This window comes from Hemibagrus wyckioides, linkage group LG21, assembly GCF_019097595.1.
Source record: "Hemibagrus wyckioides isolate EC202008001 linkage group LG21, SWU_Hwy_1.0, whole genome shotgun sequence".
Lineage (NCBI taxonomy): Eukaryota > Metazoa > Chordata > Actinopteri > Siluriformes > Bagridae > Hemibagrus > Hemibagrus wyckioides.
The window spans coordinates 9,006,087-9,233,074 of NC_080730.1; the positions used below are offsets into that span (position 1 = coordinate 9,006,087).

General features: G+C 39.0%; 15 protein-coding genes across 28 annotated transcripts; 5 read left to right on the forward strand and 10 right to left on the reverse strand.

Moving 5' to 3' along the window:
• Nucleotides 1-418: 418 nt before the first annotated feature.
• si:dkey-42i9.4 (uncharacterized protein LOC492503 homolog) lies at nucleotides 419-2,008 on the reverse strand. Its single transcript, XM_058373823.1, has 3 exons — nucleotides 1,844-2,008; nucleotides 1,516-1,652; nucleotides 419-927 (listed from the first exon to the last, which is right to left on the reverse strand). Exons 2-3 carry the CDS (start codon nucleotides 1,631-1,633, stop codon nucleotides 584-586), a joined length of 462 nt encoding a protein of 153 aa, XP_058229806.1. The 5' UTR covers nucleotides 1,634-1,652; nucleotides 1,844-2,008; the 3' UTR covers nucleotides 419-583.
• A 5,536-nt stretch (nucleotides 2,009-7,544) lies between these two features.
• Nucleotides 7,545-19,723, forward strand: atrip (ATR interacting protein). Of its 3 annotated transcripts, none has more exons than XM_058373811.1 (15): nucleotides 7,545-7,879; nucleotides 8,235-8,585; nucleotides 10,298-10,368; nucleotides 10,766-10,936; nucleotides 11,174-11,289; nucleotides 11,376-11,473; nucleotides 12,525-12,608; nucleotides 12,691-12,817; nucleotides 13,094-13,359; nucleotides 14,258-14,630; nucleotides 15,880-16,022; nucleotides 16,107-16,198; nucleotides 17,084-17,173; nucleotides 18,003-18,261; nucleotides 19,228-19,723. In XM_058373811.1, the coding sequence occupies exons 2-15, from the start codon at nucleotides 8,270-8,272 to the stop codon at nucleotides 19,299-19,301; spliced, it is 2,280 nt and encodes a 759-aa protein (XP_058229794.1). In that variant the 5' UTR covers nucleotides 7,545-7,879; nucleotides 8,235-8,269; the 3' UTR covers nucleotides 19,302-19,723. The 3 variants fall into 3 exon arrangements, with proteins under 3 accessions (XP_058229794.1, XP_058229795.1, XP_058229796.1); XM_058373812.1 differs by having other exon boundaries at nucleotides 8,256-8,585; XM_058373813.1 differs by having other exon boundaries at nucleotides 8,259-8,585.
• On the reverse strand, nucleotides 19,606-35,031 carry shisa10.1 (shisa family member 10, tandem duplicate 1). The gene is made up of 5 exons (XM_058373821.1): nucleotides 34,872-35,031; nucleotides 33,735-33,876; nucleotides 29,334-29,461; nucleotides 26,468-26,680; nucleotides 19,606-20,980 (listed from the first exon to the last, which is right to left on the reverse strand). The coding sequence occupies exons 1-5, from the start codon at nucleotides 34,930-34,932 to the stop codon at nucleotides 20,808-20,810; spliced, it is 717 nt and encodes a 238-aa protein (XP_058229804.1). The 5' UTR covers nucleotides 34,933-35,031; the 3' UTR covers nucleotides 19,606-20,807.
• Nucleotides 35,032-38,820: 3,789 nt separating this feature from the next.
• On the reverse strand, nucleotides 38,821-47,857 carry nuf2 (UF2 component of NDC80 kinetochore complex). 3 transcript variants are annotated; one of them, XM_058372871.1, is made up of 14 exons: nucleotides 47,720-47,857; nucleotides 47,050-47,177; nucleotides 46,884-46,958; nucleotides 44,312-44,388; nucleotides 44,043-44,104; nucleotides 43,564-43,661; nucleotides 43,139-43,212; nucleotides 42,910-43,003; nucleotides 42,377-42,439; nucleotides 40,965-41,102; nucleotides 40,577-40,717; nucleotides 39,630-39,805; nucleotides 39,316-39,451; nucleotides 38,821-39,081 (listed from the first exon to the last, which is right to left on the reverse strand). In XM_058372871.1, the coding sequence occupies exons 2-14, from the start codon at nucleotides 47,170-47,172 to the stop codon at nucleotides 38,974-38,976; spliced, it is 1,365 nt and encodes a 454-aa protein (XP_058228854.1). In that variant the 5' UTR covers nucleotides 47,173-47,177; nucleotides 47,720-47,857; the 3' UTR covers nucleotides 38,821-38,973. The 3 variants fall into 3 exon arrangements, with proteins under 3 accessions (XP_058228854.1, XP_058228855.1, XP_058228853.1); XM_058372872.1 differs by having other exon boundaries at nucleotides 47,706-47,730; XM_058372870.1 differs by lacking the exon at nucleotides 47,720-47,857 and adding an exon at nucleotides 47,616-47,658.
• Nucleotides 47,858-49,064: 1,207 nt separating this feature from the next.
• On the forward strand, nucleotides 49,065-56,776 carry rab43 (RAB43, member RAS oncogene family). The gene is made up of 3 exons (XM_058373694.1): nucleotides 49,065-49,459; nucleotides 51,048-51,231; nucleotides 52,176-56,776. The coding sequence occupies exons 1-3, from the start codon at nucleotides 49,271-49,273 to the stop codon at nucleotides 52,430-52,432; spliced, it is 630 nt and encodes a 209-aa protein (XP_058229677.1). The 5' UTR covers nucleotides 49,065-49,270; the 3' UTR covers nucleotides 52,433-56,776.
• A 952-nt stretch (nucleotides 56,777-57,728) lies between these two features.
• zgc:77375 (uncharacterized protein LOC402927 homolog) lies at nucleotides 57,729-72,408 on the reverse strand. Its single transcript, XM_058373570.1, has 8 exons — nucleotides 72,151-72,408; nucleotides 68,033-68,236; nucleotides 67,187-67,299; nucleotides 64,543-64,636; nucleotides 63,634-63,667; nucleotides 62,585-62,759; nucleotides 61,588-61,776; nucleotides 57,729-59,182 (listed from the first exon to the last, which is right to left on the reverse strand). The coding sequence occupies exons 1-8, from the start codon at nucleotides 72,247-72,249 to the stop codon at nucleotides 58,789-58,791; spliced, it is 1,302 nt and encodes a 433-aa protein (XP_058229553.1). The 5' UTR covers nucleotides 72,250-72,408; the 3' UTR covers nucleotides 57,729-58,788.
• A 1,719-nt stretch (nucleotides 72,409-74,127) lies between these two features.
• Nucleotides 74,128-82,527, reverse strand: isy1 (ISY1 splicing factor homolog). Of its 2 annotated transcripts, XM_058373572.1 has the most exons (11): nucleotides 82,428-82,518; nucleotides 82,177-82,199; nucleotides 81,925-81,976; nucleotides 80,959-81,024; nucleotides 80,490-80,532; nucleotides 79,856-79,968; nucleotides 79,612-79,729; nucleotides 79,399-79,521; nucleotides 75,515-75,633; nucleotides 75,185-75,271; nucleotides 74,128-74,884 (listed from the first exon to the last, which is right to left on the reverse strand). In XM_058373572.1, exons 1-11 carry the CDS (start codon nucleotides 82,428-82,430, stop codon nucleotides 74,777-74,779), a joined length of 855 nt encoding a protein of 284 aa, XP_058229555.1. In that variant the 5' UTR covers nucleotides 82,431-82,518; the 3' UTR covers nucleotides 74,128-74,776. The 2 variants fall into 2 exon arrangements, with proteins under 2 accessions (XP_058229555.1, XP_058229554.1); XM_058373571.1 differs by having other exon boundaries at nucleotides 79,399-79,729; nucleotides 82,428-82,527.
• A 2,474-nt stretch (nucleotides 82,528-85,001) lies between these two features.
• On the reverse strand, nucleotides 85,002-90,205 carry LOC131342564 (uncharacterized). Of its 2 annotated transcripts, XM_058373623.1 has the most exons (3): nucleotides 88,021-90,205; nucleotides 86,943-87,880; nucleotides 85,002-86,108 (listed from the first exon to the last, which is right to left on the reverse strand). In XM_058373623.1, exons 2-3 carry the CDS (start codon nucleotides 87,837-87,839, stop codon nucleotides 85,806-85,808), a joined length of 1,200 nt encoding a protein of 399 aa, XP_058229606.1. In that variant the 5' UTR covers nucleotides 87,840-87,880; nucleotides 88,021-90,205; the 3' UTR covers nucleotides 85,002-85,805. The 2 variants fall into 2 exon arrangements, with proteins under 2 accessions (XP_058229606.1, XP_058229605.1); XM_058373622.1 differs by having other exon boundaries at nucleotides 86,943-90,205.
• A 307-nt stretch (nucleotides 90,206-90,512) lies between these two features.
• Nucleotides 90,513-93,695, reverse strand: cnbpb (CCHC-type zinc finger, nucleic acid binding protein b). 2 transcript variants are annotated; one of them, XM_058373624.1, is made up of 5 exons: nucleotides 93,582-93,695; nucleotides 92,594-92,715; nucleotides 92,440-92,505; nucleotides 91,602-91,800; nucleotides 90,513-91,445 (listed from the first exon to the last, which is right to left on the reverse strand). In XM_058373624.1, the coding sequence occupies exons 2-5, from the start codon at nucleotides 92,694-92,696 to the stop codon at nucleotides 91,328-91,330; spliced, it is 486 nt and encodes a 161-aa protein (XP_058229607.1). In that variant the 5' UTR covers nucleotides 92,697-92,715; nucleotides 93,582-93,695; the 3' UTR covers nucleotides 90,513-91,327. The 2 variants fall into 2 exon arrangements, with proteins under 2 accessions (XP_058229607.1, XP_058229608.1); XM_058373625.1 differs by lacking the exon at nucleotides 93,582-93,695 and adding an exon at nucleotides 93,431-93,569.
• A 14,953-nt stretch (nucleotides 93,696-108,648) lies between these two features.
• Nucleotides 108,649-145,095, forward strand: raf1b (Raf-1 proto-oncogene, serine/threonine kinase b). Its single transcript, XM_058373143.1, has 17 exons — nucleotides 108,649-108,738; nucleotides 116,470-116,698; nucleotides 116,907-117,022; nucleotides 118,511-118,613; nucleotides 118,701-118,858; nucleotides 121,721-121,813; nucleotides 123,150-123,300; nucleotides 125,036-125,060; nucleotides 125,158-125,261; nucleotides 126,385-126,502; nucleotides 128,726-128,810; nucleotides 129,016-129,192; nucleotides 129,669-129,715; nucleotides 131,186-131,304; nucleotides 131,427-131,555; nucleotides 132,221-132,355; nucleotides 143,214-145,095. The coding sequence occupies exons 2-17, from the start codon at nucleotides 116,498-116,500 to the stop codon at nucleotides 143,352-143,354; spliced, it is 1,902 nt and encodes a 633-aa protein (XP_058229126.1). The 5' UTR covers nucleotides 108,649-108,738; nucleotides 116,470-116,497; the 3' UTR covers nucleotides 143,355-145,095.
• A 471-nt stretch (nucleotides 145,096-145,566) lies between these two features.
• Nucleotides 145,567-155,048, reverse strand: mkrn2 (makorin, ring finger protein, 2). Its single transcript, XM_058373144.1, has 8 exons — nucleotides 154,711-155,048; nucleotides 154,123-154,251; nucleotides 153,872-154,032; nucleotides 153,002-153,315; nucleotides 152,089-152,303; nucleotides 151,174-151,284; nucleotides 149,701-149,845; nucleotides 145,567-146,583 (listed from the first exon to the last, which is right to left on the reverse strand). The coding sequence occupies exons 1-8, from the start codon at nucleotides 154,734-154,736 to the stop codon at nucleotides 146,434-146,436; spliced, it is 1,251 nt and encodes a 416-aa protein (XP_058229127.1). The 5' UTR covers nucleotides 154,737-155,048; the 3' UTR covers nucleotides 145,567-146,433.
• Nucleotides 155,049-155,435: 387 nt separating this feature from the next.
• mkrn2os.1 (MKRN2 opposite strand, tandem duplicate 1) lies at nucleotides 155,436-159,911 on the forward strand. Its single transcript, XM_058373145.1, has 4 exons — nucleotides 155,436-155,718; nucleotides 155,824-155,870; nucleotides 157,283-157,445; nucleotides 158,336-159,911. Exons 1-4 carry the CDS (start codon nucleotides 155,483-155,485, stop codon nucleotides 158,541-158,543), a joined length of 654 nt encoding a protein of 217 aa, XP_058229128.1. The 5' UTR covers nucleotides 155,436-155,482; the 3' UTR covers nucleotides 158,544-159,911.
• A 1,687-nt stretch (nucleotides 159,912-161,598) lies between these two features.
• mkrn2os.2 (MKRN2 opposite strand, tandem duplicate 2) lies at nucleotides 161,599-165,468 on the forward strand. The gene is made up of 4 exons (XM_058373929.1): nucleotides 161,599-161,882; nucleotides 161,970-162,019; nucleotides 164,238-164,406; nucleotides 164,533-165,468. Exons 1-4 carry the CDS (start codon nucleotides 161,680-161,682, stop codon nucleotides 164,783-164,785), a joined length of 675 nt encoding a protein of 224 aa, XP_058229912.1. The 5' UTR covers nucleotides 161,599-161,679; the 3' UTR covers nucleotides 164,786-165,468.
• Nucleotides 165,469-166,273: 805 nt separating this feature from the next.
• tsen2 (TSEN2 tRNA splicing endonuclease subunit) lies at nucleotides 166,274-177,514 on the reverse strand. 3 transcript variants are annotated; one of them, XM_058374252.1, is made up of 11 exons: nucleotides 176,946-177,513; nucleotides 174,934-175,000; nucleotides 174,762-174,801; nucleotides 173,760-174,300; nucleotides 171,428-171,502; nucleotides 169,459-169,509; nucleotides 168,587-168,725; nucleotides 168,140-168,176; nucleotides 166,657-166,768; nucleotides 166,474-166,563; nucleotides 166,274-166,388 (listed from the first exon to the last, which is right to left on the reverse strand). In XM_058374252.1, exons 1-11 carry the CDS (start codon nucleotides 177,129-177,131, stop codon nucleotides 166,329-166,331), a joined length of 1,398 nt encoding a protein of 465 aa, XP_058230235.1. In that variant the 5' UTR covers nucleotides 177,132-177,513; the 3' UTR covers nucleotides 166,274-166,328. The 3 variants fall into 3 exon arrangements, 2 of the variants coding, with proteins under 2 accessions (XP_058230235.1, XP_058230236.1); XM_058374253.1 differs by having other exon boundaries at nucleotides 174,942-175,000; nucleotides 176,946-177,088; XR_009203078.1 differs by lacking the exons at nucleotides 166,274-166,388; nucleotides 168,140-168,176 and having other exon boundaries at nucleotides 176,946-177,514.
• Nucleotides 177,515-182,486: 4,972 nt separating this feature from the next.
• Nucleotides 182,487-217,745, reverse strand: pparg (peroxisome proliferator-activated receptor gamma). Of its 5 annotated transcripts, none has more exons than XM_058373186.1 (7): nucleotides 215,385-215,516; nucleotides 197,716-198,240; nucleotides 197,027-197,196; nucleotides 193,663-193,801; nucleotides 188,986-189,185; nucleotides 184,925-185,411; nucleotides 182,487-183,307 (listed from the first exon to the last, which is right to left on the reverse strand). In XM_058373186.1, exons 2-7 carry the CDS (start codon nucleotides 198,236-198,238, stop codon nucleotides 183,060-183,062), a joined length of 1,767 nt encoding a protein of 588 aa, XP_058229169.1. In that variant the 5' UTR covers nucleotides 198,239-198,240; nucleotides 215,385-215,516; the 3' UTR covers nucleotides 182,487-183,059. The 5 variants fall into 5 exon arrangements, with proteins under 5 accessions (XP_058229169.1, XP_058229167.1, XP_058229168.1 ...); XM_058373184.1 differs by lacking the exon at nucleotides 215,385-215,516 and adding an exon at nucleotides 214,099-214,324; XM_058373185.1 differs by lacking the exon at nucleotides 215,385-215,516 and adding an exon at nucleotides 207,206-207,808.
• Between the last annotated feature and the right edge of the window lie 9,243 nt (nucleotides 217,746-226,988).

The window sequence follows — 226,988 nt, forward strand, 5'->3', positions numbered from 1 at the left end:
TTGCCGTTCCAATACTTTCAGAGATATTAGTACATTATATATATTGTGATGATTAAACTTCATACAGCTACATTTTTGTATCTTGCAAACGTCAGTAACACATAAGGTGTAGCATGTAACATGTCCTGATGTATAGCAGACGTTCATTCATGTTTTAATGAACTGCTGAACATTAATTCAGACCACCCTATGCTACATCTGAGGAGATATTTAGGTGGCTGATCTTTCTAACAGCAGCAACACTGACCTGTCCTGGTATTAGAGGCTTAGCCTGATGTCTCATAACCCTTTCCACTGGATAGATGTAGTAGAGATGAGAAATTGTGTATAGCAATAAATGGGCTACGCTTTCATCTACAATATATTATATACAATGCAAATATAAAAAAAAACAAAAAAAAAAAAACAGTGAAAAACATCGAAGCATCGATTTTAATTAAAATGTATAAAAAAAATGTACAAATTTTTACAGTTGTTAAAATCAAGCATTGAATCAAAATATATCCAAATTCATCAGTCACTAAAAATCATCGTTAAAAAAAAAACAGAACAACGTAAGACATATGCCAGCCGTACAGAGACATTAACTGGACACGGTCATCACAGTGAAGGATTTGGACGGGCTTGAGTGACTGATTCGCAGTTTCTCTTTGCAGCTGTCCACAGAGTTCAGACGAGTCTCCTGCGGCGGTGCGGACTCGTACAGTACACATATGGACCCATCCTCCCCTATACGATAGGACACTTCGTAGGGGTCAACCCACATTGTAAGCTCGCTGGGTAAGAGGGAGAAAAGCTGCTCCCTGCTGAGGCCGACGGTGTAAGCGGCTTTTCCTACTAGCGGGTCCATCCTGTGATTGATCCGAATACAGCGATATCCCGATCCTCTGAAAGGTGCATCGGGGAACCAGTGGTGCTCATAATGCTCTAAAAACAAAGATAAAAAAAACACGTTTATAAACTTAAACCAATAAGGATCTCAAGAAAGGCAGCATGAGATCAAATCTGTCCTATTAAAACGCTAAAGCCTGTTTTGTGCTGTTCGATTTCAAGATTTGTTTATTGTAGAAGTTCATCCATAGCTATTTTGTAGAAGAGCGTACACATTTAAATAAAACAGGACACTGTGGCACTAAATCAGCCACCGGTCAGCATTTCCCATTATGTCCATCTCACAACAAAAGGAATTATTTTACCTCAATCAATTTGCCACATGCCTAATGCTCAGTGGGGTAAATAATTCACAATTCTTTTCGTTTTATATAAATCAGTGACTTTCATTTAAAGTCAAAATAATACGCTTTCTCCTTTTATATGTGGTTGATTGAATCGCTAGGATTCGTTGGGCAGGCATTGTTCATCTGAGATTCATCCCTGAGCTAGAAACCAACCGGTCCACCTTCAAAGAAAATAAGAAACTAAAGTGGATTGAAGAAAAGATGAATATTTTGGTCGTGTGTGTGTGTGTGTGTGTGTGTGTGTGTGTGTGTGTGTGGATGCCAGGTTTAATCTCACCTCCCAAAGCCTCCTCCAGAGAATGGCTGAAGTCTTGGAGTTGTTCTTCAGAGAGAAGTCCTGTTCCTCTCAACAATGTGGTGATAAAGTTCACAGCTGTGGCCACCTCGGCTTTCATCGCGAAATATTTTCATAAGCTGTAAAATATCACAGAATACATGTTGCTTTCTAAGACACCATTTATGTTGAACTGATCATGAAGCTGATGTAGAAGTTAGCTTGGAGTCGTCTGGCCTGAGTAGTAGTAGTAGAAGTGGTAGTAGTAGCAGCTTGGCACTTTTCCTTTGTTCAGGAAACAAAGATAAAATGACAATTAAACACGACTCACCTCCTCCAGACTGGTCGAAACTAATGTACACAGACTTTCTGCCTCTTTTCTAATCGCAATCTGAACATTACACCCAAGCCAACTTTCAATTTAATCGACTTTCTTGCGCCCAAACTTCACTTGACTTCACTTCCACAGGCACTGACCAAAATAGGATCAACAGCGCGCCGCATCCCAAATCGCCCCGGAATTGCTCTATAAGAGCGCTACGTAGGGACCGGAATACAGAAGCTTCCGTGCCCTACCAAGTGCACTCCGTGTCTATTTGGTATTCGGCCTTCGCAGTTGTAGACGTTGCGGAATGTCAGGTAGTAAACATTCCCCAGCGTCATACAAGTCGCTTGTCCAATCGGATTTTACGCCTGGGACGACGTCATACGTACAGCGAGTGCGCGTCTTTCTTCCAGATTAAGAATGATATTTTAACAACCTTTTTTTTTTTTAAAAAAAAAACGTTATAATTGTGCAGATATTTTCTATTTAATCCATAAAACACTCTGTAGTGTCAGGGACTGATTATGAGACAGTGGGCCCCTGGCATGGACACACACAAGGCCCCGATATTGCTTAGCAACAATAATAGATTCACAGTGTGGGTGTGGCCAAAGTTTCCAGAGAAAGTGTACAATTCCACTGAAATTCATTCATCAGCTTTGTTAGCAGAGTACTACTGAGACTGCAGAAAGTGACATGAGTGGATGTTTGAAATGCTTGATGCCAAAAGTTTCGGGACGTCTGCCTTTACATGCACGTGAACTTTAATGACATTCCATTATTAATCCTTAGGGATTTAATATGGAGATGCTATAACAGCTTCAACCCTTCTGGGAAGGCTTTCCACAAGGTTTAGGAGTGTGTTTCTGGGAACTTTTGACCATTTCTCTAGAAGCGCATTTGTGAGGTCAGGCACTGATGTTGGACGAGAAGGTCTGGCTCGCAGTCTCCACTCTAATTCATCCCAAAAGTATTCTATCAGGACTTTGTAAAGTTCCTCCTCACCAAACTCACTCATCCATGTCTTTATGGACCTTGCTTTGTGCACTGGTGTGCAGTTATGTTGGAACAGGAAGGGGTCATCCCCAAACTGTTCCCACAAAGCTGGGAGCATGAAATTGTCCAACATGTCTTGGTATGCTGAAGCATTAAGAGTTCCTTTCACTGGAACTAAGGGGTCAAGCACAACCCCTGAAAAACAACCCCACATCACAATCCCCCCTCCACCAAACTTTACACTTGGCACAATGCAGTCAGGCAAGTACCGTTCTCCTGGCAACCGCCAAACCCAGACTTGTCCATAGGATAGCCAGACAGAAAAGTGTGATTGGTCACTCCAGAGAACATGTCTCTACTGCTCTAGAATCCAGTGTCAGCGTACTTTACACCACTGTATCCAACGCTTTGCATTGCACTTGGTGATGTAACGCTTGGATGCAGCTGCTCGTCCATGAAAACCCATTCCATGAAGCTCTCTATGCATTAATCTGATGGCCACATGAAGTGTGGAGGTCTGTAGCTACCGACTCTGCAGAAAATTGGTGACTTCTGCGCACTGTGCACCTCAGTATGCCCTAACACTGTTCTGATGTTATGTGGCCTTCCACTTTGTGGCTAAGTTGCTGTTGTTCCCAATTGCTTCCACTTTGTTATAATGCCACGTACAATTGATCCTGGAATATTTAGTAGTGAGGAAATTTCACGAATGGACTTATTGCACAGGTGGCAACCTATCACTGAGCTTCTGATTGTGACCCATCCTTTCACAAATGTGTGTAGAAGCAGTCTGCATGCCTAGGTGCTTGATTTTATACACCTCTAACCATGGAAGTGATGGGAACACCTGAATGCAATGATTTGGAGGGGTGTCCCAAAACTTTTGGCAATATAGTCTATGACGTTCATTTCATGGGTTTCCCAAATTCTGAGCTTGTTTTTAAAACTTTACTGCTTCGCTAACAACAAAAACATGCAGTGCAAATAGAGATGTCATTTCTGTTATGTCTATCACTGTTAAAGTATCTCACCACTGAATAGGAAAGGAAAAATCCTCCATTCTGTTAGAACAGATATGAATAGCCGGCCTCCATTAGGTCCATTAGGTATTGTATTTGTTCATTTATTTTACCTCTGTTTGCACTACTTATTACTCATTGTTAATGGAGCAACAAAGTGAGAAAAGGTCATACCCCGTGGAAAGAGGATCGTGTTTTGTCAACAGCTATTACATCATTCCAAACACAAACATTTCAAACCTCCAGTAGCTTCACTTTTGACAGCATCACCTTTGACAGTGGTTTTCTTCTTTTTTTTTTTGTCCAAAAGACTTCCTGTTTCTCTTGACACTGTGTGCTACACTTTAGAAAATGCAAGTATACAGCGAATACAGGAACCATTCTCAAAGTCAAAGTCAAAGTCAGACCCATTCTGTTTCTCTGGGCACTTTGTGGACTAGTCTTAACTTTTACTATTTCTAGGTTAGTGGTTAAGGTTGTGAGTTCAAATCCCAGGTCCACCAAATTACCACCACTGGGCCTTTGAGCCTTAACCCTCAATTGCTCAGTTGTATATAAAAAAAGTTGGATAAATTGTAAGTCACTCTGGATAAAAGAGTCTGCCAAATGCCAGGAGTGTAAATGTAAAATTCTTATTGAAGTATTCTATAGTAACTCCTTTCCTGGCAGCTCAAATTAATCTCTAGACACTGTCATGTGTGAAAATCCCAGGAGATCAGCAGTTTCTGAAACACTCAAACCAGCTGATCGTCCATCCCATGATCAGTCACAGAGCTCACAATTCTGTTGTGAACATTAGCTGAACCTGTATATGTATGATTTATGTATTGTGCTGCTGCAAAATTCCGACAGTAAAGAAGAGCTCATTTATTTCTGCCATAGCAACATCGATCGATGCAAGTAGTGATACCATTAATGTTGTGCATCCGTTTTCACTGGAAAGGAGAAGTCAGGGCTCTTTCACATCTTTGTCTCTAAATACCTGTTTGATCAGGAAGACACCTGGACAGACTGAGAGTAATAACCAACTTCCTTCCTGTCAGAAACCAGAAAAAATACAGAACCCAGCTTAGCTGTTTTGTGAATTGAAAGTCATCCTGTTCTATAATCTCTACACCAATCAACAATGCATGGTGTTAAAAAATGATTTTAAAAAACACTAGATGGGTATTAAAATATTATTTTAGCATGTGTATGATGAGGCTGCTGTGATGGACTGGTGACCTGTCCAGGGTGTACCCCTGCCTTTCGCCCAATGTGTGCTGGGAGTGGCTCCAGCAGATCCCTGTGACCCTAATTAGGAATAAAGCAGGTATAGAAAATGGATGGATGGATGGTGAGGCGGCATAATGAATGTTGCTATGAAGAGCGAGAAAGAATTTACATATGGATAATTTGACTAGGCCTATATTTATCACTGCCACAAACAATTCTGTATTAAAAAAGGCGGATCAAAATAAAATTTGCATTTTACAGCAAACGCCTGAGAATTCACAAATGGATATGTTTTAAATAAAGTCCAAAATAGCATTAGGAAACATGTCAACAGAAGTCTTTATCTGTCATGATGAGGCTCTGAAAACAATGTAAATAATTAGATATTTAGCATTTTTATTATATATATATAATTTTTAAAAGAAACTGAACAATAGTGAACGCATTAGAAGTTGGACGTGTTCTTCCAAAACATTATCTGGACCACCATCAGCAGGATATTACATTGTGCAGTCGTTAAAACAACACAGACTGTTTACTCTGAGAAGAGCAGAAAGCAGATAAGATAACATCTGTGCTATTACACCCATTTGTTATTGCTTTATTGTCTGCTGCTTTTATCTACACTCACTTTCACCCCCTTGACCTGTTCAATATTTTGTACAATAAGAAACTGGAACTAAAATGGACTTAATTGGACATTTTTACCATTTGATGTACACTATATAATACTTGTGTTGGTTGCACATATTCAAGTGTTACCAGATTTTTAAAATAAAACCCCATATTTATACTTCGTTTGATCTTTGCTCCTTGGTCTTCATGGTGCAGCTTTGGGTTCCTCCAAAAAACTGGTGCATTTCTATAATGACACTGTAATTGCACACTGCTAAAGTTCTTTCATTTATACCATAGTAATATAACATGTAATTGCCACAGTATTACATTTTGTAATTTGTAATTAAATCATGTATCTGAATTTTATTTTTTATTCACAAAACAATTAATCAATAAAAAGCTAATTTGGTTTTTCCTTAGTGTTTGTCCCGCACACTTGCAGGGTCCGCTGTTTGTAGCGGATCAATCGACCTGCGTGATTTGGCACAGGTTTTACACCGGATTCCCTTCCTGTCGCAACCCTCCCATTTTTATCCAGGCTTGGGACTGGCACTGAGAGTCAACTCTTCAATCAATAAAAAGCTAATAAATTAGTAAATGTCTATAGAGACCTGACCATCACACCCATATGTACTTGCTGAAAATCCCATTCCAGATTTAGTCACCTTTTGGTGTACTAATAACCTCCACTCTAGTGACAAGGATTTCCACCACATTTTGTTATTTTTTCCACTTCTAATTTGTCCTATGGGGTTGAAGTCAGTACTCTTGAGGTCTTCCCCACCAGACTGGGCACACCATGTCTCAATGGACCCTGTTTAGTGGACAGAGGCATTGTCATGCTGGAACAGGTTTGAGCCTCTTAGTTTCAGTGAATGGAAATTGTAATGCTAAAGCAAACAAAGCCATCCTTTACAACTGCATGTGTGTGTCTAACAGTTTGAGGAAGACCCACATACACATTATATTGCCAAAAGGTTTGGGACACCCCTCCAGATCATTAAATTCAGGTGTTGTTTTTCAGGAGCTGGGCTCGGCCCCTTAGTTCCAGTGAAAGGAACTCTTAATGCTTCAGCTTCATACCAAGACATTTTGGACAATTTCATGCTCCCAACTTTGTGGGAACAGTTTGGGGATGACCCCTTCCTGTTCCAACATGACTGTACACCAGTGCACAAAGCAAGGTCCAAAAAGACATGGATGAGAGAGTTTGATGTGGAGGAACTTGACTGGCCTGCACAGAGTCCTGACCTCAACCTGATAGAACACCATTGGGATGAATTAGAGCAGAGACTGTGAGTCAGGCCTTCTCGACCAACATCAGTGCCTGACCTCACAAATGCGCTTATAGAGGAATGATAAAAAATTCCCATAAACACACTCCTAAACCTTGTGGAAAGCCTTCCCAGAAGAGTTGAAGCTGTTATATCTGCAAAGGGCAGACCAACTCTATAGTAAACCCTACAGATTAAGAAGGGGATGTCCTTAAGGTTCATGTACATGTAAAGGCAGACATCCAAAATTGGCAATACAGTGTATATGTGTCCACGTGCTATACTTTGACCTTTTTGCTTTGTTATATTTGTGAGAAAAAAAAACAATAAAATAGCAGTTTAAAATGTTAATAATAAAAATATTTGTTGTATCCTGAGCAAAAAAAAAACCCCTGGAGCACGAAATCCAGCTCTCAATAAAACCTAACAAGTTTGCTATCACATAAAGTCCAGTTTATTTTCCTTCGCGTTATAGTAAAGGCGTGTAGTTGCCCACTCTGCGTTACCGTAGCACGTGCTAAAACTTTCGCCCAATGAGAAAGCACTGTTTTCAGAGTGCTGACCAATCAGAGGCGTTTATACTCAGCGGTTCATTCACACTTCACCAAGCGGCTTCCTTCTGTTCAATTAGTCTTCATTGAAGGAGCGTTGTCTCTGACTGAAGGGTGATGTGGTAGTTCTCACAACATGATGAGGAGTTTATTGCGGTTTTCTGACAGCTCTGAATAACAACAGACGAGCAAAGACAATGTATCAGTGGGATAGATAACGTTAGCTTCTCCTTTAGCTAGCCAGTTAGCCAGTGGTTCAGGACAGGCGGTGATAAGTGATGCACTCTGCGTGCGCGTGACTGCCATCATATTTATATATTTTTTTAGTATTATTTTCTGACATATCTGTACCCCTGCTGCTTAAGTCTGGTGAGTTAATAATAGTTCACTGTTTAGCATATAATACAGTGCCTTATGCCCTGTTTTCATCTTGTACCCTGTCTAGTGCACTTCGTGTACACAGTTTGGGATTCGGCCTCTTAGTGCTTCAATTTGATGCATTAAAGGGAAACTTCACCCTGAAGCACAATCATATATTTATACTGGAATATTCCTGCTATGTTCAATGAACCTGGTCCGAATTTGTTGTTTGTTGCTGAATTTTTGTTTTTCCTGTCAAGTAAGAGGGTGTGTCCCGTGCTGACGTCACAGGGGTATATTGCTATTAAAAGTATAGAAGCAAATCAGTGTGTGTTGTAAATCACAGACTTTTGCACCATTTTAGATTGCAAATATATTCCCCCAGAAGCTTGAGCCATCATGGCATATCCTCCAAGTAAGCGACATAGAGGATCACGCAACGAAGACCCGGCCGGGACGGATGCCTTCGGGGACGACGAAGACTTTACGCAGGACGACTTGGAGGAAATCGACATCATCGCATCGCAGGCCATCACAAGAGATGCTCAAGCCACAAGCAGCAAGAGAAGTTTTGCATCCATTGCTTCTGCCTTGTATCCAGAGCAGAACAAAGCACCTGTAAGAGAAGGCAGGAAAACCTTTGCCATTGGAAACAGCCATCCTAGCAGCAGCAGCATCTCTAACAACATGGAAGCTAAAAGAAATGACTCTTCTGGTTAGTATGAGTACACTTAAAAAACTTGAAAAGCCTTGTGATAGTTTGTTGGAGATGGAGAGAGAATTGATGCTTGTCTGCCACAGAGGAAAAAAATATACAGAAAAAAGGGGGATTTGAGTTACAAAATAGGCATTGTCTTAAATACATTTAGATGCACTATATTGCCAAAAGTTTTGGGACACCCCTCCAAATCATTGAGTTCAGGGGTTGGGCTCAGCACCTTAGAAAGGAACTCTTGATGGTTCAGCATTAAGACATTTTAGACAGTTTCATGCTCCCAACTTTGTGGGAACAGTATGGGGATGGTCCCTTCCTGTTCCAGCATGACTGTTCCATCCTGTTCCAACATTGGCCTTCTCATCCAACATCAGTGCCTGACTTGTGCGCTTTTAGTGGAATGGTCAGAAAATTCCCATAAACACACTCCTAAACCGTGTGGAAAGCCTTCCCAGAAGAGTTGAAACTGTTATTGCTGCAAAGGGTGGAGCAATTCCATATTACATTCATGTGCATGTAAAGGCAGACGTCCAAGTTTTGGCCTGGCTCACAGTCTCCGCTCTAATTCATCCCAAAGGTGTTTCATCGGGTTGCAGGCCAATCAAGTTCCTTCACACCAAACTCACTCATCCATGTCTTTATGGACCTTGCTTTGTGCACTGGTGTACAGTCATGTTGGAACAGGAAGGGGTCATCCCCAAACTGTTCCCACAAAGTTGGGAGCATGAAATTGTCCAAAATGTCTTGGTATGAAGCTGAAGCATTAAGAGTTCCTTTCACTGGAACTAAGGGGCCGAGCCCAACCCCTGAAAAACAACACCTGGAATCAATGATTTGTAGGGGTGTCCCAAAACTTTTGACAATACGGTGGAAGTAGTTCATCAGTCTCTGTTGTTGGAGAAAGTGTCAGTATTAATACCATTTCATGTGACTTTTGTATGACATCAGACCAAATCCAGTAATGTTCTCTATTTTACCATGAAGTTAGGCTTTAATACAAGAAGTGAAAGTGAATAAGGGAAGAGTTGCACAAAGATGATTGTGGTATCTATGCCGTTTGGTTTTCTTTCAAGTGAAGTTAATAAATAAAGTTAAAATGAATTGAACAATCACTTGAGCTGGACAAAAAGACTTTGAAGTCATCATCTTTGAGACTTATAAGTGCGAACAGTTGTTGAGTTAATATTTAGTATTAATTTCCAATTATATTCATATACAGAGAAGAACAAATCTGTTAAATTATGTAAACAAAGTATAATAATAATATTATTATTATTATTATTATTATTATTATTATTATTTTCTATGTTAAATCAAAACATTTGTGGTCATAATGAGAATAATACATTATAATGAACTAGAACCTTTTTAAAAAAAAAAAATAATTAAAATAAAAATATTTAATTTTTTCCCTATTTAATAATAATGTTTTTTTCTATAATAATAATAATAATAATAATAATAATAATAATAATAATAATATTTTCAACAAGTCTAAAACTATCACATCTGATCTGAGCCCAGTATTAGGTACATCAGTACTAGGTTGATACTGGGCTGACATTCTGGAGCTGTCCTGGATCATCATTCTCCTCCTCCTCCTCCTCCTCCTCCTCCTCCTTCTTCTAAATGGAAATGCATCAGTTGATGTATTTCCACTTGTAATGAACGAGTTCCTCATAAAATTCATGTCTTTGTTTCTGTCTTTGAAGGAAACAGCCAAGACCGAGATGAAGTGTTCTACAGCCGCCTGGAAGCACAGCAAGCAGAGCTAAAGAGAAAGGTGTGTACATGATTTAAATTTATATAAAGACCATATTTAGTGCTGTATCGGTCAGCATTATATTTATTGTGGTATGTTTACTTTTGTCTTTTTGTGCTGGACATAATGCTGACAATTCAGGGAATTATCTAGTTACGGTTTAGCTTTGTGTAACCTACAGATCAATCATGATCCAATCAAATGACATACAGCTTTAGAAAATGAGTCCATATTAAAAAGCATTATAGTATAGATTTAAAAATTCTACACGATACTGCTAAAATGGGTTTATGGTGTACCCACACTCCGTATAATTCTTTTTGGGGCGGGATAAACAAAGCTTACAATAACCTAGTTGCAGAGAGTAAACAGTACTCTCTAAATTCCATCAGCTGAAATGTTTGTGTGTTGCATGCAGCTGAAGGAGGTAGAGGAGCAGATCCTGATGAAGAATGGTGAAATCCAGGTTCTGCGAGACTCCCTCAGACTGGCCAATCAGGAGAAGGAGCAGCAGAGGCAGGCTCACCTCGAGCTGGAGAGAGACAGAGCTCATATCCAGAGCGAAAAAGAAAAGGAGCTGTCGAAGAAGGTCTGTTCTCTGTACCGAACATCGAATTGAGCCACACATGCGTTTGGAAATAAAATGATTATGTATTAGTAATGTAGAGAGGCTTCTGATGTGTTCAGAGGTTTAAGACTGGTACAGCTTCAGTAAAGATTAGTCTACTGTTAAACTGTAAACTGATCATTAACATTGTATTGGCCTTCTTCCCCAAAAAGACTTAATTTTTATAATTTGATGCACTTTTGTTATTTTCTCATCCAGGTGGAGTCTTTAAAATCTGAGTTGCACTTTAAGGAAGCTGAGATGAATGAAATGAGGACTAAACTGCAGAGCTCTGAGCGTGGTGTGAAGGTAGTTGGCACGCCTATAAGAAACAGGTAACTGCAACTGTCTGTGAATGCTCCAGATTTGTTCTTCAAAAAGACGCACACTGAGCACAGCACAAAATTCTCCCTGTATGTAGTGTGAACTCTCCTGGAAGCCGTGCATTTGTGACTAAGGAGTCCTTCTCAGCCGAGCTGCCCGTAAAACCGTCAGCTGCTAAAGGCCAGCGTACGGAGGGTATGATCTGTTTCAAATCAAATCATAGATACACGGTGTATACTTGTCTAGTTTAATCTGTACATACACTTCTACACAATGCAGATATTATAGATGTTTATATATACACTGACCAGGCATAACATTATGACCACCTGCCTAATATTGTGTTGGTCTCCCTTTTGCTGCCAAAACAGCCCTGTCCCATTATACACTGTGTATTCTGACACCTTTCTATCAGAACCAGCATTAACTTCTTCAGCAGTTTGAGCGACAGTAGCTTGCCTGTTGGATCGGATCACACGGGCCAGCCTTCGCTCCCCACGTCCAACAAAGAGCCCATGACCCTGTCGCTGGTACACCACTGTTCCTTCTTTGGACCACTTTTGATAGATACTGACCACTGCAGACCGGGAACACCCCCACAAGAGCTTCAGTTTTGGAGATGCTCTGATCCAGTCGTCTAGCCATCACAATTTTGCCCAAATCCTTACGCTTGCCCATTTTTCCTGCTTCTAACACATCAACTTTGAGGACAAAATGTTCACTTGCTGCCTAATATATCCCACCCACTAACAGGTGCCATGATGAGGAGATCATCAGTGTTATTCACTTCACCTCTCAGTGCTCATAATGTTATGCCTAGTTGGTGTATGTATTTTATTAAAGAGGCCATGCTTTAATAATCTCTTCATATAAAATGCACCAACAGCAAATGTTAATAGTTTATGCACCAGGATGAATGTAGCATTAAGTCAGATTGCAAGAGAGTTGCGTAAAAAGAGTTGCAAAAGGACAACCGTCAAAGGAAGTCATCAGATTTGCCAGTGTGTAGCAAATGGACTTTTTTAGCAGGAAACAATGGGAAAACTTATTTGGTCACGTTCTCACAAAATCACATCGTCATCAAGTTTAACAATTTTCAGATTTGCGTCTACAATCCTAATCTGCCATTTCCTTACCTCAGTAAAAACTCATCTGTAAAATAATTGTTAATGACTTGTATGACTTCTGTAGTTATATAATAGTATTATTTGTTTAGAATTTTTTTTTTTAAAACTATTGCAAATAGGTGGGAAACAAAACCAGGAGAAAAGTGATAAAGAGCGTACACACTCAGCTGTGACCCGGGATGCAGAAGGGATTCATCAAAAAGGTGATTGTTATGAAATATTGTGTTTATTTTTGACTGTAGGATTTTAAGTAACTGTGAGGCTGACATTGATTTGTCATTGCAGGACCTGTATTATTGAATCTGCTGCTTCAGCATCCTTTGGAGCCAAGCTCTATAGGCCTTTGTCACTTGCTGTGCATCAGTCCAGATGCTCTACCTGCCATATTCACCCAGTCAGACAACACTACTCTGTAAGTCCTCACGACTGCATTTGTTGTTATTTAAAACCACTGCACTTAAGTCTTTGTGACTTGTCACTGCTGTAATGAGAATAGTCCACAATATGCATAATATCTGCTTAGCAGTGGCTTAAACATGCCATGTGCCTCTACAGCAGATATTATTTATAATAAATAAAGTTATCAATTGAAATTGGCTTTTACCATACAACTCATTTTTCAGAATGTACGTGGTAATTACTTATCTATAGAAAATACTAAACATGGACCCTTCATTTTATTCTCCAGCACATCCTCAGTTGGTACCAGCAGGTCTTCCACAGATACACGGCTGCTCCATCAGCCTCGAGCGCACTTCTATCAGCATCAGAGTCTGGCTATGTCAGGACTGGCCATGTTAACGCACTGTGCTCCCCCTCAGTTCCTCAGAAGGTCCTGCCCCCCTGCTGTCTATCTCCTTCCTTTACTTCACTACCACATCAGCCTTTACTGCCAGACCCTCGAGACCATTGACAGGTCAGGAAAGAGTCCACTTCAAGCAAGTGCACTATCAGGTAAGGATGGGAATCTGTGAGGGCCACAGAGGTCTGGTTGATTTCTGTGGTTCAGGGTGATTGGTGATGGTGCACAAAGCAAGGTCCATAAAGACATGGATGAGTGAGTTTGGTGTGGAGGAACTTCACAGAGTCCTGACCTCAACCTGATAGAACACCTTTAGGATGAATTAGAGTGGAGACTGTGAGCCAGACCTTCTCGTCCAACATCGGTGCCTGACCTCACAAATGCGCTTCTAGAGGAATGGTCAAAAATTCCCATAAACACACTCCTAAACCTTGTGGAAAGCCTTCCCAGAAGAGTTGAAGCTGTTATAGCTGAAAAGTGTGGGCCAACTCCATATTACATTCATGTGCATGTAAAAGCAGACGTCCCGATTTTGGAATGGCTCGCAGTCTCCGCTCTAATTCATCCCAAAGCTGTTCTATCAGGTTGAGGTCAGGACTCTGGATCTAGGGGGCCAAGCCTATTCTCTGAAAAACAACACCTGAATTCAATGATTTGGAGGGGTGTCGTAAAACCTTTGGCAATGTAGTGTAGATTGTTTTCAAATTATGTAGCAAACATATGTTCCTAATAATGTGGGCAGTTGTATTATTTAACTAGTAGTATTTAAATTTCTGCTGTGGCTTATTTTAGTTTGAAGATGAATTAAAGGTTCTCAGGTTGTCTAACAACAACATACTGTAATTTCAACAACATGAAGACGTTACTGTGGTAAATAAAAATAAACAAGTCTGCAACATGAGTGCTTTTAATGTACAATTATACCGTTATTTTACTCACTTCTAATGTAAAAAAGGCTAAACAGTACAGACTCCTTCATGCTGCATTGTGTTTAGATTTCAACAATTTTTTATTTTATTATTATTATTATTTTTCCATCCCTGTAACCAGGAGCCTCAGACAGCAGCTCTGCTTCTACAGCCGAGGAGTCTTTAGGTGCTCAAGAGGAGTTTGCCTTGGCGGCTGTAAAAGCTCTTTATTACATTGTGTGTGAAAGCCCCGAAGCCGTAAACTCTGTTCTGGACGGCCAGGAAGGAGAGGATTCAGGAAAGCCTAGTGAAAACCGACCACGTCAGCCTCAGAGCAGCGCTGTAGAGAATGCCTGTGATGAACTGCAATCACACAGTCCTCTGCTCAAGAAGCTCTTCCAGTTGGTGGATTTAAAGATTGTTAGTAACGCCAGTCATAGAGAAGCTGTGGTGAATTGCAGTCTCAGGACTCTGTGTGCTCTGGCTGAGAGAGCTGAGGAGGGCCAACTGTGGAGGTATATGTCTTGTATGTACATTTTTATATAAGATAAAAAAGAAAAATGATGATAATAATAAGTAAAATAAACACAAAAGAAATAAAAAATTAAAAAGAAAGAGATCCCGGTCAGCTCACATTTAAGTGTATCTGTAATAGATAAATAAATGACCATACCCTTCACCCCCACTACACCAAACATATTAGTACTAGGATGTTAGTCCAAAGAGGATGAAACATCCCTCCCTCCCATCCATCCCTCCATTCCTCCCATCCATCCCTCCCATCCCATCCATCCCTCCCTCCCATGCATTCCTCCCATCAATTCCTCCCATCCCATCCATTCCTCCCTCCCTCCCATGCATTCCTCCCCTCCCATCCATTCCTCCCTCCCATCCCATCCATTCCCCCCCCCCCTCCCCAAGAGAGGGAGGTTTTGATTTCCAATTTATCAAAATTAGTCTTCTAGCAAATAGAATAGCAAAGGCGAGGGCATCCTTTTTGATCATAGAAAGGTAAGACGATGGGGGAAAGACCCAAAACGCAATAAGCACATTTAGTTCTAAGCTCATTTAGTTCCCGGACCTTTATCACATGCTAGGGACACCTCGCTGTACATCTTATATAGCCGTGCTTTAGTATAACCAGACTGTTTCTTTACATCCTCATTAAAATGTCATCATATGGAGTTTAAAAGTGTACAATTTTCCTATTTTTGTTAATTATACGGTATCAGGTTTAGTTATATTGGGTTTTTTATTCTGTTGTCTTGGGTGATAGTCACAAATGCATGACAAACCCTTAAGCTGTTTTCTGAAGAGCTGATTAATAGTACACATCCATCTTTTCCTGTTTTAGTCTTAAACAAATAAGAAATCAACACATTGGACTATAAACAACAACATGTGCAGTGGTTTTGGCCAGGTTCATGAGTTCCAGAGGAAATGTTTTCCCCTGGTTGGTAGTGTTCATATGATAGGGGAGAGCTCGAGATTGAGTGGGAACTGGCAAAGACTAAATTAGGAGAATATGGCGAGCCTTGGGCAGGGTTCCCCAACCTTTTTTGTACCATGGACCAGTACTGGACATTTTGGTAGGATGAGCTCTCTAGTGACTTTTGGGTCATTTTAGCATGGGTCCTGTTTGCCAGGATTTAGCCACATCATCATCTGACAGTTTGTCCCCGCCCATCACACACATTTCTGTACATTGATTATGTAACAATTGTTCAATAATGATTTTAGGATCTGTTTGTCATTGAAATACAGATTGCAGGTGGTGTTGGCAAGTCAGACTGTGACCCAGAACTTGTTCATGGACTCGCCGTACAGCACCATTTGGCTCGTTGTAAGATTCCTGGCGCTTCTGTTGGATTGTGACAAAATAGTGAAAAAGCTGTGCTCTCATAAGTGTAAGTTTGACACGGTATACAGAAAGGACATTTACACACATTGCCTGGTCGTTATGAACTAATGTTAAAAGCTCTCTTTCCTAGATGTTTGCCCATTCGTACGACTTTTCCAGTATGTGATCTCCAGATCGAATAAAGTCGTTACTGAAGACATGTGGTCACGTTTGGAAGTTGAGGTAATATACAGTACCTACTGTTTATATATACTGAACGGCTAAAACATGAGCACTGAGAGGTGAAGTGAAATAACACTGATGATCTCCTCATCATGGCACCTGTTAGTGGGTGGGATATATTAGGCAGCAAGTGAACATTTTGTCCTCAAAGTTGATGTGTTAGAAGCAGGAAAAATGGACAAGCGTAAGGATTTGAACGAGGGCCAAATTGTGATGGCTAGACCACTGGATCAGAGCATCTCCAAAACTGCAGCTCTTGTGGGGTGTTCCCAGTCTGCAGTGGTCAGTATCTGTCAAAAGTGGTCCAAGGAAGGAACAGTGGTGAACCGACGACAGGGTCATGGGCGGCCAAGGTTCATTGATGCACGTGGGGAGCGAAGGCTGGCCCGTGTGATCCGATCCAACAGACGAGCTACTGTTGCTCAAATTGCTGAAGTTAATGCAGGTTCTGATAGAAAGGTGTCAGAATACACAGTGCATGACGGGTCAGGGCTGTTTTGGCAGCAAAAGGGACACCAACACAATATTAGGCAGGTGGTTATAATGTTATGCCTGGTTGGTGTACACTTAGCTTTTGTCCAAAATGTTTGTTTCTCTGTAAACTTGCAATTTTCACTACCTCTATGTTACTGAAATACACTGTAATATACACTCTGTAGCCACTTTATGACACCATTTTAGAGTCTCTCTATTGATCGACTTCTGTTGTTGCAACCCAGCAGAACTGTTTCAAAATATAAATGAATTTTTTTATGCCCAGCTCTTGGGTTGGAATAACATTTTTATGCCACTGAACAGCAGGGTTAAAATACTACATATATTGTACTGATAGACCTGCATTTTTAGTCAGAAGAGTATTCACATCTCCAGTTTATTTGTTTCCAGGTTGTCCGATTGCTGTCCAAGCTGTTCACACAGAAGACGTCAACATGGGCTTCTCTCAGTGCCGAATCCAACTGCCCATGCAGCAGTGAGGTACGGAGCACAAGAAGGCCATTTCATTTAGCGAGATTAACAGCTGATGCTCTAGCAAAAGTACAAAATTGTGACCTGTTTGGTAAGCAAAATGACAAATAAACAGATATTTAAAAGCCTGAGATGAACCTGTGCCCACTGTAGTCTGGTATTTGATGACAGGAGTGGAACCTGATGTGGTCTTATGATGTTGTCTCAATGTTCTGACATTGGCTCATTACGGTCGAAAGAGTTACCATAGACTTCCTGTCAGCTCAAACTCTCGGTCTTCACCCACATAACTCTTGCTAACTGGACGTTTTTTGTTGTTTTTCCGCACCATTTTTTTTCGTAAACCCTGAGAAAATGCCACGAGATCAGCAGTTTCTGTCAGTCAATGAGATAATGACAGAATATTCCCCCATTCTGATGTTTAATGTAACCATTAACCGATGCTTTTGACTATATCATTTTGTCTAGGCATGATTTAATGTATTTTGTGCACTCAGTGTTTATTACAGCCTATCTGGAACATGACCCTAAAGCATCAAATTTACATCTTTGAACCATGCAATCATTTGCAGTTGATGTTAACAGTAAAATGCCGTCAACTCTGGACCTTTTATTCATTATAACATTTTATTTTACAATGAAATCAGTAATTGATGTTTGTTTTTCATGTAATCTGCTCCACCTATCATTTTGTATTGCAGTGGAAAAGTAAGTAAGTCTCATTTGTGTGATTGAATTAAATGAAATGGATATAATACAGCAGGTCTGATGCTCTGTTCCACTGTCGCATTTATTTGTCATTGAACCGAACCTCTATTTATGCCATTTTTCTGTTCAGGTGGTCCGGACAGTGGTGGTGGTCTTACACAGACAGTGGCTGAGTATCAAAGGTCAGGAGAAGCACAAAGGTGGTGTTCAGACGTGGACGAGTCCTGGTGTTCACTTGCTGAGGGAGACTCTGTTGTTACTGCACTGGCTCCTGCTGAATGACTCGTCTTTCTCCATGCACTGTCTGGACGTGTTGCACATGTACCATCAGGTCATCCCAGCCATCAGAGACACGCTCCGTAGGATCCCTGACCTCTCGGAGTGTGAAGGTGAATAAGCAGGTGGTTTCTTTTCGTAACCTCGTCTGGGCTCCTTCACACACACGTTTTGCGGTCACCTACTGGACATCGTTAGCAACTACAAAGAAAGTTTTAGGTCGTGATCATGGATAGTAGCCCACCTCACCATAATGTGTTTCTTATTTATCACTTTGTATAATTTTCTTTGTAAATAAGCCTTAAGTGTTTGGAAAATTTAAAAGGGAATAATATCAGGGCTGTTTGTAATACAAGTTGTCTTCAGGGACACTGGGGGTCCACTAGGGGGCAGTGTAAATATGCAGGATTTAAAATGTACAGCTTAACAGGATTTCACTTTTATTTTAAATCATTTTTCACTTTATTTCACTTTATTTTAAATCAAATCATTTGCATCTAGATTTATTTTAACCTATGTATTTATTTATTTATATCCATACATTTAAAAAGTGATCTACACGTGAGGCAGAATCCAGTACCAGCACAACAGTGATACGATGTAGCATTAAAGTTTACCATTATATTAGAAATATAGGAACCTGATCACTACACCTCTATATATATATATATATATATATATATATATATATATATATATATATATATATATATATATTATATATACATATATACATACCTATTCAAGCTCATATTCCACACTCTGGTTATAGTAACCTGTAACCTCTAGGAAGTGGCTGTGGGGATTTACCCATTTAAGCACAAGATCATTAGTCAGGTCAAGCGCTGATGCCATCACAGTTAATCTCAGTGGTGTTTCTTCGGTTAATCTCAGTGGTGTTTAGTGGGGTTGAGGTCAGAGCTCTGTGCAGGACATTTTTAGTTCTTGTAGAAGAATCACATATGGGGATGATGGCCAGGTGTCTACATACTCCTTACAGGGCAAGTAAATGCGCTTTATGTGCTGTTATCCACGACAATATTGTGAAGACCAAAACAATGTTTCTTAATTCTTTATAGAACTGGCTATCGAGGAGATCTGTCGACCAGAAGCCGAGGAAGTGGAAGATATGGATATTGACGCAGGTTCTTGACCAGACGTGTAAGGATTTAGAAAAAATGACAAGCTTCCAGATGTTGTCTTTTGTGTGTCTGATCTTTGTGTTTGTCTCGGAATCCCTTTCATAGCTGCTCACCACAATACTTAATCAAATCAAACTGAAAGTGCCTGACTTGTGTTTTTAGTGTTTAAACACCATTCAGACGTCTCATCAGAAAATACCTCAACCTGTTAATCTGTGATTCTCAGCCCTTTATAGCGCCTCAAACTGTACTGACATATTTTGTTGTTATGATAATAAATTAGAAAAAGAAGAAAAAAAAAAGCTATGACGACCATTCAAGCACATAAATGTTTAATTTGCTTTGGAAATTTGGCTGAATGAAAATATTTTACATGTAACTAAACCCAAATATCGGTAATGGGGGGAGAGAGAGAGAGAGAGAGAGAGAAAAATCAAGACACAATAGCTGAAAAGACAAGGCAATTCTGTCTGGGGTCAAAATAAAAACTTGTACAGCTCTTTTCTGATTACGAAATGTAATGCCTTGATAAACAATCATGGCAGAGTGAAATAAAAAAACATCACAAAAAGTCTGCTTCCAAAACTGCACACCATTCCTGTCACGAAGATGCCATGAAAAGGACATTTAAAAAATATATATATGAAGAAATGACCACACCATTAACAGCCTGTTTAAAACTGATATTGGATATGAGCCTTTAAGTCACATCTGCTGGTTAAACATGCGGATTTCCCTTATGACTGCATAAAATAAGAAATAAGGCATATTCTGGGTCCTTGGTTATATACGAATAGATCGAAAAGAAAAGTCGAATACTGAAAGGAAATAGAATACCATGACCTATCTTTATACACACGTTTATACAAGTTCACCCAAATTCACAGAGAATTAAACCTTTGGTGTTTGAGTGTGAATTTAGAATCAGTGTAATTACATCGCACATCATTTTCCATCATGTTACATTTCTGTTTTTATTTTCGCAAGCACTTGTATCCCGCCCACACTTCACCACAAATAGGGCATATTTTAAAAGAAAAAAAAAAAGTTTCCTCTTACTTTATTACATCAGCCAAGTTTGAGGTCAAAAGTGCTCAAAGAAGCACACTACCCTTCTTCAGTCCCCCAGATATCAAGCTCAGACCCTGCATTGTAAAACCGCCACACTTAATAAAAGGAAGAAAGAGAATATGTCTCGGTTCTGCACTGGTTCTTTCACACTCGTATGAGCCTCATTCGCCTTTTCTTTTCACTGACAACTGAAGAAAGCACAGAGTATGGCTTGGAGTCATTAAACACGTCCTATATGTGCTAAATTATCCAATGGAAAATCGCTATGTCATTTCTTATCCTGCAGTTTATATTGAGGTTTAAGCCATAACAGTCAGAATGATTCGATCACATCAGAAAGCTTTTCCATTTTAAATATAGCACATATAGGACTGGAGTGACCCAATGTGGAAGTATGTAGGCGTGTGTAATCCAGCCGAGTCTGTGTGGTGTCAGACAGTCGTGGCTTAGTATCCCGTTTTGGGCGGCTCCACGTAGGCCGGGTTGTACGGAGGCTGTGCTGCGTTGTAGTTGGTTGATGGAGGAGGGTGAGCGTAGCCGGGCTGCATAGGGGGATTGAGAGGGTACGGAGCCTGAGAACCATCGTAGGCAGCCTGGCTGTATGGTGCCGGGTATCCTCCTAGAGAGATGGATAGAAAGCGCAAGGAATTAGCACACTGCTTCGGTCGCCAACACAAATGTGTTATTCTTGAGGTCTGCCAGTTTAATTGTAGTATTTGTTAACAGCCACACTGGGAATAGAGAAACTGAATAATCTTGACTAAGAGAAGTGGGTGGGTGTTTTAGCAAAACATAAGTGGGCGATTTGCATGGAAAAAAAAAAAAAGAACATTTAGTTTCATTAATACAGACCAGTCTTATTTTTCAACCCCCCCTTTTTTTCCTAATTCATTTCTCCTTCTCTCATATCATCCTCCAGCTGTGGTAGGTGAAGCACGGAAAGGGGTTTCCCAATGAGCCATGATAGGGTACTGTATCTTTTCAGGTGAAAATTAGATAAATACTTTCTAGCACGTTGAAGTAAGGCTTCAACGATATGCTATTAAAAGTAAGAGAATCACTCAAGCTAATGACGGTCCACAATCTTGCTAACGTAGGGTCTACAAGTTGACGCTCTCCATGACCCATGACATTAGTTCCTGGTGCTTCATAAAACATCACGGAGCTACACAGGACAAAATTCTGTATAATGGTTTCTCTCCCCCACAATGCACTTCTTTTGCTTCCTGTAGTCGATTGTGGTTTTGTATTCAAGATACTGATCTGGTGTGAAATGTCTTCCACAGACCTAGAGATGGTGTGAAAATAGTGACCAGCGCATGACGAACACCCGTCCCTTAAAAACGCACACGGAAAGCGGACGTTGAATTAAACGTCAGGTCAGAAGAAAACCGTGGTCAGTGCTCAGACCATTTTATCACTTGCTTCGAGAAAAACGTGTTCGGTTTCTCACAGTGGGTTATCTTGTGGCATTCGGCATAGACAGGTTGCTATCTCACCGTATTGTCTGACGGAAATGATGCTACTGGAAATGTCGCGTGATTTCGAAACAGAAATGAGTCACAGCCCTGAATGCAAGAAAGCCCACTGGTTAGTGAGGCTTTTATCAGCAGGAAAGAGAAGAAAGCTGTCCTTTCTAACCAGACAGAAGGCCAAGAGGAACCCAGACTCCCTGCATAGGGAACTGTGGCTGCAGCAAACATAATACGATAAACATAACACTACTAATAAAAATGAAATAAAATATAAATGAATAAATAATAATAAACAACTAATAATAATAATGATGATTAGCATAAGGATATACTTAAAAATCCTTAATATTAATGCTGTAATAAATTACACCACAATACCATTTGCTGAGATTTATCACAGGTCCTTCAGTAGAAAACTTTTTTTTTTTAAATGCTACACCAGATATATTTACATGCAACCAAGTAATCCGTTAGTAACCAGCAGTGTTGTATAAAGTACCCAAAAGCCACACACGAGTAAAAGTACAGGTATTTTGTTAGGATAAAAGTTAAAGTCAATCATTTATAATTCTACTTGAGTAAAAGTCTTAAAAGTATGTGAAATAAACTGTACTTAAGTATCAAAAGTAGTATTCAAGTATGGAAAGTAGAAGTAAATGAATAGAAAAGCAAGACTGAGAATTATGAATTTTATTCTGTATTGCTTTCTTTCTTAAACTTCTCAATAAGTGCACCACCAAAAAATAAGACTTGAAAGAATAGAAGAGGCCATTAGAACTTAGTGAAGTGTATTGTAATGAAGTGTACAGTATCAGTGTTTCCATACATGTGCACTTGTAACTAAGGCCATGTCCACACGTAGCCGGGGATTTTTAAAAAAGGAGATTTGTCTGGCCTTTCGTCCACACGCAGTTTGGAAACGAAGCTTTTGGAAAACTCCTTCCAAAGTTTCGATTTTCCAAAACTCCGTTTTCAGTGGTGGTGTGTGGACAGGGGAAACGGAGATTTTGACGAACTGACGTCATTGTCTGTGTGCCGGTCTCTTTGATTTGATGTCAGCTTTGTTTATGAAGATATTTTGTAAACTAGTGAGTGTGTTAACGTTGTTTACTGGACTTTTTTACATGCGTGCACACACCCGCGCAGTTACTCACACATTACGTTCATGAACAGAGGGGCCGGAATGTAATATGAAGCTCACTGCTGCTACATACAAAACGCCAATAACGCACACCGCGATAGTGGTTTTGGACGAGACCCGGTCAGACTTCTACATTCTACAATGTTTTTCCGCGATGCGCCATTGTTGTTAAACTACCAGAACGGGTAATAAAGTTTGGTCTAGGCTCCTGACGGCACTTAACAGGGTGTTTTTAACAAGTAGGTCATGTGGACAGAATAAAAAAAAAAAACAAGTAGAAAATCTCTGTTTTTAAAAATACCCAGCTACATGTGGACATAGCCTAAAGTCGTCACTGACCACAAACTTCCTTTACCGCAAATTTGGATGCAGGTTTTACGAAAATTAACGTAACAAAAAAAGTATAGAATTTGTTTAAAAAAAAAGTAGTGAAGTAAAAGTTCACAGAAATATAAAAAAAAAAGTAAAGTACAAAAACTCTCAAAAAGTACTGTAACGAAGTAATTTTACTGTATTACATTACACCACTGGTAACCGGACTGTACCCTGATCGACCTGACTGAGGCTCAAGCTAAATGAAATTGCGATCAGATTGAAAGGGATGACATAGATCTGAAATAATCCGGTAAACAGGAAGACAAATTAGCCATGTAAATGCTTGTATATTTATTTACTTTTATACTTTTGCGCAGGCGTTTTGTTCGGATTATATGTAATGCACAGGTCGATTATTATTTCTGTCAGATTGCAATGTTTAGGGTATATACACTGACCAGGCATAACATTATGACCACCTGCCTAATATTGTGTTGGTTCCCCTTTTGCTGCCAAAACAGCCCTGACCCATCATGCACTGTGTATTCTGACACCTTTCTATCAGAACCAGCATTAACTTCTTCAGAAATTTGAGCAACAGTAGCTCGTCTGTTGGATCGGATCACACGGGCCAGCCTTCACTCCCCACATCGATCAGTGAGCCTTGGCCGCCAATGACCCTGTCTCCGGTTCACCATTGGTCCTTCCTTAGACCACTTTTGATAGATACTGACCACTGCAGACCGGGAACACCCCACAAGAGCTGCAGCTTTGGAGATGCTCTGATCCAGTCGTCTAGCCATCACAATTTAGCCCTTGTCAAACTCGCTCAAAATCCTACTCGCTCCTTCTAACACATCAACTTTGAGGACAAAATGTTCACTTGCTGCCTAATATATCCCACCCACTAACAGGTGCCATGATGAGGGGATATTAGTGCTCATAATGTTATGCCTGATCGATGTATAAACAGTATCTGCAGACTGAATTCAATTTGATAAAAATGGGTGCATGTAAACATACATACTAGTGGCAACAAGAATATTACTATAATTGAGGATATTGCTGTGATGGATGGTGTGTATCATGCTATATCTATCTATCTATCGATCGATCGATCGATCGATCGATAGATAGATAGATATAGCATGATACACACCATCCATCACAGCAATATCCTCAATTATAGTAATATTCTTGTCATGTCACCCAGCCCGAGTAAGCAGTATAATCATTTCTCATAGCTCAATATGTACAGTTCTGGCTCAGAGTGTCAGACGTCTCCTCTACTGCATTTATAACGTACAGCACAAACACGGATTGTGTAAAGCGGACTGATTATAAATTGGACGTCTCGGCGTTCCAGACAACAGTGAGTCAGTGACTTATTTAAAAAAAATGCTTGATGTCTTCCCTACCACAGAGAGGTATTTTGTTAGACTGGAAAACAGTTCCTCCACTGTCACGACGGTTTAGTGACCTCATACTGTTCCTAAGAAAAGGGATGTGTAAATAACGGACGCGGACAAAGTGTGTGTGGAAACTATTCTGTAAATGTGATCTATGTATAAACCTCGGAACGCAGAAAAAAAGAAAGCATGCAAAAGTGTTCTTTTGCTTACTAACAAATAAAATAATGATCATTAGTTACAATAGTCTTGTTAGTTTTAACTTATCCAAAGGGAAGACTTGATCAGTGACGTCATTATTTGTAAAGCTTAGAGTCTTAGAGCTGATAGACATGAGCCTCCTATAATTCAAATGAGGATAATGTGATTATTTCATGTGTTGTGGGTGAATCCATGGCTGCGGCACATATTATTACAGATGACCGCAAACACAAACCCGGATTAGATTTTGTTGACTAATTGTGATGGATAACTAGATCCTGGGAAATCAAACAACAGCATGGCAGCTTCACATTCACTTCCATGCTTTTTCTCATGAGTTTAATCATTCTGTCAGGTTGCCTTTGGGGAAAAAACCTACCAGAGTATGCTGCTAGGAGTTATCACTAAAAATAAGATCTTTAAGATAAAGATACGATCTTGTATTTCTTACATCAGATGTTTTGTTTGGAATACATGTAATGCACAGGTTGATTATTATTTCAGTCAGATTGCAATGTTTAGGGTATATACACAGACCAGGCATAACATTATGACCAACTAACTAATAGTGTGTTGGTCCCCCGTTTGCTATCGAAACAGCCTTGACCCATCATGCACTGTGTATTCTGACACCTTTCTATCAGAACCAGCATTAACTTCTTCAGCAATTTGAGCAACAGTAGCTCGTCTGTTGGATCGGATCACACGGGCCAGCCTTTGCTCATCACGTGCATCAATGACCTCTGGTTCACCACTGTTCCTTCCTTGGACCACTTTTGATAGATACTGACCACTGCAGACCGGGAACACCCCACAAGAGCTGCAGTTTTGGAGACGCTCTGATCCAGTCGTCTAGCCATCACAATTTAGCCCTTCATCAAACTCGCTCAAATCCTTACACTTGCCCATTTTTCCTGCTTCTAACACATCAACTTTGAGGACAAAATGTTCACTTGCTGCCTGATATATCTCACCCATGATGAGGAGATAATCAGTGTTATTCACTTCACCTCTCAGTGCTCATAATGTTATGCCTGGTGGGTGTGGAAGCTTTTACACTAACCACAAAGAGGGTGTAGCTCCTCTTAAAGCGTTTGGTGATTACCATAAAACCCCATATATATGCACACTACAGTTTCTAACTGAGATTTGTAAAATAGACTGAGATTTTACATGAGAGATCTACTGTCATCATAACAAACTGCAGCTCGAAGCTGTATCCAGTTTCCTCTTCAGTTGAAAAACGTATCACTCCATGCGTGAGACACAAAATCTTACAATTCCTCACAGCTCATGCAGCAGTATGCAGACTCTGATCGGTTTCTTTGAATGTTAACAGTAGATCAGTTCTAAAATACTCCACAATGTTGTTCATTTTTTACTTTGTTTTTGCACAACACATGAATCCTACTTAAGGTGTTCACAAAATAGTTTGAAAAAACTATTTAAATATAAAAAATAAATATTGGCCTAACCAAGGAATTAATATTTTAACTATCAAAGTGCAGGACATTTTTAAATCAAGTTAAAATTTGGAAGAAAAAAGCTCTTAATGCTGTTCTTACCACTCTCCTGGTATGGAGGAGGAGGTCCTGGGGCATAAGGCTGGTTCGGATATTGGGCAGGGGGCATGGCCTGTCCTCCGTACCCGGGCTGGGCAGCAAAGCCGGGCTGTGCAGGAACTGGCTGGTAGGCTGGATACTGAGTAGCAGGGTTTGGAGGCTGCTGCTGAGGATACTGTGTAGTTACTACTGTGGTTGTGGTTGTTGCCATCACCGCTGTGAAGGGAGATAAAAATCAATAAATAATCTTCTTCAGTTACTTCTCAGTCAGACAGTATGAAAACTTATTTTTCATTGTAATAAATGTTGCACTGGAAATCAGTTTTCTTCTTCTTTTTTGCGATTTGATAAACACACACAAGACTGTCTATGAAAAATATAATGAATCAGTACGAGAACTGAGAACTGCCATACTGTAAAAATACTAAAACCATGATCAGACTGTGCAAAACACACTGACTTCCCTCAGTGAACAGTCATCTCACATGTTGTCCTAAAGTAATTAAAGCTAACAGACAACACATTCTTTAAGCTTTACAGAAACAAACAGGACAGATGTAGATTTAGCTTGATGACCGATTTCAAATATTCTTACAATGACAGAATTTTTAAAGAAACAAATTTCCACACAAACTTCATTTTAGACAAATGTCGTCACGGATCCACCCACATGAAAGTCTCGTGTTATGCTTTCTTTGTTCACGTTGTGGTTTTGGCAAGCAGCCTAAAATAAAAAGAAGTATGTGACCACTTCCTGCAAGCCAGTATGCAATCGCTCCCGAGAAGCTGTCTTGGAAAATGTGAGACTGTGTGAGTAAGCTCCTTAACTATTTCTAACCCAGGCACACTCCCAACAAGTCCACTGGACAAAAAACTAAACTGAGAGAACATGAGGAGAGGGCCAACAGATACGGCCAACATTCCATTTAGCAATATCTCGCCTCTGATGAGTAAAAGCGAAAGGAATTACCTAGCAGTGACTAACTAGCAGAACAGTTTTAAAGGACTTGAAAATGTGCTGCTTTGCTGTTTCTTTGCTTTTGAGGCCCATTAGAATACAGGACAGGAAAAGAAGCCGCAATATTTGCTCATATACAGAGAAATTCTCTCTTTGCATATGTTAATAGGATGCTTTGATACAGCACCCTGGAGCAGAGATGGTTAAGGGCTTTGCTGGGGTTTGGACCCCTGACCTTGTGATCAGTAACCCAAAGCCTTTAACCACCATTGCTCATTTATTAACCAAACATCACAGACTGGAAGAATTATGTCAGGTTTAAAAACCTTAACACAAATACTGCATAAACAATCTGACATAAAAGCAAAGTTGTGTATGGACGAGGCCTAACTATCTGCTAGATATTTAATAAATAATCTTATATACACTTGTATTGTCAAAAGTTTTGGGACAACCCGGCAAATCATTGAATTCAGGGGTTGGACTCGGCCCTTTAGTTCCAGTGAAAGGAACTCAATGCTTCAGCTTCATACCAAGACATTTTGGACAATTTCATGCTCCCAACTTTGTGGGAACAGTTTGGGGATGACCCCTTCCTGTTCCAACATGACTGCACACCAGAACACAAAGCAAGGTCCATAAAGACATGGATGAGCGAGTTTGGTGTGGATGAACTTGACTGGCCTGTACAGAGTCCTGACCTCAACCCGACAGAACAACTTTGGGATGAATTAGAGCGGAGACTGGCCTTCTCAGTGCCTATCAGTGCCTGACCTCACAAATGCGCTTCTAGAGGAATGGTCAAAAATTTCCATAAACACACTCCTAAACCTTGTGGAAAGTCTTCCTAGAAGATTTGAAGCTGTTATAGGTGCAAAGGGTGGGCCAACTCCATTTTACATTCATGTGCATGTAAAGGCAGATGTCCCAGTTTTGGCCTGGACTCTATGTCTTTATGGACCTTGCTTTGTGAACTGGCGTACAGTCATGTTGGAACAGGAAGGGGTCATCCCCAAACTGTTCCCACAAAGTTGGCAGCATGAAATTGTCCAAAATGTCTCGGTATGAAGCTGAAGCATTAAGAGTTCCTTTCACTGGAACTAAGGGGGCAAGCCTGAAAAACAACACCTGAATTGAATGATTTGGCGGGGTGTCCCAAAACTTTTGGAAATATAGTGTATTTAAGTTCATATGGACTTATTTATCTAGCCAGCTCTGAACAATTTTATCTGTAAATCATTCACAGGTATGTTTCCACAAGAAATGATATTTGTCAATATCCAGAAAGAAACCTCAGGCTCATACGTTTCACTTCTGAGTTTATGTGTCTAGAAACTGACTAACAAAGGTTGAAATGAATAATTTGTGGAAACTTTGTGGAAACGTCATTTTGTGTTAAAGAAAGCAACCCAAAACAAATTCACAGACGGCAGCCTGTAAAAACGGGTCGATTGTCGCCGAGGCACTGCAGTGGCTGAGCTGCATTAGATTACAAGCGCTGGAAACATTAATATGAATTTCTGCTTGTGTAGCAGACGAAATGAGGGCTGGGACATTGTGGTCAAACTACATCTAGTTTGAGAACATGTTATGTTTCTTCGATAAATAAACAAGATAAAGCACCTTCACAGGAACTTGCTTTTCGTTTGATATTACAAACCACCATCCCTGTTTGGACATCCCTCTTTATAATTTCTTCTGAAAAGCTTGAGTCACAATATTCTAATGCTTTGTTGTGAGAGTCGGTCAGATTTGTGGTCAGAAAATAAGCAAAACAGATAACAGATCATATGTGACCCATGAGCGGCACATCTGATGCTGACACTGCAACTGACACTCTCTGGATCTGGAGACATACATTTTATAACCAGTGGATTAAAATTGTGAAGAAATGCCAAAGTTTTCACTTACGTCTGGGTTTCCTGCACATTTTGTACAAGCAGCAGCAGGGACAAACACAGCAGGCGATGATGAGTACGATGACGACGATCGTAATCACGATACCCACAGCAATCGGAATGGTTTCGAACTCCCTTGAACTGAACAGAAGAAAATGAAGTACAAAAAACAAGCGATCAACATTGATTTAATTAGATCCTATGTACATCTACAATGATTTGATCTGACTGTGGCGTCAACAACCCAGTATTCAAATAAATAGAAATTATAAATATATCTTATCATGGCAGTGATCAAGAGACAAGATAATTTGCTATCCAGTTATGCTAAAAAGTTAGGGCTGCAAATGGCAAGACCATTTTCTTGAGAAACAAACTTATGTAAAAAAAAAAAACCCAAACACATGGGTATATATTATATCATTAGATAATACTCAAGTGATCCAGTCTAAAGGTACATTAACCATAGCCGGCATTTTTTCAACAGCAGATCATTGCAACAATTTATGTTGTGCTTAGAGTTGCCAAGGAAAGATTACATTTTTCATTCAAATTACGACATTATGACCACTTGCCTAATATTCTGTTGGTCCCCCCCTTTTGCTGCCTGACCCATCATACACTGTGTATTCTGACACCTTTATATCAGAACCAGCATTAACTTCTTCAGCAATTTGAGCAACAGTAGCTCGTCTGTTGGATCGGATCGCCCGGGCCAGCCTTCTCTCCCCACGTGCATCAATGAGTCTTGGCCGTCCATGACCCTGACACAGGTTCACCACTGTTCCTTCTTTGGACCACTTTTGATAGATACTGACCACTGCAGACCGGGAACACCTCACAAGAGCTGCAGTTTTGGAGATGCTCTGATCCAGTGGTCTAGCCATCACAATTTGGCCCTGAAATCCTTACACTTGTCCATTTTTGCTGCTTCTAACACATCAACTCTGAGGACAAAATGTTCACTTGCTGTCTAATATATCCCACCCACTAACAGGTGCCATGATGAGGAGATCATCAGTGTTATTCACTTCACCTCTCAGTGCTCATAATGTTATGCCTGGTCAGTGTATATTGATGATTGACTTGGTTGATGTTTCGACAAGAATATCAGCTTAAAATGAGGAATCTAACAAATTACAAAGCATCTGCACTTTATTATAAAGATAGAGTTGGATTCTGGTACAACTCTGGGAAAGTAACCGTACAAAATGACAGAGGCCTAATGTTGTAAGTATGGAATGTACCACAACACTAAGAAGTGCAACGCAACTTCCTTTTTTCTTCTAGACTTGAATTATTTTACAAGCCACAATATGCACAAGACAACTCACATATGAAACAAAACCTTCTTTGAAACATTTTGTGGTATCACTGTGTGAAAATCAGATGTTTCATCTCGTGCCCTGTTTCTGCAAGTCAGATAAAACAACTGGGACCGATGATTTACATATTTCTCATCGACTGAAAGGCACTTTTATAGGCTCAACAGTACAATAATGCATATACGCCTCAAGAAGAAAACATCTGTTTATAGGAGTTGAATATTTAAGTAAATGAAACCTGATTTTGTTGCCCTACCTGTTACAAACTGTTCAGAATCGACCCGAATAAATTATCATAAATTATTGACTGCCATCATGAGTTATTAGCAACTCGTGGCCAAAAACCCTAAATTATTACTTTTTAAGTACATTAAAACAAAATCCCGCAGTTACAAATAACTAACAGCTGCAAACTTTCACTTCCTAAATTTTGATAGTTTATAATGAATCATTTGTACAGCACACCCTTGGTAAGGTCAGGAGGGTGTAAAACCTCCTTAACAGAAAAAAGCAGAAGTGCTAACCATGTTCCTTTTATTTGCTAGAATGTACAAAAGTTATAATACACTCTCAGCCTTAAAGAGTTTAGGTTTAACAAAAAAAACGTTATAACTGATAAGCCATGTTAATCATTGGGACCGATAAAAACTGCTGTTGGACTTGAACCACTGACAAAACATAAGGTTCAGGCTCAGTGATCTATTCTGTGTGAATAATCGTGGCTGCACTATAATAAACTTTATCATTGGGGACACCTACTTACAAACACTGCATGATGTATATGCTTTATTACAAGAGCTGGTATGAAGTGAAAAAAGTTCACAGATTAATGATTCATTTAGTACCACGTTCAGTCATTTTCAACCAGCGGGGCTGTCATAAATGCTTTCTGGCAGCAAAGGACAGACAGACCGACCGTAAATGTGGTGTCTGGCACCAAGATATTAGCAGCAGATCTTTTAAGTTGGGAGATGGAGCCTCCATAGATGTTCAACTGTGCATCAACAAGTCTTATGCTTTACTGGTTCTCCTTTTAGCTAGGGACTAACCACTGCATACAGGCAACACCTCACAAGTCCTGCTGATGCTCTAAAGCAGTCATCTACCCATCACAATTTGGCCCTTTGTCAAACTCGCTCGAATCCTTACGCTTGCCCATTTTTTTCTGCTTGTAACACATCAACTTTGAGCACAAAAAGTTCACTCATACCTAAAAAAGGTACCTATTTATACCTAAAAAAGGTAGGTATAGTTTGTAAACTGAATTGTTCCCGCTGATTGGACGAGACATCTGTCACTCAAGATATACAGGTAGAACAGCAGGCTGCGGCAGTAGAAAGTGGATTTGTGTGTGTATATGAACGCAGCTCTGCTCTTACAACACTCCTTATATCGTTTAATCCGGAAGAGTTTTGTCTTTGAGACATACCTGCGTTCTTTAGGTGTGTTTTTAGAGATCGCAAACTAATCTTTATGCCAGTATCCATCAGTATATCCATAATTACGGCATATGGATGTTTTTACTCAAAGTAGCGTTGAATGATTTTTTAATTTTCTTATTAAGATAAATATGTTTGTTATTGTTCTTATTAAGATAAATATATATGTTTATTATTGTTCTTATAAAGATAAATATATACATTTGTTATTGTTCTTATTAAGATAAATATATGTTTATTATTGTTCTTATAAGGATAAATATAAATGTTTGTTATTGTTCTTATAAGGATAAATATAAATGTTTGTTATTGTTCTTATAAAGATAAATATAAATGTTTGTTATTGTTCTTATTAAGATAAATATAAATGTTTGTTATTGTTCTTATTAAGATAAATATAAATGTTTGTTATTGTTCTTATTAAGATAAATATATATGTTTGTTATTGCTCTTATTGAGATAAATCTGTCTGTTATTAAAGTTGCACTATTGTAAAAAATGATTTAAAGTGAACCCAGAACTCCAAAAATCTGTTGAGTGACAGATGTCTCGTCCAATCAGCGGTAAGAATTCCATTTGCAAACTATACCTACCTTTTCCGGTTTGTCTAAATCGTCGTTGTGTGTTCAGATTCGTTATTGTGTTTTGCACTTCTCGGCCACCGTACTTAATACTAGATATGTACGTACTTTGGTGCCTGATGCTTCCAACTCCTCTACTAGTTACGTAGTTGTGGTCTTGGGGTTCAGTCGAGCCTTTCAGACCAGAGTTTATGCATCTCTGTACATCTTTGAATGATGCGGCATCTGTGGGGGGCCAGGACTTTTGTATTTGCATACAGGTGTTTCTACAGATGCTCATGGTTCATTCAGTTCTTTGGAAATTGCTCTTATGAAGGAACCAGACTTTTGGAGTTGAACAAGTCATGACTGAATCGTTCTTGATTAAAATTATTTTTAAATGACCTGTTCTGGAAAAAAAGTAGATACTATAAATGACCATGACGAACGAACATACGGTAACTTGAAATAAGAATTTTGGTCCTCACTAACTTCTAGGTGACGACAACAACAAACCAAAAACACCACACACACACACACACACTTCAACATTTACTCACTGTTTCCAAAACGGAAACTGTACACCTTGATAAATAAAAACTTGTTAAAAAAAAAAAAAAAAAAAGTAAAATAAAAAGAAAAGGTCCAGTTTACATTACGTAGTGTAGTGTAGCAGAGTATATTTAAGACTATTATTGTGGTGAATTATAATGTGTCGAAGTTAAGTAAAAAAGAATAACGCAAAAGCGAAAGTGCAAACAACAGAGTGACTTTGCAAGCCCACTTACAGAACAGGCCAAAGGGAAGCTAGTCACGGAAACTTGCATTGTCTAGGGGCTACAAATCAGCAAAGTGGGGAAATTAAGCACACTGACTCACTTCCGTACAAACAAGTAAAGCTAAAATAAGGCTTAATCATGTCAATAAATCCGTTCAATTCCATTAATGTTTGTTTGTGAAACTAAAAAAAAGTGCTGAAATCCAAAACTTTTTTTCTTAAAAAAAGCCCACACGTCACAAGAAGACATAACAGTTATACCATGCAATGAAAATGTTCAACATTTCGACTTGATAGAAAAATCATCCTTACAAACAGATGTCCTCATCGAGTTTACGGAAGATATCTGTGCAGCAATACCGACTCTCACAGGAACCACAGCAGAACTCCCGAGACGAACAATACTGTTTTTGCTTGTGAATACCAGCAAAAGTGTAACTGTCGCAGTCATCAGCTGCAAAAACAAAAAAGACAAAAGCATTATTATAAATAATACACAAAATAAACAGGGTATATGTCTGGAACTGTGTAATGATCTAGTGACTTAGTAAACAGCTCAAGGAACGTGGGGTTTTTTTCTCCTCAGTATTTTTAAACATTCTGTGTCAATTAAAAATGTAGTAATGTATTTAGTTAATATTCATTCGTGTATATATATATATATATATATATATATATATATATATATATATATATATATATATATATATATATATATGTGTGTGTGTGTGTGTGTGTGTATGTGCGTATATATATATATATATATATATATATATATATATATATATATATATATATATATATATATATATATATATATATATATAAAAAAGACGATTTTTATATATTAACTAAATACCTTACTACATTTTTAATTTACATATATAAAAACATCTAAAAGTAAAAGGTATATTTTTTATTTATTTATTGGCCTGCTGTCATTTTTCCGGAATTGGTGAGTCCGAGTTTAATGTCAGTCTTAGGTCTAAAAACCCTTTATAGTACAAAGATTAAATAAAAATGCGTACAAAACACTTGAGTAATATAGAATTAACCCATCTTTGGTAATTCTTGAAAAGTTATGCCCTTTATATTTGTGTATTTTTATGCTGAAGTAATAAATAAAAAAAAAATAGAGTGAAGGCTAACGGCTAACAAACACCCAGGGGGAGAAGGCACGCGCTGTTTGCCAGTTCTCTTGAAACACGCACGCGCGCGCGCGCACGCGCACACACACACACACACACACACACACTACATTAACAAAGCATTCATATAAATAAACAATGCGGCAGGTTCGCCATGTCAGAAACGCGGACAAAGTCAACACCAAAGTCTTCTGTCGCATAAAGAAAACAGCGCACTGGCCATTATGAGAGAAAATCCAGTCAATAAATAAAGAACATCGCCAACCCAAGATAAAAACACCAAAATTTCGCTTTCACGTACCAAATGCGGATAAAAGTAAAGTGGCAGTAAAGGCCAGGATGGTGGGGATGGTCGAGGCCATGCTGGTTATCTTTCAGTCCTTTCAGCTCTTAAACGCTCCTCTGTGAGTCTTCTACTGTAATGTGAGATATAGGAGACGGACAACACGCCTCTGTGTCTCCCTGTACTTGGGTTGCCAGATTAACATGTTTCCCCCTAGTGGTTATTTGGGAAAGAATAATAACCTCCATTATGTAGAGCTAGTGTTCAGTCACTTTTAGTTGTTACGTAGTACATTTCCCATATACACGATATTGGCAAAAGTTTTGGGACACCCCTCCAAATCATTAAATTCAGGTGTTGGGCTTGGCCCCTTAGTTCCAGTAAAAGGAACTCTTAATGATTCAGCATACCAAGACATTTTGGACAATTTCATGCTCCCAACTTTGTGGGAACAGTTTGGGGATGACCCCTTCCTGTTCCAACATGACTGCACACCAGTGCACAAAGCAAGGTCCATAAAGACATGCATGAACGAGTTTGGCATGGTGGAACATGACTAGTCTGTCCTGTTCTCAACCCGATAGAACACCTTTGGGATGAATTTGAGCGGAGACTGTGAACCAGGCCAAAACGGGGACGTCTGCCTTTACATGCACATGAATGTAATATTGAGTTGGCCCGCCATTTGCAGAAATTCTTCTGGGAAGGCTCTTCTGGGAAGGCTTTCCACAAAGGTTTAGGAGTGTGTTTATTTGATCATTCCACTAGAAGTGCATTTGGTGGGGTGTCCCAAAACATTTGCCAATATAGTGTATGTGCAACTACTTCAAATTTACACATCTAATGTCTTATGACTTTGCACTTATAAATATGAACAAAACGTAAGTAGTCGTAAATATGTTTTAAAACTAAATTGATAGTGTATTTATTACTAAAAGTAATAGTGTAGTACTTTGTTGGCGGTTTCTAGGTGTCTACGGTTATCAGCTTATTGCAGTATTATGGTTCATTTTTGGCCCATTTCTCTTGGCATATCATCACCAGGGTATGAAGGTCTCTCTGAAGGACTCAGTCAGGAAATCAGACCTTTTTAAGAAACCAGTCACATATACATTACTGCACAGTAAAATTCTTTTTTTCACATCCTTAAGGATTGGGGTCAGAGCACAGGGTCAGCCATGATGCAGCACCCCTGGAGCAGTGTGGGTTGGGGGCCTTGCTCAAGGGTCCATTGGTGGTAGCTTGAACCCCAATCTTCCAGATCAACAGCCCAGAGCCTTAACCACTTGCGCTACCAATGCCCGGTCATGTGTCCTTTGACGTGTAAATGCCCCAGGTATTTGCGAAGCAACACCATGATGCTCCCAACTCTGTAGTTCACTGTGATAATGGTGTTCTTCGGATTATATGCACAACAAAAATAATCGCATTTTGTTCCCTGGCTAACTATTGCGTTAAATCATAAGGGCATAATTAGTTGTCTTTCCATGAAATTCCTACTGGCATATTATCAAACCAGTAGTATTGGCTAGGGCAGCATGGTGGCTTAGTGGTTAGCACTGTTGACTCACAGCAAGAAGGTCCTGGGTTTGAACAGGCAGGGGCCTTTCTGTGTGGAGTTTGCATGTTCTCCCTGTGCCTGTGTGGGTTTACCCCATTTTCCTCCCATAGTCCAAAAACATGTACATTAGGTTGATTGGTAATTCTAAATTGCCTGTGGATGTCTGTCTACCTGTGGCCCTGTGATGGACTGGTGACCTGTCCAGGGTGTACCCCTGCCTTTTGCCCAATGTGTGCTGGGATAGTCTCCAGCAAATCCCTGTGACCCTAATTAGGAAAAAGCGGGTATAGAAAATGGATGGATGGATAGTATTGACTGTAATGTTATGGTCTTTGTTGTCCCTGAGCTTTTTCACCTTCATGTTTGCTACTTTTGTAAAAATCCTTCCCATACAGTGTCATATAATAACAACAGATTTCAATGATTTTCATTAGGTCTTCAGCATACTAAATTAACTGACAGCTCACAATTACTTTACTAATTAATTATTTGAAACAATAAATTCAAAATTAAAATACATAAATATAGTGACAATGATTTTGGGTCTGGATTTAAATTTGGGCTGCCAGGGATGTTAGTCACACTACTTAAATATTGAAGTGTCTTATAACAGCGATGCAAGGAGTTCATTGCTCTATTCAGAAACAAGCTGTGGTGCTCAGTGATGCACATTTTCAGCAGCAATTTCTTAAAGATCATAGTTAATTAGCATAATTAATAGGATAGCAGATTTTAAGATGGTTGATAGGGCTGCATTTTTACTGTACAAAAAGAAAAAAGAAAAAAAGACAACAATGATTTAGTTTAAAGACCCAAAACAGCTGCTGTCAGTGTGATGGAGATATTTATGTATCACACATTTTTAGCATGCCTTAGTGTTGGGGACTCCAATAATAGTAGAACTAAAAATATTTTAGTGAATTATGCACTGTAGAGAAATTTTTCATTTATGCCTCTTTCATCCCCATCACTTTTATTCCCTGAATCATGTCTATTTATCTGGTTATATCAGTTCATGATTAAAATCCAATCGTATATTCGAAGAGGATTGATTCTTTCCAATTTGGCAACCCCAGATCCAGGCGTAGTTCAGTTTTGATTCCAGGGAAATTTGTCCAAAGAAACAAAACTGGTTCGATGGTACCCGTCACCATGCTTTCTCTTTTAAATTCCCTTGTTTACATTAGCTATAAAATGGGAATTATTATACACTCGGTAGAACTATATTCCCATCAGAATATTTACTTTCGTTCCTGATAGCCACACCCAACAGGACAGAAATGACTCATCACAGGATAAAGATCAGTCCAAAAAAAAAAACTAGCATCCGTTTTCCATAAATCCCAGCGAAATGTCTCCCATTGCACAAGATTTTTTTCTAGTAGGATCACATCGGTTTCATTTATATAAATGTTTCTCTCTCTTTACACGCAGAAATGTACATTAGGTATAAGATAGGATACATTGGAATAAAGATTACATTTAAATATCTGTACATGTGTGTTAATCTCCAGTACACCAAGTAATGAATAATAAAGTCTTACAGCTCTGATCTGTGTGATTCTCTCACAAAAGAACAAAAACAAACAAACATGATCCCTTACTTCCTGTGCTCAGGGAAAAAAAAAAAAAAAAAGATAGGAAAACCTTAAAAAATATTAATCTAGTTTTTAATCTAAAACGTTGTACGAAACTACAGACTGCCTCAACCCAGATTCGACTCCACAGTACACATCTGAAAGAGCTCATTCCCAAAAAGGCTTACATATCATATAGAAACATGTTTAATCTGACTCAGTTTATCTGTATGGTATTTTACACAGGCTTACCAACCATTTAGAACACTTAATCCAAATCAATGATTAGTGCAGCAAGGCATCAAGAACCATCACTGAACAAGGGGTAGACGTGACCATGATTACCATTTAGTATCGCCCGACCATTTGGGTGATAACACCTATCACAATACCAAGCCAAGGTGTTCGTGAACGGGATGGCCATTTAAGGACATCCGGCTAGACGACAGGGTGATACTCAGTTCTTATATTAATTTACATTTTAAGTGAAACTCATTTAAAATTACACTGTATAAAATATTTGAGCAGGAGGTGTCCTGCGTTCTTTTTGACTCAAAACCCAAAGCGACGCTGCATTAAAACTTCATTAAGATCTTTGACGGCCTCGTTTTATTTCTCTTACAATGTAGTTAATGTGACTCCTTTAAATTGCTAGATAATACAACCTACTATAAAGGTGGAAGAATTTACCCTGCATGGAAAGCCAGAGTTTATAATTTATCATAGCCAGACCACCCAGCTGTATATTGTAAGCATTGAAAGGGACATCAGAGATCCATGGATCTATCAAACCCAGAACCCTGGTGCTGTGAGGCAGCAATGAGCATAATGTTATGTACCATTTTATTTCATTTTATTCTGGACAAAGTAGGAAAATTTACATATGACAAACATTTGCGAAAGGTACAGAGAAAACGGACAATACTGGGGAAAAAAAGAAAGAAAAAAAGAAATCGAAGAGAGAAAAACTGCAAAAAAAAGTTTAGAAATTGGTTTTCATTTTCATGATGTCAGCACTGCCCTCCATCACTAAATTTTCAAGACGTTTGTGGAATTGCTCCAGTGTGGTGAGCAGCCGATCGTAGATGGCCTTGAAAGAAAAACAAAAGATTCAGGAATCATTTCACAGGTGTATGTGACTCAAAGATAAATCTAAGGAATCAGCCAAAAGAGAAAACAAGAGAATGACTGCTGCATCATTAAGGGACTCCGTTGGATGCACCATGGAAAAAAAACACACTGTTTGTACTTTGGTCAGATTAGCTGTTTATAAAGGCTGGTATAATTTGCATTCAAAAAATTATGAAATTTAAAGAAGCCATACCTGAGCTTTTTCACTGTTCTGGTTGCAGGAATCTCTAAGCTTCTGCATTTTTGCCTTGAACTGTGTGGTCTCTTGGGTGATTATTTTTATCCGATCCACGATTTCCTCCCGTTTTTCATGAACTTTGTCATATTGCCTGAGCACAAGGAAAAACAATATATGCTTCACCTTTGATATTTGAGGGGAGAAAGAAGAAAACCCACCACCGCCAAAGCCACTACACACACACAAAACCCAAACTAACACCAGTGTCTGCCCTCCAGAAAGAAAAGGGGAGGAAAATGATCAATTAATTATACTGCCTCAATTCTCACCCGAGTATGTTTTGGACATGCTGGTCCTTGAGCTCCTTCTTTTTCTGATGTCGATACTGTTGCTTGGACTGTTTGTCTTGTTTCATTGCCAGACCTCTCTTTAGCTGGCCCTCTTCATTGCTCAGGTCCTTTAGCTCCTTCTGCAGGGACTCAGAGAGAGCCATCAATTTGTGAACCTGTATGTGTACATACACACAGAGAGAGAGAGAGAGAGAGAGAGAGAGAGATAGGGGGCGAGTTGAATGGGAATGTCACTGTCCAAACCTCCATAACTATTCACACAAAACACTACCATGAATGTTTAAAAGTCCCATGTTTAAGGAAACGATTATTCTACAGTCTATTCTGAAGGACTTTTGGCACAAGGAGCCCCAATAGGGTGCACAATTGCACACATACTTACACACTATGGACAATTTACAGATGCTGAACAGCCCACAATATAAGTCTTTAAACTGGGGGAGAAAACCAAAGTACTGGGGTGGTGGGGGGTGGTGCGGCTGGGTTGGTGCAAAATGCAAAATACTAAGCAACCTTTTTTTTTTTTTTTTTTTAGCTATTTTTAGCTTCAGTGTATGCTTAACATTTTATTACAAACTAGTGGTGGTATAAATAGCTTGTAATGCATGACAATCAAATTATATTTGACAATTTCCACTCTAATCTACTGAAGCATTTTATCTGATGAATGCCTAACAGGATCAGTTGCTGAGAATATCAGTATTGAATGCCTATTGGATATTTTAGTTCAATTGGATCTCTGTATTCCCATTTAAGGAGACGCTGTTCAGAAACGAGATGGACCACAGAAACCTCTTAGTACTCTTAGTGTAACTGCATACTGAAGACTGTTCAATTTCATTTCACTCCGTACCAGGAACGTTCTCCCGGTAAGAAAATAATTTGTGTCGTGCGCATTTCCTAATGCAGGAAGTGTGCAGGTTTACCGCTTCCTTCTGTTCGTTAGTCTTGCGCATGCTGGCCTGCAGGTCCTGCAGCTGTTTCAGTATTACTTGAATCTCAGCTTCACCTTGGCTAGTGCGCTGCACCTTAATCTGCATCTCCACCAGCTTCTCATCTGCTTGTTCCTGTAGTTACATGCAAACAGGGCATGTTTACTTCTACATGCCAACATTTTAGACAAGCAAATTATATACAGGGTAATACACATACTGTAAATAGAAATGACAATACATTCAAACACACAGGACCACAGAAGAACAGTCATTATACGGTCAACAGCCTTCAAGGTGATATTTGGGTGTATTTGGTTTCTAAGCCAAACATACATTTCCACATGCAACCTTTATACCTAGTAACCTAATAGTTACCTACTTTTGCGATCTTGATGTTCTTAATGCTCTCCCTCATCTTTTCCATCTCGTTCTTGAGCTCCTCGGGTGACTCGACGATCTGAGATTTAAGTTTGGCTATTTCATCTTTGTGAGTGGCCACGTCTATCTTCCTCTGGCCCTGTAGAATGGAAGAACTTTAAATTCAAGGTAGAATCATACGAGTTCATAGAGAGAACTTCAATTCATGCAATACATCAGACCTACTTTCTAATGCAGAGAAACTGACAATACTTGGAAACTGAAAGCAGGTCAAACCACTGTTACAGTGTAGATATACATCAGGAAATGACTTTTTTTTTTTTACATTCATCATTTCAAAGAATAATACATCATATGGTTTTATGACTATATATGTTCCAATACAGTGCATACCATATGCAATCTAGAGTTAAATCACTGTAAAACTGTGCATTTATGGTACAGGACTTCAGAATGTAACATTCGCCCTCATTCAAAACATCTCCTTATCAGCTGAATTTGGCGTTAAAAAGAAATAACCAAAAACGCACACACATTTCTGTGAATAAGGGTTATGGGGTATAATTGATGTGAGTGCAGTTTCCCTGCCAGGGAACAGTTAAGGGAACAGATCCTCCTGAAAATGGAGTAATGTGATTAGTTCAGTCCGTCACGTTGCTTACTGCTTCTACTTTGATGATGCCAAGGGAAAGAGTTGTTTTGGTTACCAAGTTATAAAACCAGATGTTCATAGAGCAGGAGCACTGTAATTAGTTGACTTTTGTGGCTTGAGTGCTTACACTGACAGCATCACAAAAACTGCACATCTTGTGCCAACTTGAACAGCTAAAAATCCTTCCTTTACACTAGATCAGCTCCACGGTTGCAGAGAATCCTGAAAGATGATATGCTTTGCATCCAATATGCCAAGTACTTGTTGATACCACAGGAAAATAATAAAAACATGCATGTAAGTGATGTATGGACTGGTGCAATCACAGATGGACAGGATTTTTTTTGTATGTAAACGATGTATTTAAGTCAATTAAATAAAGGTGTGTGTGTGTATGTATGTATGTATGTATGTATGTATATATATATATAAAGATGTCATAATACAAACTTAGCAAAACACATCACACAAGAAATCAGACTGTTTTATTGAATAGACACGCTTGAATGATATACGCCTGTCTGATTCAACCAATCCCAGACCAAAACACTGTTAATGGGTGAATGCACAGCTTTAAAACAAGGATAGACAAGCCTTTGTAATGAGCAAGGGTAAAGCTTATGTAGGTTTCACCCAAGATTAACCATCAATTATTCATACTTCACTGCCTAATTAGGTTAATGCTGGTCTTCCGGGCACTGAACATTGCAATCATGGATTTAGGACCCTTGGGGAATATATAGATATATTTTTATACATACCAGTTTCTTCATTCGTTCTGCAATTTCACTTTTCCACTCTGCGACCTGTTCATTAATGGCTTTCTGTGGACAAAAAAAACAACAAAAAAACAGAAGAGGTAACGTTAAGCAGCAAGGGAGTAAGAACAAAGTTAAGAGAGAAATGTTCTCACTTCCTGCGTTTCTCCACCAACATAAGGTCACTCTTTACTCACAAAATCAGCTGACTTACGAAAAACCATTGTGTAATCAAAGGTCAACGAGGTTTTGTAATGCACAGAATTTTATAGTTCTGGCTTTGACATATTACATCAAATCCTCGGACATGATCAGAGACGGTGATCTCAACTGGTAATTTGTTAACTCGCAAAACCTCACGTAAATGTTGATTTCTGATGAATTACATTAACCCCAATCCGCTGAGGTCTTAGCCCTAAATGAGTTAGAAATAGAATAGAAATGATATGGTGAAGAAGGGCCATGTGCTCCTTTTCAAAATCATTTTCTACACCAGCCCAACATATTCCCAGTTCAAATTGGGAGGAAGATCTCACCGCTTCCTGGGATTCTTGCAATGTAGCGTTTTTCACTTCATTGAGGGCTGCAGCCAGTTCTTTAGCCTCTGCTTGCTGCTCTGGTGGGATTGTCCTGTGCAAGAATGGTTGCAAATTTTACAAAAATGATAATGGAATTGACCATATACTGTTGAGTTGAACCTTGACCACACATTTAGACAAAAAAAAAACAAAACCCATTGTGTTTAAGAATGCAAGAAGTATTTACATCAGCTTCTCTATCTTCTTTTCAGCATCCTTAATGCCTTTCGTGCATGACTGAAGTTTATCCATATCTGCCCGCTGTAGGAAAAGGAAATTACAATGATCATGATATTGCACAAAACATTATAATACTTATGAAGTCTTAATTAAATAATTGGTCTTCCTTTAAAGAGCAGTTAAGATTACAGTACAAAAAAAAAGCATACATTTATGACATGAAGTGAGGGAAGAAAAAAAAAGAAAAAGAAAATGCACAAATAAATAACAAACCCTTACATCAAGCATTTCTAAATAAATGCATCCTTTTTAAGATTGCAAAATAATCAATATTTTTATTAATTAAATCTATAATTCAATAGCATAATCAATTCTACATTCCTGATCCGAAGCCCAGATGTAGTCATGTTTATCATTTACAAAAGGACTTACAAGAGCCTGTTGGTGGCCTGCAATTATTTCCAACCTCTGTTTCCTAAAGTGCAGGAAATTTTGGATTCCACTTAAAATAGTGATCGTTCTCTTGGGCTCTGGAATAAAAGAAGCAGAGATATTCATTGAGAAAAAACACTAATCATGACTAAATAAATAACTTAGATATGTGCTGAATAACTTGCAGGAACACTTAGCTTTATCATACTAGCCACTGACCACCTGATCAGGTTCGCCACATTTTATTAACACAAAAGTTTAAATCCTATTTAACCAGACTGGATAAATGCACAGAAAAGCATAACGCATGCGTGAGCTTATAGACACCCACAACTGGCTACTTTTGCTATGATTGACAGAGGACAGAGTGTATGTCACCGCTTTCACAAAAGAGACTCACAATCTCCTGACCATATGGTGAACACTAGTTATTAAGGTAACGCTTAAAAAAAATCCCAGTGAACAACACATTTACTTACTGGGATTAAGCAGGTCAGTCATTGAAAAGTCATACACATGGCACACTGGTAAAAACTGGCACCTAAAAAAAATGTGAGAAAGCCTCAGAGGGAGGGAGGGAGAGAGGGAGGGAGGGAGAGAAATGGAGAGAGAGAGAAAGAAATGGAGAGACAGAGAGAAAGAAATGGAGAGAGAGAGAGAGAGAGAGAGAGAGAGACATTTCAGGTTTCTATTCAATTTCCACACCATTTTTAGTGGAGCTGATGAAGAGGACGTAAATTCCACTTACATGCATACATAAAGGCTCAAGACTGGTGTAGACCACTCATGTAACATTGGGTATTGGAGATTTTCGGAGAGAGGTGCCTGATAAAATTGAAGAAATAAGGCTGGTATCATCATCATCATCATCATCATCATATTAATACAGTCATTTCTGAATAACATTCAGAAAGATGACCAATGAGCAACCTGGTCTGAAATACTGCAGTGTAAAATCTGCTTTGGCTAAACACCCAATTGTCCATTATCCCAACTTTTCAGAAATCGTATTTCATTAAATGCCTTCATCAGAATCGTCTAACAAAATCAGCTGCATTCCTCCACATATGAGGGGGTGGGGGGGGAGGTTGAAGTAATTTAACTAACTAATACACTTGCCATGCATTCTTAGTGTGCTTCTAAATCAGCTACATTAAGCTCCTGAAGGCCACATGTCAGTACATATGGAGTGTAAAACAAAATCCAGCTTTTTACCACAAAGTAAGGACCTTAATTGGATCTTGGCAACTCCATCAGTAAAACTTTTCAAACCACACACAGCTTTTAATTACTAGTATAAGAAGAGCCTCAAGGAGCAGTAAAGCCATGGTGCATTCACATGGCGAGTCTGATGACCACAAACTGTGCCCATAAAATTCAACTAAATCCTGCCTCAACATGGCTTTTATTATTGAAATGTTTTAGATACAGAGGATCCGTCACATAAGCATTGACCAAGAGTAGCAGTTCAGTTAAATACCATAAATTCCTACTTTGCCAGAGGATTTAAAAAGCTACACTTATGAGTGAATACTGAAACTGTTCCAAAGCAGTGTTTTAGCATTAAAATGAACTCAACACCTAACTGCCTAACAAAACTGCCACATACAGCAAAGTTGTGTAAAAACATGCAACACTTCTCACCACAACTGCACCTATGACTGCACTGCAAACAAAACACAAACACTCCAAATGATAGCTGTTTAGTAAGTGGCTGAGAAGAAAAGAAGTCACTTCTGTGCTTGTTCAGATTCATACACTGTTCCCTACACCTAAAGCACAGGTTTGGTAGTAATGCCAGGAACAGCTACATAAAATGATTAAAACTACAAAGGGGAAAAATCATCTCTAATCAGCTGCTTATATTCAGAATCCATGATTCTTTCTTTTTATATACATATAAATAAAAAAATATTTCAACATAAAGTTCACCAGTGCGTTAAAAATCCCATGATCACCTGCCTAATACTGTGTTGATCCCCCTTTTGCTGCCAAAACAGCCCTGGCCCTTCGAGGCATGTACTCCACTAGATCCCTGAAGGTGTGCTGTCCCTGAGGATCCTTTAAGGCCTCCAAGTTGTGAGGTGGGGACTCCATGGATCGGACTTGTTTGTTCAGCACATCCCACAGATGCTCAAGTCGATTGAGATCTGAGGAATTTAGAGTCCAAGTCAATACCTCAAACTAGTTCCTGTGCTCATCAAACCATTCCTGAACTATTTTTGCTTTATGGCACAACGCATTATCCTGCTGAAAGAGGCCACAGCCATCAGGGAATACCGTTTCCATGAAAGGGTGTACATGGTCTGCAACAATGCTTAGGTAGGTGGTACGTGTCAAAGTAACATCCACTTGGATGGCAGGACACAAGGTTCCCCAGCAGAACATTGCCTAAAGCACAACACTGATTCTGCTGGCTTGCCTTCTTCCCATAGTGCATCCTGCTGCCATGTGTTCCCCGGGTAAGCGACACACATGCACCCAGCCATCCACGTGATATAAAAGAAAACATGATTCATCAGACCAGGCCATCTTCTTCCATCGGTGGTCCAGTTCTGATGCTCACATGCACAGTGTTGCTGCTTTCGGCGGTGCACAGGGGTTCAGCATGGGCACCCTGACTGTTCCACAGCTATACAGCCCCATAAACAACAAACTGTGTATTCTGACACCTTTCTATCAGAACCAGCATTAACTTCTTAAGCAATTTGAGCAACAGTAGCTCGTCTGTTGGATCGGATCACACGGGCCAGCCTTCTCTCTCCACGTGCATGAATGAGCCTTGGCCGCCCATGACCCTGTCTCCGGTTCACCACTGTTCCTTCCTTAGACCACTTTTGATAGATACTGACCACTGCAGACCGGGAACACCCCACAAGAGCTGCAGTTTTGGAGATGCTCTGATCCAGTCATCTAGCCATCACATTTGTCCCTTCATCAAACTCACTCAAATCCTTACACTTGCCCATTTTTCCTGCTTCTAACACATCAACTTTGAGGACAAAATGTTCATTTGCTGCCTAATATATCCCACCCACTAACAAGTGCCATGATGAGGAGATAATCAGTGTTATTCACTTCACCTGTCAGTGCTCAGAATATGTTGCTTGATCGAAGAGTATTAATGCATGGGTACTTGGATAATCACACAACTGTGAATAGTTATGAATCATCAAATATCAATCTACTCTTTTCCTGGAAGTGTCCATAACACCAAGGATCAGGAACAAAAAGCCAAACTGCAATTTTGATATCAGGGCATTTTACTATATGCCACACTGCAACAACCAGTGATTTATTTATGATTTAGCAGTACTCACCAGGTAATGGCACTCAAGCCTGAAGCGATATACAAGCTGCAAGATTCTCATGTAAAGTCTCTGGTTGACATCTGCCTGCAAAATAATAATAATAAAAAAAAAAAAGCATCTAAGATTCGGTCATGAAAATCATTTAATTCTCTGCAAGACTGAAAATGACGCTCACCTTCGGATTTGGAGTGATATCACCTTTGGTGAAATGTTTCGCCTCTTGCCCTGTCAAGACTTCGGTTCGAAAAAACTGCACAATGGCATCCACCTTGTATATTGGAAACGTATTCTCCATCATGGTTCCTTTAGAATAAAAGACATCACATGCATCAACTACATCCAGCTTTTCTGAGTGTTTCTAGAGACATTATTAAACATTGGAATGAGAAAAATTATATATATATATATATATATATATATATATATAATGAGTAGTATAATAATAAATATAATGATTATATATATATATATATATATATATATATATATATATATATATATATATATATATATATATATCGTATGATATTATAAACAATCGAAGGAACTATTCATAATACAAATGATAAATTATAAACAAGTAATAAACAAATAAATATTATAATTTTAAATATCTGAAAGAGATGTTTATGTATAGAGAATTCACCAACTGGACAAAAAGCCTTAGCGCTTAACCCCTCACTTGTTGACAGCTTGCTTATTTAAAAACACAACAGAAAACACACGAATAAAACACTGTACCGTTTTTGTCCAAATTCTCTTTCGCCATGATTGAAAATAACCCAGTAAAAAACCTTTATCTATATTATTATTGTCTTTTTTAATACATACAGAAGACACTTTACCTTCAGCCGCCGCCGAGTAGCCGTTAGGAAATTTAAATTTTTAGCGGTTCTGACGTCACATCCTGCCGGCGCAACGTCGGCGGCGCTTACTGTGGCTAGTGAAATGTACACACTGACATCTGCTGTTTATTATTATTATCATTTTATTTTATTTTATTTTATTTTATTCAGTTGTCGAACAGCATTTTTCTTTCCATGCTTAAAACAAAGCAATATCAATAAACAGAAAACAAAATAATACAATCTATAATCTATAATTTTTATAATATTTCAGACACATTCAGACAATATATCAGACACTCACACATGTAAAACTTTATCTACTCTGCTGATGTTTCTGTTTGCATGTGTTACTGAATTTCATCAGCCACACCCTGAATTTTCCTTCAGATGCATATTGTTCACATGCAGACTCACTATCCTGACTACAAAATTTTCTACAAAATTTTCTCCAATTTTCTACAAAATTTTTAATTTTTATTGAATGTTACTTGATTAATAAATAAATATTAACTATACATGTAAACTACAATCAAGTATAAATAAAAAAAAAGTATTAACTATATACGTACATATAAAACCAACAAATAAATGAATTTAAAAAATAAATATTAGCTATACATGTACATATACAACCAACAAACAAATAAAAAATAAATAAATATTAACTATACATGATTTTATAAAACCAACAAATACATTTTTTAAAAATGTACATATACAAACAACAAATAAATAAAAAAAATTAACTATACATGTATATATATATATATATATATATATATATATATATATATATATATATATATATATATATATATATATATATATAAAACCAACAAATAAAAACAAACATACAATCAAATAAATAAATAAATATTAACTATACATGTATGTATAAAACCAACAAATAAACAAATATAAAAAATAAATATTAACCATACATGTATATATTTGTTTGCAAAGATGGCAGCAGCGCTGGTGACGTGTCTGGTTTGTGACATCACGTCATATGGTAACCGTCAGACCGGGAAAATCCGTCAGGTCGGAAGTCCGAGTGGGAATTACAAGTCGAAATTGGAGTACTCTTGGCGCAAAACCATCCATTTGGATACAGGAACATGTCGTGCGTGCAAAGGAAATAAAGGAATTTCGATTTGTAAGATTTTCCAGTTTGTAAGAACTGATCTATCAGATTACAGGACAAGGTTTTGGGTCGGAGTGATGAGAAGATTTCTCGAATCTTCCCACATGTCGCGTGATTCATTGACCTCTTCATATCAGTGAAATCCTCGGTGTGACCATCCAGCCAATCACAACACAGGGGGCGGGACTCGTTTAAAAAAAATAAACACGTTCACGTCCGCTCCGTGTTCCGGGTCTGGCGAGTTTCTGCAGGTGCCAATGGATCCACGTCACTTTGTTTTTATGTAGCCTTCACAGCGCGCGCGCGCACACACACACACACACACACACACACACACAAACAATCTGTAACACCTTTCCACCTGATTTATATCCAGCGTTAACCCGCAGAAACCGCACGCTGCCATGTCGTTACTGGAAACAGACGACACTTACGATTTCGTCTTCAAAATAGTTTTGGTCGGGGATGTCGGTGTGGGGAAAACCTGTGTGGTGCAGCGGTTTAAGACGGGGACTTTTATCGAAAGGCAAGGCAACACGATCGGAGTGGATTTTACAATGAAGACGATGGAAATTCAGGGGAAAAGAGTCAAGGTGGGTGTCTAACACATGAATCGGTTCTTTTTTTTGAACGAGTCGATTCTTGTTCTCTGGGATGTTTTGTTTATTTACCTCATATTTTTTCTTTTGAAATTATTATAAATGCTTGTAAAGGCTTGTACGTAGACTGTTAAAACGATGTGCTTAGCATATTATGATGTGAGGTTACATGTGGTCTTGCTAGGATAACTACTATAACTACTGAGAGTGACTGCTAAGTTATGACTATAGACTGAATAGAAATGACAGTATGATACACCTGTAGGGATAGAATTCTAACTTGAGCCGTGTTATGTCTGTTATTTTAGCACGTCTCTGCGTGGGGAATCAGACGAGTCGAAACCTATTTGACTCACTGTTCAATGAACCGAGACGAATCATAAAGGCGAACACGATTCCTTGAATCCTCAAGTGACGTTGACTGGAAACTTTACAAAAGAAAGAAATCTTAACTGAATCAAATATTACTGTGCTCTTTGGTGCATGTAACGGATATAAAAGACAAGTGTTGCTTTTATTCATGAACAATATTGAAGAAAAACATTTTAACAAAAGACAGTGATATTAGAAGGGTTGCATCAGCATCAGGTTTCAAGCCATTGTGTAATTTCATATGATGTCAGTTTATTAACTTGAACAGTTCTGTACAGTTGACCCTTTTCACCCGAAGCGTCCCGTGATGGTGTGGCCTGAGATTTTGCCCAGCTTCTAATGACGACACGTCTCTCAGGTTAATCACTAAAAGCAATTAAGTTGCTAAAGCACAGAGAAGACCTGGTGCTCATACTTCCTTATCTGACTTTACAGTGGCATCATGTGAGTTTGTTAGGTGTGTGTGTCAGAGAGAGAAAGAGAGAGAGCGTAATGGATGACTCAGCAAAAAATCAGAACATTTTTGTTTGCCAACTTGTTTCTAAACTGTTTTAACACAGAAGAAATCACCGGGATTGGAATCAGTCTCTGATCCATTAAAACATCTCGTGATAGCTGTCAAACTGTTCATTCACAATATTAACATTTTCCTTCTTTGGGGTATTAAGTACATCATATTTCTGTGGATGAAATAGTTGAAAGTGAAATGTTAAATTGCATGAAACTATTGTGATATTGTGTCCTAAAACCACTACAGTCATTACACTCCTTAAAGGAAAAACCCTTGCACATTAGTCTTTAGAATTAACACAGGACTGCAACAAAACTCCTCCTCCATCGTGTGAGACATTGCGAAAATTAGCCCTTCGAAAATCTACTAGAAATAGTAACCAATGTCAAAACCTCATCATGGCGGAGATCATAACATATTTTGCTCCAAGTTACTATTGTAACTGCATTAGGTTTGATCCTGACCTGGAGTTACTGTCTGTGTGGATTTTCATTTGTTTTCCATGTGTTTCTCTCGCCTGGGTTTCCTCCAGATTCCCTGGTTTCCAAAAACCCAGCGGCAGGAGGACGGGCTATGCTAAATCGTCACAAGGCATGAATGAATGTTACCCTTAATTCCGCGTGGTGTACCTTCCAGAGTGAATTCCCCCATGCGTGCAGTGTTACTGGGTTACTGAAGATTCATTTTTCTGTTGAACAGTTGCAGATTTGGGACACAGCAGGACAAGAGAGGTTTCGGACCATCACACAGAGCTACTACCGCAGCACAAACGGCGCCATAATCACATACGACATCACCAAGAAAGCAACCTTCATGGCTGTGCCCAAATGGATGGAGGACGTCAAGAAATATGGTGGTTCAAACATCGCCACCCTTTTAATAGGTCAGTAAAGACTTTTTTTTTTTTTATATATATATTATTATGAATCTTGTTGTTAATAATATACACTATATTGGCAAAAGTTTTTGGACACCCCTCCAAATCATTGATTCCAGGTGTTGTTTTTCAGGGGTTGGGCTCGGCCCCTTAGTTCCAGTGAAAGGAACTCTTAATGCTTCAGCTTCATACCAAGACATTTTGGACAATTTCATGCTCCCAACTTTGTGGGAACAGTTTGGGGATGACCCTTTCCTGTTCCAACATGACCTCACACCAGTGCACAAAGCAAAGTCCATAAAGACAAGGATGAGCGAGTTTGGTGTGGAGGAACTTGAGTCCTGACCTCAACCCTCAACCACGCAGTCATGTTGGAACAGGAAGGGCCCATCCCCAGACTGTTCCCACAAATTTGGGAGCATGGCACTTGGCAATATTGTGCAGCTTAGAGAGACAAGAGAGCAAAATTGGCCATGATCTCTGGTGTGAAGAAATGGTATGCTGACTCTGCCCTGTCAATCAGAGCAGCACAATTGTGGGTTTCTGTGAGCTCATGTGTGTGGGAGAGGGTGGATAGCACTTTTCTGCGAGTGTGTTATGCTGCACTGTGACACAGCACTTAGGCTTTATCCTACTGGTTGAGCTGTCATATGATCTGGGTTGGTGGGTTGGAAATGCCAGGTGGCCAAATTTGGGAAGTTCTGTTTTCATATATCTTCAGAATTTGAAATGTATGATCTAGGGAAAAAGCCTTCCTCATAATGTTACATCATTCAGGTTAAAGTTCAACTACGTCGGCAAGTCTGTGTGACTTGAATGTGGATGTGATGTGAAGATGATGTTTACATGTTTTGGGTGAAATACATTTCCATTATGTTGTAGCAACATTAGTCTCCTTTTACTGCTAAAATTTTACTAAACTTAACTAAACCTTGTTTCTGTTCGGACAGGTAATAAATCGGACTTAACGGAGGACCGTGCTGTTTCCTTGGAGGAAGCTCAGGTGATGGCTCACCAGCTGGACTTCATTAGCGCCATCGAAACGTCCGCCAAAGACTCCAGCAACGTGGACGAAGCATTTAATAAAATGGCAGCCGAGCTGATGTTGAGACACGGCGGGCCCGTGTTCAGAGACAGTGTAACTGACAGCTTCAAACTCAACAGCAAGGACGTGAGCGGCGACGCCTGGAGCTGCAGCAGCTGTTGATGCTGGTTATAGTTTTCACTTTGTTGTCCCTGTTCTTAGCCATGCTGGCCTGTAATTCATCACAGGGCTCCTTTGTGTGAATCATCGTCAGTGTTGACCAAATTTGTCAATCGTTAATTGATTAACTGATCTAAACCTCCGATTTTCAGGGAGAGGTAGTCGGCCATATCGGGCTCACAAGTAACTGAGTTTTAAGAAAGACGTAGTAAAGGGAGTTGTGAAACAAATCACAGACTAAGGTAGCTGCCGCTTGGATCTTATAGGAACTTTGACGATCTGTCTATGACAATAAGAGAAAAGATCAGGTTTCAGCCAAGTATGAAACCATTCCGGTTTGATCTGGTTGCCTGAAAGTCTCAGACTAGCTTCACATGAGCTGTAGCTAAATGTGATAAACGTAAAGCGTCTGTTTTACTCGCCAATTCAATCTGGAGAAAGCAGAATAAGGTGAGAATAGTCTCCCATGCCACTGTTCTCTCCAGGTGTTAGATTTATCTCCTGATTGTTAGTACTGAATCTGCTGCTTTAAATTTGTATCATTACATCGCAGTGAGCACCGGTTACCAAGAGACAGCAGTGAATTGCCTTTAATGAATCAACCAAAAAATTAGGCAAGAAGCATGCACAATGTGCTTCCAGGGTGCATCTCAATCAGCTTCCTAGTTCTGTAGTCAGTCACAATCTTTCAGTGCACTGGAACATTTACTCCCTAAAAAGAAAAATCCCACAAAACAGGGAGCATCCATCAAACTGAAAATGGGGAAAAAAAAAAAAACAAACTATGGACAAATTCTCAGCCAGCTTTGTCTATGTACACTTATATTGCCAAAAGTTTTGGGACGTCTACCTTTACATGCACATGAATGTAATATGGCGTTGGCCCGCCCTTTGAAGCTATCGACAAACAGCTTCAACTCTTCAGGGAAGGCTTTCCACAAGGTTTAGCAGTGTTCATGGAAATTTTTTGACATTTGCTCTAGAAGCACATTTGTGAGGTCAGGCACTGATGTTGGACGCGAAGGCATCTAATTCATCCCAAAGGTGTTCTATCAGGTTGAGGTCAGGATTCTTTGAAGCTCCTTTACACCAAAATCGCTCGTCCATGTCTTTATGGACCTTGCTTTGTGCACTGGTGTACAGTCATGTTGGAACAGGAAGGGGTCATTCCTCAACTGTCCCCACAAAGTTGGGAGCATGAAATTGTCCAAAATGTCTTGGAATGAAGCTGAAGCATTAAGAGTTCCTTTCACTGGAACTAAGGGGCCAAACCCAACCCCTGAAAAACAACACCTGAATTCAGTGATTTGGAGGAATGTCCCAAAACTTTTGGCAATATAGTGTATGTAAGTAGCTTGTTATTGTCGTTGCAGATCTCAAATGAATTCCAGCATAAGTGATTTTTAACTTTATTGGATGTTCTTTATACAGTTTGTTTGAGTCTAACGACTTGTCTAGTCTAGTGTTTAATGATTTTTGGAACAAAAAAATCCACCAATGTAGAATCACAATCCTGCTTTAAGTACCATGACAGAAATTATTTTTCATAATGCATTTTAAACAAAAAATGCCGAAACGATATCATCACTGCATGTCGCTGATAAATCATGTCTCTGGAAATTAACCCTAACCCGAATCATCAGTGTCCCATTGTGCAGTGAGCCAGGATCCTTACCATAGAAAGTAGACTGATTTACAAAGCTAGGGAGCTAGGTTGCTGATTGAGACACCTCCCAAGTGTAGATATGAATATATTCCAAACTTATCTTCTTTAGTTCTGCATTACACATCACGCACAATCCTGTCCAGCTCAATAGTACAATTTGTTCATACACAGTATATTAAAGTAACAGAATAAAGTCTGATTAGAAATAGTCTGCTAGGTTTTAAAAGAACGAGTCAAATGAGAACTATATATTTATCTACCCCACCTTTAATACACATGTCTGGGGTCATATTTCCTGCTTGAGTGTGATATTCACATGGATTGACATCGCACTATGTGTTGAGGAAGAAAAATGATTTCACCAGCAAGATGCCAGCTTCTACTGTCCACCCACTTGATAGATCACAGTAAAAATATTGGGATTTTTTAAGCAATATGTTTAAAAGTAGATACTTAAAGAAAGTCCACCAGCACACCCACCGCCCCTGAGTTTTTAAGACTTGAGATTAGTGAACGATGAGGTTTGAGACGAGTGTCAAGACTCAAAGTTGTGGGATTTCCAGACTGTTACATTTCATCAGACACCAAACATATCCTGGCTTATGAGATACAATTAAAGTATTGCCTACATTCACATGTACAGAAAATCACAGCGACAAAACAACCTTTTCAGCAAGACCTGGTGACATGAGCAACAGCATTGGTGAGAGGATTTAGTCTTAGCCCAAAGTTTTGTGTAAATATGGAGCGACTTGGTGAAAAGACAGTGGAGTGATCCGTGGCAAAGTAACAAAGGCAAGATGCCTTTAATTTCCGCACAACTACATTACAGCACAGTGGAATTCTTTTCTTCATGTATCCCAGCTGAGAAAGCTGGGGTCAGAGTGTAGGGGCAGCTATGATACAGCCCCCCCTGGAGGAGAGACGGTTAAAGGCCTTGCTCAATTGCCCAGCAGTTGAGTTGAACCCCTGATCCTCTAATCAACAACCCAGAGCCTTGACCACTTCAGCCACCACTGCCCCAAACACTACTATATTACTAAACCAACCAGCAGTAGGAACGCTTACTTGTGATTTCGCAGTACAGCGACTGCCCACATCCAGTGCTAAAACTTCTGTATGTGTGAATGTAGCATGAATGTGACATTGTACAAGCTGAACCTTTGGCTGAACTTTCACGTATGCACAGCCTTGGATCTTAAAGTGGCCCAAAAAACCCCAGAAGCTTCAGGTTTGAGGCCAACTCGGAGCTAAAACACTGCATTGATATTGGAACAATCTATATTTGACCATCCGGTATATGACATTCTCCAATCCAATCTATCGTGGTACTTTATAAACTTTTTAAATACATTTTAATTGCATAGCACCTTCGACAATAGACGTATCACAAACCGGGTCACAGAGTTGTGTTCGTGATACGTCTATTCCTTTAGATAAAGGTTTAGAGAGAGAGAGACCTAATGAGCATGCCAGAGGTGACATGGTAGGGAAAATTTCCATGTCGTCTGATTCAGCACTTGTCTTTCAGCACAACAGCAGAATTCCTCACAATACTCTCATAACTCTGCAACTGAAGCCTGCAGAGAGTCGAGGATTCATATCGAATACACTTTACTCAGAACTCTGCTATCCCGGTTGTATAAAACTGTAAAATCAGTGTTTCCTTACTATATATACATACTTTATTGGCCCATTTTAAGTTTGACATCCTGTATAATGACCACAAGCAATTTTTTCCTACGTTCCTTGAAACTCTTTCGCTCACGTCTTTGTGCTTACTGGAATAATTACCCGAAGACAGATTAGCATCCCATGTCTCGTCGTCTTAAACTGGACAACATGTCCGGCTTATAGTGTTTAGAAACCCTGTCTGTATTGTTAGCATTAAAAAACAGTATATTAAGAGTAAATAGCATATAAATAAGGGAAAGCTGAAATAAATGGTGGAATAAATTTTACACTTTTTCCATGAGATTTTTTTGCAAAGCTTTTTTATGTTTTTCTTTTCCTATAATATTTCCTATATATGTAAAAAATAAAATAAAATAAATAAATTCCATGCAGACTGGTTAAAATGAAAGGGGCCATATTATTAAGTAATTAAGAAACTTTTTTATTATTATTTTTTTTTATTAGGATGTTTATTGATCTCATGCAATAACCGAAAAGGAGGTTAAAGGACTAATTGCATCTCAAGACACATATTTATATTATTTATGTCATGAACGAAGGTTTAGAAATCACTTTAATACATGTTTAATATTTCTAGTAAATATTTTTTAGGACACGTAATTTATACACAGTATATAAAGGACTTTTTTTTTTTTGCAGAGTACTTTTACAGTCTGAAGAAGATTCATTACATTTTGCATTTTTGTGATGAAATACAGTTTATACTTGGTTTTGGAGACAGAGCCACGGGCTTGAGAGTGAATGGTGAAGAAGTGATTCTGGTGCAGTTGTGTTAAGTGCCTTTAATACAGTTTGGATATTGTTGGAATGATGATTTAGTCTTTTTCTAGGTATATAAAATGTAACTATGCATTTTTATCTGAATGTTTGATTCGAACAATTACATTTTTTTTCGTTTTTATTTGTATGCACAATAATTTAATGTTCTGAATGCTAGCTGTTCATATTGAATTCTCAGTGTGTTATTTTATGAATAAAACTGTTGGAGCATCAATGCTGAGTGTGACTGTAGTTACTCTACTCTTCTTTTTTTTTTTAATTTGATGCTTTGTAGACAGATGAGGGGAAATAAATATACACTGATCAGGCATAACATTATGACTACCTGCCTAATATTGTGTTGGTCCCCCTTTCGCTGCCAAAACAGCCCTGACCCGTCATGCACTGTGTATTCTGACACCTTTCTATCAGAACCAGCATTAACTTCTTCAGCAATCTGAGCAACAGTAGCTCGTCTGTTGGATCGGATCACACGGGCCAGCCTTCGCTCCTCACATGCATCAATGAGCCTTGACTGCCCATGACCCTGTCGCCGATTCACCAGTGTTCCTTCCTTGGACCACTTTTGATAGATACTGACCACTGCGGACCGGGAACACCCCACAAGAGCTGCAGTTTTGGAGATGCTCTGATCCAGTCATCTAGCCATCACAATTTGGCCCTTCGTCAAACTCGCTCAAATCCTTACTCTTGCCCATTTTTCCTGCTTCTAACACATCAACTTTGAGGACCTGCTGCCTAATATATCCCACCCACTAACAGGTGCCATGATGAGGAGATCATCAGTGTTACTCACTTCACCTCTCAGTGCTCATAATGTTATGCTGTATGTACACGTTTGTTTTTGTTAATTCCAGTGCACATATTCAGTTAAAATTTTGTGCACTTTGCTTATTCAAGTACTTTAAAAGAAAGAGATGTCTCAGCAGTGACTCAGCTGTTCGGACATCTAGAACCGATCTGTGCCAGAACAGATCTTGATGCATGTCTTGATTGTGGGACCAGTCGAGCGGTGATGGAGGAGTGATCATTTCTTTAAAGGTATGTTTTTTTTAGGCAAGTATGAGTGTATGTGGGCAGCTACAGGAAGCCAGTAGAGGTAGGAAGGTTGAAAACAAGACATCACACAAGGTTGCAGCTTCACAATGAATTACATGCCTGAGACTTTATGCTTTGAGTGAGAGAGACATTTTATTACACTTTATTACCATTTCATTTTTCTTAACACCTTACACAGTTTCGAAGAGAAAAGAAAGACATCGCACATGCAGTCCTGTTTCAAGTGGGAGCACTTTCTTTCTGTGTGCCTTTAGTGAATATTTAGCTATGAGGTCAATTGTCTTGAGGTTCGATTCAAATCTATAGGATTAACACCACGTATAAGAAATCTAATGGATTCGATATAATTCATAGTTTTTCATGCCTGTACAATGTGCACGACATATAGAACAAGTCTCATAGCTCTGTAAGGCACTGTGAAAGAAAGGCGGAATAATTCAGTGGTGGTGTGCTCGGACAGGCCACAGACACAGGACAGATCGGCAGCCTCAACTGACCAAACAGTAGTGCAGAAATGTAACAATAACTTAATAAATGAAATACAAATAATGTAAAACCTCAGGAGCTTAACAGTACATCAATAGAAATTCCAGCTTAAAAAACAAAAGATGAATGTGGCTGTTTGTAATGGTCAATTTAAAAACAGACATTTCTTGAACAAATGTTGGTTTAATAATAATAATAATAATAATAATAATAATAATTTTCTCTGGATTAAAATATTTCCTAAATTTGAAAAAAAATAAAATAAAGGAAATGTCCTTTAAATAAAATAAACGTGAAGACCTTACCTGTTTGATTTGATGTTTGGCTCATTTACTCTTAAACGTTATAACAGAAATGATAATGTTGGCCATTTAAAAAAAAGGTTTTTCAGTAACATATTGTAAAATAAGAAAACAGACAATTTCCTTAGTCACGCTGTGTTGAAAAACACACGAACAAAGGAAAAGATATCTAATTCGTTGGTCCTGAAGTGTCGTTACAGTCCTGTAAGCCTTTTATCATCTCTGTTTATCTGGTATATGTGTCTAAAATACCACAGTGTCTTAGCATTGTGCTTTATGGACATATTCATCACCTCCTGTCCTTACTATGAGATATTTACTGAAATACAGAGTAGAAGCTTAACGGTCTAGTATTCAGTGTTTTTAGGTGACTAAACCTCCGCTGTGAATTTTTCCATTTCAAAAATAAGTTCGACAGCAGCGTGGACGTCCTGGACGACGTTGCCCGGCTCGATCAGTGCGGGGTCGAAGTGGAAGTCGCGGTGTCCGTGGAACACAGTCTCTTTGATGCACTGGTTAGGGTCTTGGAGCAGCTCGGTGTGTGGGTTATACACGCCTGTACATACCAGGATGGACTTGCAGGATGTGGCAGAAGGAGACGCTAATTCGCTCTCCCAGTCGTTGTCCGTGTCCATGTCCTGAGACACTGCCGCTCCTGTGCCCGCCAGAGCTTGCTGCATGGCTTTGCCGCTCTTCCTGCTTAGCCGTTCCTCGAGGTAGCGGTTGTAGAGATTGGCACCGTAGATGTCAGTCATGAGGTTGTCCCTGATGTGTTCAGAAATAAGGTTTGTTTGGGTCGTGGAAAAACACATTTTCAGAAAATATTTCAGATTCTAGACAATTCCAGTAAACACGAAACAATACTATTACAAATCTTTTTATACCACACGGGTGTTGAAGGCTCAAATCTAATTAGTTTCATTTATTTTCTATAACAGTAGCTCTGACACTAATTTAAGCTGTAAACTTTGTATTAGTTCACTTATCATTTTCATATTATCAGCATGTCCTGTCATGTTTTACTCTTTACATAGAGTCCCCTCTGAAAGTATTGGAACAGCAAGGGCAATTCATTTGTTTTTACATTTAAGACGTTAGGGTTTAAAAGCAAAAGATTAACATGAGATGATAGATCAGAAGGTCAGCTTTCATTTGTGTTTACATCTAGCTGTTCTGTGTGACTTAGAACATTTGGCACACAAGATGCTATTCCAGGCTTTTTACCACAGCTTATTTTAGTTGTTTGTTTTAGGCAGTGTTGGGTAGGTTACTTTGGAAATGTAATAGGTTACAGATTACAAGTTACTCTGTTTAAAATGTAATAAGTAGTGTAACTTTTCAATTACTTCATAAAAGTAAAGTAAATGATTACATTTGATTACTTTTAAGTTTCTAATGGATATTTTCAACGAAGTCATTTCCAAACATTTATACCAGGCAGGGTTAACCTTACAGTCGTACTCAACTCTGTTTACTGTTAGAATTTTAAATCTTTAATCACTTGAATTAAGATTATATTCATTTCATTTTAAGCACAGCCAACAGAAAACCAGACTTCATAACAAAAATTGTTTAATACTGTTTTAGGAATCAAATCTTTGCTATGACAGGACACACTGGCAAGTAACAATGCCTAGGAAAAAAAAACATAATCTGAAAAGAGTCATCATAATGCACGCTACAGAGCTAAAATAACTAAGTTATTATTAGATCTGACATTACCAACACATTTTCAAGGAGGAAAAGTGTGAGCTATATATTTTCTGTCAAAGGGTTCATAAATAGAAGTGTGCCTGGTAAAGGTAGCTAGCAGCAGGGACGATTTTAGGATTTTCATTTAAGGGGGGCTCAGTCCCCAATGAGGGTATAATAGTAAAAATAAATAATTAATAAATAAATAATAAAATAAAGGTTTGACTAACAGGGTAGTATGGTAAACGTAATGCAGCATTCCACTGTATTGCATAGATGTGTATAACATTTGAGTACTGAACAAGCCAAATACGAGTCTTCCTGATCACACACACACACACACACACACACACACACTTGTCCTCTGACCCTTGCTCTGTGACGCCGCGGTCGGCGGATTGAAGAACGTGCTGAAAGACGGGGAAGAGCCGAAGTTTTCATATGACATTTAAAGGGGACTGAGGAGATCACTTATTCGTGTACAGTTTATGGACAATCGCAGAATTTTAGGGGGACTGAGTAGAAAATGTTAGGAGGGCTTTAACATGGCCTAGCGACACCCATGGCTAGCAGACTAGCTAATTTGTTCTGAATGTTATGAATACAGGTATTGAGTACTCTATGGGCTCGATGAAAGCGCAGGCGCGTTTTAGTGGATTTTTTCCACATAGCAGCTACAGTAAATCAACTGACCACTCCGTCACTTTTTATTATACAGAAACGAGTAATATATCTTTTGAAACTAAAGGGTCTGTTTTTATTTCTGTACACTCACAATAATTACAAAAAATGTTTACATTTTAAATATATTATAAAATAAAGAAAGGCTAGGTTACATACCTGCAGATGCTTCCTCAGGTTCAACACTGAAGCCTTTGATGCTGAAAGCATTTTAACAGCCGGCAAACTAATTTCCCACTGAACTGTTATATTTGCCCCTTATTGGATTTTAGGATGAAATTATTTTTAAATTTCCAGGACTGAAATGCATTTTTAACACTCGCCATGGTGGTAACTCTCAGACAGTGTATTAGCCTAAAGCTTTCTGAGGCAATGTGGATTAACGTAATTGGCAGACGCGCCGCAAATTCAAACCAGAGAATCAATCGAAATCATCAGAATAGCACCGCTTTAACAAACTCTAACAACAAATTAATATTTATTCAACATATACTAGTTTTTTTAAAGAGAATATTCAGATGTAACTCTATTTGTAATCTTTAACATTTTCATAAGTAACTGTAATTTTAATTACATATTTTTCTAAGTAACTGTAACGAGTTACTGTTACATTTATTTTGTTACATAAGTTACGTAACGCCGTTAAATGTAACTAGTTTCTCCCCAACACTGGTTTTAGGGGGGCTTCTACCTTCAGTCTCCTTTTCAGGAGGTGAAATGCTGCTCATTAGGGTTAAGGTCTGGTGATTGACTTGGGCAGTCTAAAAAAAGATGGTATGGTCGAGTGATCCTCTTACCCGACAGCGTAGAGCGATGTAATTGGTGATCTCCAGCCTCTCTCTGCAGCCTGTGTTCTGATCAGATACTCAGCGTAATGATAAGTCAGCTCACTGGGTTTCCCCATCAGGGCCTCATACTTCAACTCCCGGCCTGTGATCTTCTTGTAGATGTTCTCCAGGCACACCATGAATGTGCCGTGACCAAATCTGTCAACAGGAAAAGATACTTAAATACTTAATAAACAACAGGGAATTGGCCACTACAAATATCTCAGGAGTGTGTAGCACATGCTGCGTTTTCTTGATCCACCAGGGACATATTAGTCAGAATTGAGTTTAAGTTTTCTGCAAAGCACTGAAGTGCCTATACGGTGCCTTGCATAAGTATTCACCCCCCTTGATTTTGTAGTTTATGATCATGTCATATTCCTGAGAAGAGGGGGAAAAATATCTAAATCATTTGCAAAATACAAAATGTAAAAGTTGTGACTGCACAAATATTCACCCATGCTGTTGTGAAACACCTAAAATAGTTCTGGTGAAACCAGTTGTCATCAGTCGTCACATATATAAATATAGTCAAAAGGATTCCATGCATGTGCTATTATGTCAAGTGTCATGTGATCTCAGTACATGCAATTACACCTGTTTCCTGGAAGGCTTCAGAGTTTGTTAGAGACCATACCTAAACAAATAGTATCATGAAGAACAGGGAGCTATCAAAACAAAGTTCTGGAAAAATATCAATCACGTTTCGGTTACGCAAACTACTCTCGGATGTTTTTTTTCTAGTTTCATACCAGGAAGCCTTCAGGGCTTTGATCAACGATGGAAAAACATGCTATTAAACCTACAGCAAATTTCTAGCTATTATCACGAATATTTTGTTCTTACCCAACAGGAAGTGCTGCTCCTAAGATTGTTTTACACTGTTATTATCCAAAGCTCTTATTGTACCCATGTTGTATGGTTTGCGTTGCTATCGCATACCTGAATTGATCAGTGTAACAGTTACCTTGGAGCCTGGGCTTCTGCCATCCACATGAGGTCCATGTTACATGCTAAGAGAGGCAGGTGGGAGGAGTGGGATGTTTCATACACATTAGTCAGATTCCCACCGGTCAGTAAGATATCGATAATTAGCTGCAGGTTGGTCTCCCATCTAACTGGCTCTCCAAAGAGGATCACAGCTGGAGCAGAAAGGAGCAGTAAAGAAACGTTATTACGTGGAAATCTCGGTCAGAAGTCGGTTACATCACAACTGAATTAATAAATGAATTCATCTATTCATTATTCTGCAAGGAAAGTCCTAGGTTTATATTAACGCCATTATTCTAATTCACCAACTCATTTACAGGAACCGTCATGGCAGGGTTTTTTTTGCCTCTTTATTGTTACTGATGGGACTTTGTTAAAGAATGGAGAAGGCAAACCATTCAATTATTATTAAAGGAGAAGTTCACTTCCAAAACAAAAAATTTACGAATAATTTCCTCACCCCCTTGTCATCCAAGGCGTTCATGTCTTTCTTTTTTCAGTCGTAAAGAAATCATGTTTTGTGAGGAATTTTTCTCCATATAGTGGACTTCTATGATGCCCATATGTTTGAACTTCTAAACGATCCCAGCCAAGGAAGAATGGTCTTATCTAGCGGTCATTTTCTTAGAAAATTAAAAAATTGTATACTTTATCAACAAAAGCTTGTCCAGCACTAGCACTTGGATGTGCGTGTGCGACACTACGTACTATGTAATCACGTCGAAAGGTCATATGTGATGTAGTCGGAACTACAGAGCACCATTACATGGAGAATATATGTTTTCATCAAAAAACATAATTTCTTTACGACTGAAGAAAGAAAGATCTTGGATGACAATTGGGTGAGTAAATTATTTGTAGATTTTTGTTCTGGAAGTGAACTTCTCTTTTAATAATTGGTTAGGTTAAGACTGGTGATCAAGCCTATACATCTATAACACTGGCCAGATCAGGGAAGTTAGAATGTAATAATCATGTTATCAAAGTTATAACACTGAATCACACAAAACGACAAAAGGACCTTACCTTCAACCTTAGGGAGGTTCACAATAGGTGAGGACTGCAATAATAACAAAAGAGAAATGGACTTGATATCTCTTCTGGTCTAATTCTGATCACAGAGATCCTGAATTTCATAATGAAAATGATATGCATTGACCTATCACAATGCTTTCACACAGAGAAACACAAATCTCCCCTCGGTATACATCTAGCCAGCTTCAGGTTAGAATGAAGCTCTACAGGACAGTATAGAGTAATGTACATGTGAAAACAAGAAGTGTAATATATAACCTCTGGCTACTCTTCATATCTGAACAGAAATGTGAAAGTAGCAGAACTAAAAATGACTACAAGGACAATCCGGAGCAGATATAATGAGTATCAACAATATTGGAAAGACAATGTTGTTCGTGCGAGCTGGATGTGTCTGATGGGGACGAGGGGTGTGGGATTTAGGGGTGGTCAAGACAGTTCGGGGTAAGTATTCTGCTTCTTTCAGTATTTGGGCAACACAAATGACCAAGGTTAGAAGTTTAGTGCAAAGGTTTTGTTGGCGGTTATATGTTTGAGACCTCTATGGCAAGAAGTAATTTTCTTTGCAGCACTGTGGTTCAATTGTGGCCGGTTCCTCTTGCCAAATAATCTTCAACTGTTTAATACTTTTTCTCTAAAGAAGCTTCATTATCACTCCTGGAAATCTTCCTAAACAATGGCAGCATCTTTTATAATGAAACCAGGTGCAATTAGCATGAACAGTTTGTTACAATACAAGCATTGTTAGTATTAAATAACAAATGTGTCTTTGTAGTTAATTCTCCTCACTGTATTTAATGTGTGTGATGAGTAAAATCTTTTCCATATATATTATATACACCATATTTTAGGTTTAATTTTCCTATAAACAATAGATCAGAATAAAGGCAAATCACTCACCGGCACTTTGGGTCGTCGGTTATGGTCCACCATGTCCAGCAGGGGGAATGATTCTCTTACCATATCGATACTGACCACTTTGGTAAAGCCCAAGCTAAGGGCACAGGTTAAGGAAAATATTGATATGTGTGATTGATATCTGTGAACCTGATACAAATTTCTTTACATTTAGATGGTGTAAATGATTTTGAGGCTGGTTTGCATAGTACTGAGAGTACGACTGGGCTGGATCATTTCAAGTGGGTAACTTTCATCAGGCAGACATTGTAATAAACACAATGTAGTAGTATTCAATATTAAGACGACAAAATTATAAATTTAAATTTACTAAATTATAAAACAAATTTCCTGCTTCACTGACTTTACGTAGAGTGCATATTTCCCCTGAGAATCTAGTTTCTTTTTAAAACTCTATTTTCCCTAGGGTCTAATTATATTTGCTCTCCCAAAGACTTCTCTAAGAATATTTCTTTCCATATTTTAGGTTTTAAAGAAAGCCCACACATCGTGTTGTATAGTGTTCACTTTTCCATATAACATACTGTACATATAATACACTACACTCCATGCTATTAAAATTTGTGTATCTCTAAATAACCAGCTCACCAGAGACTGCATTCTGCTCTGATTGTAACATGCTCGCTCAACCTGAAAAGCCCCTGATATACCCCAAACAACAAAATATACCCTCTTTGGCTGAGATTGAATCACAAGTGTCACTTCTTCCCCTAATACTTCCCTAACAGTGCCAATCCTGTCAGGTAAAAGTTCTATCAGTGTGTCAATTTTAGCCTTGAGTGTGCAGTTCAGCAGGACATCATGGTGCCTATTTTGGTATATTAAATAACTCTATTGCTTTTCTATGGGAATAAGGTCTGGTCAGTTTACGGATCAGAGATACGCAGTGTTCGATCCGGCTCGGAGAACAAGCCACAGATTTATACACAATGTACAGCTTGTGTTCTGTTTATGATGACCTCGGCTTCTCACTATCCACATTCCGGTTTTACAGATTCATGTTCCTTTAGGAAGTTAAATTCGTATGTAGGAACACTCTCTGTGCAGCTTGCACAACACTAATCTAATCAAAGCACATGCTATTTCCTGATGTGTAGCAATCGTGGACTCTGCCTAGGCTTTTTAGATAAAGAAGGGATTCACACATTAAAAAGCAAAGTGTTGCAACACTTGCATCTGATTGTCTGTACAGTAAAACTGAAACACTTGATTTTAAAAGATAAGTTCCTCACTGCTTCAGAGCAGATATGCCTTGGTCACGAAATCACACAAAAGTGTGGTGCGTTACATAAGCACTCGTTAAATTCTGTCTAGGTACTCGTGCAAGACAAAAAAAACAAAATGTCCTATTCTAATATATTCTAACTATAAATAGTAATTATTAACAAATTTGTATCAGGGTTCATCAATCATCACGAAAGCTTCAGTATGCAAGCAACAGACACAAACCTTAATGTGTATCCATGATATGAAAATTGAAGTTACTCAGTTAACAGAAAGTTAATATTAGCTACCACCTAGGCACTACCACCATCACTAGCCAGCTAGAAGCAAATACAGAGTGAGTGATTGTACGTGGAAACAATTAAAGGAGGGTCACATTCTCAAAACAATTAGAACCCAATGGTGTGGGGGATAAAAATTCCATAACGTTACACAAAGTTATACACGATTACAAACATTTAACTAAATCCTTGTTTGAGAAGGCTCCCAAAGTCTTAAAACTGATAGTGCTTCAACTTACTACTGTGATGAGATTGAAAACAATAAGTAGAATTCGACATAAATGGCAGCGACAAGCATGCCTCTACCTCTATCTCTATAATAATATAATTCAAACAGAAAAAAGTATTTCAGACATTTGACCTTGCTGTGATCTTGACCCTGTCTGGATCTTTTCCAAAATCTAATCAGTACATCTGATAATTCCATATAAATCCTACAAACATTCAACTGTCTCTGAGTCTCTCAGATGGACGCATGGAGGGACAGACACCTGGACAACCTGAGAACTGGTCCTGGCACAGGTTAAAGCGGTTATCTAAAATAAATGAATGAATAAATGAATACGTGTTTCTGTAAAGTATCATTTCACATTTTACAAGTAGCTTTTGCCAAACACCGTTCTTGTTCTCAAAAGATCAGGTGATGCTATAAACAACATCCTCTTAAAAAGTGATTATTTTCAGCAAGACATGTGCCTTTTTCTGTAAATTGCTGAACACTCTTGGCTTTCTGAAGCTCATTTCACTGAAGTGCATTAGGAGTATTGAGGTTAGAAACATATTTCATGATCGTGTAAAACCGTCCATTTAAATCAATTTGAATAACAACTTGAAAGTTAATGTTTGGAACATAATTTAGAGTAATGCTTAATAACACATAATTGTCAATAATCACTCCATTTACAAGAACCCCTGACATCATGGCTGCTATTTCTGTCGGCTATGGCACAATTTCCGAAGATGTAAACTGAGAAATGTGTTTCAGTTTCAGCAAAAACACAGACATTCACCCGGGGCTGAAACAGAGATCAGTGACGATGTACAGTGATCGAAGATATACAAAATCTGGGTAATGCGATAGTTAGAAACATGGTTATACACAGGACAAACTGAAAAGATACTTTTTTGCAATGTCCAGCACTGGGCCTTGGCCTGATACCAGCACACACTTGTCATGATATTTCCTGAACATTCTCAGAGGACTATGAGACATCATGACTTGATCTTGGGAGATCTGTGGGAGAATGATCAAGTTTACAACAGCACTAAAACATACACAAGTCGCTTTCCGGATAACAAACAATCTATCCGTGAGTTTACAATTTATTTGCAAATAAATCAACCAAATGCAAAAAATAATGTTCCTCTCCCCTTTTTTGTGTGTTAAATATGGGGCCTGGGAATATTTTCAGTTTTCTGGGGCTGACTAGTTCTTTGCCGCCTTCATTTTCGATGCATGCTTCTACATTTGACTACAGTTAACGAGAACTTCATGCCATACTAGAAAACCACTGGCAAAGTCACTGTAAGACTGTGCAAGTGTCACTGGTCAGATCAGTTTCAGTTCTTCTAAAGGATGCAAGTACAATGAAGGACAGTAAATCTCCCTAATTTTATGACAGAAATGTGTGATTGTTGGAACCAGGAGCCAAGGACGAAAAACTCTCTGGGTAGGGTAGACGGCATTACTCTCACCCTAGCCACCACATTGCCAGTTATGCCCATCTGTGTACAAGGAAGCAGATAGATAGCACTTTTCTCTGAATGTGTCACATTTCTTTTCACCCTCCTTAGCTTTCATAAGACTACAGGAGGTAGCTAGTTTGGGGAAACTGGTTTGTGGTGACCAAATTGAGAAGAAAATAAATAGGAAATGATCTGGCCGTTATGTCAGTAATTAGAACCCAATTGTTTTCAACCCTGACATTTTGTTATCTAGGTCTGTGTTGTGTAGTGTGTTTACTCACAGGAACCCCCAGTATGTGAGACAGCTGATCGGCTTTCTTTTGCCGCAGACAGTTCCCAGCATTTGTGACGAACACCACAGGAACGATGAACTGGCCGTTTGAGTCCACCAGCTTGTGAAAAGCCTTTTTGGCTGCAGGGATAGGCGTCTTTCCTCGCACCAATACTCCATCGATGTCGAACAGCAAGCCGAATCCTGGCTCGTTCTGTTTAAACACATGGAGAGTGTTTAGAGTTTAAAGATTCCAAAGCGAAACGTCATTCGGTTAATGATAATTGCTCTGGCTGTATGGCCAAGATAGAAAGATAAAGCTCTGAAGATAGAAATCCAGTTTCAGTTTGTTTGATTTGCCTTTAAAAACTGCAGCAAAATGAAATATAAATTCTGTGTATATATATATGTATTTATAATTGTAAAACAAACAAACCAAACCGTACATAACACACTTCAAGCCATACAAGTTATACGAGGCATATAGATTATAGACCTGCAAAAATTCTCTTTAAAATTCTTCTTATGAATAACAAATTTATTCAGTAGCAATCCTTTACAAGTTTCTTTTGTGTATCAGTTACCTTTCTATTTATGAGACTCGTCCATCACAGCTGCAGTATCTATTTATGTCTTTAAGTCAATACAAGAATATTTTAAGTTCTAATACTTCAAGAATATCCTTAGCTTATATTAAGAGTGGCTTAATATTGGGTAAACTGGGTATCGTATGATATTTTAAAATCATTTGTTTATGCATGGACTTGATCACGTTACAGCTTTTCCTACCAATCTGATACGGTTGATGTTGATCTAGCATGTGGGATTTTCCTTAGGGACCTATTTTTCCTGGACAAAAGGGAAACATGTCCACAGATCAGGTCTTAACAAACAACTATAGTGTATAAAGAAATGTATGTGTGTGTGCTTAAATTGTTTTTAGGCATTCTGTGCTGATGGGACATAAAACCAAAACTAAACACAAAAGTATAGAGTTAATACTAGTTAGTGTCTACTTTATTAGTATGTAATAAATCTGTATCACTATAAGACACTTCCTTTAATTTAATTCCTGTATTCAAATGTATTCAGTATGGCAATATGTGTTACATTCGTGAGCTTCTATCACACATGTCCACTCTTCTTTTCATTAGATTTCGGAGTGTGGATGTAAGGATTTGTGTTCGTTCAGCCTAATAAGCATTAGTGAAGTTGTTGGGCGAGAAGGTTTAGATTGCAGTCGCTATTCATGTTCAGTAGGGTTGAGGTCAGGCTTCAGTGCAGGACACTAGAGTTCTTCCACTCCGACCTTTATGACCAGGGGCACTGTCATGCTGGAACATGTTTCGACCACTTAATTCCAGAGGGGCAGTGGTGGCTCAAGTGGTTAAGGCTCTGGGTCGTTGACCGGAAGATCAGGGGTTCAAGCCCCAGCACCGCCAAGCAAGGGCCCTTGAGCAAGGCCCTTAACCCTCTCTGCTCCAGGGGCGCCGTATCATGGCTGACCCTGCGCTCTGACCCCAACCTCCAAGGATGGGATATGCAAAGAAAGAATTTCACTGCGCTGTAATGTATATGTGACAAATAAAGGCTGTTTCTGTTTCCAGTGAAGGGAATTTGTAATGCTACAGAGACAGTTTAGAGGTGTGATGATCAGGTGTCCACATACATCTGGCCATATTGTGTAGCTTGTAAGCAGGTTGATGAGGTATGACTGAAGGTTGTTTATACAAAAATCTAAAATATGGTCACATATCAATTTATATAAAGGTTTGTCTTGTACTTATTCAAAATGACAAAGTTGAGAAGGGATCAAATTGAGTAACTTTAAGTGCAGGAACCTTCTAAATATATAGTTTTCCCCGGAAGTATTGGAACAGCAAGGCCAGTTCTATTGTTTTTACTATACAATGAAGACATTCACACGATGAATATGATACAACAGATCAGAATTTCAGAGTTCATGTGACTGACAGGTGTTTCTTCCTGCCCGGCCGTGCCCTGTTAGATTGATTGTTTAAATAATGAATATCTCTCAACAGCTACTCTTGGAGTGGGCCCCGGGTTTCGCCTGTGAAGACTGCATTTGATGTTTACAAAGGATAAAGCACATGAAGACCAGAGGGCTGTCTATGGAAGAAAAAGCAAGCCAATGTGAAGCTGAGAAAAGACGGGAAATGAATCAGAATGATTGCACAAGCATTAGGCATTGCCAGTATAACAATTTGGCATGGTCCTGGAGAAGATAGAAAGCGAAAGAAAGAAAGAAGAAAGAAAGTGTACTAACAACCAGACACTGACCAAGGAAAACAATAGCAGTTGATGAAAGGAAAGAAAAAACACCAAAGTCAGTGGCATCACCAAAGACGACTAAAAGAACAGACCACAAGATACAGTAAGAATTTGTAAGGAAATGCAGAGATTTATTTGAGAAAGCTCACGAATCAAGATTAACCTCTACCAAAGCCAAAGTGTGGAGGGTGTGGAACAAGAACGGATCTGTTCATTATCCAAAACATATAAGCTCATAGGTCTTCTTCAGGAACAGGATCACTAATCTTTATTGTGTAAATCATGATGGTTGTCAATCGAAAGGCAAATTACTTCATTAAGAGACAGTAAGAGAAAAAACAGATGCCAACACAACTAAGGACTTTATCAGGGGAAAAAAGAGGAAGGTTTTAAATTGGCCATACCAAAATCACCAGACCTTAACCCAACTGAGCAGCATTCCACCTCCTGAAGAGGAGACTGAATGGAAAAGTCTGGAAAAGTGTTGCAAAAGAAGAATGCACCAGTTTGGTGATGTTAGTGAATCGCCAGCTTGATGCAGTTATTTACTTAAAGTCAATCTACTTTAAGCCTGTACACTGTATTGCCAAAAGTTTTGGGACACCCCTCCAAATCATTGAATTCAGGTGTTGTTTTTCAGGAATTGGGTTCGGCCCCTTAGTTCCAGTGAAAGGAACACTTAATGCTTCAGCATACCAAGACATTTTGGACAATTTCATGCTCCCAACTTTGTGGGAACAATTTGGGGATAACCCCTTCCTGTTCCAACATGACTGCGCACCAGTGCACAAAGCAAGGTCCATAAAGACGTGGATGAACGAGTTTGGTGCTGGAGTCCTGATCTCAACCTGATTATAACACCTTTGGGATGAATTAGAGGGGAGACTGCGAGTCAAGCCAAAACTGGGATGTCTTCATATCTTCTGGGAAGGATTTCCACAAGGTTTATGAGTGTGTTTATGGGAATTTTTGACCATTCCTCTAGAAGCACGTTTGTGAGGTCGGGCAATGATGTTGGACGAGAAGGTCTGGGTCCGCTGTAATTCATCCTAAAGGGTGGAAGGGTGTTCTAAAACTTTTGGTAATATAGTGTATGTATGTATGTATATTACACAGATTGTACACATAAACCTTGGACACTAATTGTCTGCCACAGCCAAGCCTGTGCTGTTTTGCATAACCTCCCATCAGAAGCCGTCTCTATCACAGAGAGGGTGTCAGTATCAGATCAGGTGATACCCAAAGCTCTGATTTACGCCTCTGAGAAAAGGAGGAACAGATGAACAAATCAAGACGTGTAAAATGAACAACGGAATCAGGACATCTCTTACGTCACCTGTATTTTTCACATTTGAAAATGATTTAACTACACGACCGAGGATATAATGCACTGTCGATGAAAATAAATGCAAATGTTGTCTTGTGACACAAAAGGAAAAATGTGGATTCATGTAAATGAATTGAACCAGCTTTTGTTTTCAGTTTCTTTCCAACATCCTCAATCCTCAGACCTCAGATGAACACAGTTAGGAGTGAAAAACCAAAACAAAACCAAATAAAAAAAACCCAGAAGCTTTGCATCACTGCTGCATGTTGTCTCAGTTTAATGTTCAGGCTTGCCATTATGAGGCATCATCATCATCATCATCAGTCCCCTATTGAAATTGCCAGTTTTACACTCCAGACGATCTAGCACATTAACTATGATGTTTTAAACATTCTATACAAAGCAAAGCAGCTGAGGATCTCGACATGTTGTAAGCGCTAATGCTAAGTTTACTGCCTGTAGCATTGCCATATTAGCCTATAGCACAGGCGCGTATAGGAATGCGTTACCTTTCTACTGGCCGATGCGGAAGAGCACGTCGCCCTCCGGGGTTGTTGCCGGGCAACCAGGCTGCTCGCGGACCTGAAAGCCAAACCGAAAGCCCTCATTTCGCCTCCGTTTAGCCCTTTCGCCGACACCGAGGACAACCGCCGCTGTTCGTGGCCGGTCGTTTCAGTGTCTCCATGTAGCTTTTGTAGAGGAGAGAACGTGACGCCAGAGAAGTAGGAGGAGATACCCCGAAATTCATTCACCACGCTGTTGTGTTACCAACGGACACCCTTAGAGGCCACTGTGGGTCCGTTAGCTTTGTGTCAAGCGGTTTGAAAACGCGCATGCGCAGTTTAGTCTAACATGCGGCCATGGCAAATTGCTGTCGGTGCGCGAGACATCCAGTTGAATTTTTCACGTGTTTTTGTTGGACGCCTAACCTAAATGATTTCTAACTACAAATATGAAATCTCTCACCCTTTTACCCCAAACGTTGTAGAGACATAGATATGAAAACACAGTGCTGAGTAATACATTCTTAAGGAAATTGACATCAATCTGTTTAATACAAAAATTGCCTGATAGAAAAAAAAAAATATATAAACCATGTACAATAACATGTTATTACAGTGTAATATACACTATATTGCCAAAAGTTTTGGGACACCCCTCCAAATCATTGCATTCAGGTGTTCCCATCACTTCCATGGTTACAGGTGTATAAAATCAAGCACCTATAAGCATGCAGACTGCTTCTACACACATTTGTGAAAGAATGGCACGCTCTCAGGAGCTCAGTGAATTCAAATGTGGTACCGTGATATTGCACAGGTGGCAACCTAAGTCCATTCGTGAAATTTCCTCACTGCTAAATATTCCACAGCCAACTGTTAGTGATGTTATAACAAAGTGTTGTCATGTAAAATCACAGATCGGAGTCAGCGCATTCTGAGGCACACAGTGCACAGAGGCTGCTAACTTTCTGCAGAGTCGATAGCTACAGACCTCCAAACTTCATGTGGCCTTCAGATTAGCTCATGAACAGTGCGTGGAAAGCTTCATGGTATGGGTTTTCATGGCCGAGCAGCTGCATCCAAGCATTACATCGCCCAGTGCAATGCAAAGCAATGCAGGCAGCGGTGTAAAGCATGCTGCCACTGGATTCTAGAGCAGTAGAGACGTGCTCTGTGGAATGAAAAATCATGCTTCTCTGTCTGGCAATCTGATGGATGAGTCTGGGTTTGGCAGTTACCAGGAGAATGGTACTTGCCTGACTTCATTGTGCCAAGTGTAAAGTTTGGTGGAGGGGCGATTGTGGTATGGGGTTGTTTTTCAGGGGTTGTGCTCAGCCACTTAGTTCCAGTGAAAGGAACTCTTAATGCTTCAGCATACCAAGACATTTTGGACAATTTCATGCGTTTGGGGATGGCCCCTTCCTGTACCAACATGACTACACACCAGTGCACAAAGCAAGGTCCATAAAGACATGGATGAGCGAGTTTGGTATGGAGGAACTTGACTGTCCTGCACAGAGTCCTGACCTCAACCTGATAGAACACCTTTAGGATGAATTAGAGCGGAGACTGTGAGCCAGGCCTTCTCGTCCCACATCGGTGCCTGACCTCACAAATGTGCTTCTAGAGGAATGGTCAAATATTTCCATAAACACACTCCTAAACCTTGTGGAAAGCCTTCCCCGAAGAGTTAAAGCTGTTATAGCTGTAAAGGGTGAGCCAACTCCATATTAAACCCTACGGATTAAGGATGTCATTAAAGTTCATGCACATGTAAAGGTAGACGTCCCAAAACTTTTAGCAAAATAGTGTAGATCTATACAGGTGATCTGTCCAATCAAGCCCACTGTTTAGTTTTAATTTTTTATCCGTTTTGCAACCTGAACCAATTATTAACAACAAAAAAAATTAATCCTGTCCTCCAAGTTAACTGAGAAAAGACCTCGATCTAAAACAGAGATAAAGGCAAATAAATACAAAATCTTTTTCTTTTGTAGAAAATTTTTTACTGGTCCAAAAAAAATGTGAGCATTGTATACAAAACTTATTTACAAAGAATTGTTTGTTGCTTTTGATACTCAACATCATATTTCCCCAAAACACAATATATGCCCCAAAGCATCTAGACACTTGAACATCACAACCTGTATGTGGTTCTTCCCCAAACTGTTGCCATAAAGAACCACACCACTGTATAGGATAACTCACAAGCATCAGCACCTGACCTCAACAATGTTCTTGTGGCTAAATGAGCACCAAACCCCACATTCTACAGTCTAGTGCAAATCCTTCTCAAATGAATGGAGGTTATTCCAGCAGAAAAGGGAACGCAATCACATATGAGTGTGTCTAAAAACTTTTGGACATATAGTGTTTCACATTTGGAAATGGCTGGTGAAATACGTTATCACATCATAAAACACTCCCCTTATAAAGTAACGACAGTTGTATTGGAATATATGAGCCGCTGCAATGCAGTTTTGTGGAGTTCGACAGTACCTGCACATCAAAATAGATTCAATGACCTCATACACATTTACCCTTCAGTCCGTGTAACCCCGTCAAAACAGACAATTAAATGCATGAACAAAGATGTTGGAAATCCTGAGCCTGTGCTCATAGACGGGAATCGTTACAAGCCGAGCAACGCTTTAGCCTCTTCACTTTGTGCCATTAAGCTTTCGCTGGCGTACTTCTGGAGCAACTCCATCTTCTTTCTTCTCACCAAGGCTTCTTCGATCTGTTGTGAATCAGTTTAATCATTAAAGTACAGGTCTCAAACGACAAAAAGTGGTGCGTGAGTAGTGAATCAACTGTTACGCGTTTTCTAACTCTGTGATTAAAAAGATCCACAGAATATAGTACATAGACAAATGGATCTATATAGAAAAAGTTTCAATGAATACTTTATAGTAATACAGCAAACAGACTGAATTTATCATTTCACAACGAAGTATGACCAGCCCTTCAGCCCTGACCAGCATGCTCCTAATTTTATCTAGAGTAATATTTTGATGTGGCACAACATGCAGTTTCTCACCTCTTTCTGTGATGGCACAGGTACGTGAGCAATAAACGTTTGTGCTCCATCTTCCCCCTCCATCTGTTCCCTCATCTCGTCATCAGACTGTAAATAAAAAAGAAATTCATGTTAGAATAAACAACAATAATAACCAGTCCAAATAATTCTGAAGAACTTGTTTGTATATTCAATGTTAATAACGGCAAGTATTTTTGGGGGGAAAGGGCATTAGGAGAGTGCATGGCCACAGTCCATTAAAGTATCTGTCAAGACACTGCCACAAGGTACAAACATAGACTTCATCATAATGTAAGGCATCAGAAGTATGGTGTCTTGCTTTACCATTACCTCATCATCTTTGACAGCATATATGTATTCTTCCTCCTCTTCCAACTCTTTAGCCCCTCCACCTCCGGCTAAACGAGCCTCTTTTTCTGCTTTCCATTTCTCAATGGCTTCTGCTATTGCTGTGAAAAAAATGAATACAACAGATTAAGTACATATATTTACTTAAAGTGCAACATCTTCACATTTTCTCTGTCTTGCTGATACAGATTTTGGATTTAGGATGACAGTATTAAATTGAAGGAAAAAGAGGGCATTAGAGTAGCAATCAAGATGCCAAGGGAAACTTTAAAAAGCTGGAGAGATCTCAAAGAGGAGAAGCTGTACACAGGATGACTACAGACTAGACCCTCCACAAACCTGGGCACAGTGGCAAAAAGAGAGAAGAATCCTTATGAGGCTGCTAAAAGGCATTTCTCCGGTATGAGAAGACCAATTTTAACGTAAACCCGACACTGCTCATTCACCTGAGAACACTATCTCTATAATGAAGCATGGTGGTGGTAGCATCGTATTATGGTGACGATCCTGGTCCAGACTTGAGAAGTGAGCCAATAAAAAGCTACTTTAAATAATATTCCTAAACTGAATCCCACAATGGGTTTTCCAATCAGGCATAACATTAAAGGACCACCTTGTGCCTAAAAATAGCTCTGACTCTTCGGGGCATATACTCCATAAGACCTCTAAAGGTCTAGTATCATGCTATGGTATCATAGAGCCCCCCATGGAGCAGATTTGTTTGTCAAACACATCCCAAAGATGCTCTAGGGAATTTGGAGACCAAGTCAAACCTTTGAACTCTATCCTGTGCTTAAAACCATTCCTGAACATTTTTTCATTGTTATAGGGCATATTATCCAACTGAAAGAGACCACTGACATTGGGGAACATCACTGCCATGAAGGGATGTGCTTGGTCAATAAATGTCACATGGCACTGCAGCATAGCTGACTGACTCTGGCTCACACCAAACCTGAAGCTGCATGTCTGTCATTCAGATAATTAACCCAAATAGCAAACACATGGCTGGGGATATGTCTCAATGTACACACACAAAGACACTCTTTATATCCACATCATTGAGACAGCCTGGTGTCTTTCTGTGAAACTGTGTGTGTGTGACAGGGAGAGAGAGTGGACTATAATTAAGTAAAAATCACGTTTTAGCAGTAGTATGAGTGCCTCGTGGTGAGATTTCTTTTCCAAAGGCACAAGACAGTGAAACAGATTGTCCCTCATTTAACTGATCATGATGGTAAATAAACCGCATGTGAGACACATCCTGTTTCATAAAAGTGTAGTGATTTTTTTTTTTTTTAACAAATATAGAGAATTAAAAAAAAAGTATTTTAAACAAATTCTTCATGTTATGTATAAACACAGCATTTATATTGTAAAGAGACAAAAATCCAAATTTTTATGTTTATCATCTCATGTTACTTGCCTATTTATTGCCTAATTAATTATTGTATTTAGTCATAACTGAATATTTATTTTGCCTTTTTTATATCTACATACACTATATTGCCAAAAGTATTCGCTCACCCATCCAAATAATCAGAATCAGGTGTTCCAATCACTTCCTTGGCCACAGGTGTATAAAATCAAGCACCTAGGCATGCAGACTGTTTTTACAAACATTTGTGAAAGAATGGGTCGCTCTCAGGAGCTCAGTGAATTCCAGCGTGGAACTGTGATAGGATGCCACCTGTGCAACAAATCCAGTCGTGAAATTTCCTCGCTCCTAAATATTCCACAGTCAACTGTCAGCTGTATTATAAGAACGTGGAAGTGTTTGGGAACGACAGCAACTCAGCCACGAAGTGGTAGGCCACGTAAACTGACAGAGCGGGGTCAGCGGATGCTGAGGCGCATAGTGCGAAGAGGTCGCCAACTTTCTGCAGAGTCAATCGCTACAGACCTCCAAACTTCATGTGGCCTTCAGATTAGCTCAAGAACAGTGCGCAGAGAGCTTCATGGAATGGGTTTCCATGGCCGAGCAGCTGCATCCAAGCCATACATCACCAAGTGCAATGCAAAGCGTCGCATGCAGTGGTGTAAAGCACGCCGCCACTGGACTCTAGACAAGTGGAGACGCGTTGTCTGGAGTGACGAATCGCGCTTCTCCATCTGGCAATCTGATGGATGAGTCTGGGTTTGGCGGTTGCCAAGAGAACGGTACTTGTCTGACTGCATTGTGCCAAGTGTAAAGTTTGGTGGAGAGGGGATTATGGTGTGGGGTTCTTGTTCAGGAGCTGGGCTTGGCCCCTTAGTTCCAGTGAAAGGAACTCTGAATGCTTCAGCATACCAAGACATTTTGGACAATTCCATGCTCCCAACTTTGTGGGAACAGTTTAGAGCTGGCCCCTTCCTCTTCCAACATGACTGTGCACCAGTGCACAAAGCAAGGTCCATAAAGACATGGATGACAGAGTCTGGTGTGGATGAACTTGACTGGCCTGCACAGAGTCCTGACCTCAACCCGATAGAACACCTTTGGGATGAATTAGAGCGGAGACTGAGAGTCAGGCCTTCTCGTCCAACATCAGTGTGTGACCTCACAAATGCGCTTCTGGAAGAATGGTCAAAAATTCCCATAAACACACTCCTAAACCTTGTGGACAGCCTTCCCAGAAGAGTTGAAGCTGTTATAGCTGCAAAGGGTGGACCGACGTCATATTGAACCCTATGGATTAGGAATGGGATGTCACTTAAGTTCATATGCGAGTCAAGGCAGGTGAGCGAATACTTTTGGCAATATAGTGTATATGTACATATTGTATTTTTCTATATTATTATATATGTTTATTATATGTTGGATTTTCATGTCTTTAATTTCTACTATGTTGGTCTTTATTCTTCCTGTTTTTCTCTAAATATTTTATCTATATCCTTATATTGTTCATGTCCACACACTTTAAATCTACTCTTCTTCTTTCTTCAAAATGTAGGACATTCGTTAAAAGCATTTCACTACATCTTACTGTGTACGATTTCGTACGTGATAAATAAAAATTTTAATTTTAATTTTAATTAGTTGAAACATGCAGGTTTCGGATAAATATCTTGTAACGAAGGAAAATAGCTCTGAATAATACTGTTGTGAAAATATGGATTTCTGTCTCTGCTGATCTTTGCTCTGCAAATGTTGATGAATATAATGTGCTAAGACTTTTTCACAATGCTGTATATTTTTAAAATCGATCCCTGGTTGGCCAAGAAAATTAAAAAGATAAGTACACCAACCAGGCATAACATTATGACCATCTGACTAATATTATGTTGATCCCCTTTTGCTGCTAAAACAGCCCTGAGCCATCATGCACTGTGTATTCTGACACCTGCATCAGTGAGCCTTGGCTGTTCATGACCCTGTCGCCGGTTCACCACTGTTCCTTCCTTAGACCACTTTTGATAGATACTGACCACTGCAGACCGGGAACACCCCATAAGAGCTGCAGTTTTGGAGATGCTCTGATCCAGTCTTCTAGCCATCACAATTTGGCCCTTCATCAAACTCGCTCAAATCCTTACTCTTGCCCGTTTTTCCTGCTTCTAACACATCAACTTTGAGGACAAAATGTTCACTTGCTGCCTAATATATCCCACCCACTAACAGGTGCCATGATGAGGAGATAATCAGTGTTATTCACTTCACCTGTCAGTGCTCATAATGTTATGGCTGATCGCTGCATATGTGAGGAACAAGAAAACATTATGAAGACTAAATTTTTACCTGTTGAATAATTATCTCATTGAAATCATTTTGAAATCAAGCATGGTTAAAAGTTTAAAGGAGGAATTTCAGAGATCAGATCATTCGAGAACAAATCCTTTGCAGAGCACTACATCTAAATGCAGTGGGTCTATGTAACATGTTCTACCTTGTTTCTCATATTCTTGTTCCAAGGGCACTAACACACCATCATCCTCATCACGGTAGCCATAATACTCAGCATCGATGTCCTTCATCAGCTCACCCCTTGTTTTTCTCGGTGGTGCTACAGCTGGAAAGGATATAATCAGAGAAACGTCACACACACTCCTGAGACTTGTAAAAGCCTTTCTTTTTTGTATATTAAGAACGTTCAACTCACGTTCTTTCTCAAACAGCTCTCTGACACCAGGTAAGTCTTTGGCAGCACCGAAATATTTGTAACCTCTGTTTCCTGGCACTTCTTTGCCTTCGTGATCCAGCATCTTCGGTCCGATTCTCTAATGCACACACACAAAACTCAGTTTAGGTGTAAGTATACAATTCTATCTAGGATATACAGGAAGTAATAACTAATCTTCATGCCAAAAAAACCTTTCAAATAATTTCGGATTTCATATATTTACCCCATAATCAGGGCCTCCCAGTTCTTTGATTCGAACCTCCCAGTGGCCCTTCTCACGGAGAAGCTTGTTGATTTCATCGTTCAAGTCACGGATCTTGAATTCCCCTAAACCAGCTGATTCAGTCAAATTATAAAAACATGATCATTATATAGATTCGTCTGTGAGGGTGAAATGTTATGGCTCTAAACAAACAACTGATGATCAGATTTGTGCCTCTAATCGCTTAGACAGCATGCCATGATCCTTAACATCCAACAGCAATACTGTTTCTCATTCCATTACTCCAGGGATCAGTTCATTAGAAACAAGCATGACCAAACATGCCGTATTCTAAATAAAACTAGTTACACGATTTAAATACTTTCCAAAATTGATCACATCAATGTATTCAAAGGAAAATTTCCACACTGAACATTTTAGCTTTATTAGTTGAGAAGAAATCTGACATCTAAACATTATTTTCTAGTTGTTTGCTGATGGAATACAGCACTGAATACCTCTGAACCTTTAAGGCTTTAGTATCGTGTATGTATTAATCATATAACGAAGTCTAAAATAAATTCTGGACGTAACGAGTGCAGACAGTCTGAGACACTGTTATGACCGTTACATTTGATAGTAATGAAGTACGTACCGTTCTGAATTTGTGCCACCTTCTTTGAAATTTCACTGATGATCTATATGAAGTTAAAACAAATAAAAATATTCGTTTACATGAGAACAAACATTGTATGTACATGTTCTATGGCGATAGCTTCTATAGAGCTCCAGATGTCGGAAAGCGCAGCTAGAATTTACTTGAAAGCAAACAAACGCTAATTTAAAACACTAATCATAAAGAAAAAAAATGAGCTGCTATAAAAGACGTTTAATTCAACTGTGTGTTCTGCACAAACGTGTGATGATGCAAGACATTAAAAAACATGATAATCCAATGATTTTCATTATAATGCTGACAGGGATCAGACTTGTCTTTGTTGTGGCAATGTTATCAACTGTTGCTGATTCTCGTACACACAGACGGTTTTGATTACATGATGTTAATAAATGAATAAATAAATAAAAAGTGAAAAACAAAATTATGTGCAATAAATTGATCTTACCTGCCGTCGCCACTTCTCTGCTTTAGGCAACTCGTTGCACTCTGAGGCAAGATACGGCCGTCTCTCCTGTAACAGTCACACCATGCAGAAAAACTTTAATTAATATATGATCGGTATAATCATTTGATACAATTGCACGAGCAAGCCTGAGATGACTGTGTCAAGAAAACTCTTTCAAGAGGAAGACCTTTCTATCAGAACCAGCATTAACTTCTTCAGCAATTTGAGCAACAGTAGCTCGTCTGTTGGATCGGATCACACGGGCCACCCTTCACTCCCAACGTGCATCAATGGGCCTTGGCCGTCCATGACCCTGTCGCCAGTTCACCAATGTCCCTTCCTTAGACCACTTTTGATAGATACTGACCACTGCAGACCGGGAACACCCCACAAGAGCTGCAGTTTTGGAGATGCTCTGATCCAGTCATCTAGCCATCACAATTTGGTCAAACTCGCTCAAATCCTTACGCTTGTCCATTTTTCCTGCTTCTAACATCAACTTTGAGGACAAAATGTTCACATGCTGCCTAATATATCCCACCCACTAACAGGTGCCATGATGAGGAGATCATCAGTGTAATTCACTTCACCTGTCACTGGTCATAATGTTATGGCTGATCAGTGTATATGTGAGGAACAAGAACATGAACCATTATCTTGTTTAAATCAAAGTTTGAAATGAAGCACGGAGGAGGAATTTCAGAGACTTCTGACAGGATAGTTTCAGCCAAAGTTTACGAACATGTCTAAACACTGCTGATCAGATTACGGTCACCATTAGAGAACAAATCCCTTGCAGGTTTTCATTCCTAATGAGCGAGCCTGAGATGACCATCAAGAAAACTCTTCTTAAAGCTCTCAAAAGGAAACACATTATCTAATGAGTGACACAGGATATTGGGATTATAAGTCATTAGAGTATAATGAATATAGAACAGACTTTGAATGAACAGACAATGATCTTACCTTCACTTTTCCTTCTTCTAGCTGGGCTTGACGAAACCTGGCCAAGGCCGTCCTGCAAAGAAGGAAACCGAGAAGGTTTAAACAAGTAACTAAACTGTAACCAGTAACTAGTAACTAAACGGAAATGAAACAGATTCTCAGATATACAGATATTATTGCATATATATATATATATAGATATAGATATATAGAGATTCTCAGATATATAGAGATTATTGATACAAATACAACAACATATAAGACAACACTTACATGGCCTTCTCTGCGTTTCGAGCCTGTTTTATGAAACACATAGTAAGGATTATTACATGAACATGAAGGCATTACTCCATTAAACACAGCATCATGTTCAGCTATACACTTCGATCACCAAGCAAGCACGAGAAGTGTCCAAACAAACATCTAGTACATTACGAGTATATAGAGTCTCAAAATCGTATCATTAACCAACAGAATGTAGCCATCTCTGCGTTATATATAGTTTTATTTAAACATATGCTTACCATGGTTGCTTTTCAAAGCAGACACCCTTTTACGTGCGAGCACGACGACGCGAAAATATGACGCGTTTTCCAACAGCTTCCGTGGCGCATAATTATGACGCCATCACATCCCAAACAAAAGCAGTTTCTTTTGTTTATTTACTCGTCTAGTGGTTTGTCGCCAAATTAAACCCAGTCGAGAAAAGTCTTTGGTTTCTGAGTTCATTATTCACTATTTGTTTGTCTGAGTGATGATTTTTTTTGTTTATTTTTTCCTCCCAACATTGCACCGCCATCTTGTGGCATGAGACTGCCATTATAAGTCTACAGCATCCATGTAGACAGAGGGGCTGATATACTGTACTCAATATCTATTTAAGAGATAAATCTGTGTTAATAACTGTGTTATTAACGTTTACATTTAGTGTGTGAATGAAAGGGAGGGACTTGGAACAGTAAGATTACAGGGTGACGAGGTGAAGATGGTACAGGAGTTTAACTAGTTGGGTTCAACAGTCCAGAGTAATGGAGAGTGTGGGGAAGAGGTAAAGAAGGCAGGTTAGAATGGGTGGAGAAAGGTGTCTGTGTGATGGAAAAAATATCGGTGAGAATCAAGGGGAAGGTGTATAAGACAGTGGTGAGACCGGCCATGCTGTATGGTTTAGTGTCATTGAGGAAGAGACAGGAGTCAGAGCTGGAGGTAGCAGAGCTGAAGATGTTGAGGTTCTCTTTGTGAGTGACACGGTTGGACAGGATTAGGAACGAGTACATTAGAGGGACAGCTCATGGGAGGGAGTATATTGGTTGGAGAATGTTGGACATGGAGCTGCCAGGCAGGAGGCAAAGAGGAAGGCCAAAGAGGAGGTATATGGATGTAATAAATGAGGATATGAAGCTAGTGGGTGCAAGTGTTGAGGATACAGAAGATAGGGATAGGTGGAGAGAGATGATTCGCTGTGGTGACCCCTGAAGGGAAAAGCCGAAAGAAGAAGAAGAAGAAGAAGAAGGAGATTAACGTATATTGAGAGATTATATTGTATATATTGAACAGCTTCTTGAATCTTGAATTCACTGTTGACATTTACTCTTTATTATTTATATCTTTTTTTTTTTTTTACAAGTACACCGCTGTTACCTTCACATAAAATCTGTCTCTATATTGCACTGACTGCACTGACAATGTCAACACTTGATAACAGAGAAGAGAAACAGTATTTTGATGTCTGTACATATGGTGGCGTTGACAAATAAAGAACCTTGAACCTTATTTAAGAGATAAAGTCATTTTTTAATCCCTGTTATGCTGCTGCAAGAAATAAAATATAAAATGTCCTTCACTTGTGTTTTCCTTTTATTTAGGCCAACTTCTCAATATGCAGGCCATTTCTGACTGGTTTGTAGAATATTCTCCTGTGATATTGAAATGGGATTCATCGCTGTCGTTAATAAGTATGCTAAATAACATTTAAACATTTGGATAAAAGTAAAAGCCACAACAAAAAGGATAAGCCATGCTTATTCAGAATCCATCCATCCATTTTCTATACCCGCTTTATTCCTAATCAGGGTCACGGGGATCTGCTGGAGCCTATCCCAGCACACATTGGGTGAAAGGCAGGGGTACACCCTGGACAGGTCACCAGTCCATCACAGGGCCACAGATAGACAGACATCCACACATGGGCAATTTAGAATTACCAATCAACCTAATGTACATGTTTTTGGACTATGGGAGGAAACCAGGGTAAACCCAGACAGGCACGGGGAGAACATGCAAACTCCACACAGAAAGGCCCCTGCCTGTTCGAACCTGGGATTCGAACCCAGGACCTTCTTGCTGTGAGTAGACTATGAAGAATTTCAGAAATCTTTCGTGTGTTTCCAAATTCGTTGATTATACAAATATATCCAAAACTATAGGCGAGAACTGCAATAGTGTGAATATTTATGCAAGATACCGTATCAATCAATTTATTTAAATAAAGTACAATCCAATAAACTATATCCACTGAATATATTGTAGATCTGTAACTGGACCAAGAATATTTGGTCTCTCGAAAACAACTAATGGGAATATTTGTAATGGAAATGGAAGTGACAGGAAAAACACCTATGACAACCTAACCTACATATATTACTTACTGATCACTATTCCTAAGGTTCTTGGATTGATGGTCATTCTATATACAAGAGCACAAGAGTCTTCTCACAGAGTAACTGAGCCTGAATGAATAATTCATTTATGTGATGCATGAGCTAAACAAAGAGCTTTCTAAAGTAGAGAAAGTGTTGACAGGGGAAAGGTCCACTTGCAGGTGTGGAGAATGGGTCTTCAGGCTCGGGGAGGGCGGACAAGACTTTGACCCCTAAAGGCTACTAATGTTCCAGCTTTTAATTTTAATGAAGGGTAGCGGCACAGTCAGTCTCTCCATACAAACAAAAAGGCTGAGGGGGGTTTCTGGCAGAGTTTCAGTTTCACTTTGACATCTCAGCAGTAAGTGCACTGTGTAAATGCATGGTTGTGTGTGTATGTGACATGGTCAGTGTGTGAGTATCACGTAAAGAGCAAAGAAAAGTATTTTTTTTTCTCTTTATTATCGAAATTTGAACAGCAATGACACAACAAATCCAAGTCCTTGTACATGAACTCATAAATTATGGGTAGTATGGGTAACATATATGTAAGTAAATAATAATAAATACATATTTTACTGTTCGTATTGCATTGTATTGATCTGTATTGTATTGCCGTCTGCAGATTGTACTTGAAACGACTGAGACTGATGCAAGTTTTCCATAATCATCTAAACATCTTGGTACTGTCCCTGTATCTAATCAGACAGGATATTTAGACAACCTTTCTAGCATTTTAATGAACAAAAGGTATTCTACATTGTAAGCTATTATAGAGACACACGTTGCTTATTTTGTACAAACTGAATAAAAAATACCTTTTCTTACTACAAGGTAAGATTAGTTATCAAAGTAAAACATGGTGGACAAACGTGTCTCTTCAATTCAGGAGTAATCTTGTAGTTATATCATGACAATATTGCAGACCAAATTTAAGTGGACAGTCAGAAAGTGGACTTCAGGAGCAGGAATCTGAGACTGCAGTAGACACAGGTTTGCTGAAACTCTGTGTAAACTCTAGAGACGGCTGTGTGTGAAAATCTCAGCAGTTTCTGAAATTCTTAAAGCAGCACAAACAAGCTCATGCCATAGTCAATGTCAGTGAAGAGGATTTTTCCTTTTCACATATTTGATGTGAACATTAACCGAAGCCTGTGTTTGCATGATTTTATCCACCGGACTGCTGCCACCTGATTGGCTGATTGAATAACTGCATGAACAACAGGCATGATTATATTGCATCTCGAGAATAAGCAGGTTTTGTTCTCAGAATAGTGTGCACACCTTGGAGCTGCCATTCCGTTGGTGTGCATTTGAAGCGAGCTGCCCGTTGGCACTGACTGTCCTTCCGGCTGCAGCCGTTTTCTTCTGCGCTTCCAGGTCAAGGTGCAGTTGGTGAAGCTCCTCATTGATAGCAGCCATTTCTGAGTTTCTGGATTGAAGAGCTTCACTCGTCTTCTCAAGGTTGACCGTCAGGTCACGGAGCTCCTTGTCTTTAAGATGACATTCGTGTTCCAGGTTAAGCACTTTCTGATGCAGCCTGGCAGCCAGAAGCCGAGCAGACTGCAACTGAGAGATGGAAAGAATAAATACAAAATTATAGCAAGATACTGCTAGAAAATTGCTTTAGTAAATTTCCCATTCAGAGTGGAATTGAACGGTTTGTTAAAGGTGGTTAAAAATGGAGGCAAATGGAGGCATTTTCTTTATCATACACAGGGTCACAGAGAACATACACAGGGTCACAGAGATCCCGGAGTCGATCTCAGGGGACTTGAGGCACAAGGTGGGGGGACATCCATCCAGAGTACAATCACACACACACTCCCACACTACAGATAATTTTAGAGATGCTAATCAGTCTACAATGCATGCCTTTGGACGGGAGAACGGAACCGGAGTACCTAGAGGAAATATCCAAAATACGGGGAGAACATGCAAACTCAACACACACAGGGTGGTGATAGAAATCAAACCTCCAACTCTGGAGGTGTGAGGCAAACAAATCGATATTTTAAAACAGGAATACAACATTTCCAATACAATATTTTGGTTCTAAATATAAAGTACATTTGTAAAGTATATTGGAGACTGACATGACACTGTATGTCTCGCTGGACTGGAGTGGAATTTATGTACACTGATGTTTCAGTGCAGGGTTAATAAACACAACAGGAAATTTTTGTGACCACTTAGATCATTCAGCCTGAGCGTTTGATATATATGTATAGTATTTTGTTTAAAGAGGGATCTGGGTGATCCCTTTCAGTACATGGACTGATAGGAGGATGGAGGATACCAAGGTAGGTAACCTAAGAATTTATATAAATAAGTTTAAATTATATCACACTTCTAAAACACATGTATGTTACAGATGCTCAGCTCAGTTATATCACATTATACCTGGGCCGACATCTCAATCGAAGATGATTTGAGCTCCTCAAGCTGCTCCACTCTGGCTTCACATGCTGTAAGAACCTCGATTAGGGTCTGATTAGCCGCAGTGTCTTCCTTTTCACAGGAATCACCATCAACTCCCTCTAGGTTGAGATCATTCGTCTCTGCCTCTGCATTAACATTTGCAGCAGTTTGGGGACAAATGGACTCCTCTTGAGGGTCTTCCAGTGGGGTGATGTTGGACTGATTATCCAGTTGGACGTCAGAACTGGTGTGGGATGGGGTTAACTGGTGTCCTGCTACCTCCCTCTGATTATCAGACACAGAAGAAGAACCCCACTCCAGGTGTCCAGGAATCAGTGCAATGTATGAGGTATCTTCTGGAGGACAGGATCCAACCGGGACATCATCCACAGAGCTGGAAGCATCCACCGAATCGAGTCGTGTTTCTGAATCATGTCTCAAAGCAGTCCTTTCTAATGCATCACCACATCCTTCTGAGGGCAACGCCACATATCTTACAGCTGTGGAAGGGCACGTGTCTTTGCACGCGTCCTTAATTCGAACTGCTCCATCGCCTGGACTTCGACTTTCACTCCTCTCTTCCATTTCTACTAGTTCTCTTATCGACTCCAAAGGTGATGTATGCTGGAGATGTGCCAGGATTCCTGATTTGTCCAAAGGCTGGCCTGAGAGCACTTCAGCCTGTTTAGTGTCCTTGCTTTTACCGTTAGATTGAGCATCCTTGATTGGACATGGACTTCCTGAGCTAATACTAAATATATCCTCCAAGTCCTGTTGGGATTGAAAGGTGTCCTTTTCACATGGTTTCAGATCTGGTGGGCTTTCTTCATTATCTAGAAAGTTGCAATTTTCTTCTAGGCTTCTAGTTGACATTGTCATAGCATCTTATAGTGACACAACACTATACAACATCTGTACGCCTGCAGTGAGGAAAACAACAACAAAAGCCACAATTTTATACACAATAATATATCTCTGGTAATATCAACTGTTTATATGTTTAATTTTAATTTTTTATTTCACAATCCAATGCAAAAAGACAGCACTAGCGTTCACTTACCTTCACCTGGATAAATGAGGATCATGAACCTAATGGCTCTTTAGCAGCGCTCATCTCATTCAACGTTTGGCCAAGAGAATGACCTTGGTGTTGAAAAGCTGAACACCGGGCCATCAGACTCAGGTTACACTGAGCTATACATCAATCCTCATCCACGGCTTTTATCAAACTCGTGGCAACCTTACGCCATTTTGGCTCCTTTATCATTTCAAAGACATTCGAAAACACATATATACAATAAAACTTTCATTTCTGGATTTATTACTAGCTTGATTCTAGGCACTCATAAGATTAGACACTTTTTGTTGTTTCTTTCCTTACGGTAATGTTCCTTTCTTTTAGGTTTGAGCTTGTTTCGTATTTGAAACCTGCATACACATTAACCCACTCTGTACCTTACCTATAGTATGCGTTAAGCTACATATTGAATTATTCACTGATGAAACAGATACCTCTCAAATATCCCAGCTTGCAGCTGTTATGTAGGAGGAATCCCTTATGCTCGCACTTATAGGATTTTTTAAATGACTAATTCACCACTGCAGTACAGGATGCATATCATGTCCACTGTTTAGTGAGAAAACAAATACAATGAGATAATACAGGACAGTCTAGGAAACGTCTTTTTAAGATAATTTTCCTTCCTCGAATATTCTTCTTCTTGTTCCCATATCACTTTTGCTTCCCAAGTAATATTATGTATTACAATATATATATATAGGCAACACACTGCATGTTCACATGACATTCATTAACCCCATTAACCCTTTTTACTTGCATCTTTCATTCAAATTAAAGTGACGCATAAGATCACTTATCAAATGTACCCAAAATTTTTTCCATTTATTAGGAATTATTAAAGCATTTGGTCTCACTATGCATGTCTCACCACCAGCACAGGCTTCAGCATCACCAAGACTGGTCATGTGACCTTTCAGGAAGACCGCATTTCAGAGATGTCCGTATTATACCAGTTACACTGGTTTATCAGCAAGACAGATTCTTAAAGAACGCTGTGAAGGCCTATTCAGATAACCATGAATTAAGAATATTACTTTTGCATTTTGGATGCATTCCTTCGCCAACATGCAACCTCTTGTATGAAATGACATAAGAGCTAAAACGGAAATGAGTTTCCTCCAATCAGTTTTCACTCTTTTCTTTGCACAATGCCCACAGGCGCCCTTTTTTTTTTTATAGGCTGCCTATTTATATAACTGAGTCATCATGAAGGCCTGCCACTGAAATTGATCCCAACTTTCAAAGGACCCTTGGGTTCAAATTTAGCACACAATCATGTTTGCTCATGAAGGAAAGATGGGCCAAGTAGTCAAGAGCCAATCACGTCTAACAGCACTTTGTTACTGACTGTCCCTGGGGAGTGGAGCTGCACATAAAAATAACTGATTCCTCAGTCAATGAGATGTTCACAGTAATGATCCAGGATATGATGAATAGTCTATTAGATTTATGAGACCAGTGTGGTGTTCAAGGCCCTTATCGGGATAGTTTACAGTATTACTAATCAGTTGAAATGATGTATTCATGCTTTAGATTTTCCTTGTCTGCCACTGTAATAGAATCATACAAGTCATTCGTGTAAAGTTGTTTTAGTTTATATTGTAGGAAAACATGCAATAAAGCTAATAGTGTAACTACCATTTGGACTGCTTGCTAAATATATCAAATTATGCAGATAGGCAGCATATAGCCTTGTAGACTTTTGGGTCCTTGTTTCAGTTTCCTTCTTAGTCCAGATTATCTTTCAGACCATATGCCAGTTTGATGGCGAGTGTAATGAGCTGCATCAAAAAAAACAAACAAACATATAATTTGATATGTAGAAGTATGTCTGGGAACAAAAAAGGTCTAGAGACAAGTGACTTTGTATCCTAATAATGTGTCTAGCTACTATTTATTTTTCCAAACCAGGTATCTGTACTTTTTTCCCCTCAAAAGCTTCCCAAATTTCCATACATATCTCCCAGCCTGTAGACTTTTCCATACCGGCACAAGATCCCCGAATAAATGGAGTTTAATTTATCTGTGTTACTTTAGGAGTCATATCAATACGGATCACCTGCATACGTTCACACGTCCGTCTTGGTTTACACGGAGGCACGAATGTTACCGGCGTACAGTTATGGTTTTAATAAAACGCCAACAGAAAATGCCACGAAAAGCGTCTATGCTTTAATCCTTATGAAAACAAATCAGATTCTATTCATTCTAAACAAACCGAACTGTTATGTGACATTTGTGTGTGGTGAGCATTTGGATTCGAGTCTGAAGAGAATTGAAGAGTCCACTCAGAAAAGAAGCTTCAGTCTCACTCCCCTTCCTCCTCCAGCTTTATTGATAGTTAAAATTACATTTCTATTTTCTAGGACTTCAGTTGCTTTACCTTCCGACTTAAAAACTGAGTACAAGCGAATGATAGTTTTTTTTTTTTACTGTTACAGTAGTCTAAGTGATATTGTACAAAAATAACATTTGATTTCTGTGAAAACATTCACCGTTCTCCTAACTCCAAATCATTTTTCCCACCCGCTACTATTCCACTGATGTTTTTTTTTCCCCCTCCTTGGGTAAAATGACCTGCAATAGTGGGATTCCAACACTTGACTTTTTTTTTTTTTGATTTCTTAGCTGCTTCGCCTTAATCAAACTTGCGCCTTACGACGATATTGTTCTCCTAAATTAGTTCGCTCGTGTTTTGAATGTGCTGTAAACTTGCTTGTCAATGATGCATTTAATAACTGTTTTCTCCACTTAGCTGCGTGCTGCTGGTCGGGCCTGGGCAGATCTGACCGCATGAGTCCTGTACTGCTTTCCCAGGCTAATCACTCAGCACAACTCACTATCATTGAATCAAAAAAGAAAAATAAAAAAATAAAAATAAAAAGGCAAATCATACCCGGAAGTTCACATTTCCTTGATTTTTTTTTTTCCCTACTGATCTCTCGTCACGGCTCTGTTCGATGAGGCCCGGAGAGACCGACTCGACAACATTTCTTAGCTGCGTACTCCCACTCAACTCACTCATCCCTGTTCACCAGTGGCATGGAAAGGGGGTTCTTTAACAAAGCATTATACGTAACACCTCTACCAAACTAAACATAAACTTTTTTTTGTATTAAATGCAGAAAGTGGAAATTTTTTTCCACCCCTTTCCTTCTTTTAACGCATCAAGAGCTCACTGGCCTGGGACTAGCCTCTGTCTGCCAACCTTTGGCCAGTGAAGAGGATTCAGAGAAAATAATACAACCATCAATCAGAAAAAGAAGGGGCGACCAGGAAATCTGGACTAAGCCGTGGCCTCGATGGTGCATTCCTTCGCCAGGTGCCCAGATTTGCCACAGTTGTAGCAGTTGACTTCGCTCGCCTTGCTGCACTGGACAGCGACGTGGCCAATTTCACCACACCTACACACACACAGAGGGTGAACGCATGGAAAGAAGCCAGAAAAGAAGGAAAATCAAGACTTAACATTAACACACGCACAACGAACACTGGCAGTGTAAAATAATTCTTGAATAAAACTACCCTATTGATCAAGACTGAACAAATGTATTGTCTACCTGTAGCACTTGACCTTCTCACATCCTTTCTGTATGTGCCCGAATCCGCCGCAGGAGTAGCACTTCTGCTCGTTGGCGTGGTCGCAGTCTCGGGCCACATGGCCGGCTTTGCCACAGTTGTAGCAGACCTGCTCCCTCTCCTTCTTGGGCTCCTTGCAGTCCCTGGAGATGTGGCCACTCCTTCCGCAGTTGTAGCAGGCTGCAGAAGATTTGGTGCAAGGTAGAGAAAAAGGATCAATAAAATGTGGAAACTGCTCGAAAGCTTAGGCCGAGGGAAGGGCTGCAAAAGAACCCACATTCTTCATTTGTTATGTGGGAACCTTACGTTTACATTACAAAAAGCTGTTGCATTCAAACATACACTTACAGCTCTACATATTTAAACTACTTGCATACTGACTGGCCTCGAAAAGCAAATACCAGGACAGTGCAATTAATCATATCTTAATTCCTTTTTCTTAAAAATGATTTCCTCTTTACTGGGAACAATGGTTCCCAGTATCGTTTTTTTTTTTTAATATATCGAGGTTTTAATTCATACATGACGAAATCTGGTGAGAATTATGATTATAACATACAGCATCATAAATTCTTCGCCCCTTCTCCTAAATTAGCTGTGTGGCTGTCGAATAAATGATTCATAAACATTTTAACCACCATCGTGTCAAGGCAATTTGACTCATTTGACTATTTTGAACATTTATATACACGTTGGTACTGATTTCAGACGTAAACGTTTCCATTAACGTTCAAATTAATACCAAGACATGTCTTCTGCGTCACCCTGTCCAAACGCTATAATGATATACACAGCAAAGACATACAAGTATATACTTACCATCTTCAGTTCTTTCACAGTCTCTTGCAACGTGGCCTGGTTCTCCACAGCGATAGCAGAACAAATCTGAATGATGAACGACAGAGAGCATGTTTTTAAGAGTTTGGAAATATCAACACAGGACTATACAACCATAACCATCACAAGCTCTCACCCTTGCCTCTTCCACGACCTTTACCACGGCCACGGCTGGCGTTCGGGCAGTTCTTGATCCAGTGGCCGGTACGGCCGCAGCCAAAGCACTCGTTGCTGCTCATTGTCAGTCTTCCACTAAAGCTGTTGAGGAAAAAGAAGAGTCTAAAAATAAGGACATGCTTTGTGCCGAGAAGGCAGCTGAAATACTTTCACGAGACAGGACATAGACCTGATGAGGAGCGGTGGTTCGGGCCACGATTTCAGCCGTGTCTTTATGTAAAGAGGTAAACGTGTGCTGGAAAAATGCTGAACTGAACTGACCGGAGGGGTATTTAGTCCATAAGTAACTAAAAAGGTATAAGACGGTTGAATTCATAAGCTAGTGTTGAACCACAAGAGCACACTATAAACCTAGGCCACTCCTAAAACATGCAAATGTCCATGTGCTCCTGAGTTTCTCTGGGGTAAAGTTTTCTGTTTCAGGCCTGCCATAAAACACACACTGGCTGATCAACTTACACACAGCACCACACTTCTCTGGCTCTATGAACTGACAAGCCTACATATAGACATGTTTGCTGTGTTGTTACTGGCCAGCATGTCCCCCACACACACACACACACACACACACACACACACACACACACACACACACCCCAACGACGCTTTAAAACTAGCCTTTACCCCCCTTTCACCCCGAGATTTATCTCGGTGTTACACTCTTAACTCTTTCCCATCATCCAAACCCAATGAAATAATCAAAGCGGCGCTTTATTAAATGGCGCACCGAGTTTTCCCGCGCGCGCATGGCGCAGTAGGCCAAAGGGGAAAAAAAACAACATGGCAACTCGTTTACCTTCAACACCACAACAGATTCGCGTCGGAGTTTTCGCTTGTTCTAACAAATAAAACCGAACTTTGCGGACGCGTGGAGGGTGTCGCACAAGGCAGCGATGGTGTTAATATATGATTTTGTGCCACCGTTCATTTGGAAAACACGCACTCACCTCGACTAGGCGCTTCGTTGCTTGGTTTCTATTTTTCGGGTCGCCTCCCTCTCTGCGCTGCTGCGCCACGCGCCGTTTGCGCACGGCACGCAAGAACCCCCGGGTTGCCAGATTGGTCTAATATGCATCTTTAAGGTTGCCAGATTGTTTTTTTTATTATTATTTTATTTTATTTTCATTGACCGGTCATTTGAGTTGACCTTTCGTTCACACTAGCAAGCAACAAACCAATTGTGTCACTCGTCTAGGTGTAGCTGTCACATATAGCGTGTACTGTCCGGCATTATGTTAATTTAAGGGGTAGTGAAAAAGTGTGTGTGTGTGTGTGTGTGTGTTTAATGCAATACATCAGGTCTTACAATAGTAAGTGTTTGTTAGTAATCACAAACAAAAATAACTGAGAAAGAAAACACAAATTCATCATTCAACACAAACTTGATATTGATCATTCTGGAGAGATACATTTCTATGCATAATATCTCAGGAGTCCAGTGTTTCTACTCTTAACCTTAATCCATATTAAAATGATCCAAATTCAGATTGACAAAAGAGAACCAAGCTTTTCTCTCGTGTCTGCACATTAAGCAGAAATTGCAGGTAGGAACTGAAGAAGGAGTAGTGATGATATGACCACACATTATTAAAGGCAATCATTTAGATTCACTTTATACATCATCATACCTAATCTGCGAATATCGATTATTGCACTGTCAATAAGTTCGGCAGTTCTGTGTAGTTAGCAAATATTCATAGAAAATGAACAGCTTGCCCTTACGTGCTTTATTCCTCTCATACCACAGGGGTTGGCCAATAAAATGTAAATGTAAATGTAATGATGTGGAACTTCTGCAAACTACGTAAGTTACCGTTATTCTCCACAAACAACTTGTAAATTTCCCATTGGGATGAATAAAGTATCTATCTATCTATCTATCTATCTATCTATCTATCTATCTATCTATCTATCTATCTATCTATCTATCTATCTATCTATCTATCTATCTATCTATCTATCTATCTATCTATCTATCTATCTATCTATCTAACAAACACCCCACAAGAGCTGCAGTTTTGGAGATGCTCTGATCCAGTCTTCTAGCCATCACAATTTGGCCCTTTGTCAAACTCGCCCAAATCCTTACACTTGCCCATTTTTCCTGCTTCTAACACATCAATTTTGAGGACAAACTATTCACTTGCTGCCTAATATATCCCACCCACTAACAGGTGCCATGATGAGGAGATAATCAGGGTTATTCACCGCACCTGTCAGTGGTCATAATGTTATTGCTGAGCGGTGTGTAATAATGAGAAAAGAGCTATCAGATTAGAGAATTAAACAGTACTGTGGTAGAAAGCTTATTAATCATAAATATATAACCTTAATGTACCAAGTAAGTACTTACACAGTCAAGCAACACTTGTACAGCATTTTTAATGGATGATCAGCAATTATTATACCCTCAAAATGACTGAATTCAGGTGTTGTTTTTCAGGAGTTAGGCTTGGCCCCTTAGTTCCAGTGAAAGGAACTCTTAATGCTTCTTAATGCTTCAGGAAATTGACTGGCCTGCACAGAGTCCTGACCTCAACCCGACAGAACATCTTTGGGTTGAATTAGAGCAGAGACGGTGATAAGAATTAGAGCATGGAATTCAATGTGTAATATTGGCAATATGGTGTATGGAAATACATTCATAGATATGATTTTTTTGTATCATATTTGATACATCAGGCGTTTATGGCAAAGTACTGACTATAATAATGTTGTAGAAAGGACATTAATCAGCTACAGTTACGTTATTTACTGTTTAGTGTCACCCAAATGAGGTTGGGTTCCCTTCTGAGCCTGGTTCCTCTCAAGGTTTCTTCCTCGTACCATCCCAGGGAGTTTTTCCTTGCCACCGTCGCCACAGGCTTGCTCATTAGGGATAAAATAGGGATAAAATAGTTTAATAAAGCTGCTTTGAGACAATGTTCATTGTAAAAGGCGCTATACAAAATAAATTGAATTGAATTTTAGAACAAAAACAAAGACGGTTTTACTGAATTTTGGTTTGTTTTAGTTGGGTTTTTTTCAGGAACCTTTTTATTTCGTCTTGTGGAAGGCAAAAAAAGAGTTTCTGTCCTTGTTGATAGATTTATATCACACTGATAAACTGTGCTACTGAAAATTGAGGACGACAATACGTTATTTTACATGTACAAAAATGACATAGAAATATCTCAATATTCCACTAATATGGACTTAAAGTTAAAATATGGAATTAAAATGTATTTTGAAATGACATTGGAATTATTCATTTATATTTAATTTTAAGTGAGTTAATACTGAATACATAGCTTTGCACTGTCTTTTGTCTTTGTACTGTTTGCACCAGGTTTTTATGGCTTTCCATGTTTTTTATGTGACTAGGACAACTTACTTTCTGTCCTTAGCTCTGTGTTGTTCTGTAGCTATATGTTGTTTTGTTGTTTTGTTGTTTTATGTAGCACGTGGGTCCCGGAGAAATGTTGTCTCATTTCACTATGTACTGCGTCAGCTATATATGGTTGAAATGACAATAAAAGCTTCTTAACTTGACTTGAAGATTATTTTGACCAATTCAAAATAACAAATCTGACAAGAAATGTTGTGATAGTTAGACTTGTCGACTTTCTGTCTCACAAATATGGCAGGTGAAGTGTTGGGGTGGTGGTGGGGGGTTTATGGGTGTAAAATGACACATTCTTCAGGGGCTTGGAGTCTTGGAGGCCCACTCATCTGCGGTGTATCATGTTTTCCCTACTCACAAAATGCCTGGTCCTGCTCATGGGCTAATTATCACCCAGTTTATTATTTGGAGCAAAATTATATAGAACTGTGCAGTGCATATACGTGAAGTGGATATAAAATGAATGTTATATAAATTGACAGAACACACAGACATATTTATTGTAATCATGCCTTATTGCTGTCATTGATTCAAAGGGAACACGTATGTGGTTGTGTTAGTAATTCCGTTTGGAGTCATTATACGGGGATGTGGTGGCTTAGTGGTTAAGGTGTTGGCCTACTGATCAGAAGGATGTGAGTTTGAATCCCTGGTCCACCATGCTGCCACTGCTGAGCCCCTGAGCAAGGCCCTTAACCCTGTATAAAATGAGATAAAATGTTAGTTGCCCTGGCTAAGGGCATCTGTCATATGACAGAAATATGTTGATAAACTGTTAATATATCTTTTCACTACACAACTCTAGGTCTCAGGTTTGATCCTGAGCCTGGGTCAGCGTTTCCCTGTGTCCATAAGGGTTTTCTTTAGTTTCCTTGCACCTCCCAAAATCATGCCAGGAAGTGGATTGGCTATGCTAAACTGCCCCTCGGTGTGGTGCCCTATGATAGACTGGTGTCACATTCAAGGTGTACTCTTGTATGGCACTCAGTGTACATCATATTCAGTGCTCCACCAAGACAAAGGATAAAGCTGGTACTGAAGATTAATAAATGAATATCTGATAGTGCGCCCTCTAGTGATGATTACAAGCCATAATTCTGCATCAACTTGAAGCAGTCTATATAAAAATGAGAAACTCTCAAAACAAACTTATACCTTACTTAAAAAATGTGCCTTCCAAATGAATGTTCACCATTTGTTTTGTCTATGCAGTCTTCAGTAAAGTCCAGAAGTTAATTTATTTTCCATAACAAGAGCAATACAGGCATCAATAAAAATTATTAAAAAGTGAAAAGAAAAAAATCTGAATTATGTGAATAAATAATAATAATAATAATAATAATAATAATAATTACTATTATTATTATTATTATTATTATTATTATTATTATTATTATTATTATTATTATTAATAAAACCTCCTGTAGTGCTTTAGACATGAGCATATATCCAAGAAGAAAGTGCTTGTTTTTGTCTTGATATGCAGCCTCCCATATCTGTGCCATGATGGTAGCAACATATACTCAGATGTCAGGTCATCTAAAATACTAAAGAAGAAGAAGAAAAAAGAACATAATCTGTTTATTATTTTTTTTGCTAATAAACACATTTTTCTGGATGTATTATTCCACATGACGTCACAACAATATTCACTTTCAGGAACTCTTATTAACACTATATATGAGCATACTGTAAATTTCCTTTTGGGATGAATAAAGTATCTATCTATCTATCTATCTATCTATCTATCTATCTATCTATCTATCTATCTATCTATCTATCTATCTATCTAGTGAGTGGATGTAATAAATGAGGATATGAAGCTAGTGGGTGCAAGTGTTGAGGATGCAGAAGATATCGATAGATGGAGAGAGATGATTCGCTGTGGTGATCCCTGAAGGGAAAAGCCGAAAGAAGAAGAAGAAGAAGATGAGCATATTGAGTATAGAGACTTGTCTTCTAACTTTGGTCATGTCCATTTTTCAAATATTGTAAAAACTGCAAATTGTAGTCATAAAAATATGAAATATATGATCATACAGTATCTTACATATCATACACACACCAAGCATTTTAACACCTGCACATCTACTCATTCACGCAATTACCTAATCAGTCCATCATGTGGCAGTAGTGCAATGCATAAAATCATGCAAATAGGTTCCAGTTCATCATTTATATTTCTGGCATTTGGCAGACACCCTTGTCCAATTTATTATTTATAAATACAATTTATTTCATTTTTTAAACAACTGAGGGTTAGGGGCCGTGCAAAAACAAAAATCCGAGGCTGCAGAAGGACCAACTGACCAAAACTGGACAGTTGAGGACTGGGAGAGATGAATTTCAATTTCTGTTGAGGCACACAGATGGTTGGGTCAGAATTTGGCACCAACAGCATGAATCCATGGACCTAAACTGCCTTATGCCAACATTCCAGGCTGGTGGAGGTGCTGTAATCGTTTAGGGAACATTTTCTTGGCACACTATGGGCCTGTTAATACCAATTAACCATTGTTTGAATGCCACAACATATTTGAGTATTGATGCTGACCATGTGCATCTCCTTTGTTTTATAATGGCTACTTCCAGCATGATAATGTTCAAATCATTTCAATTCAATTTTATTGCTATAGCGCTATTAATAACGGACATTGTCTCAAAGCACCTTTACAGAACATAGGAAATACAGTACAAAAGCTCAAGATTAATATTAGACTTAGATTTAAAAAGAATTTGTATTAATTCCTAATCCCTAATGAGCAAGCCTGGTGTGACTCAGGTGCCTTGTCACAAAGCAAACCTCTCCTCAGACTGATTTCATGAGCATGACAATTAGTTCAGTGTTCTTCAGTGGCCTTCCCAGACACTGAAGCTGAATCCAGTGGAACACCTTTGGGATGTGATAGAACAGGAGTATTCACAGCATGAAAGTGCACCTGAAAAATCCGCAGGAATTGCATGATGCAGTCATGTCAACATGGACCAGAATCGTTTCCAATCTAATCTTGTGGAATAAATACAATAAAGAATTGAGGCAAAGGAAGGCCCTACCCATAATGAGAACAGCGTTTGTAATAAAATGCATGGTTTATATGGCACACATGACTCATTGCTTCATAAACCCAACTATATATAATATACCCAATTAACTAAAACAGAAACAAACCATGTAAACCATATATTCTTCTTAGAATCACTGTTTCATCTACTCAGGACAACCTTCGTTCACAAAATCAAACAATTTCATTTCTAAGTGAATCAAATCTAAGTCAAATATAAGGATATTACAGAGGGATTTATCAATGTGTAATAGCATGTAGTGTTTTCTTGGTTACAGAAATAAATGACTGACAATGAGGAAAGCCTTTCTCATGGGTGCATCTTTAGAAGGAAATCAATATTTTAATTCTTACACCATCCAAACATTAGAGTTTTGGTTTTATTAAGTATGTTTCATTAGGGGAAAAAGCCATGAATGAATGAATGAATGAAGAAAGAAAGAAAGAAAGAAAGCAAGAGAATAAAGAAAGAAAGAAAGAGAATAAATAAATAAATAAATAAATAAATAAATAAATACTACCAGGAATGTTAATAAAAAACTGCTGAAGACTGTAATATATATTATGTAATAAATCTTTTTAATATGTAACCTGAAAAGATTATGAAAGAAACCAGCTTAATTTGGCAGTTACTGACCAACAGAGAATTGCACTGAAAATTAGACCTTGTTGAAAAAGAATCAGTTTTACATTAAAGTCTTAAATTAATCGTTGAAGTAAGTAAACAGATCAACTTTAGACGCTGCTTTGCTCGCCTATTTAACACACCGAAACTGTACAGAAATCTGTAACAGATTGCCTGTAAGTATTCCACACTGTATATCACATGGAGCAAATTTAAAATGAATGACCTTACTCATAGGGGGTATGGTGGCTTAGGGGTCATCCTCCCTGTGCTTGGGGGTACACTGTTTTTTGGTTTTTTTTTACCCCCAGTCCAAAGACATGTGTTGTAGGCTGACATTGTAGGCTGACAGGCTAAATTGTGTGTAGTGTGTGAATGGGTGTATGAACGTTTGAGTGATTGCTCTCTGTGGTACTTGTCCCCTGAAAGGTTCAGGGCACCATCTAAGGTTAAGGGAACATTGATGATCACATTTTAGTTGTTGAAATAACTGCTGAAAAATCCAGTTTGGTCAGATCGTGATCCACCTGCCAAAGCACAGGCCAAGCTGGTCAAACAGGTAGACCACCTTTAACAACAGGTAGACATCTAGGGTTTTTTAAAAATGCTTCTAACTTTTTTTTCCCCCCACAATCACAATTTAGTGATAAAAACACTGGAAAATAACAAGGTCAGTGGGTGAAGGTGGGCTTATTGAACAGTTTGCTCATCTCAGTGTTTGGGAAGCTGGCAACTTTTCAGATCAAACTTTTCAGCAGGACAGAATTAAGCCGAATAAAAATATCATTTATATATACAACTCTGGAAAAAAAAATAAGAGACCACTGCAAAATAATCAGTTTCTTGTGTTTTTTTTTTCTTACAGGTGCATGTATTGGTGAGATGAACAGTTTTGTTTCATTTTTTTGTGAATTGCTGACAATATTTCTCCTAAATTCAAAATATAACTATTGTTATTTAGAGTGTATATTTAAAGGAAATGACAACAAATCAAAATAACCCACGATCATGCAGTATTTGCAGAGCTTTAATAACTCACATAAAACAAAATGCAAATAATTTGTAAACAAATTGTGTTAATGCTTTGGCTAAATAATATTAAGAAATCAGTATTTGGTGGAATAACCCCGATTTGCATGCTCCATGCTCTCCACCAGTCTTTCACATTGCTGTTGGGGAACTTTATACCACTCTTTTTGCAAAAAAGCAAACATTGCTTGATGGTTTGTGAATATATATATACTGATTTAATTAAATTATAACCGGACTTTTCTAGCTTTAAAAATGCAGCATAGTTGGAGTAAAACTGGTTAATCTGGCAACACTGCAACGACTGCGCACGGCTCGCAGGTTCCAGCAGCCATTACACACACACACACACACACACTTTAGTGAAATATCCACCGCATATGGACGTAAACAAACCTGACATCTAGAGTAGTTGCCATGTTTATTTCTCCATCCATATTAGTGTACTAAGTAGTACTAAGGCCAGTGATTACGTCACTGATGGTCACCTTCTGCCTGGGGCAGCATACGGTTGTACATGCAGCGGGGTCCTAATTATTTATAACCCATGTTTCGTCACAATCATAACACAGTATTTATAATACCTCCAGGATTATTATATTATTTATTTATGTATTTATTGATTTTTACTCCGAATACAATAATTCGAGATCAATAAAAACAATCTAAAATATAGGTCTCGGTGAAAACAGTCCACGCGTTTCCATGGCAATGGTCACTTCCGGTCTAGACCCACCTTAGTTTCTGGGTGTTTTTTTTTCTCCCCCACTAACTAAATTATTCATACAAAAACGATGGTGCGTCTACTATTATCCGGAGCACTGTGTTGTTTAATAAATGATGAGGGTGATATAGTTTTGTGTCCCTGAATATATTTTTAAGATTAATGAGAAAAATCTGGCATCATTGATGACCAGCATAACTGGGATTTTTTTTTTATCGTTGTTGCAAGGCGCATGCGCGTTTTAGATCAAATGATACTGTAATCCTTTAGACTGAAGAAGTGGAGTGTGTGTGTGTGTGTTTATATCTTGGTGGGGACCAATTACAGGAATATCTGAGAGTTTTGATCTTGTGGAGACATCTGACCGATCTCCACACCTTTTTTTTTACAGCCTTTGTTTCAAGAGCCCAAAGATTTCCTTAAGGTTATTGAGGTTAGGGTTACGTTTTGGTGTGGGAACAGCATCAAAAAGTACATGGCAAGTCCACATAAAGGTAGTAAGACAAGTGTGTGTGTGTGTGTGTGAGAGAGAGAGAGGAATCATCTTACTGATGTGATGTTTTTGCATCTCCCTCCCAGAACAATCAATACATTTAGAGCTGTAGTTGTCTCTTCATCTTTAAGGTGGTTTTGCACATCGTGTTAAGGTGGTTTTTGCACGTCACGGCTTTCTCCTTACAGTGTGCAGACTGTAAAAACTAAAAAAAAAAATACAAATTTGAGTCAGAATTCGGCTTTGCAAGAAACATTTCCACATGGATGCAGCTTTCCAAAACATGTACATGGTTTTGGGCTATAAGATCATGATGAACACATTTCATTCAGCAGAATTTCCATCTATTTTGCAAAAGATCAGTATCTACTTTGTTTTCCTCCGGGTGTTTGCTTGCTCGTCTGCTTTTCAGATGATGCCAACTTGAGGGAATACCTTAAATCTCTCTGGTGAGGATTTGGTTGCTCCTCCTCAGTCTCCGTGGCCTGGCCATGTGAGCTGTGTGCATTAGTGATGTCCTGGGATTTGAAGGGAGAGAGCTTGCCCTGACTGGGGAAGCCACTTTGCACAACTCAGCTTCAAGATTTTGCAGATCCAGGGAGCCTGAATCAGTCAGCCATATACTTTTTTTTGTTTTAAACAAGAATTATGTCAGGAAATGTTCGATCAAGCTCTGCTTTATGTAATCAATAATTTCCTAATGGAATTTTTATGGGATTTAATAGAGAAAGGAAAGGTCTGTATGGGTTCTTGGTTGTGCTTGAAGTGGATGCTCATCATGGACTGACTCTCTTGGCTTATCCTGATTCTGGTAAGTGGCGTTTAGATTGTATTAAGCCGAAACATGTATAGTAAAAATGATATTGTCGTTCTATTGCTAGGAGCTGATCCTAAGCAATCTTGTAAAGCCATGGTTCTGTATAGTTAAGAGGTCAGTGAAGCATAGGCAATGCATACATGATTTAATTTATTATTTACAGTGGTAAAAAAATCACAACCCAATCACATTATCATTCAGTTATTGTATTTATTAATACATTTGTGAATGTTATAGATAATGAAATCCATAACAAGTAAAACAAATGATGTATAATAATAAATGATAATCAGATGAATGTTGAACAGATTTAAATAATGAGCCTGATATTTGAGAAGTAAAATTCTATCTATCTATCTATCTATCTATCTATCTATCTATCTATCTATCTATCTATCTATCTATCTATCTATCTATCTATCTATCTATCTATCTATCTATCTATCTATCTATCTATCTATCTATCTATCTATCTATCTATCTATCTATCTATCTATCTATTGTACAGTTGAAGAAGCCCCTGATTGCCTAAAGATTAAGAACCCTTGCTTCCGAAATATCAAGCATGAAGGGATATGTGATATAATAAGTATAGAGAAATCATTATAGATGACAGAACGGTTCAAATGTAGAAATAGATTGTATGGAAGAAGGAAAATGATTTACTTCAATGATTAATTGGATCATAGTATAAGTATACATGATAATTTGGATTAGACTTATCTACTGGATAAATTGACATGGGATCAATCTAACAAACAGCTTCTAACTCGAGTAATCATGTCCACATGCTGTTCTGCCTGAAGATTATTTACTGAAAGAAATGTATTTCTAATATGTGATACACATTGCATGACATAATGTTTTGTTTTTGTTCATTTATTTCAGTTAGCCTTTTTTTCTAGTTAATAAACCACCCACACTAATGATTTTGCGACCAGCCTTAGATAATGCTATTAAAGACCCTATATGTCTAAGTGATATTAGCAAAATATTAGCAAAAGTGATTAGCAAATGAATGAAAGCTAAACCAAACGCTTGCATCTAGCCCTTTATTAAAGTCCAAAGGCATGTTGTAGGGTGATTGGCATCTCTACATTAATGAGAGTGTGTAAGTGTGTGAGATTGTGCTCTGTGATGGGTTGGAGTCCCCTGCATTGTGCCACGAAGTTCTCTAGGTTAGGCTCCAGGCTTCCTGAGACCCTATGTGTTACAGAAAATGGATGTATACCTATGAGAGCCTACAGACACTACAGCCTACAAGCACATGCTTTTGAACTCCGGGATGGGAAACCGGAGTACCTGGATGATGGGGAAGAACATGCAAACTCTGCACACACACAGGGTGGAGCAGGGATCAATATATATATACACTTGAGGTCATAGGTTTATTACTCCTTGCTGAATATGCAAACTGTTAATAATTGAAAAGAAATTAGTGGGACCTTATAAATTGCAGTTTGATTTTGCATTTAGTTCTGGCCTAAATAAACAGATGTTTCCACAATGCTCAAGATTCTTCGTACTGTATATGTTACCTGGATGATCAATGACTGTTTTTATGTTTTGTGATAGTCACTGGTTTGTCCTGAGCAGTTAAACTGCCCATTGTTCTTCAGGAAAAAAAACCTACCGCTCAGGACAACTGAGAAACTCGTATTCAACTAACACAAAACCTGCAAACATTCACTGATGCTCAACAAGGCAACCCGATACATTAAGAGCGAGGGGCGTGTAAACTTTTAAACAGGATGATCGGTGTAAATTGTTATTATTTTGTGTTTGGGGAAACATGTAAATCTTACGAAGCTTTTGAAGGTCTGTCCTAAATGAACATAATAATAATAAGTTACACTGATCATCCTGCTCAAACTTTTAATGCTAGTCTTATGAAGGGTAAAAGTGTGTAGTGATTGTGATTGTGATTGCAGTGCACTTGTATGGACAGATGATGGCATTGTTAGAAAGAGAAGAACAATGGAGGGGATTACAGTTCAGCTTTATGTCCTCTATACGTCTTTTGTCTTTCATTCAGTATATGTTCAATACAGACTCTCATAAAAAGCTGCCACAGAGCCTCTGAGACACAAAACATTTCACACAGATGCTTAACTTGGACTGGATTCTGTATCACTTCAGGTAAATGTAAATGTTTCTGTGATGCAGAATATTTTTCTGAGCCTCATGCATTTATAAATAACCCAAAGCAAAGAAGAAAGCTGTGTATGTTCAATTCTTTGTGTAGATACATGCACTGATATCTATCAGACTGACATAAGTTTTCTATTTTGCTATTGATACGCCTCAACAAAGTATAACCAATAAAACCTTTAGACTTACTTTGAGACTTTCATATTTACATTTGCAGCATTTGCGATACAGAGTAACATACAGAAATGCTTTGTGTTCTCCATCCAAAACACATCCTCATGCTAGTACAGATTAACTCAGGGTCTAAGCATACCAAGCTAAAATGCTGTTAGTGAAGAGTTAGTACAAACTTATATCATTCTTCTATCATTCGTGTTTCTATCACTCTGTTCGATTCAATCTTAACAGATCATACATATACAGTTACAATCTTTCCTTCCTCTCTCATGACTCATAAGACCGTTAAAGACTGTCTAGCAGTTTTTCCATTAAGATGAATGCGGTTGCAAATGGAAACTGGACGACATTCAGTTACTATTCACTAATTCATGTTATTTGTTAAATATTGATGATGCACTGTAAGGACCATACATTTTGCTCTTTCTGCAAATATGAGATGAGTTCCTCTGGAAATGCTCTGTTGCTTAGTGGTCAAAAGCGGGAGGATAAAAACAAGGATAAAGACAATGTTTTATTATTACTTAGGTCGACAAATATTGACAGATCAGGAATAACATTATGACCACCTGTCTAATATTGTGTTGGGCCCCCTTTTTGCTGCCGAAACAGCCCTGACCTGACATGCACTGTGTATTCTGACACCTTTCTATCAGAACCAGCATTAACTTCTTCAGCAATTTGAGCAACAGTAGCTCGTCTGTTGGATCAGATCTTTTGTTAGATACTGACCACTGCAGACCGGGAACACCCCACAAGAGCTGCAGTTTTGGAGATGCTCTGATCCAGTCGTCTAGCCATCACAATTTGGCCCTTGTTAAACTCGCTCAAATCCTTACGCCTGCCCATTTTTCCTGCTTCTAACACATCAACTTTGAGGACAAAGTGTTCCCTTGCTGCCTAATATATCCCACCCACTAACAGGTGCCATGATGAGGAGATAATCAGTGTTATTCACGTCACCTGTCAGTGGTCATAATGTTATGGCTGATCAGTGTATGTACTTTTTTAATACATGATATTGTTTCCAAATAACGCCCACTACACTATCACACAAGATATTTTCAAGAAAAACTCATCCATTCATTCAGCAACAAAGTTGAATAAAGAATAGAAAATATATGCAAGACATTGACGCAAGAATGATTCTTCATCATGCTTGAAATAACAATTTAATGTTACAGATTTGCTTCCATCAAAGAATCCTCCAATTACAGATGTTTGCCAGTCTAGCTGGCAGTTTGATGCTTCCTGAAGCACCTCCTTACAATCAAGTTAAGCTACTCCCACAACACCTTAATCACTGAGATCTGGTGACTGCACTGGCCAGTCCAGACGGATTTACAGACATTATAGACAGACATTCCAGCTGACTGCTTCTTCCCTAAATAGGTTTTGCATCATTTGGAGCAATGTTTTGGGTCATTGTCTGTTTTAGAATGAAACTGACTCCAATTAAACGCTGTCCACTGGGAATGGCATGACGTTGAAAAACAGAGGGATGACCTTTCTTGTTCATGATTTCTTTTCACCCTGTATAAATTTCCCACTTTAACACCAACACACACCCAGACCATCATATTTCTCTCACTGTGCTAGTATCAAAGCACTCGTCCAGCACCGTAAAAATGTTCTTTTCTGTGATCCAAATACCTCACACTTAGATTTGACAAGGAGTCTCCTCTCTTTAATGTTGAAGTTGAGACTAGTTTTTAGTGCACAACTTAATGAAATTGCTAGCTGAGGATCTGTGAGCTTGTTTCTCAAAGTAGAGATTATAATATATTTATTGTCTTGTATAGTTGTACAGCCGTTCTCTTCTGTTTCTATCCTGGTTAGAGCCAGTTTGTGGGAGTAGTACACAACGTCTGAGATATCTTCAGTTTCTGGTCAGTTTCTCACATAGTTTTCATTTTTCAATACTGACAAGTTTCAGAAAAAAAATAAAAAAAATAAAAAAATAGCCCATGAAGGCCAGTTATTTTGCTTGGTTTCTTACTTATGTACTTACTTACTCACACACACACACACACACACACACACACACACACACACAGAACGATCAACATTAAAACCACTGACATGAATAACATTGATTATCTCATTACAATGGCACCTGTCAAGGTGTGGGATATATTAGGCATCAAGTAAACAGTCAGTTCTTAAAGATATGTTGGAAGCAGGAAAAATGGGCAAATGTAAGGATTTGAGCAACTCTTGACAGTGGTCAAATTGTAATGGCTGGACGACTGGGTCAGAGTTTCTCCAAAACAGCAGGTCTTGTGGGGTATTCCCAGTATGCTGTGGTTAGTATCTATCAAAAGCTTATTGATGTGTGTGTGGAGTGAAGGCTAGCCTGTTTGGTTTGATCCCACAGAAGAACCTCTGAAGCCCAAACTGCTGAAAAGTTAATGCTGGCTATAATACTATGATAAGGTGTCAGAACACACAGTGCATCACATCTTGCTGTGTATGGGGCTGAGTAGCAATGTCCAACACCAAAGAGCTGGGAAGAGGTGGCACCAGAATGCACTATGGGAAAGAGACAAGCTGGAAGAGGCAGTATTTAGGACTTAAATGATCGGCTGCTAACATCTTAGTGCCAGATACCACAACACACCTTCAGAGGTTGGCTGGAGTTCATGCCTCAATACGTACATATAGATACATGCATGTGCACACACACACACACACAAGATTCAAAACACCCAGAAAACTTTCTGTAACCAAGATTAACCTTTATCAAAGTGATGGAAAAGCCAAGGTGTGGAGAAAGAAAGGTTCTGCTTATGATCCAAAACACACAAGTTTATCTGTTAAGCACGGTGGAGGTGGTGTCATGGCTCGGGCTCGCATGGCTGCGATATATATATATATATATATATATATATATATATATATATATATAAATAAACATCCATTTTCTATACCCGCTTTATTCCTAATTAGGGGTCAGGGGGATCTGGGCGAAAGGCAGGGGTACACCCTGGACAGGTCACCAGTCCATCACAGGGCCACGTATATATACACAGACAAACCACACACACTCACTCACTCCTTTGGGCAATTTAGAATGACCAATCAACCTAATGTACATGTTTTTGGACTGTGGGAGGAAACCAGAGTACCCGGAGTAAATATATAATAAATATATATATATATATATATATATATATATATATATATATATATATATATATATATGTGTGTGTGTGTGTGTGTGTGTACTGTATATATACGTACTGTATATATATGTACTGTATATATATTACTGTTGGTAACTTACAGGTTGACTGCTATAGTTCATATAATTTATAAATATTTATAAACCAGTATTTTTGCAACTTTGACAAGCGTATTAAAATGCATTATTTTACCTGATGATAAAATATGAAGTTATAAAAGAAAAGCCCTTTATCCACTGGCGTCTGACGTCACCACGTTCTATAGTAAAGACGGTAAAGACGCTCGCTGCTGTCATGGAGCAGCAACAAACCCCGCCTCCTGCACCTCGATTGGTTCCTAGTCTGCAACCACGTGCAAAGATAAGAACAGAGAGCCAATCATAGCGCAGGAGGCGAAGTTTACTTGAATACGGGTGGAAAGAAATAACGCAGCAGAGACAGTTCCCCGACTTTTTCCTGGTGAGTAGTTCACTTGCTTCTGGCGCGATGATCTCATTAACGAGCGAAATGAATTTAAAGTTTTCATTTCAATCCGATAATAGAAGCGTTGGAATTAAGCGTTAAGGTAAACAATGCATTTAAAAGGTGAAGTGGGTTATGGATTATGGATGTTGCTTAACGCAGTTGTCCTGAAATGTGCCTAGTAATGAGCGAGCATGCTAAACTTGGTCTACTTTTTTGTTTTTTTGTTTTTTTGGATGGAAATACTGCACTTCTTGCTATTTGTCAGGGCGAGATGGACGTTTCGGAAGAGCAATTAAAAATACCAGGGGGTCATTTGCGTGTATTGTATGTTTCCTAGTGATGTTCAGTACGTGTCATTTCACTGAATCGGCTCCTTTGAAGTGAATCGAACTGCATGTTCGGTTCTTTTGATTCACCGACGCGGTGTCTTTTTAATTCCACATTAGGAACATAAAGATATTGGATGAAATCAAAGGGTCAGAAGAAGTAAACAATTTAAAAGCCTCAGTATTTGTTGGTGTACTATTCAAAATGAAGACACAAGCAAAAAAAAAAGTAGTTACTATTAAAACAAAAACTATATAAATACACCAAGACATGCAGATGATCTACTAAAGTATATGCAGAGAGCAATGGACACACTGTCTCAGTGCACTGCAGAAACGAAGGTGTATGACAGTACTAGGTCAATGTAGTTCTATTAATTATTAAGATGATTAAATATGCAATAATAATTCGAACGTAAATTTCCAAATGTCTATTTTTTTTAAATTAGCAACTTTGTCTCGCAACTCTAGAGTTTGGGGCTCCACCATGTGTGCACATAGTTTGCATGTTCTCCCCATTCTTGAGGGCTTCCTTCAGGTACTCCAGTTTCCTCCCCGGTCCAAAGACATGCCTTGTATGCTGATTGGCATCTCTAAATTGTCCATAGTGTGTGAATGGGGGTGTGTGTGTGTGTGTGTGTGTGAGATCCACAGGTACCCTGTAACGGTTTGGCACTCTGCCCACTGTTGCCCTGAGTACCTTTGGATAGACTCCAGGTTAAGTGGCAGAAAATACATAGATGGAGGAAACTTATTCTAAACAAATATGACCGTATAGATGGCAACAGTTTCCACATTTAAGAGTGTAGTTTTGGGATTTCTATAAAGTGTCTATGCTTTGCTTCCTATCTGAAAGTGAAAAACTTTAGTCTTTGTCTTCCTATAAAAATGGCTGTTTTTGGAGGGCGATCAGCAGTTTTAGAGTTGAATTACCAAGCTGAAATATCAGCATTACCATAAATTTTGACACGACAGGAACACAGGTAATGAAATTTTATTATTATTATTTAACACATTGGTGAAGCAGGTCGGGTTTGCCACCTCACAGCTCCAAGGTCCTCAGCTCAGCTTATTGTCTGTGCATGTTCTCCCTGCATATGTGTAAAACTCTCTAAAACACGTAACCTTTTGTAAATCTGCAATGGTGCCCTGCAACGGACTGGCTGGGATAGATTCCCAATTTATTACAAACCTGTTCAGGATAATGTGGGTCCTGTGAATGCAAAAAATGAATCCTTTCTTATTTAGGTGGGAAGTTCTCACTGCAACTGTTTTGCTGCATTGCTGTAGGTAATAGAGGGATCTGAAATTATTATCAGATGATCTGGTTCCTATTGAACACGTGACAGGACAGTGTTATTGCATCATAAGTGTCATTCGTTCAGTACTCCACTTCAGGCCATGCGACACTCATTTTTAATGTCAGGAGCGTCACATTCTACTGTCAAACACTTTTATTCCTTAATTTGTCTTGGATGGATCTGCACACTTTTTTCCATGTGCTGTAGCCATCTCTGCAGCTCAACATGCTTGTGTAAGCTACCATGCTGTCCCTTTACTTTTTTGCTATCTATTTATATGGCTAAGCATGAATTTCTCTTTGTGTAATAACAGCTAGCCTAGCTAACCCTATATCACACACTCCTTAACTGCGTCCTTGATAGCCGCTGCTCTACAAGTCAGACACTGCAATAATTAAAGAAGAACACAACCCGAGAAAACTAAGTTAAATAAAATGCAGCTTTTCCGAAACATCGAATCGTTTGTGCTTCCGAATCGATTTGGAACTGACTCATTAAAAGAGCCGTTCAAAAGAACCATTTTGTTCCAGATTCAGCTATTTCTAAAAAGTACTGTAAGGCTTGAAATAATGTAGTTGCACCTTTTCCTGTTGCAAAATGTGCAAGTGTTTGCGGTGCTCTGGCAGTTATGCAACTATTTTCTAAAATACCTTTTTTCTGAAAACAACATGCCTTTAAATGAAATGCATACCTAAATAATATATACACATTTTTCTTTTTTTGCTTTGAAGTCCTTTAACTCATCTTCTGTTAGGAGATAATCCATAAGACGAATAAAACTTTTGCTAAGTAATTTTTTTCCCTAGTTCTCTTATCAGTGCACAGTGTTAAGGCAAACATGGAGCGTATATGCATTTCTTACTTATACTGCATGCTTGTTCTTTCTTAAGATTTGCATACAGCACAAATTAATGTTTTACCCTATGGGTTGCCTCGCCATGTAGAAACAAAAAGGACATTCATTTTCAATATTTCTAACTAGAAAGGATGTAGATCGGACTCTTGCTGTTACAGTGTAGCCATATACAAAGAGTTGTTTGTTTTGCGTTCTATGAATTTGGTGCAAGCTATCTGGAATGCATCTAAAAATAGGCTTGCTTTGAGTAAATGTATGTATTAATTGATTCTTTTCAAGAATTTGTTTGCTTAAGTTCTGGTGCACTTGGTGTTGTGAACAATCACCGGTGGACAAACGTACTGAGAATGAATACTCAAGTGAAAGTTATAGATAATAACTTACTCTTGAATTTTCCTTCCTAACATCCTCTATACACCAAACAGGCATAACATTGAGTGGTGAGAGGTGAAGTGATTAACACTGATTATCTCCTCATCATGGCCCCTGTTAGTGGGTGGGATATATTAGGCAGCAAGTGAACATTTTATCCTCAAAGTTGATGTGTTAGAAGCAGGAGAAACGGGCAAGCGTAAGGATTTGAGCGAGTTTGACCAAATTGTGATGGCTAGATGACTGGATCAGAGCATCTCCAAAACTGCAGCTCTTGTGGGGTGTTCCCGGTCTGCAGTGGTCAGTATCTATCAAAAGTGGTCCAAGAAAGGAACAGTGGTGAAACGGTGACAGGGTCATGGGCGGCCAAGGCTCATTGATGCACGTTGGGAGTGAAGGCTGACCCGTGTGATCCGATCCAACAGACGAGCTACTGTTGCTCATATTTCTGAAGAAGTTAATGCTGGTTCTGATAGAAAGGTGTCAGAATACACAGTGCAGGATGGGTCAGGGCTGTTTTGGCAGCAAAATGGGGACCAACACAATATTAGGCAGGTGGTCATAATGTTATGCTTTGTCTGTGTATATAGCATGTTAGGACAATATATTAGTGTATATAAATAAGGCTGGACATTCTTAAGCACCTATGTTGCTAGTGGTATAATAATATGTGGGTGGAAACCAGACATCACTTGAAAAGAGGCGCAGGATGACCAGAAAGCAACAGAAACAACGGAGAATATTAAGCAATTAATTTCCGCCACCTCTGTTCTTACAGCTCACACACCCAAGGTGCACAGAGATGTGTGTCTGAAATTTGCATATCAGCATTTTTGAGCGCTATCACTATGAACTGAGGCGTAAAACCAGATCCACAACATAAACTGATTCTAGTGTTGCTTCATTATCATATTTTATTTGCAGCCAAAGCTGATGGAGAGAGCACTGGCTTCACTTAATCATATTTTTTTTCCTCCACACTATTTTATTTACCAGACGTGAAAGATCCAAAGATGTAAAATTACATTTGGTCTTCAGAGTTAAGAAGAGACACTAACTGAGTAGCTTTTTCTGGACTTGCTTGATGATGAACTGAATATTAAACATAAATAAATAAATAGTGTGCATATACAGCTTTACTGCTAAACTTACTTTTTATTATAAAATGTTTTAATATTTTATATTAATAATAATAGTAGGATTTCATTTTAAAAAATAAAAGCACAACAGACAAGAATGTGTGTGATTTTTTTAAGATTTCAGCACAGTCACTGTAATCACTTTTGCCCAATATACACTGTATGGAAATTATTGATAAAGCAGTGAGGATTTGGCGACTTCCTTCTACACTGGGACACCGCGTGGTGTTTTCTCTTTCCGATGGTGGAGGTTTCGTATGTTGGCTTGAGGGGAAAAAAAAATAAAACGCGTGTTGAAATGTGTGCATCAGTTGCATGTGACTGAATTAAACAAAAATACCAGAATTTAGTTTTTATACATCCAGCATGATTAGAGCATTTATGTCCATGATCAAACACCAAGTTTAGACGCATTATCACTGAACTATTTTGCCATGCATGTTTTAATTGGTTCAATTTTAATACTATAGTACAGGAGTTCCCATTAGCTCATTAGAATATCCTTGTGAGATTTCACAATGTAAACGCTTTACAGAAATATTATATGAACTGATCACACTCACTCCATCATTCAATCTATAATTAATTAGTTGCAATTAAATCACGTTTTGTTGCGAAACGCGTTATTTTTTTTTTCTTAAAACTGACTTATTTTTCAGTGTTCTTTAAGTTTGATAGGTTTTTGTGTTTGCTAGGGATGATAATTTGGCATTATAACCAACTTGAGTTTGTCTGTTTCTGTTGTTTGCAGTCATTATTTTCTTATAATCATGCACGAAACAGCTGATATAGCATCTGGTGACGGTGAAATGTATTTGGGCTTCAATTCGCGGTGATTTTTCTATTTTAGTCAATGTAGGAATAGCAGGTTTTGGCTGATATTCAGACAGTAATGCAGTTCCAGCTATGAAGCAGTGCAACATAATGTAATCTGTATGACATTCATTGAAAGGTTCTTTTTAATAAATGCACCAAATTTATTTATTTAACCCTTGACTGGTTTAATCCCGGGTAAGCAAATGCTGACAGAATGCTCAACAATGTGACATCTTTTTATTTTTATTTTTTTGCAAGTGCACAGACCAGCTGAACAGGTTTGTAATGCAGAAGAGATGCACCTCGGGAGCGCTGCGAGCTCGATAGAGACGAGGAGGGCGCGAAAGCAGCCGCTTGCATGGAGTGAACTATTTGCTTTTCGTCTTACTGTTACTGATCAAGTGACTGATGAGCAGGATGAATGGATTTTGTGGTGTTATTCAGCGTGTAAGCCTGGTGTCATGTGTGAGCTGAGGCTCTGTGTGTGCAGATTATCTGAGTCTTCTGTCATTAGAAACATTTGCAGAAATGTATAAACCTCTAGGGCAGTGCAAGAGCAAGTCAAGTAAGGGTTCAATTTGCTCCCATATTGAGTGCTGGGATTGGACAAATATTTCCTTGAAATGCTGAACAGCAAAAGATCGGATTAGACATACTTCCTGTTGACATTTTTTGAGAGTATTGCATCTATGGTGGGATATATTAGGCAGCAAGTGAATATTTTGTCCTCAAAGTTGATGTGTTAGAAGCAGGAAAAATGGGCAAGCGTAAGGATTTGAGCGAGTTTGACGAAGGGCCAAATTGTGATGGCTAGACGACTGGATTGGAGAATCTCCAAAACTGCAGATCTTTTGGGGTGTTCCCGGTCTGCAGTGGTCAGTATCGATCAAAAGTATCCTTTAAATCCTGTAAGATGCAAGGTGGGGCTCATGGAGGGCCGTAGACGCAGGTGGTCATAATGTTACGCCTGATCGGTGTATCATAATCCAACAGACGAAATCCGGGGGTATGGTGGTATTTACTTTGAAAAAACACCTTTTCGTTTAAGCCCCGCCCACTTACAGATACACAGACAAATACTTGGTGATACAAATAATAGTGATTGGGATACTTCTAATCTATAGTAAAGGAAAAACAAATCACCAGACCAGTGGTGATAATTAGATGATCTACTTTTAGCTCCATTGATTGACCAGAGCATCATGATAAAAAGTCTTTATCTTATAAGTCACAAAGAGACCTGTTGCTTTATTTACATTCTGCTTCATAAGCAGTGTTTATGTATGTTTATCTGTTTAACAGTTTCCTCATTTTACCTCATTTTTTTCTTCTTTCTTCCTCACATTCCCTTATACTTACCATCTAAGCATAAATAAGAAACTGTAAAATTCTTAATGCTATATTCTTATATGAACAATAGCCTCCATAGTTTACATCTTAATGCATTTTATTGCATTTTTTATTTTATGAGGTATATTTTATTGTACTTTATAGTGTTTATTGTGTGTACTCGACCATAAAGCTCTCTCTTTTTTTTTTTTATTGTTTATTATTACAATTTGTTTAGTCCTTTTTCTTAAAGCTGACCCTCAGAGCTTGGCACCAAAATTCCTATGTACCCGTACTGTCTGTCCTCTTGACTTGACTTGACTTGGATAATGAAATGGGAATAGGAAGCATAAGTGCACAAAGTTAAACAAAATTTCGTAACACATTAAACTGGGAGCAGTATTTTATATGGGTGCCATTTACTCCGCCTGGTCAGGTGGGAGTCGAGGGTTTTGACAATCCTGCCTGTTGAAGCAAGATCGTGAATTTGTGAAATGTATGAAATGAGAAAGCTTACATGCCTCCTAAGCAGTGATTTGAAACTAGGTGAGATGGTAGCTTGATAATCAGATGTAGCCATGCTGTTTTAATGATCCTCATATGATAACAATCTGCTTACCAATGGCTCCGGGCGCTTGATGATTTAAACACACATATTTTGGCATATTTTTAGACTGATTGCAAGGGAACAAGACTAAGATGTGCACGCTGGGAGCAGATCCAAACCACAAATTAGTTTCGATATTAGTTTGTGCTGTGTGATTTTTGTTTAAAGAGGTTGCTTTAAAACTGATGCTGCGGTGTACTAGAACAGCACTGTGTAGTGTCCTGGACTCTGCTTATCAGGTTGATTTTGTCTGTGAATATTTCATTTGCTAGTAAAGTAAACTTATTTTCTCATTCCAGTCGCATGATTTCAGAATTCAAATTATTTTCAAGATTTTCAAGAAGTTGCATGATGGCTTAAAGTCTACAGTTGACCAGTTGCTTCAAGATTTTCACACGTGTGTGTGTGATATTTTCTGCTGAAATTTGTGCTGCAGCTTGCAGTTTTTTGTGCTTTTTGTTGCTGAAAATTAAGTCGACGAAATTACAAGCACACGATATTTCTTTTAAACTAAGGCACGTATGCAGTTACTTTATAAGATGGCTGTGCTCGTGTTCGACGCACGTGATGGCTATGGCTGAATGTTCTAACTGCAAAATCCTAGTTAGTAGGCACTATCTGGGGTATTTATTGTCCTGTGATTTTATGGTATATTTATCTGACACTTTATATAGTCCTGGAGTGCCGTGTCCTGCTGCATTCTGTACTGCACAATGGTCCTGAAGATATAACTCTTTGTTCCAATATGCACGAGTTATATAGAGGAATGACTATAAAAACCCACTTAACATGATTTCTTTTTAGCTATTGGGGTAAATTCTTGTTAGTGAGTCACCATCCTCAAAATGATTAATATTTTTCATTTTATTTTCATATTTCATTTTAAATTGTGCTTTAATTCGCATACATTTTGTAAAAGTTTGTTTGCACTGAAATTGAATTGCTGATTCTGTGTCTTGCTTGTCTTTTCTTGGTGTAGGTAGTTGAGGTTATTGCCATCCAGCCTGATGGAGCATGTCCAAGGGACCTGGAAAACCCTGAGTAATGGGTTTGGATTCAGAGACTCAGTATTTGAGGATACCTGCATGTCTCCTACTATAACCAAAAGCTTTCCATATCGCAGACGCTCATCGGATGATGAAAAAATCACAAACCCGTCCAAAGCCAACACGATTCGTGTTTTTCTGCCAAATCAGCAGCGCACTGTGGTTAGTAGGAGTATAAACTACCTAACAACCTGGAATCTAAACCTATCAACATTTTACTGTGGCATTTAGCAATTCTGTGTGTTAATTATTTATAGTTTTCTGTCTGTCTGTGTAGTTATGTAGTTTCTTCATCAAAACTAATTGTCTGACCTGGTTCTAGCCTTTATGCCTGGCCTATCTGATTTGGTGTGCTTTTGGATTTTTTCAGGTGAATGTACGACCAGGCATGACCCTGCATAGCTGCCTCATCAAAGCCCTTAAAGTTCGAGGCCTCCAGCCTGAGTGCTGTGCCGTGTTCAGGCTTCATCCCGACCAGCCTAGAAAGTACTCTAGACATTTTTTCCAATTTTAATATATACCATTTGGACATATATTCGTATAATATCATTTAACACAGAATCTAGCCTATACTGAAAAGGGATTTTGCCTTTTTATCAACTTCACTGTTTATTATTATTATTTCACAGTCTTTCTCAGGTATTCGTTTAAAGGAGAACTTCTGAGAAAAATTCACACACATTTTCCAACTAACCCAAGTGTATTTAGTCAGCCGAGACAAATTTGGTGTCGAAAATCCGATGTCTTCATTTTGCTGTAGCGCAAAGCACTCTCATTTAAAACTGCTGTGAAATGCGCCTTGCTAAAACGCTGAATCATGATGTCTTTGAGATTCTGTAATTGATATTCACAGACAGAGATGTCAGGTTTGATTTAGCAGAAGTCGCTTAGTAGAAAAAAGCCAGACTCTTTAGTTAGCTTGCTAAATAACTGGCTTGTTTTCAATAGTCTCTGAGCCGTAGAGTAAACAGTCTGAACGCTGAAGAATCGGAGCAGAGCGGCCTCCAGTCCCCTGTTTAGGTTTTAGCTAGATATTTAACATTAGCCAGCTAGTGGGCTTTGATGGTTTTGTGTGGACCTCAAAATCCTGCAGAATGAGTTACTCTGTGCCACCGGGGGTCAGTTCAGAGCACTGAAAGATCAGAATAGAGTACACACTGCTAACATGCGAGCTATCCGATTACATCTTACTAAATGACCAAGCCATTTGTGTCTTTCTTAACTTGATCTTCATCAGATACCAAAGGCGCTTCGGTATTTGCCTTCTCCTGTGTACATATGAAGAGAGATTTTAGTTTCTTTTAACTAGTATTCAGTAAATATGACACTCCTGTTGATGTGCAGAATAAATACTCTTAATGCTGTGTGTAATAAATACAACCAGAAATATTTACATGGCTTCAAAGTGTATACTTCAGTAGGAGATCAGCACTGAAACCTACAAAGTGAAACTTTTTATCATCCTCATCGCTTACAGCTTTTTGGTGTACAAGTTGGGCTTCATATTTTGAGTAGTGAGGCATGTTGGGTTAGAAGATCTGAATCTGATTGGTGCCCGCCCTCATAGTCAACGTTAGATTGTGAAGTTTGTTTATATTGTTTGTGATGTTTATAGATTCAAGGGCGTTGTACCATGCTTGGTAGCGTATTTTTACAGCAAAGATTTTGGGTTAAATCATCTATAATTACTTTCTATTCACCTAGACTAGACTACAAGGCAAAACCTAATGGTGTTTTCACTACCAAGAGGAAGATTGTGTCATTATTCACTAAACGATTCCTAGGTAGTATTGTAGTTTTCATTAATAGTAAATGCATTTGAAAGTGTTTGTGCTAGTCATGTGTGTAATAGTAGAAAGTCATTGTGGGCTTATGTTGCTATTTTGAAGACCCCCCCCCCCAAATTTTCAGATTTTTTTGAACTATTTGGTAAGTAAAACTTGTATAAAAAGTCTGTTTTCTCCATGATTTCAGCAAAAAATCCCGTATGGACTGGAACACTGATGCTACCTCACTCATCGGGGAAGAGCTGCTGGTGGAAGTCTTGGATCACGTACCGCTCACGACGCACAATTTTGTGAGTTTTCACAAGTTACAGTGTTGTCAGAGAATGACCTCGCTGAAGTCTCATTGAGCAACCGGACATGTTTGTCACCGTAAACAGGTACGAAAGACGTTTCTGAAGCTGGCCTTCTGCGACATTTGCCAGAAGTTTCTTTTACATGGCTTTCGATGTCAGACGTGTGGATACAAATTCCATGAGCACTGCAGCACCAAAGTCCCCACCATGTGTGTTGACTGGAGCAACATTCGACAGCTCCTGTAAGTTTGAGTTAAGTCCTTTTTATTTTACTGTCCAGATAGGAGAAATTTTTGATCAAAATTCGATGCAAGTTGCTGAGTGTTTTTCAGTGACCTTAACAGTAAACATTTTAAAATTTTATTTTCACCTTGTATTTAGTCATTTTTTGCCTTCAGATTCAGTGAGAACATTTTGAGCATGATGGATGTTTAGGAATTGTAGTTGCTGTGGGTCATATTGCTTTGCCTGCATACCTTTTTATTATTATTTTTTTGTTTAAAAAAAAAACAGGAAAGTTTCAGAAATAGAAAGAAGGTAAAGGTAATCTAAAGAAAGATCTTGATCCCCCAAGCTGATTAAATTGGCCATTATAATTAACCATACAGCTCTGTGGTGGCTGGTGGTTATTGAAAAATGGGGAAGGACAGGTACCTGTTATTGAAGTGTACATATCTCTGTGTTCTGTTTTATCTGTTTCATCTGTTGGTCTGGCCTCCTGTTTAATTCTCAGACTCTTCTCATAAGTAAGAGCATGAAATCAGGTCAACAAAAGTAGTAGTGTCTTCCCACTAAGCTGCTAACCAGCATGTTCAGTTTCACTGAAGAATGCACTGATCGAAAGATATCTATAAATGCAAATGAAAAAAACAAATGCACGTGTATTAAACATAAATGTATGCTTTCAGTGCCATTTACCAATAACCTTTGCTAATAAAAGGCAGACTAGTTGTGTAAAACAGTTGACATGACCAAATAAAGCTTTACATAAAAAAGATCGAGTTTGCAGATCCAAACACGCTGTTTGTTTGACTGCTGCTGATGTTGTGTGAGATAAGTTTTAATGTCAGTTAAGTTCATGTGTGTGTCCAGGAAGGACTAGTGCAAACACTGTGATACAGCCTTTATTTTTGTCATATTCATTACATGACAGTCAAATTTTGGAAGCTGGGGTCAGAGCACAGGGTCAGTGTTAAGGATCTTGCTCAAGGGCCCAGCATTGGCAGCTTCCACTGTCCTTCCAGTCAACCACTCAGAGTCTTAACAACTGAGGTTACCACCGCTCCTTTACCCTCAGAGACATCTGGGTTGGTCCCAAAATGACCTGTTGTCCAAATAGCATAATCATTCCTTCTGTTAATGCACTGTGTACTTGCTGAATATGTGAGTCTAACATAGAAGCCCATAGTAGCCAGGCTTCACCAGATTCTTATTTGTGCCACCTCTGAGACTTTAAAGGAAATTTTTCACTGTTGACTTACAAGAACAAAATTTCCCTGAGTTATATTACCAAGTGCGATGAGTAATATAAATAAGTTGCCTCATTTTAATGAATTTTACACAAGGCCAAGCTTCCCATGTAGTTTTGAAGCAGTCGTCTCTACTGCAGGCTGCACTTTATATTTACACATGCCACAATATCACATACATTCATATTATTAGGAAAAGAAGCTGCTGGGAATGTGGAGATGTATATTTTATTATAAATGTCAGCGTGGAAAAACAAATGCTGTTTGAATAGGGCTGTCGACTCTTGTCATATGTTCCTATTACATATTTCAGGAGTTTACTAAAAAATAGATGTGGATGGAGGATGTGTAAACCGATGGCTGTGAAGTATAAAAATTCTTTTTGAAAAAAACTTTCTTTCTTTAAGAAAAGTAAATGCATTCATTGCACTTGACTTGCAGTTCGTAGTCCTTTGCCGCCAGTTCACACTGGGAGTTTTGCATAAAGTGTTGGCTATGTACTTATCAGACATTCTGTGGAAACACGTATCAATGAAAACACAATGGATTATTCTTTAGATAAGTACCACTGAGCACTCTCCCGGTAATGTCTAGTTCTCCTGTACTCATCTTCAAATGTAAAACATTGTTTTATTGTTTGGATGCTGCAAATACAGATGATTGAGGAATTTCCACTGGAAGCCAGCACTTTTGTGGCCCTGATAGTGAGATGAATAGCAGTGACATTGATAGTTTAATATCAGAAGTCTCTGTTGGGGTCTGGTGTTGGTTTAATAGGAACCAGAAGATTTCTAATGAACATCCTTAGAAGAATCTGATGGAAACCATTTAGACAATTCTGATTAGGATCCATTTGATGGCAGACCTTGCTGATTTTTCTAATGGATTGTAGGAGGGGTGTGGCAGTATAATATATATATATATATATATATATATATATATAATATATATATATATATATATATATATAATAGAGGAGAAGTTGACCACAATTTACTATTATAGCAAACAAAGGATGCTTATGGCTCAATAATACCATTTACATGGTGTTTCATAAAATAAATGAATAATATACATTAAAATTGAAATTCTATTGTTGCTTGAAACACTTCGGAAGTACGAGTTTGTCTTTTGGTATTGTGACACCACATTTATGCACTGAAGTGATTCTGGATTCAAGATGGCTGCCACTACTCATTTCAGCTTTGTGATGTCCTTTTATAAGTCTTAGAATCCACTCAGTAAAGACTATTTAAGACACTGAACAACTCAACATGGTTTGTGTGCTGACATGCGAGTTGAAATAATGGTGTGAGCTGTAGGCTTCAGGTAACTTAGCATTAAATATCCAAGTGCAAATGTGAAAAGAAAGCATAAGACATGTCTTAGCTGGTTGATTGCATTATTACTGGTAAAGGGGGAAATGTATACACTAATTTTGGATGAACTATTCTTTTAAGTTCTTGCATTGCTGAAGCATTACGTCATACTATCATATTCCTAATTCAAATCAATACCAAGTGTTTTTATTCATATTAAATAAGTGTTGCTTTACCAATTCAAGTTGTCAAAGTATTATCAAGTGCATAAATGGCATACACTACACTAATGCTCTGGCTCATCTTCCTCACCCAGTTTGTTTCCCACACCTGGAGAAAGTGGAGCTCCATCTCTACCACCTCTTTCATCTCGGAGGATGCGAGACTCTTTATCCCGACTTCCTGCCAGGTCAGTCCTCTGAGGCTGTTTGAAAGCATTAAATAATTAAAGCCTGATTTTACCCTTTGTTCTGATATCGTAAGATTTCTAAACTGAAGTAAAGACTACGGTCTTTGTCATGATGAGGTACGGTCTCATACTCTGAAGTCCATTTGAGGAAGTTTAGACAAAAGCTTACTGAAGCTGAATTCCCCTGGAATAAGTGGTCATGTGACTTTGGCTATGGAAATAATGTCAGACACATCAAGCAGAGTTCCTGCGAAACGCATGCTAACACTGACAAATGAGTAACACAGTAAAATGTCCCTCCTGGAATGACTAGGTAATGCCAGCTAAAATTGGTCCATCACGTCATGTCTGTGAGAATGCTGGCCCGTTGCACATGTACCGTCTCTTAATGATGATGATGGGATCAAGAAAGAGCTTTACATTAATGTGGAGGATTTCTAATCATTTATAGTCAGAAGCTTAAAAGCTTTTATTGTGACTGACATAGAGATAATGTGCAACCCAGAAGGCATAGTGAAAGAATCCAAAGAAAAATGTTCTTTCTTGGCATAGTGATGTTGACAAGAGAAAGAAATTGACCATATTTTCCCATTTAGCCCAAGTTTATTCAATCAGCCGAGATAATTTGAGTGTCTGGTATTTGCTTCTGTAGTTTTTGCTTTGGAACTAGAAGGTTAATTCAGTTAACAAATAATGGAGGTCTAGCTCACCAGAAATCTTCTCTATTAACATTACGGTCAAACCATTCAGCCCTTAAGCTTCCCAGGGTCCAGAGGATGAACTTGATTGATCGCTTCACTCAATACACTTTATTAAAAGGATTTTCTGTACTTCAGTATCGTCATTTAAAGCATGAATATGAAGATTTGTACAAGTATGTATAGAAAAGCTTCCTGTAGTCACATTGTCTAAAAACTAATGAACAAACATTGAACACTAGTTGATGTTCCTTTTTTGGTTAGCTGAAATTTCACAGGAGCGTGTCTTTTCCAAACTGGCCCGAGCCTTTTACGAAAGGCATCACGTTGTTGCAATAGCTTTAGCACTAATGCATTAGCATCAATCAGAGGGATCTAATCAGTCTTTACATCAAGAATTCCACTTTGCAAAGCTACATTTAATGCATGGTCATTCTGATTTTCCGCTACAGTGCTTTTGAGGCTCGTGTTTATAGCCGTCTCATCACTACTAAACGTGTAGTCTGTGTAACTGTATCAACAACAAACAATACACTCTGTTTACTGTCCTGTTGCAGGATTATTTTTAGGAAGTAGGCCTACATGCAGTCGTTATATTTGAATGAAGACCCAAAATCTGATCTTTTTTTTTTTTTTAGCGCTTATCACAGACACTCTACACCTCACGCCTTTAACTACATTGCGCCCTTGCCACCCTCCAGCGGTTCTCTCTCCCAGAAACAGCGCTCCACGTCCACACCCAACGTCCACATGGTCAGCAGCCAGCCTGCGGGCGGGGCTTCATACGAGGTGAGGAGTCCAAATCCGATTTCACGCGAGTTTTCTTTTTTTCTTTATTTTGCTCCTATACTCACACGAGGGCTCTATTTAAGTGTAGGCACAAGCATGGTTTAGTGGTGTACCAGGGATATACTTAGATTTAGGAGGTGCAGGAGCTCAAGGCCCATCTTGGGTAGGAAGAGTTACGTCTTCTCAACATTGATATCATGGAAATGTGATGTTGGATCAATCTCTTTATTTAAGTGCTAAGGTCATAGTTTGACTAATTACAGCTGTGTGGCCAGACCGTAAGAATTCCCTATTTCTTGTTAGTCAGTTTCAGCATTAAGTATATATCTGAGACTAAATGTAAGCAGACTAGGAAACATTTCAGGGCCAAATGTTGACAGTTTCTGGTAGGATCTGATATCTAAAGGCATAAACTATTATTTTTTATTAAGTAATGGAACCACTGCGTCCACTAAGCTACCAGTATTGTGGATGTCCCCTCTCAGCCTTCTCACAGACTCTTTAACATCTTGCCATCTGGCAGAAGGTACAGGAGCATCCAGGCCACCATTAGCAGACTCCATGACAGTTTATTCCTTAAAGCAGTCAGATTACTCAACACCTTTCTGCTTTTTAATGCACATCTGGGCTAGTCAAATACCTAACCCAGTATGATTCACTTTACAAACCTACATCAGGTTTATACAGGTACATCAGGACTCATTTTTGCTGCCAATATGGCTGCTATGCTTATTGCTGGTACACTATCCAGTACTTTACAGTTTAAATGCCCTGTTTATTGTCCTGTGTATATATTGTCCTATTGTTCTCTTTTGTGTATTTGTGTACACTTTCATATTTGCACTTTATGTAGTCTTGTGCATTGTGTTGTACTCTGGTCCAGGAGAAAAAAACATTTTGGTCTAATGTACACAAGTTATATAGAGGAATGACAATAAAAACCCCACTTGGCTTGACGTGATTTGATGCTAAACATGATCTTTGCAGGCAGAACGCCAAGGCAAGATTAGAAAGTAACGTGTTGAAATGTATGTGAATGAAATGAACGCTAGAGTTTTCGACGTCTTTTGACAAGAGTCAGATAACAAATATTTATGTCCTCTGACTCGAATCCTACAACTGGAGCGTTGTTGTGATCACGACGTTTGATGACCGAGACCTTTTGGTTATGCTCCATTTCAAAAATATTTAAAAGAACTAGAATTTTTGGTATATTGATATTTGTTGCATATATTGAAGATTTACCACAATAGGCTAGGCTTATTTTATTTCATTTAACCTTTCTTTAGGGTTCCTCAGTCTTAAAGAGGCCAGGAAATCCAATGAAAAGCATACTCTTGACTGTTGTGTTGCATCTAAATATTAAATGTTGGTAACTTGCCAGCTATCTCATATTAACCTATTGTACCTTTAGGATCAGGACTGAAGCATGGGAAACAATACAATGCCAAATTACAGCACCATTAAACTACACTACACTAGTGGGGTCTAAACTGACTAATTTTATGGGTGCTGAAGTATTTCAGAGAGCAAAAGTATTAAAAGAAAAAATCCTGGAACTTAAAAATATAATAAAGCAGTGAAAGGAATGAGTGACACATTGGCCGCATTAATTTGTGAATTCATTGTGACTGAGACCAACACTTTCCTTATTCCACTTTTCAGCCATTTGAAATACATTACATTTCAATACAGCATCAATTCAACCTGTTCCACTCTTCTCCTTTCCCAACAGCATGCCTTAAAAAGTCAGGACTCGGGTGAGAAAGTTATAAAAAATATTTCATCTTTATATTTCAAGTTATAAAAGAGATCTTTATATCAATTTTGTCTCACCTTTACATCCTTCCTGCACAGGAAGACCTCCTAATCTCAGTCCCACAGGATGGTCTCAGACCAAAAATCCAGGCCTTGTTCACAGAGAAAAGACTTCATCTAATACTCAGGAGAAAAACAGAATCGTAAGTTTCAGTGTGTTTTGAAACCTCTTCTTTTAAAACTGCATGTTATAAAGTCACACGCCGTAGTCACTTCTTTAAGTTGGTTTTGATCTAATTGAGCAGTTGATCAGTGATGAAGGCTAGAGTGGACATGTGCTAAATATATAGTGGTTAGCATGTTCGCCTCACACCTCCAGCGTCCTGGGTTCGAGTCTCGCTCCCACTCACTGTGTGTGTGTGGAGTTTGCATGTTCTCCCCGTGCTTGGTGGGTTTCCTCCAGGTGCTCCGGTTTCCTCCCACAGTCCAAAGACATGCTTCTAGGCTGATAGGAGTCTCTAAATTGCCCGTAGTGTGTGATTGCGTGAGTGGATGAGTGTGTGTGTGTGCCCTGCAATGGGTCGGCACTCCGTCCAGGGTGTATCCTGCCTTGATGCCCGATGACGCCTGAGATAGGCTGAGAATAGATAGGATAAGCGGTACAGCGGTATCATGATGTTTAACACGCAGCAGGGTTGTTGTGGACAAAATAACTTTATATTCATGCTCTATTGTGCAAGCTTTGGTTTAAAACCATCTAATATTTAGTTCAAAATCTGTAAAACTACTTTTGTGAATTTTACTGCCCCTTTGGCCTAATAAAAGGTCTGCTCTTGTAATAAGAAATATTTCCAGAACAGTACAGTTCATCTTAAGAATGAATTTTGTGCTGGCATTATATATTTAATTTGATAATAAAATGTATTTTTGGCACATAGCTAGACTGGAAACATAATCGCATGATCCTAGTTGCGGTTTTTGCGAACTGGTTTCTGGTAATCATTTGATAAATCATTTTAATTTGTTGTCCATTGTTCCCTTTTTCGGCAGCATTTTTTGGGTTAAATCTCCTTGATACGTCATGGACTTCAGTTTATTTTACTGCAATCTCGTATCTTTTATTATAATTTGGTGACTTTTCTGTATATTCATTGTAATATTTCTAATTTGCATAATAATAGAATCTGCCTTTGTTGTTTAGGAGTAAAAGAATGTGCTTCTTTTATTTCTTTGTTCTAAATAAATCAATAATATTGGAAACTGATACTTAAAGCAGTTTTTTGGTGCGTCATTTGGGTGCAAAAACTGTACTTCCTTTCCCCTCAGCGGCCCAGGGAGAAGCGAGACTCTAGCTACTACTGGGAGATCGATGCCAGCGAGGTGGTTCTGCACTCCTGCATCGGATCAGGGACATTCGGGACAGTTTACAAGGGGAAATGGCACGGTAAGCATGACCGGTGTTCACCATAACATAGTGATTTTGGATTAATTTATAAGTTTTTAAATATTTCACCCTCTCGTGTGGGACTGATTGCAGAACAGTTGCTTTGGTTAGTTTTTACCTAAGCACATGAAGAACAGGAGATTTGTTGTGTCTTGGGTAAGTTTATTGCAAAGTGTCAGTGGAAATTGCACCATCCTTTATACACGCTGATGCTGCTTACTCTTCCCCTTCAGAAGCCTTGGATTATACAACATGCACTGTTGCATAAAGACTTCGGTTGTTTCTAATTGGTGAATATAAATAGGTATCATATAAGACTTTAGAATTTAAGCAGACAGCTTGTATACATTCATGTTCTATCTGTGTTTTTTGTTCAGATTGTGGCCTGGTTCTTCATACAGCTTTATTACTGTCAGTGCATTGCTTTTGCTTGCTGGTACATGCTTTTATGACATTTCTATGATTGTTTTTTAAGTTAGTGTTTTATATACGTATCAGGCATAACATTATGACCACCTGCCTAATATTGTGTTGGTTCCTCTTTTGCTGCCAAAACAGCCCTGACCCATCATGCACGGTGTATTCTGACACCTTTTTATCAGAACCAGCATTAACTTCTTCAGCAATTTGAGCAACAGTAGCTCGTCTGTCGGATCAGATCACACGGGCCAGCCTTCTCTCCCCACGTGCATCAATGAACCTTGGCCGCCCATGACCCTGTCTCCGGTTCACCACTGTTCCTTCCTTGAACCTCTTTTGATAGATACTGACCACTACAGACCGGGAACACCCCACAAGAGCTGCAGTTTTGGAGATGCTCTGATCCAGTCATCTAGCCATCACAATTTGGTCCTTCGTCAAACTCGCTCAAATCCTTACGCTTGCCCATTTTTCCTGCTTCTAACACATCAACTTTGAGGACAAAATGTTCACTTGCTGCCTAATATATCCCACCCACTAACAGGTGCCATGATGAGGAGATCATCAGTGTTGTTCACTTCACCTGTCAGTGCTCATAATGTTATGCCTGATTGGTGTATATAAATGCATTACAGCTTGTTAGAAAGCTTGGGTTAGAGCTTGGGCTAAAGGGTCAGACATGACAGGAAACTGCTGGAGGAGATAAGTTTAAGGGATTTCAAGGGCCCTAATGATGCATTTTGAAACTGTGTTGTGTATTATGCAATATGTGTTATATCTGTTGTTAAAGACATATAATATCAAACATGTCTTTGGGGAAGTAAACGCACTGATATGCTTTTTTACTATTTCCTGTTTTTATGAAGCAACAATAAACCTGAGGAAGTCCATTTGACTTGATCATAATGTGCATTGCGGTGAACATTATGATGAGCATTTTACATTTAGATAAATTAGTTATATTATGAGTAGCTCTGTTGCAGAAACAAGCGTTTCCTTGCTCGGGTTTGTCCTCGCTGGTGATGAAGGAGAGCGATTGACACTCTTTGCATAATGCGATTGCATGCCACTGACGCGCTCGGCCATCAGTATACTGGAAAATTGGACGTAATGCACTTAGATTATAATAATATCCTAAAATTCAAGACACAGTTGCAGAGATATTCTGCACCTCTTTCCTGTTTTTATCAGTGATGAAGTGGGGGCTCTGTAGAAGCTAGTGGTCTTGTTAGCAATTTTTTACAAAAAGAAGGTTCTTGTTCGCTGCAATATTAGGAAGCTGCATTAAGAGAGATTGCTCAGCAACTGATGAAACCTTTTCTGTGTGAAATGCGAGCATGCAGCAGGATCCAAAAAAGAGTTTACCATCTCTGAAACGGACATGCCTTGTCCTCTAATGCTCGTACTCTGTATTTATGCGATATAGAATTGAACTGTAGTTGTGTTCAGGTTAAGACTACAGATTGGTGAAGTTCCTGAAACAGCTGGCATTTGTAGTGATAGTGCAGTGTGTTCTGAAGTAAATTGCACCACAAGTAGGTTTGCCAAACTGGCACAAGAACAAACTCTTAACTAATAGCCTTTCAATTCGTTGGCCATTTTCTGCAAACATTCAAGTTCTTTTGAGTGACCGCTGCCATTTGAGTTTTCCTTTCAAACCCTTGCCCACCCTTTCTGGTTTACCCAGCCTTATGCATTGTTCAACTTCTGGCTTATAGCCAAGACAACTCGCATATAATAATGTAGTGTTGAGCTGTTCAACTCATGATGATTAACTGGACGTACTCTGTGCACCTCTTTTAGGTGATGTTGCTGTGAAGATTTTAAAGGTCAAAGATCCTACACCAGAGCAGTTTCAGGCCTTTCGCAATGAGGTGGCAGTTTTAAGGTGAGAGAGATGAGGAGATGCTTCTTCGGAGAGCTCATCCTGTAAAATCGCCATTCCTTGTCATGCCTCATGCAATTTTATGAAATTACCTTTCATGTACTATTAGCTCCTGACTATTGCTTGCACTACTTTTGCTCTCTGGAAAAAAAACATTTAGTTCTGGCTTGACCTAACATCTTGTATTTCTCTGATCTAATCACTACAGAAAGACTCGGCACGTCAATATCTTGCTATTCATGGGCTACATGACCCAAGAAAACCTGGCCATCGTGACCCAGTGGTGTGATGGAAGCAGCCTCTATAAACACCTGCATGTCCAGGACACCAAACTGCAGCTGTTCCAGCTGATCGACATCGCCAGGCAAACCGCTCAGGGCATAGAGTGAGTTAACAAAGGAAGGCTTTAGAGTTAACAATCATCAGCTCTACAGTCAAGTAATCTGTGAATATTGATGGTTATGGCGCTTCACTGGACGTGGCGTTACAGTAATAATGCTAAGGTTAGGATTGAATATTCATTGCGGTGTGTTGAGCAGAGAGTTGTGGACTTGAGAGCCGTGCTTAATGAGGTGGAGAGTCCTTTTCAAACAGTCTGCAGCATTTTGTGTTTTCCATAGTGGATGTTTGGACTTTTTCCACCCCATCAACAAGTGAATGTGTCTGTTTTTAGATAAGGGGAAAGAGTTCACTCAATATAGGGGTGTTTTCTATATAAACATAGAGGCATTTTTTTGCGCTTGAGAGAGAAAAGGATGGGTTTTACTGCAGTGCAGACAACAAATATAATGGTGTCAGTGTGTTGTGTTGTAGCTCACGGTTGACAGCGATGTTTTGTTTTTTAAAATATATTTCTTCCAGCTATTTGCATGCAAAGAACATAATCCACCGGGACATGAAGTCACAAAGTATCCTTTAAATAGTGAAGGACAATGAGGGCAAAGGTAACGCTTATAATGAAGTCTATGAAGACTCTCTTCTTCTGATGTCATGCCAGGCATTTTTTAATAAACTAATACCTAGCCAAACTTGCCAAAATAAAATAATAATATTAAAGGAATACGGGGCATGTGTTGAATGTTTGCCTCTAGGATTAGGGGTTTGATTCCCACCTCTGCCCTCTGCCTCTGCTGTGTGCACAGCTGTTTGCATGTTCTTCAGGGGTTTCCTCCAGGTACTCTGGTTTCCTCCTCTGTTCAAAGACATGTTGTAGGCTAATTGGCATCTCTAAATTGAGTGTGTGTGTGTGTGTGTGATTGTACCCTGTAGTGGGTGGGGACCTTGTCCAGGGTGTCCCCCACCTTGAGCCCAGGTGCACCCGTGCCTGTGTGTAGGATAATCAGTAATGCAGAATATTGATGGATGGATAGAATTTAAGGCATAGTTCGTACCCAGAGGAATAGTTTGGCACAAATTTTATTTACATTTCTGCCCACTCATTTATGTGATCAGACACGTAAGACATGTTTGTTTTATTACAGTGGAGCCATTCGTTGAAAGCAGCTAACCAGTAATCACTGACTATCTCTATATAGATGTACGAACATCTATAGTTTAGCCATAGTATTTATTTTTGACTATACTAGTAAACAGGAGACACCCATCCATCTGACTAAAAGGCAGTCGACTTAGAGACGGGAAATTTGAAAGCCGTGCACCTCTGAAAGGGTCTGCTTTCCCTTCACACCTACTGTATCTAGCTGAACCCTGACCTGTGAGTTCCCCACCTTCTTGTGAGCAAATGGAATGGACGTAGCTGGGACATTGGGCTATTTGTTAATTTGACATTAAAATAGCCGAGCTGTAAACTCACTACTTAGTCACATTGGATTTTTCCCTGTCTGTATTTTGTTGTTGTTGGTGGTGATGGTTGTGGAGGACATTGGCACACACATGAATCATAGTAAAATTTACCATCTGTCCACTAACGCACGCTGGGGGTTTTGTGGTAAAATTCGTCCAGTGAGTGGTGGTTCAGCAGGTGGAAACAGTTTGTTATTGAGTGGTGAGAGGACAGGGGGCTGAAAGGAAGTCTGCTGTAACTCCAAGAGACAATTAAGGTAACCAGAAAATCACCTAAAAATGCACAACATGTAGGTCACTGGGGTATGAGTGGGGGTCTTACACATGTCAAGCGAAAAAAAGAAATCTGGGGGGGCATAATGGAAAAAGAGCCGGTGATGTTTTTACAGTCGTCTGTGAGAGTTTGTTTATGATGCAAATATTCTAGTCTCCATTGTGGTCAGTATACCGGTTGGTCATGGGTCAGAGAACAGCAGTTAAACAATAGTGGGCAGTGGCATGTAGTTGCCAGGATTATTTGGTGCAAGGTGCTCATGGTTCTGAGAGTTATTTCAGCCCTTAAATCACATGTCTAGACATTTTCCTCCACGAAGGCTTAACAGTGAAGATCGGAGACTTTGGTTTGGCCACCGTGAAGACACGGTGGAGCGGCTCGAATCCAGTAGAGAAGCTGTCGGGATCCATTCTTTGGATGGTAGGATTTAAAAAAAAGCAAATATTTTTACTTGATTTGACCTTATTGTACTTATCCAACAGAAAAAGGAAGTGAAACAAGCTTTAGTGCACTAATAGCAATGTAACATTTCTGTGCTGCAGGCTCCTGAGGTGATCAGGATGCAGGACAGTAATCCATACAGTTTCCAGTCGGACGTCTACTCCTACGGTATTGTGCTTTATGAGTTGATGACCGGCGAGCTCCCATATTGTAGAATTTCAGGAGACCAGGTAACTACACGAATCACGGCGAATTATAGTTTGCTCTCATTTGTGAAATTCTGATGCATGCAAATTGGTAAGAAAAAAAGCTGTGTTAAACTGCAGAATTATAGGAACAGATAGTCTTAAAGAAAAATAAAATGCCAAGCATTCTTTTGTGAAGCTTTTCCAGGCTTCTTTCAGTTCAGTAAGTTTTCTACCTTCACTCTCCTCTTCAGGAAGTGAAATGCTGCTCGATCGGGTTAATGTCTGGTGACTGACTTGGTCATCGTAAAACCTTCCACTTGAAGACGTATGCAATGCAAGTCATACATGAATGCCGTTGAGGTTCATGAGCAGTGACTCCACGTTGGTTTGTTATAACTTCTGCAGAGCCCAGATGCTAAATTTAGCCTCAGACATGAGTGGGCACTGGGCATCCAGCTCTGCTTGGTAATTTGTGGCAGAGGAGCCTCCCTCATGCATTTCTTTAGACAAACTGCATTCTCATGGCCCAAGCCTGGCAACTTTCAGCTCACTCAGCCCAAGCGTCTAATCGCTTTTGCATATTTGGTAAAGAATGCTGATTTTTTTAAAAAAAAATTTTCTTGCTGGCTTTTCAGCCTGGAGAAGCTTAATTCTGCATAATGGATGTATATTACATGCTGGAATAATTCTAATCATCTCTTTTGTAGATCATTTACATGGTAGGAAAAGGTTACTTGTCTCCAGACCTAAGCAAGCTGTATAAGAACTGCCCCAAAGCGATGAAGAGGCTCGTCGCCGACTGCATTAAGAAGTCGAAAGATGACAGGCCGCTGTTTCCTCAAGTAAATCACTGTTATGTTTAATCATGGAATGTGTTAATCAGCACTGTTTAACTTCAGCTCTGTCAGAAACCAGTCCCTTTTGGATTTCACAGATTTTTTTTTTTTGTGATTTGTTTCAGTCAGAAATAGCAGTTTTTAAACATTTTCAATGGTACCTACAGATTAGCCCAAATGGTCCTTATCTGTGGAAAATCTACAGTGATTTTGAAAATTGCAAAATCCTGGATATACTGAGAAACTATTACACTACAGTGCTTTTAAATTCTCAAATCTGATTGGTCAGTAGTGCCAGCTGTAATTTAAATGATAGGTTAATATTAACATGCTCTTTTTCGATCATGTCTGTAGGAACTTAAAGACTAAACTGTAATACCAAACTTATTAAACAAGGTTTAAACGTTTATGTAAATTCTATAAATGTCAAGGACGGTCGGGGGCGTCGTACTGTGTATGGTTGTGTACGCAACGACACAAGTGATAACAGGAAGCAAGTCGTGTCACAGATGTTTCACAAGATGAGATTTAACTACAAAAGGATAAAAAGTATGTGTTTTATTTATAAGTGAAAAATTGTAATATTTGGCAAATCACTGTGTTAGAAAAGGAGTAAACGCTTTGGAAAAAGTGCTGTTAATAGAAAATCAAAATCAGAGTGGCATCATACTTCCTTGGTGTTGCTTATTTTCCCATAACGGCATGCCTCAGGATGATTTATACCTTAATTACGCTCTGTTAATAATTTTACCATCAAAAAAGTCCTATAAAGGCAGGTCATCCTTTTAAAATTTGATAAAATTGTAATTTTAATTGGCTTGCTTATTAGGGAGAAATTTAAATTTATATTTAAACATATTTTTTATTCTGAATTTTTGTATTTCTGTAAAGCTGCTTTGAGATAGATAGGTGTCCATTGTATACATACACTATTGAATCAAATTGAGTATAATCTAATTTATTTTCAAGTGATCATATATACAGTTTTTACAATATAACAGTGGCAGTAATGGATGGATAGATAGACGGACGGACGGACGGATAGACGGACGGACGGATAGACGGACGGACGGACAGATAGACGGACGGATAGATAGATGGATAGGCCGGAGCGGGCAGACGGCAGGCAGGCAGACAAAGGTAAATAAGAATGATTGAGCAGGCAGATAAAGCAGGCAGGCAGGCCAGATAAGCAGGCTGCGGCAGATGGACAAAATGAACAGAGCAGACGAGAATGGAAATGAGCGGAGCAGGCAGGCAGATGGAAATAAACCCAGGCAGCGAGACTGCGGATAGGTAAGCAGGCAGGCAGATAAAATAAACAGAGCAGGCAGATAGGAAATAATACGGCGAGCAGGCAGAATAATGTGTCGATAAACAGGCAGGCAGATGGAAATGAATATTAGACAAAGCAGGCAGACGGGCAGATAAGCAGGCAGGCAGGCCAGATCGCGCAGGCAGGATCCCAGGCGAATAGAAGCGGGCGGACAGGCAGATAAACGCGAACAAGCGAGCGAACAAATCGAAACAAAGATAAACCAGGCAGGCAGGCGGATAGATAAGCAGGCGAGCGAATAGATGAGCGGGCAGACAGATGGAAGCGAGCGGGCAGACAGATAAATAGAAAGAAAGGCAGGCAGACGGGCAGAATGGTAAAGAACTCGAACAAATAAATGAAGCGGAAGAGCGAACAAATGGAAATGAGCAGGCAGGCAGGCGAATAAATAGGCGAGGCGAATGGACGAATAAATAGATAGATGAAGCAGGAGCAGATAAGCAGGCAGGCAGATAGACTGAGCAGGCAGGCGAGCGAATGGAAATGGAGCAGGCAGGCGGAAGAGATAGAAACAGGCGGAGCGAATGGAAATGAAGCAGGCAGACAGGACAGAATAAATAGAAGCAAATAAATGGACAAGCAGGCGAATGGAAATAGGCAGGCAGGCAGACAAGATAATAAACAGGCAGAGCGAACAAATAAACGAGCAGACGGAAATAAGCAGGCGAATAAATGAGCAGGCGGGCAAATAAATAAACGATCAGGCAGGCAGGCGGGCGAACGAATAAATAGATGAGGCAGGCGACTGACGGAAATAAACGAGCGAATAAATGGAGAGCAGGCGAGCGAACAGACAAATGATAGGCGAGCGGAGGAAGAGATAAGCAGGCAGGCGAATGACTTTTGAATGAGCAGGAGACAGAAAAGACGGACAAATAAAATAAATAGACAGAAGCAGGCAGATATGAAACCCAGCAAGCAGGCAGATAGGCAGGACGAACAAATAAATAGGCAGACAGGCAGGCGAGCGAATGACCTAAATGGATAAGCGAGGCAGGCAGATAAATAAGCGGAGGCAGATAAATGGGCAGGGAGGCAGGCGAGCGGAATGGAAATGAGAGCAGGCAGACAAAACAAAGGTAATAAATAAATAAATGGATCTGACTCGAGGCAGGCAGGCAGGCAGGCAGGCAGAGCAGGCAGGCGATCTATCTGGAAATAAAATAGGCGAGCAGGCACCCGAATGAAATAAACAGGCGAATGGAATCGATGATGGACCGAGCGAGCGAACAAATAAATGAGCGAGCGAGACGGAAAGAGATAAACAAGGCAGGCAGAATAAATGGACGGAGCGAAACGAAAAACTAAACAAATAAATAGACAGAAGCAGGCAGATAAGCAGACACGAAGCAGGCAGGCAGATAGGCAGGCAGACGGAAATGGAAATAGGCAGGCAGGCAGGCAGGCTCAAATAGATACCAAGCAGGCGAGCGAATGGAAATAACACGACCGAACCTGGAGATAGAGCAGGCAGGCAGGCGAACCTGATAAATGACTCGATAGAGCAGGACGAACGAAAATAGAAAGGCATAGACAAATAAATAGGCTGAGGCGAACGGGCAGGCGGAGACATGAGCAGGCGACACAGAAAGATAAGCAGACAAACTAGATAAGCAGGCAGGCGGGACAAATAAATAGAAATAAATAAATAAATAAATAAATAAATAAAATAAATAAATAAATAAATAAATAAATAAATAAATAAATAAATGAAATAAACAGACCAGACAGGCAGGCAGGCAGAATCGAATAAATGAACAAGCAGACAAAGATAAACCAGGATCATAATAAACAGAGCAGATAGATGCCACGGGCAAGACAGGCAGCGAACGAGCGAGGCGAATAAACAGGCAGGCAGGCAGGCAGATGACGGCTCAAATGAACAAGCAGACAAAATGATAGACAAACGGGAACAGAGACAGATGGCAAATAGGCAGGCAGGAGCGGAGCAGATAAACGAGGCGGAGCAGGCGATGAGACCCGAGCAGGCAGATAAGCAGGCCAGGCCAGATAAACGAGCGAATATAATAGACAAGCAGACAAAGAATATGGAATAGGCAGGCAGATAAGCAGGATCTGAGGCAGATAGACGAGGCAGGCAGGCGAATAAATGAGCGAATAAACAGGCAGGCACGGGCAGCATTTCTTCAAGTGCAAATGAATAGGCAGATGATAGATAAGCAGGCAGGCAGAATAGAAGCAGGCGAGCAGACAAATAGACAGAGGCAAAATAAATAAATGACAGAGCATTCGACCAAATAGGAAATGAAGCGGGCAGATAAATAGATGGAAATAGAAGCGGACGGAGGCAGGCGAATGGAAATGAGCGAGCGAGACTGGAATGCGATAATGGAGCGAGCAGGCAGGCGGATAAATAGGCAGGCAATGGACCGGATGAGCAGGCAGATAAATGAAGCGCAGGCCCAGATAAAATAGGCGAATAGATTGAGCGAGCAGACTAGGAAATGAGAGCAGGCGATAGGAAATGGAAAGGCAGGCAGGCAGGCGGAGCGGGCGTCCGAATAGATGAGCAGGCAGGCAGGCGAGGCGAATAAATGAGCAGGCAGGCAGGCGAGGCAGCGAAATAGATGGAAATGAGCGAGGCAGATAGATTTGAGGCGAATAGAGAAACCGAGCAGATAAATGGGCGAACTGATGAATGGATCTAGGCAGGCGAGATCTGATCTGGGCGGGCAGATGGAGAGCGGGCGAGCCGGAATGGAAATGGGCAGGCAGGCAGGCAGGCGAGATAGATAGGCAGGCAGGATCGGCGGGCGGGCAGATGGATAGATGAGGCGATCGGGGCAGATAAGCGAGGCCCAGAATAAGCAGGCAGGCAGACAAGCAAACGCGAATCAAATAGGCGAGGCAGGCAGGCAGGCGAGATAAATGCGATAGATCAGGCGGTGCACGATATAGATAAGACGGGCAGATGGAAATGGAAGTGACAGGCAGGCAGGCGAATAGATGGAGCGGGCGGACAGAAAGATATAAATAAATAGATGAATAAGCGGGCGAGCCCAGGCGGGCAGGCAGGCAGGCAGGCAGATAAGACTCAGGCAGGCGACTCGGCAGGCAGATGAGGCACCTGAGCCCAGGCACGAATAAACGAGCGAGCGAACAAATAAATGAGCAGGCAGATAAGCGAACGGACAGACGAAAGGCCAAATAAATAGGCAGGCAGATAAGCAGGCAGGCAGAAAAAACTAAACGAACGACAAATAAACAGACAGGCAGACAAACAAATAAATAAATAAATAAAATAAATAAACCAAATAAATAAATAAATAAAATAAATAAATAGATGGATTGATAAAATAAATAGAAATAAATAGATAGGCAAACCCGAATAAGCAGGCAGATAAACGAGCGAATAAATAGACAGAAGCAGGCAGGCAGGCAGATGAAGCAGGCAGGCAGGCAGACGAAGCTTGAGGCAGGCAGGCAGGCAGATAGATAAATAGACAAACGGAACAAATGAATAAATAGACAAACAGACAGAGGCAAATAAATGGACCAGACCGAATAAGCGAACTGAGACAGATAAGCAGGCAGGCAGATAGCAAACGATCGCAAACCAGATAAACAGGCGAATAAATGGGACAAACAGACGAAATAAATGAAGCGAGCAGATAAGCAGGCAGGCAGGCGAATAAATGAGCGAATAAGCAGGCAGGCGAGGCGAACCAAGAAATAAATAGATAGCGAATGAATAAGCAGGCAGGCAGATATTAAGACGAGCAGGCAGACGAAATAGGCAAAATAAATAAATAGGCAGGCAGATGGAAATAAATAGGCAGGCGAATAAATAGATAAAATGGATCAGGCAGGCGAGCGAATGGAAATGAAGCGAGCGAATAAAATGAAACCAGGCAGATAAATGGATCGGCAGGCAGGCAGGCAGATAAATGGGCGACGAGCAGATAAATAGGCAGGGACCGAATGTGATGGAAACTGGAGCAGGCGAGCAGGGATAGATAGGCAGGACCGAATAAATAGGCAGGCAGACGGATAGGCACGACGGACGAATAAAATGGAGGCAGGCAGATGGAAATAGGCGATCTGAATGAGCGAGCGAATGGAAATGAGGCAGGCGAATGAAATGAGCGAGCGGGGCAGGCAGAATAGACAGGCAGGCAGACCGATAGAGCAGGCAGGCAGATAAATGGAGCGAGCGAGCAGATAAACAGGCAGGCAGACAAATAAATCAAACAAATAAATAAATAAATAAATAAATAAATAAATAAATAAATAAATAAATAAATAAATAAATAAATATGGAAATAGATAGGCAGGCAGATAAACGAGGCAGATAAGCAGAGGCGAATAGTGAAATAGACAAGCGACGGGCCCGGAGGCAGATAAGCAGGCAGGCAGGCGACCTGACAGAAGCAGGCACAGAGCAGGCAGGCAGATGAATGATAGCCGACAAGATAGACGGAAGGTAGAATAAAATGAACAAGCAGACGAGAATAAATAGAGCGACTGATAAGCAGGCGAGCAGATAAGCAGGCAGGCAGAATAAGCGAGCGAGCAGATAAACGAGCAGAATAAATGGGACAAGCAGACGGACGATAAATGGAGCCCAGGCGAACGAATAAGCAGGCAGGCGGGCAGATGAAATAGGCGAATAAACGAGGCAGGCAGGCAGACGAAAATAAATAGATGGACGAATGGGCAGATAGATAAGCAGGCGAGGCGAATAAGCAGGCAGGCAGACAAATAAACAAGAATAAATAGATAGGCAGGCAGATGGAAATAGATGACAGGCAGATAAATAAATGGAATAAATGAGAATCGACAGGCAGGCAGATAGATTTGGATAATAGGCGAGCGAATAAATGGACGCGAGCGAATAGATGGAGCAGGCGAGGCGAGGCGAATGGAAATAAACAGGCAGATGGATAGTAATCGGGCCGGAGCTGACCTGATGAAATGGAGCAGGCAGGCAGGACGAATGAGATGGAGCGAGCAGATGGAAATAGGCAGGCGATCTGGACCTGGAATGAAACGAGCAGACCTGGAAATGGGCGAGCGAATAGGTGAACGGCAGATAGGCGGAGCAGAATAGATGGGCGAGGCAGAATGGACAAGAGGCGAGCGACCTGAGGCAGATGGAGGCGGGCGAGCCTTGAATGGAAATAGGCGAGCGAGCCGAATGGAAATGGAGGCAGGCAGGCGAATAAACAGGCAGATAGGCGAATAATGGGACGGCAGGGCTGGAGCGGATAGAAGCAGGCGAATCAAATGAGCAGGCAGGCGGGCGGAGCGAGCAGGCAGGGCAGGCGAACAAATGAGCTGAGGCGGGCAGGCGGGCAAATGGAGCCCAGGCAGGCGGCGGGACAAATGGTGAGACAGGAGCGGACTGAACAAATAGGCAGGCAGATGTCAAACGGAGCAGGCCCGATCGGACAGATAGCGAGCAGGCAAAGCGAGCGAACAGAATAAATAGGCAAGCGAGCAGGCAGGCAGATGGTAAACGAGCGAACAAGCGGAGCGGGCAGGCGAAGCGAAATGAGGCAGGCAGGCGAATAGAAATGGAAGGCGAGGCAGGCAGGCAGATAGATGAAACTGAGCAGACAGACGAAATGGAAATGAACAAACGGGCAAAATAAAATAGGCGGAATAAGCAGGCCCACGAGCCCAGATAAGCGAGGCAGGCAGATAAGCGAGCCTGAGCGAGATAGACGAGCAGGCAGGCAGATAAACGAAAAGCAGGCGAATAATAAATGAACGAAAGCGGGACAAAGATAAATAGGCGACCAGATAAGCAGGCAGGCAGGCAGATAGATGGAAATGAAGCGAATAAGCAGGCAGGCGAGACGAACGAAACAAATAGATGGAGCAGATAGAATAAGCAGGCAGGAGCGGAATAAGCGAGCTTGAGCGAACAGATATAGGCACAAGGCAAATAGATGATCGCCAGGCGAGCGAATGAAATAAATGAGCGAGCAGAATATGGATAGGATAGACAAATGAGCAGGCAGGCAGGCAGATAAATGAGGCAGGCAGGAACTTGGAAATGGGCGAGCAGATAGATGGACGGGCGAGGCAGGCGAATAGATGTGACGAGGCATCGGATATTCGATAGGCGAGCGGATAGGAAATGGGCAGGCTTGCCGGGCCTTGATAGATGTAGGCAGGCGACCGATATGAGCGGGCGAATGGAAATGGGCGAGGCGAATGGAAATGAAGCAGATGAGCGAGCGGATGGAAAATGGCGAATCGTGGCGAATGGAAATGAGCAGGCGGGCGAGCAGATGGGCGGGCGGGCAGATAAATGGAAGCAGGCAGGCAGATAGATGGGCAGGCGGGCTGAGGCGAATGCGGGTAGGCGAATAGGTAGGCAGGCAGGCAGATAGAAGCGGGCGAATGGAAAGAAAGTCGACTGGCAGGCAGGCAGGCAGGCAGAGCAGGCAGGACGGGAAGCCAGACAGGTAGGACGAGCCCAGGCACGGATTTGACAGGAGCGGGCAGGCAGGGACAAATGAGACGGAGCGAGCAGACATGGACTGAGTGAGCGGGCACAGGCGCGGATAGACGGCAGGCAGGCAGGCAGATGACGATTGAAACGAGCGAAGCGGAGGCAGACAGGAAATGGAGCGAGCAGGCAGATAAATAAGCAGGCAGACAGAAGCAGGCAGAGCAGGCAGATAAAATAGGCAGGCAGGCGAATGGAAATGGGCAGGGCAGGCAGATAGATGGCAGGCAGGCGGAGCAGGCCGAGATCGAGCGGAAGCAGGCAGGCAGGCAGGCAGATGGACAGGGCGGAGGCAGATGGGCGAGGCGAGCGAATGGATAATAGATGGAGCGGGCGGGCGAGATGGAAGATGAGCGAGCGGACGGGCGAGGCGAATAAATAGGCAGGCAGGCAGGCGAATAAGCCAGCGAGCAGGCACGGAATAAGCAGGCGAACAGATTAAACGGGCAGGCAGGCAGGCAGGCGGGCAGACAAACCGTATGGGCGGGCGAATGGTAAATGAGCAGGCAGGCGAATGGAAATGGGCAGGCAGGCAGGGCGGAGTCGGATGGAAATGGGCGGGCGGAGCGGCAGGCAGGACGGCCAGGCAGGCGGAGCTGAGCGAGGCCGAGCAGGCGATTGACAGACAGGTAGGGCGAGCGAATGAGTAGGCGAGCGGGCAGGCGATATTGGAAATGAGCGGGCGGGCGAGGCGAGCCGATGTGAGCAGGCGGGGCGGGCGGAAAGCGGGCGAGGCAGATGGCAGGCTAAACGGAGCAGGCGGGCGAGGCAGGCGAATTGGCGAGCCAGGCGAGCAGGCAGCCCGGGCGAGGCGGACGAACAGGTATGGGCGAGGCGAATAAATAAATGACGGCAGGCGGATAGGCAGATGGAAATCAGAGCAGGCGGGCGATGGCGAATGGACCAAATAGGCAGGCAGGCGGGCAGATCGGACTGAAGCAGGCAGGCAGGCAGGCGAATGAGCAGGCAGGCAGGCAGGCCAGATGGAAGCGGATGCGAGCCTGAGGCAGAGCGGGCAGGCAGGCGGGCAGGCAGACAGGCAAATGGGCGAATAAGCAGGCGAGGCGACGGCAAATAGGCAGACCTGAATAAGCAGGCAGGCAGGCAGACGATATAGCAGGCAGGCAGACAGAAACAAAGGCAAAATAGATGGAGCGGAGCGGAGCGGGCGAATAAATACGAGCAGATAAATCCTGGAATGATGATGATAAGCAGGCGAATGAGGCAAACGGAGGCTGGAGACAGATAGAAGCGGGCGAGGCGGATACGGAATGGAGCGAGGCGAACAGAGTAGAAGCGGAGCGAAGCAGACAGGAAATAGGATGATTGGCAGATAAACTGGACAGGCGAACTGCCAAATGGAATGGGCGGATGGATAGGCGGGCGGGCGGACAGGTAAACGCCAGGCAGGCGGCGAGGACAGGATGGAGCGGGCGAGCCTTGAATAGACCGACAAGCCGAGCCGGAATAAGCAGGCAGGAGCGAGGCGAGATAAGCAGGCAGGCGACGCAGATAAGCGAGCAGCGAGCGAATAAACGGACAGACGGGCAGATAGATAAGGCAGGCTGAAGATAGATGGAGGCAGGCAGGCGGGCATGGGCGCAGACGGAATGACAAATAAGCAGGCCCAGATAAGCGACGCTGCAGGCGGACGATAAACAGGCAACAGACAAATAGATGGACGGAATAAGCGACAGGCAGGCCCAGACAAATAAACAAGAAATAGATGAGCGATAGGCAGGCAGGCGAGGCACGACAGAATAAATAAACGGAAGCGAATAGAGCCTCTGAGCGAATAAATACGGATAGATAGATGAAAGCAGGCGATATGAAACAGACAAATAAACGAGCCCAGGCAGACGGAACAAATAAACAGGCAGGCTACTGGACAAATAGATAGGCAGGCAGACAGATAATACAGGCAAGCAGACAAAGACAATAAACAAGGCAAATAAAGAACTTTGCGAATAAGCAGGCAGACTGAACAGAATAGGCAGAAAATAGATAGATAGGCAGGCAGGACGGAACAAACTGGAACAAATAGATAGGACGAACGGAAATAAAATGAGCAGGCAGACAGGAAATGGAAGCAGGCGACAGACGAAATGAGCGAGCAGGCAGGACTCGAAGCAGGCAGGCGAGACCGGAAGACTTAGGCTGAGCAGGCAGCAGGAAATAAAATGAATGAACAAGATATAAAATAAACAAATAAACAGGGCAGGCAGAATGAAAGCAGGCAGGATCAGGCAGATAAACAGGCGATCTGGCCCAGACCATTACGGATAGATGGGCAGGCCAGACGGATAAACGGATGGATGGATAGATGACAGACGAAGCAGATGGATGGATAGACGACAGTAGATAATGCCGTCACGGATAGATGGATGGATGGAATGAGCAGGGCTTGGAATAGACAGACAGAGCAAATAGATGTAGGCGGGACGGGCCGGATAGACAGGCGGACAGAACAGATAGATAGAAGCGGGACGGACGGACAGAAGTAGGCGGGCGGGACGGACAGATGGAAGCGGGCGGGACGGACAGATAGACCCAGCGGGACCGGGCGGATAAGACGACGGAGCCAGACTAGGACAGATAGAGCGGATTTCGGACAGATAAAGCCACAGGGCGGACGGACAGACACGGACGGATAGATAGATAGATAGATAGATAGATAGATAGATAGATAGATAGATAGATAGATAGATAGATAGATAGATAGATAGAAAGTACACCAAGATTTAACCACATCACAAGTACTAAAAGCTGGGAGTTAAAGTAAACACACTTACAGTCCTAGACAAGCATGTATTTAGACAAAGAGCTTTTCTGCCATAATAACTATTCACACCGAGCCAAAATTTCTGATGGTTTTCCAGTGAACCACAGGGAACTTTTTAGGTGCTGTGAAGCCACAACCATCACAGAGACCCGGCTGAAGTTAAATAAAGCGTCATTGTTCTGGAGTCAGACTGTAAAAAAAGATGACAGGATCATCTGGATTTAAATGGCATCGCAGACTGATACTTGTTCCTTTATTTCTTCAGATTCTGGCCTCTATAGAGCTGCTTCAACACTCGCTGCCCAAAATCAACCGCAGCGCGTCTGAGCCGTCGCTTCACAGAGCCGCTCACACGGACGACATCAGCATTTGCACTCTGACCTCCAGCAGGCTTCCAGTCTTCTAATATGGCTGCTTGCTCACAACCAGCCATCCCCAACCCACCCCCCACCCCCCTTCTGCTAGACCTGGAGCACTTCAATCACATTAACGTTATTTAAATTATTTGTCAGAACGAAGCACAAGAGTAGAAAAGGCAGAGCAGAGGCTCTCATGGGTTCGGATGAAGAGAAGATTCTGGCTTTGCCACTGATAAAAGTTTGGCTTTTATAGCTTTCTCGGTTTTTGTGTATTTGAGTCATCATAATTTGACTGTGTTCCTTTCCCAGTAGTCAAAGGTCAGTTGAGTAAAACACACACCCATAGAGCACTTTTTTATTATTATTACACTTCATCTATTCTGGCGTGATGAGGAATACAGCATAGCATTAACTACACCATTAATAAACTATTTAACTACGTAACTTGGCAGATGCGTCATCGTAAACATTGGGTCAACCAAAATGAGATTGCTGCTGTGAGTTGCTACTCTCAATACACCAAAAAGAGCGGTGGTTTTCTTTTTCTTTTCTTTTCTTTTGCCCAATTAAAAAAAAATCTGCAGAATGATGGACAGTTCAGATATTTTGGAGTCACTGATATTAGCTCCGCCCCCCTCTCACATTCAGCTAGCGCTCTCGGCACGGCTCGAAAGATTCTGCGCCTACGCTTTCCGTCAAGGAATGATTTGCGTTCGTTGAAATGAAATAAAATCAAAGTAAGTTAGAGTGAACAGGAATATAGTTGACATCAGTTAACTGGATTTATTTAGATGTAAAATATTGAGCTGGTCAAAAATGGCGCTTTTCAAAATTTGACACATTACAAATAATCGTAGTTAGCTCTCCCAGGCAGGACACTAGAAATAATTTTACATCTTACCAGCTGCTGCATGTAACGTTTTCCTACAACAGATAGAAAGAAAGTGTGCATGTAAAAATGCAGCACTGCACATGACCCATCTTCAGGGGTGCAACTTTATATCCAAGCACGAGTATTATCCGATACTCAAAACTGATCCGATACTAACGTCCTTTTAGGGGTCGAGGCCTGCGGGTGGGATTTAAGACCTGTATCCTTACATGCATCTGTGTTGGGTTCATTAAAATAATACACATTCATGGCATGAAACGCATCAATCGCCTCTACTAATCCAGTGTTTCAGGTCTACATTGGACCAGATTTCCATTCAGTATTGGGATCCATGTGTTCCTTTTACAAATCCATCTGTCCTCCTTCATTCAAACTAGTCTTCTCTGTTGATTTGTCCATTTTTTTTTAATGACTTTTAAAACCTAGTGAGGTGGTGGTTGTTTGCTAGAGCTGAGCTCTTGATGAAGACTTTTTGATATTTTAAAGACAAAACCCGAACCACGATGTTTCCTAATGATCCACTTCATGCTCAAGAGACTCTTCACATATGAGACATCGTGGAAAGTTTTTCCCCCTATGTAACTAACTGTATATTTTTCCAGTGGCTTTTATCACTTGAACCGTCTCGCAAAGTTAGACGTACGATTCAATTTTTTTTTTGTTTGTTTGTTTTAAAACCTCTTTATCAGTTATTTCCCCCTTTTTTTTAATGTGTTGTCTTTTTAGGGTTGTATATAACTTTAGGAATTGATAATGAGAGCATATCACTGATGATTATTGAGATTTTAAGGCGTTTCCCTTTCTATATTTTGACCTGATGTTCTTTAGTGACGTCCGACTTGTGCACTTGAAAGACTGTTCATGCTTTGTATTTTAATAAAAGTACGATAAAGACACGGTCCAGTCTCGAGTCACTGTATGATCCGAGCAAACAGGGTTTTGTACTATTTGAACTCCTTTGTTATATCGAGAGTGCTGGATATTTCATTTCACGCCCTTTGACTGCAGAAACCACATTACTGCTGATGTGACTTGAAAGGATCTTCCCCTTTGCTGAAATATAATAGACCGACCCAGACATGTTTATTGTTTGAGCTGCTTCTTCTTCTTCTTTTTTATATTTTATATTATATATTATAAGTTTAAGGGTGCCAGTTTAGCTAGCACTGTGCAAACCACATACCTAAATGATCACACTCTCACCCCAAAAGATGTCACAGTGTTAAACAGAAGCGTGAGAGCAGGCAAGACTGCTAAATTTTCAGAGCTTTAAAAAACAGGGTGCTTTTATTGTTACCATTTAAAAGAAACACATATGGTGATGATCGGGGGGGGGGGGGTTGGGGGGGAAAGAAGCATACAGGAGATTCAGGTATTTTTTTTATTATTATTTCATTCTATGACCTCAAACAACTAAGATAACCTTGTCTCAGTTTTAAATAAATAACTCAAACAACATGGAGAAACTGAGCAAGCTACTGTATCAGAAACTTTCGAGAAACACTAATTGGTAGTAGAGGGATGTTTCTACCTCACTGTTCGATCACTCCATGTGTGCACATGAGGGAATAAACTTAAAACCATTCTAGTCCTGTTGACATCAACAGGATGTAATTAAGTCTAAACGGTTCTAAAAACCGCCAACATGTTTCTCAGAGATAGAGTCGAGTCAAGTCTGTGTAAATGGATCTAAGTGCAACACTTACAGTGTATATATATATATATATATATATATATACACACTAAAATATATATATACTGTGTGTATATATATATATTTATTTAAATACTAAATACGATACTTGTTAAACTCACACACTACTCGAGTGTGTTTGTGGTGTGGCAGCAGGCTTAGCAGCCCCCCCGCCCCCCATTTTTTTCTCCATTATTATTTGACAGTTATTTTCTTTGGACATATTAAAAATCTTTTCAATCCTGCAAAATTCTAACACGTCAGGAAAATATAGCAGCTTACAGAAACAATACATGTGCCTTTAAATATGTTTATGTTAAACATAGTGTAATATACCACAAAAATGTACCACAGGTAAAAAGTTTTTTTTTTTTCCTTTAAGAAAACCATGTCAAGCCATAAACAGGGAAATGTTTACCAGTGAGTACATTTTTATTGCCCAGATTACATACACAGTTACCAAAGTCATGAAATCATGGCTTGCCGTGGGGGTCGGCCTACAGGTCTGCGAGTGTGTGTGTGTGTGCGCGAGATGAAAGGATCAGTGTGATGCTGAGGTTCCGCTTTCTTCTCCGGCACCAGAGAGCTGCATGAAGAGTTCGCCCAGGTCGTTGACTTCGTCTTCGTACTGCGGCACCGCGCGATGCTCACGTTCCTCGATGAAGTCCCACAGTCGTACGGAGTTCAAGAACTTAAAACAAAAATGAAAAATAATCTCTTGGCATCTCTTTAACACACCAATCAAGCATAATATTATGACCACCTGCTTAATATTGTGTTGGTTCTCCTTTTGCAGGTCATGCACTGTGTATTCTGACACCTTTCTATCAGAACCAGCATTAACTTCTTCAGCAATTTGAGCAACAGTAGCTCGTCTGTTGGATCGGATCACACGGGCCAGCCTTCACTTCCCACGTGCGTCAGTGAGCCTTGGTCACCAACGACCCTGTCACTGGTTCACCACTGTTCCTTCCTTGGACCACTTTTGATAGATACTGACCACTGCAGACCGGGAACACCCCACAAGAGCTGCAGTTTTGGAGATGCTCTGATCCAGTCGTCTAGCCATCACAATTTGGCCCTTCGTCAAACTCGCTCAAATCCTTGCTCTTGCTCATTTTTCCTGTTTCTAACACATCAACTTTGAGGACAAAATGTTCACTTGCTGCCTAATATATCCCACCCACTAACAGGTGCCATGATGAGGAGGTAATAAGTGTTATTCACTTCACTTGTCACTGGTCATAATGTTATGCATCGTCGGTGTATACAGCACAGCCTAACAAAAATGAACACCTCGCTGTTTTAATTAGCCTCCTTTGTAAAGAAATTTAGCTTGTCAATTGTGTAGATGAGCAAATTTGGCGATCCTGTCATTATTAAAAGCAATCATTATAATTTTAGAAGCAGATGGTGCAATTATGCTGGTTCTGTTTGCTGATAATTGCACACCAAAGACACATTAACAGCCTAGTTAATTATGCAGCTAGCTAGACATTAGTGCAGATTAAAGGTACTAATCATATCCTTTCATCCTTACTCAGGGAAAACTAAAACTACAGAGTAAAAAAGAAGGATGATACAGCAGCTGCCATGATGACTCTGAGTTTGAGGCTGGAGTAATCCAGGTCAGTTTCAAACCGTGTCGAGTTGTTTAGTATCTTTATACAGGTATCCATTAACATAAACCAAAATAACATAGCAGATCTGAAAATAGTAGCAGCCATCTTGAAGCTAGAATCACTCTTTACGGTAAACACTTGGACAGTACGATGGTTTTGAAATGAAGCTTTCAAGATGTGATTAAAGTGTAGACTTCCATCTGCCATTTTTGGCATAGAGCCTCCATTTTATTGACACTGTAGCTCAATGTCGCTTTGCTCTAGCATCAGTATGAAGAGCAGGAGAGCGCTTGATCATGCCTGGTATTCTTAGCTCAGGCCTGAGGCTCGAGAGCTGCAGACGTGTATCAGCACACTGAGTCAAGCGCAATAAACAGTTTTTAGAAAGGAAGCAGTGAGGTGCTTATTCTGAAGCTTTATGGTTAGAGATAAACTACAGAAACTTGTAACTGGGTGTCATGCTGAGGGTTTTAATACTGAATACTAACTGAGAACCCTGATATCATAAAAAAAAATGATGCTCACTACTCTCACACATTACATAAATTCAATTCTAGTGTTAACAGTATTGATACTCATTTCATCCTACCTGTTTAACTGACTTAGACAGAGTGGACACTGACTCCGATATTATGTATATGATGTCAGTGTGCCATGAGAAAGGACTGTTTTAGTCTTTAGATCTAACACTTTGTTTATTTTCTTGTGCTCAATTATTTACTCATTTGATCCGAATCCCTTGGAGGGGGGTTTGGGTAGCCATGTGTGTCCGCCATCTGCCTTAACAATACAGATATGACAATTATAACTAGAACAGCATTCACTAAATCAGCCAGAACATTAAAACCACTGACAGGTGAAGTGATTATCTTGCAACTGTCAAAGGGTGGGATATACACTGATCAGGTATAAACATTCTGACTACCTGCTTAATATCGTGTTGGTCCCCTTTTTGCTGCCGAAACAGCCCTGACCCGTCGATGCATGGACTCCACTAGATTTCTGAAGGTGTGCTGTGGTATCTGGCACCAAGATGTTAGCAGCAGATCCTTTAGGGCCACTTCACAACTTATAGGACTTTAATAGGATACTTACAGGACTTAAAGGATACTTTTGATAGATACTGACCACTGCAGTGTTAGTCACTTCACCTGTCAGTGCTCATAATGTTATGCCTGATTGGTGTATTAAGTCTGTCTAAGTCTGTTCATAAAGTTAAGGTGCTGGAAGCAGGATAAATGGGCAAGATTAAGGATCTGAGTGACTCTGATAAGGCCAATTGTGATGGCTAGATGACTGGGTCAGAGCATCCCCAAAACCTAAAAAAGGGCTTTTTGGGGAAGGATAATCGATGGAGCGTCAAAAGGGTTTTATATCATGCCAGGTGCATGTGCATCACATACCTGGGAAAGAGATGGCAGTGGGATGCATTATGGGAAAAAGGCAAGCCAACAGAGGCAGTGTGATGCTCTGGGTCTGGCATTCATGTGGATGTTACTCTGAAGCGTATCACCTACTTAAACATTGTTGCAGACCAAGTACACACCTTCATGGCAATGGTATTCCCTAATGGCAGTGGCCTCTTTCAGCAGGATAGTGCTCCCTGCCACAAATGATTTGAGGAACATGCCAAAGAGATCAAGGTGCTGACTTGGCATCCAAATTGCACACATCTCATTTGTGGGATATGCTGAGGCCCATCTCACAATTTACAGGACTTAAATAATCTGTTGCTAATGCCTTGGTAGCAGATACCACAGCACATTTTTAGACATCTTGTGAAGGTAGCTTAGTGGTAAAACCATTGGACTACAGCTTGGAAGGTTGCGAGTTCGAATCCCAGGTCCACCAAGCTGTCACTGTGGGGCCCCGGAGAAAGGCCCTTAACCCTCAATTGCTCAGTTGTATAAAATGAGAAACTGTCACTCTAGAAGAAGGATGTCTGACAAATGCTATAAATGTAAATAAGTTCATGGTTCAGAGCTGTTTTGGTAGTACAATGAGAACCTACAAAAGCTGGCTTTAATACTATGGTTAATCTGTCAGCCAATAAAAATCAGCTAATATCATGAAATAAATCTCTCCTCACAGAATGTCACCATATTAACAATTTTGTATATGAATAAAACCTTGTTCAAATATTACTGTTAATAATAGAGTTAGAACTGTTTAATTAATAGTGTTACCCGAACATTTCCTTCGGAGCTGAGCTGCTTTCGAGGCTTGTCCGGTTCGGCCCGAGTTCCATCTGGGTAGGCGTGCATGTAGAAACATTTCCCTCCGAATGGACACGTTCCTCTACCTTGGTCAAAATACTTGCACGGTTTTTTACTGCAAAACACATCAAACGGTAGAAATTATTATTTGAGGAAATGTGTCTTTGTTTTGAACACCAAGCAAATGTGAAGAGGGAACATCAAATGACATGGTACAACCCAGACTCGGCTAACCTCAGCTTCTTCAGCGAAGGATATTTTCAATTATTTAGCGCTTCAGCAAGATCAAAAGCAGTTCATAACCTGCACTGTAGGGAAGCCTATAGCAGACTTCTAAAGACTGGACTGTTAACCTTTGCCGTTAAGTCCATGTCATTTACACTTCACCACACAAATGTTTAACTAAAACATCATTATGGGATTCCCGTGTGTTAAAACAGAAAAGCCACATCATCCTGAGATAAAAAAAAATGTAGAAAACAACCAATCCTTCATTGTGACTAGGCAATATAACAAAGTAATATTGGAAACACTATGATACATAAAGTTACATTATATCATAATATATTACAACTACTATATGAATAATATATTAATAAAGGTATTATTAGACACTTTATAATCATTTCAATAACAATTATAAACTGAAATGTTAAATATTTTTCTACTGTCATTAATTTATTATTATTAATTTTTTGCAAACCCATATAATGAGACACCTACTTAGAATATATACGTGGAAAATAGTTTTAGGTATTAAGATGTAATATTTTTGTCATATTTTCTTCCACTAATAATATGACAGTTCCAGTCCGAAAAGAAAGAAGCTACTTATAGAAGCTTTTCCTTTTCCCATCACATAACAGTAGCTGTGAAAGTTTTCAGAAGGATGTGAGGTGTTGGCCTCGCTAGTTAAATACTACTTGGAATTCACAATGCTATTTACATATTTAATAAAGATTGAAAATATTGAGAGATATTTTAAAAATGAAATACATTTGCGGCAGTGTGGCCTGTTACAGCAGGTTTGTGTGCCTGCAGCCATGGCATATGCCAAGTAAAACTTTCAGACAATATTAAATTTTATTAACACATCCTCATCAACTGTCAATCATTTCAGCTAGTGCTTTCCCCCTCCTAACATGGAACTTGTCTGAGCAAACGGCAGCTCATAAAAATTCTGCGATGATGACGGATGATCGATTAGCGGTCTGCGCTATTCATAGCGTCACACTTATGTCAGTGTTTGGTAAACTTGGTACTCGGCTACAACAACGGTAATAAAAGTCAGCAGTGGTGCTTAGTTACAGTACGGAGGAGCTGACAGGGGAAATATTGAAAAAATGCTGGATCACAGATTTATTACTTTAGTGCACTGCACTGTCCAGTGAAAAGACACTACTGGGGTCAAGGAAAATAAGGATTACTCTCTTTACTTCTCACCTGACTCCAGACTTGAACTCCTCGATGAGACGATTCTTTTCCTCTTGATCTTCCACCCAGTACATGCTGGGGATAACAAATTCAGACACCACCCTGCATTCTGGACAAGACCTGCACATCACACAAGGCATGAGAATTACATATACATACATATTTATAGAATAGCAACAACACTTATTATGATTCATATTTTAAAGAAACAACTAGAAAGTTTGTAGATAAATCCTAGAAATAAATAGAAATTCCTGCAAAATGTAAAATGCTAGGTATATTTAGAAATCCAACAGCAGTTTATTTAAACGATTTTTTCTGCTAGTTGACTAACTGGAGCCAGTGATGGCTCCTGAATATCTGAATACCAACACCGATCCCCATCACCGATCCCCAACACCAATACCCAGCACTAATCCCCAACACCAATCCCCAACACTAATTCCCAATACTAGTAACTTAATAGGGTAAAGGGCATGATTATTTGTGTTAATTTGCTTTATCTCTTGTTTTTAGATAATAATAATAATAATGAGATAGTAGATTTCTATCAAAGGCTATGGTAAAAAAGATTACTGGAGTCCGGCAAAAAGACCATTGTTCTCTCTGGAAGAAGCGAATGGCTCCATGCGTACTTAATATCTTTATATGAGCACAACAACAACTCACAGCATACTGTGCTCGATTTTAATGACCAAGCATGCTGATACTTGCTCTCTATTAAGTGCCAGATACTCACTAATAAATAGAAATGACTCAAATACTGGTACAAACTGTGCAAAAACACAAATATGACTGATCACATACTCCTACAAACAGCAGGAAGTTCACATCATTTACTCAGTTCATGCGGTATAGAGAATCTCAAAATGGCTTTATGTTGCTAAGCAAATCATCAAGTTTTCCTCAGATGGGGTAACTTACTTGATGATCTTGTTGTCAAACTGCTTGGCGCAGCGCCACTGGCGGATGCAGCCGAGGCAGTAGGTGTGGCAGCAGCTGGACAGGATGCCGAAGCGCCGCTCGGACGGAGACGCCTTCTCGTACACCACCTCCATGCAGATACTGCACACTTTCTCCTGGCTCTGCTGCACAGCAAACGCCTGCTCCATGTCCTTCTCAAAGGCAGTCATACACACCTGCAGAGGAAGAGGAAGAGCATCAAGCTCATGAGCTTACTTATTCAACAACTACTGTCGAAGCCTAAAAAGTTTACATCCACCTAAAGTATCTGTTGTCCTTAACTCCACTCACTGTGGAGTTTTATTTCATTTTTAAATCAATTTTATATCCGATATCTAGTGGCTCAGACACACACCAAGCTGAATGTCTCTTTAAACAGTGCTATCAAATACAAACAAAGTGTATGCAAACAATGAAGCCACTAAAAATCTGATATGATAAACTGAAAAACTGAAATAAATCGGTCTCTTGGCTTTTATTTTGGAACCCAGGAAACAGATATTGTGGAGTAATCTTCAGCCTTGGTCTATGCAAACATACAGCATCAACTACATCGATTAAAGCGGTTTATTTCAAATCTTTATCTGAAAGATATGAAAAGTGATTATTTTAATGAGTGATTATTAACAGTACAATTAATGTCTTTGGTAAGAGTTGATTTTATTGGCTGTAACATTCCCTGCCTTTATGATTTATTTATTTCCATAAATATAATTTAAACAGATCTTGGATCAAGATATACTTAAATAATTTTTTTATTTTTAATCCACTCACACTGAATGTCAAAAATAAACCAGTGTCAGTAAAGTAAAGAGCTAAGACAAAGAAATACACAAATGCTTCCCACAGATCAAAAATACACGCTGTTCCTCACCTTCTCATGTGCTGCCCTCTGCACTGGATCATGTGGGTGCAAAACTTGCAACCGGCAAATTTCACACATGTCGCCATGGAGATACGGGCATGTGTCGCCATAGTGACACTGGCCGGCAGCTGCATAAGGGCAAAGCAGAGCCTGATGGGATATATCAGGGAACGGGCTGGCTGTGGCTGCACTCTCTAGCCCTGAGCGGATGGCATCCAGGTAGCTATGAGGTTTGACCTGAGAGACGTCTCTGTAATCCCAGCAATCTAGAAGCTCTGCGGTTTCTCCGCTGAACGGCTGCCCTCGACTCTCACTGCCTAAAGCTACGACACAAGAAGGTCAGGATTATTCAGAATAATAAATAATCCAGACTTTCAGTGACAAAAACATTTCAATGATGTACAGTGATCGTGGTTTAAAACATGAATGAGGCAAACACTGAAAAACAAAAAATAACACCAATCAAAGTAACAGGAGATCTATCTTTTTGGTTAGTAAAAAAAATCAACCATACCTTTATTCTTCCTCTCAGTGTTACAGTGTGTGTTTAAAATTAAAGCATGCATGACATAGGCTTATGTGTATGTACTAAAAAAAAAAAGAGAAAAGAAACGAAAAGTGGTATGCCTTAGCAGGCGTGATCAGTATTACAATTTGATGCGAGTTCAATTTTAATAAATTGCATCATCTCCCACATACACCAGTTCCTGATAACAGGTCTCAGAGACATGCTTTCAAAAAACAAAAAAAAAACAAAACATTTTTCTACATATAAAGGAGAAAAAATGATCACCAGTATAATAACACATAAAAAGAAAGACAAAAATGAAATAAATTCTGGAAATCAGTGATACCACAAAGTACCATGAGATGTTCTACCTCTGTCTCTCAGCACGATTGGTTTCTTAGTAATTCTTGCGGCGCTTGGTGGAGGTCCAGGTCCCGTGGAGGGCAAAACAGACGCGCTTGCACTACCGGCTCTGTTTGTGTGATCCATGGGAGGTCCACTTCCACGGCCCCCGGGCTTGATGTGGTCATATCTGCAACAAAAACAAGTCTTACACAAACAACTACATGCAGTATATGAAATTCTCATGCTACAGCAACTCGGGAATAGTTGGAAACCTTACCTGCACCTATCTCCATAAGCACATACACCTTTCTGATAAAATTTACATATTGTTGAAGGTTTGCTGGTTGCCAGATCATGTGAAAACATGCACCTGTTCCCCTCTCGACAAACGCCATGAAGGAAGTATCTGCAAGAGTGAGAAGAACCAGTAAATAGATATCCACTTGTATGAAGTCAACAGAAGTAGTTAACCAGGTGTCATCCCAAATGGCTCCCTATGCAGGGCACAGCAAAAAACTGTAGAAGCCACGCGCTCTCCTACCCTATGTAGTGCACTCTTATAGGGAGGACGGAGCAATTTGACATCCAGCTGAACAGCTATAACAAATATTTCCCAAGCATTGTCAAATTGAATGAATTATTCTGTTATTGCCTCGCACGTGCCAGGTATTTAGCGTGTCGGTGGCTATCGAGTCAGAAAACAAAGACAACTATCTGAGCAGACGTCGCTAGGCAGCGAGCTAACACTGCACCATTTTTGTTCAACGTCAAAGTCAAACGTGACACTATCCCCACATCGTGTAAGACTCCGTATTGCGTTCACGTCTTTGCCCGTCGGATCTCTAGAGGATGAACAGAGTTTTACCTGCAGGTGACTTGTTTTGTTGACATATTTCATTTCATATATATACGCAGTTGTTGTTTTGGTTTTTTTTTTTTATTTTTCTTCCTGTTCCCATACGGTTATTTGTGCGACCTCTAATTACCGCCGACTTACTACAACAGCGAACTCGCTGTTGGTTCCGCACTGTTAAGCGCCTAGGGGTAGCGCTTTGTGGTTTTTAAAACAATGATTCGGTCACAATATGTCGATACATTATTATGGCACCCTTTATCGATTCTAACAAACATTTAACCAAATTGCTTTCCAAACACCGATTAGTGGTCCCTACGTATCCCGTCCCATAATTCCGAACGCGTTTTCGATAGTTGTCACGTCGGATGACGTCACCAAAGTGCAGACTTCAGGGCAGGGCGGCAGGGTTTTAGGGTGCAATTTGGGACAGGGCCATACACAACGTGTGTTCTACGAGAGCCCGTTCTGTTGATAAACACACATATAGGCTCTATTCGATAGAATTCACCACAATAAGAGCAACACCTGGTGTGGAAAGAACGCAACAGCAGGATATATATATATATATATATATATATATATGTATGTATATGTATATGTGTATATATATATGTGTATATATATATGTGTGTGTGTGTTAAATATAATAAAATTAAATAAATAAAAAGAAAAGCGTGTATGAATGGTAATGGCTGGTTTGTTCGATGTAGTGCACTACACCTGTTCAGTAGGGGTCAATTGGAACGCAGCCTTATTTTTTAGTCACCTGAGCGCTTTAGGGATGGAGAAACCCGTGGTGAAGTTTAGACATTGCGGGAAAGATATTTACACTTTTTCGAAAACAGATGTCACGTTAAATCAGTGTGTTTCTGAGGGAAGTGTGTGTCCTGTTTGTAGAAACCCTGTCGTTTTTGGACTACTGGACGCACCAGTGGCGCTTCCTTCTCCTTTCACAAACGGCCATGAAACTCAGTGCTCGTTTCTTCTAGGAGCAAAGGAAGGACCATGGTATTTAGGGTAAGTTTAACCCCATATGTATGCCATTATGTATGCCATTTAATTCAGTAAATGTAGGAGAAATTGTACACTGTTTACACACACTGCGTTTATTTCCCGGTTAAGTGAATGGCGCGAGACGGAGTTACACGTTGGACTCTCCGACTCGAAAGGTAGAGAGCGCGTGCTTCATCACCTCAGTGTTGCCAACTCTTATCAGGGGAAAGTAGCACATACATGCTCAAGAATCGCCGGAAGTTGTCGTGTGCTCATTTGCATATTTATTGTTTAATTGATCATTTGCATATCAAAGCATTTTAACGTGACGTGCGACGATTTGGAGAGTTAAAAGACACTTTAAAGAGAACAGGCAAATTACTACATAAATAAAAATGAATACACAAATAAATAAATAAATAAAACACTGAACTATGTTTATTGTTGCACAAGGTTAATAGTCTTTAGTTCATGGCACCACAAATGATTAACATATTTAAAAAACTTCTGTTAAGAGCATAGTAAAAAGTTACTTGAACAGTTTACCTTATTACTTGTAAATATCATGAAGTAGAGAGTATAAAAAAGAAGAAGAAAAAAATAGTGGACAAACAATAATAATCACTGATTGGATGTTGGGGGAAATGGTGATCAGTGATTAGATGTTGGGGGAAAATGGTGATCAGTGATTGGATGCTGGGGGAAAATGGTGATCAGTGATTGGATGTTTGGGGGGAAATGGTGATCAGTGATTGGATGTTGGGGGAAAATGGTGATCAATGATTGGATGCTGGGGGAAAATGGTGATCAGTGATTGGATGTTTGGGGGGAAATGGTGATCAATGATTGGATGCTGGGGGAAAATGGTGATCAGTGATTGGATGTTTGGGGGGAAATGGTGATCAATGATTGGATGCTGGGGGAAAATGGTGATCAGTGATTGGATGTTTGGGGGGAAATGGTGATCAATGATTGGATGCTGGGGGAAAATGGTGATCAGTGATTGGATGTTGGGGGAAAATGGTGATCAATGATTGGATGCTGGGGGAAAATGGTGATCAGTGATTGGATGTTTGGGGGGAAATGGTGATCAGTGATTGGATGTTGGGGGGAAATGGTGATCAGTGATTGGATGTCAGGGGAAAATGGTGATCAGTGATTAGATGTTGGGGGGAAATGGTGATCAGTGATTGGATGTTGGGGGGATGGTGATCAGTGATTGGATGTTGGGGGGAAATGGTGATCAGTGATTGGATGTTTGGGGAAAATGGTGATCAGCGATTGGATGTTGGGGGAAAATGGTGATCAGTGATTGGCTGTTTGGGGAAAATGGTGATCAGTGATTGGATGTTGGGGGAAAATGGTGATCAGTGATTGGCTGTTGGGAACATTGGCCCATCCAATCAGAGACAATACACATGAAACACATTACACATAAGAATGTGACTTGAAAAGTTACTAAAAGGGTCTTAACATGTGCTAAAGCCAGCGACAACATCTCACAGTTGGCAACACTGAATTTAAGTTTAATGGCTATTTACTATAGCTGTACAAATATCTCATAACCAGTACAGGCTTTGACCTTTAGGTTTGGTCTATAACTACACGCTGTCGGGAGTCCAGAAGGATGAACACGGATGGGAGCAGTGTGTGTCCATTCAACTGGTTCCACCGTATAGGAAAGACCTAACACAGTTATGGGATAAAGAACTGAACCTCTTTTCATCTCTCCCAGCATGGACCCCAGAACGGTGAGTAAACCATTTATCCATCGTCCACCTCTGTAACTTAATTATTTATGAAATTTTATACATTACACAAAGTTTTATCCAGATTGCCAGTTGTATGTAGATTTGTAATGTTTCCTGTTGCTGCTGTCTCATGCAGGTTAAATAAGGGGAGTGAGAGACTAATCAGTCAACCGTAAATACTTCAAAGTGTTGTTTTGCATCATAGTTTTAATCGACAATGGGAAGTTGTTACAGAACAGCTGTACAGAAATGTAGATGTATATTCAGATCCCTAATGAGCAAGCCAGATGTGCTAGTGGCAAGAAAAAACACTAAGAAAACATGTGGAAGAAATTTTGAATGGATCCAGACTCAAAACGAAACCCATGCACTTCATGTTATATACGCTGTGATTATTAATTATTAAAACACTGGGGTTGTAAACCATTATTGCATACAGTTGTAGAAAATTAAAGGCAAACATATAATTCATGTACATATTGTGAATAGAAGTCATGAGATTTTTCTAAGGAGTCACAAGAACTATTATTTATTTATTTTTTGTCATATATCCTGTGTTGTTAGTGTTGTGTTGAAATCTCCCAAGTCCTAAATAATAATAATTAGTAAAATACACCGAGCAGGCATAACATTATGACCACCTGCCTGTTATGCCTGATCGATGTAAGTAGGGAATAAAACATGATGGCGTGTGCTGTGATAATAAAATCATCAGTGATGGCATGAAGCTGATTATGACCAATCAGAATCGAGCACGCAGCAGCGCTGTGGTATACAATGAATGAATATTCACATTTATTGAATTGAATTTCAGGTAGAATTATGTATCTGCACATCATCTCAAATGAAGAAACAAGAACATATTTTTTTGTGTTTTTTTGTTTTTCAAGATTCCATGAGGAGCGGGAGTTTGGTTCGTGTTGCTATGGTTTCGCCCTGACGTTCATTAACCACATGAGATTGCTGGACAGTAAAGCCCCTATTAGCAGAAACGAGTTCACCGGTGGCCACGTTTTATCCCGAATGAAACGTGCCTCCATGTACATCAGAGTGTATGAAGAAATATCACAGCATGGATTTTACACTGTTGATAAATGAGTTCTTGTAGTTCAGTTAAGCGTTCAGATGTTCCAGATGAACTGTTACTCATGAAATAAATAATTTTGTGTTTAATTTTTAAAAATATTTTTATTGTATTGTTTTTAATGCAATTTGTGTTTTTTATAATCAGTATTACATGTATAATGTCATACACTGATCAGGCATAACATTATGACCTGGTGACATGAGTAACACTGAGTAACATCACCTCAGCATAGGCCCTGTTAGTGGGTGGGATATATTAGGCAGCAAGAGAACATTTTGTCCTCAAAGTTGATGTGTTAGAAGCAGGAAAAATGGGCAAGTGTAAGGATTTGAGCGAGTTTGACCAGGGCCGAATTGCGATGGCTAGACGACTGGATCAGAGCATCTCCAAAACTGCAGCTCTTGTGGGGTGTTCCCGGTCTGCAGCGGTCAGTATCTATCAAAAGTGGTCCAAGGAAGGAACAGTGGTGAACCGGCGACAGGGTCATGGACAGCCAAGGCTCATGTGATCCGATCCAACAGACTAGCTACTGTTGCTTAAATTGCTGAAGAAGTTAATGCTGGTTCTGATAGAAAGGTGTCAGAATACACAGTGCATGATGGGTCAGGGCTGTTTTGGCAGCAAAAGGGGGACCAACACAATATTAGGCAGTTGGTCATAATGTTATGCCTGATTAGTTTATGTGTAATAAAACACAAACAAATGCTTATAATAGAGAACTATTTCAATTTAACTAATATGATATTAACATCCCAAATGACTTCATGGTAAACGTGTTTTACTGGATGATGGACGTTGGTGTGTGTAAGACGTGTTTTGGGTATTGTGCCTTAGGAAATGACTTCTATTGTATGTGCTTTGTAAGGTGAAACTGGCTTGTAAAAGGATGCCAGCTCCACCATGTTCACGACATTATTGACTAACAGTTACAATGAATGTAGACCTGTGACTATGATGATGCTTCTCCAAATACACACGATTAAGTTTGAACAACTATAAGCCAAACCAATGACATTAATAAGCTTATTACAAATGATATATAATAATATTTTTTTAATTAAACAACAGGGACCGGTTTTAACTACTGACTCAGTTCATTGGTGTTACATCCTGCTGGTGGAATGGAAATCAACTTATTAGACATTTTCAGTTGGTACAAATAAATGAATGGTTTTATCGCTGCACACATGATATAAAATGAGTCAGAACACTGTTGGCTTTCAAGCTTATGAACAAACACTTGAGGCATGTCAGAGAACAGAAATGGGTTTACTTTCAAGATAGAATCATTTGTCTGACACTTTCCATAAATATATTGTAACTATTATAATATTATCATTTATTGCCCCAGTCGGCTAAATAAACAGAAATACTACAAATTCCTAAAGCCCTGAGTGTCTACTTTCATATGATCTATCTATCTATCTATCTATCTATCTATCTATCTATCTATCTATCTATCTATCTATCTATCTATCTATCTATCTATCTATCTATCTATCTATCTATCTATCTATCTATCTATCTATCTGTCTGTCTGTCTGTCTGTCTGTCTGTCTGTCTATATATCTAGTCACACACTATTAGAGTAGAAACATGAATGAGTGATATTTTTTTTCATTGTCTGTAGCGCTTATCCGATCTATCCTCTGGTCACAGGGAGCCTGTGCCTATCTCAGGCTTCATCAGGCATCAAGGCAGGATACACCCTGGATGGAGTGCCAACCCATTGCAGGGCACACACACACACACACACACACACACACACACTGAATGAGTGATATATTTTTAAAATTAAGCTCAGACCTGAATTTATAAAAAAAAGTCAGGTTCACATCAATGTCTTCCCACAATGCACCTACAAAGATGGACACCTTGGACTACAGCGCTCACACGCCATGTTCACCTGATTACTGCACTTATCTGGATTACAGACACCTGATTATTGTACTTAGCTGGACTCATCTGTACCTGTATACACACACACACACACACACATATACACACACTTTCAATACACTTTTACCTCAAAGTATTGATATATCTTTGTGTATTCGCATTATCTACTAAAACCTTCTGTTCTTGTATGTTGTTTCTGGATTTTGGCCTTGACCTTTGATACCCTGTTGCACGTCACCTGACCCACTGCTGGTTCTCTGTTTTTTCTTGTTGTTTTTGAATGCATTTGTCTGTATCATCTGACAAAACTGCACATGATCATTCCTGTTACAGGAATTTATCAAACATGTAAACAGTTGATGGACTGTGGTAGGATTTCATACTGAAAATAACAAGAGTCATTTATTTTCTTGACTAAACAATAAATAAATTATTTCCAAAAACCCTTTCTTAAGTCTCTCTCTAACATCAGATAAAGACTAGATTTTGTGTAATTTTAAGCACATTTCATTATATGATTGTGATATGACCAGAAACTTTCTTTCCTTCTTTCTTTCCTACATATTCAAACAGACATGGACATGGTTGTTCTAACTTTCTTTCTTTCTTTCTTTCTTTCTTTCTTTCTTTCTTTCTTTCTTTCTTTCTTTCTTTCTTTCTTTCTTTCTTTCTTTCTTACACATTTAAACAGACATGGACATGGTTATTCTAATATTCTTTCTTTCTGTCTTTCATTCTTTCGTTCCTTCTTTTTCTTTCTTTCTTTCTTTCTTTCTTTCTTTCTTTCTTTCTTTCTTTCTTTCTTTCTTTCTTTCTTTCTTTCTTTCTCATTTATAAAAATAAATGTGTGTTTCTTTCAAACACAGCTTTCATTCTAAACCTATGTATCTAAACAGACATGGACATGGATGTTCTAATATGAGCATCATATGCTGCAGACAGAGAGTGTCATGGAAAGTGGGACTGCAGAGGGTTCTGCTTGAAGCAGTAGGTGTGTGAAGTTCTACTGGTGTCCTTCTACAGGAACTGGAGCATTAAACGGCTGTTACACGTTGCTGTGCAGACAGCACTGCTCCACAGGTGTAGGATTGGGTGCAACCTGATAGGCGTGTTACAAATGATCAGGAGACGTCAGACTGCTGAAACGCACCTGTTGGCCTCCATTTCCACGGCTTCAGGCTGCCAGAATGAAGGGGAAGGTGCAGGAGAGCAGAGCGAGCAGTTAGACGCTCCCAATGCTGGTCTTCAATGGATAAGAGCGTGATCAAATTCAGTCACTGTGACAAAGATATTTTTTGCTTCTTTGTGCCAGAGGAATGCCCCGAGTGTGGCACAAGCTTCAGCGGGAGAAGGCTAGAGGAGGCACCTATCAGCATCCCTAACCCCTTCACCAACGGCCACAAAACACCCTGTGCTTTCCTCATCGCTCCAGCGGAGGACAACACGCTCAGGTACACAATTAAAGACTGACTTTAATCCGCTTTATTTATTTATTCTGCTTATTTATGAAAAATATCTAACGTGAAATTGCTTTACAGAGAATATGATGGTAGATCAGATCTGCACACTGGAATTACTGACACAAATGGTGAGTCATGATTAGAAAAGATAAACTGAATCTATATTCTGTTGTGCATAGCCCCTATCTGAAATAAAACTTGAGGACAGAGATGTCCGATCTCATCCGTAAAGGGCCGGTGAGGGTGCAGGTTTTCATTCCAATCCAGCAGGAGACACACCTGAGTCCACCTGCTTCATCTTGTCTTTCAATAGACTCAAGTGTGGCTTCTACTCAGCTGGAATGAAAACCCGGACCTACACCGGCGCTATGTAGATAAGATTGGACACCACAGGTTTAGGAAAATAGTTTTAACTGCACCTCTCATCACTGGAATGGTAGCCTTATGAAGTGTGCTTTTTAATATCAATAAAAAGACATTGGACTGCTGATTGAAAGGTTGTGAGTTAAAATCCCAGGATCACCAAACTGCCACGGCTTGGTCTTTGACCAAAGATCTTAACCCTCTTCTGCTCAGTCTGTGTATGTCTGTCTTTCTTATTTAAATAGAAACATGTTTGTCCCTTTTAATATAAACATCAGGTTCTGTAGATGTACTGGGTGTACTGCTAAAAGGCTAAAAGCAGTAACTGTGTGAGGTTCTGCTTGTGTCCATCTGCAGGTTTTTTTTTTTTTTTGCGGGAAATTGAAATAGAAAAGGCTCTTAATCATAAACTGATCAGCTGTATAAATTAAATATAACTTGCTCTAATTAAGAGGCTAATTCCTTTAAAGGTATACTTCATGCATATCTAGGTGAAACGTACAAAAGTTGTACTCTTCTCCAGAGTGTGTGCGATAGCTTCCTGTAATATGGAACAGATTAAGAAAGTTGTTGTCTTAATAAGAAGTAAGAATTTAGGTACCTGGAATTGGTAAAGTGCTATGTATTTCTGTGGAAATGAACCACCAAAAACAGACAAATAACTCCAAATATAACTCCGCAACACAAGTGTAACACAAAATGCTTTTCAATCCGTACAGAAACTGATCTGTTTTTGTTGCCTTACTGCATATGAAGTGAAATTATATTTAATTTTTCAGGTAACTAACAGTATAAAAAGACATATAGCACAAGGCACAGTTTAGTATTTTATTCCTGGTTGTGTAATAATCTAGTAGTGATCCTAACTAGATAGATAGATAGATAGATAGATAGATAGATAGATAGATAGATAGATAGATAGATAGATAGATAGATAGATAGATAGATAGATAGATAGATAGATAGATAGATAGATAGATAGATAGATTTACTATAGATACTTTATTCATCCCAGTGGGAAATATACAACTAGATATGGCAAAAAACTTTTGAGGCATGAAAGTATAAAGTATATATTTTTAAAAAATATTTTAAAAAGTATATATACTTATATATATATATATATATATATACTTGAGAAATAAAATCTGAGAAATAAATCTGAGAAATAAATAAAAATCTGAGAAATAAATAAAGTTTATGTCTAAGTAGAAGGAGGAAGGGATGGAATTTAAGAAATAAAAACAGGGTTAAAGGAGTTGAGTGAGTGCAGTGATATACAGTAGATATATAGGGATATGAGTTTCAGTACAAATTAAATATACCTAAATATCTAAATACATTAAATATATAAATATTACCTGCTAAATAGAAGTGTAGAGCCTCCAGTTGCTCATCATATAATCTGAATGTCTCAGTCATTACACTACACGTCTACTCATATAGTCGAGATATTCATTTCTTAATCAGACTTGTTAAATATAAACAGTTGAATGGAATGTTGCTTGTCTGAGGATTTTAGAAGCCACAATCACTTTGTTTCTCAGAATATTTTTGCCTCAGGTACACATTGTAAAGTGGAATATATTTAATGTGTACGTAAGAAGTTTAAACACAATAGAGAGTTGTGTTATAGGAAAATAATCGCCAAAGTAATTTTTTAAGGATTACAGTAACAAGCTTCTGTTATCATTCATGTTATAGCAGCTATAACGTCATTTCCTTCCCAGCCTTTTTTGTTCCACTTTCCCAAAGTTTCCCATAAAAGAGAATGTTTTAGACCTGTAGTTTGCACATGGGTGAAACCGGTGGCGATGGCAACTCCTTGCTTGCTAGCTAGATCATATCTGTAGTGCAAAACACATGACACCATAAAATTTTAGAGACCAAAAAATGAAATTTTCTAAAGATTTTTAGTTTTGTCTGAACTACTCATTGCTGTACTCCAGGAAAATGTCATTCTTTCTCTTTAATGTTGTGAAGGTGTTGTGTATAACTACACTAAGTCTGGCGTGCGGAGAGACCGTGAGGGCTGGGAACACTGCATCAGCATCATGTTAGTCCAGCCTGACATGTACAATCTCATCAATCAGTGGGATCAGTATCTGGAGAAATTCTCCTCAGCCCAGATGTGGGATCCACTCTGGCAAAGGTAGATATTTGATTTATTTGGACACTTCTGTTTGATATAAATCACAGACTGACTTTGTTTAGCTAACAAATGTATCAACATACTGCAGTTACTGTCTCTCTGGTTCACTGATGCTTCTTTTTTTAGCTTTAATGAGGAAAACCACAACTGCTACAGCTACACACTGATGTTTATAAACTGCGTGCTGGCCATGCAATCCAAGCGAGCGCTCAGCAAAGACGAGTTCACGCAGACTTTCATTCTGCCACGTGTCAAAAGGGCATCCAAGTACACCATGCTGTGTCAGGAGATTTCCCAGAACCACTTCTATATTGTGGACAGTCCAAAGAGAAACTCGCAGGAAGGACAGGATGATGAAGAGAAAGATGGGAAGTCTTAATTTGAGTTTTTCCAATGCTGGTTCAACTCTTCTGTTTAACTGGGTTCTGCTTTAAAGATACACCAAACAGCAATAACATTATGAGCACTGAGAGGTGAAGTGAATAACACCGATTATCTCCTCATCATGGCACCTGTTAGCGGATGGGATATATTAAGCAGCAAGTGAATAGTTTGTCCTTAAAGCTGATGTGTTAGAAGCAGAAAAAATGGGCAAGGGTAAGGATTTGAACGAGTTTGACAAAGGGCCAAATTGTGATGGCTAGACGACTGGATCAGGGCATCTCCAAAACTCCAGCTCTTGTGGGGTGTTCCCGGTCTGCAGCGGTCAGTATCTATCCTTTAAGTCCTATAAGTCCAGTAAGTATCCTTTAAATCCAGTAAGTTGCAAGGTGGGGGGCCCATGTATCTAGTGGAGTCCATGCCTCAACAGGTCAGGGCTGTTTTGGCAGCAAAAGGCGGACCAACACAATATTAGGCAGGTGGTCATAATGTTATGCTCAATGCCAGTCAAAAGTACTGTATGTCTCAATGACAAACTAATGATATTGAATCTGACTCAAATCTTTTAATATCTGACTCATGTATTACTGATATCTGACTAATAATACAAGTATGTTTCAGAAACCTTATCCTGGCTCTTGTATTAAAATTGGGTTTTTAATAAACAGCCATGCCTTTCTATGCATCTTCTTGTCTGAAAGAAGACATTAATTCTGTGTATAAAATGTACTAAGCATGAACCCTGATCTCACCACACAATCACTCTAGCAAGGAACACAAACTGATACGGTTGTTTATCATTATCATCTGCGAAGAAATAAATTTGAATTCTAATATCGTGATAAAACAATGCCCTTGTGTTGTTTTGAGTTGGAAACTTGTCCAGGATGTCCCTTCTTCCTGTATGCCGAGTCTCCTGTGGGTGTCCTGTGTAGTATAAGTGGTTCAGAAAATGGATGGCTGCTACTATTGTTAAGTACTTCCGGGATTTCGTGATCACAGAATATAATGATCAAACTCTGTGATATTCAGAGGAGTATTTGGGCCAGGACATGTCATGTGACATCATCACTCAACAATCCAACAATCAGACTCTCCAGGATGCTTGATTTTGAAGCAGCCTTTTGTGCTTTTTTTTGGTCATTAAATTAGAAGTATAGGATTCTTCTATTAAAGACAAATGGCAGACATTGCCTACAGTTATTGCAGGGTGCTTTCTTCACACTAGGAAGCTGATATCTTGTGCATTATTTAATATCTAGATGATGATTAAAACTGCCAAAAAATTAACTATGGAACATCAGACATGCAGCTTCAGGGATGAAGCCACCAGTGCTGCAGTTTCAATTTAGCAGGAAAATCCACTGAGCTCTACACCATGGACCCAATATTATAAGCAAGTCTATTTCCTTTTCTAGTCTGCAGGGTAAGATATGTCTGCATGTTGCAATAAACTAAGTAACAAACACACGAAATCTGCATTAAAGAAAGTATAAAGAATTTTTATTAGGGCTTAATGGTACTCGAGAGCAGAATCATTTCTAGATTTCTTCCTGCTCAGTTCGTTCCCTTGATGAGATCCATCTGCTCACGATAATCTCCTGAAATAAAAAAAGCCCATACACAAATAGTCAAACACAGCTTTTTGTATTTGTAATGAAATCAAAATCTATGTAAATGCCCGACCTGAACTTTGAGTCTTTTCAGGCACTCTGGTGAAGAGAAGTCCTCCTCAGTCATCCCCGATGGAACCACCACGTAGGAAAACATCAGCTCCTACACGTGAAACATGAACACAATAGTATGTGAACTTAATATACTAATGAATGATGGTTTAGAAACGTCAGAAAGGCAGAGATAAGGGTTTACTTTCGAGACGTTAGCAGTGATCCGGCTGAGAGCAGCTAAAGATCTCCAGGTAAAAGGCCTCAGAGGAGCACCTTGGAACGACTCGTCTGATCTCTCCACCACCACGGAGTAGCTACACACCAAAAGCAGGAGTGAAATGTACAAACATATCCAAAAGATCATTCGCATACAGCCCTAATTATATACCGGTACAAATTAAAGGAAAAACATCGTAAGATGTGTTAAGGTGTTAAGCCATCAAGAGCTGCCAAAACAGCTCCATTACGCCTTGATGTAGATTCAACAAGTCTCTAGAAATTAGCTTTCATTGTAATGCTCTTTGTTGGGCTTTTAGGAAAATTAACAAATGAACCGTAATCTACGGTCAAGAGAACAGAAAGTGTAACACAATTTCTCTGGCATCCCTGACAAATAAAGTTAACTGATATTACATCTGATACATGTCTAATGCTAACTAAAATCCTCCGATCACTAAGTCGGATAGAGAGGGTGAAGAGTAGAGCATATGAAATGTTGGTGAAAGGGGGCGGGGCTTCCAAGCACTGTTAGTTAAACACTGGCAAATTCAAAACACTATCGTAAACTCCATATCCATGTGCCATCTCCCATTTTATCTGGAAGAAGATGATGCTACAGTACTCTGATGTTGATCTGCAGAAGCTGACGTCAGAGCTGTACGTTTTTCCTTTAACTTGTCCTCTCAAACCACATCAACATCAAAAAACCATATCAACTATGAATGTTGACATTTTGCTAAAAACAAATACGACTATGATATCAGCATCACACTGACCAACTGCTGTCTAACTGACCAACTATGTCTATCTGAACATGCCAAAAATAAATGTTAAAGGATACAAATTTATCCATCTTAATTTAATCCATTAATCCACTAATCCATTTTCTCCTATTTTCTTTCTTTTTTTTCTTTTAAAATTAGTGTATATCTTTTTATTTTAAGTGTTTCTAGCATTTCAATTATCATACAATATCAAGTGTGTTTAAAAAGAAAACTAATTAGCAAGACTGGCTAATTTATTTTGGTATTTTTCACACTCCATATTTATTTGGAATTATAATATAAAACACATTTATTAACAATATAATAGTTTCAGCAGATGGTTTAGACTTAATAAAAAGGGGGAAAAAAATCAATTTAATGTTATTTTATTTGTATAGTGCTTTCAACAGTGGGCATTGTCAAAAAGAGGCTTTACATTCAGGATATAAATATCAAATTTATTCCTAATGACCATGCCAGAGGTGAAGGAGGACACCAGAGAGTTTGATTATCAATCATTTCCCGTCTATACCTGTGCACTACATGGCCAAAAAGTACAATTATGTATCCAGGAAATTCATTCTAGTTTTAATATGAAGTAATCTTATTGAAGATATCAACTGTTCACCGATGGAGATGAAACTTGGTCCAAGCACCAAGTAATTATGTTTATTCCAACATATTAGCTAAATCAATACTAACCTTGCATGATAAAATGGTGGTCCTTTCCGATACAGCACTGCAGAAAAAAAACCCCAAAGCATTAAGCAAAATCTCAGTACTCAGAAGAGATGTAACTCTATACTGCCCCAAACATGAGACTCGTGTGTCAGAAACACGGCCGTTACGGTGCCATGATGAGTCTCATGCTCCGAATTCAGTGCCAAGAGTCACTTTCCTGGCCTTGACATTAACCCATCAGACGAAAAGGTAAGGAGATCAAGGAAAGCAATGCTTAGTCCAGCTGAATAATTCACCTGTCAACTAGTTCCACTTACACCAGATGGATATTCTTTCTCTTTGTGAACAGCTGAAGTGGGACACGATGGAATTAAGGCCATGATAACAGGATCGGTGTGTGCACAAGCTGGAGAACATTTACATTTAGCAGTTAAAGCCTCTGTATGTGGTGTGGTTGAGTTTCCTTACTGAAATCAGTGCCGTATTTAACTCCTGACTTGGGCACCCAGCCTTTACTGCGGAAGTAGTGATAAACTGCGTACGTCATCTCGAAGTTAGGCTGTGCTGAACGAAACATTCTCCAAAGCTGAAGGATTGTCAAGGCTTCCTGTAAAACAAACAAATTCCACAAGACTACAGGATATGTTTGGTGCCTTGTAGCCAACCTAAGCTTTGACTAATACAGCAGAAGAATAAAGATTTTTTTTGCAATAACTTAAACATATTGCCAGTTCTTTTCCTGTAGACATGCCAGTCCATCTCACATCACACACGACACTATAGGTCTATAGTAACCTGAACTCAAAATTCAGCTAGTCACTGGAGACATGAAGCACCAAGGCTCCTTGCTATATATATATATGCTGCTTTATTATACCCTGTGTAGTGAGCATGTGTAGTCAATAGTAAGCAAAATGTGATGCATATAATAAAAGAAGCATTAATGATTCATATTCATTTTTATATGAGATTGTTTTATATTTACCAACAAAAACATAATGTGTGATAGTGTGATAATGTGAAATATTATGACAGAAATATAATATATTAGTAATGCGAAAGTTCTTTGGGTCTGTAGCAGTATGGATTGAGAGGTGTTATCGTTTATAATTAATATTTAAGCTTGAATTAATTGTGATTTGGATGCAATCTTTACTGGTCTTTGAATTCCTGTTGATGGTCATCTAAGCAGAATTTCATAGCTATTATTATGTAAATGATACTGAGAGATTTAGTGACCAGAAAACATGAATTTCTCATCAAAAGATAACTAAAATCGACTTAACGACATTAGACAAAAAACTTGCACAAGACAGTACCGTGGAATGAGTTAAACTTACCCCATCACGGAAAACTGACAAGCATCCAAGTGCATAAACCAGGAAGAAAGCCTGCAATGCAAAGAAATGGAACATAAGTGATAAATTAGAGAAGAGAAAAGCCAGAAAACACTTAAAACTTCATGTTCTTTCAGCACTGGGATGTATGGGTGGAAATGGGTTCACTTTAAGATCACACTGCCCAAAAGTTCAACCTGATGGCCTTAACAATCAATTAACGACGATGGGGATTGTAAATAGCGCCTCTTATGACTGCACACGTTCACCTCGACCCCCTCGGACTCTTTAACGATACTCTCGGGTAAACGCGGCTTGATAGAACAGGGTTTATCCGTCTTCGCCGGCTGAAATATTAGCGTCGACCATGTTTATCCTTCAGGGAGGCTTGTGTTAATATTAGCCTGTGAAGAGAACGAGCACGAAATATCTACATTCGGACGCTTTCACGGCTTCTTTAACTGTTTCTACTGGCTCGGAGAGTTGGATTCCCTCGATCAGATCCAGCTGTGAAAATATGGCTAAACTGAAGTTTAGAACATCTCCACCTTGATAAGAAAACAAATGAGTGTATTAATAGCAGAGTGCTGGAAGAGTGTGGTGCACTCTGAGGTAATGAGATGCAGCTGGGAAAAATTTGTGAAGCTAATACCGCAGCAAAACGGAAATATTTTTATTTCAATCAAAAAAAACCTCATCAGTGCTGTATAGTAAAAATCAGTGTTGTATAGAATTCCTTGAAATCTGAATTATAGTAGCAAACTAGATTGTATTATGACAATTTCTTCATTTTTTATCGTCAGGGATTCTTCCCTTGCCACCCATGCCTTTGGCTTGCTCATTAGAGATAAATATTAATTTGTATATTCCTAATAAGCTGCTTTGCGACAGTGAATAAAATTAAAACCGAATAAAATTGAACTTAATTGATATAACAAGCAAGCGACTCCGGCAATTAAACTCAAGTGGAATACCATTAGCTTCACTCTAACATATTAATAGAAATTCTCCAGCAGAAATTAGCAGTTAAGTATTAACAGTTACCATGTATTACAGTCACGTAATTTGTGTCAATGTATTATGACTTAAGCCTATAATGAACTCAGAAATTACCGGAAATATTAGTTGCTCAGGAGCACTTGTTTGCACAATCCCATTCGACTAGAAACAGTTGTAGAAAGGAAATTATTTATAATGTTTCCATTTAGATTATTTACTGTCACCTAGATGAGGATGGGTTCCCTTTTAAGCCCTTTTCGGGTTCCTCTGAAGATTTCTTCCTCATATCATCTCAGGGAGTTTTTCCTTACCACCCTTGCCTCAGGCTTGCCCGTCAGGGATAAAAGATTAATTTGATTTGGAACTTAATAATTATTATTGTTCTATGTTTCTATATTCCTGCAAGACTGCTTTGAGACAATGTCCCTTGTTAAAAGCACTATATAAATATATAACATTAACACTTTGTTGTTAAGTTGATTTTCGTGTCAGATTCAAAGGCGATCTCAAGGCATGATAATCATTCACTAATATTCAGCTTGTAAACACGCTCTATTTTCTGGCCGGTTCGGGCCGTGTGTAACATCATAATGTTGGTGAGCACACATTCACATGATGCTAATTTAAGACATGCAACTGTCTGTGGGACTCAAACCCCAAACGCAGGGTGTGTGAAACAAAACATGCTAACCACTAAACCAACATTTTCGCTAGCAAACAGAATTTTACCAACAAACACAACAAAAAACCCTTTACTGTTCAAAGTATGCTGGAGAATTTGAGGAATGCGTTTAGTAACTGATTCATAATAATAAAATGCATTGCTTTGCTATATGCATTTGACACTGACCGGAGAGCTTACATGCTTTTACTAACCCATCCATAAAGCCTTCTCTTTGTTGCGTAACACATTCCTTTCCCCTCCATCGATCATATTAAACCAGACAGCTTTCGCCCTGCAGATTTCTCTTACCTCTTCATAACTGAGCTGTAGGTACTCCATCATGTTAAAAGGGTTGATTCTGCACACCAGCTTGCCTTTTGTACTCTGCAATGCACGAAAAAATAAATAAAAAATGTAAACAATTAATGCGTGTGTAATAGCGCAGAATGGCTAGAGGTTAACAAAGTTCATGAACTCTAAGTTGCCCTCACAGTATGAGCCACGCCTGTGCGTTTAGAAAAATAAATAAATGTGTGTCTTCGCCCTACAAGTCACAATAACGTATGAGACATTATAAACTTCTATAAAAGACAGCTACGAAAATCTAATTTCAGATAAATAATTAAGAATAGATGTAGGTTTTTATATGTAAAGCTAAAACAGATTAAAAAAACATAGTTGATAATGTGTACAAATGTTGCTGGACGCTATCGAGGCTCATATTTTATGCTCGCATGCCACAATAAATCCATTACATGATAATGTGATCAAATCTGCTTTGTGTAACACAACCATGAAATGCAGCGGGGGTAAAAAACAAAACAAAAAAAACAAACCTGATTTACTCGCTTGTGCTGTTCTTTTACAACTGTCCAATGTAAGACATGACATGACAAACTCCCTGAGCAACCATCAGCGTGAAGAGAGCTGAACTGTTTGAGTGATGAGATAATATACGGATTTCTCATGCACTGCGTTCAAAAGAAGATAATGGGGCGCATCTATGCAATAGCTATTGTCTCTTATCATCTTGCTATACCGCTTATAGTTTGTGCTTGTAGTTATATTTTAGTTCGCTTATTTTTCTTGTAAAACGTGCAAGAATTGACTTGATATCACACACTGACGGAGGTGGACACAGTTGGAATTTCATCCTTGCTTGCTCCTGATTCTTCTTTTAAAAAAAATCTCCAGCCTTTGGAAGACGCAAAGTACTTTACACTTTTTTGAGACAACATTACTACACATTGTAACGATTGAGAAAATCTGGTTTACACACAGAGAGCTGCAGATGCACATGACATGCTGTTAAAACGCTGGAGTGCTGCATTACTTCTCAATTTACGAGCTCAAATACGCATCAGTGAAGTAATACACACTATATTGTCGGAAGTATGTGGACGCCTGTGTATTAAACGTCCTACTCCAAACCCATGGACAATAATACTGATTGTTGCTCCTTTGCTCTTATAATGACCTCCACTCTTCCACTAGATTTTGGATCATGGCTCAACCACAAAAGCACAAGAGGTTGTGTATTAATGCCTGGCAGATAGGGTCAGTTGGAACGTGGTGTTCCGGCTCATCCCAAAGGTGTTCGTTGGGGTTGAGGTCTGAGGTCTGTGCAGGACACTCGAATTTGGTTTCCACTGCAAACCATGACTTCATAGACTTCACTTTGTATGTTAATTCTAAATCAAACAAACACATTCTAGACAAGTGTGTGGTTCCAGCTGTTTGTGGAAACAGTTTAGATGAAACACATTTCACGTATAGGTGTTATGGGTATGAGGTGTTCGCATACTTTTGGCCAGATCGTGTATAACAGCCAATTACGAGTGTTTGAGGCAGGGAAGAAGTGTGTCCCAGGAAACATTATGGAAAGACACTCCTTATTTCTTCGACTGAGCTTCTTCTAGTCCTTTCATTGCTACTTAGCTTTGGGATGCAAGACAAAGAAACAAGGACAGGTAGCCTTTTTAACCCCAACATGCCTGAGCATATCACTATGATTGTCGTCATCAAATAAAGGAAAAGGAAACAAGGACAGTATGAATCAAGCCCAAACATATCATTCAAACGCAATGTTCTTGCTCTCTGAATCACGACATTAAAGTAAATCCCCCCCCCCATTCCTCCACTATCTAGCTCTACGGGGAGGGTGAAGGCTACCATGTGCTTTCTTCAAGACATGAAGATCCAAGCAACTACATCTATTTAAATGTGAACTGCTTAACTCCTTAACTCTGCCCTCTTCTGCATACATAAGCTCACAAAGGCATGTGATTGGCTAGCATCACTCTAACTGATGGGGAAGAGAGTATCCAGCCATACATAGCTAGGGAAGCAAAACTGGCCAGGGTCTCTGGATGGAAGGACTGGCATATCCTTAAAGATGGTGAAGGAGGAATGACCAAATAATCAAGAATTTGTCAATTCAATTTTAGGAAGCACCCACAGATCTTCCACAGGCTGGAGAAACTAACTATCGGGATTAGAAAAATCTCAGTTTAGAGCATTTACAGCCACTTTTTGAAAGAGTGTTAAACAAACCACAAAAGTTCTTGAAAAAGCTTTTGCAGTGTTCAGTGGCATGGCCATGGCCAAACAAAGACAAGAAACCAAACAGGTATTTATTTACTCTTTTGATGTCCTCGTCTCCATCTTCATCTTCTTCTTCAGACTCCTCCACCAGAACGTAACCATGCGCTACAGACAGATTACAGCCCTTCGTGTCCGACACTGACCCACCACTCATCATTTCACTCGCATCTATTCGACATCCACAATGAACGATCCAATCATCATGTCTCTTGCATTTGATCTTAGCGAGTTTGGCTGGATCGATTTGTTCAGGTTCTTCAGGATATAGATCAGCTAGAGGATCATAGAGTGGATCTCCTTGTCTACGTGGTCTCTTAGCCTCTGAGAATCCTGAACCTTCTCCATCATCGCTTCTTGCAGCTGCTACATCCTCCATCATTTGGTCCTGATCTGAAGCTTGCGTCGGACACTCTTCCGATTCCTGATGTTCCTGAAAGTCAGCTTGCTCTTCACCGAGTTCTTCCTCTAGATCCAGCTCGATAGGATGTGTCAGCTCCTTCAGCACCTGACTGACAGCTTCTTCGTCCAATCCCTGAGCCAGGAGAGCCGAGCGAGCCCATCTCACATGCTGCTCATATCTGAGGAACACAAACAGAGCAGATTAGTGCTTAACAGAGTGATTTCCAGTTTATACCTAAGGTTACGATCATAATAACAGGCTTAATTTACATAAATATGATTTTGACACAGATAAAATCAGATCTAATCAGACTGAAATTCAGGTAGCTGTTTTTCCCTCAACTTGCCTGAGCACTGTGATTGTTGTCATTAAAAAAATGAGGGAAAACAGCAATAGCAGTGATATTCAGAGGAAAGATGACTCTAACTCTAAAATTGGTCTTTAAAGTTTCACTCAAAAAAATCATTTAAACCTATACCACATGCAAGGAATGAGAGAGACAATAATATAATAATAATATAATATAAAATAAGATTATTAACATATTAAAACTAGGAAAACAGTCCATGGATTTATTTAAAAATAAATGTATGAAACACAAAGATTAATGCAATAAGAGCAAAATTTCACGAGACTTACTTTGCCAAGGGGATGACAGGTAAACAACTATCACCTACATCTAGATAAAAGAAAGACAAAATAAGGAGAAACATTTAAAAACAGTTTACATTTTTATTGTACTGTATTTTGCCATTTATGACCTCTGTGTGAACAAGAAGAAGCATGCAAATAGTTTCCCATTAATACCCACATTCCCACCGTTCAGAAATACTGTGCTGTGGTCTACTTTTGGACAGAACTCCTTTACCAAAATAACCCTGGAAAGACATAAACAAGAGCAAATGGTTGAAATGTACCGTGGCTAATTCGTGGAGATAAATAAGCCGCTTTCAAACTGTTCTTCCAAGGGCTTCTGCCCCCTTTATTTACCGCACACTCAACAATGTACACTTTATCATGATGTGTATTTTAAATATGGAGGCATTTTCTGATCAGCTGACAAAACAGCACACAATACATGTTCTTGTTTTACAAATGCCTATAAATGTGTGTGAGAGTTGAACAACTTTTTTTTTTAATTAAATTATAGAAATACGGAAAACATTAACAAAATGAATATGATATACACCCACAGACAAGAATGTAAACGATATAAACAAATCATGCAAGGGGCAAGTGAAAGAACAAAAATATCAGACCATGATATATTAAAACCTTTTTATGGCAGATGATGTGCATTTAAATGTATAGGTTACTTAATAAACCACCCACAAAATTGCAAACGAAAAGAATGAAATAAAAAGTATCTCCATCGATCCATCCATAAATAAAAATACATTAAAATAAAATAATAAAAATTCTAAAGTAACAAAATACTTACACTAAATAAAGCTGGAAATGCTGAAACATATATTATATATATATATATATATTATATTGAAAATGTATTATAAAATTTTTATATATATTTATATAAAAAAATCTGTATTATCAAAATATTAGAAACAATAGTATCAGCTGCTTATCATCTCATAATTGATGTTTTTAATTGTAAAAAAAAATCTATAAATTACCATGACATCATATTAACTATTCCTATATTACACAAAAAAAAAAACAAAAAAAAAAACACAAATAAATACATTGATAAAACAAACCCAAAGCACACAGTATTAAACAGAAAACATAATTTACACAGACTACAAGTTTATATATACATATATGTAATAGACTAATAAATCTAACAAAAACAAACACGTTTCCCACATCTCTCTAATAACAAGTGAAGCCAAATAAAATATTTTCAAGTTCAGGTAAAACTGACTGTGGTATTGATCTCAAAATAAAGCCAGCTATCCTTTTATCAAAGTTGTCATCTGTGATTGCAGAGCCAAAAGAAATGCAAGGAGGTCTCAAGATGGGATTTACACAAAACCGTGCTTGTACTGGTGTAAAGGTGTGGGGATGTGGTAGCTTAGTGGTAAAGGTGTTGGACTATTGATTGGAAGGTTGTGAGTTTGAATCCCAGGTCCATCAAACTGCCACTGCTGGGCCCCTGAGCAAGGCCCTTAACCCTCAATTGTATGAAATGAAATTCCTTGGCTTTGTTTAATCAACAGGTACGTCCAAAAATCCTTCCAGCTAGTGTTTTTGACCTGTTTGTTTCAAGATGTACTTATGTGGAGAAGAGACAATGTTTGTTTTGGAATAAAGCACACGTATTCTTATTACTTTTTTTTGTTTTAAAAAACTGGCATTTGGCTGAAGATCTAATTTGCCTACTGGTGTGTCTACTGAATCTCTCGAACATCATGATCAAGGAAAACAAAAGAGGAATTCCCTTTATAATCATAATACCAGATGGAATGTCATCAGAAAGTTTGTAAAGATCAGGAATTCTTCAAAGGTGAACAGATTTCTTTCCTTTCATACAGATTTGTTACATCAGATCACCGGGATCTACTCCATCTCCCTGCCGGGCCAATCAAAAGACAGGTCAAGGGTTATGTTGCTGAACCTGAATTTCTACAAGATGCAGTTCCACTTCAAAGTGAATATCTAATACAGAATATTGACAATAAAACGTTTCATAACCACGTCATTATTTTTTTTTATTCGTCTGAAATTCAGATTCAGGTTCACCTGGTGTATCTGATTTGCACTCCTTTGCAACGCACGTGCACGTGTTTACTGTGCACGTGGGTCACCAGTCTTGTATTCAATGCTGATCTGGTTGAATAAAGCTTATAAACCAAAGCTTACCTTTCCATAAAGAGCTTGAATGTGTTCACTTTCTCTGACTAGGATGTGCTGGTGTGTGATTTCAGCTTTGTATATATCTATCTGCTGTTCTGATGGAGAATCTTTGCTGAACGAAACAGGAAGTGGTGCTTCGAAAGATTCATAGACCTTTGGCCTCCGTTTTGGAGGGTGAAATATCGCTTCCATTTATAATCAAGTTATATCTCAAATGTCCAACACATTAATACAAAATATAATGTCGGTGATAGAGACGTTGAGTCTTGTGTTTTGTCTCACGGCAGGTTATCCCCCCCACCTTACTCATTGTCCAATCAGCGAGCCCTTTGTGAGAATTCTAGCCAATCGTAGCTCAGACTCAGGCACTGTCAAGAAAGAAGGCGGTGCTTGTAAGAAAGCGGGTTTAAATGGCAATCGTTAGCAAACTACATTCGATAAAGTGAACATAGTCGAAATGTTTAAAAATCAAACGTGCATTTTATATCGTATAAGTAATTTCTATCACACTACTTCCTCACGAATTATATAAATAATAATCAGCGTCAGAAATCGCTAGTTCTTCCTTCATGTGTTGCACTTATAACAGTCCGGTGGCTCTTAACTTGTGTGTGTGTGTGTGTTTAGTTCCGGTCCCTTAAATTTTCTAGATAAAAGAAGTATGAAAAAAATAGGAATAAACTGAATATATAGTAACAAAATAAAAATTGAATTGTTTATTTATTGTCATGTTTTTTAAAATGAATATATAAATCACAGTATAATTTGAGAAGAGCTTTTGGAGTGTGTGCATGTGCTAGCTACCAGGATGAAGGAGCTTGGTGTGAGGTGTTTTGTCACAAAAATAAAATCTAATAGAAAAGCATTTCTAAAAAAAAATATATAAAGTGTTCTTAAGGCTTTAAGTGTTTAATTCAAACCAGGATTGGTAGTATTCTGTGAAATAAACAGCAGGTTTATAATGCACTGGCTAGTTATGTGATTTGAGACATTCCTTGCAATGTTAATGAATGTAAAGGGACACTATGTACATGAACTGCTCATATAGAGTATACTGTATATATACAGAGAATATATATTACAGCTGTAAAAGCTTTTCATCAGCCAGTAGGGGGTATTCTATACCTATCTGTCGTTGCGCAGCTTGCATCAGGCACCTTGGGTATGATGGGCATCAGGCTGTTTAAAGAAATCCTGATAATATTCATATATGGACAGTATGTATATTGATTGTTTAAAAAAAATGACAAACTAAAAATAAAACAAATGTTTGGTGTTTATATAACAGTATAGCAGTATAACAGTCTAACAGTAAAATGACATTTTATATGAAAGTCTTATTCATTGAAACGTTTTCATGTTTGTAATGTGGGTAGGACTCAAAAACAAAAAATACCACACACACACACACACACACAAAATCCACAGTAACTTGACCATGCACATGAACCAACTGCTAAAATCCAATAAATTCTGGGTGATTGCCAAACTGTGACACTATTTGTATAATCAGTGACCTGAGAGGGCATGTAGTTAAAGATAAAAAAAAAAGGCAAAACGTTTTAGTGAAAGTATGCATTTCTGAGAAAGGAAGGCAGATTTAGATGAAGCAAGAAATCCTCGAGCTAGAAATAATTCAAAACAGCCCCCCCATGGTGCCTCTTTACAAATTAATGGTGAAAAAGAGGTTCAGAAGAACATGATTTCCCCTATGACTGTGTTTAAATGCTGGTTTCATCCTATGCGTGTGTAGGAGGATCTTAGCATGCAGAAATACAGGAATACCACCCCTGAAATCATCTTCTGCATTTCTGCTCATCATGTCTAAGGACTGCATAATCAACATTTGTATAAACAGCATCTTTTTTTTTCCATTGTGGTTATCTTTAGAAACATGAGCAGTTTAGTGTGAAACCACTGTGGTTACATGTAGTCAGCTGTGGAAAGAATAAGTGCAGAAGTCGATACTTCCAGATCCTAGATGATGTAGTGGGTTTCTGCATTTGAATTTTTCTGAAGTGCATATTTGAATTTCTGGAGCACTGTGCAGGCTTCCGGTAAGTTCTGATCATTAAAAGCTAGTCATATAATCATATAAAGTACAGGAACAAATGGATTCCCCCTCCACACACTGTTAATACTGTGTAAAAAGAATTTATTTTGAATTGTGCGGAACCTGATTTTTATTTCATGGAAGGGATTGTCTTAAAATTGTTGTAATTTCTCTCTACACCTTTTTTCTTTTCTTTTTTGTAAGTAAATATATTTTTTAAATATATTTTTTAAAACAATTAACAACCTTAAAATCGAGGATTATTATAGGAAAAAAATCTATCTATCTATCTATCTATCTATCTATCTATCTATCTATCTATCTATCTATCTATCTATCTATCTATCTATCTATCTATCTATCTATCTATCTATCTATCTGTCTGTCTATCTGTCTCTGTCTGTCTACCTGTCTACCTGTCTATCTATCTATCTATCTATCTATCTATCTATCTATCTATCTATCTATCTATCTATCTATCTATCTATCTATCTATCTATCTATGTGTGTGTAATCTTCAACAATTTTTCTTTAAACTACAACTTTAACTTTCACCAAATATACAATATTGTCTCTTAAAATAGTTAGAAAAAAATAGATCTTTAACTCTTTTTAATAATTATCATGCTCATCTTTCATTTCAGGTTGCTAATTGATTCATTGTAAATTTCTGCCTCTATGAATATTTAATAATAATTACAATGATTATACATTCCAGATTCAAGTGAAACAGGATCGTTACTGGCGAAATTCTGTCATAAACTGTAACAAAATGCGTCTGAAGCGTGCGAGTGTGAGTCACACATCCTGACACATCCAGCACACCATTAAAATTGAAACTTTACTTAAAGAGTTGTTGCGTGTTGAAGACGGAAAAAAAAGCAACGAGAAATGAGTAAAAATGTATATAACCAAAAAAAAAAAAAAAAAAACTTAAATTATTAAAACATACAGTTCTATTGTACATAAAATTGTGGAATTGTGTGTATATTACATTTATAAATTAAATTTTAAATGGCAAATTAGGGAATTCTTTATTTTATTTTATTTTATTGATTTCATCATTTATTTTTCTTTCATTTGTTTAATGTATTGCTCTAATGTTTTATTTTCATACGTTTATTAAAATCATTGTAGGCTAAAAATGAATTTTTAATAGATATTTAAAATGAATGACCATTATAGCGTCACAACATAACATATTGCTTTTTTATATTTATATATAACATAACATATTGCTTATTTATATTATTATATTTTTATTTGCTTATCTGGATGCTGTTTAAGCATTAAAAAATAATTCTAATTCTAATAATATCTAAGTATGTATGTATGTATGTATGTATGTACTTATTAATTCATTTTATTTATTTATTTTTTTAAATTTATCTATTTTATATCTATGCCTTCTTTGACCTGCTTTAGGTTCTCTCTCTCTCTCTCTCTCTCTCTCTCTCTCTCTCTCTCTCTCTCTCTCTCTCTCTCTCTCGGTCACTCACACACAGAAACCAACTCATATTCATATATAGACATTTAAACCTAGCGCACTGAGGAAAGCCGATGTTTTTTCAGAGAACACAAACAGCACAAGAGTATTGTTTCCTAAACTAAATGCTGTCTTTGGCCATGTTCCTGTGAGGACTTTTAAAACAGGGCAATGTATTTTTTTTTCGAAATGATTTGGCAGCATCTTTGAAGGATCTTGGCAGGACTCGGTCACTGGAGACTTGGTAGTAACAAAGTAAGGATATGCTGACACAACACAAAAAAACACATTTAATCATCATCATCAAAACAGCATGGCCGGGACCGTTCCAGAATATTCTTCAGCTCCGTGTGTTTGCTGTGCGCTCGTACTCAAGCCTGTGGAGAATAGGCTGGACCGCTTCTCACTCAACAAGCTTATGAGTTTATGAAATAACCTCATTGTTATACAAGCGCTAATTTGTTGCAGACATTTGCTATTTACTTTACGGTTCTATTATTGTTTGTTGGATTTGAGATCTGGCACATGCTTTTATCTAAAGTCATATCAAGGAAGAATCCGATCCGAGAACAGAGCTGAGTTGGCTTGAATGTCTTCTTCTGCGTCTCAGCCCACAGTGGCAGTTCGGAGAGACTAGTGAGCTCGATCGCTAGCTCTGCCTTCGTTTTAATCATCATGAATAAAATAGACGATCGTAATAATCAAAACATCTTGATCCACCATTTAAGATTTTCCTGTCATCATTCAAAGCATAAAAGGCTTTTTGAACTTGAATCTGAAGAAACAAAATAGACCTTAATCTGTCTCAATGAAAATCAGGACTACGTGTTGCTTCTTATATATGGTGTATGTATAATATATTCACCTCAAATCATCATTACATAGTGGCCTTCACAGGTTCACTAAAATCAGGCGGTTGGATAAAGACCAGGTGATGTATTACCAATCTTCAAATATTCACTTACTGTGAACCTCTATCCTTTTTAGCTTTGGATTCTTCTTCTTGCCTGACTGTAGCAGAACCTGCTGTTGAGGCTCATCCACCTCAAGGTTTAATGTGTAAACATTCTGAGATGTTTTTTCTTCTCAGCACGGTTGCAACGAGTACTTATTTGAGTAACTCCTACTCCTAGTATCCTTTCTATCAGCTCAAACCAGTCTAGCCATTTTCCATCTGGAAGTTTTTTTGTTTTTCGCAATATTTTGTGTAAACTCTAGAGACTGTTGTGTGTGAAGGTCCCCGGAGAATCAGCAGTTTCTGAAATCCCACATGCCATGAGTTACACTGAACAAAATTTTTTGACGTTTGATCTGAACATTAACTCATGCTGTTGTTCGTGATATTCAATACATCGAGCTCCAGCAACACGATTGGCTGATGGGATAAATAAGCAGGTGTACAGGAGTTCATAATAAAATGGTTGTATATTCTGGTTTATGACACTGTCTGGTGTGACTGAGGAATGCGGTTCGCTTGATGCTAAACCTACATGCATTCCAGAGCCAAGCTATACAAGCAAACAGACATTTTTAACATTTGTGAATTATCCATTGGTTTTTAGAGTCCCTCCATATTACCCAATATATCCACCGAGTTTAGAAATCGGTAAAACAAAATGACATCAAAAAAAATGTTAGTCTTCAGCCTGTCAGATGTAATTCAATGATTAAGTGGCAGATGTGAAGCTGCTGTGGGGAGCGGCGGAGGTCAGATTTTGCAATCACTACAGGGTGTGTTCTCAGAGAGAGAGAGAGAGAGAGAGAGAGAGAGAGAGAGAGAGAGACACACACACAATAAACGACTGACGTAATGCCTGGGAAATGGCTTTGCGTGTAACTGAGTCTGCCAGTCCAACAATCAGAAGAAAGCCATTTAACAAAAATGCAAAACTAGAAGGTGGACATGCTATATCTTGCACAAGTGTCAATCAGGGTCAGAGCTGAGACAGATGTTATGCGAAAATATTTATTTACAATTTCAAGCATTTCATCAACCTTTTTTTTTTTTTTTTTTTTTTTAATGCAATACATCCGACAAAAGCCTGGCATTAAAAATCTGTTTATTGTATTTACAAAAAAATGCATTATAGAATCAAAAATTAAAGCTTTCACATCGAATTCCCCCAGTGAGAACAATATACAAAAACTTTCACAGATAATATTACTCTTTGTTTTTTCACTGTTCACGTCAGCAAAGAATTTAAAAACTTTATGTCATTTAGGTTTATTCTGGGTTTATCACATATTACATTTTTATTAATAACTCTTCGTCGCAAACAATATAAATGAAGGTGCACTTTTTGGGGAAAAAAAAAAGAAAGAAAAAAAAAAGATTTCCAATCCAGGTTTAAAGGCAGCTTTCTCCAAATATGTATGTGCATCCCAATAAACCCAATAAAAACTAGAATATATTTGCTTTCCCATTCTAGCAGAATTTTACACTGCTTGAAGAAGTGACCTTCTCTGTCTAACATGCTGATACTAAACAGATGATTCCATCTTCCTCTGTCTGTTGAAAGCAAAAAACAACCCTCAGCAGTAAACCAAAGCATGATTCAGCTAACACGCACCGATCCGTACACTAGTACAGGTCCTTCATGATCTCCTGCAGCAGTGGATGTAAACACATATTGAGCTCTGAATCTTTGAGCAACTGAATGAATTGAACGTGGTCGGAAACGATCTGCCTCAGGTCAGTCATCTTCTGCAGGACTTTGGCGAAAAGATGGAGCGAGTCCGGGTGGTTCATTTTGAGATGGAGCTCCAGTGAGTGGAGAACGTTCTCCTGTAGGTCCTCAATCGGCTTCACATTCAGCAGGCCTGGACGATCTGTACGAGTCAACACAAAGTAACTGGTTAGGTTACCTGCCTGTTAAATATTTTTACACAATTGTTCCAAATGTCTGACTTCCTACTGCATATAGGTCATATATTAGTAACTTGTGAGTGATTTTATTTTGTCCTCGAGGTTAATTTTTCACACGTGTGAATCCAAAAAAAATCAAAGTTCAAGGGTAACATGTTATTAAATGGCCACAAAACAGTGACCAATAAATCTTTGAGATAACTCGGGAAGACATCTTGTTCACGCCGAGATGAGAAGCAACAGTAACGATAAACAATATGCGCAATCAGCCGAATAGAAATCTGTATGTTCGGGTTCAATATGAGGTCAAATCAAATGCCAATCCATATGAATCCATGTCAGCTAGGCTTGGTATAAGCTGAACATATTATGAGTCATATATGTGTGGGAGTTGACAAGAGAAACTGTTTGAGGTAAAATGCTGGTTGTATAAAATTTTTATGCCTAAATAATCCTCAAGGATTAGGACTGCTTACAAATAAAAAGAGAGGAGAACAGGTTTCTGGGGCCGTGTGTTCGGTTGGTTTACCTCGGCCGTGCGGCGGCTTGAGAAATTTCATTAGAATGTGATTTTAACACACAATCATGATGACTGCATATTACTAGCTAAAAGTTGGTTTTGCTTTCTGTTAGCTATTTAATGTTACATTAACCCACGACTATTATCTGACAACTGTCAGATCCTATGGTTCTGTAACCTTCCTGTAAGGTTTTACTAAAATATATACTGTATGTGTTTTTTTTTTTGTTTGTTTTTTACTTTAAGGGACTACTGAAGATCTGGCTCTTTTTTTGACTCCTTATATCACCTCAGGTCCAACCTCGCCCATTTCTTCTTGACAAACATAAATCCCACGATCCTTTTTCACAAGAAGAGAGGTTTGGAATAAAACATTAAGCAAGGTTTCTTGAGAATTCTAGACTACTAGTGAAAATAAATGAGTACTACTATTGACAACACATGTCAAATTCCCCATCCAGCATCACATGCATGGCATTATTTGAATAGGTCAGTAGGGGTAAAACAAAGTATTTTTGTTATTAAACTCCTTTTACTACGCCAAATGCTGTATAAAGGAACAAGAGTAAGCTAACCTGTTACTGGAGCAGCCAGGCTAAGCTCTAATAAGAAGTACACAGATTGAGTACACGATATGCATTGTCATAGCTTGCTTGTTATTCTTGTGATTTCAGGCTCTGTGCTGGTCACACGTCTAGAGTAATAAATAATCAGCAGGATGACAATGTTTATTTACAACTGAAACCAAACCCTGTCATACGTCTTGACTTGAACTGTCACCATGTGATATTGAGCAAGTACATTAATTATTAAGTAATGCTTTATCTGGTGCTAGCTGACATTTCATTGTTTATCATTATCTTTATGTGAGGGAAGAAAGTGAATCTCTTTATTGCTTGTTGTTTTGCTGTAGGATCATTCAATCCGTTTTAACTATTAAATCAATGAAAACCCAAAAGACGTCGCTGAGATTTTCATTTACATAATGCAGCTTGACTCAACACGACGGTAATCCTCCCCAAGGATTTGAATAGATTTGCTTCCTGCCCTTGTGCCTTACCTCCACTGAGAATAATGACGGCCAGGAAGAGCGCCATGTCGCTGTCGTCCAGCTCCAGCATGTTGAACTTGACCGAGAACTCAAACTTGGGCTCCATCATCTCGCTGAAGGGCTTGCGCAGGCTCTTGAGGAACTCGCGGGTCATGAAGATCTGGCCGTACGAGATAAGCGTGCCATCCTTGTTCATGAGCGGTGCCATCATGATGATGAGGACCTCAATGACGGCATACTTGAGCAGTGTCACCTGGTCGTTGAGGTCGAGGTTCAGGAAGCCCGGGATGGTCTTGGCAAACTCTGTCACCTCGCTGACCGCCTCGGCCGAGCGCGACTGGCAGCTGTGGAAGAATCGCAGCTCCACTTCGCGCTGCAAGTCTGACTGAACCGAATTCACGCTCAGACGTCTGTGATGGTCCTGCCGTGGGATCTGACGACAGTTTATGAACTGCTCACCCTCTAGCAGAGACTTCATATCATGGATAACGAACGGCTGCGGGGCAAAAGAAACATCTTTAAGCTTATGAGCTTACGAGCATAAAATTTCGCTTGTGTGATGAGCTATTATGTGAATAACACATGAGCTGTGGGCTAAAAGAAACCAAGTTTCAGTATTTAATGGGTTTCGGAAATAATTCCAATATTAGTTTTAGGGATTATGTGGATAACGCAGAAACACAGACACTGCAAACCATTCAGTATTTAGTAAATTTAGGATTTAGTATTATCCATACAATAACTCCGGTCTTTAACAACCTGGCATTTACATCATAAATCAAACTGACATACGCTGAATGCCACGAAACCATGGTGTAATGGAGTCCACGAACAAAAACATAACAAAATAATATATTTGCTATAGTTTAACATCTGTCAATTATCTCATATTTAAATGTATGCCATTACATTGCTGCTTACTTATTTCACAGAAATCACATGGATATATATTTTTTGCTATTTTCTATATTGGTCAGTTGTTGGTGATGATATGTAGAAGCAACTAAACATGACTGGGGTTAACTTGGTAATTATATGTAATTATATATTATAAATTATATTACTGAATTTCTAATTATATTATTTATTTTCTATAAAGATTCTCACCACCATTATAAAGAAATGCTTGACTGAAGCAAAATGATCTGCAGCCTATCTAATACCTAATACGTGTTACGACATTTTCATTTGCTATCGTATAATTTAAGATATAATTGCGCTGCCTGTGCCAAAAGCAAGAGATTTATATTCATGTTGTATCTTTAAATGAAATGCTAATCTAATCTTTCTAATAAAATCAGCTGCCTGATAACCACTAATTACATAATAAAATATTGTAGGGACAAGAAGGAAACTCATTCTAATTTATTTGATGCCGAATGCAATTGAATTTGACTCAAGGGTTTGTTTTTTTGTTTTAAGTAAGTCATTTGAGGTTGAACTGGAGCGCTTTAAATGAATGCTTGACATCTTTTTTTGATCAATCTGACCTCAGAAATGTTCTCCCACATACAGTGCTTCCCAGTGGAAAGCCAGAACACTGGACTAACAATAAATCAACGGGGTTTTTTTTCTTGGCCATCGTTATTGATAACACTAATCTGAACCTCCTACAGAATAAACAGTTATCAAACTCTCTAAACCAGATGTATAGTGACACATCTATAGCGCTGACTTTCACTTGAGGTGAACTCAATGTGCGGAATCTTGTAAAAGTCAAGATGAAAACACACAACAGAGAAACGACAGATCCTTGTCACTGCTTTATTGTTTTTTTTTTCTAACCCCAAACTATTGCGCAGCAGACCTAACTTCTCTTCAGGATAAGCAGCATTCTGCTGTCCTTTTGTCCTCGCTGTGCTGTCGCATACAAAATGAGGCAAGGTTTCTAACCTGAACTGCAGCAGACATTCGCATTCAAGGTAGGGATTAGTTGTTAAAATGGTGTCTGGGATTCTAGACAAATCATCCCCGAGGTGTTTACTCTTGTATAAGCAGAGGAAAAAATTTTCTGATTGTCTGAAATCCCAAGGTGACATATTTCTCCTTAAGTTAATCACCTCTGGGTCGAGCGTGCTGTGTGAGCGTTTGCAGGAGTGGACATGTTTGTATATTTTATATAACGCTAGTAAAAGTGAATTAAGAATTGTTTCAAAATGGTTTATGGGCTTATGATAGAGTCTGCGAACGCACAAGCATTTTTTTATTTGAGAGGAAAAAAAAGCCAGAGTAAGCCAAGTCTGCTGTTTGGGTAAGAACATGTTTTAGTTCAACAACGAGAGCTGTACAGGTTTACAGCTTTAGTATGCTGTGGCCTTCATAAATATTTCTCGACACAACCACCTTCAGTATCATTTGCAGCCCATGCCAGTCAAAACAAGTGTCCGACAGCCTTGCTGATATCTCCTGCTAGAGACTACACTATATACTTAAAGTAAGAATTTTTTGAATAAAACATTTTAGACGTATGCCTAGTATCATTAAAATAAACAACATAGTAACTTAGAAATAAGACTGCAGCATAATCACTCCAATATAAATATATATTGAATCTACATAGCTTGATTTTAGAACATCATTCCATGTCTTTTGTTGCAAGATTTCTGTTATATTATTTAGGATGCTGCTTAATTAATCCCAATTTGCTGTGAATGATATTCGTTATAAACAACAATAATTCTGTTTGCTCTCGAATCAGTAAAAGCTTTAAGAAATGGCTGAATGAAAAATAAAATGTTTTTGATGCTTTGTCAAAATTTGTATTTGAAAATCTCTGTATTGACTTTTACATATGCTTATTCATGTTTAAAAAAAATAAAATAAAAATAAATAAATAAAAATAAATAAAAATTTACTTTAATAAAGAAACCTTTTTTCATTATAAAAAAAGGTAAGTATTATTAAACTTCGTTCCCCAAAAAGAGAAAAGGAACATTTTGGATAGAAATCATTATATTTTGTTAAAAAAAAAATGTTTAAGTGGCAATAAGTATGATATTGATTGCACATACAAACAGAAGGATTTTTATTTTTTTATATAATAGTGAATGCGTTAAAATTATTCTAAAATAATGGAAATTTGCAATAACAAATTAACACCTTTGACTGTTGTCCTTCATTGATTTTTGTCTTAAATTTCATTTTTTATTATTATTATACTGTGCACTTTAACTGACGTCCACTTTATTTCAATTTATTAAGTCAGCATATGCTGCTGGTTACTGAATGTAATGTCTGATTGCTGTCTACTGTGCTGTCTGAACATGTCCTCTTGTATTGTCTGTATTTACAGTTATTGTTGTTAGATTTACTGTTTAATGTCTGTGGGAAACAGTCTGTACAGATCACAATAAAGTGCTCTGACTTCGTCTTACGTTCATAGCCCATAAACCTGATATGTAAAAAAAACTGCCTTATAAAATTATAGCGTGCTGCTGCCTTGTGAAATTATAAGGTATCTAGCCAGTAAACTCAGGAAACCTTGTCATTTACTCGCCAACAAACGTGTTAACTCAGGAGTACAATCTGAGCTTCAGATTACAGATATACAGGTATGTCAGGGTTTTTTTTTTTTTTTTCGTTTTTACACATATCTGAATATCGGTCTAGAACATCATGGATGTTTTCAAAAGTTGCGGAAAAAAAAAAAAATCGGTGATCTAGCCAACCTGAATTTCTAGCCAACCTGAAAACACGCTGTTCTAGACTGGCTTCTTTGATAAGTTCAGATAAGTAGTGTACATAACCACTGACACATCTGTTATCTGAGACTGGATTTTAACTTATCACTAATGTTAGTGACTAAATGGCTTGGGCTAAGTGAATATTCTGCCGTGAGATTTCTTAATTTACTTCTGCATTGGTTTGGTTCATGTAAATCACACTATTACAATGAGATTTTAAAACAAACAAAGTTAACACACAGATAAAAAGCGTGTAGGCAGCTGCTCAGTCAGTTTTAATGGGCATGACTGACTGATCACTCAAGTCACACAAGTTTTTCTTTCAGCTGAACTTCGATGCAATTTTTTTTTTTTCTATGTTATACTGAAGATAAAAAGCAAACTCACAGCGTTGTCATTGGTTTTCCCTGAGAGGATGGCCCTGGCCTTGGCTTTGGTCAGGGGGAAGTTCTTCAGATAGCTCTCGTAAAGATGCTTGGCCAGGGCCCTTAAGTCAGCCGCCTCCGGGTGCATGTGCTCCAGATCGGAGGAAACCTCAGCCAAGAGCTTCTCCTTCTCTGCCTGGGGCATGCGGCCAAAGCGAATGGCTGGGAAAAAGACAAACAGGCCAAAAAATGTTCAAATAAACTCCCCTAAAATCCCAAATCCAACATGGTCAACTTACAACATGGTCACTCCAGGGATCAGTGGGTGGGATGTATAAAAAGAAATAGGGAGTTTGTTTTTTAGTGCGTGGGCATGTTGGGGAATGTCAGCATGACCTGATTGAGGAGTAGGGTTTCCTGTGTCCACTTAAATTCCTTTTAAAATTCTGCTTTTCATTGGGGGATCCCTCTTGAAAATGCCTTTTAGTTTCAGGGCGAAACCATCGTAAAGGATTATATGGGATCACGTACATAATCAGTGTTAGCGCTCTCATGGATTAACCTGAGAAAATCATACACGCTTGATTCTCAATGATGATTTCCTGACGTGGAAAGCATGCAGCAGCACAGTATCACCTGATGACTCAGTATCAGGTGGCCTGACATTATACTGCCTCTAAATTGACTGCTTGTGCCAACGCAATACTTGGCTAATCTGTGCTTTGTCCTCAGTCAGTACTCAGAATTTTAAGACTGGGTGTTGGTTCAAAGGCAAGAGCCGAAAAAGACGGCCATGCTTTTGAGTCAGCTTTTCATTTTACTCATGTGAGACGGATGACGATAACACTGATTTCAGTCATGGCTGATGATTAAGTGAGCTGATTTCCTATTTCCTTGATTTGCACTGACATTTACAAACATTTCACTGCTGCTAATTTTGGAAACCACTACTTAATAAGAATAATAATACACAATTATTATTACTGCCAAATCTGAGTAATTTCCAATACCGTTCTGTCAAAAAGAAAGATGAAAAATCTTCTTTTAAACGGCTGTTAGTCTTTGCATTAAAATTTCATTACATGTACAAACACAGATGCTCCATGCAAATCTTCTAAACCTGTAATTTGGGTTCTCTCCCACACATAAGTATTTGTCTTGGGGGTAGAAAGTAGTTGAAAAGATGACGTGTGAAGCGACGAACCCTCTGTGCTTTTAAGCCAACAAACCAGTGGCTTAAACTTATCTAACTTTTTTTTTTTAATGGTAGGAAGCTGATGTCGACTTTTTTTCTCCATGTGCCCTGACATGTTGCAAAACACTTGTGATTAAAAAGAGAGCCAGCACGGGCATCACACCTTTTGTAAACGTGCACACGCCTCCTTATATCACTCAGACTGTACAACGGGCGGCAGTGAGCCAGCAGCAGTGACCCAGCGTGTTTACTGCTGAGCCTTCATCAATCATTGATAAAGAAAAAGAAAAGTCTGATGAGATTTTACCCAACCCACGTGAAATGCGGGATAGAGGGAGGGCGAGCACGCGATGTGAGCTGAGAGAAAACAAAGGCAGCCAACGAGAGGCAGCGGTGCTGATAAGGATAAACTCAGATAACCTCCTCACTCTGCGAGCAACACCTGCATTCTGTACTCATGTAACACATCCGGCAGAGAGAAAGTTGAAATGCCTGACAGCTACGCAACATGGCTAGATGTATGTGGATGCCTGACCTTCACACATATATGTGGTTCTTCCCTAAAATGCCACAAAGTTGAAAGCACACAACTCTGTATGTTTTAGAAACTGTAAGAGGCCCAGACCTGTTCCATGACAATACCCCTGTGTATAAAGCGAGCTCAAAGTTCGGCAAGTTTAGAGTGGACACAGATCCTGCACAGATCCCTGACCTCACTGAACGCCTTCAGGATGAACTGGAACACCGACAACACCCCATACCTCCTCACCTGACATAAGTGCCTGACCTTACTAATGCTCCTATGTCTGAATGAGCACAAATCCCCACAGCCACTCTCCAAATTCTAGTAAAAAAAACCTTCCCTGTTACTGCTATAACGGCAAAACGGGACCAACACTGTCTTAAAACCTGAAAGAAGAATTTACAATTAAATTATTTTGCTATATTTCTATTTGAATTAATCTCTTCTGTTCTACTCTTGTTTATTGTGGTGTTCTTGAATCTGGTTAGTCAGCAGTGTTTTCTAGTGTTTTCAACGGCAAGTTAATGCAGGTAAGAAAGGTGAAAATTGACTCTGCATATAAAGAACAGCTCAAATGTCTAAAGCTACCAAGAACTGTTTACTTGTTTAAATTCCTTCCATTACGGAAAACAGAATACATTTTGCTTAGTTTATCCTTATTCAAGATTACACTGAAGGTTGTAGCTGTCAGTGTGCTCCTTTTATCAAATCCATCAAACACTTATACCTACACCAATCAGCCATAACATAACATTAAACCCACTGACAGGTGAAGTGAAAATAACACTGATTACCTCATTACAGTGGCACCTGTCATGGGCTGGGATATATTAGACAGCTAGTGATCTGTCAGTTCTTGAAGCAAGAAAAAAGAGCGAGTGTCAAAATCTAAAAACGTTTTGACAAGTTTTGATGGTTAGATGACCGGGTCTGAGCTTCTCCAAACGGCAGTGTTTAGAACCGACCAAAAGTGGACTAAGGAAAGAGAACCTGTGAACGGACTCGAAAAGGATCTCTGATTTCACAGAAAAGTTACTGTAGCTCTATTGTAACTGCTACACTATAACTACTGCTCAGAAATGGTTTGAGGAACATGACAAAGAGTTCCAGATGTTGACTTGGCCTCCAAATTCCCAGGTCTCAATCTGATCGAGGATCTGTGGAATGTGATGGACAAACAAAGGTCTGATACATTGAAACTCCACCTCATGACTTACAGAATGGATCTGCTGCTAAATGCCTCATTGCCTTGACGAGACAGAGCTGTTTAGGCAGCACAAGGGGGATCTACACAATCTTGAGGAGGTGGTTTTTAACTTTAAACCCATGGTTATTGACTTTTACTGCAGGTAGGGCTTAATTATATTTACTTCACGGTTTAAATGTCAGTTGTTTGCAAAAAGCACGAGGCATAATGATTCCTTTTATAATTCCTCACAATTAATTGTCTTATTTTTTTTAATTTAATTTTTATTTCAATCCTGCAGGCAGACAACATGTCTATTGCAAGGTCCTGGCCGTCCTCCACACTATACATGTGCTCACCTAGAACTGTTGTGCACTGAAGACCTGCGTGTCAAGTTTGATTTTCCATGTTTATTACTATTGTACTCGTTTTTCATATTTTAAAAATCAATTCAGATGCAATATAATAATCTGGGCTTAACGCCTTCATTGAAAATTTATCTTTCACACTGCCTAGTTAACTTCATGCAGCAGCTTGAGTGAGCCTCGGCAGGTCCTTCTGCTTCTTGCAAGAGATTAATTTAATTCAGCTGAAATGTTTAGATTATTTTCAGAGAGTACAACCTAGCTATAACATTGTTTAAAGGTCAGCTAAACCTGTTATAATAGCAAACGCTTTCAGACTCAGCTGATGGCACCTTCAACAGAACAGTTACCGATATTAGAATAGTACTGCTTTGTTTTGAGGTTGCAGGGGTGTGAATAGGGGTGCTACATGTCAAGGAAAGTCTGTTTCAGAGTCATGTGGCGACACACGTTTAGGCACTCTGCACGCTCTGACATTAAAGCCACAGTCGATGCAGCTGCCGACCGCAAAGAGGAAGCAATGAGAGGAGCAGGCCAAAGTGCTGCTGCCTCACTGCTACAGCAACATGCCCTGAACGTGTGCCCTGGCCGGAAATAGTTTTCTCTGAAGCAGAGCGCCCTTCCAGCAAAGGAATAACTCTTCTCCAAAATGGCAATGGCAAAACTCAAGCAAAGTGACTCATTTTACTTGCCAAAACTAGAACAATACTAGACTTTATTTTTTTATTTGATTCTATTTATATATTTATGCTAACCTAATTATGTTTGTACATAAATTTTTAATTCATCTTTTATTTTATATTTTCCACTACACTGCATTAATTTTTTATTCTAATGTCCAGCACTGAGTTATCACATACCCTGATAAGTGCTCTATAAAGTACTTCTAAATAAAGTAGTTTATTTGTGTGTTAGCACGTTTATTGAACTCAAAATTCAAATTGCTATAAAATCAATAGAGAGCAGATAACATGAATAAAGCCAATTATGACTAGTCGACTACATCACCGAACATAATTAAAAAATGGCTTTCTTCACAGATAGATGGCATTTGATTGGGTTGACCGATCATAGCATGTTTCGAAAAATGTGCCGAAAAATGCTTCAATTCTTTTTGTAGCCTGTTGACAAAAACACTTTTTTTTACTCACTACTAAATGCTTTAAACTAAATTACAAAGCTAAACAGAAGAAGTAAACATCACACCTGTTTTAAAAATAGTGACTACGTCTTGCGTCTTCATTGAATTTAAAAAATAAAACTGCTCATGGAAATGCAGACACACCAAAGTAAGCACTACCAGTGAGATAGCTGTGTCCTGCACATGCACGATATACAATCAACAGGCTGTAGGTGGAGCATCTGAGGCTAAGACCTGGTCAGAGAGACATTAATTGCAAGAAAGAACATGTAGTAAAAGTTGATCTCACCATTGTGTGACATTCCCACCATCAGGCACTTCTGGAAGCGACAGTACTGGCACTTGTTGCGACTTTTCTTGTGGATGCGGCAGTGCAGGTCACAATGATCGTAGACTAGCTTTAGGCGAATTGTGCGGCGGAAGAACCCCTGAGAAGACAAGCGAGGGTTAGTAACAATTTGGTGAGCTCAAATTCGGCGACAATAAAACTTGCAACGTTAACAAAACATGATATGGATTGATAGATCCTCAAATAACGACTGTAAAATATTTACATAAACTTGATATTTTCCCATTATGCAAATCAATAACCCTGCTTTTTAATATGTCCCCTCAAAAACTATAGAACACCATGTTAAACAAGTCTTGGTCATTTATAAATGGTGAACATGATGTGACCAAACCCTTCCATTGATGAACATGGTGTGACCAAACCCTACATTGGAACACTACAATATAATGGTTAACTGAAACACTGAGAAAGTTTAGTTTAACGTTTGTTTAGACAAAAACAAATATAAAATCTTCAATGGAAATAAAAAATCTACACATCCCTGTTAAAAAGACAGTTCTTTGTGATGTAAAAAACAAAGAAATAAACCCAAATAAATCAAGTCAGAATCTTTCCTCCTTAGATGTATATAAAAAATGAGTGAAAAAACATATCAGAAACTTATTTGGGGGAAAAATACAAAAGCGTAAGTGTACACAAACGTCTATAAATGGGGATGTGGACCAATCACATTCAACCTCATGTTCTAAAGTAATTATCAAGCAGCTCGATTCTAACCCCAAATAAAGATCAGCTGTTACTGTAGGATTTTCCTTACATTTTATCTGACTGCCGAAGCCATGGTCCTCTAATAGTCCTCAAACAAAGCATGCATGCTATCTCACTTGGTGAAAAATATCAGAAAAGAATTTCCAAAATATTAGATGTTCCATGGAACATTGTGCAGGCCTTCATCAACAAATAGAGAACATGGAGCACTACGGGGTCAAAATATTGACAAGTCAAGATGTGTCATGCTACTAGACTGTTAATTATAGGAGTCTTACCCAAAAAGACTGGTGAAATAGTGTAATAAAATCAGAAGTATTAGTTTCACACTCTGCTATTTTAACAGGGGAGTATAGATCCATCGCATATTCATTATCCTATCAAGAACCAGACAGTTTTTCACATACATGCTTTAAACTGGGATTGTCCAATCTTATCCATAAAGGCCCGGCGTTACTGCAGTTGCATAATTCCAAACACCAGCTGATTCTGGCCTTCGATCAACTATCAGGAGTGGCTTTTGCGGGTAAGATTGGACACCTGAGCTTTAAGCCCACAGTCAGAGAGCAAGGTTATTATTCACTCAAAGATAAGGGGTCTCATGATAGGAAATCTGTATCTTATGACTCAGCAGAATCTTACGGATTGGACTCTGGACACAATGCAATTGTATTATCTCACCTATTTACCTCTTATCTATCTATCTATCTATCTATCTATCTATCTATCTATCTATCTATCTATCTATCTATCTATCTATCTATCTGTCTATCTATCTATATATCTATCTGTCTGTCTATCTATCTGTCTGTCTGTCTGTCTAGCCATAAATCCGTCCATCCATCCATTTTCGCATTTGGTTCAGGAGGGTCACATCAGTATTTTTGTATACATTTCTATAGGCTCTAATCCTTCACTTGTTTTTTTTATTTTATTTTATTAGCATTGACTTTCTATGTCGATACATTTCAGGATTTGGAGACGATCGCTGACTGAATCACGCCAACATCCTTCATGTTTCTGAATCGTTTAATGAATTTGGATAAACGAACTCTACAAAGCATGAAGAAGTTGAGACTACTGGTCATTTGAAATGTTATTTACTGTAGAGTGAGCCTCATTTAACCTCATGATTTAGTCATTACTATGGTCAGACTGCTGGGCTTCATCCATTATTCCTGCTACAAGGTCAGCAAGAAAGAGATGTAACAGTTCAATACATAAGCAAATAAACTGATAAGACATTAAACTCTTTCAGGTGATTATACTGGAAATGTAATGAAAGCTAATAGAATGGAAGAAGAAAATTAAAGGTCTACTTATGTAAATAATAATAACATATTATACACAGGATTATTTACCAAGGAATCAATTCCATTTTCCATTTCACAGAGCATCATTTTGGGGGAATTTCTATTCGAATTCCACTAAACAATCTATGGCATGTCTTAATAGCATCAAACTGTGTCTACATGAAGCACAGGAAACATTATAAAACGGAGAGGATGTTTTCCATGTGCCTTCTGTCCCCATCGATTGCTTTATTGTTATTTTTAGCAGCATTAAGATCTATAAATAGAAAGAGGAAGCTGGGCCGAATAACACTCCACCCAAAATGGCTTTTGTATTTTAGAACAATTTGTGTATTAACCTGGTTGGCTGAACCTAACATCAGGCATTGTTACTTGATGACAGTGAAGGACAAAAATTATGCTTAGATATTGTCTCACTATGCCAGGTATATCAGGAGAAATACACTCCTCCAAAAACCCCTGAGAAACCCATGTCAATCAACTGGTTTCTTGTAACATGCACAATTCAACTGGATATTGTGATAGTACACAAATCATCAACAAATCAGGGGCCATGTGTTTTCCCCTCAAAAACTGCACCGCATCATTTTGAACACAGTGTGGGTAATTCCACTTACACTCATGGTGGCATACTATTCAATTTTCTAAAGGTGTACCAAACCCACACACTTACCTGCCTACCTACTTTAACAAACCCCCGTGTCTGGAGTGTGTGGAATGGAAATGTAAGCGAGTCTGGTTCACCCACTCACATGATTATTCTTATTCATACATATCTCTCTGCCCATATGTATTTCTCTGAATGGAAACTTGCATTGGGGCTTTTGTGGTTCAAGTGACAGACAGAGGAAAGATATCCAGACACCTTTTGACCTTGTCTGCATGTCTGGGTGTGAAATGAAAGTTGAATTTAGTTGAATGACGGGAGGGAGATTTTTTTTTGGGGCACACTCTGCTCATAAACGGGGTAAATGATAGATGAGGTTCATCTATAGTTCATGAGAGTAAGTTTGCATCTTGTTATACTTCTTAGAACAACACTGAGGTTTAGAAATGACAGATTCGTAATGTAATGCAAGAAACAGAACTATAGTGTCATCTAAATCACCTTTAATGTTCAGACATTGAAACACAAATCAACTCTTCCTACTTGGGTTTGATGCCTGCAACTAATGACACAAAACTTATGTCCTTAATAGATGCCAAGTGGTATTTGTTTTCAGCTCAGTAATACACAATCCTATGATATTTGCAATAAGGAACTCATTATTCATTAGTACCTTGCATCCCTCACAGGCGTGAACACCGTAGTGAAATCCTGAAGCTTTGTCCCCGCACACACGACACTCGATGTTTAAAACCGAGGTGGAAGGATCTTCGTGCTGTTTTGTGAACGTCATGTTGTTTTCTGCGTACAGTGGTGGAGACTCGGGCTCAAGTTTAATCGAACCTGGTTCAAAAGGACACAACGTACTGGATGAGGACTAGAACAATGTCTTACAACCTGACATGAAATATGTATGGATTTCAAAAGCTGCCAGTAGTGTAGCATTGTTTTAAAAGCAATGTTAATGATACGATTTGGTTTGTTTTGTCACACTTTGTCACACAAAACTTTTACAGAGCTTGGTGGCCATCATTAATTTAAATCAGCTGTGATATATGAACATGTACAGTGGGGTTTTATTGGTTTGGTTTGGCCTATGATAGCATTTACAAACAACTTTATACTATATTATATTATATTATACTATATATATATATATATATATAGTGTTCTAGAAACTAATCCTCATTATGGATCCCGTTTCAGAATTACTTTCAGTGATAAACAAGAACTGGCTTAAACCATGACCAAAAGCAGCTTTATGAGAGATGAAACTCATGACCTAGAGAGAGAGAGAGAGAGAGAGAGAGAGAGAAACTTATGATTGCAATAGTACTGAAAAAAAGTAGATACGCTGCATACTTTGAGTTTCATGTACTTTGTAGTTGTCTTCCTGAGTTCTGTAGCTGCTCTCCTGTGGTCTGTAGCTGATATCTTGTGCTCTGTAGCTGCTTTCTTGTGGTCTATAGCCGCTCTCTTGTGCTCTGTAGCTGCTCTCTTGCGCTCTATAGCTGGTCTCTTGTGCTCTGTAGCTGTTCTCTTGTGCTCTATAGCTGTTCTCTTGTGTGCCATAGCTATTCTCCTGTACTCTATAGCTGCTCTCTTGTGGTCTATAGCTGTTCTCTTGCAGTCTGTAGTTGTTCTCATGGGCTCTATAGTTGTTGTCTTGGACTCTGTAATTGTACATGTGCGTCAGATCCATCATGTGCGTCGTCTCGCTCTGGCCCGGGCTGGGAGCGTACTCGATGCCAGCGATGGGTGTATAGTCATTGATCGTGGAGAAAGGCTTCATGTCCAGAGAGTGTGAGCTGTCGTCAAGTCCCTCCAGGTCCAGAGCGCTCAGACCAAATCCCATGGGCCAAGAAAACGTCTGTGTGTCCACCATATCTACCCAAGAGACACATAAACAGATTTAGAATGAGGCAAAAGGCAATAAGGCAAAAGGCAAATCACACCAACAGAACTGGACCAACTTATTATTCCCAGTCTCTGAACTCTTAGTCTTCTCGTCAATTTTTTCTTTTTTTTTCTTTTAGTATAGTCAGATATTCTACAGTGTGAGTAATGAGACATCAAGCTGTGCTAAGAGACTAATGTTTTCGTCCATCTCAGTCCAGCTTTTAGATAAAAGAATCAATCAAACTGTATTTATTCTTTCACCAAACATTACTGATTTCAAATCAGTGCAGCATTTAATCCTAATTCTGCATGAAGACAAAGAAAGGCAGAGAAGCTGAGCACTGAGTTGCTTAAGATGATTGTTGCTGTCCCATGTGACCTCACAGCTCATGAAAACAGCCCGAGGTCTGCCACTGACGCAAGTACCAAGGCCTTGGCCTAACACTGTGTGTGTGTGGACTGAAAAGCGAGAGAGAACAGAGAGAGAGAGAGAGAGAGAGAGAGAGAGAGAGACAGAGCAGACAGACAGAGAGACAGACAGAGAGAGAGAGTGAGAGACAGAGCAGACAGACAGACAGAGAGAGTGAGAGACAGAGAGACAGACAGAGAGAGAGAGAGCATTTCAGCATGTGTTTATTCTGTGAACTGCTGACAGAGTAGGTGACTGAGGCAACACTTTGGCCAAGGACTAAAATAAGAAGAACATTATCTTAAAAACAACTATATGTGAGCAAAAGCTTTACTTTAACGTTCCCCAGAAGTTCCACTGCACCTTAATCACTAATTACAACGATGATGCTTCTATCAGATTTGTTGCCAATTCATACTTTTAATACAATTTCAAACCGACTTTATTTTATATTCCCATTAAAAACTAATTCAGGGAGTTTTACATGTAAGTTTAGGAACAACATTTATGGTTGTCATGATTTATTTTGAGAGGTCTGACTATCATTCAGAATAGGATGAAGTAAACTGTGTGCGTGTTTCTATGTGTGTGTGTGTGTGTGTTTCACAGATGTGAGTCAGTCGCTTTGCTAAATGCTTAGTTAGAAATCATGGATGCATTGCCCAATCTAATTTTGATGTAGAGATGTGTCCTAGGCCATATTACTAGTTACTTGGGCATTAAATCATATTTAGCAATGCATTACTCGGTATATTCACTTCAGTTTAAAGACAATTTACAATAGAGTAATAAAAATGCACACAATCGTAGATCTTTTATTTACTGCAAAGCAAAATCACGGTGAAGAGCACAGGGTTGAACATAAACTGAAGTCTGACGTCATTTCTATTTCCTTTTCAGTACAAAAATAAATAAAAAAATAAAAAATCCATTTAAATCCCTCCATATTGATCAGCAAGATTTTACACAATCAAAGCCAGCTGTTGTGTGAAGAACTGCTTTTATAGCCAGATAGTTGTGCATATGTGTGTCCCACGAGGGATTTATAAAGTTGAGCAAAAAAAAAAAAAAGATCCTCCTGCTTTTAATATTATCTCTATGGGAATTTTATTTTAGAATGTACTCTGGAAATATCAGTGTGTGAAGCTACGAGGCAAAAAAAAAAAGAAAACAGTCCAGGTGACAAACTGAACTCAAACAGTGCCTAATATATTTCTTCAATAATCCAAAAGTAGCTAAATTGTTGACATGGTTCCCAGCAATGTTCCTAAAATATCTATACGCTGCAAGTATATTTAGAATCTTCTCCATTTAGAATTCTCCTAGCCTTCAGTGTATGAAGCTGGGGGGAAAAAGGGCCAGGTGTCAAATTGGACTTAACCAGTGCCCACTCTATTTCTTCAATATTCCAAAAATAGCTAAATTGTTGATATGGTTCCCAGCAGTGTTCCCGAAATACCTATACGCTGCAAACATCCTCTCCTGAACGACTTATTTTTTCCCTTCTCACCTTAATGGAATGCGTATGAATGAATGGAATCTGTGCAGAATCACCTGGGCACGCTTCTGCTGAGATTTTTGAGGAAATGCTGGGCAATAAGAACAGTCTATTCTTAGCACTGCCATGACTTTCTGTCCCTAAAGTATCCACTCTGAAAAGTAGTAAACATGTTCCTCACGGGGCTTTTGCTCCACTTGGAAAAACAGGGAAGATACAGAGTCAGGCGTTTGGTTTTGGTGAGACACATCCTCCCTTTCCCTCAATGTATTTTCTCAGTGGTGATATTTAGTCATTGCATTCTGTTGGAAACCACAGGTTTATCATCCTAAAAATGCATAAAAAAGAAATGATAACGTTTCATTTGGTCCGTTTGCTATGCTAAGCTGTTCTTTCCGACAAGGTCATCTAAATAAAGAGGCCCTCGTGTTGGCTCATGTCTTATGAGTCGTGACCGTTTAGGTATTGAAGTGACGGTAACAAAACATGATGAACAAAGCAAGACGAAGGAAATTCAGCTCGTGTGAAGAACAGATAATGAACGCTGTGGGTTTCGTCCCACTCAAGCCTGATCTTGCAGCGTTTAGAAGACAGATAGACGGTTTGACACCAGGATTGGGGGTCAGTCTTAAAACAACAGATTTGTCAGGCAGTTTTATGACTGACCAGCTCGGCTGATCAGTTATATGTGCATTAAAGAGTCGCACTAGAAATTTGTTTTCTAACAAATTAAAAAATCTCCATACTGGTGCAAGCTTGAGGCTAGTAGCACGCCATGAGAAACACTTATAAAATAAACTTTCCTAGATTTATTTAGAGGTTACTAAATCAAGCTCTGTGTATACCGAAAGGTTTATACATTAATGTTTATTGGCTTCTTCTTTACCACTAAACTGGACTGGTTGCTAGCCAGCCGGCTATCTCGACAACCATAAACTGGACTAAAAAAAAAAACAGTAAAAGATTCAAAGTTTGTCATACAATCTAATCTACTTTCCTGACTGAATGAGTACTATGCTCATTTTTGTGATATAATATATTTTCAGGTGATATTTATTGGCTGAACGCTGCTAAAATGAGTGCTTCTGTTGTCCGAGCTGCGATACAAATCAACCTGAATGTGATGGTATGTCAGTCATGACAACTGAATTTAATGGACATTTATTGATGGGAATGGAATATAGGTAAGTTTGGTCTTAGCTGATTAGATCTGCTATGCTGCTGCTGCTTGGTGAGTATGGAGACTACCCTGTTGAACCAGCTCAAACACAGTGATATAAAGAAACAAACCCCTGCAGCAGAAGATCTAAACAGGTGGTGCTCAGGAGGAGGAGGGTGACGAGCAATATCTCTTGCTGAACGCTGAGGCCGAGCCTCGGAGTTTAGTTCAGATAATAAAGGGTTATGTAGATGGGGAAGCGCGGCGGATAGGCCACGACGAACCAATCAGCGCGAGGGTAGAGTTTCATGACTGAACTAGACATGAGTAAAAGTTTCAAAACATCGTCTACTTCTATTCAAAAGACAACAAAAGCACAGCAGTTTCTGAGGTTCGTTTTCTTGTTTAAAAGCAGCTTTGCATGTGCCCTTCTTGCTTAAAGATAATCCCAGACACAAGTTTCATGAAGTTCAACTGCAAACGCTCTCAAACCGACTGAGATATATAACTAATGACGTCTGTGTAAATCGCGAACGAGGCATAAACAGTATTTATGACAACTGTGCTTCTAGAGTCTCTAAATAGACGCACGTTTATATACAACTCGTTTCAATGTTCTACATTAGAGTCAGTGTCCTTCAAAAAAGGGTGTGAGACGATTTTCTTTTGAGGGCTCTGCTTCTGTTCATGCAAGAAAGTTATGGAAAAGAGTTGCTCACAGAGTGTGATGTGAAATCTTTTCCACAGGGACAGTATTGCAACAGAAATGTAATGTTTTCCGTTAATATTTCCTAACAACCATAATAGCCAAGCCAAGGCGAAGGAGTAACAAAAAAGATTTTTCATGTTATATTCAAAGTTGTTAATCTCCCACACTGATGTATATATTGTTATTAATGTGCACTGCTAATGTTAAAGTGTCAGGATTGTAGACGGTATGGGACTGCTTCATGCCAGACAAGTTTCTTAAATAAATACATAAAAATAAGAAAAACACTGACATCAAATTATTTGCTGTTAAATGGCTGGAAGTGGATTGTTCTAGCCAACACCAGCAGCAACAGAGACTATATGAAATAACAAGCGTTAAAGCTGGCGCTTATTTCTTTCTAGCTGAGTCTATAGACTCAAGAAAGACTCTGTATTACTGGCAAGTGATCACAAAAAGTGACAAACCCGCTAGATTTAGGATCCCAATTTAGTTCAGCTTGCTTTGCAGACCCTTGCAAACTGCATCACCAGAGTTGCACTGCAATGTGTTGCATTAAGAATGTTCATGTGAAAGACAAAAACATTGTAATAAGCATTAACAAGGATTTGTTTCTCAATCATTAATTCCATCCATCTGTTTTCTGCACTGCTTATTCTACACATGGTTATGGGAAGCCTGGAGCCAGAAGAGACTCAGGGAACAAGGTGGATGGGGTGCCAACATATCACGCAGGGAGAATGTGGAAACTCTGCAGACACAGGACAGAGGCAGGAATCAAACCCCTGACCATGGAGGTGCGAGGAAAATGTGTGATAACCGCAAAGTCAGCCTGCCCCCCCCATTTATGTTTTAATTGTTTGTTTTACAAAATGCATTTTTTGAGCGACCAAAAGCAAATTGGTCACCAAAAGCAAAACTGGGCATGCTCTTATGGTGGGGGGGATAGTATACTCTCTCTATGCTGTCAATCACAGATACACTAGCCAATCAGTGAGCTTGTTAGTGTGGAAGGGGGTTGATTAATGTTTTCCCTGCACCGCAGCACGAGCAGCAGTTCAGAGGACGTAAACATTCAACCTTCTTCGCTGTCATATGACAGGGTTGGGAATTGGCAGATGACCAAATTGGCACGAAAAATATGTACAACAATGTAATAAGATTAACAAACTACATAAAGGACCAAAGTAAGGAACAGTAACTTTTGCATGGCTTGAACTAAAGAGGCAAGTGGCAAATTATTTTCACAGGGCTTGCTATTCATAATTACAAACTTAAATAATCATGTACAAAAATCAGGGAGCACAAATATATACAGTATATATACAGTGACAGTGTTCCTGTGTGTAATCATAACAGATTTATGTCATGCTATAAGGCACAACCCTAATAGCTTCATAACAGTAACGCTGAGGTACTGATCTTTTTCTGACAAAAAATTTATACTAATAATAATAATAAAAGAAGGATAATTTCTAAGAATTATTCTGTACATTATCCAGGAAGGATTCTTTGTGACGGGAAATAATTTAGTTCATTTTGGTAAAAAACAAAAATGCTTAGCATGCCAGTGAATGGTTGTTTAGGAAACTACACATAGTTTGTCTGGCACTGCTGTAAGAGTGTAGTGTTAGCTGTACAGTTGAGCTGTAGCTGTACAGTAGCAGATCATTCCTGCGCTATTGTTAGTACTAATGTTTATTTCGTGCATTTATTTGTGAGCCATTCTTTTCTTCTTGAAAAAAATATGTTTCTGGTCAATTGATGGAAACTAGTGTTTATCAGTGGTCACTTCTTTAACAGCTCTGTCATGCCTGGATTTTTTCCCCCACACTTCTAAGAGCAGATCAAACAACCCAATCTTAAACGTAAAAATGAATGGGATTTTCTAAATCCAAAAAAGTACTTAAATCTGTCAGCTGTCTTTTTCCCGCACTTACAAAACACTTTCCAGGTTGTCAATAGACATTTAATTTACCCCCTTGCATTCAATACATAGAATACAGAGAAAAACCCATTCTCACATGGACTCGAGACTCAAACAAACGTCCAGTAATTAATTAAGAATCAGTGAAAAAATTTCACTTACCAATCTGACATAATTCAGAGAGCGTGTAAATGCACGTATGAGGCTGCTGAATCACGGATGTCTCTGTGTCTCGTGGTAAAAGGAGCAATCGTGAGCACACAAGAAGTAGAACCAGCCTGACGACATTCAGCAACATCTACACATTCATCAGTGGAACGATAAGCTCACCGGTCTTTCCTGGTGGAATTTCTCAAAAGACGCCACCGCAAAACACTAAATACGCAATACCACGGTCACAGACGTACGTCCACTGCTAATCAACTAAAACGCTCATTTAACTGCTGTGGAATTCTGTCTTTGCAGTAAAAGCAGAATGGAGTGAGACTGATAGTGTTCAGAGGACATACGTTGGATTACAGGTGGCTAGATACAGACGGGCATGATACACCTGTAAGATATACAGTACGGTGTTATTATATGATCTGGCCCCGAGAACATAACTGCAAGATCACTCCAAGAATATTTTCTTACAAAATGGTGCTTGTGTTTGCTTAAGGGTAATTATGATATGAATCGCTGTTATATGCCTGTGGTAATCCTTTCTGTCTGACTTCTAATATATGTATGTACACATTGAGCTCATTGAAGTCATTTAACCTTTCTCTTTTATTCGTATAAGCTTTTGTTTGCGCAAGGGTATGTCTGGGTTCTCCGGCCCGACACTATTTTGCTTGCTCTTTTTTTTTTTTTTTCTTTTTTTTTTTTTCTTTTTTAATTTTACTTATTAATTCCTTCTTTTCCCTTGTTTGTCTGCTGCATGTTCGTAGGTGGTGGGTGGGACTGGGTAAGGTGGAGGTTCAAACCATTGTAGTCACCTTTGTGTGGCCATATTGTGTGCATGCGCATATGTGTGTTTTTTTTTTTTCTTTCCACACTGACTCTTATTGAACACACTCTGGTTTCTCAGAAAAACACAGAACACGACTTACGATTATAGAGTACGGCTGTCGGTACAACACTTTCATCAGAAAAGGCCATGACCTCGAGGCTTTGTCATAGCGAGCTGCAGAAAGAGAAATGTGACTTCCTGACATCAGTGCCAGCGTGAGTGGCAGAAAACTCTTCCCCTCTGCCGCTGTCTCTGCCGTGCCCTCTCGCTTTGAGACTGAACCCAGACAATAAAGCTGTCACGCCACCCACACGGCTACTACTGAACTTACTAGGCACACATTTGAAACTTTGATGCAGCAATTATAATACACAGGTTCAAAACCACATTCTGTTTGGCATGGATTTGTCTTTGCTTGGCACACGTGAACTCTGATTTTTTTTTGGTCTGATTACTCAGAAAAGTCTTTCCTCAATGGGGAACTCCTGAAGCATATTTCTCACTTTTACTCCCTGGTTTTGGTGAAAAATGATTCAAATTTGTTTCTCCTTACAGGATGATTAGTATTTTAACTCCCATATCTAAACCCGTTCAATTGTTCATTAAAAAAAATAAAAATAATAATAAAAAAAAGATTAAAAAAAAACAAAACAAAAACAAATCTGATTCTCTGATGCTGATCTGCTGGATAGAAACATCTTACTTCCATGTTTTGAAATGAATCAGGCAACAGGATGCGTTTTGAGGCGTTTTGATGAGTCTGATGTCTAAAAATCAGGAAACAGGCACTCTCGATTTCTGTAAACGTTCTCTTAGAGTTACAGATAAGTAAGATAAGTTGCAACTCAAGACAGAAGGAGGATGAAGAACTCTCTGAGTAGCTAACCAAAAAAAAAAAACCCAAAGCTTGTGGTCGAGACCACAGCATTAAGGAAGATTTTGGCCATTAAAAACAAACAAACAAAAAAAAAAACAGGAAAAAGTCTCTGGTGTTTATACAATATTCAACACTACTGAAAGATTTTTGACATAGAATGATTGGCAATGAAATGCTAAAAAAAAAAAAAAGAAAGAAAGAAAAAAATAACTAGGAAAATATAATAAGGTATTAATAATAATAATTATTATTATAACAATAATATTTAAAATATTGTTTTATTTTATTATTTTTAAAAAATCCAAAAATCAGCACTGTTTTTTTCCTTCATATTTTGCATATATTCTTCTTCTTCTTTGGTAAACATTTAAGTATTTTATTTATTATTATTATTTATACTTATTGCAGTTCTTATTTTTGCTTTTTAAAAAAATTATTATTAATAATAATAATAATAATAATAATAATAATACTTTGTAATGCAATATTATATATCTGGAATATTAAAGTAAAGAAATCTGCTTAATCTGCTAGATGTTTATACACTTGGTCTATTTTTACTGGAAAATATTTAACTGAAAAATTATCTAGCACTAAAATGGAAAAATATTGCTGGTCTCTCTCTGATTTAAACACTTGTAGCACACAACCTACTGTTTATTAGTCTTGTCGTTGGTACTAACGCTGTCTAATATCAGCTGCAAGACGAATCTGAGCTTGCATCAGCTGCTTCACCAGACAAGAGTCCTCACCTTTAATGCAGGACGCATTCAGTCTCACTTCGACGCAAGAGCCGACAGACGACTACGAATATAAAGATTCGATAGAGCCTTTGTTTAATGTCCTAAATTACCAATAGTGAGTTTGTTGCAATACTACAATGAGAAAAAACAAACAAAACACAGGGTTCAGCTCAGGGATGATCAAAAATCTTATGGAGGAATTACACAATAAACTATACAGTGTCTATTTCATATGAAAGCAAGAGTCTTTGACATACACCAAACTAATGTGAAAATCTGAAAAAGCTACGGAAATCAGAGTCAAATCTAAGATACTCATCTTGCTGTACCTATATGAGCTATCTCTGAGAAGAGTAAAAAGCCAGGTTGGACATCAGGATGGTCAGCGTGGCCATAAACATGACTGTGGTGACATAAATCACATCACTGACAGCTATTACACTCTAAAATTTAAACAATTTATTATTAGTAGTGTTATATCCACTGAATCCTCACATGCCACAGTGTGCCACAGTGTGCAACAGTGTGGGTGGCGTGACTCTTGAATCAGTTCACAAACCAGAGTGACAATGAAAAACAGTTCAAACCAGAACTAAAAATTTTGAATCCAAATGATAATGATCGAAAAAGGATTACTCACCCCCAAACTTGAGCTTCACGCCCCGAGCCACTTAACTGAGTTTCTCGTTGACACTGAGCTTCGTGATCGCTGAAGATAACTTTTGGTAACTGGGCAAGTGGTTCCACCAAATTGAACAGGAACTTGATTTTTACACTGCATGGCCTCAGCAAAAGAGCAGACAGCTAACCATCATGTGGTTGTGCTGTGAGGTGTTCGGCTAGCCAGATGACTTCCTGTTGCTTCACCCACTGCTTTTCTGCTTTCCACTTCTCTTTACAGAAAGTTGGATGGATCACTTCTTCCCCTGGATAAATTTATAGCGTAAAGCTGACGTAATAAATTGCTTTCTCTGCACTGTGACATTTTCAGAGTCACTGCTGAGAGGCCCTGAACTCTGATCTTATGATCATGACAGTCACAATGACCGATAGTAGCTTTATGAAATGGCTTGTCAGATTATTTGTGTGTGTGTGTGTGTGTGTGTGTGTGCGTACGCTTAGGTTCTGCATTTGTTATTACAAAACTAATAGTGAAATATGCGGCATTTTTGCCACAACCTTACATACTGTAGTTCTGACACAATGTTCAGCTGATTAATACACAGGTATTAAGCTAATAGCCTGAACGCCTATTACTCTGCAACTCTCATCCTTTCTCTATCACTCTACAAACAACAGATTTAAATGTTTTAAAAAGCACTCATATCAAAGAAAGTTAACAAACTGGAATGACTGTTCGATATATTACACACTAAGCATTTGCAAATAATAGGCAGTGCAGCATCACGTTTCTGAACACACACAGTATTAATGTTATGTTACACACCAAAATACCACCAAATTTCCATTCAAGATGAATCTGCTCAGGTAGGATGCATTTGTAGCCAGCATGACTGCCTCTAGTTAATAAAGGGCTGCCCCATATGGAAAGAACCATCATGCTATAACAAGGTTTTGCCCAGTTTGAAGGAGCTTGGCATGCATCTTTCACACAGACAGCACTCTCATATTCTGTGATGGGATAAACATCTGAAATAATGGCGCAGTCTTCACCCTTACTGAGAAACAAAGCAATAACTAAAGTTAACCGACTGCATAGTTTTTAAAGAATATGGATGGTATGTCATATAAAGCATTTATGTGAAGTAATTACATAGGTACACGCTTCAATTCCAGGAACACTAAATCTAAATGTTGGGTAATTTACTATAATTTGTCCAGTGGGTATTGCTAAAAATAAAAGGACTTGTTACTCGAAACTAAGGTATAGATGTAAAAATGAGCAAAAAGCTGTGTCCCAAATAACTATGCACTTACATTATACACTCTACTGTCTAGTGTATCTTTTTAGATGGAAAAAGAAACTTTTTTTACTAACTGGAAGTAAAAGTTGTTTTTCCCAGTCGACGGCACGTAATGTGTCTACTGGGGTGTTTTCAGCCATCATAAAATTTTTCCTCATTCAATGTCAGCACCTGCTAGCCCCACCCCTCGACCTCTATGTACGAAAGCGGCAACCGTCGAAATGTCATTCCGCACGCTGTTTTTTCGGTTGAATAAGTGCGTCATCCGAGTGCTTAAAGTGCACTTCTTCTTGTTGGAAGAACGCACTAATTACACTACTTATACTATAAAATAGTGCATAAGTATGCGATTCGGGATGCACCTACAGTTTGTAATTTGAATAATTTTTTGTGAGGTAATTTTGTTAAAGGCTTTTGTTTTTAGCACAAAATTTTGTCCATACAATGCAGGTGCCCTGGTCAAAACTCACAAATTTAATATAAATTTTAATAAACATTAAAAAAAAGGTTTTTATTTGGGAAAAAAATGTCAGTGTACAGCTTAGAATCTAGGCCTCTACAATTGCTGCTCATAAATTCTAGCCAACAGCTGACTGGACATTTACAGACTGCAATTCAAGCAAATGATCCTGAGCTAGTTCATCAGCTGCTGTAGACCACAAACCAACACACACACACACACACGTAAGTACATTGCAACTCCTCCATCATTCCAGCACATGACTAATCATGATCTCATGCTCTTGAATTGAAAGCCCCAGAGAAAACATTAAAACACACACAAGTACATAACCGAGGACGGATGTTGAGCAATCGTTTACCTGACCATTCTTACTGGATCTTAATGACAAATATGATCTGCCGCAAATAGCGTTTCTGGAGAGTGTGTAGGACACCGCAATCTTTATTGTGTAGCTCCTTGGGAATTTGGTCTTGCACAATATCGGAGGACGTGAACTTTCCCCCAATTGCTTTTAATAGGCATGAGTTAACGGTTGATGCCTCTCCTGAGGTTTCCCGCGCTTCCTCAGCTTCCTCAGCGGATGAGGAAGGGGCTTATGCGAGTCAGCATGGCCTCAAACCTTGCGCACTAGAGGAGGGCTCTTCCCTCATTCCTCGAGGTGGACAGGAAAAAGGAGGGACGCTCAGCGGGGGATTCACAGTGCTGACCAAAACCATGTGGCCGTGCTGTTCCTGTCCAAACACTCTGAGAAAGGTCAGCTCGCTGAATGATGTAGATGACATTCCCTATGTGCGGCAAATATGTTTACTATCGTTTCCGACAATTCTGTACAAATGTCACGCTGTTGAGAACGCATCTTATGCACTTTATGAAACATTATGTACTATTCGGTAAGCAAACATGTCGAGTGTTTTCCCAGCCTCCGTGGGCTCGCTGTCAAGACGAAGCACTTTGATAACCTCCAACCTAATTGAATGGCATTTTATGTAACTGATATAACTGACGCACACATTCCATCTTTGAATGTTTGTTATTAGACCTTCCGATTATTTTTTATTATTCCCATATTATAATTTTAGATCTATCTATCTATCTATCTATCTATCTATCTATCTATCTATCTATCTATCTATCTATCTATCTATCTATCTATCTATCTATCTATCTATCTATCTATCTATCTATCTATCTATCTATCTATCCTACCTGTCCAGACAAACGTTGCGGTTCATGTAAATTGTGTTTTTTATTCTATTTTTACTTTACACACAGTTGGACTGCATGTCCTACTGTATATGTGCCAAATATATTTGAATTTGAACCCTGAGATACAAGACCAACAATCGCAATAGGTGTATTTCTTTCTAATTCAGTCCACTTCTGCATGTCAAACACACAAACAAACCGCCAAAGTGTGTGATGTTAATTCACGTTAACAACGTCTTCTCTCTCTCTCTCTTTTTTTTAAACGCAACACACGATTAGTTCATTAGAGGATAATTATTTCCAATGAAACAGAATGCAGAATCCAACAGGGCGTCTTCATATCTCCACCGAACCACCTTTCGAACAGCGCCTGCAATTATTAAAGTGATAAAAGGCAGGGATTATTGTTATAATCCCTGTGACGTTGTGTGCATTCTCTTTAGAGTTCGTGGAATACTCCACGTGAATTCATTTAATTTTCAGCTTTTAATTGTGGCTTTTGGAGGCGCAGGGAGGGAGGGGGGCGGTTGGTGGGTGTTTGACCGCAAATGGTTCAGTTACTTTAAGTCAGTAACTTTATATTGTACGGTAGTCAAAAGAACCAAAGCAACGGCGAGATCAAACAGAAGAGAATAACATGGCGAAAACTGTCACAAAATTCTTTATTCATTTATTTGTTTATTTATTTACATTTCTATCACACGGGGAAAAAAAGATCAGATATATGTGTTGCAACCTGAGAATAACCCATCAATTTTTCTTTCTATAATACACCTTTACGTCTTCTTATTATTCTTATTCATATTCATAGCAGTCATATTGTGTCTGTATTCATATATTATATTTTAAAATATATTTCCTGTACATTTTCCCCATTTCCTACCTCTATAGTTGAAATTGATTTTATTGTAGTTCTATTTTTGTTCTGTGTTTTTTTTTTTTCTGCTTTTACGACGTGTCGGAACGGTCGGAAAAAGTATTTGACTGCAATGTCGTAAAAAAAAAATAAAATAAAATAAAAAATTGGAATTTTACTTTCAGAAAACAGATATATATTTCCCAAGAATGATGCAGAAATATTTCCTTAAAGCTGTAAACCTGTCTAGGCTTTCTGCGAAAGATAAAATTACAGTAAGCCGATCTTAGGTTTCAGCAAAAGAACGGCTATAGGCTATGAATAAAGAGTCTGAGTAGTATATTATTATCATACGCTGGATTTATGCTATACACATGATTTGTTTGATGTTAAAAGAAATAAAATAATAAATAAACAAATGGTTAAATAAATAAATAAATAAATAAATAAATAAATAAATAAATAAATAAATAGCTAGCAGTTGCTTTTAGGCAATCAGTGAAATTGGAAAAATGCAACTTTGTCCCTTTTCACCTCGTCCCTTTCAGCCAGACCTTAAATTGCTATAATTGTGATTCAAACCTTTATATATAAGAAAAAAACAACGTAAAGGGATTTCCCAGTATGCCACCGATATCGCTCACTTTTTTCCCTCTCTTGTCTGCCCCCATAAGGGTTTGCCACAGTAGATCATTGATCCGCATATTTGATTTGGCGCAGGTTTTAGCTAGATGCCCTTCCTGATGCAACCCTCACATTTTTATCCGGACTTGAGTCCGGCACTGAGGCCACGCTGACTCGTAAAACCCCCCGGCGGCTGTGTCGGTTCCTTAATCAGGAATCGAACCTGCGCAACAGCAATGAAAGAATGGGAACCCAGCCGTGAGAGCGTTGAGCTTTTATTTTTCATAATACCTTAAATCAAAAAACATCCTAATGAGTTAACTTGAAACTGCTGGAGCATCTCAACACAAATGGATGCTCTATATGATTTCTCTAGATCTCTAGTTCAGTATTATAAAAGCACTAATGGTACCCAGTAGGTACACACCTTTGAGTCATAATGATATCATGATAAGAAGATACCAATCTCTGTCTCACTCGTGAGAAGACAATGTTTCGTATCAGATTAATTATACTGCAGCAAATAAATCTGTAACAGCAAGCGCACTAAAAATGCATCAAAGTGTCCAGGTCACTTTCGCTGAAGTATTTCATTTATATTCATCCTTTAATCCTGACACTATGATGGTTTTAGAAAACCTCCCTCACATGTATGTCAATACACTTTCGTTTCATCTGCTGCTGACAAAAGTTCGACTGTGCATGCTCACTTACAAAAGAACTGCTTGCACTTGTTTGTTAGCAAGTACATTCAATCAAAAATTGCCAGCATTGCTTCAAATTTTGGCATGTTCTACACAATTAAAAATCAAGCCATGCAGCATCCACACACCATCCACTCGTTAAAAAAACATTCAGAAGGTAAGAAATTTATTAAAATGTATTACCAATTTTAGCATCAAATGATGTGTTAACACAGACTGTCAGGTACACCTACTGAAACCCTCCACAACACACACACACACACACACACACACACACACACAAACATGCACCCACACGCACGCATAACCTTTTATTTAGGTACATCTATCTCCATATTACATCGTGCTGCAAAACCCAAAAAGGAACAAATTCAAACACTGAACTGAATCCACACACCACAGGTGCACATCTGCACTTTAAATCTTTTTTATGAGCAAACCATAGCCTCTAAGCGTACAGTTGCTTTTTTTTTTTTTAATTATTTACTGTGTCAATAGATAAAAAACAAACAAACAAGCAAACAAAAATAGGCTTATATTTTCCTATTTACTATTTTTTTAGGTATGCATGCATGTATCTATCTATCTATCTATCTATCTATCTATCTATCTATCTATCTATCTATCTATCTATCTATCTATCTATCTATCTATCTTTTTCCTTATACCTATTTACATGTATCTGTCATCGAATTTCTGGATAGTTATGATATACATAACTATATGTTGTTTCAATTCAATAGAAAAAGCCTATATATATATATATATATATACATATATATTGAATATTGAATTGAAACAACTATATATATATATATATATATATATATATATATATATATAGGCTTTTTCTATTGAAACAACATATTTACAACATATATATAAATATTGAAGTTAAAACTAAAATCTAACAAGAAAACCATATATCAGTATATGCCACTATGCCGTCATAACACAAAACACTTTTGGTCGGTCGATGAAAAAAAGGAAAAAAAAACTTCCATTTCAGATGTCATGCAATGCTTTTTCTTTAGAACCTGGCATGTACCTGCGGCTGTCTAAAATTTTCTGCTGATAGAGATATTTTTGATGGGTGCTACTGTCTTTCGCTGGTGTTTTTTTTCTTTCTTTTATTTTTGTAGCTTTGCACCTTAATTTGATTATTTAAATAAAATCCTGCGACCCGAATTTGCTAGCAAGCAAGGCAAGTGCAGGCTGTTGATTTTAACACTCACGTCTGTAACCTCGCTGAGAGAAGCACCTGGCATTTTTAAAACGTGAAAATAATAGGCGAGTAGTTCACGTTGGTCTTTTGGAGTCTATATTACTGTTTTATACTGGTGGGATATAGCAACAGTCATTCGTGATCGCAGCGTACTACTGAAATGGCTCAAGGTTTTCAGGTGGTCCTGTCTGTTGTACAGCCGATATTTTGCGGAAAGAAAAAAGAAAAGAAAAGAAATAAAACAAATATTTCAAAGCTACTCTTACCGGAAAGCTTTCTTCGTATCTGTTAAACCGATTCCTATTCAAGTTTTCTAAATATTTTAGCAGCGAGGCTTCTTAAAGCTAACCGAAAAAGTGCTGATGTTTCTAGTTGAATATTTAATTCAAAGACACAGGAATATTTCATATTCAATTCATCAATTATACCGTGAGATTATGTTCACAACATAACTACCTAAAGCTTTATTCTATATTATCCCTACATTATCACAGCACCATTGTTTCGAGAGAACATTGCTACATACTTACCTGTCCCTGTCCACACCAGGCGATGTTTAAGCCACAGATTCTGCATGAAAGCTCTATCTGCCATTTTTTTTTTCTTTTAAAAAATCTTCTCCAAAAAATTATTTCGCCTTTGAACGAGCTGACTTTGTTCTAGTAGCATACACGCACAAGCGAAAAAAAAAAACCAAACAAACAAAAACCCAGGTGCCTACATAGGCAGCCTCCTCCCAAATGGAACACAGGGATAGTGACAGGATTCACTAAATATCAAGGTATGCAAGCAATTATCAGAACAGGCAGAACAGCCAAGGAATCAGATCCGCCTAATCAGCAGAATATCAGTCCTCCTATGTGTTGAAGAGGTTGTGTTACAGTCGGAAGGATTGGGATGAAGAACCAGTAGACTTCTATTTACACTTTATATTTTTTTCTTCTTCTTCTTATTCACGATGGAAAAGAAGGCTTTTCTTTTTGAAAAAAGTGTGCACTCTAACACCATCCTGAAACTCATATTTATAACAAAGGCCACACTTGACGAGTCACAACCACCCACATGCTGCCATTTAACCAGCGTCTATTCACAATTTCAAAGAAAAATCGCACGATCTGCTGACACCAGCAAGGCAAGCAACCTGAGGTTTGTTTTAGTGGCGTTTTGTACTAGAATGTGTCCAAATGTAAACACTACTTCCCTCCGATCGCTCTGCTGCACATTTATAACAACAGAGCAAAGTCCATCACGTAGTACGTCATTTATATAACACGTCTCTGTCTAAATCTCATTCCACACGGTGTTACTTTCTTCACAGGCAACACACACACACACACACTACTTATGTTTATATCCTGATAATAGTTATGTTTATTTATTTATTTATTTAAAATTTTTTGATATTTTAATTGTTGCTGTGTCTTTTGCTGCCTTCTTAACCAGGTCACTCTTCTAAAAGAGATTTAATCTCAAATGAATTTAGAGGTTTTTATCCTGGTTAACTAAAACTAAACTCATTAAATCTTCATGCTAAAACACATAGAAACAAACTTGTGCTTTTGCCTGGACAAGTATTTCAGCAATAGATATATTACCTTATTACACAATCTATAATCAGAATATTTTGTTTTTACTAGGATAGTGTCCGTTTTCGACATTAATGTATTGGCTGCTACAATCGCATGCCTCATGCACGAGGGTGTTTCAGATTTAGATTTTAAGGAAGAAATAATGAAATCAAGGTCACATAAATATATATATATATATATATATATATATATATATATATATATATATATATATATATAGCACCTACCACAAAATTATGTATTACATATCGCCATCCCTGCTGAAGTTATTGGTAGTAATGGTAGCTTTTATTTCCTGTGTATAGGGTGTTCCTTAGAATTGAAAATGCTGTACAAAAGCAACACAAGCACAAAAAGTGAAAAAAAGAAAACAAAAAAAGCGGGCTCTAAACTTCTCCAAAAGCTGAAGATGGTTTCGTTGGCCCTGAATCCACACACACCCATGCCTATACACATACCCACACCCATAACCCTACCCCCCCACTGCACACACACACTCACACACAGCAATCCGACAGCAACTGAACCAATTATTTCAATAACGCTCTTTATTGTAATGATCTACCGTAGCACCATATTTAAAATATCATCATATCAAACGAAGAGTAAAAATAAACTCTGTTCAGGATGTGATTTATATAAGCATGTCTTATTAATCCAGGTAAAAGAATAAATTCCATATGAGTAATGACCTCTGGTATATTAACAACGTTCAATGCCCTGAACTACTGCTTCATTTGTTGGTTGCACAATTCGGTGTCACAAGTTTTTTTTTTTTTTTTACCAGAATTTCTTTAAATAGTGTCCTGGCTCCTGATTGTGGATGTCACAAGAGTGACTTTGGTTCTGCTGTGATTTGCAATGTTCACTGCCTTTTATTATAGGCATAAACTAAATCATAACACATTATCAGAAATTGATAAGAGGAAATGTGTGCCTGTGTATGTGTGTGTGTGTGTGTGTGGGGGGGGTACGTAATCGAACACATTTAACACACACACACACGTGCCCTGCGTGGCCCACGCACAGCAGTTTGGAACTGACTTTAATTGATTCCGTGCAATTTTTGTTGCTCTTACTGTTACTTGATTCATCTTTCTAATATTAATCCAGTACTTTAACATAATGACAATAATATAAGGGTGACCTTTTAGTGACTTACGATTGACATTAAAGAAAAAATAACTCAACACATTGCTGGCATCATCGAAAGAAACAATACTCACTTTGTGTGCCTTGCGATATTGGCTGAGGATTCACCCTTGCCAGTAAATATGAGTCAAGTTTTATGCAAGAACATGAATATAGTCTGGAGTTGAAAATAACCTTTTACATAATCTTAGCCTCACATATAAGCCTACGTTAATCTTGTGTAAATGAATCAATTAACAATGTAAAAAAAAATGAAGGTCCTTTGTATTAATATATATATATTCTTTGTTATTCATCTATTAGAGCGATACTCTTTTGGAACTGTATAAAAATAAATGATGATCGCTATTTAAATGGCGCTCGATGATTTAATGTTTATCATATGGTAATGGATTAAAACATCACTGAAACAATATTGTCCTAAAATGTTTTATGGGCTGAATAAAAAGAAATCAATCGTGACTTCCTGCACAAAAAGAAACAGCGAACGTGTGACAAACCTGACAGAACCAAGAAACAACAAAAATCATTACACAGAATTCAAGCTGCTTTCTGTGTATGCATTATCTCTATATATGTTTCCATCCTCTTTTGATGCACCCCCAAGGGTTAAAGGTCTTGGCCAAGGGCCCAACAGTGGCTTTCTGACAGCTTAGGGATTTGAACTCACAACCTTCTGGTCACTTACAGAGAAGGTTCTCCTCTGAGACCCCTTCTCTTTTTCATGTCAGTCAATGTGTAAATGATTTCTCAAATGCACCTTACTTTCATATCTACCTTTTTAAGATTTGTGCGGCCAGATTGTTTCCCGTCCAATACCCCGATGGTAATTTGTCAACATGCTAAAACTGACGACCTAAGCACCTGAGCAGGTACTAATCACATCCACGTGTATAAATGATCTGTAACCCTTGTAAACACGTGTCAACTATGAAACAGCATTAGAAAGCTGACTGTTGTTTCATTTTTTTTGTTGTTGTTGTTGTGATCATTAATACAAGCTCGTATTATACACAGGATAAACTTACTTCTGAAACTTTCTGAGTTTGTGAAAGCTAACACACACACACACACACTCACGCGCGCGCGCCGGAGTTTGAATGTTTAGTAAATGTAACTCTCACCTGCGTGTGTGCGTTTAACGTGATCTCTCTGCTCTCTTCTCTCTTCCTTGGTGCTGTGGGTCCACACCGGTGTTTCTCCACCTCCGTTAACCGTGTAACAGTCCGTGTTGGCGGTTACAACCCCTGCTCTGCAACTTTTATTGAGCTGAAGTGCTGTGGTTTTATCGTCCGATGGCAGGTGCTGCCGCTGCGCTGATGCTGAGAGCAAAGCTTTCTGTGCGCGTTGCCAGATTGGGTCCAGCATTCAACCCCTACAGGGGCGGTTCTTGGATTTTATTCATAGGGGAGGGCAAGAGGGGGTATTAACAAGGTGGACTAGCTGAGGATGTAGGCTAGACTTCAGGGAAAGTAAGCACATAAGTAATAATCGATACAATTTTGGCTCAGACAACTGTTGCGTAAATGAAGCCAGGGTCGTGTAGGGAATAAGGCATCTCGGGGGAGGAGTGTATGTGTGTGTGTGTGTGTGTGTGTATAGAATAATAAACAATGTTTAGCTATGCGCGTTGTGGAACAAAGTTTCAGACTTCCTGTTAACGCTTACGTTATAACAGCTATTCAGCTATAGTACAATCAGTCTTTCCCTAGCTTCTCTTTCATTCTCTCTTTGCCTCTGTGTCAGTATTATACAAGAAATCAACTAACTTCAGAGAGTAGTGTGTGTGTGTGTGTGTGTGTGTGTGTGTGCTGTTATGGAAAAATAATCAACGACTAGTGTCATGATGTGGGTTGTGAAACATCTGAGAGACAAGTTACTTCCTGTTAATTCTTAGGTTATAACAGTTATAAGCAGTCAGACCTTCTCTCTCTTTCTCTCTCTCTCTCTCTCTCTCTCTCTCTCTCTCTCTCTCTGTCTCTATCACACACACACACACACACACACACACAGACAAATTCAAATGCTAATGCTACGCTCACACATACAGGAACTTTATATTCAAGCTCATAGCTGGTCGACTTCCTGCGACATGAGTGTCGATTAGATGTCTAGCAACACAGCAAAGTTGAGAAAAGAAAAAACAACACAACATTTTTCGAATGCTAGTTGCACCACTTACTAATGAACATTTTTATTACAATAACCAGTAGTAGGAATACCTACTGGAGACTTCATAATACACTATGTGTGGCCTAGATCACAGGGACACTAGAAAATCTTTGGCTTCTGTGAGCTGATGTATGCGAAAGAAGGTAGAGAGCATTTCTCCTCATGAAACAGTTTGAAAAGTTGGCTGATTTCAAGTGTCTTGAAGTGTCAGTCTTCCTGGGTGGAAGCTGCTGGCTGGTGGGTGGGAATTGGTAGATGAATAAATTGTGGAGAAAAATGGGGAAAAAAAGAATATTGGGAGAAAACATGATGCACTCCAAGTCCTCTCTCTTGGAGATTTTCCTGGGCTGCAAAACGTCCTCTGAAAGCACCCTGAGATTACTTTCATCAGTGCTAATCATCTCCTTCCAGAAAACTCTGGAAAGACTCTAGATCCAGCTCGAACCTGACCAGGATACAGTAGTTACTGATAATCAATGAATAAATAATTATTACACATATAAAAGAATTATTTGATGTAGAAATATAAAAGTACTCATGTCAATTTCAGATCTGTTACTCATTCCCATTGAGTTTAATCTTTTATTTCCTGTTATGGATGCTTCGTTTAAACTATCTGGAATGGGTTAAGTACAAACGAGGTTACCTGTGTTGAAACATATGAAACATATTACAGAAAACTGTAGTTTTGTACCTATGTGTAAATAAGAAGCAAAATAACAGCTATATATATATATATATATATATATATATATATATATATATATATATATATATATATATATATATATATATATATATATATATTCCAAACCAGCCATGTGTAAATGTAATCTCTTCCCATTTAATTGTTAAAGTGAATGTGAGAGGGGTTTTTTTTGTGGTCAAAAGTAACTAGAAGTAAGGGGGAACACAACGGCGGCAGACATTTTAATTACGGCTCCTGCACTCCTATCAGGTCTTACAATCTTCCCCAAAATTCACTCTCATCCAGGTAAGAACAAGACCTACAGTACACCAAAGCTACCGTTTCATACCAAGCACGAACTGGACAGAAAAAGTGTACAATCTGGCAACCCTGACCTTTCTCCTCCCTACACATGAAGCAATGCTATAGGGTCTGTGCCAGAGTCTTTTAGTCAGACCGCTGTGACCAATTCTGGTGTTTTCGTTTTGTATTGCACATAACTTAAGAGTTTTTTCTTTTTTATTCTTCTTCAACATCCATTTCATTATCAGAGTATGAAAACTAAAGTTTGTAGGGTAGGTAGTATGTGTAAACTCATTCGTATGTTCCTGTTAATTAGTTCTAAAAACACTTTACCTGCTGTTGATATTATTACCACACATTTATACACATTTCATTTGCATGAAACCAAATGCTTATAAAGGATTTGCTAATTAAACGTAAAATAAAATCTCAATAGCAGACATTCCTGACTGGAAAAAACTCTATTTCAAATTCTCTTCAACCCCCAAATGGATATAAATGGACATTATAAACTATATGTCGATTTCTACTCATAAATATTTGCATTCATGGTGTTTATTTAAACTGCAAATAAAAATGATACATTATAGTCATTAAAGTCTGCACATTTTTATGGACAAAAATATATATCTTCATGCCAGTGATGATCAGCATCAACTCATCAATTCATCCTTTCAAGACAATAATCTGTCAATATTTATAAATAAAGCAACAAAAAATGTGATGTATTCAATTTTTCAGTATAAGACTTCATAATTGATCATATTAGTTGCCATGTATTACTGTACAAAAACATACAATAGCAGAATTCATATCTCATATGGCTATTGTACATAAAAAGAAAAGAAAAGATAAAGAAAACCCCTAGAATCCTTTCTTAGAGTTTAAATGATACCCCTTTTTTGTGCTTTCTAAGGTCAGGTGTCTTTATGTAAATCAACTAGTGCCACCTACTGGTAAATTACACTACGTTTGTGTTTATCTACATTCTGTACCCCCCTCTTTCTCTGAAGTGGGTGTCAGGGTTAACCCTTACTGTGCAGCTTGCAATTTAACTGTAATATGCATTGCATCATGGGTACTTTCTATGACGCCATTTGATAGATAGATAGATAGATAGATAGATAGATAGATAGATAGATAGATAGATAGATAGATAGATCTCAAGCATTAACACACGTGCAATCTGAGTCTGTCTGCTCTGTTATTAGGTAGAAATCGCCTTTGAAGCTTTCTAATCAACCTGTCATTAACTATCCTACAACAATTAATTTAATCATAGAGATATTACCGAGAGTTGCATCTTAATTTTGCATTTTTTGTCCATTATTTTTGGACCTATATAGGACAACTGCAACTACCATATAATATTTGTTTACAGTACTATACTTCACCTACCAACTATAAATAATTGTTAAAATCCATTGGAGTAGCTTCATCAAAGAAGGTTTTTTTTTTTTTTTAACAGTAACTACCTGGCAACCATCTTGCCAGTATGTTAGGATAAAAAAGGCCTGGTAAAGTAGCAACCTGCCTATTAGAACAATATCTATACCCGTGGCAAAGGCAAGGCAGGGCAGGGCAGGGCTTGTCCAGCATGACTTGGTGGCTCTCCCATTTAAGATGCTGTGTTTGATTTATTTTGTACTGAGAACTGACATTTCTCGACAAGGATACTGCAAAATCTCCACAGGTATATGTCTTATGATGTTTTATTATGTATCTGAGGTGCTTCAGGAGTTCTGAATTTGGAGAAATACCTCAGCATTTAAACACTGTGCATGATTCCCGTGTATATATATAAATATAATAAATAAATAACCTTATATTTATTATTATTAGGTTATTTATTTATTTAAACCAAAAGTATTATGATAAAAAAATATTTCATATAATGATGGCATTATACAAAATATAATGAACATGTTTATGTATTACAACTTCATATATATATATATATATATAAGATGTATATGAAGACAGTATTATTTAGAAATATTTATATTATATAAGACTATAATATAAGATGTTATATAAAACATCTTTAAATGGCACATATGAAACATTCAGTGTTATTGCTAAGGGTAGTTCTAGTATGGGTCCAAGGCAGGACAGCATCAATGTGTCAACAATCTTAAATCCCCCATAGCAGGAACTCACACACATTAGACAGGAAGTATGTTTATTGTTGCATATTTCACACACATGCACACTTGCACGCACACATGCATACACACACACACACACACACACACACACACTCACTCAAACACACCTATTCAGTTCACACATTATGCTTTTTTCTGAGGTGTGACAAAGGACACAGGACATTCAGAACATGCAAAACATACAAACATTACTGAACTTATGCTTGAACCTGGAACCCTGGAGCTGTACTCTCTAACAGACACCATTTCACTCATCATGTTATGTTTCAGTGGTCACCCTTTTCCCTACAATTAATCTGACGAGTTAGGCAAGCTGCAACAGGATTTGACATAAGACGGAAAAAGGTTTTGAGACAACTTCCTGTAATGTCTGTCACTTTAATCATACACAAGTGTCCATTTACAGAACAAGGGCTGAAGTGTGTCAGATTACTGCTCTTAGAAACATTAGTATTAATAGTTAATCAAAACTAATCTACCCCAAAAGCAAAAACTTAACTATTATAAACCACTTATTACTTGATTTGGGAGTGATACAACAAACAAAAAGCTATGTATAAAAAAATATTAATTCAGGATTAGGTACAGATTACTAAAGACAACAGCTGTTATAAGGTATAGGGGTCCCTAAATGGCAATATCCACAAATGGCACATTACATTTGATTAGCTTAAAATATAAATGGACAGTTTTCAATAAAAATAAATTATATATGAATTCTTGTGCATGTAGAATCATTGAGTCTAAGTCTGTAGGATAGAGAGGATAGAGAATTGTGAAGTCTGTAGGAGGGACAGAGACAAGGACAGTGCCTGGGCAATAGAGAGAGAGCCAGAGAGACAGAGAGAGAGGATAGAGAATTGTGATATGACATGGTCAAGAAATGAAAGTGTCTACTTTTTAACAAAAAAAACACTTTCAGGTGAAGTGAATAGCATCGATTATCTTGTTACAATGCCACTTGTCTAAAGGTGGGATACGTTATGCAGTAAGTGAATAGCCAGTTCTCTGAAGGAAATGAGAGCTTGTTGATACACGCAGAGAGCATTCAGTACTTGACAGATATTCCTGCAGGTTCTTTAATGTTGCTGTAGCTCTCTTGGCAGCCTCTCTGGTAATTTTTTTTGCCTTGTCCTTTTCTGTAATTTTGGACGGACATCCTGTTCTTGATGATGTCACTGTGGTGCTTCATTTTTTCTCTGTGTTGATGAAGGCCTGTACAGTGTTGCAGGGTACATCTAATATTTTGGAACTGATATTTTTTATCAAGAGATATTGCATGCATGCTTTGTTTAGCTCTTTGAGGATCATGCCTCAGATAAAACCAAGAAGAAAATCCTAACGTAACCTCAGATCTTTATTTGGGGTTAATCCGAATTATTAAATTAACGACATCTGCATGATAATGTGATTGGTTTATTCTGAACATTTTATTTTTTTGGTTTTCCTGAAAATGTTTCTAATATTTCTTCATTTTTATATGCTGTAATTGCATACTAAAGGTGGAAATAATTTATCTTATAATTGATCTTACTTTATATTATTATTATTTTTACATTACAAAATATGGCATTTTAACATGTGTTTCTAGACTTTTTATCTCCAATATACACTGATCAGGCATAACATTATGAGCACTGACAGGTGAAGTGAATAAGACTGATGATCTCCTCATCATGGCACCTGTTAGTGGATGGGATATATTAGACAGCAAGTGAACATTTTGTCCTCAAAGTTGATGTGTTAGAAGCAGGAAAATAGGGCAAGCGTAAGGATTTGAGTGAGTTTGACAAGGGCCAAATTGTGATGGCTAGATGACTGGATCAGAGCATCTCCAAAACTGCAGCTCTTGTGGGGTGTCTGCAGTGGTCAGTATCTATAAAAATTGGTCCAAGGAAGGAACAGCGGTGAACCAGTGACAGGGTCATGGGCGCCCAAGGCTCATTAATTCACATGGGGAGAGAAGCTTGCCCGTGTGTGTGATCCGATCCAGCAGACGAGCTACTGTTGCTCAAATTGCTGAAGAAGTTAATGCTGGTTCTGATAGAAAGGTGTCACAGTGCATGACAGGTCAGGGCTGTTTTGGCAGCAAAAGGGGGACCAACACAATATTAGGCAGGTGGTCATAATGTTATGCCTGATCAGTGTATGTAGTGTTGTAGTGTGTATAAGTAAAACAGACAAGCTGAAGGATTTTCCCCAACCATAGAGTTTCCAAACTTTTATCACAAATCATGTACACTACATTATACACTATATTGCCAAAAGTATTCGCTCACCCATCCAAATAATCAGAATCAGGTGTTCCAATCACTTCCATGGCCACAGGTGTATAAAATCAAGCACCTAGACATGCAGACTGTTTTTACAAACATTTGTGAAAGAATGGGTCGCTCTCAGGAGCTCAGTGAATTCCAGCGTGGAACTGTGATAGGATGCCACCTGTGCAACAAATCCAGTCGTGAAATTTCCTCGCTCCTAAATATTCCACAGTCAACTGTCAGCTGTATTATAAGAACGTGGAAGTGTTTGGGAACGACAGCAACTCAGCCACGAAGTGGTAGGCCACGTAAACTGACGGAGCGGGGTCAGCGGATGCTGAGGCGCATAGTGCGAAGAGGTCGCCAACTTTCTGCAGAGTCAATCGCTACAGACCTTCAAACTTCATGTGGCCTTCAGATTAGCTCAAGAACAGTGCGCAGAGAGCTTCATGGAATGGGTTTCCATGGCCGAGCAGCTGCATCCAAGCCATACATCACCAAGTGCAATGCAAAGCGTCGGATGCAGTGGTGTAAAGCACGCCGCCACTGGACTCTAGAGCAGTGGAGACGCGTTCTCTGGACGAATCGCGCTTCTCCATCTGGCAATCTGATGGACGAGTCTGGGTTTGGCGGTTGCCAGGAGAACGGTACTTGTCTGACTGCATTGTGCCAAGTGTAAAGTTTGGTGGAGGGGTTATGGTATTATGGTATGGGGTTGTTTTTCAGGAGCTGGGCTTGGCCCCTTAGTTCCAGTGAAAGGAACTCTGAATGCTTCAGCGTACCAAGACATTTTGGACAATTCCATGCTCCCAACTTTGTGGGAACAGTTTGGAGCTGGCCCCTTCCTCTTCCAACATGACTGTGCACCAGTGCACAAAGCAAGGTCCATAAAGACATGGATGACAGAGTCTGGTGTGGAGGAACTTGACTGGCCTGCACAGAGTCCTGACCTCAACCCGATAGAACACCTTTGGGATGAATTAGAGTGGAGACTGAGAGTCAGGCCTTCTCGTCCAACATCAGTGTGTGACCTCACAAATGCGCTTCTGGAAGAATGGTCAAAAATTCCCATAAACACACTCCTAAACCTTGTGGACAGCCTTCCCAGAAGAGTTGATGCTGTTATAGCTGCAAAGGGTGGACCGACGTCATATTGAACCCTATGGATTAGGAATGGGATGTCACTTAAGTTCATATGAGAGTCAAGGCAGGTGAGCGAATACTTTTGGCAATATAGTGTATCATGATTGTAAGCATTGGTTACACTGTTCTACCAAATTGGTAAACGCTGGTTTAAATAGCTTTTATTCCTAATATATACAGTAGTTAGCATCTGTTAAAAGCTATATACTACTGAATATCTACCACAGTGGTATCTGTAGAATCTATTTCAGAATCAGTAAGGGCAGTAGCATGTCTCTGTAGTCCTTATCATAGTTCTTGGATGTCTTCATTCTGGCCAAGCAGATGAGGTTTTTCAGTGAACACACAGGGGAGGAAAATGAGTGTGAAGTCTCTTTTGGGTATATTATATATATATTTTTTAAATAAACTTTCATTGATTCTCTCTCACCAGCCCATAGACAGCCGTTTTCCTCCAGGCTTTGAGGTGACAGATCTTCCACAGGGCTCAAGTGTGCCACATTAGGCCTTATCCTTCTAGCTCTTTCCAAACCCTTATCTCTTTGCAAATCTGCTTTAGAAAAATACCCCCATGCCCCCTCCTGCTAGTGCAAAGATTTAAAAAAGACTACAAATATATTTGCTGTTTCTGTTTGACCTTCGCAGGATATATGACTATGCAAAGTATGCTGTATCTTTAATTATTTCTTGAAGCATTCAGACATTTAACAAAACTAAAGCAGAATTACTGAAGTAAATAAGAAATGCTCTCGGATATACAGCCTCTGAGCACTTTATTAGGAACACATATACACATATTCATTCGCGTGAAAGTCATCACAGCTCAGATATGATCCTTTATTCTCCTTTCAGTGAAAAAAAGGAAAGCCAAACCTTCATTACCAACTAGATACTATCAAGATAGTATGTGGTTTATATGGATAATACATGCTTGTTAAGCAGCAGACTAGCTGATACTGCTAGTTGATATATGCTAATGCATATATTTAGCTTTAGCTTAGACCATGACTTACATTAATATCCATAAAGACAGAGTTGCTTAAAACTTTGTTGAAACTAGTCAGCTTTATACCTAGTGCGATCCTAAATTGGACTTATACTGTACATTGGACAACATTGTGTAAGTTTTAGACTTATGCTATGCTTTGTATAAGAAACAAATCCAAACCATAGAAAGATTCAGAATTTGGTCCACTTTATTCATGACCAGAACTGACCACATGGCATACATAATACATTTTCAGTGTTACAGTAACACCAGAAACAGCTATAAGATGGTTGACGTATTCTTTTATACCCTATCATGGTTGATCTTTATCTAATAATGGGAATCCTGGGCTCAAGGCGAGAGATGGGATGCCAGTTCACAGACTCAACAGAGCACTACACTTAAGCGTAATTTAGAATAACTTATCCGCCTACCCACATGTGTTTGGACACTAGGAGGAAACCAGACTACCCACAGGAACCTCATGCTAACATGAGGAGAAAGTGAGAAAATAATCAGAGCTCAGTATTGAACCCTAGAGCTGTGAGGCAGCAGCACAACTGTATCACACCAGCCACACCATAGCCACAAATGATTTATGCTACACTTTCAGTAAGACTGTATCAGTATTGTTAAATATGTTTTTGCACCGTCAGTTGGGTAGCTGTTCAGATTTATTACACTCTCTCTCTCCATTCAGGAGCTTAGTCTTGTATTACAATAATTGCCTGAGGGTGTCGAGCAGATGCCAAATGTTATTTTTTTCTCTTGATCCAGTCCCAGTTGAAAAGAACTCCTATATGCCCCCAGCATATTAGAATTAGAATTTTTGGTAATTACATGTCTCACTTCACAATATATTTCATAAAATGAAATTAGGAAAAAAACATGTAGTTGCTCTAAAAAGTCTAAAGTCCGCATGAGAGCAAAATTGAAGTACGAATAGGTTAGCCTTA

Bases quoted from the DNA above. Each gene is read 5' to 3' on its own strand.
- shisa10.1 (XM_058373821.1), bottom strand. From the start codon at position 34,932: ATGGCCTCGACCATCCCCACCATCCTGGCCTTTACTGCCACTTTACTT. The intron at 33,877-34,871 runs GTACGTGAAAGC...TTGTTTTTGCAG, and splicing joins TTTACTTTTATCCGCATTTG to CTGATGACTGCGACAGTTAC. The intron at 20,981-26,467 runs GTAAGAACAGCA...CCATCTCTCTAG, and splicing joins TCCTCCATACCAGGAGAGTG to GAGGATACCCGGCACCATAC.
- tsen2 (XM_058374252.1), bottom strand. From the start codon at position 177,131: ATGGAAGCGATATTTCACCCTCCAAAACGGAGGCCAAAGGTCTATGAA. The intron at 175,001-176,945 runs GTAAGCTTTGGT...ATGTCTTTCCAG, and splicing joins TTCAAGCTCTTTATGGAAAG to GGTTATTTTGGTAAAGGAGT. The intron at 174,301-174,761 runs GTAAGTCTCGTG...TGTGTTCCTCAG, and splicing joins CCTGTCATCCCCTTGGCAAA to ATATGAGCAGCATGTGAGAT.
- si:dkey-42i9.4 (XM_058373823.1), bottom strand. From the start codon at position 1,633: ATGAAAGCCGAGGTGGCCACAGCTGTGAACTTTATCACCACATTGTTG. The intron at 928-1,515 runs GTGAGATTAAAC...CTTTGTTTTTAG, and splicing joins TCTGGAGGAGGCTTTGGGAG to AGCATTATGAGCACCACTGG.
- nuf2 (XM_058372870.1), bottom strand. From the start codon at position 47,643: ATGGCGAAAGAGAATTTGGACAAAAACG. The intron at 42,440-42,909 runs GTGAGATCTTCC...TTTTGTCCACAG, and splicing joins TGCAAGAATCCCAGGAAGCG to AAAGCCATTAATGAACAGGT. The intron at 39,452-39,629 runs GTGAGAATTGAG...CCTTGTGCTCAG, and splicing joins CATGTCCAAAACATACTCGG to GCAATATGACAAAGTTCATG.
- LOC131342564 (XM_058373623.1), bottom strand. From the start codon at position 87,839: ATGACAATGTCAACTAGAAGCCTAGAAGAAAATTGCAACTTTCTAGAT. The intron at 86,109-86,942 runs GTATAATGTGAT...TCCATCTCTCAG, and splicing joins CGATTGAGATGTCGGCCCAG to TTGCAGTCTGCTCGGCTTCT.
- isy1 (XM_058373571.1), bottom strand. The intron at 79,969-80,489 runs GTACGTACTTCA...TGACTGAATCAG, and splicing joins GGTGGCACAAATTCAGAACG to CTGGTTTAGGGGAATTCAAG. The intron at 75,272-75,514 runs GTAATGGTAAAG...TTTTATTTACAG, and splicing joins ATGCTGTCAAAGATGATGAG to TCTGATGACGAGATGAGGGA.
- mkrn2 (XM_058373144.1), bottom strand. From the start codon at position 154,736: ATGTCAACAAAACAAGTCACCTGCAG. The intron at 152,304-153,001 runs GTGAGGAACAGC...CTTCCTCTGCAG, and splicing joins AGAGGGCAGCACATGAGAAG to GTGTGTATGACTGCCTTTGA. The intron at 149,846-151,173 runs GTGAGAAGTAAA...TGTGTTTTGCAG, and splicing joins GAGTTCAAGTCTGGAGTCAG to TAAAAAACCGTGCAAGTATT.
- mkrn2os.2 (XM_058373929.1), top strand. From the start codon at position 161,680: ATGGATAAGAGCGTGATCAAATTCAGTCACTGTGACAAAGATATTTTT. The intron at 161,883-161,969 runs GTACACAATTAA...ATTGCTTTACAG, and splicing joins GCGGAGGACAACACGCTCAG to AGAATATGATGGTAGATCAG. The intron at 162,020-164,237 runs GTGAGTCATGAT...AATGTTGTGAAG, and splicing joins TGGAATTACTGACACAAATG to GTGTTGTGTATAACTACACT.
- mkrn2os.1 (XM_058373145.1), top strand. From the start codon at position 155,483: ATGGAGAAACCCGTGGTGAAGTTTAGACATTGCGGGAAAGATATTTAC. The intron at 155,719-155,823 runs GTAAGTTTAACC...TTCCCGGTTAAG, and splicing joins GAAGGACCATGGTATTTAGG to TGAATGGCGCGAGACGGAGT. The intron at 155,871-157,282 runs GTAGAGAGCGCG...TTTGACCTTTAG, and splicing joins TGGACTCTCCGACTCGAAAG to GTTTGGTCTATAACTACACG.
- zgc:77375 (XM_058373570.1), bottom strand. From the start codon at position 72,249: ATGAGGGCTTTCGGTTTGGCTTTCAGGTCCGCGAGCAGCCTGGTTGCC. The intron at 67,300-68,032 runs GTGAGTAAACAC...ATTCTCCCACAG, and splicing joins CTCACATACTGGGGGTTCCT to ATCTCCCAAGATCAAGTCAT. The intron at 62,760-63,633 runs GTAAGGTCCTTT...TTTCTGCTCCAG, and splicing joins GAACCTCCCTAAGGTTGAAG to CTGTGATCCTCTTTGGAGAG.
- pparg (XM_058373182.1), bottom strand. From the start codon at position 217,677: ATGCTGGACCCAATCTGGCAACGCGCACAGAAAGCTTTGCTCTCAGCA. The intron at 193,802-197,026 runs GTACTAATGAAT...TTGTCTTCTCAG, and splicing joins ACGCCTGTGAGGGATGCAAG to GGGTTCTTCCGCCGCACAAT. The intron at 185,412-188,985 runs GTGAGTTTGCTT...TTTGCCCCGCAG, and splicing joins GGAAAACCAATGACAACGCT to CCGTTCGTTATCCATGATAT.
- cnbpb (XM_058373624.1), bottom strand. From the start codon at position 92,696: ATGAGCAGCAACGAGTGCTTTGGCTGCGGCCGTACCGGCCACTGGATC. The intron at 92,506-92,593 runs GTGAGAGCTTGT...TTCATCATTCAG, and splicing joins AGGTCGTGGAAGAGGCAAGG to ATTTGTTCTGCTATCGCTGT. The intron at 91,446-91,601 runs GTAGACAATACA...GTGTGTGTGTAG, and splicing joins GAGAAGGTCAAGTGCTACAG to GTGTGGTGAAATTGGCCACG.
- rab43 (XM_058373694.1), top strand. From the start codon at position 49,271: ATGTCGTTACTGGAAACAGACGACACTTACGATTTCGTCTTCAAAATA. The intron at 49,460-51,047 runs GTGGGTGTCTAA...TCTGTTGAACAG, and splicing joins TTCAGGGGAAAAGAGTCAAG to TTGCAGATTTGGGACACAGC. The intron at 51,232-52,175 runs GTCAGTAAAGAC...CTGTTCGGACAG, and splicing joins CATCGCCACCCTTTTAATAG to GTAATAAATCGGACTTAACG.
- raf1b (XM_058373143.1), top strand. From the start codon at position 116,498: ATGGAGCATGTCCAAGGGACCTGGAAAACCCTGAGTAATGGGTTTGGA. The intron at 121,814-123,149 runs GTCAGTCCTCTG...TTTTTTTTTTAG, and splicing joins TTATCCCGACTTCCTGCCAG to CGCTTATCACAGACACTCTA. The intron at 129,716-131,185 runs GTATCCTTTAAA...TCACATGTCTAG, and splicing joins CCGGGACATGAAGTCACAAA to ACATTTTCCTCCACGAAGGC.
- atrip (XM_058373811.1), top strand. From the start codon at position 8,270: ATGGCATATCCTCCAAGTAAGCGACATAGAGGATCACGCAACGAAGAC. The intron at 11,290-11,375 runs GTAACTGCAACT...CCCTGTATGTAG, and splicing joins GGCACGCCTATAAGAAACAG to TGTGAACTCTCCTGGAAGCC. The intron at 14,631-15,879 runs GTATATGTCTTG...ATTGAAATACAG, and splicing joins GAGGAGGGCCAACTGTGGAG to ATTGCAGGTGGTGTTGGCAA.